The sequence below is a fragment of the Argentina silus genome (genome assembly GCF_951799395.1).
Source record: "Argentina silus genome assembly, chromosome: 2".
NCBI lineage: Eukaryota > Metazoa > Chordata > Actinopteri > Argentiniformes > Argentinidae > Argentina > Argentina silus.
In genome coordinates, this window is record NC_139656.1 from 12,396,752 (window position 1) to 12,622,134 (window position 225,383).

The following is a 225,383-nucleotide window of genomic DNA, read 5'->3' on the forward strand; positions in this document are numbered from 1 at the left end:
AATGTAAAATGAGAAACATGTGAGATTGTATTCTCACTTGTTTCCTTGAGTGACATGTTTATTTATTTACTCACTTGACTAGATAAACAACATTTCCCCTCCCTTGTAGAGCAGGTGCTTGCAGCTCCACCATACTTGAGGGAGCATACTAAATAAAGATGCTGCGCCGTGTTTGTGTACTGACGGGTAACCAGTAAATAATGCCATCCGCCGTCACTCTGTGCCTTGAAACCAAAGAAGTAGCTGTGCAAGCATATTTCAGCTGTGTGGCTCAGATCCCGTTGGCTCCTCACAGCTTGGCCAACATGGCAGACAATTCCCTTATCTCCAAAATATACTATAGCACCAGCTATCAAAGAAATTCAAAAACTGGGCTTTCCCTTCATGTCCTATTGCATTATTAGGACTGTTGCAGACTTGTATTTACCTGTCAGACCGGGCTTAGGCATTTAAATTGGCGGCAGCATGCAGGGGAAGATAATGTGAAAGTTCAGAGACTGCAGACCGAATTATTCCGGAGGATTAGCCTTCCAACTGTCATCTTTGCTGCAGCACTGAACCTCTGTATTCAGAAGCCTGCTGACTCTATGGACAAATATCAACTGTTGACTTAGAGAGCATTATATCATGTTTACTCCAAAAGCGGGTCATCGCGTGCCCATTTCACATTAGGGCATGTCTGTCAAGTCTATGCGCCACATGCACGCCAAGTGCACATAGAATATTGAAATTAGTTGCTAATAGACTTAATAGATGCTAAACAGCCATACTGTCGATAAACAGTATGGTATTTATTTTCACTTAAAGGATACAAAGCTTTTTAAAAGATGACAGTGTCAAATTGGTGTTTCTACCGCGGCTCATTCATGACAGAAAATCCTCAACCAGGAAATTGCTTTAGCAAAGTTATGCATTACAGCCGACTATTTGATTGCCATATATCTGTGTGAGTGAGTGATCGATATGATGTATTATACATGTACAGGTTATAGCTCCATTATAAGGCCAACACGGGAGGTTTAAAAAATGCAGACATAGTGGCGAGGATCCTGTAGCATCTCTTTAAGATGATTTTACAAAGACATTAAGAGCCATTGATGGCTCTTTGTATTTATTTGATTTTAACTGCCTTCACCATTTTATAGAGCAGGTAAGAACAATATTGCCCATTCCCTATTGTTAAACCATCGAGATGGGTTGATGCAGTAAACCAAATGTTGGAGTTAACTTTATCACATCTGGGGAAATAGCACTCATACAAATAGAAGACAGCAGCTATGTCCCTTTGGGTATACAGTATTTGTACAATAAAGTCATAAACAAATAGCACTATCAGCTTGACCCTTAGTTCTGAATGTTAAACACAGTGTGAATACAGTGCAAGCACTTGTGCGTGTTCACGTGTGTGTGACTTTTACAATTTAACTAACTTTGCTGCTTTGAAAGCCACATCCCCTTGTTGTTCTTTACATGTTAGCGTTGCTAGAATTTCTAAATCACACGCTCTTTATAAACCATTAATAAACTCACTTAAGAAATTATTATTCCAACATTTTAAAACATAATTAAATGCCTAGTAAATTATCTATATTCATAAACATTCACAAATTATTTGTTCAACACGTCAAAACCCAATTCAACCTTTACAAACGTTTATAAAGGTTTATAAGCCATTAAAAAGCATACAGTGGAGCATTGAAATGACCAAATAAACCCACATAAAGGAAATTACATCAGATGTTTTATTCTTTGAACAATTTCAATAACATTTGACACTGAAACCCCCATTTCATTAGCTACCATACCATCAAAACCCATCATCAAACGCATGACGCCAACCTTTAATAACGAAACGCTAGCTTGCTAAACCTTCGATAACAAAATTCCAGCACTAGACAGTTAGCTAGCAACATAAGCTTGATAAGAGTTTCAATGGAAGGCGAACTAACTAGCTGGACTAACAGTCCTAGTTAAACCATAAGTTTGTGTGAAGATTCCTTTGCAGCTGTACTAGCAACTAGTTAACTAGTCAACTCTACTGTTATCACTTTCGCGCAGGGATAGGGTACTTCCTGTTTGGCGAATCATCAAGATAATAGCGATTCCTCCCCCAAAAATATATAAAGAAGTATTTTGAGCAATTCCTTGAAATACAATTTCGAATAAAACTTTCAAACATAGATATATTGTATGGTTAGACTGCCAGCTGCTGCTACATTCTGCTATCTTTACAGAGCTCAGAAGGTAAACAGAGTTGTGGGTAGATGGTATAAAGCTATGAGCGCAAGTGGCTTACAGTGCCCTCCATAAGTACTGGAAAGAGGATGCATGTTGTCTTCTCTATACTCCAACAGTTTGGATCTGACATCAAACAATTACTATGGGGTCAGAGTAGAGATTCTCAACTTTTATTCAATGAGGTGTTATTCCAGATTGGGTTTACCATTTAGAACATACTCCCCCTATTTCAGGGTTCCAAAAGTATTGGGAAAAAATCATATAATGTCCAAATAAAGTGCCTAGTTTTTAACATTTGGTCATCAACCCTTTGCATGGAATAACTGCCTGAAGTCTGTGACCCATTGACCCCACCAGATGCTGGGTATATTCTCTGGTGAAGCTCTGCCAGGGCAGTACTGCAGCCATCTTCAGTTGTTGTTTGTTTTTAGGTCTTTTGACTAAAATGTTTTCATCAGGAAATTAAATGCATGTTCAATTGGATTTAAATCTGAAGATTGACTTGGCCAGTCAAGAACTTTCCACTTTGTGGTCCTGAAAAACTCCCTAGTTGCTATGGTAGTATGTTTGGGGTTGTTGTCTTATTGTATGGTGAAGCGCCATCCAATTAATTTGGAGGCATTTGCTTACACTCTAGCAGACAAGCAGGCAGTAACATCATCAAGCAGGCAGTAACATCATCAGTTAACACATGTTAGCCAGTTCTTGTGGCAGCTATAAATGTCCAAACCATAACACTCCCTCCACCATGTTTCACAGATGAGGTGGTAATGCTGTAAATCTTGGGAAGATCTTTTTTTCTCCAAACTTTCCTCTTGCATCTGGTACATGATAATATCAATCTTATCTGTCCACAAGACAGTTTTCCAGACCTCTGCAGGCTTTTTAGGTACTTTTTTAGCAAACTAACCTGACTGTCCCTTTTAAGGATAATTAGTGGTTATCTTGCATTAAACTTGCAGCCTCTGTAGTCCGGCTGGTTGACGTATTCTGTGGATGGTAGTCACGCCTACCTCCTGGAGAGTGTTCCTGATCTGTGGGACAGTTGTTGTGGGTTTTTTCTTAATTATGGTGAGCAGCTCATTCGGTCATCCACTGTAGAATTCTTCCTTGGCCAACAAGCCCATTTGCGATTGCTGAGCTCACCACTGCTTTATTTATTTTTTAATGATGTTCCAAACTGTTGATTTTGGTCAGTCTAAGATTTTGGCTATGTTTCTGATTGATTCAGCCTCATAATGGCTTCCTTTCATTGATGTCTCTTTGTCCAATAGCAGACTCCAAAGGCAAATGCAAAGCCTAGAATCAATACTAGACATTGACAGAACACAAATGATGTGACAGAACACACCTGTCAAGCCAATTTTCAATTACTTGAATAGGTGCCTGAAATAGGGAGACTATGTATAAAGGGATTGTAATTTCTAAATAGTGAAACCAATCTGAAAGAATAAAACATTGAATTAAAGCTGAGGATCTCTACTTTAACCTCATAGTAATTGTTTGATTTCAAATCCAAACTGTTAGAGCTAAAAGAAAACAAAATGCTTCCTCTTTCCAATACTTATGAAGGGTTAGGGTTACAATAACAGGTGGTTTGGAATTCCCATTGTTAGAGCCACGTCCATGGCCACGTTCATGAAACACATCCATTCCTAAAAAGTGCCATTGATTACGTTGTTACCTAGCAACGCACACTACTTCTACTACTACACGAGTAGCTAGCTATCAAACCAGCTTCGTAATACTGGTAACCATTGTATAAAAGCAATAATAATATAAAAACTCAGCTTTGCCTCGTGGCCACGACCACAGCCACTTCCATTGGTCTAGCAACATTTTCTTTATTGAAAAAAACATGTAAAAAGCTACAGTATTCTGAAGAGTGTTTGTATGTATATATTTTGCAAGTGAAAGTGATGAGGTAGCCATATCAGAAGGGCCGAAATGCTTCTTGGCCAATAACAATGCTTGATTTGATTGACCCATTGTATACATTAAAACACAGCCACTAGCTGTTGTTGCTTCCAAGGAAGATTCACACAAACTTTTTTTAAAAGATGTTGTTTAACTGTGGCGTCATTGACATCAAGCACGCAATTTTGTGATTGAGGATTGCAGCTAGTTCGCCTTGCATTGAAAGCCTAATGTTGCTAGCTATCTAGGCTCCTAGCCATCTAACTGTAGAGTCTTATTGTAGTTTCATGTCTTTGATTATGATTTTTTAATTGTATGGTAGCTAATCAAATATTCTGATTTCACTGAAATTGTTCAAGCATAAAGTTCACTGGCATTTTTCAAAGAATAAAAATCAATTGTTATTTCTTCTGTAGTTTTGTGGGTTGATGATAAAAACAATTTCCAGCAAAGGTCTACAAATGGCTTATAAACCTTTATTAATGTTTATAAATTCTGAATAGTTGCAACTTTAGATTAGGTCCTGCAAAATGTTTTATAAATGATTCATTAATGTATTTACAAATTATTTGTAACACATGAGGAACATTTGGGTAAATGTTGAAGTTATATTTGTAAATGTTTATTAGGAAATCAATAATTAAACGAACTAAGTTCATCTTAACATCCATAAAGATGTGTTAATGTTGAAGAAATTATTTATAAGAAGTTAGAAAATGTTTAACAAATCTTCAGAATATCAGTTGTAAATACTTATTAATATAGTTACTAATAATGTACTAAGCATTTAGTCACATTTATAACTGTTAGAATAATAATTTGTAAATAGGGAGTTCATTATTTATGAATGGTTTATAAAGGGTTTATAAATTAAAGTTTATATAAAGTGTTACCACTGGAAGCATTTTATAATTATTTTATTGCCTTCACCAAAACATGTGATATGGCGTGATATGGCCCCTCTTCTCCTGTGTGTGTGTGTGTGTGTGTGTGTGTAAGGCGCATAGCCCATTGAAAGGAGGAGGGCACAATATTGTGTGAAATAAAATCAACAAATGACAACTGTATAGACTTGATTGTGTGTACTGTATTTACAATTCTATTCCATTACTAGGTTTAGCCATATACAGTGTTCATTTGCAACTCCATTCACAATGTTCATTGTTGATGGCCAATCAAAACTATATCAAAACACTTGTATTATCGACATAAGCACATGATTGAATTGGGAACAATTGTGTAATTATGTGAATTATGGGCATTCACATTAAGGGCATTCACGTGAATTAATTAAGATAAGAGCATGTGAATATGTGAGTGACTGCTCCCCCAGCCGCAGCTCATATTTGACCGTGTATCTTGCAGTTTCAAGTGTACTTTTTAACTTTTTATTTCAATAGAACATATATGCTTTCGGCTATTACGTGTACCTCATTAACCTACAAATAACATTAATAAAATTGGGGTGGTTTTTTACAGTACACTATGTACAGTAAAAAAAAATATATCCGTGAATATGTTATATTCAATATGAAAGCCCTTCAAAATACACAATGTGGTATTCTTATGATTCTTTGACTAAACACAATCAGTTCATTATATTTTCATGGTAATTGACTTCGGTTAGTGCTGAGGGCACACACGCTTCTAGTGTTAAGCCTACTGCTGGGCTACTCCATAATGGATAACTTTTTTGCTTATATGGTCTCTCAGTCTTTAGTAGCCTGTTTGCTAGATTGTTCATGTCAAATACCTAATGTGGAGTTAGTCAAGAGAAAACTACAGTCAAACTCTACTCTAAGTGAATTCAATTGCCTTGGAAATAATGTTTAAATGAATAGTATGCAGAGGTAATAGTCTCAATGAACAAGTAGAGTCTATCCAAAATTAACATTTACATCAAACAAAATATTTGATATTGTGCTGAAAGTTTGTCTTACGAGCGGGTTTCTCTCTGCTGGAACTGACATTCTCAGTTGAGTGTCACCAAATTGCTCCTTTCCTTCTCAAACTTCTTCAAATTACTTGGATGGAAGAATATTCGCTTGAGATCTCATGGAACATGACAGGCTGTTTATAATCCCCAGAGGGATCAAAAAGGTATGGTTCCGGAATGATTTCACGTAATGAAAGCGAGCAGGTGACATGAAGGCACCTACATGCTCTCACCTACACCAGATTATTATTCAGATTTTCTGACACCCCTCGATTCAGATGTCAATCACCTCCTGCTGGGCAATTATAGGGCGGGAGGCAGATCCAGCTGCAGCTAATCTGATGGGAAGGGATGAGGAGTCAAAAAGAGAGAGGGAGACAGAGAAATAGAGGGAAGAGAGGGAGGTAAAGAGACATGATAGCGAGAGACTGAGAAGAAAGAAAGAAAGAGAGAGAGAGAGAGAATAAGGAGACAGAGAGATTGGCAGAGACAGCAGAAGCTATATGGCGTGCAGGGACAATGCACAGCCATCATCTTCATTCCTGCAGGATGCAGCATTGACAGAGCTCAGTACTGGGAGATAATGGAAACCCTATATACTGAATTTTAATAATTAGCAAAGTATTTCACATTGAAGTGGCTCTCTTGTAGCCATCTCAGAATATTTGTACAGATAAATATTTATATATTTACTCTTTATTTTCTTTTTCTAAGAGTGCTATCTTTTCTAGTTTCCTTGCGCATCTTTCATGCACTTCAGGTTCCGCGCTATCCAAGATTTGGTATTTTCATTTTGAAAAGGTGCATGTGTATCTCACCAAATAGGTGTTCATGATTTCACACCCTCTGCCTCAAAATTCTACCCTTATGGTGGCCAAGAGAAATCATATATTCAATTCAAGATAGGAATCCTCAGGCAAATGTATGTCCTATGGCTATAAAGACTTGAAGGCAGGCTTCTGGATAGTCATATATATAAACTGGAATCTAATCATTATTATTATGCTTTAAAAAACAAACTAAATAGCCTGTTCTTTGCCATTTGGAGTGGAATTGAATTGTGGAGAATAATGAGCCAAGTTTGGCATGTGAAACTTCTAATGTGGGGATTAATTGTGCTTGAGGGGGAACATGTTTGTGTCCTCTATATTGTTTCAGTAAACCATAGGATTGCATCAATGTCAATGAAATGATCTAAACCACAGACACAGAAAGATGTACACTCATCGGCCACTTTATTAGGTACACCTTGCTAGTACTGGGTTGGACCCCCTTTTGCCTTCAGAACTGCTTTAATTCTTTGTGGCATAGATTCAACAAGGTGCTGGAAACATTCCTCAGAGATTTTGGTCCATATTGACATGATAGCATCACGCAGTTGCTGCAGATTCGTCAGTTGCACATCCATGATGCGAATCTCCCGTTCCACCACATCCCAAAGGTGCTCTATTGGATTGAGATCTGGTGACTGTGGAGGCCATTGGAGTACAGTGAACTCATTGTCATGTTCAAGAAACCAGTTTGAGATGATTTGAGCTTTGTGAAATGGTGCGTTATCCTGCTGGCAGTAGCCATCAGAAGATGGGTACACTGTGGTCATAAAGAGATGGACATGGTCAGCAACAATACTTAGGTAGGCTGTGGCGTTTAAACAATGCTCAATTGGTACTAAGGGGCCCAAAGTGTGCCAAAAAAATATCCCCCACACCATTACACCACCACCACCAGCCTGAACCGTTGAGGCAGGATGGATCCATGCTTTCATGTTGTTTACGCCAAATTCTGACCCTACCATCTGAATGTCGCAGCAGAAATCGAGACTCATCAGACCAGGCAACGCTTTTCCAATCTTCTATTGTCCAATTTTGGTGAGCCCGTGCGAATTGTAGCCTCAGTTTCCTGTTCTTAGCTGACAGGAGTGGCACCCGGTGTGGTCTTCTGCTGCTGTAGCCCATCTGCTTCAAGGTTCGACATGTTGTGCGTTCAGAGATGGTCTCCTGCATACCTTGGTTGTAACAAGTGGTTATTTGAGTTACTGTTGCCTTTCTATCATCTCGAACCAGTCTGGCCATTCTCCTCTGATCTCTGGCATCAACAAGGCATTTTCTCCCAACTGCCGCTCACTGGATATTTTCAGTTTTTCGGACCATTCTCTGTAAACCCTAGAGACGGTTGTGCGTGAAAATCCCAGTAGATCAGCAGTTTCTGAAATACTCAGACCAGCCCGTCTGGCACCAACAACCATGCCACGTTCAAAGTCACTTAAATCACCTTTCTTCCCCATTCTGATGCTCAGTTTGAACTTCAGCAGGTCGTCTTGACCATGTCTACATGCCTAAATGCATTGAATTGCTGCCATGTGATTGGCTGATTAGATATTTGCGTTAACGAGCAGTTGAACAGGTGTACCTAATAAAGTGGCCAGTGAGCGTAATAATGCAATGCTTTGTGAAATCAGTGGTGGAAACATTGCCAATAAGTCTTCAACTGTGTGTCAGAATTGTCATGGAGCACTCAAGTGTTTGCAAAGATTGTAACATTTGTTATCCCGAAAGACCACAATTATGACTGCAACACAGCAGATCCAATTTCCACAATATATCACACACTCCCTCTCCTGTTTTATTGCGAAGAGGAGGGCTTGTAAGTAAGAATTTAATTGTACCGTCATAAACTCTCCTGTTTCACAGTGCATACAGTAATATGACAATACAACGTTGAACAGTATGTTTTCTGTTATTCTTGGACTGGATTCCCTCCATCAGCGAGTCCATTTTGTCTAATTCAGCAATGATGACAATACATTTGAAATTATATACATTAAGGCTATGTAATAGCAACTGGCCCTATCAAGGTAGGTTGAATGACGAGACCACTAAAAAGTGAAACATCCACCACAGATAAAGGTTGCAGTGCTATTTGCTATTTCAATGCTGCTACATGTTTTTCAGTTTCACTTCAACAAGTGACCATGACATGAGCAATGTTACCTGATTAGCCTCTGTTGAATCAACCGTTATCCATAAAATACTGATAACAAAATATGCAATTTCGAATCCTGCCTCTAGCGTGCAGGGGGATTTTGCATGGCTATTTTGTGTGTCAAATATTAGATGAAAATGCGCGTATCTATGATATTCATGAGACACACCCCCTCAAATGTGAGTTTCTCCGCCCCAAACGCGCAGTTAGCACAATGGCGCATACCGGGCTGACATTAGAATACGCGCTGGAGCTCTTTAACATTTGGTGCTTAAAGGACAGATCCGTGCGCATAAGGTGGTGCTCAAGGAGATGAGAATAGACCCCTATGTAAATACCTTCACCATTATTGCAGTATAATGTCTGTCTTCGAGTTTCAGTGTCTGTTGGTTGCTTTTCTATTATTTTAATTGATATAGTTCTTAAGATTTATTTTTAATTCCACTCAGCTGCTCTCAGCTCATCCCACCCCTCTCTCTATATATAACCCTTTCTTGTATTCCTTCTGCCATATATTTTTCAATTGTGCTGTGATGTCTCACGTACTTCCTGAAACTTAAATTCATAGAGCTTGCACAGATTTTAAGCTAAAAATAAATATTTTTGCTAAGAGTATAATTATATTGATTATTGATTGTCAGATACTAAGTCACCCAATAGTGCTTTTTGTAGGGTTATTTGTAGATGGATATTGTGTTTTGCCAGCCATTCATACCATGAAGTTTTTCATGATGTGATATGATGTTTTATTATATGTGATTAGATATCCATGATGCAACTTGTCTGTGCTGTAATGAAAGCTGACCAATACAAATACAGGGTCTGGAACTACTATTAGATGGAAAGATATTACAAAAAACAAAACAAACATAAACAACTTCCATTGCGACCACAAAACTGAAGCTTTAATAACGCTCTATGTATACAGAGAAGTCATGTTCATGTATTTCATAATGAATGAGTCATTCTACTGTGAATACCAGTTTGTCCAAGCATTTTTCATTAAATACAAATATGAAAGGCTCATACTACAAATATATCGAAATCCTATTTTAGGCATTTTCTAAAGCTGAGTTAATGCCTCCTGTGTGATTAGAAAATTGCCAGAAATGTTGGAACTTTTCACTGGGAGAGTGTTAAAAAGCCACAGTGATTATCCAGAGAGAGAGAGAGTTTGTGCCTGGTGCCCTGTACTGATAGAGTATGGGAGGGTGTTATCTTGGTGAGTAATGTGCCTGCTTTAGCTGTGAATAAAGATCAGGGGCTCGAACACTGAGTGGGCAGGCCTGACCTACATGTCCTCCAGCCACTGCAGAGGAGAAGAGCCACTCCCAGTTAGCCCCCGAACAGAGTAGAAGTCCAAACCCACCTCCACTTGTAGCAGACAAGGGTAATCGACTGGCAGAGAAAACTGCCTGCCAGGTGAGTGCAGCGTGGGTAGCTGTACTTAAATAACTAATGACCCAGAGTGGGTCATAAATTAGCTATCTGCTAAATGATGTGCTTTCTAAACACAGGGCAGGTGTAAGGTTGCTCACAGTCGGCCACTTGTAAATCATTGTGAGACATGACAATTCAAGCCCTTACTCCAAGGCCGCTTGCAGGGTTTTATTTAAATGTGGGAACTTTGTGCTGCACTCACACTCTTGTAGTCGTGACACTCTGTGCCCTTCTTTTATTGTTGTGAAATTAAGTCTTGTTAAACAGTGAGGGGGAAGCTGTTCTTCTGTGAAAGAAAGAAAGAGAGAGAGACAGACATACAGACAGACAGACAGACAGACAAACAGACAGACAGAGAGGCATCCAAAAGCAGTGGGAGAGAAGGCAATGTTTGTGACATAATCGTTGGAGGAGCGTGACTTATCTTGTGCACACGTTCATGTTCCCGATCAGCCAGCTAGTGGGGATATGCCAGAAAACCTGAAAGAGGCTTACAGGCACTACTGAGCTGGGGATGTGTCATTTCAGCAGACGGGAGGTTTTTTCTCCTCTGCGCCTCCTCCTAAAGAGAACAAACCAAGAGAATTGGAGAAAGGGTGGCACAGGCTTCTGTGCAAAATGGCAAGAGGGCTGCTGATTCACTACTCAAACTAACAAACCTTAACAGGAGCCAAGGGGTATGCCAAGAAAAACATACACATCACATTATACTGTATGTACTGTATATTAGGCTTACTTTCTTCACAATGCTTCACACATTGGATCTGAATACTTACCGAGGATATTATAACATTACATGCCATTACAAATCAACACCTTGCCCCTACCCTTATGCACTCGTGGGAAATTGAGAATTGGCCAGGTGTAGGCAATATGGTGAAAATTCTACCAAGCCTATAAGAATGAAAGATAATAATAATAATAAAAAACGTTATTTATATAGCACCTTTTTAAAACAGTGTTACAAAGTGCTTTACAAATGTGCAGATAAAACAGATGCAAATAAAAACAAAAATATAAGTAAAACACAACACATTAAAAAGAATAATGGCAGCATCAATTAAAGGCTAATCAAAACATTTGTTTTAAGAAGAGATTTAAAAGAAAATACCCAGCCTAATATCCTCAGGCAGGTTGTTTCAGAGTCTAGGGACCCTAATAGCAAAGGCACGGTCACCTTTTGTCTTCAGTCTAGACTCCGGAAAGGGCCTTGCCTGAGGATTTTAGGCTGTGCTGAGACTCATAGTGGATTAAAATGTCAGAAATATAGTCTGGTGTCAGACCCAGCTGAGCCTTAAAAGTGATCAGTAAAATCTATTCTAAAACTAACAGGTAACCAGTATAGGGAGGCTAACACTGGGGTGATGTGGTCTCTTTTCCTAGTTGTAGGGGGAAAAAAAAGCTGAGCTGCTGCATTTTGGACTATCTGTAACTGTGAGAGGGACTTTATACTGAGGGAAGAATAGAGGGAGTTGCAATAGTCTAAACAAGATTAGATGAATGCATGGATGACCTTTCCTAGATCGGCAAATTACAAGAAAGGCTGTATTTTGGAAATGTTTCTCAACTGATAAAAACATGACTGTACAACTGTTTTAATTTGTTTCTCGAAATTGAGCTCGGCATCAAAAATCACACCTAGGTTTCGAGCTGAAGATTTCACGTTGGCAGACAGACAGCCAAGACTGTCTTGCTACTGTGGAGCTAGGAGGGCCAAAGTTCAGGGACATCCAACATCTAATATCTTTCAAGCAATCATTAAGAGAAGCTAAACTGGACAAATGAGGTTTAATGGGAAGATATAACTGGGTGTCATCCGCATAACAGTGAAAGGAAATATTGTGTTTACGGATGACCTGGCCTATTGGAAGCATGTATAATTAGAATGAAATTGGTCCTAAAATGGAGCCTTGTGACACACCAAAGTTCACTTGGGCTGAGGAAGAGACACACTTTCCTAGACCAACAGAGAACTGTCTGCCTGAGAGGTATGAGGAGAACCATTTTAAGGCAGTATCTGTAATCACTACACAATATCTAAGGAGGTGGTATGATCGATTGTATCAAAGGCTGCACGAAGATCAAGGAGAATTAAAATTGAACACTGACCTGAATCAGCTGCTAAAAGTAGGTCGTTTGTGACTTTAAGTAGAGCGGTTTCAGTGCTATGATGGAGGTGAAAACCAGATTGGAACTTTTCAAATAAATGATTTCTATTTAGATAGCTAGTCAGTTGATTATAGACAACCTTCTCTAAAACCTTGGTTAAAAAGGGGAGTTTAGGGGTCTATAATTGTTTAAAACTGATGGGTCCACATCTGGCTTTTTAAGAAGCAGTTGGACAAGAGCATGCTTAAAATAAGGACGTACTAAGGCAGTGGCCAGGGAACCATTAACAGTCTGGGGCAGACTGTTTCCATTTAGTAGTCTAGTAGGTACAATATCTAGGGGACAAGAAGAGGATTTCATGTGTGATACAATCTTGATAAGGGTTTCATCTGATACCGGAACAAATTAATCCAGGTTTGCCTCCAATTGGTAAGTAACAGTCAGGTCATGTATGGGAGGGGTGATCTGGTCTCTGATATTTTAAATGTTCTTAATAAAGAATTGCAAGAAGTTTTCACATTCTTCGGGAGAATGGTTGGTAACCTTGTTTGATGGGGATATTTACAATTCTGTCAATAGTACTAAACAGTATTCTTGAATTATGAGAATTCTCTCAGATCAGATTACAAAAATAATTGTCTCTCACTTTCTTTCCAGAAGCATTCCTTCATCAGATCCTTCAAACAAATGTTGAAAACACTGACTCAACATTTGGGAGGGTGTTTTCAACATTCGGGAGGGTGTTATCTACAGGCCTTCCATTTTCTGTCAGCCTTTCTCCACTCCCTTTTAAGGGTGCTTTCATTTAGCCAGGGAGTGGCTCTGTCCAACCATTTTTTCTTGGTCTTAAAGGGAGCCACAGCATCTAGGGTTACCTGACACATGCTATTACATCTACTATCTAACAGATCTGATGGGAGGGAACAGGAGCTGTTGAAGTGGCAACACTGTTCAAGAGGCCTCTGAAAATGTACTGGCTATAGCAGGAAGCAAGAGCAAACAGGAATATCCTGAGTAGAGGGCGCCATGGGCAAAATTACATTAAACAGAATAGCTTCATGGTCAGACACATGAATATCTTTTGTGTCTACATCATTAACAGTAAGACGAGAGGAAATCACTAGGTCAAGGGTGTGACCTTTCAGATGTGTGGGATCTCTTACAGACTGAACAAGATCAAATGAATAAATGAGGCCAGTGCATTTGAAAGACAACACACATGGACATTAAACTCCTTTAATAAACAAACTCTGTCATACTTGGGCATGATGAGGGACAAAAGCTCAGAAAACTCTACAATGAACTCCCTATTCGCTTTTGGAGGTCTGTATACTAAGACACAAAGCAACTGGACACAACTATTGTTTATGAAGCAGAGCAATCCAAACGAGGTGAAGTTACCAAAATAAATAGGGGAGCATTTTTGTGGATGACTGCTACTCCACCACCATGGCCAGTGTTGTGTTGGTGAAAGTGAGAGAAATTCAGGGGAGTGGCTTTGATAATGTCATCCTGGCTCAACCATGTCTCTGTAACCATAAAAAAGTGTAGATCGTGAGAAGTAATGAAATCGTGGCAGATAAGTGACTTCTTTGACAGGGACCTTACATTCAGAAGACCAAAATTGACAGCTTTAGTTTAAGTAGTGATAGGCTGTAAAGGCATATAACGTAAAACAACTAAATTATTCATATTGGCTGCAGCAGGTCTGGACAGCATTGACCAATCAGTATTGCCCAATCCTAAATCAATAGAGATTGGGCAATACTGTATGTAGCCTTGAGGTAGTACCTCAAGATACTTTGTTAATAATTCTTTCTTTACTTGTATACTAGTTGTTGAACCATAATTTGGTGTTCCCAGGTGCAAATATTGATGATTATTTAAGTATAGTAATGCTATTTTGAATAGTGTAGTTATCAATTGCATGACACGATTGCTACTGTACACCAATGGTGTATACAGATGTACAATACTGTGTTGATGCATGTATTGGTACACACTGTGATACCACACAGACTGGAAAAAAAACATATGCCTGATATTCACACCACTTAGTATGGAAGCCATTTTACTAATTTAAAATTGAGCACCACATTCCAAGAGCATTTCAGCAGTTGTATTATACAGTTGAATCATCTGTCTCATTTATTGTGAAGGCAAGTCGGTCTCAGCAGGGAATGGCACATCCTCACAGATGGCTCGCCACATCCTCACACCTATGCCTCAAAACTGCAGCGGTAAAATAAAGACAAGTCAGTTGATACCGACATAGAGAACAGTCTCAATCGGGTTCTGTCAGAAATAATTAGATGTAGGTGCAGAGAGAGAACGTTGAGTAATTAAATCCTTAGATAGTAGTTCACTCCACTATATAAAGGTTATTCTTCTCATCACTTTTCTCTTCTTTTCTCCGCCATCATGTCTATTCCCAGTTATAAAATGCATTCAGAAAATCGTACAAAGGGATTTATTTAATAAAAGAAGTCTCTGTGATTTACATGTCATAATGATATCAAATCATAACACATCATGTGCATGATTAAATGAGTAGATACAGTATATGCTAATCTCCACTTTGCTGGCAAGATGCATGCATTTTTTACTCTGTTATAAGTAGCCATCACTCACCCAATTATGAAATAGAGCTGCAAAAAAGTCTCCAGAAAGAAACATCAACAATGTTCTTAAAAGGCAAAGCCCATAGTCTATTGAAGGGCTGTATATAGCACCTTATGAATGATGGATTATCAGAGAGGTTTTCAATAAAAACAAAAATAAAAAGCTATTTATGCTGAATTCAGTTTGAACTGTCATACACACTGAATGATGACCATTAGAAAGTAATTATGGTTGTATAAAGGTCTACCTGCAAAAACAGTGATTCCTTCCTGTGTGGTATAATTTTTACCTACCCGCTATTTCTTCCTACTGCACATGAGCCATGTAGGCCTATCACTGAATGTAGTTAGCTTTTAATACACTTTATAGGTATGTCAGGAAGCTAAACTCAGTTTTGAGTGTCATGTAATTGCTATCTTAGCTAACATTAGCTAATGGCACAACTCTGATGAGCCCTACTTGTTATGAATCTAGGACAATACTAAAGAAAAACACTGCAGTTGTGCAAATTATTATAGTACCGTATTTGTACATGTCCATTTTAGCATGGGAATATTATCTATAGTTCCCGAGCTGTTTCCCTGATAGCATGTTGAGATCATAACTCATGACATTTCTCAGAGTTGCATTACCGAAACAGGTTTTACAGTTTACTAAAGAAAGGAAAAAGTCATGTGATCATGAATTCAGATAAACATCAGTGACCACAGTGTAAAGATTATTACACGAAGTAAGCTCCCACCAGATGGCAGATATGACACCATAAAGGTATGTCATTCTGTAATGGTGAGTTTCCGTGACCTGGATTTGATCCAACTCACTGGGTACTGTATACAAGATTACTACCAATTGGTTTCACTCCCTTCACAGTTATACCCTGGTTGCTGATCAAACCCTCATTGGCAGCATTTCCCCCTTAAAGGCAGTTTCTCAGCACTAGCAAGTGGCTGATTTATTCATACTGTAGCTTGGATTTCTGTCCTCAGACCACAGTTGTCACGCCCTCCACTTCCACTTAGTCTGTGCCAGTTCCTCCCTCTCTCCTGTCTGTTTTTGTCTGTCTGTTTGTGTTGTGTGTGGGCGTGGCCAGGCTCCGGTTCCCTGTCACTCATCACTTCCACCTGCTCGTTCTGCTCACCTGTTGGTCATCTGCTCATCACCTCGCTGTATTTAAACCCCGGCTTCCCATCCACTCTTCGCCAGATTGTTTGTTGTTTCCAAGTTAGTCTCGTTCTTGGCTGTTTAGTCTCAAATTGATTCTTAAGTCCTAGTGTAGTCTGATCATTATCTCTTTATGCTCCAGGACCTCGACCCGATTATCCACCTGCCCGCACTACCTGTCTGCCCTGCTTGCCTAGTCTACCTGCCCAACCTGCCCTACATGCCCCGCCTGCCCTGTCTGTCTGCCCTACCCCATTTGCCATTCCACCTTGCTTTTCCCGTTCCCTGCTATTCCCCCATTAAATACCTTATTATTTTATATTTGTGTCCTGACTCTGTGTTCCGCGCTTGGGTTCATTCGCTCTGACTTTAACAGTACGATCTGGCCATGATGACGAACCCAGCGGATACAGAGTCACTCCAGCAAGCCCTTACCTACCAAGGCGCCCTCCTGGGACAGCATTCCCAAGCCCTCAAGACCATCACAAATACAGGAGAATTTCTCCGCCAGACCTGTGCCAGCCAGGATGTCCGTCTGGGGCAACAGGAAAGGGCACTCACTGACATTTCACATAGCTTGAAAGAGTTGTTCGCCACCCTCAGTAATCTCTGTAACCCTTCCACCTTCCAGACACCCCCTATAGCCCCAAGTTCAGCTCCTAGTGCTACCCCCCTTGTTCATTAACCTTTTGTCCCTGCACCTGAACATTCCGATGGCGATTTTGGTTCCTGTTGGGCTTTTTTAGTTCAGTGTTCGAGCAACAATCAATTACCTATTCCTCCGACCAGTCACGCATAGCTTATCTGCTCGGATCTCTTAAAGGAGCGGCACTCGACTGGGCCTCCGCTATTTGGGAGAGACAATCGGCAATCTGCTCTTCTTACGCCGATTTCACCCAGGCAATGCGAAAGGTTTTTGACCACCCTGTCCAAGGCAAGGACGTAGCCCAGTGACTCTTCTCCCTCCGCTAAGACTTTCGCACCGTGGCCTCCCAAGCCATTGAGTCCCGGAGTCTCGCTGCTGAGAGCGGATGGATTGATGAGGCTCTCCAGGGCGTGTTCTGGAACTCCTTGAGCGACGCCATAAAGGACTAGCTGATGTCTTGCAGTGAGCCTCCAGATCTCAACCAACTCATCTCCCTTGCCATTCGTTTAGACAACAGTCTCTGCGAGCGCTGCAGGGAGAGGTCCACCAGGGCACAGTCGTCCATCCCGTTCCCATTGGTGACCCCCCCCCCACTCTGCCTCCAAGAGGTTCGGAGTTCCACTGAGTTTCCCCCAACCACTCCGACCCCGAGCCCATGCAGTTGGGTAGAGCCTGGATATCCCCGGAGGAGAGGGCTCGTCGTCTCAGGGAAGGAGCCTGCCTGTACTGCGGCCAGGGTGGGCACCTGATTGCCACCTGCCCCACCTGTCCTGGTCACTCAGGAAAAGGATTGGCTCGCCAGTAATAGGAGAGATACTGGCGAGCCAATCTGTTTGTTCCTCTCTCTCCCGTCCCCAACTCAATGTCAACTTTGTGTGGACTCTCTAGCTGCAGGTGTCATCCGTCCTTTCTCCTCCCTGGTGGGCGTGTGGTTTTTCTTTGTGGGTAAGAAGGATGGTCACTTAGGTCATGCATTGATTTCCGTTAGCTTAATAACATCAGTCAAGAACAATTACCCTCTGCCTCTGATCAGCTCTGCTTTCGCCCCCCTCCACGGGCCGTCCGTATTCTCTAAACTGGATCTACGCAACGCCTACCACCTAGTCCACATCCGGAAGGCCGATGAGTGGAAAATGGCATTTAACACCCCCTTTGGACATTGAGTATTTAGTGATGCGTTTTGGATTAACTATTGCCCCCACGGTTTTCCAGGCCCTGGTTAATGATGTGCTGTGTGAACCAATTTGTTTTTGTTTACCTGGATGACATTCCGATTTTTTCTCGATCCCTCTCGGAACATGTACTGCACATTTGCCAAGTCCTGCAATGCCTGCTGGAGAATAAGCTTTTTGTTCAGGCAGAAACAGTCTCCACGGTTTCATTTCTGGGATACATTATCGCCCCGTGCATATGGATCCAGCCAAGGTGTCCGCTGTGGCAGAGTGGCCTACCCCGACCAGCCTCAAGCAATTACAGCGGTTTCTTTGATTTGCTAACTTCTACTGCAGGTTCATTCAGAACTACAGCCGCATTGCAGTCCCGCTCACTGCTCTCACCTCCACTTCTACCCCCTTCCTATGGACGCCTGAGTTTGAGGCCGCTCTAAATGAGTTCAAGCATCGGTTCGTCTCCGCTCCTATCCTCGTTCAACCCGACCCAGTGCTACAGTTTGTAGTGGAGGTGGATGCCTCAGACACAGGAGTAGAGGCTGTCCTTTCTTAGCGGTCCCCTTCCGACAGCGAGCTCCTGAGCCCCTGTGCGTTCTTCTCTCGCAAGCTCTCTTCCCCAGAAAGGAATTATGACGTCAGCAACCTGGAGCTGCTTGCCATCAAAAAGGCTCTGGATGAATGGCGGCATTGGCTGGAGGGAGCTGATCAGCCTTTCGTGGTGTGGACCCATCACCAAAATTTCACTTACCTTCAAACTGCCAAGAGGTTAAATGCCTGCCAAGCCAGATGGACTTACCGCCCGGGCTCCCGCAATGTGAAACCTGACGCTCTGTCTTGGTTGTATTCCATGGAGGAGATGACATCGGAGCTGGATCCCACATTACCACCTACCAGCTTTGTCGCCACAGGTCACAGGTCAAACAAGCTCAGAACCATTAATCCAACCCAGGTAATGGACCTCCCAGGTACGCCCCAAGGCAGAAGGTATGGCTTTCGGGAAGAGATCTCCCCCTTAGAGTCAAATCCAGGAAACTAGCTCCCCGTTTCGTTGGTCCCTATGTTATTGAGTCCATTGTCAACCCCTGTGCTGTCCGTTTAAAGCTCCCTCCCTCCCTCCCTTCATGTTCACCCCACTTTTCATGTCTCTCAGATAAAGCCTTTCTCCTCCAGCCCTCTGTCCCCCCCCGCCCCCCACCAGGATGATTGACGACCACCCTGCCTACACGGTCCGGCGGCTGCTGGACGTGCACCATCGGGGCTGTGGGTTTCAATATCTGGTGGATTGGGAGGGTTACTGTCTCAAGGTCTTATCTGAGACTTTCATCGTTCCAACCCGAAACAACCCCAGATGTACGCCAGGTGGCGCCCGTAGAGGGGGGGGTACTGTCATGCCCTCCACTTCCACCTAGTCTGTGCCAGTCTCCTGCCTGTCTTCGTCTCTCTGTTTATGTTGTGTGTGGGCGTGGCCAGGCTCCAGTTCCCTGTCACTCATCATCTCCACCTGTGCGTTCTGTTCACCTGTTGGTCATCTACCCATCACGTCGCTGTACACCCGGCTTCCCATCCACTCTTCGCCAGATCGTTGTTTGTTGTTTCCAAGTTAGTCATGTTCTAGGCCGCTTAGTCTCATATTGATTCTTAAGTCCTAGTGTTTTTGTACTCAGTCTGATCATTATCGCTTTATACTCCAGGACCTCGACCCGGTTATCCACCTGCCTGCCTGTCAGCCTGCCTGCCCGCACTACCCGCCTGCCCTGCCTGCCTATTCTACCTGCCCTGCCTGCCCTACATGCCCCGCCCTGCCTATCTGCCTGCCCTACCTGTCTGCCTGCCATTCCACCCTGCTTTTCCCGTTCCCTGCTATTCCCTCATTAAATACCGTATTATTTTATATTTGTGTCCTGACTCTGTGTTCTGCGCCTGGGTTTATTAGCTCTGACCTTAACAACAGTAGGCTTCCTAGCAGGGAAAGGCTACTCCCCATTGGTTTTATTAGTGACAGAGCTTAGATTCAGACATTGCCTCTCTCATGGCTCTCTTTCTTCTTTTTAGGAATAGCAAGAGTTTTTCCAGCACAAACCCCACCTTAAAAGCACACAGGTAAAGAGCCTCAAGACCCTATTAATCAATTGGATTTCTGAGTCTTATTTGCATAATGCTGTTGATTATGGCTGTTTTGGTTTGTGGCAAAATTGTGTCCACTCCAAAACAGATAAGTCTTGGCAGAACTGCGATACACAGCATTATACATACTGCGGGTGATAACTGTACAGATGATACATCTAGAAACTACAGTGCTCCCTCATCTTCCAAAGGGGAAATAACACGGCTACCATGTTCTACTTGCTAAATCTTACAGTAAGACAGGTGGATCTTGTGTAAGTCCACAAGTATGATTTATTAAATACTGTATTGTGTTCGTTATTTCAGTCCATCTCTAATGGTTGACATTAGTGCCAGCAGGGTTGGGAGTGATTACTGTCCTCTGTGAAAAGAGAGAAAAATTACAGCAAAAGCTCTGAAGATGGGTAATCAATACTGTGTTTGTGCCCAGTGAGGAAACAGCATCACTCACTCCTGAGCACAACAGTGCTTTTATCAATATACCTTTCATAGAATTTCTGAGGGAAGATAATGAACATTTCTTTATTTAGAACATCACAACAACATGTTGTGCTGCAGTCGAAAATATATTGCATCCTAAAAATCTGTCTTATAACATTACTGTCCTTAGAAAACATTGTTCAATGTCATTAAATGACATGTTAATTGCACTTTACAATAAACTGGTGTCTAAAATAGATCATCAATCCACCACTTTGTAATGTCATGCAAATAGAAAACGGGTGTAAGTTGTGCTTCCTCATCCAAAAGTATCACAAATTGTTATGGGTGTTTAATAAACACCTCATTCCAAACAAGGGCCAATATTCACTTGAATACCACACCAATTCAGTCCAGAATTGATTTGAGTTTTTGGCATCCATTTGAGAATACTGAGGGGTTTTCTTTAGTGTGCTGTATTAAACGAGAATTGCACAACATTCTACAGGGAAGCATTATGATCTCAGTTTACGTGCAGTGGCTAATCAGTCACAGAGCCCTTGCTCCTAGCCTCCTAAAATTCTGTATAGCTTTAAATGGCATGAAGGCCCTCTGTGTTCTAAGCCATGACTAATTTAACACCAAAGCCTACAAACACTCTGAAGTAATCCCTCCAATCTCCCTATGCAGTCCACAACCTTTGATGAAAGTCAATGAAGATCAAGGGGATCTGTCAAGTGCTTTCCAATTTCCCAAACCTAATATAACAGAGAGCCATCCTTCAAAGGAACCACTCACTAGTCTCGCAGTTCCTCTTCAACAGGTCCACATGCACACTAGTCAATTCTGCCATATGGTTGAAGTGTCATTACTGCCCCATTAGATTTGTACCGTGGTTGGAATTCCTATTTGGGGGTGGCAACATAGCCCACTTCAGGTTTGGCTGCACTTCACAAAAAGCCCCTTGACTTCAAGCCTATAATATGCCATCATAAAAATTACTATATAATGGAATTGTCTATCATGACAGTTTATGACAACCGACATTACATCTGACAAATGGCCTAACTCTTTGGAGGCTTGAGAGAGTAAACTGTTTAATTAAGGGTCTAAGCAGTGAAACTCTGAACCAATTAACTTGGAATGAAGGTGTGTCCTATAATTTACAATATAATATAAATACATTTATAATTTATTTGCTTAGAAATCAGACATGGTGGGGTGCATCACTACCAAACCTGGCAAATGGTGTAAATAAACACTCTCAGGACCTATGACATACAGTACAGTCATATTTAGATCTGTCACATGTTGGCACTATAACAACTGCATATTTCTATCTCTTGATCTATTTGACTTAGAGTCGTGAAATTGAGCACTGATGGTCAGGGGTATGAGTTCAACTAACCTCAACAATATGGACCATGTTGTTTTAGTTAATCTGTTAAAGCATTTTACATGGAAAGACCCTTGGAGGGACCCATAGTTGGAGGGAAATATTCTGCGGCAACATTGAAAACACAACAGAATTCACCATGAGCATTTCTCAGACAAAATTACAAAAAAAGCTAACAAAACTCTAGATCGGTCATTAGAAACACATCATGTCCATTTTTTTCAAGTATTCTGTTTGTGCCCTGTGAAATATGTGGTGCAATATTGTGCCATTGTGTCAGTCATTGCAGCCATAGCTCCATCTATGAGTTTGAGTGGTTACATTTCTCCAGCCCCATCCCTCAGCTATTTACCAAAAAAAGTGTCAGGGTGACCACTTGTTTGAAATCCAGATTGCCCATTTAAACCTTCACCAATAATCTTAATATCACATCACCTTTTACCAAATCTGCTGTACCAAATCTGCTGTAATCTGAAAAAAGAGATGAATAGAGACAGGGTTGTTTATAACACTACCCAGCCCTAACCTGTACCTACAGTAGGTCAGTGTTTAAAAGGTTAATGGTTGAGCGACAGTATCATGGTGGTACCACAGTCAACTGGCCTTTTCCACACATTTTATTTGAGGTATTGTACCTCAACACGACAACTACCATGGGGCATCACTAAGCAATTCTAATGGATGGGCTTGTTGTGAAACAGTAGCTCATGTCTACGTCTCATATCACTTGCCCAATTTGTGATCTGATATTAATTGTATATTTTAATTTAATTTGTTTTATTATTTAGTTTTATTCTGAATTCACAATAATGGCAGCCTGGATGAATTATGTGAGGAGTAGCCTATGAATTGTTGTTTCAATTTGGTCTGGTCAGAGAAATTCGAAATGATGTACTTGGATAAACCTTCATTTCGAACAAATCATGTCTTCACGATCACTTGATGAAATTATGTCAGACATGGAATATATTTGGCATTCCCCTAATCCCCATAAGTGTTTCCCCTACCATTGAATCGCCAGGGCGGGCAGAAAATCCAGCATTGTATATGAATTAACTTATTGATATAATGTTTCTCAGTTGATTGATTTCAACAGTAGGCTATATGAACACAGCATACTCACAGTGCAAATAGCACAGTTCATGTCATTAATTTTCCACTCTGGCAACACAAGTTGAATGACACGTTCAATGTATTTCACATGACTGAAATGAGAGCTTTCATGAATCAATCAAAAAAGGTTGACATGTCATACATACAAGAATAAATCTGAGAAGGGCGTCAAGCGATAATGAGAGCGAGCAGGTGGGGCTAGAGTGAAGGACAGCGAGGGAGAGTAGGCTATAGCAGATCAGCTCATGAAGCACAGCGAGATGAAGAGACGAAATTCTTTCAATATCAAGTTATTTTAATGGGGACCAACAAAATATGTTTGTTGTAGTCATCATGCTCCTGTATCTTTGGTGGTAATGTGTAGTAACTTTGGCTCCCTTCAAGGCTCTAGATTGCAGTGAACCCCCTTAAAGAACCTTATGAGAGGCATAGGTAGGCATTGACCTACTCCTACTAGTAGTCTAACAATAACAAAATGTAGCCTATTTGGGAGGGGCACACAAGAAAATGCACCCCTGGTTTGGACACATGCTCTGCTGTATCTCTCTCTCTCCCTTGTTCTCTCACACTCATTGTAATAAAACAAAGATTTACCGTCCCCCATCAACATACATCAGCCATAACTTTGACTGAAGTTTGTAAATAGAGAGGTTGTAATGTTCTCTGTTGTAATGACACAGGTCTGTTTGGTATAGTTGCCATAGAGAACAACTATCACCAGTAGGCTAAATCTGGAATTTTGGAATTCTATCCAGTCTCAATACCACTTGAAGACCCCTCCAGAGGGGTGAAAATGGTTGTGTGTCATGTGGTATACCTGGCAATCTGGCAATTTACCTGAAAGTTACCTTTTCAGGCAAATCAACACTCTAATGCAGCAGCGGCATTGAGGTAAACAACCGTCTCGATGGCAGTATGAACCTTTAAAACACTGGCCTACTGTATTCACTCTCACATGAAATGCTTCCCCCCTCTCTATCTCTCTCATGCACACATGCATGCACATGTGCACACCCGACACACACAATCACTGTTAATTGATCTGTGACATTACCTGTGCTTGAGTAAAATTACAATTTTATATGAGCACTTCCTCTATGGTCAAATCTGAGCAGAAAGAGTAAAACATTGCAAACCTCAAACAATGACTCTAGCATGCTAAACCTATGTTAACCTATGTTTTGGTAACAAGATGGTATGAAATCACTGTTTCTATAACAATTTCTCCCATCAACCAACAAATGAGATGGAGACTGGTAAAACAATCACTGTTGCACTCTGGTGTCTAATTCAATGTCAAGACAGTGTTTGTTTGTTCTTCTTCTAAAATTCTTAATCATAGGTTTCAATGCAGGCACTAAACTGTGTTCATAGCCTTGAGCAGTGTAGATGTAGGATAACAGTTCATGCTAATGTACCGACAGTGCCTATAGAAAGTCATCATACCCTGTGAAATCTTTACCTTTTGTCACATTACACCCTGGAAATTAAAATGAATCAAATCTAACTTGTTTGAGCTGTATGTACACATTATAACCCTCATCATCAAAGTGAAAATAACAAAAATTAAAAATTCTGGACAATTACTAAAAATTAATTAGTGAAATATCTGGTTTGGTTAAGTGATCAGCCCCTTAGAGTATACCATTATAAACTTGCTCAGGTGCAACCAATCAATCAATTTCCAGATCAAACACCAGGCTAATTGCCAGAAAGAAGCCTTTTCTGAAAAAGTGCCACAGTCAGTCTCGTTTGTGCTATGCAAAAACACACCTGGAAGATTCTGTTGCCATGTGGAAAAAGGTTTTATGGTCAGACGAGACTAAGATTGAACTTTTTGGACTGAACTCCAAGCGCTATGTTTGGCGAAAACCAAACACAGCACATCACCCAAAACACACCATACCTACTGTGAAGCATGGTGATGGCAACATTATGTTGTGGGGATGTTTCTCTTCAGCGGGGACTGGGCAATTGGTCAGGATTGAAGGGAAAATGGATGCTGCCAAGTACACCCTAATTCTTGAGGACAACCTGCGTCCCTCTGCTAGACAGCTGAAGATGGGCAGGTCATTCACCTTCCAACACGACAACGATCCTAAACATACCGCCAAAAGAACAATGCAGTGGCTTAAGGATAGAAAGGTGATTGTCCTTGAGTGGCCAAGTCAGAGCCCTGACATAAATCCGATAAAGAATCTGTGGATGGACTTGAAGAGAGCAGTCCATCGCCGCTCATCACAGAATTTGACTGAATTCGAACAATTCTGCAAAGAAGAATGGGCAAATATTCTCCAATCTAGGTGTGCAAAGCTCGTAGAGACATTTCCAAACAGATTGATGGCTGTAATTGCAGCAAAAGGTGGCTCTACAAAGTATTAAATCAGGGGACTGATGACTTTTCCAACCCTGTTATTCTTGTTTTTCATTTTTTATAAATGTTCTCCTTTTTTTTCATTAGTTTGATGTTGTATGGCTAAATTTGTACATTTTTAATGGGTTTTGATATTAGGCTGTACGACAAATATAGTAACTATTTCAAAGGGGTATGATGACTTTCTATAGGCACTGTATATCCATCAAATTTCACAAGTGCAGTGCGTGCACATGATCATGGGCACAAAAAAAAGAAAACAGTGGTCAAACATAGAATAGTGTATAGTATAGTGAACTGTATAGTATTCACATTTTTCTCAATATTGCATCTCTCTTCCCTCTCGTGTGTTGTATAGGTAAGGGAGCAGAGTTGTTATAAAATATCAAGAGTGGACTGGAGAGGGGAGACTGCACCTCCCACTACAATCACAAACAACTTCAGAGATGCCTTTCAATAGATTTGTACCAGACACTCTGACGACATCTAGAAATTCATTCTCGAGCAGTATATAAAAAAATATCCAATCATGAACTATTTTTGACAAACATTCACTAACACAAAGAATAACTTGAAGACTGCATACATATAGAGCACATAACAGTATCAAACTCTACATATACAGTATATCCTTAAGGCCAATAATCTGTATAATGTTGAGATCATACCTTGTTGGTACGCTTGCCGCATACATTTAACATACAAGATGAATAAACAGACTGCAACAGACCCCTGTGTAAAAAATCATAAACATGGTGTTTAAAATCAAGCTCTTCCTCCCACTTCTCGACACAGATATATTGCCCAACCTGGGGCCTAGGAACCCTGCAGGCTGGGATGTTGTCAGTGTGTCCTGGGAATCACACTATGTAAACAAAGTAATTGACAGGAAGAAACGTTAGGGCGCCCCTTGCCGTTAGTGCTGATAAGAAACTTAAGGTCACTTGTCAGCTCTCATCACAGTGTGGATGTAGATTAAAATGTATATTTTCAGATAATAATCTGTGAAACCAGTCGAACCTGCAGTAGTGCACAAAAATAGCATTAACATTAGAAATCATATGTATAGTGCATGTTGTATTTCTGCATTTACAATGTAATATACTGTACATCTACTGTATGAACTGCCTTAAATTGCACTTATTTAACCAACCATTCATTTTTGCCATTGCAGGAGCCCTTCTAACATATAGGATCATACATTATTTGAGGCTATTTGGGAATGATAATTCCTTATACAGATGGCCATATCTGTTCACTCTATTTTGGTTCTTGGCCCAGGGGGTTATTTTAGTGGGTCATTTTAAGTGGGATTTGAGAACACCAGAGGAAACCAGATGCTATATATGTAAGTGCATAAGTATGTGCATTTCCCCTCAGCTTGTTGGTTCCTGAGGAAACAGCAGTTTGTTGGAATAAGGAGTTAAACTCAAGCCCTTGATTTCTTGTACGATGTTGATTGAATCAGACAGAATCTCTGGCAACCGGTTTAGCCCTGCCTGTATCTCCAAGGTCATTGCACTTGAGACATCCATGGATTTAGTTGGAAGACTTGTCTATGCAGCATTGTTTGTTTTTGCTAATGTAGCGAAAAGCTATGGCCATAGCCTTTGCAACAGATTTTCTGTTTCCGTGCTTTACAACTTGAAAAATGGGGTGATACAATAGTTGCGGTTTCTAATTTCCTGCTCTAATACCAATATCAATATGGTTATGATGAATATGAACATATGTCTCATGTTAACGGCTTCGGAACTAATGTACTTTGCACAATGGGACTGGAGAATGAGGTTTTAGAGATCCTCACAAATGACTGGATTTGCCTAAATTTGGTTAAACCCACATTGATGTACCTATATATGAAATTACAAACACATTCTTGTCGACAAAACAAAGCAGAACAGTTTTAGATTCTGGAAGGACACAAGGGGCTTGCTAATTCAGGAGGAAGCAACAATACATAATGCTTCGATAGAAATGCATTGTGTGGAACACATGATTCTCTGGCATGAAGATTAAAGAGTCATATCAGTCATATACATCATATTTCTATGCAAAATGATAAATGTTGCATCTCACTAGTAGGTGTGTGTGTGTGTGTGTCAGGGGCATGAGGTCCGAGTAGGCAAGGAAGGCAGTGCCGCCTAAATGTTTTTTGAAAAAGAAAAAAAAAATCTGAATGAATGCAATGCTTCAGAAGCATGGAGAAAAGGTTTAAATATTTTTTCTGGCACAACTTTCCATACAGCATTACATCTGGGACATTTTTATTGTTTTTTACCATACCCCTGGTCCAGGCAATAATTCACAGAGTAGTCTGGTGTACACTGGGTGGTGTCTTGATAACATAAGGTTCAGTTCGCCAGAGCTTAAGCGGAGGCCTGTGAAGTTTTATAAACATTAGAGCAGCCACACATTTCTGAATCCTCGATTGTGTAGGTGAAATTATTAAATTAATATGGCTGAAGCCTCGCTCACACTATACAGAGCTACAGGGCAGTATGATGCAGTTCATCAAGGGTCTCAGCTCACATGGAATGTGTTTCCCACCACTTTCAATTAAGTCCATTAACAGGTTTATTGCAGGAGAGGTTTTGAGAAGTTCGAGAAGGGAGAAAAACATCTTCTGGGGAAGATCTTCTACAGATAGACACTCTCCAGACAAATCACAAGTTTGGGTAGGTGGGGTTCAAAATTAAATGGAAGAATCAGAGGAGGAGGCTCAGAGGAATAACAATAGCTGGATTTCCTGCATGTGCCCATCCTTCCTCCTGTTCCGTCTATAGGACACAGAAGCCAATTGTTGAGCAGGCAGTTAGCCAGGAGCATACATAAGCCCTGGAAGGAGCCCTGCGTTAGTAATGGCACAGTGAAGCATTTGTTTTTCTTTTGGCTCTATACACCAAAAGTTTGGATTTGAAATCAAACAATTACTATGAGGTTAAAGTCAAGATTATCAGCTTTTACTTGATGGTATTTGTGTACATGGTTTCACCATTTAAAAATGACAACTCTTTTTAGAAAGAGTACCCTATTTCAGGATACCAAAAGTAATGGGACAATTGGCTTGACAGGGGTTTCTGGTTAATCAGGTGTATTCCGTCAAATCATTTGTGCAGGCATAAGAGAGCTGTCAATGTCTAGTAATGATTCTTGGCTTTGCGTTTGCCTTTGGAGTCTACTATTGGTGTCTGTCAACATAAGGACCAAAGAGGTGTAAATAAAAATGAAGGATTCCATTATTAGGCAGAAAAATCAGGAAGAATCCATCAGAAACATAGCCACAACCTTAGACTTAGCAAAAATAACAGTTTGGAACATCATTAAAAGCAAAGAAAGCACTGATGAGCTCAACAATCACAAATGGTCTGGTAGGTACAGTGGATGACTGAAGAATGCTCACCATAATTAAGGAGAACAGGGAGGTAGGCATGAATGTGTCAGAGACCATCCGCAGAATATGTCACAAGCCGAACTACAGAGGCTTCACTGCCAGTTGCAAACCACTAGTTATCCTAAAAAAGGATGGTCAGGTTACAGTTTGCTAATAAGTACCTAAAAAGTCTGCAGAGGTCTAAAAAAGGTATTTTGGACAGATCAGACGAATATTATCATGTACCAATGATTGCAAGTGATTTTTTTTTTCAGTTTTTCAGGGCCAAAAAGTGGAAAGTTCTTGACTGGCCAAGTCAATTTTCTGATTTAAATCCAATTCAACATGCATGACATTTTCTGATTATAAGATTTTAGACAGAAAGACCTAAAAAAAACTAAACAGCTGAAGATGACTGCAGTATAAGCTTGGCAGATCATCACCAGAGAAGATACCCAGTGTCTGGTGGGGTCAATGCGTCGCAGACTTCAGGCAGTTATTGCATTCAAAGGACTGTTAACCAAATACTAAACATGAGTGCTTGATTTGGACATTATATGAATCTGTCCCATTACTTTTTGTGCCCTGAAATAGGGGGACTATGAATAAAGTGTTATCATTTCTGAATGGTGAAACCAACATGTACAAAAATACCCTTAAATAAAAGCTGACCAGGCGTGTTCTGTCAAATCATTTATTCAAATCATACTTGAACCTCATAGTAATTGTTTGATTTCAATTCCAAACATTTGGAGTGTAGAAGCAAAATAAGAAAAAAATGCTTCACTATCCCATTACTTACACAGGGAACTGTATGTTATTTGTGAGAGGCAACACGTCTGACTTGGGGGGATATGTCTGGGATGACAGAGATGCATCATTAATTGTATTTGGACTGTAGATTATGGTCTGTCATTTAAAAACGATCAATGGGAATTTTTCACAGAAATATTTATACAAGCTCTGTTAATTACCCATAAATTAAGTTCTGTCTGCACTACACCCCTGGAGTTATTTCTATTCCAAAAAGACACAACCCCTTACGATGTCTATTTTAGGACATCCTCAGTTCTCAGCTGTCACATCAAAAGGATGTAGTTCTGAGATCAAACTGCTATACTCCCTCATTTGTGAGACCAAACCGCCACATTCCCCTAAACGAAAATGCTATACTCCCTCAGGTGAGAGACCAATCTAACATACTCCCTTGAACAAAAAGGCTTTACTCCTAGGATGTACTCCCTAGTCTTTTCTTCAATATAAAATAAGGCATACATTGCTAGAAAAAAGTTTGCTACTTGCAATGACGAGTCTGCCTTTCTGGGGGCACAGCGATCTGTTGGCTTCGTGTAGCCCTGCAGCCTTACATTGTGTAATCAACATTTCATTGTCAGTGTTATGTAGCTAGATATATATGGCATCGTCACTAGCACTAGTTTTAGTAGTATATTGAGCAGTAACACAGGTGAACTGATAAACTTATTGTAAATTAGTTTGGTATGATAACCTTAGAGTTTGACACCATGGTTAACCGTAGAACCGGTGTACTCTGACATCCCTACACAGAGTATAGTCTTTTCGTCTATGGCCTAATGGAGTATAGACTTTTTGTTTAAGGCCTTGGGGAGTAAAGCCTTTGGCCTTACGGAGAATAGCCTTTTTGTCTATAGCCTTATGGAGTATAGCTTTTCATTTAAAGCCTAGGAAGTATAGCCTTTTTCTTTATGGCCTTAGGGAGTTCTAGTGGAGTGGACTCAATGATTTTCGCCTCTTTGAATCATACGTCCGTGTAGAAACACAACAGTTAATGTCCGACACTTTCAGTCCATTTCGGGGGGTTATATTATTATTAGGGAGGATGTTGTTGATTGGACCTTCAAACTGAATTTTGTGGTGGCCAGAGGTGGCAGATTTCTGACAAACTTACCTGCGATATCCCCTGCTCCTTCAGGGGATATGGCAGTTTGTTCTCACACCTGAGGGAGTATAGCAGTTTGATCTGAGAACTAGATCTAAGAGAACTAACCCTAACCCTAACCCTTTTGATCTAACAACTGCCTCTGTCGCCTGAGGACTGAAGATGTCCTAAAATGGACACCGTAGGAATGTGCATCGCGGGACTGTCACATGCCTCGGAGACAGTGCAGGCATACACACAACTGAACTTAGCTGGTCTGGATGTGCTGGACAATTATGACACATTCATTTTCGAGGAGGACGAAGATAAAGAAGATCCCGAAGGTATTGACAAAGACATTTGAGGAAATATGCTTGTCAGTGAAAAATGGACAGACATGATGAACGAGACTATAGTCATATGTCTCCACATTGAAACTTCTAGCCAAGAAGATGTGATTTCAGTGCTCTCACTAATTAGAGACTGAATTGCGTGTGGCATCCAGAATAATGGATTTAACAATGGAATTAGCTGTTTGTATCTGCATGTTACATGAGCAATCTGAAAGGGGCAACAGAGAACTGAGGAAGGACGCAGAGGTGTGCAGTGCAGTATCCACCATGTTCTAACTGTGGTGGACAACACTCTTCTGACCGGAACAGGTGCCCCACCTTCAACAAACGCTGCAATGCGTGGAAAATGTAACCACTTCTCAAAGTGCTGTAGGCCATAAAACAAACCAACACAGGCTCCAGCTCCTAATGCACGCAGGGGTAAGTACACCAGAGTAAATGAGCTAGAAACACAGGAGGCACGTGCGCTAACAGACCTGCTTTGCTGTGAGAGCGTAGATATAACCTCAGAGTATACTAGTTAGCTACTCAAAGTTTACACAGGAGCCAAATGCAATTTACTGTCTAGTGCCCAACTGCAACATGTTGATCCAAGTGCCCCTATTTACTACTCACACAGAGTCAATCTTGTAGATTATTGAGGTCAAGTGATTAAGACTGTAGGCACTGTGGCTCTGAACTACAAGTCCAAATTGTATACCGTGATGTCAAGTCACTGCTAGGCCTCTCTGACTATTAAACTTGGCCTAATGCATCTCGGACCTGAAGTGCATGCTATCCAGCAAGAGGCTCCAGAGCAGACTGAATACAGAGACCTATTTGACTGCAGCACTATAGGCAAGCTGCCAGTTGTTTATCACATGCGGCTGGACAACTCTGTGCAACCCACAATATGTGCTCCCAGACCAGTGCCACTTGCCATGAAGGACAAAGTGTTTGATGAGCTTGACAGAATGACAAAACTGTGAGTCATCAGGCCTGTCAAGGAGGCCAGTGAATGGGTCTCAGCCATGGTGGCTGCACATAAGAAGGATGGGAGCGTTTGTGTATTGATCCAATCCACCTCAACAAAGCACTCCTCAGGCCCCATCATCCCATGAGAACGGGTGAACAGGTGATCTCAGACATGCCTGAAGGAAAGGTATTTAGTATACTAGATCTTCATGACCCCTGCAGGCACATGCCCTGTTGGATCTCCACAGGCAGTTAGGTGTCTCAAAGATGCATGGAGCAGCTCTCCGCAAGAAAGCCCTGTGAGATAATCATGGACGACATCCTTATCTGGGGTCCAAGAGCATGATGAGCGCCTTTGCCAGGTCATGGACAAAATACATGCTATATGAACCTCAAGCTAAACCCAAACATGTGCCGCTTTAGGGTCTCCAAGGTCTCATATGTAGGCCACCTACTCACAGACAAGGGTGTCAAGCCTGACCCTGGTAAGACTGAGGCTGTCCGCCTAATGCTACCACCGGAGAACAAGCATGGGCTTCAGCGGTTCCTGGGGATGACAAACTACCTAGCTAAATTCATCCCATGCTACAGTGAGGTCACTGCACTGCTACATCAGCTTCTACACCAGGATGTGGAGTAGAGTTGGCTCAAGCACCACAAAGCTGTACTCTCTAAGCTCCAGGAGCTTGTGACCAGCTCACCAGTACAACAGTACTTCAAAGTGCACCAGGCAGTTGTACTGTCTGCTGACATCTCATAATATGGATTCAGTGCAGTCTGTCTACAGGACAACAGACCAGTTGCATTTGCCTCCAGGGCCCTCACTGACACAGAATCACTCTACACCCCAGTTGAAAAGAAGCTCCTGGCCCTTGTCTTCGCCTGTCAACTACACCTACGGCCGGCCAGTCACCGTGGAGACAGACCACCAACCACTCATCACCATACTTAGGTAGCCGCTCCACACAGCGCCAGTGTGCCTCCAGAAGATGATGCTCAAACTGCAGTGCTACAACCTAGATGTCATCTACAAAAGAAGTAAAGAGCTCTACGTTGCAGATGTCCTGTCACGTGCACACCTGTCCTCCACTGATCATGCAGAGGCCATTGAAGGATATGACGTGATGACTGTGGAAGTTCTCTCATCCCAGAGAATTGTTGAACTCTGATGTGAGACACTTGCAGACCCTACAATTCATTATGTACTGCGACATCGAGAGGGAGGTGTCTACATGTGCACCCTGCAACGCCCTCAACTACACAAGGTTCCAGATCTGCCATGGTCTCTCATCGCAGCGGACATCTTTGAGTGGCGAGGGCAGTAGCATCTTGTGCTAGTGGATTCATACTTTGGCTGGTTCAAGATTGACCACCTCTCCAACATAACCAGTGCCACAGTCATCACAAAGCTAAAATGCCAATTTGCCGTCAGTTACACAGCAACTTATGACTGATAATGCAAGGCATTATTATTCACCAGCAAGGAATTCCAAGACATTGCACGCACCAGGGACTTTAAACATGTCACCAGTACTCCCCACTACCTGCAGTCATATGGACTGGCGGAGCAGCAGTGTACTCAGCCAAGCACCTCCTGAAGAAATGTGCACATGATGGTAAGACATCTATGCAGCCCTCCTCAACCTCTGTAACACACAGAGAGATGGACTGCCATCACCCGCGCAGCGTCCGCTGGCCAGGCGCACAAACACACTGATTCCTTTGATCAAATCCATCTACAAGCCAAAGGTGGAGACATGGCTCTGACGAAGTCAAGAGAGACAGGAAAACCACACTGTGACAAGTCAGCAAAGACACTGACACCCCTACACAGAGGGCAATTAGAGAATGCAAACTGTTTGTGGCTATGACAATTTTTCTCTGCCATCTTAGATCTGGGTAAAACAGGGATTCCCCCCTTGAGTGAATGTACTGAAGGGAATGTACTGAAACAAACCATATTGTTCTTGAAATGTAGTTTATAACCAAGAAACATAGTAGGTAGTTACTATTGAAATAGTAGCAGAGCTGGAAAATGCTATATTACCTTTCCATTTTGTTCTATCTGTGTATCCCATATTAACCTGACAAGTAAAACCATGTTTACCATGGTTAGACCTTCAGTCAGTGGTAATACAGTCATACCTATCAGTATGCATGCATCCACTGAATCATTAACACAGCATAAGCCACCTAATGGGTCTGATACATAGGCCTACTGTACATGAAGGGTTTATGGATGATGCAGTTGATGTACATTTTCCCTTAATAACACATTGAGACGTTGACATTAATAAGCTGTCCAGTAGGTTATGTTTCTCTGTAATGTAATTGTTTGTGGGTGGAGAACTAATGGAAAAACCTTCTTATCACACTTGCTGTTGGATAATATTTCCAATGATATTCACAACAATATTTCATTCACGACAATAACAAGATTTTAGCTACAAATATTAATTCATTAATATTCAATGCAGGTCCTTTGTAATGAGGTGGAGTGGTGTGGACCCAAGTGCAGTCAAGGTGGAGTCAAGGCTTGCAATAATCCAAAACGTAGGTACTTTACTAGGAAAACTCAGGTAATACAGATACATACGATGGTGAAGGCTCAGGACTGTACATTGGGTGACAATTGAGCCAGGCTTATATGCTGGTCAGATAACTAGACACAGGTGTAGCCAATAAGGTGAACAAGGAAAACAGTGAGGAGTCTCTGGCGGCTATTAGTGGCCAGTGGAGGAAGCAGCAGGAGAGAGGAGGATTCCTCACATCCTTGGTGACCATCAAACAAAAGTTAAACAGTACTTTAATTATCTGTTTTGTATCACAGTTGTTCAGTGAGTTGACTCTTCTTCTATTGAAACCCAACAATTGCACATAGGAAGCAACCTCAGAGTGAAGGTCAGAGTACATTTACATTAACAGACTATCAGACCCATTGAGTAGCTTAATACTGTGTTACATTCAGTGAATACATGTACACCAATGCTACTGCCAATATACTATCACTGACTGAGTTACCATGGTCTCAGTTAAGAGGTTAAGATGGGGTACAAGGCTAGAACAAAATGGGAGGTAATATATAGCAGGTAATATCGTCCTTTCCAGCTCTGATACCACCTTATGTCATAGTAACTACCTTTTCTGTTCAAGCATTAGGTAATTACTGGTAAGTACCATGACTGGTAAGTACCATGTTATGACCTACTTCTGTGCTATAATGGAAAGTGCTACCAACATTTATTTTGGAATGGAAAGGACCCCAGATGTACTAGACATGCAGCGATGCGTAATTATGAAGGGGCAATGCCCAAATTCATATTGAAAGTTGTGTGTGTGTGTGTCTCAGAATTGGGCATCTCTGGCTCTGCACTCTCCTGGTTTGCATCATACCTGGTCGATCACTCTTACCAGGTGACATGGAGAGGATCGCTGTCCTCTCCACAACCCCTCACCACTGGGGTCCCCCTGGGCTCTGTCCTAGGGCCCTTACTGTTCTCCCTCTATACCAAATCTCTTGGCTCTGTAATTTCCTCACATGGTTTCTCCTACCACAGCTACACAGATGACACTCAACTCTTTCTCTCTTTCCCCCCCTCTGACTCACAGATGGTAACACGTGTCTCTGCGTGTCTTGCAGACATTTCTGCTTGGATGTCAGCCCACCACCTCAAGCTCAACCTTAACAAGACTGAGCTGCTCTTCCTCCCAGGGAAAGCCTGCCCTCTCCAAGACCTCCTCCCATACAGCCAAGAACATTGGGGTGATCCTTGACAACCATTTATCCTGTGTGGCGAACATCACTGCGACTGCATACTCCTGTAGATTCTTCCTCTATAACATCAGAAGGATACGTCCATTCCTCACCAGAGAAGCAGCACAACTTTTGGTCCCAACACAACTGACCTCTTGCCTTGACTACTGCAACGCACTCTTGGCCGGTCTCCCCGTCTCCACCATCAGGCCTCTGCAGCTCATCCAGAACGCTGATGCCCGTCTGGTGTTCAATCTTCCCAAATTCTCCCATGTCACTCCCCTCCTCCGCACCCTTCACTGGCTCCCGGTAGCAGCTCGCATCAGATTCAAGACCCTGCTGCTCGCCTACCGGACGGCAAAGGGAACAGCCCCTCCCTACTTGCAAGCAATGATCAGCCCCCAAACCCTTGCACGATCACTCCGCTCTTCCACCTCGGCTGGATGCAGCAGCCGCACTACTCGGTCACGGCTTTTCACTGTTCTGGCGCCCCGCTGGTGGAACAAGCTTCCCACTGCTGTCATGACTGCAGAGTCACTACCAATCTTCCGCCGTAGATTGAAGACCCATCTCTTCAGGCTACATCTTAACAGTCCCTCCTCAAGGCCTCTTCACCCCCACTAACCCCCTGTACAACTCTCCTGTTAATACAAATAAATAAATATATGTGTCCCCTTCTTCTAGCATTGTGACTGCCTATGGCCCCTGGTCCGAGCATTGATTACTTTATCTTTACGATGACTGATGGATAGATAATTCACTTACTTAAACAAATGTATTTGTTGTAAGTCGCTTTGGATAAAGGCGTCTGCTAAATGCCGTAAATGTAATGTAAATGTGTGTGTGTGTTGCCATTCTGTGAAATACTACATGAATATTGCAAAGGCAGGTTTGATTGACTCTGAGCCTTAGTCTAAACACAGGCAAGTTGTCCGTCTGTGTCTAGTCGTTGATAAGAGGGAGTGGATCACTCCTCTCTAATAACACAAGCATCGCATCCCATTTTCGCTGAGCCTTGCAAACTGTCAGTAGATAGCAGCATTTCAAATGACAGCTGCTTATCCGAGCAAGCTTCAGACCATTTTGTGAGGGTGAAATCAGTGATACTACAACCTCAAGTACACTGTTGATAGTTCAACATCCTTCACTCAGAACAAATTCTCCCTGGAGGAGTAGTTGCCTACCATTGTGCTCAAGGCTATGTTTCACCATGTCCTAGGGTAAATGTCTTTACAGTAAATTACAGATGGGTAAAAAATATACTTGGTATTTCAAGATGAGAAGCAACTTCAGAAGTTCTATATTAATAACTATTGTGACAAGTTAACATGTCTAATGTGAAACTTTCTCGAGGGACCATTCAAATATAAACCATATCTTGGCACGTAAGATTAGCTATCCTCAGACACCTTTGGAATTTAAATAATAATTACTGCGGGGTACAGTGTATCCAATTAATGTCAACTAGGGCTAATTTGACAAGTCATCATGACAGGTTTTTTCAGTAATTATTCATCTGAAGCATGAAGAATTAATTACAGGTGATTCATAGTTTGTAATTTAAATTGAACATCTTTTTTTCTTCTTATGAAGAATATTTTGCCACCAGCACTCAATTAAGGCTATACTTACAGTGAACCGTGTTGTGCATTTCAAAACAATCTCATGTCTTGTACTTTCAAAAAAGATCTAATCACTGTACTTGAGTATGATATTATAAAGTAACATCTTGATGTTGAACTAAGCCAATTGGGATTTTTTTCATTTTCGTAATTGTTTATAGATTCAAAGAATAGGATATTGTGGCCTAGTTATGTCAAAGATGAGAATGAATAATTACAGCTATGTATAAGGCTTTGCAATGAAAATACTGTAGAGAATCTTCTTCAGAGAGAATTCTACAATTTCTGAGCATGACAGCAAGAAGCTTCTCCACAGTTCCCTTGTGTGCTATAAAGTCTAATAAACCAGTCAGGTCTCTGTTATAAAACTTCAAGTTATTGATTTACTGGAAGAGGTCAAAAAAATGTGAGCCATGAAAAAATGTACAATACAACCACTAGTTGTTCACAAATGTTGCTGCTTATCCTAAAATGGCTACCATCAAAATGGCCACCACAACCTCTCGGTGCAATTTGGGAAGGCTCTTCTGGTCAGGAAACATTTTGTGACAGTGAGGGATTAGGGCTCTGCAAGTCCTTCCCTGTGTGATATTAGTCATCATCTCCAGTTCAATCGTTTCAGGGTTAGGGCTCGTATTAATCTTGGGATGACTTGAGAGAGTCCGGGTGAGTGACGGAGGATTCAGGTATTTATGAACAACGGAAAACCAATGTCCCGGCGTCAGGTCACTGGCGACCTTCATTATTTACGGCCACCAGCTCAAATTGATGTCTACCGGCAAATCGTTGGGTTTGGGATCTGCGGCTATTTGCAGAGTGATCAAGGACTCCCTACCAGCCCCACTGGCAAGTATGTGAAGGACCATAGAGTGAGGATAATTATTACATGAATGAACATCAAAATATTTCCTAATGAAAAAAGATAAATGGTTTTATTCATATAGTGCAGGACCTTTTTACCAGGGACATGCAGATAGCAGCAGTATGAGGCTGAGGCCTAACATCTGAATGGGAATGAACCCATTCACATACTGTATCTGCCACAAACCTTCCATTAATGTGTTTAGGAACCTCAATACTCATACAGACCTTTTGTACTTACAATGATGAGGACATTATATATTTCTAGCATACTATTGCAAAGCCACTGTTTCTGGAATTTGAGAAAGATGCTGTTTATACTGAATATCAACCAAATAATAGACAACCATCGTCTCTTGGAATATTGTCCAGTATCTTGCTAAAAATATGTTGTCCTGTATCTGGCAATTGATCAAATTGTAAGATATTCCTCATGATAAATGTTGTTCTGGTCAGCAAGGATTCTCATTTCCTCAGCCTATATTTGTTTCAAATATTCAAGCCTGCGGGCGGTGGACAAAGAACAAATCTCATTCCCACATTGCACTAACCAGTTTCCAGGTTGCCTAAACCTCCGGGGCACTTACATAAAGAAAGGTAATTTTAGAAAAGGAACAAAAATATTACTTTTCTGCCTACACACATGGCAGGGGCAAAGGAAAAACTCAAGTAATACGCCTGAGTGCAGGAGTAAAAGCATAGGATAGTGTTTACATACCAATGAGATGTCTTTCATTCCAAATAAATCTGATAGGTTTTCGCCTGAATTTGGGCTATTGTGGGGCACTTGTTAAATAAGATGTTTAACACTAGAAGCCCCGAGCCCTCATTACTAATCAAAGTACCCAGAATAAGGTCAGGAGGCGTTCATTTTGTTGACGTTAGTGACAAATACCAAACGATCAATAGTATGGCTGTTTAGTATCTATTAGATCTATTTGTAACCAGTTTCAATGTGCACCTGTCGTGCGTGTGGTGCATTGCATGAAACTGACACTGGGGCTGATGCGTTCTTACACTCTATCTAGAGCGTGTACCAAGTACGGATACGCTCTAGATAGAGCACAAGTACGCATTTTGCAACACAACCAGGGACACGTTTTTTTGGCTCTTGTGCATTTTGGATTAGTGGCCGAAATTATACAAATATCACTTTAATGGGTTACTTCAATATTTTTCAACTTTTAGTCAAATCGTTCCTTACATTGAAAGTAGTCTATGGCCCGGGACAAACTAATCCATGGTTCGGTGTTGTTTAAGGCCAGGCATAACACTCTAATAGGCTTTTTGTTTTCCATTACTCATATCAGAATGAAACTTGACTGAAAGTATAACAAAATACAAGATATTGATATTGTATATTTTTTAAGGTATGCAAATGATGCAACCCCTCAAAAAATATGTAAATATGTGATGAGTTGCATATCATGAGAATACATTTTTCAACACATTGATTCAAGTATTATTGTGATTATTGTATTATTATTGTATTTTTGTGATAACACACCCAATCGTCAGACTTACTCAAAACACTTCATCAAAATATTGTTATTTAATGTATTTATTTAAAAAAAAAACTTTTCACAGGTGAATATTTTGCATAGATTTACAGATAAAATGCCACTTGAAATCAAAACGACACATGATATCAAAAAAAGCCTCTGGACAAGTCTGGCCAAAAGCCCTAAGAACCAGTGTGTGGAATAATGTAAATGTACATAAAATAAGATGAGTCACATATTGGCAGGAGTGATTTGGGCACAAAAACAAAGTTCAAATCACCTCAATTCCAAGTCAGAGAGTTCTTTTGAGGTGATTGGGTGTGGTTGGGGAACAAAAAAAGCCAACAAAGTTCACACTATAATTTGACAAAAAAAATTCAATTGTGCTCAAGTTGAGGTATATTGACAAGGATATTATTTCCAAACGTTTCAGATATTTTCCGATGTTATCCTTATGTAGAGGAACATTTCTCAGTTCATGGGAAGGTTACTCTCCAATATATACATCTTTCTCGATCACTACACAGGAAATAGAACATGGTATTGGTGATGATACATGTGCATCTAGTGCAGCCTTGGGTCAAGAGGTTTTGTGGAGGATAGTTCTGGATTGTTCCTCCAGAACACAGGAATTACTAACTGTTGATTTGTAAGACAACACACCTTCTACAAAATTGAGAAACAAGGATGTCTTGTTCTATTAGCATGAGAGAGCTAAAACTGTCTTACAGCATTTTTATTAGGTCACCTTTTATGTCAATATTGTAATGATTTCACACCTACACAGAATGGACTGTCTTTGTCTGGGAGAGCAGAACTGACGTTAGAAGGGATGATCATCCATCAACTGCTATTTGGAGAGCTCTCAGTCTTTTAAGACACCTGATTGAGTTTGAAGTGTTGAGTGGCCATTATTTGCAATTGGTTTAAAACACAACTGCTCCATTCATATTACTGATCTTGAATATATGATTTATATCATTGCATTGTCAAGCAATCAAATCACATGATATTGTTCAATGCCACAGTTTGAACTAATCTAACACAGATCAAACCTTGCTGTAAAGGAAACAGAGCACAAGCATTATATCACCATACCACCTCTGGGACAATGCCACTAAAACAATAACAGCTTTTGGTGAGAGGCTGTAATATCAATGCTACAACTGGATTTTTTCTTCATCATTTTATCCTGGATTGTGCAACAGTTTATATCTTTTTCCTCCAGTACTCTCTCTCAGATACCCTCATCTTTTTCATTATTTTCCACTGCTTCAGGCATTTCTGTTGAAAGGGACCCAGAGAACAAACAAATGGTTTATATTTACTTCCTCTTTTTCTCTTGATAAGGATAATAAATCCTTCCCTTAAGCTTTTTGACTTATCCTTATTTGAGATATTGAGAAAATTGAAAGTGCACCCTTCGCTCTGTCATACTGTTTTGAACAAGCATACTAACACCAAAATCAGACACCTTTGACATGTTGGAGAAAAACATAGTTTAATGTTGCTTTCAGAGCTATTGAAATATACATATGAAAAGATAATCTGTTGGAAATGTGTATCCGCATTAAAACACTGTTGACATGAAGTGAAAGGGGAAGTCTGTAGCAGCAGATACTTCATAGAGATCTAGACCGAGGTGCATATTTCATGATAAATTTATGTTAATTGCTTATATTGAGTATCTGAACTAACTGACGTTCAATTTATAAACCATAAAACCTAATGCTGCATTAATATTAACATGAAAAGAGCTTTGCTTTGAATAGTTCCACAACATCACAACTTTTGTGATCATTAATTTCTATCCCAGGAATAGACTAAAACATCTAGTCAATTTGACGCAAAACCAATTCAACAGAGCAACCTCCTTCAACAAAAGTGACACAGAATGCCCCTAGTGAGCAATACCCATCGGCACACAATCAGTACATGTTCACACTAAGCTACTTAGAACCTACGGTATAAGTGTTTGAGTGAAGTCAATTCAAATCGATTCCATCCCTTGGTATCATTAGAATTTACACTCACCGAACACTTCATTAGGAACACTATACTAATACTGGGTATGGCCTCAATTTGCTCTCACAACAGCCGCAATTCTTCGTGGCATTGATTCCACAAGATGTTGGAAACATTCCTTTGAGATTCTGGTCCATGATGACATGATTGCATCACGCAATTCCTGCAGATTTTTCAGGTGCACTTTCAAGCTGTGAATCTCCCGTTCTAGAACATCCCAAAGGTGTTCTATTCAGTCCCGGTAAATGGGAAGGCCACTGAAGAACACTGAACTCATTGTCATGAAACCAGTTTGAGATGACTTTTGCTTTGTGACATGTTGCATTATCATGCTGGAAGTAGCCATTAGGAGATGGGTAAATTGTGGCCATGAAGGGATGCACATGGTTAGCAACAATACTCAAATAGACTGTGGCATTCAAGTGATGATTGATTGGTATTAACGGGCCCAAAGTGTGTCAAGAAAACATTCCCCACACCATTACACCACCACCACCATGAGAAGGTGTTCCTAATAAAGTGTTAAGTGAGTGTACTAGTCCTATCTATCGCCAATCCCCAACAATTCTTCAGCATTAATATTGTCTGGAAGAGCTGCCACAAGGGAGCAGGAAGATTGTTATGCATCAAACCAAAGGCCTATTTGAAGATGGGTTACTAATGGTAAACTAACACCACTTAAGTCATGGAGGCAAATATAACCACCACATAATGCATTGTTAACAAGCATGATGGAAGGCTAAGGCCAGGATTTTTTCTTGACGAAGTTACCTGTCAAATTGTTATAGTCTGTAACAAGTGCCTATACCTTTTCCCGCAGGTTTCATGGTCAGATAAAAACTCTTGGCTATTTCATTGGAAAATTGGTTAGTTAGCAGCAAGTGGTAGGTTATAATGGCATGCATTATATGGTAGCTTGGTGTTTATTGAAGTAGATTATGTTGCCTCTATCAGAGGGTACACAGTATACTCTCAGGCCACTTGGACTATTCCAGAGATAAGAAAAATGAGAGAGGTTTAAACCCATTTTTCTTTTCAATGCCAACATTTTCCTTTCCGTTGCCAGTTGTAATTGTGCCCCCCAGACTTTCCTAACGGTGCTTCGCAATTGGTTGGGCAAAGAAAATAACATTGGCAGAATCACAATGCCCCAGTGGAACATTTACTTGCGTTGAAGTGAAATATGCTAGAAAGAAATATCCAATCATCTTTATTGAGTTCATTTAATAGAATATAGAAATGTTAGCAGCAATATGACTGCACTATTATCTTACAGCAAATAATTTAATCCACTTACATGTTATAATAAAAATAAAGGCAATAAAGATCTAATTTCAGCTATTATCTGATCACCAGCCACTCTTCCAGAGGAATAATCTGCCTAATTTCCCCCTAGTCAATCTATGTGCTTATGTGTTATATGTTCTCATGCACTCAATTATACTGTATAGAACTTTGATGTCTGTAATAAAAGGTGCTTTGAAGGTAAAGTGTAGGATTACTAGTATGTATTATTCTGCACATTGAATTTCATTGTGATCCTTCTCTCTTCTCACCTCATGGCCTTTGGTTGTGACAATTGTTTGTCACTGCCTCAGCGATGGAGTGAGAGATGGTGTGTGTGTGTGTGTGTGTGTGCGTGCATGCGTGTGAGAGAGAGAGAGACACACGGATGAATCATGTCAGCATGGCTGTTGCCTGTGGAAAGGCCAGAGTAGTGTGTGTGATAAGCATGGCTGAACCTATCTCCCATTATCTACCCATTTCATTGGGAAAAGGTCAATTACTGAACTAAAGAGAAATAGTTTGTCAACATGGTGATTATTTATTTATGGGGCATGGAAGCTTACAGTAGATATTGTGCATGAAGAGTACATTTACAATTATTGTCCGGTTGCTTAGCAAAAAAAAACCTACACAAATTAAAATGGTCTGGACACATTTTGGTCCATCATCTTTCTTTATGTCAGAAATGCCAACTTCAGAGAGAGCAGCTCATGTTGACAGTACTGCTAGTCAATTAGAATTGAACAGGAAAATACATTTCAAACCATGGTAATGAAGAAACAGTCACTAGCTTGATTTATTTCTTCTATTGAGATGAAGTCCATAAATCTCTCACAAGGGCACGGAAGGCAAAACTTTCCCAATAAAGGAGGCACACAAGCTACTGTAGGTGTGCAATATACTTTGATAAACACTTGTATTCCTGAGCTTAGTCTGGCCACAGCAAGTGTACTACACATTACATCTTGTAGTTATATGCATTCATCTTTAATATTTCTACAGTGCCTTTAGGTTTAGCATGGTGCATTGCATATACAGTCATGAGAAAAAATTAGGACACCCTATGAAAACCTTTGTCTTCTTCAACATATTCAAACATATGGACATTTGATATTCATTTGAACAATATTGAAAAATTGAGGTAATATAACTAAACAAATACAACTGAAACAAATTATTTAAAAAATGATTGGTAAAATGTAATTAATAGAAATGCAATCTTCTTGTGAGGAAAAAGTTAGGACACCCCCACATTTAGTTCCACTTAAAATGCCTAAAATTATAATAAAGAGCACCACATCAGGTGCAAATGATTAGAACAGCGTTACAGAGGATTTTGGAGGAGCCTGTCCTATTTAAACCTCAGATATTTAGTTTGGTTTGCTCTTGATTGTTGAAGTGAGTTGCATCACCATGGCGAGATCAAAAGAGCTCTCTGAGGCCTTCAGAAGAAAAATTGTAGATGCATATGAGTCTGGGAAGGGATATAAAAAGATCTCCAAACTATTCGAAATTGGCCATTCCACTGTCCGGAAAATAATTTACAAGTGGAGAACATTTAAAACCACCACCAACATGGCCAGGTCAGGCCGCCCAAGCAAGTTCAGCCTAAGAGCTGACCGAAAGATGCTTAAAGAAGTCTCCAACAATCCCAGAATGTCATCACGAGACCTACAGGTATCTCTTGCCACAATTGATGTCAAAGTACATGCATCCACCATAAGAAAGAGACTGAACAAGTTTGCATTACATGGGAGGTGTGCAAGGAGGAAACCCCTGCTGTCAAAAAAAAACATCAGGGCAAGACTAAAGTTTGCCAGAGAACACCTAGAGAAAGACCAGAACTTCTGGAACAATGTGCTTTGGACAGATGAATCCAAAGTTGAACTATTTGGGCACAGTAAGAGTAGACATGTTTGGCGCAAAACCAAGACAGCATTTGAGAACAAGAACCTCATACCAACTGTGAAGCATGGGGGTGGAAATGTCATGGTTTGGGGCTGCTTTTCTGCAGCAGGGCCTGGTCAGCTCACCATCATAGAATCCACTATGAATTTTGTATTGTATCAGAGGGTGCTTGAGGAAAATGTGAGACCATCTGTTCGAAAGTTGAAGCTGAAGCAGATGTGGACCATGCAACATGACAATGACCCAAAACATTCCAGTAAATCTACCAAGGAATGGCTCAAGAAAAATAAATTGAGAGTTCTGGAATGGTCAAGTCAAAGCCCGGATCTTAATCTTATTGGAATGCTGTGGATTGATTTGAAACTGGCTGTGCATGCAAGACACCCCTCGAACATCACACAGCTGAAAGAATTCTGCAAGGAGGAGTGGGAAAAACCTTCTCCCAATTGATGTCAGAGACCTGTAGACAGTTATAAGAAACGTCTAATTGAGGTTATTTCAGCCAAGGGGGGGCAATACTAGCTATTAGGGCATAGGAATTGGCATTATTGTTAATTTTTCGTTAAATAAATGATTACAAAGTTACATTTTCATAGTTTTTTGTTCAATTACATCCCCTTTATCTATAGACATTGTTAGAAAGAAGATAACATATTGATATGTCCATATTTTTAAGAGAATAACTTAATATTTTGGGGGGTGTCCTAACTTTTTCTCATGACTGTAGTTACCAAGTGAGTAGGTTTCTGCTGAATCTGAGAAACAATAAGAACTACTAAGCAACTAAAGGCAGTGGATGCCCCAATACCAGCAAGGGAAATGCTTGAGGTCAAGACTTTTAGAAACTATTAACAGCACTTCTTCATGGGTATCGTTTGTGCAAGTCCAATATGGGCCCATTATATTGGCCTAGAATGATCATTCATTATTGAAGATTCCTTGTGATTGGCTCTTCCCGTAACTATAATATAATATATTTTGAAAATTGAACGACTAGCTGCTTGACCTGGTTTAAAATATTCTGCTGCTTGCGTACTGTACATTTTCCCTATGCACCAAATTTGATGATTGGTTCATACATTTTTATCCCATGGTATTAGTTCCATTTGAGTAACATTGTGATGGAAATTCCAAACTATGATGAATTCACCTTGAAGTGAGTGGAATCCATCTTGGCATGACAGTGAGTTTAGATTGCACACTATTGACAGTATATGCTATTCAAAATTGCATTTGACCTTTGGATTAGAGAATGATTTATTTACATACAAATTAATCAATAACAAGCATAGCAGCTGAATTCATATTATCAAATCTTTTCCTACCAGTCACCCTCTTCAGACAATCAAGACAACTTGACTGTCTGTGAGGGTAGATAGTTAGAATTCTTGGCTAATGAAAGTCAATGTTTGTTTTAAGGGCCTTCATTATCTTAAGGTAATTTGTGATTTGTGTTTGTCTAAGGGCTACCAACACTGGTTCTAGACTAGACTGATGAAATGTGAATGAGTGTGTCATCCTTATGAACATAACCAAATACTGAGAGACAATCGAGCAGTTCATTAGTCTCATTGCTTCATTTCAGTCCACTCCATAAATGTATAAGGGTCTTTTTTTCCCCCAGATAATTGTTAGAATGCAATTCTAGAGACATCATTATCCAAACCATTTAGAGCACTAATCCCACCACAGATAGCACACCATTGAAAGAAAGTGTCAGCTAGACAAATTGCCAACATACAGACTTTTCATTGACATCAAGGTGGTATGTCAGGAAAACACTATTATTTTCTGCACCTTTTAGGGTGACTGAAAACTATTCTGTCCGTAAACTTCGTAGGAATAAAGAAGTATGTTCGTCCATCACAGCGCTCACCAGGTCGCTTCCCTAGTGCGCTGCTAGTTGATATTATTCAAAGTTTCCCTGCTGTCCAAATAAATGTGGACTGCATGGCTGAAAAGATTAGCTACAGCCTTTAAATACATTTTCATGTCCAGGAGAAGTTCCTTTTTATTCACTAAATATGACTCTATTTAACCCTCAAAAGCTGCTTTGACAAGACAGTATGGTTTATTTCTGCAGATATTTAGAGAGTAAAAGAAAAATGTGTGTCAACTTCTCTTGCATTTTTTGTTGAAATTGGAGATTCATCGATATTTGAAGTTTAACTCAAGGTCAAGGCCCTTATTGATTCAGCTCAGTATCAATGATACTCTAGTTAGCATGCATTCCTCCACATAAACTCATTTTGAAGTCAGATGAGCAGCCCCTGATGCAGAGTATCAGCATATCTGTTTAATATATCCCTCCTGGGACCTGACTAAATACTAGCGCTATTGACAATTCCAACGTCAATTTTGATGTCTGTACATTAAATTCACCAGATTCTTAAATAATGAATGTATTGATGTTAGGCATACATTCAAGGATTTAGTCGCAAATTGTGACACTTTTGAGCAGCGAGAGACAATGAAAGATTAGTCCAGAAAAGAGGTGGCCAATACTACTCCTGGAGAGCTACAGAGTGTGCAGGCTTTTGTTCCAGCCAACACCTGATTTAGATAATCGAGATCCTGAAGAGCAGCAATAGGCTGGAATAAAAGCCTGCATACCCAGTAGCTATATGGGACAGGAGTTGGCCATACCTGATCTGGAATATCAATTTCATTACTCTCAACTTCAGCATCTGATCGGTGGATGTTGATCCTTTCAAGGTGTACTGTGCTGAATTATAATAGTGTACTGCTAGAGGCCATGTCCAATGTCCATTGTCAACTGCAAGTTGTCTGAATGTCAGTGTACACACAAATACAGTGTTCATGTAAAAGTACTTGTGGAAAGAAGGTATTTCATATCTGCGGCAACCTGTCTATGTCTCCTCTTTTCCATCCTTTTTCAAGAAAGAAGTATAAGAGGGATGGAAGTAAATGTATGAAATATTGTTTTGTTTAATTGAACACAATAATCAATACTCTAACCCATTTCAAAATGTATAGTCCAGTAGATCAAATTAGGTCAAATATTGTAAAAGTGAACATGAAAATTAGCACACTTGCATATTTTTTTCACACTGAACAAACCATGATATAGTGACAATTTAAGTTAATGACATACGTTAAATGCATATAGTTTCCAAATTGTTATCAAAAAAGCTGCATCCATGCAAATTATGTAAGGTTGGCTTCAACAAAACCTGATATAGTGCCATTTTAGTCAGGCCTCATTAGAGTGAGTAGCGTCACCTACACATCCAATCCCATAGACTTTTAATAGCCATTAACTTACAATGGAAGATTTAAGTGCTACTGCTCTTAAACCATATAAACTAGAAACACCAAATTCCTTAAAATTCCCTATCCCAAAAAAAAATTAAAAAAATAAGTAACACCAAATTGCCAGGATAGGCAATTTAGTTCGCTTTTTTTCTGTAATGTGTACATTTTACGCTATAATCACTTGAAGTTATATGATTGATTATGAGTTTCAATAGGCCATTGGTTTTCTATGCTGAACTTTAAAATGCTACTGTTTTTTGGTCTTTTAAAGCTAGACACTCCAAACCAACTTTAAAATGTTGAAGCTGACCTTACTTAATTTACATGGATTCAGATTCCATTCATCATTTTTATGCTATATGCCTATTGGCGTTAACCTCTAGGTAGCGCTACAGGCTCCAAAAAGCCAGGCTAAATTGGTACTACAGTATATCAAGTTTTGTTCAGCGCGAAAGATTTTGCCAATTTTCATGCTCACTTTCAAAAGCGAACAATTATGGCATTTTTTAGGCGCTTATCTACTGGACTAATACCATGTGTTTTTATTCATGCAAATGTCACTTTTTGGGAACAATGCATTACAAGTGTAAGCTCCCCACCTTGCTTGATGTACACTATGGAAATGATCCATGCATGGGGTCTCCCAAACAATGCCATTCTAATTCATCATTTCACAAAGCATGACACCTTTGCTCGTAAAACAGCGTTGGTTAACAATGGAAGGTCATCTGCCACATCTGACCCTCTGCCACAAAACAACTGGCTAGATTACGTATATTACATGGTTTCTTATGGATTACAGTCGTATTGTGTGTGAAAGACTAATTAAGGAACTGATCCCAGAATATATCTGTACAGTAACCTATATTCACTTGTTATTAATCCCCTGGTAATTTAAACTGTTGAATCAGCCATAATGAAAAATGCAAAGCTCTAGCATGTATATACTATATTGTAACTTAATTAAGAGGCAGATTTTCAGTCTGACAAACGGGTATGGTGTTGATCCTACAACTATCCTACAACAACATGTTGTCACCTTAATCAGCCGAGGTGTTTGGGAACAAGTGTTTCACCAAGAAATACCCCTCCCCCCTTCTAATTAAGACCACATATCTTAGATTTGCTGAGGTCAGCGAGAGGTTTTAATTAAAAAGCCATTGAGTTAAGATGTGCACGTAGTGGGGAGGCTCAGGTTGCATCCCAGGCAGATATAGTTTTTAATTAACTTTTATCTTAGCCCAATTTTTCTTTCACAGGTCATCATCATAATTCCCCACTAACGACCTTAGAATAAATTAAATGACACCTCAGTAAATCCAATGGGCTGTGTGAGTATCAAAACAAACAGTGACCCATATCCTACTCTCCATCCACCTAATCAATCCTCATGCATACATATGCATATTTCAGGAGATACAATTAGGATGGCCATGCTCAGATGTTGGTTGAACATGGTGTTTGGAAATCCTTGGATACATATGCAGCAGGGCTGAATTAAATAATACACAATACTTACAGTATTCATCCTATGAAATGATGTACAATGCATGCCTAGTTACCTACAGCCGAGACCTTAAGGACAGTTTAAGTGCTTACCCTGTGGAAAGGAGTTTGGGCAGAGCTATTCAATAATCAGATAGGAATGTCAATACTGAAATACCCTGTAATTTCACCCCATTAGCAATATGGCTTATTGACCTACACTTTGCATACACTACACTTTTCTCTCATGAGGCAAAGGAAAATCTATTTTGATACAATCTTATGATTCCAGAGATGTAATATTTATTTTTCTGTTTAAAGTATAAGTAAATACGTATTAGGTCTGTACACCATCTATGCACATTATTCACACAGAGCACAAATTATCATAGCAGACTAACTGTAAATTACAGTAGTTATGTAAATGATGTGTTGTAGTATTAATATACGTGCCTATAATATATAACTAGTATTTCATTCTAAGCATGACTGACAACGCTATGTAAGAATTGGCCAATTACAATAGGCTGATTTTTTTTTCATTCATCTTTATTAGATAGTTGTTATTAATAGTCATTATTGCCAGAACGCAGGCTTTGAAATAATCTAAAATATTCTGCCAACATTATCTATGCAGAAGCCTGCTTGATTCATATCGTGTTTTCAAAAATTGCGATAGTGGGGATGATGCGCGGAAGGTTCAGTGTTATAACCTGCGCGCAAGAGAGCACTGCATACTGCACGCGACACGCTGTAGCCCTCAATAAGTGATTTCACTTGATTCCGCGCAGCAGTGTGTATGGTGGATTAGTTTAAACTGACAAATAAGGATACAAAACTGATTTCAGTACACTCTCGTAGTTGTTTCTAGAGTCACTGCAGTCTAGTGCTGTATCGGGGAAACTACCCAAAGGGAGACTTGCTGATGCATCTGCGCGGACATCCATCTCTCGACGATTACAAATAACATATACGGAGCAGAGGGGACGAACTGCATCATCTCTCTGAAAACACACAAGGCTTTTTTTCTTCGAAGCCACTGGAAGAGCTGTTGGAAATTTCCTATCCAAAAGCGTTGATACTGGAGGCTTAGACAGACTTTTGATATTTATAGAACCAGCATTTTCATCGTTGATTAGAGGCAAACGAATAGAGGTCGACCACCACAGTCGAATTTTAGGTGGTCATCAGTGTTACGATTCGCTCGAGGAATATTTGACATTCAAGTTTTCGTGGAAGTTGCGTAGTAACGGAAAATGGGCATTTGTGTTTTTTTTGTGGTGCCTTGGAAATGCCTTGTTGTCGTCGGTCTAAGACTGTTGTTCCTTGTACCTGCAGGAGTGCCAGCGAGAAGCGGGGATTCTTTTTCAAAGGACAACATCACCGTCAGACAAGGGGACAGTGCCGTCTTAAAGTAAGTCACCATATATTACCATTTCTCACAGCTCTCATTGCGCTTAATGGTGAATCATGTTTTGTGCGCGCGAAATGGAAAACACTCTATTCGTCCCAAGACACATTGTCAAAATGTTTTGGAATAAATTACGTACTTGTACTTTACAAGTGTATAGCTTAACGAGTTATATTTGTGAACTCTTAAACATGTGAACTCTAGGATAGGCTACCCTTCACTTAGGCCTAACTGCGACATGTTCATTATCTTAAGGAGATCATTGGAAAACGCATGTTTGCCTGTTGATTCGTTGTCCCTCAATGTCATTGATTCGGTAAATGGCTGTTAAAGGATGCTATGGGCTGAAATACTAGGCGGTATGAGTGTGGGTGGGGCGAGAGTTGTCTATCGTTGGTTAGTTTGCGATTCTAAATGCAATTTTTAATTATAGTTCTATTGCAGCTTTAAATATGCAAAACACGTATTCTGATTATTCCATAGTCAGTACCTAGGTGACAGCCAACATATCTCCACCATCCCTCTCGCACACACACACACACACACACACACACACACACACACACACACACACACACACACACACACACACACACACACACACACACACACACACACACACACTGACTACAGTGTGATCAAATTCCATCTGAATCTCCTAATTCATGTAAGACTGAAGTGAGTTCGGCAGAGCTGACAAAGTGTGTATTCATGCCTCAGGGAACTGAAGAAAAGTGGGTCCTATGTCACATCCCAGCCGGGTTGCGCCAAGAGCCTGGCACCATACAAAGCGGAGCCATTCTTGGGAAAGAGAGAGTTGCCTGTGGTGGCCCCTCCTGACACTTACTGGTCAGAACCAGCCTTGCGAGATTGTCATTTTACCCATAAAACAAAGCTCTATGTATGCAGTCACTGCTGTAGACAGCACAATGGCATTTTGACATCTTTATTATGAATGCACGAATGCTACAATATACCATATATGCTTCACCAAGTCATAAACAATTGAAAGCAACAGTCATGTCATCACATCATTATTCCACAATGTTACTTTCTGATTTAATTGCATTCTACTGCAAAGTGCAGTTTCTGCTTCTCTGGTTGCTTGTTTGAATTATTTTATGGTATTTTACCCATCTAACACCCTCTGTAAATAGTATTAAATGCATCCTATGTTATTGGATTGTAGCTTCATTTTCAGTTAGACCCAATGATTTGCAGTTAGCTGACAAAATGCTAATCATGCTAATTATTCGTCATATCAATGTAGCCTTTAAACAATAGTGCGTTGTCTTTAGGGCTGTCCCCGACTAAAATAAATCTTGGTCGACTGACAGGTGTCAGTTTTATTTTTGTGATGAATCGATTACTTACACTTGCATTTTACCACTCTGCAGCATGTTTGCTTACAGTAACTGCACCAACTGTAAACTCACCGACTAAAGCTAACTGGTTGGCTTACATTACAGTTTAGCTAATAGCAAGCTAACACTCATTAGCTGAACTGTGAACACAGCCAGCTAGCAATGAAAGCTATGTTTGCTAAATATCAGACAAAAAATGGCTACTGGTATCTTCATTTGAGCCACGACTCGCGAGTGGCCGCGGTGCAGCGAGTGGAATGCGGTTGCCGATACCTAAAAAATAGAGTAAACTTTGGGAGTGGGTTTCTCCAACTGTAAATTACTATTTTTCGCTCATTTATTGAGACACAAATATGGCATGTTTAGGAAACTGAGATTTTCATGTTTTCAACAGCCATTAGAACTCAAAATAGGCCTATGTTTAGAGGGGTTTCAGCGAATGAAAATGATGAAGCATGTCACAAATGCTGCCGCTCTAAGCTCTTCGTTTATGTCTCGCTTATGTCTTCGTTTATCTGTTTCTGAATATGGACAGCCGATTTCTCATGTTTGGCGATGGCTTTTGCTAAATTGTTGATGTCGCAGTAGGCAGTATTAGTATAGTGTTCCTAATGACGTGCTTGGTGAGTGTGTGTGTAAATAATAAATATATTGTAACGACCCTGAGTGAGTTAACTCTCTTGGTGTTGTGGCTAGCGCGGCCGGTTTGTAAGCGGAAGGTTGCGAGTTCGATACCCGCTTAAGGCAAGCTACTCTACCCCGCCGTTCGTTACAATATATATATATATAAACACAATATAACCATATATAATTTCTGTACCAGCATTATGTCTTAGAATGATGGGCTGTGCCATCCCCGGTCTCCAGAATGGAGAAGTCTGCTCGACTTAAACAATTTCAGTAGACTGAGAGCAAAACGACCAAATAGTTTACTACACGGAGTCAGCCCTAGTGGTCTCCGATGTTTCCATGCATATTAAACAATTTTCAGTTTGTTCTCCTACTGTAATATATGCCATTTAGCTGATGCTTTTATCCAAAGCGACTTACATTGCAGTGAGTGCATTCATTTCAGTATATATGGTCTCAGCAGGAATCAAACCCACAACCTAAGCGTTGTTAGCACCAACTGAGCCACAGAGTACCATACTGTAGGCCTACATTTGGGCTGTAGAGGAACTGGAACACATTTTCAGGTACTGTAAAACATCATGGGGAAGATGGTGGTTACATAATTAGTATTTGTCATAGTTAGTTACTCTCATTCTTTTAGTATGCTATGACTTGCTACAAACAAATTGTCAAGTGTATGTCGTTGAACTTAAATGCAGCGAAGTGTGGAAGCAAACAGCAAGTGTGGTTCTTTACAATGAATGTCAAGTTCCTGCTAGTTTTAGATAATGCAGCAATAAGGTTTTGTGTGTAGCTTCTTCGAAGCCAAGTAGGGTTGGGCCTTGTCGATTTCTTTGATAGGGAGACTAGATTCTGCTGAAGTTGGACTACTAGTAATGGCAACTCATCCCTCTAGTCTACAGAGACTCAAATGCACCACTACAGTATCTGTGATCATGAGAGATCACTTATTGCAAGAGTAGCGAAAGTTAACACCGGTTTCATGGCTAAATTCCCTCCCAGGCCAGCACACTGTCATGGTCACCCACTGTAATCACCCCCATCCTGCTAATTGGCATGATACACTCCTCAACTCTCCACTGTGATAGCCAATCTGTAATGAGAGTTCTGGCATAAACTGGCTGCTGTGGTGGAAGCCATAGTGGTGCTGCAACCATTGCTGTATCTGTAAACTGTAGAAACATGCATTAAGTAAATGTGGGGTTGTGGTCATTTACCTACCATGTGGCTTTTTGGGATTGACTGCTGTATGTACAGTGCCCAACATAAATATTGGAAAGAGGAAGTATTTTGTCTTCTTTTAGCTCTATACTCCCAACAGTTTGAACCCACAATTACTATGGGGTCAAAGTAGAGATTCTCACCTTTCATTCAATGTTGTTTTTTCAGATTGGGTTCACCATTTAGAAAGTACAACAGTTTTTAAACAAACTCCCCCAATATTTCAGGGCTCCAAAAGTATTGGAAAAAGTCATATAATGTCCAAATAAAGTACTCATGTTTAGTATTTGGTCAACAACCCTTTTCATGCAATAACTGCCTGAAGTCTGCGACCCATTAACCCCACCAGACGTTGGATATATAGTCTTTTTGCCTAAAATCTCAAATTAAATGCATGTTCAATTGGATTTAACTCTGAAGATTGAGTTGGCCAGTCAAGACCATACTACTTGTTGGCCCTGGAAAAACTCCCTAGTTGCTATGGCAGTATGTTTTGTGTCATTGTCTTACTGTATGATGAAGCGCCATCCAATGAATTTGGAGGCATTTGCTTGCAACCGAGCAGACAAGATGTTTCTGTACGCTTCAGAATACATTCTGTTGCTGCCATCAGCAGTTACATCATCAATTAAGACATAGATAGATACCCAGTTCTTGTGGCAGCTATACATGCCCAACACATTGCACCCCCTCCACCATGTTTCACAGATGAGGTGGTATGCTGTAAATTTTGGGCAGATTCTTTTTTCTCCAAACTTTCCTCCTGCAATCACTCTGGAACATCATAAGATTCGTTTTATCTGTCCACAAGACCGATTTCCAGGCTTTTTAGGTACTTTTTAGCAAACTAACCTGACCATCCTTTTTGAGGATAGTGGTTTGCACCTTGTGGTTTGCACCTTGCAGTGAAGCCTCTGTAGTTCAGCTGGTGACGTATTTTGTGGATGGTAGTCTCTGACACATTCATGCCTATCTCCTAGAGAGTGTTCCTGATCTGTGGGACAGTTGTCTTGGATGATTTCTTAATTATGGTGAGCATTCTTCGGTCATCCACTGTCTTCCATGGCCTACCAGCCCGAGCTCACAAGTGCTTTCTTTCGTTTTTGAATGATGTTACAAACTGTTGATTTAGGCAAGCCTAAGGTTTTAGCTTTTTTGGGGGGGGGGGTTTCTGATTTTTCAGCCTAATAATAGCTTCCTTGACTTTCATTGACACCTCTTTGGTCATCACCTTGACAGACACCAATAGCAGACTCAAAAGACTGATTAACCAAAAACACCTGTCAAGCCAATTTTCCAATACTTTTAGTGCCCTAAAATGGGGGACTATGTATAAAAGGTGATGCAATTTCTAAATTTTGAAACCAATCTGAAAAAAGAAAACACTGAATTAAAGCTGAGAATTTCTACTTTAACCTCATAGTAATTGTTTACTTACAATACTTATGGAGGGCACTGTATATCACATTTATTGTACTCAAACTGAGTGGTGGGGTACATACATGTGAAAATGAAATACATTACATTAACTGAGCAATTTAAGTGTGCAACTTCAAATCTTGAAAGCATTACTGCCCAAAACTGGATTACTTGTCGTCATTGATGATGTAACTGCTGACGGCAGCAGCAGAATGTATTCTAAAGTGTGCAGAAACATCTTGTCTGCTCAGTTGCAAGCAAATGACAATGGTGGATGGTGTTTCATCATACAGTAAGACAATGACGCAAAACATACTGCCATAGCAACTTGGGAGTTTTTCATGGTCAACAAGTAGTATGGTCTTGACTGGCCACGTCAATCTTTAGATTTAAATCTAATTGAACATGCATTCAATTTCCTGATGATAAGATTTTATGCAAAAAGACCTCAAAACAAACAACAACTGAAGATGGCTGCAGTACAGGCCTGGCAAAGCATCACCAGAGAATATACCCAGCGTCTGGTGATGTCAATGGGTCATAGACTTCAGGCAGTTATTGCATGCAAGATTGTTGACTAAATACTTAACAGGAGTGCTTAATTTGGACATTTTATGACTCTGTCCCATTACTTATGGTGCCCTGAAATAGGGGGACTATGTAAAAAAAAAGTGTTTCTGAAGTCATTTCTGAATCGTGAAACCAATGTGTACACAAATACCATCAAATAAAAGCTGAGAATCTCTCTCTCTCTCTATATATATATATATACACACACACTCACTGAGCACTTTATTAGGATCACCTGTACACATTCTCATGGTGGAGGTGGTGTAATGGTGTGGGGAATGTTTTCTTAGGACACTTTGGGCCCTTTGAGATACTGATATATATATATATATATATAAAATGCCTTAAATGTATTGTTTAACTTACATTTATTTACAATTTGAAAAATATGAAGTATTTTTGAGTATTTGAAGAAAGGTCAAGAGCAGATAAGTACCTGGCTAATGGTACTATAGCTGTTCCGAGACACAAGGGATCTGCTTTGAGCAACCTTGTCCCAATGCTTGGCTTATTTTTATTTTGTAATGATGAAATGGTAATGGCGTCTCACTGAATGCACTCATTATGTTTTGTTATGCCTCTGTGTTATGATCTCGGAGCACAGAAATATAATGGCCCTTTTGATAATCACAAACCAATGAGAATTGGCAGCTGGAGTCATTTACAAATGCAGGTACATCCTCTTCAATTTGGTCACTCCATCCATTGGTTCCAACATACTGAGCAGATGGTTGCTCGGCTCTGTTTGCCATTTTTAGCTTGGCTGGATATGAGTTATCATTTTTATGAGCTCAAATTACTCTGAGTAATAACATAAATTAAGTGTTGAACATGCAGAGGCCCCACACACCCCCTGGTGCTTAAATGAGGGTGTCATTAGCTCGAGCTGCTGTGCACCAAGGACCCTTTAATAATGGTTGCAGAGCACCACAATCAAATGTTTTTTGAAAGGACAGCATACACATCATGGTAAACAAAATGGTGAAAACACATGAGGAACATTGGATGGAGAGGGTGACTCTCCATCCACTTATAGGCCTTGATAGAGGAGATAAGATGCAGCTTGAGTTACATAAATGTTTTGTTTATTAATTGAAGCAAAATAATGTAAGTATAATTTGGCTCAATTTCATGTGTCTATACTGAAGATTTTAACTGTGAATTCACTATTCTTTCCTCTGGCGTCTCATGTGTCTTGTTGAGTTGAGTCCTGCCTAATCAAGCTCTTGTCTATACTCACCAAATGGTCCTGCAGCAATATCCAGACGGATCTATCTCAATTATCTTAAGCACAGTGAAACAAAGTAGGCCAAAGCATCCCACTAGAAAATCTGCAGACAGTATAGCAGGGTTGCAGAATGTGTAGTACCACATTCATTGCAGAACAAGTTCTTCTTGGTATTTATCTGCTATGGTATAGGGATTGCAATATGTTTCATTTTATTAATTCATGGGGTGATATTTTGTTGTATTTGTTTATGTGTTTTTGCATAGACAAAAAAAGCACTGACATGTTGCTTGCCATAGCAACTAACAACTGGAGGGCTTGTTCCGCTTACAGGGAGGCTTGTTAATTTTTAAGGGAGATACTGTACCTGCGGTTATTAGATATTATCCATGAAATACAATTTTATGTAGTTCACATGTCCCCGGAAGACTGTCAGTATTATCTGAACACATATCAGTCTTATGTTAGCATTGCCCAGACATCCATCTTACACAAGTTATATTTCAGCTTGTTCATGTTGTCGTAAATCACTGAGATAGAGTCATTAATTTTTAATATCTAGCAACCTATGCACTGCAATGCAATCCTACCGGATCCTCCTCTTTCCCAACAGCCACATCCCAGCCACATCTATTATAGCCTGCCCTCGCCTCCCCTTCCTCCTGCATGTTTAGCTGCACCTTTCTGACATCATTAATACTCAACAGTGGCAACACCCCCTCCATGCTACTCTCCACCAGTTTATTTTATCTCTACCACCTGTAGTCTCCATCATCGTTCCCTCTATGTATTTCCATAGCTTTTTTATTACCTATTATTTGACTGGCTTTTATTGAGACATACAGTGGCTTCGGAAAGTATTCAGACCCCTTAATTTTTTCCACATTTTGTTGTGTTATAGACTCAGTTTAAAATTGATTATTTATAAATGTTTTGCCATCAATCCACAAACAATACCCTATGATGACAAAGGGTTAGAATTTATTAAAATTGAAATACAGAAATACTTCAATTACATAAGTATTTAGACTCTTTACCTATTTGCTCTTAAAATTAGCTCAAATGCTAAAATGCCGTCAACAAGTCACTCAATGAGTTGAATTGAGTCCATCTTAATGCAAGGATAATAGTTCATGTGATTTTGGAATAAATATATTTGTTTTTATAGGGTCTCTGATTTGCATAGGAGTAAATTAAACACTGTGTGGATCAGGTTGTCATTACAAACTGAGCCAATGGAGAGGAACAAAACATCTCAGGAAAGTTACCCAGAAGCCTGGGGAGACTTACAAATCTTGAAATCAAAGTTGAATGGCGGAGAGGAAAAAGCAGTCGATCGGACAACATCATCATCATCATCACTCTACAAAATTGGTCTATAACCAAGTGGTCAAAAATAATCCCTTAATGGAAAATAATCTATCTCACATCCATAATTGTATTTGCAACAATGAATTCAAGTGACACAGCAAAAAAGTGGCTGGAAGTGTGTTTATTTGGTTTTACTACAAAGCATTAAGTTTAGTGCAAATCCAGCACATGCAATGCAGTTTCCGCACCCCTCGTGTGAAGAATAATGGTAGCTGCATCATGTTATGGGTATGTTTGTCACTGGCAGGAACTGGGGAGTTTGTCAGGATCAAGAGCAAATTATGGAAATTTGCTGAGTTGGTAGTGACATCCTAATCCACACAGTGTGTAATTGAGTCCTCTGCAAACCAGAGACTATAAAAACAAAATATATTCATTCGTAAATCACATGAATTATTATCCTTGCACTCAGATGGACTCAATTCAACTTGTTGAGTGATTTGTTGAAGACATTTTTGCATTTAAGAGTCATAGCAACGGGTCTGAATACCTATGTACATGAGGTATTTCTGTATTTACATTTTAATACATTTGCAAACATTTCTAAAAATGTGTTTTCACTGTCATTATGAGGAATTGTGTGTGGATTGTGTGAATTTAATCAATTTTAAATTGAGTCTATATCACAACAAACTGGAAAAAGTGAAAGGGTCTGAAAATACAAAAGAATCCTAAAAATACACAACTGCACTATTCATTCAGTACATGATAAATACAGACACCCAGAGTCCAAATAATCTAATGTATGAAGAGCTCCTTTTTTGCATGATCCTGGCCTGATATCATTAAAGGTACCTGCCACAATACAAAAGTACATTTGTACAAATACAATGTTTCCCAGCCTCTACCCACCAGGACTCTAGAGAGCATTTTTAGGATATCACAACTATTTCTGTCTTTTTTTAAACCTCTCGTTTGGGTCTGGATGGTATATGTATAGTTTGTACAAATATAATCTATGCATTGAATCACTGGTTTAACTCATTCAGCCATGGAATCCCTAGTTTATAAGCGCCAACATTTGAAGCAGAAGTACTGTTAAGTTTCACTTTAATTTTGTATAGAGTGCCAATGGCATTGGGCTGCGTGGAATCTTCACGCATACGTACCACACTGCAGGCACCCGACAGGCACCTGTTTCTGCTCATTAGTGCTACGTTTAGAATTGTAGGCAGAAATTATACAAATCATCCCGTAGCATCACCTTAATACATTAGCAATGCTTGGGAAAAATATAGCATTTTACTTATACTGGAAACCCAGTTACTAGAAAGAGGTTAGCTTGAGTGTGAAAACTAACTTCTTTAGGTAATCAATGTCAACATTGGGTTAAAAGTGCACAAGCCTACAATAGATCTATGATGACTATTGTAACTTATACCATTTGTTTTGTGGCAGTATTTGTAACTCTTTAGCACATTACCCCACCATATTATCTGATCTGACTCTAAATCTGGCATGACCCAAAAGCTTTGGATATTTCAGACATAGTTATTCTTCTTCATAGTTGTTCTGTTGCAGTGGCCAGCAACCTGTAAATAAATAAAAGCTGATAAAAAATGTGTGTGTTGGTGCATGCACTGAACCTTTCAAAGTGTACAGTAGATGTTAGTGACCACTGAGGCCAGCAATTCCCATCAGCGGGGACAAGAGATGAGACAGCAAGGTTATTTTTTTCACCCTGACTATGTATGAGATCATGCTTTTTTTAATTTAATTTAATTTTTTTTACTTTGTAGTATACCCTCAGCTAGCTCTGGTCCAGGGCCTAGTATTGCATGCTATGCTGAGCCAATTCAAACGCCAATACAAAACGTCATTGGCCTCTTGTCTATCGGTTAATACTTTAGTGACTATCTTCAATATCCGTTTATTACTCACCAAAACACTAATGTCGATAGATTTCTGACAACCTATTCTTTGTCTGAGTAAGGGTCTAATTTCTCCAAAATACGAAATAAAAGTGAATCCGAGCACTTTGTTTACCGTCTCCAGTTTTTGCGAGTAGAGAATATGGTACAAGTCACATGGTCAGTGCACTGGACTGCTCTGCATTGACCATGTGACTCCTCCCAACTAAAAAACTGGGGACAATCAACAAAGAGCTCAGATTCTCTTTTATTTTATTTATTATTTTATTTAGGGGCGATTGAATCGTTCACTTTCCCAAGACATTATTACAGACCCATTTCATCTTGTCTCCATAATGATTGCAATGGTAACAGTTAGTCCATGTAATTAGGAATAATTAAAATCAGGAAGTAGAGACAATGTGATCATTATTTATGATTGCAATTAGCTGACTCCTAAGTAATCCATCTATTGATTTTCTCTATACTGTATGTGTATTGGATGTGTTCAGTGAAGAAATACATTTCAGAAGACAGATCTATTAGATTTAATCATTTCCAGCTACGTCTCATACACACATTCTGTAAATGTCAATTCTGTCAATGGTAAGGTGTAGTCAAATAAGTCTACATTATTTGTTTAACTCACGTCCTCATTTACTCTAACCCTGCCGGATAAGATCATTGTCTTGTGCGTCACACACATCAAGAGAGAATGTCATTAAATGCAGATGTTCTGAGAAAATGTACTCAACAAGCAAATGAAGCTCCTTCATTTTACATTAGCCTACCCATTTATTGTGATATTGATATGATGCAAAAAGGAACCATTACATATTCATAGTTACATGAAATACTCTGTCAGTCATATTGTAAGATACATCTCCTCATAGGAATTGTGAAAGATTCATTTCTTCACAACCATCACTTGCAGTGCTGCTGTCATTTCAAAACAATGCAAAAATCTAATTAGTGCTAATATTTTCTCTCAAAAGTACACCCCAAATAAATCACATAAGAGATGTATCCAGACTGTCTAGCTTCTTTTGGGGGCAGATATACTTCCCAGGAATCAGCAATCAGTATTGGGGTCATATGTTCTCCTCAGAAAGTATTACTTCTCTTTCTTTGTACACATTGTATCCTAAATTAGGCAATCACTGCACATAATACTGATTGACTTTCAACAATTACTTATGATATAAAAACGGAGGTCTGTCCATGGACCTATGTGACTGGCGCATTCTTTGAAACTCTCAGAGGCCACCCTGTCCCTGTGCGTAAAAACCTGTGACCTCACCGGTTGGTCTCTCCTGGACTGCCTCTCTACAGAGTGTACATTTTTGTTTTAAACTGTGTTTTATGCTATAAATGTGCAACTTTGTGTGCTGCTACTTTGGCCAGGTCTCTCTTGTAAAATTGTTTATAATCTCAAAGAGACTAACCTGGTAGAATCAAGGTTAAATAACTACTGTATATATAATACAGTCCCGGGGAAACGTGCCTCGCACTTTGGTAATGAGGTATTAGGCTATGGTTTACAAATTATTTGCTATATAATGTTACAATGCAGTGGTGCCAAGCAGCTCACTAATACGGTGGATAACAATAAGACAATGTCCAGGGAAAATATCCCAACAAGTCAAAGTAGGTTAAGCCTACAGTGGCTATCCTACTGCTACCATCATTTCTGTTCTTCTTTTTCTCTTTCAACTACAGTAATAAACAGCAGCTGTTTTTGGAATATTTTACTTGATACTGAGGCGTTTCGGATGAATTACTTCCCAGCGATCTAACAAGTAAGGGTGTTTATTTGAGCTATTACACCAACCCCAATTTCCCACAAGTATGATGAAGCCTAATGAAAATGTGAGCTATGGCCAGAAAATAACTTTTCTTGTGTATGCTACACTGCAGAGAGACATGAGAGGCAGTAGGCTGCTACAGCTAAGAAAATCCAGTGGGAAAGTAGATTTCTCATTTAAGGACATATTTCCAAACAATAATTCAAGACTCATTCTGAAGTTATGAATTATTTTAATGCCCTTAACATCTGACAATCTAAACCATAGCAACTGTGCCTTCTTGGAGACAAAATGATGTGTTGCGTAGATTTGCACATTTGCCGCAAAATTCGGCCATATTGCAGGGGCAGTATGTTGAGGGGATAATAAACACATTTTTTAGGGGGGCACAGGGGCATGCCCCCCCTTGGAGCTGGCCCTGCCTTGGAATAGTTTTATTCCTCACTATGTTAGCACTTGGCCTTTACATGTAAAACTAGAAGGAACATGTGCTTAAACAAATAAGAAATTGTTCTAAAACCAAGAAAGGATCTTTTGGCAAAAAAAGGAAACCAAGGGAATTTGGTGCTGCATACTTCTCCACCATGGGCTGTCAAATTTAAACTCCACAAAGTGAGAGTTTATCAGATTCCTGCATGTTGGCATTAAAGTGACATTTTAAATATGTTATGCTTTGCTCTTCGTTGCACTCGAAATCTCCCTCATTTCCTAAATTAGATGTCTCCGACCATCTGTCAACACAAAGTATTGGCCTCCTGTGACCACACATCATCCCTAATTGTCCAGCCTCCTCTCGTGTTCTGGATCCCTGCCTTGGGTCCCTTTAACTTTATTAATACACCCCAGCTTAATATGGGGGAAAATAGCAGAGAATTTAGTTTTCTGTTGGTTCAGTACCTTGGTCAATGCCGTCTCAGGGATGGTGAAACGTAGCTTTACTTTCAGATTCAGTGATCAATATGGTGCATTATATATATATATATATATATATATATATATATATATATATATATATATATGTGTAGACGTGCTTAGATGAAAGAGAGGCAACTCCTTACAAAATACAGTCATTGCAATTATGGGCGGCAAGTAGCCTAGAGATTAGAGAGACCGGTAGGTTGCTGGTTTGATCCTCACCCCAGGAGGGAGCTGGATGTGAGCTGGAGACACATTTAAGGTGCCTTCCACTGCCGTTGTGCCCTTGAGCAACGCACTTAACCCCTAACTGCTCCTTGCCGAAGATGGCTGACCCTCTGCCCAGAGCTCTGTTCTCCCTGGGGGTGTGCACATGTGTTGTCTCTCAGGGGGTGTGTGCAAAAATTACCACATTCCAACAATTGATTCCAATTGATTGCATGGCTAATGAAACAAGATTTGTTTGTTTGTTAGACATTTAGAATAACAATACTCAATTCCAAAGCAGTGGTGCTCATCAGAAGTTTGGTGTATTTTGTTAAATGACAAATTGTGTCAGTGATCAAAGTAGTTTACGGTGTCATATTGCGCTGAATGTAGGATCTGCCCAGACAGCACACATGGATCGGATTGACGTCGGGACTACATCTAAACTACGAGCAATGTCTGATGCACTTGCGTTACTTGATCTTTAGGCTCTTTTTCTCATTGGGACTCCGTCGGTAATACATCAGGAAAAGTGCGTCTTGACCCTAACCCTCTGCCGACCATCTGTTATACGTATGCTGTAATACAAATAACGGCATACTAGTTGCCTGCGCGCCTCCTTTCCACTCTACATATTTAGGAGAACATACATGGCTGCAGTTGGATGGCCCCTGTAGCCTATATTGATGATTTGTGTAAATCGCATTTGTATTAATTTGCATTTTGAGAGCCTCAGGTATTCAATAGTCATTGGAAGTCCAAAAGCTGTTTGTATTGGCGGCACTATGGAATGAGCGAAAGGGGAATACTGTACATGTCCGCTATCATAAAATGTCCATTCCAGCCGGCTATACGGAAAAAAGACACGCCTCTGCAGTGGAAGACATTGAAGAGATACGTGGCATTTTTACCAACACGGCCTCTCAATATTGTCCTATTCGTCACCAAAAATACCCGACTCTGCCTCTCTCGCCAGGAGTTGAACTGATGGGGGAGGGTAATATTTTTCTTGATTGTTTCCGATTAACGAACAGGGGCGTGACAATTTATCTAGCCCTCCCCCTTCAAACAATCCCTCAAGCTATACAAAATAAATGCATCAATATTATTATTACGTTGTGAGAACGAGAGAAGGCTGCTCTTGCTGAAAATGTGTAGGCTGTAGGCTGCACTGTAGGCTACTTTTATACCCAGTCTCAATCCCACTGAAACCCAACATACTGTATTTACTGCTGTCACGCATGAACATTCCTAACATCATTCTGTTACATGCTTATTCATGTTAGACTGCCCTAAAACATTTCCCTGTTTATTTGCACTATGAGAGAATGTGTGATCTGCAATTCATGAGCTGCTATAATAAACGTATATATTTTTAAAATCTTGATTCACTGTGCAGGGATTAAATCCCTACCTGCTGTAGGTAAATGGACCTAACTACAAATATTTGATTTAACATTAAATCCAATGCCCCCAGAATATCAATAACTCATAGTTACACAATACAGACCCCAGACTTTTTAAAATGTTTCAACCAGGCGCCTGAATAATATTTTACGCATTGATCATAATTGCAAACCAGTAGCCTACTGGTGTTGATTTTTCTATCCCCTAGCTTATAGTTAGAATATGGACTTCATGCAATTCTACATAGCTTTCAGTAAGTAGCTGACTTGTTACTGAGCCACAATACTGGAAAAAAATATTCAAGGTAGACTCTGGGATATGACGTTATGCCCGTGAAAACAGCAACTTTCATCGAGCGAACGAGACCGTCCTCACGTTTCACTGTTTTTGAAAGTCTCTGACAGTTTCTCCCTGCTCGTTTTAATTCATGTTTTTTACAATGTCACAAAGTGGGAAAGTGAGAGCAGTGAGAGCAGGCTAGTTGGATGTGCATGCTACTGTACATGCTACTAAATTGTGGATTTGTCAGTGCTTTAGGTTTAAATATGGTTCTAACCTTAAGATGTAGGCTTATTAAATGAATAGAGAATATGGGAGTTGGGCTAAATGTCCCCTCTTCTACTCTCGCTCCACACCAGGAGGGAGGGCATAGAGGGTTCCAGCCCATGTTGTCATAGAGAACAACTATCAACCGGTAAATCAAGACATTTTGTTAAAATAGGCCGATTGCGAACCATTCCCGTTCTTTGTTTTCAAGGTGCAATCTATCTTGCATTGGGCTACTGCCTGCGGTGACTAGTCATTGTACAAATGAAATAGATGGAATTTGTAAATGTTTGAAGAATTTACTGAAGTCACTGTCCTTTAAGTAAAAACATTTGAGTGTTTATGCTTCTTGATGCTGGAGCAGGAGGGCAGGGTCAGTCATTTCTACCGACAAAATGCACTCTCTTTTCAAAGTCTATTTCAAATGGGTGAAGCAATATACAAGCAGGTTGGGGGAAGGTGTCATCCTTTCTCTGAGAGAATTTACCATCAACTATAGGCTACTGATAATCTATTCTGAGATGAGAAGATGAATTCAATTTAAAAGTGCATTTCACACAGGGTCACAACACATTTTACATTAAGATAAAAAACACACGATAAAGCAATGGTTAAAAATGTGACAAACGATACAAATAAAAGTATCAGTATATACAAGGGTTTACAAAACAGAGAAAGGATTCAGAGGAGAGTAACATTATTTCATTTTGGAGTTGGGAGGGCAGTGTAAGAGCAGATTGTGAGATGCGCAGTATTGTTGATATAGGCCTATACCCCTAAACCCCCCACCACTGACAGGTTTTATCATACTTGATCACAATGGAACACTTAATAATTTTAAGTAAGGCTCTACAATCACAATTGTTCATTGTCCTTCATTGCCCATGTCTCCCTCTTAATTCACACCCTTGCCATTGTTAACACTAGAAGCCCCGGGCCCTCATTACTAACCAAAGTACCTAGAGTGAGGTCTAGAGATTTAGTGAAACAGTGTAATCACTGAATTAGATAAATACCATTCAAAATATAATGCACTGGTTGTGTTTAGCCAGGACATAAGGATCATTAAAATATCTATATAGAATATATTTTGCATTTTAAAGAGCTTACATATTGAACATATTGACTGACATAATTGGTGTTGTACATAGCCTACTGTAAAAAAAAACCCACTACAATTACATACATTTCATTGATTTTATCTGTACATCAAAGAAGGTACAAGTAAGTAAGTAAGTGTTTTTTGTTTGTGAAGTATTTCAACCCGTGGTCAAATGTGAACAGAAGCCAATGCCAAACTTGTTGGATTGTTAGCCATGTATTGCATGAAGCCAATATTTTGTTGGAAACAATTGCTCATCAACAGATGTTGTCTCCTGGCTTATAACAAGCAATCGACTTCCACACAAAACTTTTCAAATGTCTGAAATTGCAATGTGTGTGGGTCTTGTGTCCTTATCATCAAAACAGAGGAAACGCATAATTTTACGGAAGCGGTTCTGTGACATGGTGTCTGGTAAGACAGGCATATGCTCATCATCAGTTCTCTAAAAACTCTTTCTGTCTATGTTGTTGATAACCATGATGGTTGAAATGGGTAAGACTGTTATAACTTTAAGGTTAGTGTCAATGGACAATACAGAGCGCAGTAACAGTTTTTTCTTTATATAGAAAGCATAAATGCGCCAATGACACTCACGCACACACATGCACATACACACACAGGGGAGCAAATTGTTTGGCTCTCATCCATTGTCCTATTATAACACCATTGACTGTACACTTTCGGTATTGCCCCATTATCAACAGTTTATCACTGCGCCTTTATGCACATACACAAAGTACACACACATATGACAAGAAACATTTAAACATAAATAGGCCTGCACTATATTGCTTCTATAGCAGTACAATAAATGATATCAAAAGGATTCTTATTGAAAACAAGGTCTAAATAGGTTTCACTATGATAGTTTAGGTAGAGCGAATGCATGATGACGACAACAAACGGTATGAGATTAAAAAATGATATTTGAAATACATGAGTTGGTCCCCGTTAAAGAGATGCTCCGGGATAATTTCAGCCTATAGTTCTAAAAGTAGAGCTTATGAGCGAAAATGGGTTTCCGTTGCGTGCCCTGCAGTCTGTGCGTGTGCATGGATCCCAAGTCACGGGAATGGCTAAAAGTCAAACTTAAGTATTGCTGCTTCAAAATACTTGTGCTGATAAACCTGGCTGAATAAGGTAAGAAAGTGATTCAGTTAATAGATTCTTTAAGATCTTCCTGTAATTCATGAGCTGATCTGCTATCTAATCAACTTGATTTTGCCAAATATAGAAGATATCTTTTCAAACATCCTTCACAGCTCTTGTCTCCACCTTATGGTGGCTTTCGGCACACAACTTGTGTCTGCCGCAGCAGCAGCATTGAGGTAGCCCACCACTGCGAAGACAGTATGAACCTTTTAAACACACAATTCCTAAAATCCTCATCTTGTTGTATTGGGCGATCAGCATTAGCCTTGTTATGGTTACCACTGAAAATGCAAAATCGCTTTGGCTAATTTATCAACCATTTGACCACTGATTTTAATGCCATTTCGTATGTCTGCTTACCATGCCAAAGTCATCACATCCTCTGAATGTTGAAACTATAGTTCAGCCTTTTTCATTTACCAGGTACCTTAAAAGAATTGCATACAAATTAAGTTTTTCTCCTGTCAGACCTACAGCAATTTCTACACAATCGATTAAGATACGGCTTTCAGGTCCCATCAGGTAATGTCCCAGAGCATTTCATCGAGACCGAGTTTAGCTTTAGCCTAGTCTAGACGACAATACGGACGATATGTATGTGAAAGCTAGGCAGATCATGCTAAAAGGGTGCTTTTGCTGGGATAACGATGTATGCCCTAACATTAATTTATTCATAAACAAGAAATCTAGCTTGCTATCCATGGTAGTGTGTAACTGATCATTTGCCGTATCGGCCAAGCTCCTGGAGAAAAGCCCCTCCCTGTAGCATACAAAACAGGACAGGAGGTGTGGTGTTTAATGGTTATGGGCTCACCACTGTTATGTCCAAAGTTTGATACTCCTCTGTGACAATTGTTCAAATAATCCATAAAATGGCAATGGCATAATATGTCCTCCAATGCCAGTGATGTAGCTAGGTCCAACCAGTTAACTGTAAGCTTGCCCGCAAAAGTTTGCACTGCTAATGTTATCGGAAAGATCATTTTTACGTCATTACTGTACTGATAATTTGCAACGTTCATTCACTACGTTTTCAGGTTAGGGTTAGGGTCTGCTTTACAGTGGTTTTCTCTTGGTGCCATCACCAAGAGAAAACATATTTGGGTGCCATTAGGCTACTATTGTACTAACTCTATTGATATACTGCATTAGGCTACACTCCTAGCTCTACACTTTGCACCGTGTTATGACGTTTTTAATGATGAATCTGCGTCACCTCGAAACTCCTAAACAATCTATGGCAAGACGCATCTTTCACCATAGTTTCATCAAAATTGGCCCAGTGGTGTCTGAGAAAAAGCATGACATACGAACGGACAGAGACCGAATCATTGTCCCCTCCCTGATTTCATTGGTAGGGGACCACTATGGGACACAATTATTTCAGTATTTATTTCGACCCTTAGTAACGATCTAGTCTCACGTAGCCATACCTCCAAATCACGTTGTTCTCTCACCTCCTTTGGAGGTCTGGAGAATTTTTGATTTTAGACCCATTTGAAATGTGATGTACAATTTGAGGAAACATTTTATAACAGCAATAAGACACTTGAGCCCGTGGTATATCATGAATATACCACAGCTAAGGCCTAATTAGACCAATGACCATAGTATAGTCTGGCTGTAGGGATGCTTAGCCTGATATATTTGTTTATTTAAATTTCAACCCAATTTAAGATTATTTTAATATCATAATTTGATTTCCTCCTCACTGCATATTTGGCAGGTTTTTAGCCTGACTGATATTTTAGCCTGGCTAATATTGGTATCATCATTAGTATATATTAAAAAAGCATCACTAGTATACTGTGCCCTCACCACCTTACCCTCAGTGGAGAGAGACACAGTTCACTAATTATTGGTTGGCTAATTGACAACAAAAAGCTAGTTGCACAAGTTGTTGGCTTTGCTTTAGGATAGGATATCACAAACAATTCCCCTAATGAGCTTAACCCTAATCAACTCAACTGATTAATAAGATCTGTTGGAGCACTGCTGGTGTGCACATAATTGCAGGAGTTTGTGCCATAATGGAGTAACAAATGTTTATTTTTACACAGTTGAATAGCCCATATGTGAAACCAAACGGTTTACAGACTTAATTGACAATTCAATAAAAAAGTCACACTCAGTAGTAAAGATAAGTTTTTGACTACAGAGCATCTTAATTGTCATATTACAATGCTCTGTTGAAGTGTTTGACAGCCAATGACACCCAATAACGTGGAACACCTGACTGTTGGAAACAGATTAAGGTGCCACTATCTGCAAAGCAAAGGTATCCATATTTCAACATACAAAACCCTAGTCTAATCTCCAATGGACACTCAGTCTATGATAAATGTCACATGCTGTATGATAAATGTCACATGCCAGTAATGCCATTGTTTTTGGCATTACTGGCATAGGTGCTTCAAAATGTATGTTTTTCCTTTACCAGTTATTTCAACCAAATTTCCTGGCTGAACCAAGAAAGGGGGGAGGTCATTATCTGGGACCTTCCTGGATTTCAAAACACATTAGATCAATAAGTGACTGCAGCCAACGGGTACAATTAATTGATTTGCCTTATAATTATTATATTAATACTCATTCGGAAATGTGTGTGTCACTCCACTCTGAATTATCCCTCAACTTTTTGAATTACCAAAAAATCTAGAGCTGATAGACTGAAGACATATCGAATCATTATACTGGTAAAGGTACACTATAACCAAATTATGTATTTGTTTTCCTATTTCGAAAGCACTCAATGGACCAATAGAGATTATGATCCATGCATCGTCATGACCACTATTCCCTAACATTAATGATGACTCAACAGCATTGCATGCTTTTATTGGTTCTTGGAGTTCCCAATCCATGTATAATTATTCATGTAGGATATTATACATGTACTAATGATACCTATTGTATTTGAAACAATGATCGATTAATGTCTTACTGTCTCTATCCTCAATCTTCATAGAGGTAGTCCTGTCAACACATTTGTCGTTGATGTTTTTGAACAACTACAGTACCTCAATGTTAAAGCTTGTTATATAAAATAGCTGTTAACCTACATTGTGTTGCATTCATTGATTATGCTTCGTCATGCTATGAGTTCAAGCCGCAGTTAATGCTACAGAATGAGTCAGGCTACATTTCTATGATGTGACGAGAAATGCATTAAGAGGTGGAAATGTTCCTAGTACTTTCTTCAATTTCAAGACAGACACTAGGTCAAAAACACTATTGGTTCAGCTTAGACATCTTTGATCCCCGTATTGATAAAATGATTCACAGAAACAGTCTTTGCCTACCATGAACCGCAACACTGCGTCTGTGCTGTGCCTCAGTGCAACCTGTGAGCATAAACCGTGAACAGACGTATAAGATACATAAGCATACATACAGTACTGTATACATGAGTTCATGAACAACAGCAGGTTTAATCAGCAGCATGAGCATGCTGTATCCAGTATGCAACATTTGTACACCTGGAGATAGGCTGTTGTGATTTATATATGTTCCCTGAAAAAAAGCCATTTCAAGATTGTCAAGCCAAATGAGGTGTAGCAGGGAACATGGAGTGGTTGTGTGTAAAATATCAGATGAGAATGCCTATGATATTGTCTATGATATTCATGAGCCACACCCCTCAAATGTGAGGATAAAGGTGGTGGTCAGGTAGTTAGGATATTATAACCTGCAGTGGAATTAGGGGGAAACATGTTGGAATGGAGTTTCAATCCTTTATAACCTAGGGCAAATTTGAAAAAAAGTATAACATTTCAGTACTTTTTGACATTCTCATGATTCTCATATTTTCAACTAAATGGAAAATTCAAGGATCAATTCTGGTTGGGGCAAATGTATGAAATGTCTTTTAGAAAAGCTGTATAGCACAAGCTTCTTGTGCTTAAAGAGCCTTGTCAAAATGCAGGACCTCTCACTGTGCCATTGTAAGTGTTAGAGAATGGGGAGTCCTTGTGGTCTTTGAGAGGATGTGATTAATTGGTGAATAAAAATTGTTTGTTGGACATCTTCTATTGATGCTTGTGCCTGTATAGCTATTACACACACAACAGATAACATTTATCAAGGCTTTTGTCTCGTTTGTGTGTGTGTGTGTGTGTGTGTGGTTTTGAAACTAAAGTAATTAGCAATTTCCATCTGTCATATCACCCTTTTACAGTTGAGAAAACATCACTTGTGTACATCATCTCTGAAGAAATTAACACATTAAATGAAGAGGACATCTTGGACGTAAGAAAAGATAAAGAAACCTGAGTGAACTTTGTTTTTAATCTGGCTTTTCATCATTAAAATAGGCCTATCCGCCCTGCAATTAATGGTACTAGACACTACAAAATATTGGACAGAATTAAGTATTGAACTTCAATATCATTGTTATACATTTGCCTTCACTTTGTTCCTGTGAGATTAAACTGAGCGCATATGTCTTTTCAATAGTATATATTGACTGGGAGGGGCGCATAATTATGACACATTGTGCATCTTATCTGAAACAGTCTTATATTGCACTCTTTAATGCAACTGCAGTTGTATACTGTATGTATACTGGGCCAACTAAATTACAGAGAGCACACTATACCGTGACAACCTAACAACACAGCCCACAGTGAGTAATTTTAGCAATATGTGTGTATGTAGCATAACATATGAATATTGCCTATTGATGTTATGTTTTGCCCTCTCCTCCTCTGGCTTTAAAATCTGATGTCCCTCACATGGCATTGGAAATAATGAGAGCCATAAAAGGCAGGTTGTTTACAGCGACCCCTCCAACTTACATATTAAATTTATGGCTCTCAAGCGGAGGCGAGATGTGACCTTCTGCTGAGGTCAAAGGTATCATGTCCATCACGGTTTAATTAGCAAAAGGTGTCTCTTTGCAAGAGATAACGATACAACCAAGACAATAAGCTTGAACTGTACAGTCAAATCCATCTGCTTAATTTCCATATCTTGAAGTTGAAAAAAACCAAACATGAATGGTGTATAATTAGTATGGAAAGCCAGTGTCACACAGTATAGACAAGGGCAATGTAGTTAAGTGAGTACTGTAGGTATCCTGAAGAAGGCCCTCGTTCTCTAATGTACCACTAGATAAATCATAGCATCTTCATCATCCTCTGTCTATGGGAGGGACAGCATACACACAGTAGTAGAGGGATTTGCTTGGGGTATAATTTCCAAATATTATTTATCGTCTTTAAGATGGTGAAGTCACAATGTTTTTTCTGTAAACTTCTCTTACATTCATTATAGCCATTATTTCTTGAATATAACTATTAATGATCTTATTTCAATTGTCTTACCCCATCAGAACGCAAATTATACAACGGTTAGACCTCTGATTTGGTCTGACACTTCTGATTTGCACAATCTGATTGGTTAAAAGGTGCATTCCAGCTGTGCTAAAATAATGATATACAACGGCAAAACCTCTTTACTGTTCTGTGTGTGCACAATGTGACAGGAATAATTTCTCCCAGGTTTATCTCTGGGAAGAAAATAAAGACTGATTTTACTTTTCTTGTTACATCATGATTTGTGATTTGCGAACTACACCAGCGCAGCAAACCCACATTTCATACTTACAATGTTTCCAATTTTGAGTTGCGGATGCATCTGCAATTCTCTTGTAACACTGAACTGTGTGGCATCAGTCACATTTGGTGAGGCCCTATTGCTAGCAAGCTGACTTAACTTTTCATCTGGATTGCTGTTAGCAAGCTGTATAATCCTAAAAACAAGTGAAGCAGCGATCCTGACACATATCCAGCATTAGTACTGGTGCTAACATTACAAAAGACGTCTAGCTAGCAAGCCAGTTCTGTGGTTAGCTTTCAACATTGTCATGCCAGTCATATTTAGCCACACATTCCCAAATGAAAAAAACCATAGCTTATTGTCATAATGCTTGCTGTCGGTGTAAAACTATTGTATAAAAGCAATTACACACTTGAGGGTGTATATCGGGGTTTAAGCACAGTTGAGCTGGTCGTCAATCCCTCTGCTGCACCTTGTGCCTTTGACCATATCACAGCTGTGCTAAAACCAGGATATAGCACACTTGTGTGTTATTGCTTAAATATTAGCTTGCTTTACTCCTTTGTTTGTAAACAATGTAATTGTAAAAAAACACTGTATACCTTCAAAACATGGTTAAACTGTAATTTAGATCTCATGGAAGGTCAGTCCTTGTATCCATAGCTCCGTCTATGAATTTGAGAGTGGTTGCATTTCTCCAGCCCAATTCCTCAGCTGTTTACCAAATAAAGTGGCGGGTGATCATTCCAGATTGCCCCTTTAAACAGTTGGTTATTATCAAGGGGTTCGTTTTGCAAAACAAGTCACAAAATCTCTCTTAATCTACTATGGTAATTTATTGCAATTCCACCTGTAATTTTAGACCTATTATGCACTCTTGGTCAATGTCTGTGCTATCTATGAACAACTGCTCTTTGGAGAGAGTTTGAAAACTATTGCACATGGCAAACACTGCTCACAAAATACCTAATACAGTGCATTCGGAAAGTATTCAGACCCCTTCACTTTTTCCACATTTTGTTATGTTAAAGCCTTATTCTAAAATGGATTCAATTAGTTTTTTTCCGTCCTCATCAATCTACACACAATACCCCATAATGACAAAGCGAAAACCTTTTTTTAGAAATGTTTGCTAATTTATTAAAAAATAAAAAACTGATATCACATTTACATAAGTATTCAGACCCTTTGCTATGACACTCGAAATTTAGCTCAGGTGCAGCTTCCGTTGATCATCCTTGAGATGTTTCTCTGACTTAATTGGACTCCACCTGTGGTAAATTCAATTGATTGGACCTCAGAGACAGGATTGTGTCGAGGCACAGATCTGGGGATGGGTAAAAAAAAAAAAATCTGCAGTATTTAAGGTCCCCAAGAACACAGTAGCCTGCATCATTCTTAAATGGAAGAAGTTTGGAACCACCAAAATTCTTCCTAGAGCTGGCCGCCCGGCCAAACTGAGCAATAGGGGGGAGAAGGGCCTTCCTCAGGGAGGTGACCAAGAACCCAATGGTCACTCTGACAGAGCTCCAGAGTTCCTCTGTGGAGATGGGAGAACCTTCCAGAAGGACAACCATCTCTGCAGCACTCCACCAATCAGGCCTTTATGGTAGAGTAGCCAGACGGAAGCCACTCATCAGTAAAAAGCACATGACAGCCCACTTGGAGTTTGCCAAAAGGCAGCTGAAGTACTCTCAGACCATGAGAAACAAGATTCTCTGGTCTGATGAAACCACAATTGAACTCTTTGGCTTGAATGCCAAGCGTCACGTCTGGAGGAAACCAGGCACCGCTCATCACCTGGCCAATACCATCCCTACGGTGAAGCATGGTGATGGCAGCATCATGCTCTGGGGATGTCTTTCAGTGGTAGGGACTAGGAGACTAGTCAGGATCGAGGGAAAGATGAACGGAGCAAAGTACAGAGAGATCCTTGATGAAAACTCCAGAGCACTTAGGACCTTAGATTGGGGCGAAGGTTCACCTTCCAACAGGACAACGACCCTAAGCACACAGCCAAGACAACGCAGGAGTGGCTTCGGGACAAGTCTCTGAATGTCCTTGAGTGGCCCAGCCAGAGCTCGGACTTGAACCCGATCGAACATCTCTGGAGAGACCTGAAAATAGCTGTGCACTAACGCTCCCCATCCAACCTGACAGGGCTTGAGAGGATCTGCAGAGAAGAATAGGAGAAACTCCCTAAATACAGGTGTGCCAATCTTGTAGCGTCATACCCAAGAAGACTTGAGGCTGTAATCGTTGCCAAAGGTGCTTCAACAAAGTACAGAGTAAAGGGTCTGAATATTTATGTAAATGTGATTTTTCAGTTTTTTATTTTTTAATAAATTAGCAAACATTTCTAAAAATCAGTTTTGGCTTTGTCATTATGGGGTATTTTGTATTGATTGATGAGGGGGAAAAATGACTTGAATCCATTTTAGAATAAAGCTTTAACATAACAAAATGTGGAAAAAGTGAAGGGGTCTGAATACTTTCCGAATGCACTTTGTGTCAAGTCAGAGGTCATTGTTACTCTCTAATGTCTACTGTGTTACACTTTTGCTTCTTCCTTGTATACTATATACTTACAAACTACAGTCAACTGACCCACATTGCATAATGTGCCGATAGAGAGCTAGTTTTGTGGACAGAGGAAGAACAAAAATGAGAAACTTCTTATCGGAGCAACTCAAGGTCCTTTTTTCAAGCAGCCAGGATGATGTACTTTTAAGTGGCCACCCCCTGCCCTGTGTGTCAGTGTGAAGGATTGCCAGAGCCTCCCCTGAGTGTGATCTCTCTACATCAACAGCATAGCGACAGAGCTCTTGGCTTTCCTCCTGATGATGTTCCTATATACAGAAATTCAAACCAAAAAACATTGAGAAGAACATAAAAAAAGAAAAGAAAAATTGTGTCTGAAATATTTCATACTTTTTCTACATTGCAGTCTTAAGGACCTCAGCTTACCGTGGAAGCTATGAATAAAATATGGCGTCTCATTTTGGGAGGAACCACAATAAATAATATGGTAATTTGCTGACATGTGAAATGCTTTGGGAAGGTGCCCTTGATAGATTAATACCTGAAGAGCCACTGATAGTGGTTTAATTAATCGTTGGATGAGCTGTGTTTGTGCCCCGTTGGATATAAAGCTTGCATTGGAGGAGAATCTATGGTTGTGGGGGTGCAGAGGTCAATGATGTTGTTCTCTGTAGAGTGCATTCCACCCATTTGTCTGCCTAAGGGGTAGCACATTTGTCCTGCAAATAATAGACCACTTCCAGACCGTGTCAGGCCATCTGATAAAATTAGCTCTGGAGCAAGGACAAGTGATGCCACCTTCATAAACCTGAATAGCTTACTGTCTTACTGGTGCACTTTTAACTTTTCTGAATTCTCCCAACCCCTCCCTAAATCCATACCCTCAGTGTATCTCAGAAGAGTACGTCTGCACAGTGTTGCAACAAAATAACTCTTGAATCGAAAAACTTAATCTCAGTTTGTATTATATTACAATAGCATCATATCGTGACCCATGTATGGTGATACATATCGTATTGTGAAGTCTTTATCAATGGCCAGCCCTACAGTGGCTTTGGAAAGTATTCAGATCCCTTCATTTTTTTCCACATTTTGGTGTGTTATAGATTCAATTAAAAATGTATTACATTAATTTGTTTGCCATCAATCCACTCACAATACCCCATAATGACAAAGCGAAAACACATTTTTTTTTAAAATGTCTGCAAATGTATTAAAATTTAAATACCAAATAATAAGTATTCATACCCTTTGCAATGACACTTAAAATTAGCTCAAATGCAAACATGTTGTCAACAAGTCACTCAATAAGTTGAATTGAGTCCATCTTAATGCAATGATAATAGTTAATGTGATTTTGGAATGAATATCTTTGTTTTTATAGGGTCTCAGATTTGCACAGGAATCAATTGCACACTGTGTGGATCAGATTGTCATTACAAACTGAGCAAATGGAGAGGAACAAAACTGCTCAGGAATGCTACCCTGAGGCCTGGGGAGACTTACAAAAATCTACTGTACTGTCGATGGGACAACTTCATCTCAGTCACTCTACAAAATTGGTCTATAACGAAGTGGCCAAAAATAATCCCTTAATGGAAAATAATCTCTTACATCCATAATTGTGTTCATCAATGAATTCAAGTGATACAGCAAAAAAAGTGTCTGGTAATGTGTTTAGGGGTTTTACTACAAAGCATTAAGTTTAGTGCAAATCCAGCACATGCATTGCAGTTTCCGCACCATCCATCGTGTGAAGAATAGTGGTAGCTGCATCATATTATGGGTATGTTTGTCACCAGCAGGGACTGGAGAGTTTGTCAGGATCAAGAGAAAATTATGACATTTGTTGAGTTGGTAGTGACATCCTAATCCACACAGTGTGTAACTGATCCCTATGCACATCAGAGAGTATAAAAAACAAAAGATCTTCATTCTTCAATGGAAATCACATTAACTATTATCCTTGCACTGAAATGGACTCAATTCAACTTGTTGACATTTTTGCATTTGAGTGTCATAGCAAAGGGTCTGGATACTTGTAAATGTAAATGAGGCATTTCTGTATTTCAATTTTAATGCATTTGCAAGCAATTCTAAAAATGTGATTTCACTTTGTCATTATCGGGTACTGTGTGGATTAACGGCAAAACATTTTTTTTTAATCCATTTTAAATTGAGTCTATAACACAATAAAATGTGGAAAAAGTGAAGGGATCTGAATACTTTCCGATGCCACTGTATTTGCAAGGTCAAGTTGATTATGTCTCATCTGAAAGGACTGCAAGAAGTACGAAAATATAAGATACTGTTCTACATCAAGTATAACAAAGATAAAATGTGTACTTTCCTTGATAGCTGAAAATCTATTCATGCCACATAGAACTCTTCTTATGCTGCTTCAAGCTCAAACATTTACCACAAGTTTATACTTGAGAAAGAAATCAGAAATCTTTGCTTTATTTACATGGCATATTGATGTTCAAGACCAACCATGCTCTCTGGAGGTCCAAAAGTACAGAGACATTTACAGATTGCAGCTTGAACATTTGAAAAGGGGGCCTTTTTCTTACATTGTGGTATAGCACTTGGGAAATGAATGTGAGTGTTCATTTGGAGTCATAACTGAAGGAGCCTTACTTATCTTGATTCCCACACTCTCTTTGACAGACTGAGAGACATAGGGGGCAAGTGCAGAATTACATAGATTATCCCCACAATTGACTTCAAACTGTACTTGTCTGAAGTCAGAAAGGTCACTATTTTTCCAAGCAGAGAGGCCTCCAAGGTTTCCTAGACTGATGCATATCGAAATCCTTGAAGATACCATCAGTGATGGGGCGAAGATAACCCGCCAATCATGAGTGGGCTTGGTTTCTCTTTCGTCAGCAGTCAAGACTCTTCAGGCTCTGTGACTTTCTCAGCTTGAAAGCGGCACAGAAAATTAAATATTGATGCATAACCGTTACATGAAAACCATGCTAAGGATCAGATCGACTTCAATTCCAAAACAATAAGTGCAGCACACTTGTTATCTGATTCAAGCAGGATTTACAGAAAGCAAGCGTGATGCACTGTGAATATGTAATCTACAGTAAATCAACCGTATCTTCATCTGCATGACCTGATGCATATTACTGGGGTGGTCTGGTTTGTTAATTTACTGACTCACACTGGGCCACATAACTAGAGTTAGCTAAACCAGACATAAACAATGGGCGCCCATCCAGTTAAGGTTATGTAATGTCTTAAATAAATACATGGTTATGAAAATTATGAAAACTGACAGTGTTGTGGCTAATAGTTGACACCTTTTTTCCATTTCAACCAAAATTGAATAGAATCAGAGTAACACTGGCAAGACAGAATACTTTTTTGTGAATGTCATCAAGTTTAATGAAACTGGTTTGTCAATGTCTTTAGTATTATCTGCTGAATTGATCCTGTCTAATTATGCTTGGATAAACTAACCTTGCGTACAGTCATATAACATGGCCTCTATGGCAATATTGTGCTATATTTAGGGTGATATTCAATATTTTATATATATATTCAGTATCTTATAAATGGGAGGAAGGCATTAATCTATTCACTCTCTGAAGATGTGAACAGACAGACACTGAGGCCTGCATAACAACGAACAACATACAGTGTCAAGGCCTCAATCATTCTCCAGGAAGAAACTGGATCTGTACAAATGTCAGATCTATTGAAGCTTTTGGCAACATGAAAAGAATACCTGTCCTTTGTTTATTGGATAATGCAAAAAAAATTGCCTTCAGTATTTCCATATTACTAGAATACTCTTGCAGTGTGGTGTTTATTTATTTCCTTGTTGTGATTTTGTTTCACACTTTTATTTAGAAATGGGAGATGGAGAGCCAGATGGGGCCAATGTACTGGATCCAAGTCCACATCTGGCTTACTGTTTCTTTCTCCCCCCGCTATGATGAGTTAACTGTATGAATGCATCTACAATTCTGGCAAGTCCATTTTCAGACCGCTTATTGGTTTGTTCAAACCCATTTCCACACAGTGGGATGGATGTGCTTGGTACCAGATGCTTCAATTCTGGACCAAAAAATAGAAAACATTGGACCATACCTCCATCAGCTTTGACTTGTCTGTCTTGTAGATATCGATTTAAAGGCGCACTATGAATGGGCTCTGAAGTCACCTCTGGAGCTTTATAGAAACATGATAAACATCATCAATCTTTTTGTACAGCTTTCAAAAGGTGGCAGATGTTCCATACTCTTTAATCAATTTGGATTCAATGGTCCAAAATACCACATTTAATCATATTCATAGCATTTAGGACCACTGTGGAGACCTGAAAATGTTTATTGTGTGGATACCTACACAGTGTGAACATCTCAGGTTATTGATAGTGCAAATGCAAAATACTATATAATTACTATCAAAGTAGCCTATTAGTCAATCAAAATGTTTTGAGAATTGTTCTGCAATTAGCAGTAGATATACTTTGAGTTCTAGGGCTGCATCACTAACCCTGTTAATTCCATCCTCAGATTACACCCTACAGTATATACTGCATATAGATAAATACATTAGTTAAGTGTGTTGATAATCAGCTCATGCATCAGACTATTGGAATAAATCTGGGTTTCTACTAACATAGTAACATGCTGGTGTAAGTAAATAATCCATGATGTGATGAAATATTGAAGTAGAGCTTCTTTCACCAAGTAATGTATGGATATAGGTTGTGATGATATTCAAGTGTAACATATTTGTTTGTTTGGTTTGTTGTACATTTACATGTTAACTTACAAAACAAGAGCCAATTCCATTCCTATTTTTCCATTTTGAAAGACAATTATCAAATAACCATTAATAATTAATAGCGTCTCATGTTTGGATCAGAAATAGCACAAACAATAGCAAATAAACAAAAATCTATTTGGGCAGATGTTATTTTGTCATTTTGTTTAGAGTCTGTCAAATCTTCTCCTGAATAAATAGATTAATTTAGCAACTTGGAGGACAATGGTACTCATCAAAAAACATGTCTTGTTAGGTTAAATCTGTCTTTGTCTAATATCTGTAATCCACGTTAAAGGAAGTGTGACCATTATTATCATTAATATCACTGTAATTCGTAGTTGCAGTTGTAGTCATAGCAGTCACAAAGTCTGTTGTTAAGACTTCTCTTTCCGCTTCGATACCTGCAGGTGATGAAAGTATTGCATATGTTAAAATGAAAAATGTACACAATTGATCAGTCAGTAATCCACTTCAATAAGATATCACACAACCCAATCATTTTCAAAGCCTCCAACAGTAAATCATTGATAGATTTTTATTTGGTTGTATTTGTGTACATATTGGTTTCAGCATTCAGAAATTACAGCACCTATTTTAGGGTACCCAAAAGTAATGGGACAGATTCATCAAGTGTCCAAATTAAGCACTCATGTTTCGTATTTGGTTGACAATCCTTTGCATGCAATAACTGCCTGAAGTCTGCGACCGATTGACCCCACCAGACGCTGGGTATCTTCTCTGGTGATGCTCTGCCAGGCCTGTACTGCAGCCATCTTCAGTTGTTTGTTTTGAGGTCTTTTTGCCTAAAATCTTATCAGTAAATGAAATGCATGTTCAATTGGATTTAAATCTGAAGATTGACTTGGCCAGTCAAGGCCTTTACACTTTTTGGCCCTGAAAAACTCCCTAGTGGCTATGGCAGTATGTTTTGTGTCATAGTCTTACTGTATGATGAAATGTCATCCAATGAAATTGGAGGCATTTGCTTGCACCTGAGCAGACAAGATGTTTCTGTGCACTTCAGAATGCATTCTGCTGCTGCCGTCAACAGTTACAGTCATCAATTAAGACAAGTTAGACAGTTTTAGTGGCAGCTATACATGCCCAAACCTAACACCCCCTGCACCATGTTTCACAGAGGTCGTATGCTGTAAATCTCGGGCATATCCCTTTTTCTCCAAACTTTCCTCTTGCAATCACTCTGACACATGATAATGTTTGTCTTATCTGTTTCCAGACCTCTACAGACTTTTTATGTACTTTTTAGTAAACTGTAACCTGACCATCATTTTTGAGGATAACTAGTAGTTTGCACCTTCCAGTGAAGCATCTGTAGTTTGGCTGGTGATGTATTCTGCGGATGGTAGTCTCTGACACATTCACACCTACCTCCTGGAGAGTGTTCCTGATCTGTGGGACAGTTGTTTTGGGTTTTTTCTTAATTATGGTGAGCTTTCTTCAGTCATCCACTGTGGAAGTCTTCCTTGGCGTACCAGCCCGTTTGCGATTGCTGAGCTCAGCAGTTCTTTCTTTCTTTTTAATGATGTTCCAAACTGTTGTTTTTGGTATGTCTATGGGTGTGGCTGTGTTTCTGATTTAATATTTTCGATTTTCAGCCTAATAATGGCTTCCTTCATTTTCATTTACACCTCTTTGGTCCTAATGTTGTCAGACACCAATAGCAGACTCCAAAAGCAAACGCAAAGCCTAGAATCAATACTAGACATTGACAGCTCTCTTATGCCCACACAAATGATTTGACAGAACACACCTGTCTAACCAGAAACCCCTGTCAAGCCAATTTTCCCATTACCTTTGGTACCCTGAAATAGGGGGACTATTTCTAAATGGTGAAACCGATATGTACACAAATACCATCAAATACAATTTGAGTCTCCACTTTAACCTAATAATAATTGTTTGATTTTAAATCACTTCACTGTCCCATTACTTACGCAAAGCACTGTATATGGTTTTTGTTAGGATAGGGTATTCCTCCTGCATTTACAAAACATAATTCTATGGAATTGTAGTGTTCTCTTTCAGTCAACTTGGTTCGACCCCTCACTGTGGGACACATACTCTTGTGCAGTTTTTGCGGAAGGCCCCTATTCAATCAAGCCTAGTACAGCTGATGCTTGCCCCGCCTATCACCCATTTTATCCATTGCACTTTACTCGCTGACTGTCTGAAGAGCACTGTTTTCTTGTAGCTAGCTACAACTTAACTGAACTGTTCTGCTGAAAATCCTATGATTCTCCAGGGGCATTGGGTTGTCTCTACAGGAATCATGCGGTTCATCTCAACATTCTAAAGAAGATTTTTGAAGAATTTGGTTTGCCAAGTTTGACAGTTTTCACCTTGTTAACTCTGAGCTAGCAGGCTAACACGAAAAGGTCTATAGCTAGCTTGTGTGCTCTACCGACTGCTATACCTTGCTACAGCGACGATAATTCCTCAAGTTATAGGCTTATAACTTGCTAGGTCCCTTGTGAAGGCTCCAGCTAGCACTTGGACGGTCGGCTAGCTTGAGTTTTCGGACTACTTGAGCCCTTGGCTAGCTTTGACAAAGCACATTTTTCTCACCTTGTGTGATACATTTTAGTGCCCTGTTCTCATTAAGGTTGGCTAGTTCGCATTCGTAGTTATAGAACTACTTGAGCACTTACTAGTTCAACATAATTCCTTGCTAGTTACCGTGTGTAACGAACCTAGTTCCAGTGTGAGCTTCGGCCAACCACAGGGATGGTGGGCTAGCAAGCACGTTCGTCGTTATTACGACTTGAGCACACGGCTAATCTCACTGTTGCTAGCACCTACATAGCTAGCATGCCCCTTGCCTGAGAGCAATTGGTAGCTTTGCTATCTTCCACCATTTTAACTGAAGCTTCATTGCTGTGTTATTTTGGTGTCTGTACACGTGCTTTCTCTCTAGGGAGATTTTACTCTTTTGGTTGTTGCCCCCGCTACAGCTGTAGTGTGTGAGTGGCAACTTCCTTTATAACCACTGTGTCTCTGTTTTCTCCCACAGAAAACATGGCTCCAGTTTCGACCAGATCCAAGAGATGTCAGAAGGTGGGCTCTGCCCGAATGGATGTGGTCCTGCCTTGTGGAAGCAAGACTCTCACAAAGTCTGCCCACCATTCCTTGAGTTAATCCATGCACGGACAGGACCGCCACTCTTGACGCCAAGCTATGCGCTCTGCTGGATACTGAGGTCCTGCCTTGTGGAAGCAAGACTCTCACAAAGTCTGCCCACCATTCCTTGAGTTAATCCATGCACGGACAGGACCGCCACTCTTGACGCCAAGCTATGCGCTCTGCTGGATACTGAGGTACTCGGAAAGAGGCTCAGGTACATGGAGGGCGTTATTGCATTCCTCGAAGAGGACGAGGCACCGCAGCCCTCCTCTGAAGACGGCACCCTCGACTCATCGCTGGCTAGGGCTCATGAGGACTTGAATGAAGAGTGACAGCAGAAGGGCTAGCAAGTTATCTGGCTTCACCTCCAACATTGTGTTCTGGAGATGGAGATGATGGCACTGATCTGGACTCACTCCCTTCTGCCCAACCTGCTACAGCAACTTGGGAGTTGAAGGGGGTTTCCTTCCTGGAAGCAGTCCACAGAGCTTCCTCTGGACTTCAGATTGAGCTCCCCGGGGCTCTGTCAAGAGGACGAGGCTAGATGGAATAACCCTGAGGGGCGACCTCCCATCCGCATGCCAGCGATCCTCTCCGAATGCCTCGATGCAGTCAAGACATCTTGGAACAGCTCTTAACAGCCAGTTTGGGTTCCACACCTATGACCGCATTTACCGCTCTTAGGTGCAGGCAGCTTGTGAGGTGAACATGTTCCTGTCAGTCTACCTGGTGGAGTTGTCCAAGAATATAGAGGCAGGTGACACAGACACAGAAAAGTTACCAGAACATGTATTTCTTATTTGATTCATTATCAGTCTTGCTTCTTACAGCTTTGCATTTATTTGAAGGCAGTCCATGGATTTCAGTTAGGCTGAAAAATGACCGGAGCTTGGAGCTTAATTTTCAAGGATTTGACAGTATTATTTGAAAATAGTCAATTGGCCGAAATTTTTTTGAAAGGTTTGTAAGTTTATTTAGTTTTAATGTATGTCCACAAGGTTGAGACACACTACACATCACATAAAAATCAAACACATTAACAAAACACATAACATAAATAAAAGCATATGGATAGGCTACACAATAGCCTACCCATATGCTAAGGGTAACCGTATGCAGCTCGAAAAAGGTGGGTCTTGAGGTTAGTCTTAAAAGTGGTATGTAGGTCATGTTTAAAATATGCATGTTGTCATCGCAATGATGAGCTACCTCAGTGCTGCTGCGTTTTGAAAATGTGTGAAGTGCTGAAAATCCCAAAACGATGACAATTTTTGATGAAAATTGTCATCCTATGCTAATTAGGGGTGGCAACATGCGACTGGAAATTAAAGAACACATCACATTTGCCCAAACAGAGTATTAGATAGAAGATCAGATCATGAATTACAGGGAGATGAAGAGTGGATGTTTTTTACATATCAAGTTATCTTAACGAGGACCATCTTGTGTTTTTAAAATATCCTTATCTCCTCTCATACTTTTTTGTTGTCATCACGTATTCTCTCATGCGCTGCAACAAACAACAGTGCGGAGAGGCGGGGGAAATGTTACAAGATTAATTACAATCATTCTCATATTTGTGCCTATTCAAATGTATTTGAAAGGCTACATGTTATTGTGTGATTTACAGAAATGAACATTGGTTGATACTGTCTTCTGGATGCTTTGCAACATTTTCTTCTGAACTATACTAGGCTTGTATTGGTGAATGAAATAGCATAGGCTACAATTTGTCACATCTTTCACCGTTGCTTTGTCATGCATGTTTTTATCATGGATGTGACATTTTAAATGTTGTTTAAATATAACTTTAATCTCGTCATCTTCTCTTTTCAATATCTGAGTAGATCATCAGTAGCCTAGAGAAGATGATACATTAGCTCAGAAATATGATCATTTTGACTTCTGATTAGTGCACATCTGTTGCTTAAATGTGTAGAGTGGAATCCAACAACCTTCTTCTTGATATGAAAATAATATTATTTAGCAATATGTGTATTATAAAAACCTGTAACGTTAAATTAGGCTACATTTGTTTTAATTGAACTCGACTGATGTGCTACAAAAAAGCAAGACGATATTACACACATGCATTGAAAGTAACAGCATACAGGTGTGAAAATTAGGCTTAATGACAGTATAATGACTTATTAGAATAATGACAATAATATGTTCATTTTTAAGCCAAAATCACCACACAAAAAACTAACAGCTCTTCAGATTTGCGACTCGATTCCCAACGCTCATCAAAAGGAGCCGGTTCAAGATGTAAATAAATGGGTACCTATGACAACTCCCCATTCCTTGACTTTGCCCAAATAATGGATTGATGCACATTCTGTATTGTTCTGTAATTGGCTACCATGCAGTTACAGTAGCCTACCTAAATGAATCAAATCTGTGTCTGGGTGGATGTTATGTCTCAGGCTGCCAAAATAGTAACTGAATGTTCACATTTGAATTTCAAGTTTGTTGCATTGCATTTGTTCTAGAAAACCAGCCCAAGCATGACCAGCCCAAGCACCATGAAGGTCAGTGTGTGCACAAGGTCAGTTTTAGCTTGACTCAATTCACTGCGATGCTCTGTAGAGGCATGAATGAAGCGTGCATGATTGTGCATCATCACTAGCAATATATTTGGCTCTATCTGGGCGACCTTCACATGTTAGCCTGCTAATGCAGAGAGTAGCAGTTGTGCACAAGGGGAAGAATCTGCAGGATTCAAGTAGACAAACTAACGCCCCAGGAGAATCTACTGATTCTCAGTAGAACAGTTTAGTTAAGTTGTAGCTGACTATGAGAACACACTACAGTACACTTTGAAGCCTCCCGAGCCTCCCGCTGACAACTTCATCGATCAGGACCTCGCCAAGGAACTACAGATCCCCTGCATGAACTGCCCCATCCCTGTCCAATACTAGCCCTCAACGGACATCCCATCGGTTCTGGCCAAGTAGAATCCCAGACCAGACACATCCACTTATAGCTCGGGGAGAACCACTCTGAGACTATTCATTTTCCACTGATCATCTCCCCCGACAACCCCCTTATCCTACGGTACCGTTTGTTAGCGCAACACAACCCATATTTCTCCTGGTCCACGGGCCACTTACTGGACTAGGGAGAGACCTGCCGGAATTACTGTCTCTGACCCCTGCCAAGATCCTCTCCGCCCCCGAATACCACAACCTCCACGAAGCCTTTAGTAAAAGGCCACCACCCTTCCTTCTCATCGCCCATATGACTGCACAGTAGACCTTCTGCCTGGTTCCAGACCTCCCCTGGGCTGCCTGTATTCTCTCTCAGGCCTGGATGCAGTGGCCATGGAGGACTACATCCGGGACTCTCTGAAGGCAGGCTTCATTCGCCCCTCAACCTCCCCTGCTGGCGTGGGCTTCTTGCCATTCGGGTTGTTGAACTTGTGTACATCAACAACATCTTGATCTTTTCCAAGACCCTCCCGGAGTCAACTATTCATAAAACTGGAGAAGTGTGAGTTCCTCGTGTCCCGAGTCTCCTTCCTGGGCCACATCATCTCCACTGCAGGCATCCAAGTGGACCAGGTCAAGGTCACGGCAGTCTCCAACTGGCCCCAGCCCTCCTCTCTCAAGCAGGTCCAGCGTTTCCCGGGGTTCGCCACTTCTAAAGGTGCTTTATACACAACTTTGGCCCGGTGGTGACGCCTCTTACAGCTCTTACCCGGCGTGCACTAAGGCCAAGAGGGCATTGGAGGAACTCAAGGGCTTCATGTCCGGGTCCATTCTTATCCAGCTCGTCCATTCATGGTGGTGGTGGATGATTCTGATGCGGGGTTGGGGGCGATCCAGCAGACCGGGAGTGACAAAAAACTCCACCCATGCACTTTTCTCTCCAAGTTCTCACCGGCAGAGTGCAATTATGTCCCTTGAGAGGAAAATTACCCCTCTTTGTGTCATGGGACCTTGGTTTAACCTCATCCTCATGATACCTTTTGCAGAAATACTTCAAGAAAGTCCCAATATCTGGCTCGAGGTGTTAGCAGAAGGAAAAATGAGAGGCAGATCAACACAAATGTAATTAATAATCAGATTTTATGAGATGGACTGTCTTTCAGGTCTCAATAAGGTCCAACCCTGCTTTGCCTCTATCAGTAGCCTGCAGGGAGGTCAAACTTAAAAAAAAGAAATCTGGTATTATACATCATGCTTGTAAAATGTTCAGACTATATTACTTCACTTACCCATTACATATAAACATTATGTGCCACAGTTTTAAATAATATGAACTTCATGGCGGTTGGTTCAGAGTAGTGATTGATGCTCAATTGTAGAATTTGAACCTTTATTGTATGCTTTCGTTTATGAGCACACCTTGCGGTGATGTTCAAATTAACTTATTGTCACTCAAATTAGTGACACTAATTTATGAGGATATCTCTAGGGTTAGGCCTCTCAGAACCATTTGCAATTTGAAAACTGGCATGCATAAAGTGGGTCATAAGGACATTGTCATGAATGGAAGGACATATTTCATTTTGACAGAAATTGTTGAGCAGATGACTTAAACTATAAGATAAATAATGACAGATGAGTGTGTTGAATTATGTGGGTTGCCATGCTTCCAGTTGTGCTGTGCTCTTTAAAGGAGCAGGGCATAGGTTTGTCGTTAATCTACCACTCCACTAGAACACCCTTGGCAGGAACAACATGTTTATATGCAAACCGATTGTCGGGTAGGACATTCCATTTTAGAGAGTGCTTTTTCCGGACCAAAACAGTGTTTGTAAATATTTATTTCAAGGGATCTCATTCCCTTATCAGAAACATAGTCATACAACCACGTTTTTTAGAAAGCTTGAATGTTACATACTGGACCTTTAAGTATCCATTATATCAAATAATGTGGAGACACTCAAATCATTATATTTCAATTTTTTTGTCAAGAACCTATTGAAAGGTGGTTGAATTGGTTCTGCTAATATAATTATTTTGTGAATGATATGAGGCTCAGGCTGAAATGGTTCCTGATCGAGAGCACAATTTAGCCCACTTGACCCACACTGAGTAAATTAAAGCTGAAGAAATGGGGCTCTCATCTAGCAACTTTCAGAGAGATTTTATAAAGGATCTCAAGGTCTCTTAAAATGGAAGGCATGTAAGAAATGTTCTAGATGATTATTTTAAAACAGATATGTGTATGTAGTACTGTACATGTTGAGGATATTGACACTTTACTTGATCAGCATCTGGACCCCTCTGTCAGTAGCCTAAAACAGAAATTGTCAATGTCTGTCACTGTCAATAGTGAGCACTTCACATTTGTGTTAGTCTAAGTTACAAGGTGGAACTCCGATAACTCAGTGGCAGTCACATTTGCCAAAGCACCCCTCAGTTAACAAACACAAAAGTCACTGTGGTCAGAAACCGACAGAGGAGGGCTGCCGTCACACTGTCTCATTTATTTTGAGAGAAAAACACAATGTGTGCATTTGTCCTCTACTGTACATTGCAGTTGTTTTGCTTGTGTGCATGTCCGCAGAAGTTGATAACTACAACATACAAGTATTGCACTAAATATGGTCAGGTTAGAGTTGGAAATTCTTCATGTTGCCAAGGAGTGGACAGCCAAATTGGCTACAAAGGTTTGGCAACTGTACAACATTAAAAGCAGATTAACTTTGCTAGCAACTTAAAAAGCATAAAAGTGAATAGATCAAGGAGGACATAAAAGAGGATATTGATGGGAAGTTCTCAGTCCTTGGCACCTCACACCATCGTTAGTCTGAAAAGTCCTTCCTTCAGCTTGAAAAAATGAGCTCTTACTTTGTAAATAAAAGATCTGGTGGGCTGTGTTAAAGTTCGACTTATCGATTGGCAGAGCCTGCTTCACAGAGAGGGAGGGCTGTCTCACCACCTCCCCGCTACACAAACCCCCATCAATTCTGTGTCCATTCTAATCAATTATTTACAAATAGGTGCTAATCAGTAGCTCATCAAAAGACCTCCTTGATATGAATACTTTAATATTTTAGTAGTTAATGGCTTTTGCTCCCCAAAAATATATAATTTGCCGCTACAGTAAGTGCAAGTCCATGCAGTCCCAATTAGGTTCAAGATTTATCAGATAAGTGGTACAGTCTAGACAAAACAAAATCCCCATCAGCCAATGCAAATATATTTCGCCCCAGGCAGCAATACCTTATTCAGAGTCTGTGAAGACATCACTTATGATCAATACTTATTTTAGGAGATCCAGAGAGGGTTTTATGTCCTCCAAAGAAGGGTTATGAAACATGCGTAGCGAACCAGCTGGAGTTCCAGTCAGCATACAAGTGATGTCATTACCCTTACTTTATCTATCAGATTGAAGTGACATTTGTTTCGTTATGCACTATTAGAACAGCTCTATACTCACATCTGATTAATCAAACAAAACCTAACAACAGAGAACAGAATTGACATACTGAAAACTCTGAAGGCAGATCACTGTGAGGAGCAATGCTGTATCCTACAGGTCTGCTCATTCAGTCACTGGTCTGAACTCATTGCAGTTCTGCATGCAGTACTGTATGTGTGCTTGTGTATATGCGTATTGACTGCCCAGACAATCAATTATTTTTTTTATATTTCCCTGCCGTTCTACACAGATATTGTGAGCTGGTCTAATGAACCATGATGGGAACAGTTCAGAGCAGAAATTGATTTAACTTCACCCTCATTGCCAAGGGGTTCCTTGTCCTTCGGATCTCCCATATTTTCATATTTTTGATTTAAACCACCAAAATATTGAAGACTTGGGAAGCGCCATTTTGACAAAATGTTGATTTGTATTTGCCCCTAGACATTCTTCCACTAAAAGCGTTCTTAGCTACCAAAATTGTTTTAGCTGAGTAACACCATTCTGAACGGCTCGCTGTGTTAGCTCACATTACTAGTATGGCTGCCTACTACATCACCTCTGATGAATTTGGCTTACAGCCATACATGTTGGAACCAAGGCGAACCACTACGCCAGCAGCATACACCAGAACATCCTCAAAGACAAAACAATGCTGATGTATAGGTCTAGTTCGCAAACTTAGGCTGGGAACACATTATGCATGCTGGTGCTGCCAGTGCACTTGGCTAAAGAGCATCGTCAATGTGTATTTTATTGCTGCAATACATGCTACTTGTGTATAAATGGTGATTTACAAATGCAATTTAGAATCCCAAAATATCTAGGATGACCTACTTTATTTAGCTATTACAATGCTGTCCTTACTCTGTGCTCGCTCCTGTTGAGCTAGGCAGGCTGCTTGGTCTGACTTCTCTTGATGTTTTGACCCGGTGTTACGAGTTTCAAGGTGACGCCGATTCATCTTGTGATGTTGCGGCTAAAGTGATTGAATGCTTGCAATTGGCGGAATTTATCACAGGTGGTGTGTTTGCATGTCACATTATGGTGAGATCACATTATTATATTCTGAATCTCTGCTGCTGCCACTCTATAAACTGAAATTGAGTTATATTAAAAACTATGCATTAAGTTATCATTCAACATACATCATGACTAACCATTGAATGGGAATACGAGTTATACATCCATTAAACATACTGGTTTGATTCAACTTAACACTATTCAGTTGTAAAGTATGCAGTAATTCATTTCACAGTCTGTATCATCATTTTAACAAACAAATTGTTTGTTGATTTCAACTGACTTAACAGTGCCTGCACTGTGATCAGTTTATCAATTTATTAACAATCCACAGAATATCGAGAGACCACACCCAAACAAGATAGATCAGCAGGATTGTGGACAGGGAAGTTTGTGTGCAGCAGTGTCCTATCATAGGAAGGAGTTAAGAGAAGCACAGTTACCATGCATGAAAAGTGGCTGTGAACCTGAGTCATTGTTTGTTTGCTTGGCTGATTAGGCCTACTCTGTTGCTTACAAGTGTTTGGGTGTAATAATTAAGCACAGCTCCTTCTTTGCATGCACACATACACACTGGTATCAAAAAGAACATAAGGGGTATTTCTCTATGTTGATAAATGACCTTAATGCATGTATATTATATGACAAATACAAATGCATTTCAGAATAGTTTGAGCTTGATGAGTTAAAGTGGGAGTTTGTTATGACTGGGAAACACAATTTCCCAACTAGAAATACATTTCATAGAGCACATATTCCACTTCATAATGGATTAGGTGCAATGTGTAATTCAAACAACAATAAAGTGGGCTCCCTGACACATTTTTTATAAAGAGCTGAGGGATGGGGCTGGAGAAATGTAACCACTTTCAAAGTCATAAACAGAGCTATGGATGCATGGATTGACCATCCATCAGATCAAAATTATAGTTTCAACCATGTTTTGAAACTATACAGTGATGGTTTACAAACAATGGAGTAAAACAAGCTTATATTTTGGGTTCTGATGGGGTAACACAGTTGAGCTAAGCTTACGAGGTATATATTAAGTTATATTCTTCAAGAATCAATGGCTATATATCTTAATTTAAAACTCCAAAAATGTATGTACCAATTACACATTGCCCCTTTAAACTGAGGACTGTGTCGTCTAATGAGATAAGAAATGAATTAACATTATATAATAGACCATACCAACAAGATCTCACATTTAATTCCCATGAATTCATACAAAAAGCAGAACACCAAATTCGTAGGTTTAGCACCCCGACTTGAAATCTCAATGTCGCAGGTTGGAATCGTGACAGGGACACTTTTTTTTGGGTAGCACCCCAACTTGCAATGTCAACGTTCAAATTGTGGCTGGCACAGTCTTTTCTTTTCTTTTTTTCTAATTCTTGTTGGTTTACTTTTTTTGTGCTAATTCTTGTTGCTTAGCACCCTGATTTGCAATCTCAACATCGCTGGTTTGAGTCGTGGCAGGGAAACGTATTTGTTTTGCAACTTCTTTTAACCACTCAAAGTTAATGCCTAATACTGCCTAACTGCCACGCAAGTCATATTCGTAGCTTTTCATACAAATTGAATGCTCTGCTTTTTTTATACAAATTAAGTGTTCCTCTTGACCATACAGTGAACTCTTAGGCCACAATTAGTGACACAAATCCTGTAACATCTCTTTAACACACTGCCTGGCCCTGGCGAAGGTCTTAAAGGGGCAGCAGCAGATTTTATGAGACACACAGAAGTTATTTCATCATGAGGCTTCAATTGGATATCCTTTAGCAATCTATTTAAGGTCAGACATGTTGGCATGTTTAGATCAGCATTTTTATAAAAGCCACAATCTGTAATTTAGCAGTAATTGCAAATAATGTCTCTGTCTCACCTTTTCATATCCAAAACACTAATTACTTTTTTCTAAATGTGTGCTTCCTCTCCTTGTCTCCATTCCCTCATCTGCACTGATGTGAAATTGACAGGTTAGTAAATCCCTGGTAGGCATTCACCACATTGATTTGACCTATCCTGTGTTTTCTGATCTGTTCACATGAAGGCAAGGACAAAAGGAGAGGAGGTATTGGCATGTATGCACCCCAGGAAAACATTGGGAGCCTAGTAAAGGGCTATGACCAGGGAGCTTTTCCTGGTCATGTAGGAAAGAAAAACTCAGGGTCCTACAGTAAGCATAAGAGAATACTGAACAGACTGCTTATATGATTCCAGCTACTGCTATTGAAAATCTTAGGTTTCCACCTGTTGTTGATGCATAAAGATATCTATTATGTTGTTGTCCACCTGAATTCCATTACAACTCCACCAATACAAGTGTGCATAATTAGTCCTGGGGAATATTTTATCACTTAACAAATCCACTTGAACAAATTCAATTCTAACGTGTACTGGGGCTGACACCAAATGAGTTCTGTCATTTAATCTGCAGGGGAAGAACCTCCAGTGAAATCAGAGAAAATTATGTGTACACATAGACACACACACAAAGGCACGCACACGTATACCTCTCACTCGGTGGAGCTCTCAAGCTCTCAATCAATCTTGGTATGCAAATGTTGTGCAAATCCATTGGGGGCCCATTTCTGTACCGTTGATGCTGACAGCTTAAATAGAAACAGAAAACATGATGGTCAACGCTTGGGGATGTACAGGTTCACTGAAGGGATGGAAACAACCCCTGTCAATCTTATCCTTTACTGCACCACAGAAACACAGCCTGGTATTAACTTGTACTCCAAGGTTGAGTGGATCTTTGATTGACCACAGGAGAGGTTCTCAGGGGGTGGGCAGAGGTGAGTGGCAGCCTTGAAATAAGGGTATGCATAGAGGAGAATGATGGCCTTTTAACTCAGCTTCAATGGCTGCTGGTTTTATTTTCTCTCTTCTAGAGAATGTCTTTATTTTCTTCCTTTTTAAAAAAAACTTTTCAGCAGTTCATAAATCTGTCTGGAAACACTGTTTTGGATGGTTGATATCTCTGTTCACCTGATCTTCAGCTATAGGAACACCAGCTCAACACCATAGTGTCAATTTTTCTGTTATTATTCTTATGCTCATCCAGTTGTGACAGGTCCTTGCTTTACATGTGAGGAGGTAGCTAAACATTGTAGCATAGTCTCAACGTAAAGAAACTCACAGGTGCAAGTGAGATCCACAAATAGGACTTCATTCTATATTAATACAAAACAATAAAATTCAGGTTTTCAGAAAACAAATAAGTAGTTAATTATCAGGAAATAGCCAACTGTAACTTTGTGCTTTGTTGTCTGTTTAGGTAGCTGTTACAGCTATTTTAGTGCCATCAACCCGCTACCAAATAGTTTGCAGTGGTAAATTAATGTATCATTAATTCCAAAGATTTTTTTTATTTTGCAAGTCAATGCCAGTCAAATTGCACAGTGTAAAGTAAAGCTGGTTGATTTTGCTTGTTTGTTTTCAACCAAGGAAACACTAGATACACACCAGACTCCAATGTCTCTGCAAAAGCAATACACTGATAAAGTGATTGCATCATAATCAAAGAATACCATGAAAACAAAGCTGTCTGGGGACAAACATAGCAAGTTTGTATTGGAAGCTCCATAAGAGACTAGTAAATAAAGCTATTTATATATTTTTTTAGTATTTTTAGTTGATATTCAAGACGTGTACTGCTACATGTAACGTGGCTAACCTGATCAGTCACTAATATAGCTGAAAACAATTTAAAAAAATAAATCTTCTAACCTGCACAGTTTATCGCACTGTCTCTGTTTCTGGGATGATGGGGAAAGTGAAATATTGAACACTAATCAAATATCTGCATTATCATGTTAGTGTAACAGTGCTATGTGCTTGTTTTTGGTGTCTCCAGTTTACCAGAGCATTGGCATCAGAGTGATACACCGGTAGATTAATATCAGATTGCCTGTTTTTACCACAGAGCTCAACACAGTGATAAATAACACGGCTCTATAGGTGTATTGAAGGCTTCAGGTGCTCTATTTTCTCTAACATTGTTATTGCACAATCATAAGCTATTATTGGGGCACCTGGCATTTGACTGCAGGAGGAATCCAGACTGTGAGTGTAGAAATCATCTTCAATTTCGAGCCTCCCAGGTTGCCCATGGGGCAGAGGAAATAGCTGTTGTTCTGTTCCTGAGAATGGCACGGCCTGTAATTAAAGGAAAATGAGTTCCACTTTTTGACTCAGGCCACCTCAATTTCTCCAACTGTACTGCAGATGCAGTCAGATATCTGTCACAAGTGTGTGTGTGTGTGCAGTTGAGGAAGGGGGTTGATTGTGTGTGTGTGTTCAAAAGTTGATTATGTTTTTCTATACGAATGACAATCAAAGTCATTTTGCTTTTGAAGGAATTCTGGTGGAAAGTTATTTTTGACAGAGCAGAGAAGTAGCCAGTTGTATTATTACAGCCATGAGAGAGTTTCTCTGATGTCAGAGACCATCCCAAGCCAAGCACACTGAAAAGTGGCATAAACACATATACACCTTTTCAGACCATGTATTTAGTACAGCATGAATTTAGTACACATCATTGAAGATTTTGGCATGGAGTGTTGAAACAACACCAATGCCCTTTGCTATGTCAAAAAAGAATAATGAACATGGATCAAGCTTTCTATGTTCAATTCACAAGGCCTATCCAACCTGTTATGAGGAGCTATAATGCATAAATTGTACCATGGAGAATGAATATGCAAACCAATTAAATAGTTTATATACTACATACAAGTACACTGCCTCATTATCCTAATGTCTGGGCATACAGATCTGACAGACGTGGGCAGGTTCAGATGGTATTTGGATAAGCGTAATGAATATTGTGACAGCACCAGGAGTATTCCATGTGAAATTGGCTTCTATGTTTGTAGAACAACAGTGCAATATTCTATATTTATAAAACGGGTTCGGAGAAATACAGTGCCCTGCGTAAGTAATGGGACAGTGAAGCATTTGTTCTTCTTTTCACCATTTAGAAGTGACAATACTTTTTAAACATTGTCTCCCTATTTTAGGACAGAAGCTTGTGGATGGCTACCAAAAGCGTCTAATTGAGGTGAAAATGGCCAAGGGATATTTAACCAAATATTAGCATTGAAATGATTGGAAACTCAAGACTGCCATGACATACATGTTCTTTACAAGTGTATGTAAACTTCTGACCACAACTGTATATATACAGTGATAAAAGTACCATAAAAATTATAGACCGCTCATTTCTTTGTAATCGGACAAACTAACAAAATCAGCAGGGGATCAAATAATTATTTCCCCCACTGTATATATATATTTATTGATTGCTTGGTAACCAGATATCAATCAGGAATCGATGCAGAAAGTGAACGCTCCTGCTGTCGATGTCCTCTGTGGTGCCACAATTCACAACTTAATTAATAAAGTTGAAATTAAAACCTTTCATACAAAGGTATTTTGTCGAGAACTGTGACCTTCCTCTTCAAGGCAACATTTCATTGTTGCACTCTCATATTGTGATAGCAGCCCCTCTGTTTTCACTCAGGTATCAGCAACAATTCTCTATAGAATGTCAAAAGGGCTTGAAGTTACATTTTTGACACTATTTCAATGGAATTTCTCCCACAGTCATGGCTAAAGTGACTTTACTAAGTGGGTTGCACATAAGATACATCTAAGTCTGATGAAGACAAAAAAGCATTTTTGTTGTTTGTTATAGTTGTATTGCAAGTCAGATTATTCAAAAAGTACATAGTTTACACTGTTGTATTGAAATAACTAATTATCTGTAGTGATAGTAGAAATGGTACAGTGGTATAGTAGTAGTAGTAATAATATGATTAATACTTAATCATTTCACAAGGTACCAATGACAAAAAAAATGCTATTGTCTTGCTCTATTTGTCTTGTCACATTTAATTAAAATTAATACAAATGTAATTATATTGGTGTTCATTTAGTTCCATATTAACATAGATGAGAGAGAAATTCATTTGAAAAAGTATCTCATCACTACAAGCCTTCAAAAGACAGCCTGCTATCTTTGAAAATACCTGCATATAGCATGTTCATTCAAGCCCCCACAAAACCTGCAAGTGGTAGGTAAAATGTTACCTGCAGCTCGGCAGGTATTCAAATTATACCTGACAGCAGCATGTTCCTCCTTGAAGCTGCATACAGTCAGGTTTCAATTAAACCTGCAAACAATAGGTTGTTTTACAACATGTTTCCAAGCAAGTTTACAAATAACATCTATTAGCAGCAGGTTTATTCATGATAAGAATGCTAAAACAGGTTTTTCTAATACCTGCAGGTTTGAATTTCTGCAGACCAAAGAATACGTTCTATGTGCACGTATTATCTGGCTATACCAGTGTTGACCACCTGTGGTACTGTAAAATACATCAAAAACTAACACGTTGTGTGAGAGTTACGTGAATTGCAAGATACTCACTGAGCACTTTATTAGGAACATTATACTAATACTGGGTAGGGCCTCCCGTTGCTCTCAAAACAGCCTACATTTTTAGTGGCATTGTTTCCACAAGATGTTGGAAACATTCCTTTGAGATTCTGGTCCATGATTGCATCACGCAATTCCTGCAGATTTTTCAGGTGCACTTTCAAGCTGTGAATCTCCCGTTCTACCACATCCCAAAGGTGCTCTATTGGATTCAGATCCGGTCACTGGGAAGGCCACTGAAGAACACTGAACTCATTGTCATGTTCATGAAACCAGTTTGAGATGACTTTTGCTTTGTGACATGGTGCATTATCATGCTGGAAGTAGTCATTAGAAGATGGGTAAATTGTGGCCATGAAGGGATGCACATGGTCAGCAACAATACTCTAATAGGCTATGGCATTCAAGCGATGATTGACTGGTATTAACGGGCCCAAGGTGTGCCAAGAAAACATTCCCCCATGAGAAGGTGTACAGGTTTTCCTAATAAAGTGTTCTGTGAGTGTATGTTCCAGAGTGTTATGTGAATTAGGATTTACGTAGCGGTTAGGCAGTATCAGGCATTAAGTTTGAGTGGTTAAGGTTAGGGTAAGTTGTCTGGGGAAGGCATTAGCAAATATTAGCATAAGCAACAAGAATTAGCACCCCCAAAAAAGTGTCTCAAGCACGATTCGAACCAGCAACGTTCAGGTTACAAGTGAGGCAGTTCATACACACAGACAGAACAAGCTTATGGAGGCTTTAATGTCTTATTCCATGTGATATGTCTAAATCTGTGACGGACAAAAATTTGATCTGGGAGACCCCTTGGAGTATGTCCACTGATCATGGTGGCAAGTAGGCCGCATTTGAAGGATACCCCTCATTTGTCCTTTGAGTCACATCTTCAGAATGAGGCCAGAAACAGGATTAAACTATGAACATGCTCAGCAGACTCTCCAGTTCAACCCGCTAAAACGAACACTTCACAGTAAAAAGAGGGCCAAAGGTCGTCCCATAGAGAACAACTGCCTTATCCTGTAGAGAACCGTTGCCTGCAGTGCTGAGAGAACCAATGCCCGTCTGTGGGCTGAGATTGAGCCAGCAAACTGTCCTTTCACACAATCTATTGTGAATTTATAGGGATGCCCTGTGTTGAATCTCAGCTTTCAATGTCCAAAGGAAATAGCTTAGTAATAGCTTACTTAACATGGTCCTGTAGTCTGTCCCTGCAGTTACATGCTGATAGCTATTTACACCCTGTGCATAATGTAAATACTTGCAGCATCGTTAAAGGATGTCCCTGGGAGGCCCTGATTTGATTGTGTTAATTTTGGCACCCTTTTTTAGATGTAGCCTAGTCTTAGGCATTTTGACTAAAATAGCCTGAAATTTGTCATATTTTAGTCATTTGAGTAATGATTTTATTCTAGTTATTGTCAAAATGACGAAAACTATGGACCTTAAAGTCATTTCATTTTAGTCACATTACATTTGTCTTGCCTCATTAATTCATAGTAAACATAAATCACTGACTTCCATGGGTGCAAACAGATACACTGTAGCTTGTCCTATGAACATATTTTTCTGCTTAACATCCTATCGCATCATTCTCTTCCCAACAGCCAAATTAACAGAATAACACATTACTGCATCAGATTAAAAGTCACACCCCTGGACAGTGCACACAAAGGGCAGTAGGACTAATCAATGCAACAACAAGCTCTGCATTTGAGAGGATCAGCTTCACCAAGGCACTACACAGATTTGCTGAAACTGATCTGTGCTTTCTTTACTGCAGGTGATTTGTAGATCAGTGATACTGCACAGCGCCTTGCTCAAACCACCCCTTTCAAGCGGGAGGACTCACTGACTGTCTTGAGTCATATTTTTCACCATCAGTTTGTGGGTCCAAAAGCTTTGCACTTTGCTTTTCCTTTTCCTGCCGAGAGCAAGCTTGCATCAATTATGGTTTTGGCCAGATTGGAGAAAGTTTGCCTGCTATTTATGTCTGTCAACATGAGGACCAAAGAGGTGTCAATGAAAGTCAAGGAAGCCATTATTAGGCAGAAAAATCTGAAACATAGGCAAAACCTTCAGGTTGCTAAATTCAACAGTCTGGAACATCATTAAAAAGAACAAAAAGCACTGGTGAACTCAGCAATCACAAATGGGCTGGTAGGCCAAGGAAGACTTCTACAGTGGAAGACCGAAGAATACTCACCATAATTAAGAAAAAAAAAAAAAACAACTGTCCCAAAGATCATTAACACTCTCCAGGAGGTAGACGTGAAAGTGTCAGAGACTACCATCCACAGGCTGAACTACAGAGGCTTCACTGCAAGGTGCAAACCACTAGTTGTCCCCCACCGATTTAAATTAATTGAAACTACAGTGAAAATGCATCTTGTCATAGAGATTGTTTATGAGATTCACATCATAATAGGGTTCAAAGTGGAGAGCTAGGAATGTAGCAAGGGGCCATGTCCACAGTAAGCTTTTTTTTTGTTAAAGCAGCGCTGGGCTTTTGTTGTTGCTTGACTACCTGATACAGTGCTTTAACTGGCAAGGTAGCTAACGATTAGAGATTATGCTAACACAAACTCTGTAGGCATTTGTATGCTAGTAATAGATTAGCAAATGTGACATTGATGGGTGCAGCTTTTATTAAAAGATCAACCTTTTTAAATTCTGCTCAGCTCCACGCTTTGGTTTCACAGCGCTGAAAAAGCGACCTGTTCCATTGGGAAAAACAACCGACATTTAAAATTAAAGCTTTTTTGGACATGGTCCCTTAAATGCAGTAGGCATATAGCATAACACATTTGAGAATAATATTTTAAGAAATCAACGCAAAGCTGTAAGAAGCAAGACTGATGGAAATATTGGCTGTGCAAATATTTTATCTCTTAGCCTAAAAATTGGTGAAATGTGTGTTTAAAGTAAAGGTGTCTTATATCAATAACCAAGATAGCCCTCCCTGTGTGAAACGTAGACACAGCACTGTAAAACAGAAACAACCAGTGTCATAGTAAAATGTTTATGAATAAACGTCTTGCTTCATTCACAGGTTTCTCCATCACTCTCCTTTTATAGAGTGGTGGTACAACATAATTACTGTACACTTGTTATCCTCAAAAACCATGCTCAGGTTAAAAAAAAGGATCTTTCCAAGATTTACAGCATACCACCTCATCTGTGAAACATGGTGGATGGGATGTTATGGTTTGGGCATGTATAGCTGCTACTTGAACTGGCTGACTTGTCTTAATTGATGATGTAATTGATGATGTAACATTCTGCAGAATGTATTCTGAAGTGGACAGAAACGTCTTGTCTGCTTAAGTACAATCAAATGCCTCCATTATACAATAAGACAATGACCCAAAACATACTGCCATAGCAACTAGGGAGTTTTTCTTCGTTGCCACCATGATCAGTGACATACAGGTAAAGGATACCTTTAGATTTACCTGCAGGTAAATTGAACCTGGTTCAAAGCAGGTTTAATTTGCCTGCACCTCTGAAGGTGCTCTTTTTAAACCTGCAGAGATGCAGGTAAAGTAAACCTGCTTTAAAACTGTGTTTTTAAACCTGACATGCAGGTCGACCAAACCTTCAGAGGTAAATTAAACCTGCTTTAAAGCAGGTTTTTGAAACCTGCAGAATACAGGTTTATTGGGGTCTGCCTATATGTCCTATTTGCAGGTTACATTTATGAGGTTGCGTTGCACAAGAAGGACCACTGATGTTAGAGGACATGTTCTGCAATGTTTGTTAGCTTGTCTTGTCATTCAAGAATCTGTGTGTGTTGAATAGTGAAGTAAATGGCCTATGCTGTGAGTGTCTTCATGGTTTTGAGTCACAAAGATTGATTTGATTTTAAAGCGGGGGTCCTATTGTGTTCTCTCATCAGGACAGAGCCTGTCCTGTTACTGCAATGTCTGCTCTCTCAGCTTGAACATTGACAGCCATAGTTTGGTTGTTTTGCTGCATTCTTACCTATTTGCTTCACACATCCACTGGTGTGTGCGTGTGTTCATGCATTCGTGCGTGCCTGCATGTGTCTTTTAGGGAGGGGGAGCACGGCATTTGACATTTCTTGTCACTCTCCATTTCACCTTACATAAACTCATCCTTCACCACAAATGGTAGGTCGTTATAAAGAATATGACTACTTTTCAGATAGCAGATGGCCTATCACCTTTGCTAGCTCACATACTGTATCCCCAAATGTAATCACATTGCATTTGATGTACCGTTTACAGGCTGTGAAGGCCATGTGCTCTCTTTATTTAGAGCAGGAATACTGGTTTCAAAAACAAACTAAGCCAAGTAAGATGCTATTACTGGATTAGTAAATACTCACCCCAATCAAGCATTGCTTTCTTTATGATTCCTGGTGAGACAGTGGCACATCTAGTGCTAAACTGAGATGGCATTGGTCTTCCCAGTCAGTATTTGTTATAAGAACTGGCTTCTCATGGAAGTTGAAGATGAAAAAACGAAATGATCAGTTAATCAGCGATCACTGACAAGCCTCATCCAGCTTAGTGGAGGCTGCAAGAGATGTCTCTGTGTCTCTCACCCTTTGCAGACAGTCAACACATCCTTCACATGAGTCGCCACACTATTTGTCTAGTGCTAATTGGGCCTATAGTATATGGATCTCAATGAAATAGCCAAACCTTTTTCATAATCACCTGTTCAGGAGCTATTTTGCTGTGAATATCTGGTGTGATATAGTTATGTTTGTAATTCAGACTTGAATTCAATTATGAACAGATAAAATGGTAATAACATTAATTTGTTATTTGTTAACCTTCTTTGAGAGAACTTGAATTCAGCTCAACTGGCTATTGAGTAGCAATCCTTGGTAACTATACAGTATATGTAAATGATACATGTAATTCTGATAAACAGTATTTCGGTTAAGTTTGAGTTTTTCTGACCACCTATGACACGTTTATCAGAGCTTGGGATCAGATCAGTTTTTGCAGCCATTGTGGAAATGAAACCCCTCAGACTGAGAAGCTTTAGCAGTCTGTGCCCCAAAGCTAAGATTTGCTGCTAGTTATCAGACCTCCTATCCCTATTAATTGTGACTGATGAAAGATAAAGAAGAGTGATTGTATCATATGGATGATGGACAGCTGTATCAGAACTCCATCAGGTTATCTCTGTGTGGCCACATTCACCGCGGGGAATGTCAGCTAGTTTCCATTCACAGCAGACCCAGGTAGTAATACTGCCTCTGTCATGCCTGTTAGTGAAATATCTGCTGCAGTCGATTGGAAGCAGAAAACTCTCTGGGCTCAGATGTGAGACTGAGAACGTGTGTGAAATAATGTAAATTCCCGAAACCGAGAACAACAAAGGTGTGAGGCCCCAACAAGAGGAGAGACCTGTCTAGCCCATGGAAAACAGTAAATTACATTTATAAGCATAACTTATGAAAAAAGAAAGGTGATACCGGTCAAGACATTTGTTTACTCAATGCACTGTTCTGTATTTGGAAAAAAATGCATATTATATATTTAGTCATTTTATGATTTGATGTATTTAGAATATAAACTGTCTTTCTAGTCAGTTTTTCAGTTATTTTTCTGACATGTTAATTGGTCAAATATTTGATGAATCTTGCACATTGATGCATGGTAAGACTAGGTTCATTCTCTGATCCTTTGATTAGATTGACACAATGTTAGTTCATACTGCAAGGATGTCCTCCGGAAGTTGTAATAATGTCATAGGTCCTTGGAAGGAGTTGAGAAGCAACAGCATCCTTGGTTTTGTTTTGAACTCAATGAAGCTAGAGGAGGACGGAAAATAGCTCTTTGTCCGGCTACACCATGGTGCTACCCTATAGGGTGCTGTTGAGACTTCTGTAGACCTTAATTGCAAAACAGTGTTTTAATCAGGTATTAGGGTTAGGGTTGGTGACATGAATATATTTAGTATAGTTTAGTATAGTATAGTTATGGTACTATCTATCTATTTTTTCTGAAATTCACTGAGTAGGATGGTCCTCTCCTTCCTCTTCTGAGGAACCTCCACTGATGTAAAGATGAAACTCCCCAATACACAGAATTAAATACTGAACATGTTGTATGGCTCATGAATTCAAAGCATCTATTCACTCCTTAATCTAGATTTGTGTGTCAAGTGTAGTGTGTTTTTATGAATGGAATGGAATTATTCTGGAACATTGGCATGCATATTATGTTGAAATTCACAATGAGAAACAATAATCATCACTCCAATTTATCTAATGTTGTTTAGGCTATGTATTTAGGCTCATAATACAAGAGCAGCATTGCAGTGACAATCTCACTACCACCTCAGAGAATGTAACCACAAAATCAATTGAATGGCTGATTGTGTCATTGCCCAGGGGAGAACTACGGAGTATACACCTATTTCACTGCACCACAAATCCAGGAGATACTACATCCATTTTAATCTGCATTGGAATTCCCCAAACATATTTTTTTTCCCCAGCCAGGACAAGGAATTCTGTTTTCCACCTCAATGCTCCCATGCCTGGATAGACTTATAGTAAATACCAACAACAAATGAAGTGAAACTTGCACAGGACATGATTCTGGATGCCACTGGATTACTAACTGCATCTCCATATGTACTTTGAGTGTATAAATAAGGTTATCTTTCATTTGACTCGGTTTGACATCTCACTATGAGATATGCACCCCTGCGTACCCCATTAGCTGAAACCCTATTCAATCACGTGTGGTACAGGCACTTTGCATGGTCCCAGCCAAGCCTATAAAGGCAACTGCAATGCGTGCCCAATTCATTCTTTTCACTCTTCACTCGCTTATTTGCAAGCCTGCATGCAGTGTTCCAGTATAACCTAGTTACCTATCTTAACTGTTAAACCGGGGGGGGGGGACATCCCGTGAGGTCACACAGGCACACTGTTTGTTCCAGGTGTACTGTAGCTCACAAGTCTCCAAGCCCTGTGAGCCCCTTGGCACACATCAAAGGTGCACATTGGTGAGAGGAGCTCCTGCAAAACAGAAATTGTCGCCGAACTCAGGCAGATCAGGCCTGAAGGGCAGGGTGCCTGTGCGCGCTATCCCTCCAAGGGGGCTGCCACTGCAGGAACCCCCTGGATGGGGACCCTGACGCTCTATATGGAGTAGTCGTGTGTGTGTGGAGTCTCCCCTGTGAACCAAGTGGCCAGCGACGACCTGGGTATGGAGGGGTCCCTTTAAATCCAGATGAATAATAAGAAGCAGCTATAATATGTTTGTTATTTTCATGTAACATCATATGGTTGGTATACTGTAAGCTTAACATGTTGTTTTGTTTTTAAGATGAACCTTCACCATCTAATGAGCGCATCAGTGATGAATCAAACCATCCCTCCTGTGCTCCATTGCCGACTGTCTAAAAACCAAAAGCAAATCTTACTGCATCAAAGATTGCTATAAAACATAACACCCTAGATGACAAAATCTTAATTGCAAATGCAACACTGTGCTATGAGATTATCTCTGTTCTCCCTGCTCTGGCAGAAAGTATGCCATTTGGTCAAGAATTGACACAGCAATACTCAGCATTGGCAGTTTGTATGGGAGTAAAGCTGTCAAATTGCTCCTGGACCTGATTTGGTTTGTCAATATAATGCAGTACAAGCACTAACTGACACTGAGTGGACATGTTTGTAGTTTTGTAAGCCTGAATGGCTAGAAAGTCTGTGTTCTTAACTTTCTCTATTACAGTGCCTAGAGAAAGTCATCATACCCCTTTGAAATAGTTACTATATTTGTCGTACAGCCTGAAAAAATGAAAAACAAGAATAACAGGGTTGGAAAAGTCATCAGTCCCCTGATTTAATACTTTGTAGAGCCACCTTTTGCTGCAATTACAGCCATCAATCTGTTTCGATATGTCTCTACTAGCTTTGCACACCTAGATTGGAGAATATTTGCCCATTCTTCCTTGCAGAATTGTTCGAGTTCAGTCAAATTCTGTGGTGAGCGGCGATGGACTGCTCTCTTCAAGTCTATCCACAGATTTTCTATTGGATTTAAGTCGGAGCTCTGACTTGGCCACTCAAGGACATTCACCTTTCTATCCTTAAGCCACTGCGTTGTTCTTTTGGCGGTATGTTTAGGATCGTTGTCGTGTTGGAAGGTGAATGACCTGCCCATCTTCAGCTGTCTAGCAGAGGGACGCATGCTGTCCTCAAGAATTCGGGTGTACTTGGCAGCATCCATTTTCCCTTCAATCCTGACCAATTGCCCAGTCCCCGCTGAAGAGAAACATAAACCACAACACAATGTTGCCACCACCATGCTTCACAGTAGGTATGGTGTGTTTTGGGTGGTGTGCTGTGTTTGGTTTTTGCCAAACATAGCGCTTGGAGTTCAGTCCAAAAAGTTCAATCTTAGTCTCGTCTGACCATAAAACCCTTTTCCACATGGCAACAGAATCTTCCAGGTGTGGTTTTGCATAGCAACGAGACTGACTGTGGCACTTTTTCAGAAAAGGCTTATTTCTTGCTACCCTGCCATACAGGCCAGCTTTGTGTAAAGCTTGTGAGATTGTTGTCACATGCACAGACAGACCAGTCCCAGCCATAAAGACTTGTAAGTCCTTCAAAGTTGCCTTTGGCCTCTTGGTAGATTCTCTGATCAGTGTCCTCCCGGCTCGGTCATCCAGTTTGGACGGACGGCCTGATCTAGGCAAGGTGTTAGTGGTGCCGTACCCCTTCCACTTCTTAATGATGCTCTGAACGGTACTCAGAGGGATAGCTAAACCCTTCAAAATCTTTTTGTAGCCTTCACCTAACTTGTGCCTTCCTACAACTTTATCCCGGAGGTCTTTTGAAAGTACTTTTCCAACCATGGTGAATTCTTTGCAGAACCATGCACTTCAGTAGTGGAATCCTCAAGAAACAGCTGGTTTTATTCTGAAGTAATCAAAACCACTACAATTGATGTCAGGTGGGGGGCAATTAGCCTGGTGTTTGATCTGGAAGTTGATTGGTTGCACCTGAGCAAGTTTATAATGGTATACTCTAAGGGGCTGATCACTTAACCAAACCAGGTATTTCACTAATTAATTTTTAATAATTGTCCAGAATTCTTTTCATTTTTATTTTCACTTTGATGATGAGGGTTATAATGTGTACATACAGCTCAAAAAAGTTAGATTTGATTTATTTTAATTTCCATGGTGTAATGTGACAAAAGGTAAAGATTTCACAGGGTATGATGACTTTCTATAGGCACTGTATATACTCCCGCTTGACTCCTAACATGCAGTCCAGCAGTTTGTTCTGAATAACACTGGATATGCCCTTAAACACAGTTGCTGTATCAAAATGCTACTTCAACACACTGTCAAGGATGGCAGCAAAATTCACAAGTCACAAGGGTTGGCAGAGCTGTCACTTTCATCATGACCACGCAGCACAAGCTCAAAAGCGCTACACAATTATCTTGGATAGTATGTTCCTGTCCACCTCTTCATTATGCTTTGCAATGGCGATCCGGTAGCTGTGGTTGAGCTGCGCAGCTATGTTGGTTTGGTCCAGCATCGCTAACTTGACAGCATTATTCATGTGAGCCTTGCTCTCCTCATGTTTCTTAAGTTTTTTAGAAAAGTGGTTCACATCACTCACCCCTGTTTCTTGTCTGAGGTGGAGGTTGCGAAAAAATGAAAACAGAAAACTGACTGTCGCTGAGCACATCCACACAGCCAGGGAAAAGTCTGGATGTATGCTTTCTCACAACCTCCCAAGTAGAATATTGATATTCTGTTGATCCACACCCAACTGCTTCACAATCAGCTTGTCTGATAAAGTCCTCCTCTGCAGATGACCTTAGCAGACGGAAAACAGACCACATGCAGTATTTTTTAATCAACCATGTCCATTATCTTAATTCTGGTTTGTGTGGAAATCAACCTTGTAGTTCGTATTCACACAACAACACAATTCAGAAACAAATTATTTATTAGAAACAATATTTGTCATCTGCAACTGCAGGGAGGGAGGCTCTCCTCGTGGATGAAACGCCCTTGCATAAGTCAGTCTATAACGATGATGTGTAAATGGCACTGACATTTTATTCAAACCAGCCTATTATATGCATATACTTTTTAACAGTTTATTCTCCGTCTCTTGACTGATTGGAAAAGGCAAAGCTATCCCAATGGACATGCCTTCATCATCTACATATCAAACAACTATGTTGAGGTATTGAGGTAGACACTATGCACCCCCCTTTACAATACTTTGTCATTACAACAACTGTACCCATGAATACCTTTGTGTATATAGATTAAGTCACCAGCTGTTTTTGACTTCATTCCACATGTGCATACATTTTAGATGTTTTGAATGTTAGCTATTTGTAAAGGCATACAGTACAGTGTCAGCTGCACTTTTGTGAGGTCTATAGCAACATGCTATAAGAATGCTGTAGTCTATGGTGTTGCAAATCACCACAATGTTTTGTAAGGAGATGGAGGTTATTATGGGCTGTTGACAGACATATATTGGCAGGCTTTCCCCATTCCTTGTTATTGATGGGCTGGCTGCAAAAGAAGAGGGGTGTATCGCCTGCATTCTCCTGCAGGTCAATCATCCACTTGACTAGTTAGCCATCATGGTGGGCTGGAACCTTCGAGGAATCTTTTGTGGCTTGACACAAATAGAATGCTATTGAACTGACAGCTATGACAAAAATGGCAGCAGAGAGAAATGCTCTGGCACTCAAAATAAATGTTAGTTCAGATTGTGCCAAATCTGAATTTCGTATTGGCCTGATGCATGCAGTATGGAGCTTGTTACTGAAATCAATCCCGGCTTATTTGAGAGGGAAAGAAACTGTTTGGGTAGGAGGGAAGTAAGTGGTGGAAAAGCAAAGTTTACAACAGCTTAATCATGTGCAATACAAATTGTAGGGGCTGTGTTCCAGATAGAAACGTTAATGAAACAGCACTCGTGATTCAATCTGTGGTCAGTTTCCCGAAAGCTTCGTAGCATACTGTAAGTAGTACAAACAATGACGTGATGGATGTCATCATCTACATTATGTACGAATGTACTGTATGTGAAAATCTACTTCTCACCTAGCCAGTTTTGGCTCTTACATGGATAGAACCATTCAATATTTCATTAATTGTCACTTTTATGGCTTTTAGTCAGCTTCTGACAGACTTTAATCTCAAGATATCTTGGTTCGCCTGAATTGAGTGACCCATTCCAATTCTGTAAATATATTATTGAATTGCAACCCTTTCAACTTGGCTGATTGATTTGGTATGGCAGTGAACTGAACAATAGACACATTTCTGAGATTCACAATGGAATAGATGCGACAACTCTTTGATGCATATTTACTCCCGGACAAACCCTAGATTATATTGCTCATTTGTCAGCATTATTTGTTCCTTATGATGATATTTAAATGAGTGCATGATTGCAATTTGTACAAAGCAATGGACAATGATGTGGAAGTCTTGACATAACTGACAATCTATTTAAATGTCACTATTCGCAGTTATGAGGAATATTGAACTTTACAGAAGTGTTTTTACTGTAGTTAGTGTCTCTATTTGTAATCTGAGTTTGTTGCCATTTCATGGTCTAGTAAATAGTTTTTTGGTTATTTTGCTATGCAAATGTACACCAATCACATTTCCTTATCAAGTCCAAGGACAAACCAGACTGTCATGGCTATCTACTAGTTTCTATTATTAGTATTCATTCCTCGATCCATAATAAGAAGGAGCAGTGTCTTAAAGGTGTAAAATTTAAGATTTTAGCTTTCAACTTCGATGTGGCAAATTTACATTCTGCACCTTCCTCTATGGTACATTTACGTTTCTAGTCTCTTTATATGGTTTATGTTATACAGTGCCTTCGGAAAGTATTCAGACCCCTTCACTTTTTCCACATTTTGTTGTGTTATAGAATCAATTACACACTGCGTAGATTAGGATGTCACTACCAACTCAGCAAATTTCATAATTTTCTCTTGATCCTGACAAACTCCCCAGTCCCTGCCGGTGACAAACATACCCATTACAGCTACCACTATTCTTCACACGAGAGATGGTGCAGAAACTGCATTGCATGTGCTGGATTTGCACCAAAGTTAATGCTTTGTAGTAAAACCAAATAAACACATTTCCACTTTCTTTGCTGTATCACTTGAATTCATTGTTGCAAACACAATTATGCATATGATATAAATTATTTTCCATTAAAGGATTCTTTTTAGCCACTTGGTTATAGACCAATTTTGTAGAGTGACTCAGATGATGTCCCATCGACTGTGCTTTTTCCTCTCCACCTTTCAAAGTCACATTCCTGAGCAGTTTTATTCCTCTCCATTTGCTCAGTTTGTAATGACAACCTGATCCACATAGTGTGTAATTGATTCCTATGCAAATCACAGACCCTATAAAAACAAAGATATTCCTTCCAAAATTACATGAACTATTATCCTTGCATTAAGATGGACTCAATTCAACTTATTGAGTGATTTGTTGATGACATTTTTACATTTTAGCAAATTTTATAGGGTCATAGCTGTCATAGCAATGGGTCTGAATACTTATGTACATGAGGTGTTTCTGTATTTCAATTTTAATGAATTTACTGAAATTTCTAAAAACCCGTTTTCACTTTGTCATTCTGGGGTATTGTGTGTGGATTGATGCCAAATTCTTTTAATTTAGTCCATTTTGAATTGAGTCTATAACACAACAATATGTGGAAAAAGTGGAGGGGTCTGAATACTTTCCGAAGGCACTGTATATTGTTTTTAAATTGAAATTGATGTGATGTATTTTAAACAAACATAAGGAATTGTTTTGGAATAATCCCAGATCAGAAGTCTGACCTTACATTCTATTTAGTGAACACATATATTGTTGATAATGGTTGAGTAGGTTGGTAGAAAAGGAGTCCAGGACCTGTGAAAACCCTACTCAAAGATTACCTCTGATGTAACATGTATGGAAATGAAGCCTTCTGGACCATCTGTGCACATATTTGCAGTTAAAACCACTTCCTTCTTGACACATTAATTATTCATTGTTATGTTTCCCATCCTATGTCTCAATATAGTTTGGAATTTAATGTTGAAAACGTTGTTTTTCTTATTTTTTTACTTGGTGGGGAAAAATAGGTCCAAGAGAATACAATACAGCTATGAAAAAGAATCTGACAAGATGCAACCTAATAAATATGCATTAGAAGCCAAAGCAAGCCATCTGGCCCCCATCACCTGCTGAGGAAAAATATTGTTAACTTCAGCTACTGTATGTGCTTCCCAGGGTGTTGGGTTAATGCTAATTCCAGTAACTGTAAATCAGCTTTCTAGAATACAATTTTGACCATATCATTCTGTCATTAAGGTATGATTATAGATATTTAGTTAATTACCTGTCTAATGTGTGCAAAGCTGCCAAATGCAGATACAAACAGTAGTATAACTATGCATTTTGAACATTGTAGTTTGATTAATTAACAGTGAAAGCAAGATTTATGATTATTTTAATGTCATTTGTGTTACATTTAAGAAGCTAGTACTACTGACACCAGGAATCCTTTGATAGCCAGCTCACACACACATTTTTCCTGTCAGCTCTGTTTGGAAACTTCCGGTTGGAAACTCCCCCTCTCTAATTGAGGTTTTTTCCACCCTGCTCCCAGTGCTTAATTGCTTAAATCCAGTTTTGTTCCTCCCCTGCATAACACGTGCAGATTGTCTACCAACAGTTTAATTCCTAAAGGTAACATACAAGACGCACTATGACAACATTCAAATCTGTAAAATGAGCAGCTTTTTCATACACGCGACAGACCATGCGAAATAGCAGAGACAAAGCAGGAGACCAAAGTGGAGATTAGGTTCAAGACAAAATAGCAGAGAATTGACCATTTTAATTGAGACAAGAATCAGAATTTTAGATTATAGGAAAATATCCAGGGAAGGAGAACATCATTTTTCTTCCACTGCCATCCTGTACTGAATGGTCAACAGACTATGGCCTTTTTGGTGTGATAAGGACAGGTAGAACTATTGCATTGTGCATAGGCCTATCAAATATGTGACTGAATATTCACAATGGCACCTCAAAGATTTGTATATTCCCCGTATTTTTGGTCGCATCCTAATGTTTTGAAATGAGCTATGCATTGAGTCATGAATTAATTCTCATAAAACATGAATTAATTCTCATAAAACATGAATTCATTCTCATTATTAAGTAACAAAAAACACTGTTCAATACCGTCAAAAGTGTGGAAAATACTGTGATATGATATTGAGACCACATCGCCCAGCCCTAGGTTGACCTGAGGGGCTCAAAGGTCCCAGAATGTATGAAGAAATGTAAAAAAAACTTGGCCAAACATCAATCACCCGCAGGTTCACAGTGGCGTCATTTCAGATAAACCTTTAGGGTATTGCAGAATCCTTGGTGCAAAAATGTATAATCCTAATTTGGAGCAGCAGATCGCTTGATACCAAGCCTCAACATTGGGAAGAAAAATGCTATCCTGTGTCAATTTAGTGCCATGTATCAAGGGTGCACATTTCACTTGGAGAGAGCACGTGTAAGACAGACTTTTTGAATAACACAGCAAGAGAGTAAATTGGCACTGTTTCACATTGTTGTGACGACAACATCTTCAGTAAACTGGCTTTTTTAAACTACAATAGAACAGATTGGTTCCTGATGGCATTACTCTGCCTGAAGTATACACTCACCGGCCACTTTATTAGGTACACCTGTTCAACTGCTCGGTAATGCAAATATCTAATCAGCCAATCACATGGCAGCAACTCAATGCATTTAGGCATGTAGACATTGTCAAGACGACCTGCTGAAGTTCAAACCGAGCATCAGAATGGGGAAGAAAGGTGATTGAAGTGACTTTGAACGTGGCATGGTTGTTGGTGCCAGATGGGCTGGTCTGAGTATTTCAGAAACTGCTGATCTACTGGGATTTTCACGCACAACCATCTCTAGGGTTTACAGAGAATGGTCCGAAAAAGAGAAAATATCCAGTGAGCGACAGTTCTCTGGGCGAAAATGCCTTGTTGATGCCAGAGGTCAGAGGAGAATGGCCAGACTGGTTCGAGATGATAGAAAGGCAACAGTAACTCAAATAACCACTCGTTACAACCAAGGTATGCAGAAGACCATCTCTGAATGCACAACACGTCGAACCTTGAAGCAGATGGGCTACAAAAGAGGGTCCAACCCAGTACTAGCAAGGTGTACCTAATAAAGTGGCCGGTGAGTGTACAGTCTAGAGGTGACCTACACTGAGGTTTGGGGCCCAATTTCACTGTAGCAGGTAGCCTATTGTTTGTTATTGCCTCAGGGTCTTGTCTGTGCTTTTCTTCTGATTGGTGTCAATGAAGACACAACATATTTGCATTCTATAAACAGTATCTAATCCTTGCCTCATAAACCTTCTCACCAGTGGAGCATCTAGTAGGACTAGACTTGGCCAGGACTTGAGAAATGGCACTGTCATTATGCTGAGTGTCATGTTCACTCTCTACATAACTGAGAAGGGCACTCCATCATTTCTTTATGGGAAAAAATTGTTTCACTGATAAATCCCCCAACTTTCTGTCAAACTTTGTATTTGATTATTACAGAGTATATTGTTTATTCAGTATATTGATGAAACAATTGTACAGAAAGATACAATCTGTAAATTCGTTGTCCCCTGTGACCAATCGACAAAAAGCATAATCAATGTGCAAAAAATAAAGGGGGAAAAACATGCACAAAAAATGTTGTGCATTAAACTTAATTTCATTTAACCCTTGAAGCCCCGGGCCCTCATTACTAACCACAGTACTGAGACTGATGTCTGGAGACCTCCATTTGTTGACATTAGTATAACAGTGTAATCATTGAATTAGATCAATACCATGCAAAGAATTATGAACTGGTTGTGTTTAATCAGGACTTAAGAATCATTTGAATATCACTTTATTTTATTGTATAGACCTTACATATTGAATATAATATATTGACAGACTTCATTGGTGTTACTGTACAGCCTACTCTAAAAAGAAAAAAAAACCTGCAGCCAAATGTAAAGTGCCAAAATAACAAGTAAAACAGAATATAGTCAACAGACAAATCTGTCGGCTCTGTGCTCCACCATGCAAACCACATTCAAAACAAATATTGATTTTGTCTCCAGGCTTATAACAAGCAATGGAGTTATTTTGGAGTCATTTTGGAACACCCAAAAGTGTTCCAAATGTCTGTGGTCAGGGTGAATTTGTCCGTCTACTTGCGCGTGGATATCGGCATCAATCAGACACACATACTCCACCTGTAGGCTACTGTAGCCTACATACACACACAGGTGGATAAAATAGGATGGTGCTAATAGACTGAGAGCAAAAATATGACTTGAGTAAAACAAATGGAATAAGCCTACATTTCGAAATACCGGTGTGATGGAGGATACGTGTCTGTTCTTCGCAGGCTGGGTGTGCGCTGCCAGAGCTTCTATTCACATGTAATCACTTTGCAAATCATCTGTCTGTCTATGTTGCTGATATTGCTATTACAGTTGAAATTGATAACCATTCATAACTGTAGGGACAATTTATAAATCCGCCAAACACACGCACACACATGAAAGTTTGTTTGTCTCATCCATTATCCACATCATAATGCATTGACTGCCCACTTTCTGTATTGTTATCAACATCATTGGTCTTTACACAGATACACATACTGTAGCCTACATACACACAAGGGAGGAGATATCATATGATGCTCATTGAAAATCAGGTCTAAATAGACAGCTGTGGTCAAGGTCAGGTTCGATTTAACATGAGGATAAAAGCTACACCTTTTGGGAGCAGGTGTTAATCACGTCTCAGTTCATGACATGGAGATGTTGGCTATCAAAAAAGGTTTGGTAATCATGAAAAATAATTAGTGATTTTAGATAATATTTGTGATTTTTAAATTGTCATGATGTTAAAAACAGACAAAAAATTGTCAGGGAAGGAGAAGGACATGGGTTTTACAAAGAAAGAGTTATTTTTCTTTTTATTATAGTGGCACATCGCACCCGTGGATGTCGTTGGTTGTGACTAGTCTTAAGCCAATAACAGGGAAGTGCACTCACTAAGAACCTGCTGTGTCAATACTTTCTTCCACAAATGAAACTGCAATTGGCACCTTTAACTTGTCATTCATACTGTTAATTGGTTATAAACTAATCTTGAAAAATGTTTCAAAGTCTGTGAGAAGAAAAAGCAAACCACTTGCTTGTTTGTGCAACCCTACTTTGTTTTCAAACGGAGTCCACAAAACAGTTTACTCCTTCACCTTGAGAAGACAGTTGCCCTGCAATGGTAATGCATGGTTGGAGTACACTTAAAGTAAAGTGGCTGTTTAATATTGCAACAGTGCGCCATTGACTTGTGTTTTCAAGAAGACTTGTAATGGAAAACAAAACCCATCTTTGTTTCCCTACACTCGGGTCATGCTGTAAAATGTTATTGTTTTCTAATATTCAAAGGTCTCGATAGAAAATGAATTCCACCTCATGACACATACAATTTAGGGGCTTCTACAAACATCTGTTGGACAGGCATCTTCAGCCTTAAATGACTTATCAACCCCAGAAAAAAAGACTTATATTTGTTATTATTTATCAGACTTGCTTTTATATGTACTATTTCTTTTTATTAATTTGCAATCCACTGCCACCCAGGATGGCCACTCTCGGTCCTTCCAAGGCAAAAGGTACAGAGATTAGGCAATGATTTATGTGACATTATACATAAGGATGAACCAGAACTGATTTAGTTTTAGTTTTAAGTTGAATGGAATTAGCTCTAAATTCTTAGTTTTTTCTTAAATTCTTAAAACCAAGGAGTTAAACTGTGCTGGTTTTACTTTTCCTTCATCCCATTGAAAATCCAACTTTGCGGAAGGAAACCTTTTCAGATTCTGTTGAAATACACTTTAATGCATGTGACCATCAATTCCCCACCTGTCTGTCACTTTTACGAAAAATCCATACATATCAGTTTAGAGGCACTTAAGCAGTGCTGGTGGAATTTACAGCCTATAGGGCAGCATAGCTAAGTTTTTGTTATAAGGCTCATAGAGCTGCGCTTGTAATTTGTTTTACTTGTCTTTGATCTTGTTGTGGAGGAAATTATTGCTTTCATTAAGTTTTGGTTGTGAGCTCCTACCTATTTGCGTGTGATATGTATTACTTGATAGATGTGCAGTGGAACACAGCAGACTGTATGCTCACTAGACTGTTGGGCAATCACTTATGTTTGTCAAGGTTGTCGGGAAAGCACGGTAAATGTGTAACTTTGTGTTACAGTGGCAAATCCTGCATAAATGTGTTTCACAGAACTTGCACATAGATAATATATTATGTAGAACAACAGACATGTCATTCTAAAAAAAATGTTTAATATGATAACGGCAGCCTTATTCTAGGCATTTCTATCTGCTGACAGGTAGCATTGCTTTATGTTCACATTCACTACAATGTAGCCAAATCTCCTCTCCGAGAGTAAATGTTTCTTTCCATGGCGGTACATATGGTAGATAGCTAAGTAACTGTAGCTATCTTTCACCTCAATTTTCATTACAAACCCTTACCTCTTAGCTGGTTTAGGCAGCTAGCTACCTGGTAGTTGACCAGGTTAGGTTTGCATACAAAATCCAACTCTATCAAATTATATGTTGAGCACCAGTGGGTGGGAACGCTTGAGTTGTTTAAGATATCAGGTGGGGTTGGCTACGATATCACATGGGAGTGAAATACTGTATAGCCCTTTCTCAATAATCAGAACTCTGTCTCCGTCCTCAATTCCTCCATGACACAGAAACTGATGAGTGGTGCCCATATTTAAGAGCGTATTAATTGTCCAACTTGTGGATTCCTCCCTGTCCTAGCCTCCTCGAGGAGGTCCCTGTCAAAGGATACAAGCTTGTATCCTCATGCAGAGGACTTTGCAGGCATTCTGCTTACAGTATGTATCAAACCCATGCCCCCTTTACTACAAAGGTTGGAAGGTTGAAGCGCAGGCTTTGACAGAATCACGGATCCACTGTTTCTTTGATCACAAAATCAACTTATCAAGATCAACAAATTGCATAGCGAAACACATTGCACAAATTATTTTCATAATAACAATAATAAACATGTGTGAGGCAAAATCTACTTTCTTACAGACAAAAGTGACGTGTCAGTAGCGGACAAGAAATTACATTAATATAAGTTGCACTACTGTAAAAGATCATGTAATCATGTTTCCTTTTGCTTAAGTGATGAACCACTCATGGGATACAAATATCTACCATCTACAGTTAATGATAATTTTTCGTTATAGAATCCTTATAAAATATCAGGCTTTCATTTCAGCTGGTCTATTGTAAAATCTTTCATATAGTCATTCACTAAGAGGGACACATTAGTAGATGATGGTTATTATAGATATTAGTACGTTCATATTTCAGTGTGGTTGTCTATACACCATTTATTTGGTCATTTCAGTCAACACCTCCCATGCAGAAAAGAATCGCATGAGGAACATCTAATTTCTTACAAGCTTGTTTCCTCTCACCCTCATGTCCTTGTTCACTTTCCTCAATTCCTCTCTCTCTTCCTGTGACGTTTTCCGTAGGACACGAGTGGAGGACAGAGCAGAGAAGGCAAGGAATGGTGTTACTAACAATTTAGAAAAGTCCTATGTCTGCTGAAGGATCCATTACTGATTCCTCAGCCAAAGTTCACTTTGGCAGGTATTTGAAGTAAGTGGACTTCACCGGTCTCCCACACTATTGGGACACCTGTCAAAATGGCGACACAAAAAACAATATGAACAGTTACAGTTACAGTAAAACATACACCTTTCACTTTTGATACATATAGAAAGACAGAGAGAGAAGTGAGTGAGTCAGTTGTATTTGATAATTGCGATAACCTCACTGTTGATACACAGTTTATAAAAACATGGCAAGCCTTGACTGTGCATGTACACTGACTGGCAAGGAAGTGGTCCATGGCACCATACTTTCACATAACGCTCCTGGTTTTCTAATAATACATACTGTGTTGACAAAGGTTACAACCACAACTGTTTCTCACCAGCACTAACATCAAGCCCAAAACAGGGAGTTGATAACACACTCTATAATTCAGTTCAAACAAATTGCCAAAATCAAGTATTGATTTTTTAAACCAGCTCCTGTCAGTGGCTCCTCCTCATTACATATTATAACAGACATGGGTGCTAATTAGCCACTCGGACATTGGCTAATAATTTCAAACAGAATCAAAGGTTCCTGTTAACAAACTAGTCTTTAATTGAACCCAATTATGCTTTGTCTAGCCATGTTATTAGATTTCCCTCCCCTATTCCTTTGGGTTCTGAGGCTGGAATTCAATCTTACCACATTGCATTTTGCAATTTCCAATAAGGAAACAATACCTTCCCCTACTGTGATTGGGATTAAAGCAAAATATTTGTAAAGTGGAAATTACTGTCAATATGCAATGAAAAATGTTTACGAGATATGTCTTTAAATGCACTGGGATTTTATATGAAGTAGCACAGGTGTGTCCAACTTCAGTCCTGGAGAGCAACCGGAAATGCAGGCTTTTATTCCCATCACTAATATACCTGCTTCAATTAATCATGGACTGGTGACCATGAGTTGTAGATTGTTTGAAAAAGGTTAGTGCTGGGCTTAAAACATTTCAATGCTGCACTACCACGACCTGTTGTAATCCAACCGTGTTTTGAATTAATGACCACATCCCAGCCATTTAAAATATTTTGGTTGTTTTGCACATTGCCTGTGTGGGATACAAAGAGGAAAACTGGGGCCTTAGGCTTCTCCCTCATATAGACAGGGCGAATCCCACCCATGTTTGTCTCACCAGATAGCAGGAGATAATTTATATGTCTCTCCTATCCGAGTGTCCCAACAAAGTTGCAACCATACATTGCACCAAAAAGTAATGACGGTCATCAATCCAGCTGCAACTAGAGGCCCGACTTTCATTTATCTCTAGCTGAGACCTGGGTACCGGTCTACCGACAATGATCTGCAATCACCAAAAGTCCTCTGCTTGCGACTTGGTGACCTAACCATATCTTAGAGCTGTAGTTGTTCTGAGATAAATAAGATGGGAAATGTTTTTTTTTTAAAAAGGTATACTCAGCAGTAGCAATATGACATCATACACAACAAGGCGACAGCCTGCTGGAACACATCAACAACAACAGAATTCAATTCTGCCAAGGTTTCTGTTATTGTCTCTTTCCATTGTGGGCATGACTCATGGGAGGGAGGGCACAATATTGGGATAGCCAATGAGGGCAGTCTTAGGAGATTTTAATGATGTGAGTGTTGATGTTTGGAAGCAATAAGTTGCCCTACTGTATATGATATTGTCACACTTGAGTCTCCCTGTAATGGAGCCTGTTCCTAATAGCACCATATCCATCTGCCAGTATCCATGTCCCTGGAGATACATATCATAAAGATGATACTGGTACTATTATTTTTGTGATACTGGCATTTTAATATTTTGTAATGTTAAGGTCTATTTCTAGATATCATGTTCAACTATTAGATCTTATGTTTCTACATCAGATTTCAAGCATTCATGTTATAATGTAATGCAATCTCTATCAAAATAATACATTATACAACTATTTGCTAGTCATTTCCCATCTTTATCAGTTAGATATGTTTGCTTGTACATAGACATGTTGTTCTGCTGTTCTGTCCGCATCCGGTTGATTTTCTAATTGTGTTCTTATCTTTTCAAGACATTCAAGAATTTAGATTTCCCAGTAGCACTATTAACCACTGAAGCATGTTGGAGTCAATCAGTTTGGAAAGTTTAAACTGCATGGAGGTTCTAGAAACCTGATATAAAACTGACATGAGGGAAATGAAAATTCGAGGACACAGAAATCAGTCTAAATATTTAGCAAAATCAGTTCATAGTGTCTATTATAAACCAAATGAACACAAATTGATGCTACTGTCAGTGCTAGTTGGCATTTAAATCTGGATGGAATAATGTTGAGTGAGGGATGTATTGAATTACAGTTGCAATTCCAGAGTAAACACATTTAGTATGATATGACTTCATCAAGTACTAAAATCATATTACATTGAAGGGGACATGAATGGACAGTGTGACAAGTCTATTATACAACAGCATTGGGATGTCCTTAGCATAAAATGCAGGACTCTTGGAGTTCGATTCCAGTAATTGAAACTAATTGGATGTTTGCCAGTAAAAGCAAAGCTTTTCAAAGTGGCAGTTGTTTCTATTCCAGAGGCTGACAACTCGAGACCATTATGTTCTGAAAGCAAATGGTGTTAAATTTAGTTTTGTTGGAACAATGTGTTGCTACACTAGCATTCAGATTAAACCAATTAATCAACTAATGCTTTAGTTGACAACTAATTTTGGAAAACATTGTAATCAGATTTCTATACTGTACAGTGAATCAGACCAAGGACAATAATACCTATTTCAGATAGAAAATACAGCTTCAATTCCTCTTCGATAATGGCATTGATCTTTCCAAGCGCACCCTTTTAGACTGAAAAAGTGCCACTTCTTAAGTGTCTGTACCCTTTCACATAAATATAATCTTGTGCTACTTTGTAGAACGTTTGGTTGTTTCCCTGTCAACAGTAGTAGCCTAAACCTAGTTGATGATTTTGCTTGAGTAGGATACCTAAACAGCTGGTTTGTTTTTACCGAAGTTGGCTTAACTTTCTGATTTCCGATAAACATGGCAACCCTCAGGACATGCAATTGATGTAATTTTCTTGTATGTACAGTGCCTATAGAAAGTCATCATACCCTGTGAAATCTTTACCTTTTGTCACATTACACCATGGAAATTAAAATAAATCAAATCTAACTTTTTTGAGCTGTATGTACACATTATAACCCTCATCATCAAAGTGAAAATAAACATTTTAAAAATTCTGGACAATTATTAAAAATTAATTAGTAAAATACCTGGTTTGGTTAAGTGATCAGCCCCTTAGAGTATACCATTATAAACTTGCTCAGGTGCAACCAATCAACTTCCAGATCAAACACCAGGCTAATTGCCCCCCACCTGACATCAATTGTAGTGGTTTTGATTACTTCAGAATAAAACCAGCTGTTTCTTGAGGATTCCACTACTAGAAGTGCATGGTTCTGCAAAGAATTCACCATGGTTGGAAAAGTACTTTCAAAAGGCCTCTGGGATAAAGTTGTAGGAAGGCACAAGTTAGGTGAAGGCTACAAAAAGATTTCGAAGGCTTTAGCTATCCCTCTGAGTACCGTTCAGAGCATCATTAAGAAGTGGAAGGCGTATGGCACCACCAACACCTTGCCTAGATCAGGCCGTCCGTCCAAACTGGACTGAACTCCAAGCGCTATGTTTGGCGAAAACCAAACACAGCACACCACCCAAAACACACCATACCTACTGTGAAGCATGGTGGTGGCAACATTATGGGGATGTTTCTCTTCAGCGGGGACTGGGAAATTGGTCAGGATTGAAGGGAAAATGGATGCTGCCAAGTACACCCAAATTTTTGAGGACAACCTGCGTCCCTTTGCTAGACAGCTGAAGATGGGCAGGTCATTCACCTTCCAACATGACAACGATCCTAAACATACCGCCAAAAGAACAACGCAGTGGCTTAATGATAGAAAGGTGAATGTCCTTGAGTGGCCAAGTCAGAGCCCTGACTTAAATCCGATAGAAAATCTGTGGATGGACTTGAAGAGAGCAGTCCATCGCCGCTCACCACGGAATTTGACTGAACTCGAACAATTCTGCAAGGAAGAATAGGCAAATATTCTCCAATCTAGGTGTGCAAAGCTAGTAGAGACATATCCAAACAGATTGATGGCTGTAATTGCAGCAAAAGGTGGCTCTACAAAGTATTAAATCAGGGGACTAATGACTTTTCCAACCCTCTTATTCTTGTTTTTAATTTTTTATAAATTTTCAGAACTGTCGCCTTTTTTTTCATTAGTTTGATGTTGTATGGCTAAATTTGTACATAAAGCTGGAAAAAGTATTTTTTTTTAATGGGTTTTGATTTCAGGCTGTATGACAAATATAGTAACTATTTCAAAGGGGTATGATGACTTTCTATAGGCACTGTATATGTCTTTGACACTGGAAATTCAGTCCTCTTTGTGTTTGCACGACAGGCAGCCTTCAGTTCACAGGAGACAAGTTTTCTTAAGTAAGAAAAGAAGAAGGATGCACAGATTTATCAAGAATCAGAAGAAGAAACTGCAACATATCAGTGATCGCAGTAGCTAATGGTCTCTCATCAGAGCGCACAATTTCGGCCAAAGATCGTTCTCATGGTGATGTCTTTTGGAGACGGATAGCAAGTTTATGCATGACATGAAGCACTTTTGAGTATGTAGCATCCCAAATATGACCTTACATTGAGAAGAATCCAACAAATTGGAGAAACCCCATCTGCTATAGCAAGGGCACGGCTGTGGTGTTGTGGTGGCTTGCAACCTCTTGCGAATACCGGACTGGGACCACTCTCTTTGCCATCGGTATCTCAACTTTAAATGGTCTTGTCCATGACCTCTGCATGGCAATAAATCTGGTCTTATATAAGAAATATATCAAGTTGCTAATGGGACCAATGCTAGACATAACAGTGGCAGGATTTTGTAGGAGAGGTTTCCCTATGTGTGCCAGTGCCATCGATGGCACACACATTCTATTACACACACATTTGACTACTAAAATAGAAAAGGCTGGCACTCAATTGTTCTCCAGGTAGTGGTTGTCCACAAATATTGGTAGGTTTAGGGCAGATTATAGTAAGTATATTAGCAAAGTAGCAATTGATCAAAACATTTTAATCAAAGTTGACCTCTATGCTATATGGCACGGCACCGGCAGCAATGAAGTTCAAGCTTTCCTTGTCAATGTCACAGAATTGAGCTTTTTCATTGTTGCACCTCTAATTGTAATCGATACAATGTGTTAGTTTCACAGATACCTAAGTTGGATGGCCTGGAAAACCCCACGATGCACGAGTGAAGTTGTGTGAACCTAACCTATAGGAGTGCCATCTGGTGGTACTTATCCAAATACTCCCACTCAAATAGACATTCAACTATTCCTTTTACTAAATCAACACCAAATTGTGTAGTTATTGTCCACATGTTGTGGAACAGATTCAGTATTTATTTGCTTAATCACCAGCAATAATCCTGTGATACACTGTTTGGTGCTCACAACTTGATCATAATCTTGTAGGCATTACCTTCACTTTGATACCAATATAAGTATAAGACCCACATAATTGTGAACCACCTGTGTGAAATTCTCAAGAAAGGCCCAGGACCATATTAAGGGCCTACGTCTAGCCTACACATACCCTAATTTAATCTAAAGGCAATATATACAGTTGCATAAGAGTGTTAATAGGTCAGAGAATGGTGATATGTTTTTTGTTCTTCTTTTACTTCTAGAAGTCATAGATTGTTGATGGGATAGAGGTCCCCATCGTAATTATCAGTCATCCAGCATACTCTGTGAAAAGGTGGCTTATGAAAGGATTTCCATCCACCACACAGTCAGAGAGGGCTTTCAGTCACTGCCTTAGCTCAACAAGAATGGTAGTGGAAAATGGCTTTGGACGTCTCCAATCGAGGTGGTGACGCATTATGAAGCAAATAGATGTGGATGTTGCTCTGGTCTCTGAAATCATTCTGACATGCTGTGTTCTGCATAACATTTGTAAGGTCCATGGAGATGGGTGTCTCCCTTATTGGGATGAGGAGCGAGTGAGGATTAAGGAACAGGAGGGACTTGAGCAGCCACAGGCACATGACAATGCTACATCCTCTGCAACAGATATAAGGGAATCCTTAATGATATTATTGTCCCTGTGAGATTACCCATCATGTTGTACAGGGGAACTGCTGTAACTACTGCAACTCACTTCTGGCCAGGCTCCCTGCTTCCAACATCAGCTTATCCAGAAAGCTGCAGCCCGTCTGGTGTTCAATCTCCCCAAATTCTCCCATCTCACCCCCCTCCTCTGCACCCTTCACTGGCTCCCAGTAGCAGCTCGCATCAGATTCAAGACCCTGGAGCTTGCCTACAGAGCGGCAAAGGAAACAACCTCTCCCTATCTGCAAATGATGGTCAGTCCCCAAACCGCTCCCTGATCACTCTGTTCTTCCACCTCTGGCACCGCCACCTCTAAGAGGACATAGTGGTCACTCTGCTCAGTCATGGCTCTTCTCTGTCTTAGCACCCCAGTGGAATGAGCTTCCCATCACTGTCAGGATGGCAGTCACTCCCTATCTTCCTCCGTAGACTAAAGACCCATTTCTTTAGGGTACACCTGGGCTCCTCCTCCTCAGACCTCTCCACCCCCTAACACCCTACATTACCAGAACTTGGAATCCCCCATAAAAAAGTTGTCTTTCTTTCTCTTACACTGTGACTGCCGATGGCACTTATCAAAGGTTTTACTTACTGACTGATGTATAGTTGATTCACTTACTTAGACAAATGTACTTATTGCAAGTCGTTTTGGATGAAAGCGTCTGCTAAATGACTTAAATGTAGGGTCCTGGGGCTGATACCCACTGAATGCAGGTGGCTGGGGTGGGATCAGTGATGGCTGATATTTGGTTAAATATTTGGCTCATCATACTGCCCATCTTTCGCACCAATGATAAAGCATGTTTCCCATCATGTTGCCCATCTGATTCAGCATAGCACGTTTCAGCTCCCTGTTCTCCCTGGCCCTGATAATCTCCCACTCTCTCTGCTCCCTGTCCCTCCTCTCTTCTTCATGAAATATGCCTCTGAAACCTCTAGTTGGGAAGATACTATGGCCGAGGCCTTTCACATGGCAATCTGGACCCTCTTCTTCTTGCGGAGCCCATCTGACAAACACTTTGTCAGCTTACATGTTTCATTTTATAGCCATAGCCTAAAAAGGATTGCAGGAAATGCAAAAAAGTATCTTGCACCCATAGCATTAATTTCAAAATGATGTCATATTAGAGCCATTATAAGACCCAACAGCTTACTATCAAGAGCTAACTTAGAGGGAACTTACTGGAGGAGGATGTTGCTGGAACTATTTGTTCCTCAATGGTAGACTCCAGTGTAGGTCCATTAGACCTATAGATGGTGCGCTGTCCTCTGGCTCCAACCCATCACCATCCATACCATCATTATCAGGCTCAAGTTCAGCGTGCAGGCTAGCACCTCACAAACTCACTGGTGCTGTACTTCTCCGGCCACTGGTGTTGTTGTGGTCTTTTATTTTGTGGTACAGGATTTTTAAGATTTCAGCTTTGATTTCAATGTTTGAATCAATGTTACTGTAACTGTCTTTAGTGTGATTATAGTTGCAGGCTGCGCGAGATACAACTGGATTGGCAGCTGTCCCAGTCTCTTAGCAACAGTCTCCCAAATTGCCGCTTCAGCTGCAGCTTGCCTTTCAGACAGAGAACTTTGAACTTGTCACCAAATAGCTATGCTGAATCATTACTTGATGCATTGGCAGTCTGTGACAGCGTGCAACCTGCCCTTCTGGCTGAATTTGCTTTTCCATAATGTTTGGAACATTTCTGGGCATCTAGCACTAGCTGTGGGTGCATAACCTGCAACTTGCGTGTGTGGCTCATTGGCTACCTACTATACTGCCTAAGAGATGCAAGTACTTCACATTGCTGGAAGCCAACCTAAGCAACAGAAGCCTTTGTGTACAAATACGTTTGTAATGTATTCTAATGATTTTTCCGAGTAAACGTCCTGTTCGACATTACAGCTTTGTCTGAGTTTTGTTTGGGGAATGAGGGGATTTGCTTGAAACATTGTGTTCTCTTTCAGGTGACTGGATTCGACATCTCACTATTGGATATGCACCCTGGCGTACCCTATTCGCTGAAACCCTATGCAATCATGCCAACAGTGCTTTGCATGGCTGACCCCACCCCAGCTCAGTTTATAAAAGCTCATCCACAGCGCACCCATTTCATTCTTTTCACACTTCACTCGCTTATTCACAAGCCGCCTGCAGTGTCCCAATAGAACCTAGCTACCTAACTTAACTGTTCCACTGAAAAGTTAACAGCTTTCCCCGGGGCCCGGGCGTTTCCCCCGGCAGCTTTCCCTGGGTTGCTTTTATTACCGAGTAAAGTTCTCTCTAGATCGGTTCGCGAACAAGAGATTGAATTAGTCACTATCCTAGCTACTTTCTATCGTGCCATTTGGGTGGCATGCAAGTTTTGTTGATAGCTGGTGGGTGGAGGGTTGATAGCTGGTAGCTTTTGTTATGTACACCACCATCGAAGTGCTCCTCTCTTTTACTACACTTAGTGAAAACCCACACGAGGTAATTCCTATAAACCAATACCTGACTATTTTCTCTCATAGTTCCTTTCAGGTTTAACTTGAGACTATGTGTCAGATAGTACATGTTACACGTGTTGTTACTGGCTCGTTTGCGAGTATTCTGAGCACAGCCATAGGGTATTTCCCTTACCTGATTCGACTGACAGCGATATACCAGTTAGTTTCTCTTTATTCTCCTTCCTCTTGTCTGTTCAGTGCTCCACTCACCCAGCCCTCTCCTTCCATCCAGCATGCCATGTTGGTCCTGGTGAAATTACCTTGTCCGTCGTTTTGTGAAGGGAACGTGCCGTCTGTCTGATCTCCAGGCCACCTGACTCGTTTTGGGACATTCGGCTCCCCTGACCTAGACACTGTTCCCCGGTTTGGGGACATACTGTCACACAGGCACACTGTTTGTTCCATGTGTAGCTCAAAAGCCCCCCAAGTCCTGTTCGTCCCTTAGTGGGCGGGCGAACACCAAAGGCGCACAGGCCATTGGTGAGAGGAACTTCTGCAAAACAATAAATCAAAACTCTCACAGGCAGGTCAGCCAGACCATCGGGGCAGGGTGCCTGTGCATGCAACCAGTGGACCAGGGGTACTGACTACAGTTCACGGGGCCTCCACCACGTTTCGTGTCCACTGCGCACGGGGACAGGGCCCAAGTCCTCAGCGACTAAATGAATGTCCCTGTTGGACAAGGGAGCTGTGTTAATTACTACTTGCAAGCAATGGTTAGCCCCCAAACCCCTGCAAGATCACTCTGCTCGTCCACCTCGTCTGCCCGCCTGGCACCGCCGCCTCTACGTGGATGCAGTGGCCGCGCTACTCGGTCATGGCTTTTCACTGTCCTGGCGCCCCCTGGTGGAATGAGCTTCCCACTACTGTTAGGACTGCAGAGTCACTTCCGATCTTCCGCTGTAGATGGAAAACCCATCTCTTCAGGCTACATCTTAACAGTCCCTCCTAAAGACCCCTTCACCCTCACTATGATTCACTTACTTAAACAAATGTATTGTTGTAAGTCGCTTTGGATAAAGGCGTCTCCTAAATGCCATAAATGTAAATGTAAATGTAAACTTATCTAACAAAAAATATCTAACAGTCAGTCTGTATATATCAGTCAGTCTGTCTCTGGCCCCACAGACATTCACAAAGTGTGCCGAAGCAGCTGTAGCCTTCTTTTGGGAAAAGGGCTTGAGGGTCCACACTTACATCAACAATTGTTTGATATGTGCGGTCACTTCGGATCAGGGCGCACAACACTCCTGGTGTCACACCTGCTCATCTAGGGTTTCTGGATAAATCGTGCCAAAAGCTTGCTCACAGCAACCCAAGAGACAAACCTTGTTGGTGACTCTGGACTTGAGCTGCCCCCTACGGTATGTAACCCCGGTTCTCTGAAGGATATGAGGGACACTGCGTAGTTCAGCTCCCACACCCAGACCTGCGGGGTGAGTGTCTGTATTACGTGTTGACAAATAAGTGTAAAATGCAAGGTGAAAAAGGTGTAAAATGTAACATCCCACGTTATATTAAATCGGTAGATTAATCAGCTAATAGGAACAAATTATTAAAATTCATTGTTTTAAATCGACTGACAGCCCTAATTCTGGTTCATTCATGTTACATTTGGTAAATTATTATGGAAGTGGCACATAATTCTTAAAATTGGACCTATAAGGCCCGTGCAGCTTCCCTAATGAGTTCAAACAGTAATGCATTCAGGAAAAATCAACATAGTAGCTACAGTATGTGAATATGCTATGGAATGACAAACATGACTTCGGCTCACTCAGTTTGAATTTGAACATGGCAGCCCTTGATGATTTGATTAACATTACAATACTGTATAAATACAGTACTGTATGTTGTGTACTACATACAATACCATCCAGACAATTAGAATTGTATCTACTGTAAATAAGACATCTGTCTCTGTGATGCTGATAATAAGGAATATTTAGCAGAATACTAATGTATCCATTGAGTATCCCTCCACTGCCAACACCAACACTTTATTGGATTAATATGCACCATGGCAATGTAATGGTGACATTTAATGTCCAATGGAAGAGCTGAGCCCACACAATAATTGCCAATAATGAGAAGGTGACTGTGGAGGATACAAGCCTTGTCTCTGCAAACACACTCGAAGCCCAGACATAATTTCTGACATTTTATCAAGTCATTATCCTGCAGGTATTTATTGCATTTCAATGTCCCTCAGAAATTGATGATTTTGTGGATGTTTAGTGTGTTTTTCTGGTTATGCTGGGGCCCTGTGAGCCCCACGGTATCAGTCTCCAACCTGATTTCTGAATGAGGAGTTGAGACCACACCACTTATCATCCAGGGACACATGGAGGTACAGTATGCTCGATTGCACCACATATTTTTGATGGAGGTCTCTGGATACAAAATTGATAGGCCCAGTAAAACCTGCTGGATGTCCACTCCAGTTAAAAGGATTTATGGGGGTAAGAGCTCCTCGTCATTAGGGAGGGATGGAGAGGCAGCACTGTGCGGCTTAATGCTGTCCTCTCTGCAGAATATGAATGAAAGACAATCCCAAAATGACAATTATTTTAGAAACAGAGCGTTTGAGCTGAAAAGCCTTTTTCAGAGAAAAAAGGGTGAAAGGGTGACTTTTGTTTGTAAATGCATAGTTATTCCCAAGCTATATGTCAGAGCATTCACAACATCATTGAGCGTGGCTTAATATTTTGGTTGATAATGGTTACAATCCCTTCACTGCACTTCTGCTCATCCTAAATGGTAATGGTGGTGAATGAGCTGTTACTATGAACAGTTTCTTAAGAAAACATTCTTCGCACTTGCAGCATTTTTGTCATCCAATTTGCTCTTCGACAAATCCAACACTAGAGAAATATTGTTTAGATCACAATCCTGTTTAGAATGTTTAACCTTGGGATGTTTCTGACCTTTGCTGGACTTTTTTGTGAAGGAATAATACTTTGTTAATGTTTCCCTTTTACCATACTCCAATCTTAAACAAAAATAACAGGAAACTAAAATTACTTACTGCACATCAAAAGTGACATTCCCATGTGCTGTTCCACAGAGGAAAAAATCAACCTATATTATTATAATGCCTGTATTTCATGCTTGTATTGTCATGATAATTAACGTTAAAGGCCCTCTTAAGGTGTCTTCTTTTGCTATAGGGAGCTTCTGTTGCCACTGTTGTCCAAGGATTGCACTTTTGAGGGTTTAAATCAGGTATAGTTAAGCATTCTGTGATCAATTACTTCATAAAGTGTGGTAAATATCAGATTGATTGCTTTATTATTGGGGATACTTATCGGCAATGATCACTAATGATGAATAGTCAGATGTCAGTCTCCCTGTGTGTCACAGTGAAAGATTTGTATAGCTGTCCCTGGTAACATTGGTTAAATCATATTCTGACATTACAGAGATAACACTATCTGTCATGGTTTGAATATGGGATTCATGCACTGATAACAGAGGGTGATGGACCTGGGGGGGAGCAAAAGCCATAGCGTATTATATCAGAAACAAATGTGTCGTAAACATTAGCTTGACACTTTGCTGAACTATACTGAAATGATAAGATTCACAACAATTGCATTACTTTGTGCAACATTCATTTCAATGTTAAAATGTGTTAGCTTATACAGTATGTAATGCAATGGAGATTATTAACAGTAAAGTGGGTGTTCTGTTTCAAACAACATTTAAAAATACTCTCTACGCCCCCATGTTTTACCATGGTTGACAACATACACCTGTAACATCCATTTAAGGACTAAAACAATTGAGTGTGGGTGAACACTGTCAAACTGACAGTTTGTGCTCCTAGCAATTTGCACTGACACCCACCCTTGTGTTCTGATGTAAGAGCCTTGACACAAGGTCTGACAGTCATCATAGATTCCCTACCCTTAATTGTGATAATACAGTAACACAAAACATGACTGTGTACACTTTCAACACTGCTGACCTTGCTCCTGAATAAATGAATACTCAATGAATAATTCATTGTAATTATTTGTTGTATTATTTCCTGCCTTGTTTTTGAGGAGAGTGAAACATATGCCATGACCATGTGTGACCTTCTCAGAAACCATGATGAATATTTAATATGGCACAATTTTCATGAAATAAGGTACAGAGGTCCAAGATATGTACATATGACCATCAGAATTCAACTGATTGTTTAGGGTATATTGGTCTACATTGTACTTTAGATGTTTTGTTATTTAGATGTGGTCGACTGTGATCAACCTATGTGTGTTGGTTACTAGACGAATGACCTTAGTGGTTAAAAAGTGTTCAAACTACAAGCAGAGAGGATGTTGTGGTTACTTAAGAGTCTAAATTTGAAATAATGTTCCACTCAATATAAAGGCTGCTCCTAATATTGTATTTAGTTTTTGCAGTATAGTATATGTATTTCATGCAATTACAATTTTCATCATTATCATTGCCTGGTTGCCATAATCATTGCCTGGGTTACATTGATTTCATGTCATGATCCTCCTCCTTTCAGATAAAGAAATGCATAACAAATATTTCAGAACAACTTTTACAATGATGTACGTTTGCAATGTTATAGGGTCAATGCACTAAAACACTTGACCTCAACCCCAACGAATATGGAGAGGGCTGTATTTGTTTGAAGAGCACATTATATGGGGATATTAGCCATTAATTCTCAATAAACAACAATGTTGTTTTGTACATTTCAAATACTTCTCACGTCACGTTTGACCCCAAGATTTGCACTGCAAGTTTTATTTCGAAGCACAGTTCTCCAATATCCAAAATATTCTTCTGTGCACGCCTGTTTGATAAGACTACAGCTACACAGTGCTCTGTCTCTCGCTCTCCTCAGTGGCCCTGATTAGTATGCAGAGGCAGTAGAAATGGTATTATGAGCATTATGATATTCCTTCACTGAAGTCTATTGGATTGAAGGTTAGGCATGGAGGTTAGGATCCAATAATCTGTACTGAATATAAATCACATGTTGTTTGTTACCACTTCTCTCTCAGGGACTCAGAGAGAACTGTATAGGCTTCTCTCTTTAGAAATTGTTAAACAGATTTTCCAGAGGGCCCTGCTACCGGAGAATACTAAGGATATGCAAATTGGACTTGTCTTAGATTCTAATTGTAAATGGAAATGTTCACAGGTACCGACATTTAATGTCATTCACTGTACCATGGTGATTGTTACAGGAACCATTCACAAAATGTTCTGTGTATGTTTTGTTTCCATATAAATATTGTTATCACAAATATCTGTGTAGAGTGTGTATACACTTAACATAATTTATCAAATCTGGAGGTAGAAACTCTTCTAGAAAGTAATAAGGATTTGATCATTCATTGGTGTGAATGGTATGTGTCCATTAATTCATACTCTTCAAATGAAAAAGAGTTGAAACCTTATACGACCATATGATTTGGAGTAATGAATCAAAATTTTGGTGGAATTTAAATATTCATCCTATCCTCTCCTTGTTTTCTCAGATGTACTGTGGACAGCAAGGTATCGCGAGTGGCCTGGCTTAATCGCACCACCATTCTATTTGCGGGCAGCGAGAAGTGGTCCCTGGACCCCCGCGTGGTCCTCATGGACAACACAGCAGTGACTGAGTACAGCATAAAGATCCAGAATGTGGACCTACACGACGAGGGTCCCTATGTGTGCTCCATCCTCACAAACAAGAAGCCCAAATCCTCAAAAGTGCACCTCATTGTTCAAGGTATGCTATTTCTCTCAGTTCAGTTTTTACAGTTTTCAGTCTGTAATGTGAGTTTTGTAAATGTATGCTCATGGCACAACTGCCTTGTTTAGTACTCAGACTTCAGTGTTTGTTACACAGAAAGTCCAAGGAACCAAACGACGGAATAATAATGAGGAAAAGGGGAATGGGGACAAGTGGAGAATCCAAAGAGAGTAGTCGAGGATCGGTCCAGGGTCGGCAGGAGAGCAGGTAGTCAGACAGGCAGGTGGTCGGGCAGGCAGGGAGGTCCAGTAATATGTAAGGGGCTAGGTCCGTGGAAGGGTAGACGGGGTACAGGAGAACAGATTGGGTTACGCGGAGGAAGACAAGGCACAAGGAATCTGCAGTATACACAGGAGGGCTGAAGCATCTGTAGGTCACGATTCACAAAGGTTACCGTAAGATCACAGTACGTTCTGGTACTGGAGTGTTGACCGGGCAGGGTTCTTATAGGGTGCTGATTGGGGATCGGGTCCAGGTGTGCTGTCGACTGGGGGCTGGACGCTCCAGCGATGATCGCCGGGGCCTCAAGGTGGTGCCAGAGGGATGATTAGGAGGGGGAACCGTAACAGTGTTGAGTATAACAATGCTATATTTAAGTCTCAGACTGTGATCATTTTGATGTTAATCTAGATTAAATTTCAGATCGTTGATAGATATTGATTGGGGACACAGTGAGCCTTGGCCACATTTCAGTGCGAGGGTTTGCTAAATCAGCTGTCAATACCTGGACCTTTGTTATAATTCACAGTGAAATAAAGTGAGATTAATTAATTGTGTCAGTTTTTCCCATGTTGAATCCTGCATTTGAAAAGGGAGACTAACGTTTCAACAAACAACAGCATGTATTAGCAAAAAAACTATTGATAACTGCTTGACTAGACTGTGTTTGCCAACATGGTCCTCCAATAGTAAAATTCGCTGGGGCCAGAAAGGTTATTCATTTTCCTTCCCGTTATTCATTTTCCATTTTAAAATGGCAAAAAAAACAACAGTTTATTATCTGTTATTCATTAACCTTTTGTACTTAGCCCTGACACTAATTACAGAATAAATAAATACAATAATTGCCTATTATTTATTTTGAAAAGATTAGATGTGCACTAATTAGTAACGGCTTTAGGATTTTTTTTATTTATTTATTTTTAAATCAGGAGAGTTCTGTCCATGAGCACAGAACAAATGAGTGTACTGAAATTGTTACTTGGAACTATAATTAATAGATCATTGATTGGGATTTACTGTATACTACAGTATGGTTATTCGTAGTATGTATTATTTTTGCTTGGAAGCAGATGCCTTTGACAAGCATTGGCTATAATTAAATCCCATTGTATTGTGGCACAGATATTCAAGGTGGAGTCGTGGGATAGAAGAAAAAAAATTACTTTACACACAAGGAATCACATTTCCAATTCTTTGTTTTATCTGATAGCATACTTTCTCCCTTCTCTATCTGTCCTTTTCATGACCCTCTGAAATACTGATCAAACTCCTTTAAGTTGGTGTACAACATGGTTGAACTTGCAGGTACTATGTTATTGTTAGATCTAAAGAGACTCCTCCTGGGGTGCACCACTCCAAGATTCACGGTGTGTGAGAATGTGTGTGTGTGTGTGTGTGTGAGTGTGAGTGTGTGAGAGAGAGAGAGAGAGACTCACGGGTGTAAGGGCTTCAGTTCACAGCAACCACATCCTAGCTCTCCCCACAGTCCTCCACTGCACCTCATGCTTAAATATTTCTTGCTGTGTTTAGCCATGAAATTCTTCCATAACAAATGATTTAGCATTTCTCCTACATGTTCAAATGGCACAGCATTGTTCTTTGCCATCTTAGTTATTTAATCAACACAGGGAAGAGGTAAGAGTCGGATTGTGATAGTCTTTTTTTCAGAATCACCTGTATTATGCTAAGGTATAGTACAACACTTGTTTTCTGATAAATAGATGTGAACCCATCTTTTTAGTCTAAGATTATGTTTTTCTTGTATATCAAATTTCTTCTGAAACACCGTAATTTTTCACTGTGTGTCTATTTTGGCTGTGAATGACGTAAACTGGAAAATCATATCTATGCAAGAACCTGTATGCATATCAACATATCAATCCATGATATCGACCAGTGGTAATTCAACAGGGGACAAACAGTCAAGGAGAATTTGCAGGACCACCAGACAGAAACCTGAAACTTGCACTTGGCCTCCAACTATTAGCTATTCATTTTCAGAGAAGCAAACATTACTGTATCTCTCAATCTTTTCTATTTGAGACTAAGTTTCACAGAAAAGCCAAACTTAATTTGATCCAATCCATTGCTGGAATCTTTCACATTCACTTTGGTTTTGTCGAACAGATGTCTTAGATTAAATCTTTATCCATGCTTCTCAAACTGGAGCCTCCACAGTACTGTTGCATAGTCATCCTTGTCTGACATAACTCAACATCAAATTGTGATGCACAATGTACAGTGCCTTATGAAAGGATTCAGACCCCTTCACGTTTTCCACATTTTGTTGTGTCATAGACTCAATTTAAAATGGATTAAATTAAAAGAATTTGCCATCAATCCACACACAATACCCCAGAATGACAAAGCGAAAAAGTTTTTTGAAATTTCTGTAATTTAAAAAAGAATTGAAATACAGAAATATCTCATGTACAGAAGTATTCAGACCCTTTGCTATGAATTTAGCTAAAATGCAAAAATGTCATCAACAAATCACTCAATAAGTTGAATTGAGTCCATCTTAATGCAAGGATAATAGTTCATGTAATTTTGGATGTAATATCTTTTGATTCCTATGCAAATCAGAGACCCTATAAATACACTGTGTAGATTAGGATGTTACTATCAACTCAGCAAATTTCATAATTTTCTCTTGATCCTGACAAACTCCCCAGTACCTGCCAATGACAAACATACCAATAACTTGATGCAGCTACCACTATTCTTCACATGAGAGATGGTGTGGAATCTGCATTTCATGTGATGGATTTGCACCAAACTTAATGCTTTGTAATAAAACCAAATTTCCAGCCACTTTCTTTGCTGTATCACTTGAATTCATTGTTGCAAACACAACTATCCATATGAGATAGATTATTTTCCATTAAGGGATTCTTTTTGGCCACTTGGTTATAGACTAATTTCGTAGAGTGACTGAGATGATGTTGTCCCATCGACTGTACTTTTCCCTCTCCACCATTCAACTTTGTAGATTTTTGTAAGATTCCCCAGGCCTCAGGGTCGCATTCCTGAGCGGTTTTGTTCCTCTCCATTTGCTCAGTTTGTAATGACAACCTGATCCACACAGTGTGTAATTGATTCATATGTAAATCAGAGACCCTATAAAAACAAAGATATTAATTCCAAAATTACATGAACCCAATTCAACTTACTGATGACTTGTTGATGACATTTTTGCATTTTAGCTAATTTTAACAGTGTCATAGCAAAGGGTCTGAATACTTATGTACATGAGGTATTTCTGTATTTCAATTTTAATAAATGTACTGAAATTTCTAAAAACCTGTTTTTGCTCTGTCATTCTGGGGTATTGTGCGTGGATTGATGGCAAATTATTTTAATTTAATCCATTTTAAATTGAGTCTATAACACAACAAAATGTGGAAAAGGTGAAGGGGTCTGAATACTTTCCGAAGGCACTGTATATACAGAAAAATACCACACGCATACATTGGAGACTCTGGTCCTGATTGTGTTTCTTGTCAGCATTATGAAATTGTCAAGAATCTATGGAATGCAGAATGGTGAGAGATGACAAAAGTGCCCACTTCACATAATCAAGAAATGCCACACTGTAGAGCTATGCATGCAACTAAACTAAGTGTGCCTTTCATCATAAGTGGAGAAAATCCTCTGTCCATTTTCACAACTATTTCATTGAATACAAATGACAATTCAAAATAATTTCCATCTTTATTTTCACGTTATTGTCATTGGAAATAAAAATAATATTTCAGATTTCTTTTCTCATGCAATTTCAATTCACTTGATGGTGCAATCTGTAATTCAAACAACAACAAAGTGGGCTCCTGGTTCATTTTTTCATTTGATGGTTAACCTACTTGTCTGTTGCTTATTCATTCACTTTCCATTATGGATAATAAAGTTGCTTGTGTGCCTGCGGTTGTTAGATGCAATGGTCAGATGCCGGGGAGCAACGAGCAAGTACAAAGGGGGTTGCAAGTTGCTGCTCTTATTTCCTATGACCGACACGCTCTTCTGGACATAAGATTTATTTTTACTCACCATAACTTTGACCTACCGCACACAGATCCCGTCCCTGCATCACTCTCTGACCTACAGAGCTTTTGTTTACTTGGCGGGCGCCAGTGAAAGAAACGCTGCAGGGGACGGAGGGTTGGTGTCATGGACAGAGTGAGACGCTGCAAGAACTATCCACTTCTCCCAACTATTCTCCTTGCCAATGTCCAGTTGCTGGACAACAAGCTGGATGAACTCAAGGGGAGGATTACTTTCCAACGAGACATTAGGGACTGCAACACACTCATCTTCAGTCGTGGCTATCTCCATCGATACCAGGCGCAGCCCATTAAACTAGCTGGCTATTTGTCACACCAACATGATCAGAATCAGAATCAGAATTCTTTTATTTGGCCAAGTATATTTGCACATACAGGAAATTGACATGGTGAGGTTGGTGCGTGGACATAAAAAACAAATAGCAAATATTGACCAAATTTACAAAAAAGAGCAGCAGAAAAATACATCTTGTAGGCACAAGAGGCTGTGAAATGGTTGTGGGGCATGTACACTATAAATTAGAATAATTTTAAATAATTATAAATTACACTGTCAGTGTGTTGTTTGAGAAATGATTACAACATGGATTCTACTATCGAGATAGTATGAACTTCATCAAAGACCGTATGCTTTGCATATTCCTCTCTGACTTCATTCAAGTTTAGCCGAGTGACCTCAATTGTGATTTCTGATTGGTTGATAATTCAGATGTGCGGGATCAGACAGCCTCAGACATAGCATTTGCCGCTGCCTGCTAAGAAAATGAACTTACAAATTGAATATTTAACACTTGAATATCTAACAGACTAGCTGTTCCTCCGCTAAATTTGGGCGGGTTTTTTGATTGCAAGTGAATTAAATGTTGCATGCAACTAATGGTCATCCCTAGCTGTTCAAACAATTGATTAACCTACTGTATAGTTACGTTTAAATCAATACAAGCAAATAATAAAGCCATTTTTTTCTTTTTATATGTAATGTACCTTAAATGTACAATAAATAGCTGTACATTTTGGTTTCCTCTAGTCAGGGGAAAAAGCATTATAAATGATGCAAACAATGCTAGCTGATAGCTTCTATCCACCAATATTGGAAGCTTTTCTATCAAAAATAATTGTACAACAGTTCCTTTTATCCTTACACGTTGCCAATTGTGGCATACAGTAACTATTTTGCCACCCTATAATTATAAATGGTCTTTGTTTATCTATGGCACTCAGAAGTCCATTATCTCTCACTCAAAGGGTTCGACTCGCTTAGCTCACTAGGCATATGTGGCTCAGCAGAGTGCACTCTAGCTTGAGCTGGGGGTGGCATACATTTGAAATTAGCCTGAGGTTGTAAAGTAATGGATACAGAAGTCAGTCAGTGGAACCCACCTTTATGGCAGGAAGTCTATGGGGACCAGTACTGCTCTAGTGGTCCTCCTGGCCCTTGCAGGCCTTACCCTCTATACTGCCACTGAAATAGAGATCTGTGTTAAACTGCACAGAGGGAAAGGCCTCCAGAGGCAAACATCAATCAGCTAAGTGACCTTGTCCATTGATACCCACCAGGAATAGGGTACCTGCTTCCATGGTAACAGTACAGAGAGGCTGAGCCAACTGCATTCAAGGCATAGGCATAGAGTACTAGAAGGAATATGTTATCTAGTAAAGCTTTGTGCTGCATACCTTACTCTACTTTCAGTAGAGTATTTTCGTTTGGTGGAAGTGTAAAATGGGCCCCTTAGCATGGATTTGTAGTGGTAGGTAGTCAGTCCACTACACCAGTGAATTTGAGTGTATTCTGTTTCCCGGTTTGAGTTTGTAGACCACATGCACATTCTGAGAGGAAAACTGCATCAAGTACTTTGTAGTGCTAGTATATTGACGAAATTGGCCAACTTTAATGCAACAGGACAATAATAAATGCCTACACTAATTACAGATTTTGATTTGTGGCCTATTGCCACCCTGTAGTGAGGCAACTGAAAACATCATTTCAGAAACAAAAAAAGTTGGAGAAAGAGCAGAGCTCTGTGACCCAACCTGTTGTTTTCACTGGGAGAGTAATTGCTTTTTTACTCACTGTCACAGTCAGTGCAGGGTTCAATAGAACAATCATTGGAAGGCCAGACAAATAACAAGTGACAGGGCACAGTAATGTGCAAAATTGGACGTGTGAGGAATCTACTTTTGCTAACCTCAATTATCCCTTAAAATATTGATATGATTGTAATCGTACATTAAAGGGGGTTGTTAAAATGAATTACAATTTTGCTGTTTGAGGATGATTGTAAAAGTGCATGGTTTTTAGATCAATAATTTGACTTCAGTCACACCATTGACACAACTACAAGCCCTTACTGAGCATGAGAATCGTTGAAAGTTTATAAAACACATGACTACTATTATTCTGATGAATGATTAAACTCATGGTAACACCTAATCGGAAATATGATACTTAGTTGTGGTGTGATTCCACAAAAAAACTGCCCTGGTGTGTTTGGCTATCAATAACCCTGTTTGGTACCATGGGATAAACGGCTAACACACCAATGAAGACAATGAGTCAGAAGTGAGAGGAGGGGGCAGGGTTCAGGAGAGGTGCTAGAGTTGAGGTTGACGGGCCATCTGTTCAATAAGGCCCAATGGGGAGAGCATGCCCATGAGAATTGTTCAAAACAAGTCACACATCTTTTGGAGCATACCAAAATAATGCAATTACAATACTCAAAATGACCGGTAGCGATTAGCGACACTATTTAGCATAATTGTTTGAGTAGGTGGACTCAAATCAGCATTTATTTATTAACAGGAAAGAAATGTAAACTGTAAAAATAGAATTTGTAGCCAATATTTGAAACATAAACTGCAGTGTTTTTTGCTAGCATTTTTTGGCTGTAATGAAACATTAGGGTACCTGAACCACTACTATAGCCAACATTATACACTCACGGGCCACTTCAACTGCTCGTTAACGCAAATATCTAATCAGCCAATCACATGGCAGCAACTCAATGCATTTAGGCATGTAGACATGGTCAAGACGACCTGCTGAAGTTCAAACCGAGCATCAGAATGGGGAAGAAAGGTGATTGAAGTGACTTTGAACGTGGCATGGTTGTTGGTGCCAGATGGGCTGGTCTGAGTATTTCAGAAACTGCTGATCTACTGGGATTTTCATGCACAACCATCTCTAGGGTTTACAGAGAATGGTCCGAAAAAGAGAAAATATCCAGTGAGTGGCAGTTCTCTGGGCGAAAATGCCTTGTTGATGCCAGAGGTCAGAGGACAATGGCCAGACTGGTTCGAGATGATAGAAAGGCAACAGTAACTCAAATAACCACCCGTTACAACCAAGGTATGCAGAAGACCATCTCTGAATGCACAACACGTCGAACCTTGCCGCAGAAGACCACACCGGGTGCCACTCCTGTCAGCTATGCTTTTCGGGCTCACTAATGCCCCGGCCGTCTTCCAGACCTTAGTGAATGACGTGCTGCGTGACATGCTGAACATCTTTGTGGTGGTCTACCTGGACGACATCCTGGTGTTCTCCAGGACGGAGGAGGAGCACCAGCAGCACGTTTGTATGGTCCTCCAACGACTCTTGGAGAACAGACTCTTCGTGAAGGCCGAGAAGTGCCAGTTCCACGCCGCCTCCGTGGACTACTTGGGCCACATCGTGGATAAGGTTCCCCTACGGGCGGATGAAAAGAAGATACGGGCGGTGGTGGAGTGGCCCCAACCCCTGAACCGCCAACAGCTGAGACGCTTTCTGGGTTTCGCGGGATTCTACAGGCGGTTCGTCCGGGGTTTCAGCCAGGTGGCCGCCCCACTGACCGCCCTCACCTCCACGCTCCGCCCATTCTCCTGGACCTCGAAGGCGGAGGCCGGCTTCTCGACCCTTAAGAGTCTGTTCACGGCGGCTCCGGTGCTCATCCACCCTGACCCTACCCTTCAGTTTTTTGTGGAGGTGGATGCGTCTGACACCGGCCTCAGGGCCGTCCTGTCCCAGATGTCCGTGGAGGACCAGAAACTCCCCCCCAGGCTTCTCTCCCGCCAGGCACGCTGGGCCCTCTTTTTCACACGCTTCGAGTTCACCATCACCTACAAGCCAGGCTCCACTAACACCAAGGCCGACGCACTCTCCCGCCTGGCCCCGGAGGAGGTGGCTCCGTCAACCCCCGGCACCATCCTTCCCCCGTCCCGAGTGGTTGGCGTCACCTGGGCCATCGACTCCGTGGTTCGGGCTGCCCAGCGAACTTACCCCACCCCAGGAGGCAGACCCCTTGGACGTGTCTTCGTTCCACCGTCAGCCCGATCCCGAGTCCTGGAGTGGGGGCATGGTAGTAAGTTTGCGTGTCACCCAGGGGTAAGCTGGACGCTGGCATTTATCCGGAGGCGGTTCTGGTGGCCCACCATGGAGATGGACACCCGGGAGTACGTGGCCGCATGCACCATCTGTGCCCGGAGTAAGGCGTCTCATCAACCCCCGGCCGGACTACTACAACCCCTTTCTATCCCCAGTCGCCCTTGGTCTCACATAGCCCTGGACTTCGTAACCGGTCTTCCTGTCTCCCAGGGTAACACCGTGGTCCTCACCATCGTTGACCGGTTTTCGAAGTCCACCCACTTCATCGCCCTTCCCAAACTCCCCTCCTCTGCAGAGACCGCCGACCTCCTGGTGCTCCACGTTGTCCGTCTCCATGGCATTCCCCAGGACATTGTCTGACCGTGGTCCCCAATTCACTTCCCGAGTGTGGCAGGCCTTCTGCAAGGGCATTGGGGCCACGGTCAGCCTCTCCTCCGGGTACCACCCCCAGACCAATGGCCAGGCGGAGCGAGCCAACCAGTGCCTGGAGACGGCTCTCCGTTGTGTCTCCTCCCGTCATCCTTCCACCTAGAGCCGACATCTACCCTCGGTGGAGTACACACACAATACGATGACCAGCAACGCCACCGCGATGTCCCCCTTTGAGTGTTCCCTGGGTTATCAACCCCCCATGTTCCCCAGCCAGGAGGTAGAGGTTGCAGTCCCGTCCACCAGGGCCCACCTCCGTTGGTGTCGGCGGGTCCAACCGCAGACGCAGACCCACTCCCACCTACCGTCCAGGCCAATGAGTTTGGCTATGGGCCAAGGACCTCAACCTCCCCTCCACCTCCCGGAAGCTCGCTCCACTCTACGTGGGTCCCTTCACGGTCAACCGGATCATCAACCCCACAGCAGTATGTCTCACCCTCCCAACCTCCATGTCCATTCACCCTGTGTTCCATGTGTCCCAGCTCAAGCCTGCAGTCTCCAGCCCCCTGTCTCCCCTTGTCGAAGCCCCCCCTCCACCCAGAGTGTTGGACGACGGCGAGCCCATGTGGACCGTGAGGGAGGTCCTGGTGGTCCGCCGTAGGAGTCGTGGGTTCTAGTACCTCGTCGACTGGGAGGGCTACGGACCCGAGGACCGGAGCTGGGTTCCGGCCTCCTACTTTGCCGACCCCACCCTGCTGTCCGACTTCTACCAGTCCCACCCAGACGCTCCAGGATGGTTGCCTGGTGTCTCCCGTAGGGAGGGAGTTACTGCTACAGTTCCCCCTCCTAACCAACCCTCTGGCACCACCTCGAGGCTGCGGCGGTCATCACTGGAGCGTCTTCCCAGTCGACAGCGCACCTGGACCCGATCCCCAATCAACGCACCTGCAACCCATCCCCAATCAACACCCTATTAAAGCCCTGCCCAATCTTCACTCCAGTGCCAGATCGTACTGTGACTTACGGTAAACCTTCCACGAGACCCACAGCCGCTTCTAGCCCTCCAGAGTTCCTAGCTGTTCCTTGTGTTTTGTCTTTTCCCTTGTGATTCACCTCGTTCTCCTGTGATCCCCTAGAACCCTTGTCTACCTTCCCCCTCGTCTACCTTCCACGGACCTATCCCATTCCTGTCTGACTACCCGCCTGCCTGCCCGACCCCTGCTCGTCTGACTACCCGCCTGCCTGCCCGACTCCTGCTCGTCTGACTACCCGCCTGCCTGCCGAACCCTGGACCGACCCTGGACTACTCTCATTTGGATTATCTTTCTCTCCCCTACCCTTTTCCCTTTTATTATTAAATACGCCTTCGGGCTCTTCGATCTACCCTCTCTGTGTGCCGTCACTTGGTTCCTCAGACCTTCTGTGTAACAGTAACAATAAACTTGAAACTTGAAACTCATGACTGAATGAAAGATCAGTTTCTTGAGAGGATCATGCTTTGTCATAAGCAGCAACATTACAGTCACCTATCATGTGATAAGAGATGACGCGATGCACTGTAAAGCAGGCATAATTTGTTGCAGGTCTTGGCTAACAGAGAGAACACATTGTAACAGTGTTGTAGAAGACAAGACTCGGTCATGGCTTTTCACTGTCCTGGCGCCCCGCTGGTGGACCGCTGTCATGACTGCAGAGTCACTACCTATCTTCCGCCGTAGATTGAAGACCCATCTCTTCAGGCTACATCTTAACTGTCCCTCCTAAAGACCTATTCTTCCCCACTACCCTCCTGTGCAAGTTACTCTCCTGTAGAAAAAGAAAATCTTCCTTTCTTCTAGCATTGTGACTGCCAATAGCTCCTGGTCCTAGCATAAATTATTTTTTCTTATGATGACTGATGGATAGATGATTCACTTTTTTTTCAGAATCAGAATTATTTTATTTGGCCAAGTATATTTGGACATACAGGAAATTGACTTGGTGAGGTTGGTGCATGGACATAAAAAACAAATAGCAAATATTGACAAGAAATTTACAAAATAGCAAAGTATTAACAAAATAGCAATAGCAAAAACAAATTTACAAAATAGAGCAGCAGAACAATACATCTTGTAGGCTGTGTGAGACTAAATGGCAATGAGGCTAGAGGCTGTGAAATGGTTGTGGGGCATGTACACTATAAATTAGAATAATTTTAAATAATTATAAATTACACTGTCAGTGCATTGTTTGTGTGACAGGGTGGGGGGGAGGTCAGTGAGAGGCAGGGGGCTTGGTTGTGAGCCCCACTGCCATGGGGAAGAATCTGTTCAGGTGGCGTGAGGTTTTAGTCTTCATTGACCGGAACCTTTTGCCGGATGGAAGTCTCTGGAAGAGGTTGTGACCAGGATGGGAAGGATCAGCGATGATCTTTCCTGCTCTCTTACTGGTCCTGGAGTGGAACAGGTCCAGGAGAGATGGCAGGTTGCAGCCGATGACCTTCTCGGCTGACCGAATGATCCGCTGCAATCTTCCTTTGTCCTTGGCAGTGGAGGCAGCGAACCAGACGGTGATTGATGAGCTGAGGATGGACTCAATGATGGCCGTGTAGAACTCAACCATCACTTTCTGCGGCATGTTGAATTTCTTCAGCTGCTGCAGGAAGAACATCCTCTGCTGGGCCTTCTTGATGGTGGAGGTGATGTTCTCCACCCACCTGAGGTCCTTTGAAATTATTGTCCCCAGGAATCTGAATGACTCCACAATGTTAACTGGGGAGTCACACATGATGAGGGGGGCGGTTGGCGCTGGACTTCTCCTGAAGTCTACCATCTCTACAGTTTTTAGGGCGTTCAGCTCCAAGTAGATCTGGCTGCACCAGGAAGCCAGGCTGTCAACTTCCTTTCTGTAGGCGGCCTCATCACCGTTGGAGATTAATCCAGTGAGGGATGTGTCATCCGCGAACTTCACGAGTTTGGCAGAAGGGTGGCTAGAGGTGCAGCTGTTGGTGTAGAGGGAGAAGAGGAGAGGAGAGAGCACACAGCCTTGTGGGGCTCCGGTGCTGATGGTCCGAGACAAGCTTGCCCAGCTGTACCTCCTGCTTCCTGTCTGTCAGAAAGTCAGTGATCCACCTGCAAGTGGGCTCAGGAACATTTAGCTGGGATAGCTTGTCCTGGAAGAGAGCTGGGGCGATAGTGTTAAATGCAGAGCTGAAGTCCACAAACAGGATCCTGGCGTAGGTGCTGGGGAATCTAGGTGCTGTAGGATGAAGTGAAGTCCCATGTTGACTGCGTCGTCTACAGACCTGTTGGCTCTATAGGCAAACTGCAGTGGGTCAAGGAGGGGATTGCTGATGGCCTTGAGGTGGGTGAGCATGAGGCGCTCAATGGTCTTCATTACCACAGAGGTCAGGACGACAGGTCTGTAGTCATTAAGGCCTGTGATCCTCTGCTTTTTGGGAACTGGGATGATGGTGGATGTTTTAAAGCAGGCAGGTACCATGCATTCAACCAGTGAAGTGTTAAAGAGGTCCCTAAACACTGGAGACAGCTGGTCTGCACAGTGCTTCAGTGTAGAGGGGGAGATAGCATCTGGTCCAGCTGCCTTGCAGGGATTCTGTTTCTTTAACAGTTTGTTAAAGAAAAATGTCCCAGTCTGTGGTGTCAAGGCAGTCACACAGCTCCTCCACTGCTTCTCTGCTGCTCCAATTCTTAGATGTCCGCACAGCAGGTTTAGAAAGTTTAAGTTTCTGCCTGTATGCCAGGATCAGATGAATAAGAGCCTGGTCAGATAGTCCCAGAGCCGCACTGTGAACTGCGTGATAAGCTCTGCTGATGGTGCTGTAACAGTGATCCAAAATCTTCTCCTCCCTGGTCGGGCATTTGATTAACTGTTTATATTTAGGGAGTTCGTGAGTTAAGTTGCCCTTGTTAAAGTCCCCAAGGACAATAACTGGGGAATACGTGTTCACTCTGCTTCTCTCCACTCCTAATATTTGTTCTGCGAGTTGACGTTGAGCCACTTTCACGTCAGCTTGCGGGGGGATGTAAACTCCAGCCAATATAAAATAAGTGAATTCACGTGGAGAGTAATACGGTCTGCAGGTGATGAAAAATGATTCCAGGTCAGGAGAACAAGTCCACCTCGGCTGCCCACCTGGCACTGTTAGGACTGCAGAGTCACTTCCGATCTTCCGCCGTAGATTGAAAACCCATCTTAACAGTCCCTCCTAAAGACCGCTTCACCCTCACTACCCCCCCTATACTAACCCTAACCCCAACCCTAGAGACCTCTTCATCCCCGCTACATCCCCTGTACAAGTTCTCTCCTGCTAATAAAAAAATAAATAATAAAAAAATAGCCTAATGGCATTACAACTGCCTATGGCCCCTGGTGTGAGCATTGATTACTTTGTCTTATGATAGCACCTTTGACCAGAATGTCCAGTAAATCCACAGATGAGGCGAGAAAGTTGGGACATAAATCAGATGGAGTTGAGTCCCTGATGTTAAGCATCTCGTCCCTTGTGAAAATAAACTTAGTGGAATCACAATTTACGGAATTAAAGACTAAAAACAAACAAAGAAGTGCGCACCATCACACCGTGGCAGCCGTATGAGGCGCCATATTAGTCAAATGTATTTGTTGTAAGTCGCTTTGGATAAATGTGTCTGATAAATGCCGTAAATGTAAAGACATAACTAACCAATTTGATCTCTGCTTGTTCAATAACATTGGTTTGTCATTCGAGTTGGATCATTAGCTCAAATGCAATTTACACACATGCAATTTGTTGGCTGTAGACATCAATAGATGCCAAGTGGTAAATTCAATCAAACCCACATTGCCATATTTACACGGTAGCATGTAAAAAACAAACAATGCTTTTTTATTCTGATAGGCAAACGAAATTGGGAAATGTTTCCACCTACAAGTACAACTGATACTTACCTACAGATTAGATTAGTTAAAAATGTTTCTCCAGTTTTGTCTGAATACAGCTTTCTGGTGAAGTACGATTTTAATACTATTTGATAGAGGTTACATTTAGCTACCATTGCCCTTGTGATTCATTTCGTCGTCCCAGCACTGCTGACTCATGTAGGGCCCAGACTATGGCGAGTCTCTGCACGGCCCATGCTTCTCATACTAGACCTAGTCGGGAGCCCTTTGATTCTGGTGGCCACTCTGGCGTGGCCATTCTGGGGCAGCTATTCTGTGGCAGTTTTGGAACATATGCTAACTCCTGAGCAAAATGCGATGTGTCAGAGGGCAGGAGTAATTCAATTCAATTATAATCCACTCTAAACAGACAACTGGATTATCATCTATGGTTTCCTCAAGTGTAATGATGTGACTCTGTGTTTTTAGATTAGGGTCCGAGGCCCTCTCTATCATAAGGAGAGAAAAGAAAAAGGGATTGGGCCTCTCAATTCAATGCACATTGGTGTAAGAAGCTTAAGGACTCATTATTGGGTGGAGAGGGAAATTCTTCTCCTTCTCTCAAATGTAAGTGATGAGGCATTTGAAATATGCAGGGACATTAGCAGGATAGAAATTGGAGAGCAGCTCCTATAAGCTTTGCTTGTGTTAGACATTAAGAACTCTCTCTCTTAACCACAGGCACTGGGGAGTCAATTTCTCACCTACTGAGCTCTACAGCTATTTGGCCTGCTTCACACTGCCTTGGTTTCCGATTTACATAATGATATGAGAGCATGTATGCACCAGAAGCAGCACATGCACAGTTGTTTTACTGCCTTCCTTGGCTTTTATCTGAAGTCATAACTGTAGTCTTATCCTTTTAACGCCTAATGTTGCATATTTGCAACAATGTCTTCAACACTACGGCCTCCACAGGCCGTCATGTGACATATTATAATAAAATAATTCAGCTATTGTGAAACCAATGGCCCCCTCCTTCCTTGACCTTTCCTAAATGTCTGTTTTTGTTGCAATTTCAAAATCACGTGAAAAAAAACTGGAAGCATTTTCATGCCTACCATACCTTTTAACTCATAGCCACTTTCAAGTCACATGATCAGCACCTGTTGTTTTCAACCAAGCGCAAATGGTCCGACTATGGTCTGACCATTTACACTTCACCCTCCATTTACCCTCATAATAGTAAATCGAAACCGACCTTACGGTTATGAATGGCTTACCTATTTCAACCATAATGGCTATCAGCAACATTTGCAGAAAGACAATAGCAGTTATTTGCATGATAAATGCGCGATTACATGTGAATAGAAGGAAGCTTCCAAAAAAGATACACGTATCCTTCATCACACCTGTATGTGGAAATACAGACTTATTGTACTCAAACATAGTTTCTCATAGTTTCTCTTAGTCTATTTAGGCCTTGTTTTCAATGAGCATGTATGTGTGTCTGTACGTAAAGGCCAGTGATATACTGTTGATAGGGTTAGGGTTAGTTACTGCACTCAGTATTGTCCATCGAAACCTAGTTATAATACGGCTTTCCTGGGGAAAGATGCATCTTGTCCAGCGGGGGCGTGAGTGTCTGAGAATATGGTGATGAAAATCATGGAGCCTTTCCTGGGCAAAGACAGACATTTACAACTTCAAATCTCCACATTAATTTCCCTGGCAAACAAGTTGATTGAAAAATGGAACCTTGAAAAAAACCAAGACGAGCTTTCTGCCCTCGCAGCACGAAGAGAGCAGGTGATGAAGAGTGAATTGGCCCTCACTCTTTATGTGTGTGTGTGTGTATGCGTGTGTGTGTGGCGCTTTTATGAAAAATTGTTGCGATCACTATTGTTTATTGAAACCTTTACAGTACAGCTTTCCAATATTTATCTCGCATTCCCTGGCAAACAAATGCATTGCAAAGATGTAAACATGAAAAAAGCAGACAGGAGCGTTCCGCCCTCGCAGCACGGGGAGAGCGACACACGGAGAGCGGGTGATGAAGAGTGCAGCGACCCTCACTCTATAATGCGCTCCACATTTCACAGCGGGTTTAAATACCTTTTCACTGTTTTTTTTTAAATACAGAAAACAATGACCGACTTGTACACTTACACCAATTATATCTCAATATGTTATATTCAACATGTATCTCTTTAAAATACAACAAATACAATGTGGTATTCTAATGATTATTTAGTTCTGACAAAACACAACCAGTGAATTAGTTTGGCATGGTATTGGTCTAATTCAATGATTACACTGAAAACACTAACGTCAAACAATGGACGTCCCTTGACGTCAATCTGGAGTCGTTGGGAAGTTATTAGGGGTCGGAGGTTCTAGTGTTAATTACCTAGTGAAATGTCTGTATACTGTCTTGAACAAGAGATCCTACTAAACACGTTTAGCACCAGGTAGACGATTGTTGTAATTAGACCAGCGTAAGTTTTCTCTAAAAAAATGAAAATCACAAGTCTGTAAATACAGAAATTCTGCTCCTCTGAAATAGTCTTTAGTTTCTGAAATTCAATGGATGTAAAATGCTCATAAGATGCCCAGAGATGGCAATGAGTACATTTTCTAAGAAAAATATTTTTGGCAAAGGTAGTCACATGTATACGTATACGCACCATCAGGTGTTAAGGAATGTAATCACATTTTCATGCTTTGCATAGGCTTTCATGTAAAATAATATTTTTGTGGCTCAAATGCTCAATGAAAACGTACATTAAAAGTCTGGATCTCTCTCTCAGAGTCTATAACATACTGTATATGAGAGTGTTAACTGTCTGTATATTTGTTAAAAAAAAACTATAACTATTGATATGAGTGTTGAAATGTTTATTTTTTAACAGAAATGTGTTATTTGAAGTGCAAATCTGCAAGCAAAACTGGGTCCGGTTATCTAAACGTTATGCATACTGTACATATGTTTAAGACATACTGTATCAGTAGCTTAATGATAACAAATACAGCAGATGATTTTCACATGACATATAACAGAAGTGACAGTGTCTTTACTGAAGTAAAGTACTGTACATGTATTTACATATATTTCCATGTGGATCCATAGAGATATCAAATCCAGATCTCAGCCAGAAATAATGCCCAATCTATCTTCATGAATCATTCATTAAAACATTGGTCAGTCTTTATTTTACACCCAGTATTAAGCAGCTTTATTAATTAGAAAGTTCTGAGCAATAGCGTTATTACCTGATATTTGCATATTAATTACACTCAGTTTGTTTTAGGTCCACTGACTCAATGGTACTATGTACCATTATTACCAAGTAGTTACCAATGGTGCAGAATGCATTAGGTTAAGTACCAAAAAGTACCCCTTGTTATCACAAAGTAATAGTTTCTTAGTAAATACTGGATAAATACCAGCTGAAGGACTGTAAAATCAAAGGGTTACCAACTGATTTTAAGTACAAATAATTTCAAATACAAATTCTTGCAGATCTACCAGTGCTGTTTGCAATTACCTACTGCAATAGGGATGGCTTTTCCCTCAACGTCTAATAACATGCGCAAGCAGCCCAAATGACCCACTTTAGCAGAGGTGATGAAGCAGCAGGCCATTCCACTGCCATAAATGCAGCCCCATTAATAACGTTATTAAAGTGGAAGGGAAGTGGCAATCGGCATACAAATACACTGTTATGTTCACTCAGAATGTTTTGCACAAACAGCTTAGGCTCTATGATCCCCAGAGGTAACAGCCAAGCAATTATAATAAAGGCCACAAAATAAACCTATCGCCTATGTAAGGATTTAATATTGTATGAATGTTGGGGCCTGGTATGTTTCGGCCCTGGGGGGTTTCTGGTGGCATCTCTTGGGGCCAGTAGGTAACAAAGTGGCATTCACAAGCGTGTTTCTCAGAATACGTTTTTCAGTCAAGGGGATGCTGTCAATCATGACTGGCTCTGTGCTCTTATGTTTCCATGGCAATTTTGCTAAAAGCATAATCCTAATTAAATGATCTTCTGCACTTTCTGAAACTTAATGTGAATTTACAATTCAAAAAGCAGCTGTGTACATTGTCACAGCAGGGTATGAAGTTACATTTTTCTTCACCAACATGAGATGTTTTTCAATTGAAATATAATGCCCTGAATAAGTAATGGAAAAGGAAAGCATTTTTTCTTCTTTTGGCTCTACACTCCAGAAGTTTGAATCTGAAATCAAACAATTACTATGAGGTTAAAGTAGAGATTCTCAGCTTGTATTTGATGGTATTTGTGTACATATTGGTTTCACCATTCAGAAATTACAACACTTTTTATGCGTAGTCCCCCTATTTTAGGGTACCCAAAAGTAATGGGAATATTGGCTTGACAGGTGTTCGTGCCAAAATCAACAGTTTGGAACATCATAAAAAACAGGCTGGTAGGCTAAGGAAAACTTCCACAGTGGATGACCAAAGACTGCTCACCATAATTAAGAAAACCCCCAAAACAACTGTCCCACAGATCAGGAACACTCAGGAGGTAGGCGTGAATGTGTCAGAGACTACTATCCAAAGAATACATCACCAGCCAAACTACAGATGCTTCACTGCAAACCACTAGTTATCCTCAAAAAGGATGGTCAAGTTATAGTTTGCTAAAAAGTACCTAAAAGCCTGCAGAGGTGATTGCAAGAGGAAAGTTTGGAGAAAAAAGGTTTACACCATACCATCTCATCTGTGAAACATGGTGCAGCTATGGGGTGTTAGGTTTGGGTATGTATAGCTGCCACTAGAACTTGCCAATGTATTCTGAAGTGTACAGAAACATCTTGTCTGCTCGAGTGCAAGCAAATGCCTCCAAATTCATTGGATGGCGCTACATCATACAGTAAAACAATGACCCAAAACATACTGCCATAACAACTAGGGAGTTTTTCAGGGCCAAAAAGTGGAAAGGTCTTCAAATTTAAATCCAATTGTACATGCATTTAAATTCCTGATGATAAGATTTTAGGCAAAAAGACCTCAAAACAAACAACAACTGAAGATGGCTGCAGTACAGGCCTGGCAGAGCATCACCAGAGAAGATACCCGACATCTGGTGGGGTCAATGGCTCGCAGACTTCAGGCAGTTATTGTATGCAAAGGATTGTCCACCAAATACTAAACATGAGTGCTTAATTTGGACAAAATCGGTCCCATTACTTTTGGGTATCCTGAAATTGGTGGACTATACATAAAAACGTGGTGTAATTTCTGAAATTGTGTGTACACAAATATCAAATACCATCAAATAAAAAAGTCTGAAAAGTGAGTTTATTGCCATAGTTATTGCTGTTTCCATTTGAAGTGTGTCATAGTTTGTCAAGTATGGCTACAGTACATCTGTGTGCATTGGAAATTACCTTTTATACCTTTTAACCCTGGCAAGAGGTAGTAGCATGGTAGCAACAGATCAGTCAACTTGCATTATGCTCATGAGCGTGCATGTCATGCATTACATGAATAGATAATGCATACACCATATACAGTAAAATAAGTTGTGTACCGTATATTTAATACCAGTCATACCCTCCCATTACCATTTTAATTCAATGTGATATCAGTATTTGGACTCCTAACACAGGAATGCTATGAGTTCTAGTCCCAAGTGAAAAGCTGGCTTTGAACTGAAGAACTTGGCAGTTTAAAAGCAGGTGCCCCTCCTTTTTCCCTCCTAACAACCAGCAGGATATAGGGCTAGATGCTTGGAGATGTTATTCCTCTATGACTTGGCTGCTCCTCTGAATTGGCAATGACTACATACAGAGTACCCTATGCTGGTGAGATCCAAGATTGTGCTCTGATGTTTTTGGGACTACATGTAGAATTGAAAAGCTACAGACAGTGATCTTTTTGATGTATTAGTTGTATTTTCATTAGTCATGACAAAAATGAGCAATGCCTTTGATGTGGGTGGATGTCAATGGATCAGAATGACCAGAAATACAAATTCAAGATATGTTCTTTTCAATAAATATTCCCTTCATGCCTGATACAAATTAAATATGAACACTTTACAATAAGATGCCTTAACTATTGGTTATGTAATCCATTAACAAACAGTTAACTCATTAGTTGAAATAGTTTGATAGCCGATTGGTGATTGCCAAATAGTTAGCTTGCACTTAGGCACACAGTTATTAACATTTTATATATGCACTGATAAATGCTTCTAAAATGAAACCTGATTTGTCATTATGCAACCTTATTTTCAATGGTTTCACAATTCGAAAGCAGTTATTTTCTTACTTGGCACCAAGAATAATTCAACGCATCTCATCATAATGTGAAGATTTCTCAGAGTGCATCTCTACCGGATGCTAACTCCCAAGGCTCATAGAACTATTGCTACTGAAAGCGTGCATTTTCAGACCTATAGTCAACGGTCACCATGTTTCCTGCTATATGCTTAAAACCCTGATGTCTAGGACTCTGGTTAACACATCCATTATCTAATCATGTCCACCATCTATGTTTCCAGATTTTATTTATTGATATACTTACTACTCTATGTTCATCAGTGTGTGGTTTGTGATTAATATAAAGTTTAAAAATGTTAACCATGTCCTAATGAGTTATCAACATTTATAAATTATGAAATTACACCTTAATGTAAGGTTGAGAACCTCTGATCATGTATTAATGAGTTACAAACATGACTGATGACATATTGAAAACCTGTGTGTCTGTGCGGTTGCATCAGCATTGTACACATAGATGTGTGCACAAGCAGAAAAAAACATAAATTCAATGCCAAAAGGGAATTGTTACTGAATTTACCCAAGGGAGCAAAATATCTTTTAGAAAATAGTTTCATGATACAGAAATAGAGGATATATATTTCAGAAACCAAATCTAGCTAGCAACAATAACAACAATAAACGATTTGATTAGGACACGGAGAGAAAAGTATCGGCTCTCTGTCTTGGTCCTAATGCATCACATCCACATGTAAAATAAATAACTGCTTTTGAGCTCTGGAACCTGATTTGCATGATGACACACAGGATCCATTTTAAAAGCATTTAAAGCACATTTATAAAGCGTTAAGAACTGCATGCCTAAAAATATATAAACAGACTATTTTGACAAGCACCCAGTACCGGTTATCTAACTATTTAAACTAATGATTCATAACAGTTTGCCAATGGTTTATGAAAGATTTATAAACAAACAAATAGTCAATAGTTTATGAACAAATGATACATAATTTATAAACTGTTTATAAAGGGGTGAAGAATTGGAATAAAAACACTGAAAAATAGAGAAAGGACTGGATTGGTTAAGAATAAAAACACACATTTGTTCCCCAGTAAAACTTCAGACGGTTATGGATATGATACAGCAGACTCTACACAAGTGGTCACATGGCCAACCAACACAAGTCAACATCACGTTATATCTGACTCCAAAAGATATTTTATGGTTAATAAAGATTGTTAATGGTGTGCTCATCCCTGTGTGACAGACACTTGATTATATCGGATCCTAGGTTCCATTAAGAATATCCAAAATGCTACCACTATGCTCTCAAGTTACAATGAACGATGCATGTGAACATTAGACATTAATGTGATAACCTGGTCACAATTATGTTGTGTTGTTTTAACAGAACCTTTATCTAGCGCACAACATCCCATTAATGCACATAGGAAGAATGAGAATAGAGTCACCTATAAAAAGTTTCAAAGTAACCTATAAAATAAACAAACTGTAGTAAACAAATGGAAGTTTAACGATATGTTTAATGCTATGTGTGTCATGGACAAGACAGGAGACCGGTGCGCAGAGGCTTAACCCGAGAAACTCCATGAAAATCTTGCTGTCTTTGTCCTTAAATACCATCCCAACAAATAGAACATACGTAGGTGTGAGAGCCAGTTGGCCTATACTTTATACATTACAATAGCAAAGGAATTGACAGGAGGCAAGGCACAATTTCTTCAGAATGTCCACCAGGCAAGCTCATTCAACTGTAAATAGGTATTCCTGGCTGAGAGAGGGGGGCATTGATCACCATTCACACTGGAAGATCAGACGATCACTGTCGTTGTCTCAGCCACATTTAAATCACATGGCTGGAGCCAACAAATCTGTGTACAGGAGCACCTTAATGTAATGTTACCAATATTAAATAAATCAAAATAGAGGGATTTCTAATCCATTGCAGGTTGTGATGGTTGACTACAAGGCTGCACAGGTTCTTTGTTGCACACACGCGTACCCACCCACCCATGCACGCACAATGCACGAACGCACGCACAGTGCACGCACGCACGCACACACACACACACTTTATACTTCGCTAAACTTTGGGAGAAAATAATGTGACCATGTATTTCATATCCCTCTATTCCGTCATGATTGTATTTTACCTACACTTATCCCATCTCGTATAGTGAGAAGTATTATCAATTATTTTCCAAGAATAATGCACTTCAGTGAGGATAGCTTGACAGATGATATCTTGGTGGATCTAATCAGAAATTACTATGCAGATTTCCACATGATATAACACTGACGTGTAAAATCTTGGATGACTCCTTTGTCTCTGCATATCTACTCTCAGATACATTTTACTTCTAAAATGTTTAGAAGTAGTGACATCAGGTCAGAAGTTCTTACCACCTGACTTTAAAAAGACAAAACATGCAGGCCCTAGTTACAAGCTACAACTAGGGCCCAGCATTCATTTGAGCCTGTAGTTATTCTTACTGTTTACCTACAGTTTTGTTGTATCCCTCACACATCTCATGACTATTGTTTTATGTTAACAAATTAATTCAGGACCAAGCTCCATCATTGAATAAACACCCAAAAGAAAGCCATGTCCTACATCCGCAGCCCCTTGATTCTATTTTACAATTAATTAACGCTTGTCATCCCATACTATGTTGACATGAAAAGAGCGACATGTCCCAGGGTCTCGAATCCCAAATAGCATCCGTACCCAGCAAAAGAGCATGTTTTAATCCCTTGGCAACTACCATTATCAAGCTAGAGGACTGTCACCTCTTTTACATACAGACTGTAGTTAATTCATCTCTGCTGGAGTCTGGACGACCAAGATGTGCGGGCGCTGCCCCCTGCTATTCTTGTCGGTGCTCCCTGCTATTCAGAGCTAGTTAGTCAGGTCAGTTGTACTGGCTGCAGACTTACTAAGGTAAACTCGACTGGCAAAGGTCAGAACAGTGGAGCAAATCCAGCGCAGTTTACTGGGTCCCTTTACAATGGACATCTAAATCCATGGCTGTTATGTTATAGAAGCCTTGAAAGCCACTGACTGCAACTGGTGACAGACCAAGATATTGCAGAGGATATGATCAAGGTGTAATGATGTTGTTGATGTGAGCTGGATATTTCTATTAAGGGCTGTTGGAACTGATAGCTTGCTGACATTACTGACATTGTTTCTTGTGTTCACAGCTGGTTGAGTAGAATAAAATATATTCTGTTTGTGTTGTTCGTCACCCCTATAATAAGTGGTCTGATTGCACTCAGAAACAAAGGAACGTACATTGTCACAAATGTAAAGACAAACTATAAAATCATGTAATGTACTTTCATTGCCTTAGTTGTACTGTTAAGGTACTGGTTACAGTACATGCAGGAAGTGGAAGCATTGAGGAAAGTTATTCAATGGCATTTTAAAAGTAGGTGCCCCAAATTAACCAAAAATTGACATTAGAAATACATACTAATTAGAGCTGTATATTCAAAGGTCAATGGGATGCAGAAAAGACAAATCACTCACCCCCTAGCCACTGGCCATCTAACTGTCTAGCTGCCCCATCTCGTCTAATAATCATTATTACTTCAACTGGAAAACAGCTGTGCTACTGTGTAGTTATTGGTGCATTTACAATGCCCTGCATAAGTAATGGGACAGTGAAGGATGTTTTCTTCTTTTGGCTCTATTCAACAAACGTTTGGATTTTAAATCAAACAATTACTATGAGGTTAACATATAGATTCTCAGCTTTTTATACATGGTCTCCCTTTAGATCAATACCATGCAAAAATAATGCACTGGTTGTGTTTAATCAAGATTTAAGAATAATTAGAATACCACATTTTGTATTTTAAAGAGCTATATATTGAATATAACATTGACAGACATAATTGGTGTAACTGTACATACTGTACAAAAAACACCCCAATTCCATCAATTTAATTGATTTTATTATCAAATAAGGTACAAGTAAGTCATTGTTTTTTTGTATAAACAGTGAAAAAGTATTAACCTGCGGTCGCTTCACTTTTCATAACCTCTCCGCGTGTCACTCTCCCCTTGCTGCAAAGGCTGAAAGCTCCCATCTTCTTTTTTCATGGTTATGCGAGATGCATCTTGGAAAGCCGTCCTATAAAGGTTTCGATAGACAATAGTGAGAGCATATCTGCTTTTCATAAACGAAACAAACACACACACACACACAAAGATTGAGAGTCGCTTCACTCTTCATTACCTGTTATTCCCGTGCTGCAAGGGCGGAAAGCTCCCGTCTCATTTTTTTTTTCATGGCTTTTTTAAAACTAGAACCTCTGGGCCTTCATTACAGAGTCACATCTGGGGACATCCATTGTTTAACATTAGTGTTTTCAGTGTAATCATTGAATTAGATAAATACCATGCAAAAATAATGCACTGGTTGTATGTAGTCAGGACTTAAGAATCATGAGAATACCACATTTTGTATTTTCCCCAGGTATGGAAGCCGTATTATAACTAGGTTTTAATGGACAATACTGAGCTCTAATGTTTTTTTCAGACACACATAGCCTACACGCACAGCCACATTATCCACATCATTACTCATTGACTGCCCACTTTCGGTATTGCCCATGTTATCAACAGTTTATCACTGGCCTTTACGCACAGACACACATACAGTAGATCAGTGTTCAAAAGGTTCATGGTTGAGCAACGGTATCGCGGAGGTACTGTGACAGTCAACTGGCCTTTTCCACACATTTTCACAGGTATTTCACCTCAGCAATACAACCACCATGGGGCATCGTTGAGCAATTCTAACGGATGTGCTTGTTGTGAAACAATCGCTCATATCTGAGTCTTCACTTGTCCAATTTGTGAGCTGATATTAATTGTATATTTTCATTTAATTAGTATTATTGTAAAAATAATAATAATTTTAAAAAATCATTCTGAATTAGCAATTATGGCAGTCTGGATGAATAAAGAGGAGCCTATGAATTGTTTCAATTTGGAAAAGGACAAATTATTGTCTGGTCAAAGAAATTCTAAATTATGTCCTTGGATAAACCTTAATTTAGAACAAATCATGTCTTAATGAACATTTGATAAACATTATGTCAGACATGGAATATACTGTATGTGGCATTGCATATTTTAATTTATAGAAATAGAATCTGTCTCAGTTGATTCTGCACATTTCAGCAGTAGGCTATATGGACACAGCAAGCATCATGAATTTTTTGCTCGGCACCGCAAGTTGATGTTGAAAATAAGTACAAAAAGAGTACACATGCCAGGTGGGGATAGAGTGAGGGACAGCAAGGGAGAGTATGCTATAGCAGATCAGCTCATGAATGGCGAGATGAAGAGAGGAAATTGTATAAATAGGCTATCAAGGTATTTTAATGGGGACCAATTCATATTTAAAAAAACATAGCTTTTGCTGTAGTCATCACACATTATTATTATTTATTTATTTAAATATGTTTTTACGGCATTTCTGCTAGAGAGTAGAGATTGACACTAAGGATGAGAGAGAGAGGAGGGATGACATGGAAGACGTATCGAGGGTCGGAATCAAACCAGGAACCTTGCGATTATGTGGTATGCACATTAGTGTGCTACGCCACTAAGTGCCCCGATCACGCATTATTTTTACCGAAGCTCTTATGGGCAGCAACAGCGCTGCTTGAGAAACGGTGGAATGTATATTGAAATGCATAGCACGAAATGTGCTTTGATATTGTGTAATAGGAATTATCATCAAGATAGTAGTCAGGGTTTCTAATTTCAGATGGATTTTATAGGACAATTGCCTAGGCTCTATGACAGAAGAAGAGAATTTCCCCCGCCAGTCCCAAACCAAATGAAATCAAAGTTTATTTGTCATATACACAGAATATAGCCGTAGATGGTGCAATGAAATGCTTTGGGTCAAGCTAGGTCCTCAACAGTGCAACAACGAAGTAATAATAAAAGCAATAACATAAGATAACACTAGTAGTATGCAGAGTAGAAAAACAACAACAATAATGGAGTGGGAAGATGTAATAGTATGTAATAGTATGCATGTGCGTGTATGTGTGTGTGAGAGAGAGTGCAAATGTGCAATGTCATTGGAGAATTGGGGGGCGTGAGGTGGTGTCAGTTGAGCAGTCTTATGGCCTGCGGGTAGAAGCTGTCCCAGAACCTGTTGGTCCGGGTCTGGATACTCCGGAGCCATTTCCAGATGGTAGCTGAGAGAACAGGGCGTGGCTGGGGTGGCTGCAGTCCCTGATGATCTTCCCGGTCTTCCTCTTGCTTCTCCGGCAGCTCACGGCCAGCTGCTATACCAGGCGGTGATACAGCCGGACAGGATACTCTCTATGGTGCACCTACAGAAGTTCATGAGGATCTAGCGGGCCATGCCGAATTTCCTCAGCCGCCTGAGGAAAAACAGGCGCTGATCACTGTGTGGGTGTGGTGTGACCATGTTAAGTCCTCAGTGATGTGGACACCAAGGAACTTGACTCTCTCCACTGCAGCCCCCCCCCCTGCTTCTTCCTGAAGTCCATGATCAGCTCCTTAGTTTTTCTGATGTTGAGGGAGAGGTTATTATCCTGGCACCAGTCCGCCAGGACTCTTATCTCTTCCATATAGGCTTTCTCATCATTGTTACTGATCAGACCAACAGCAAACCTGATGATGGAGTTGGAGCTGTGCGTGGCCACACAGTCATGGGTGAAAAGGGAGTACAGCAGGGGACTGAGCACGCAGTCCTGGAGAGCCCCCCGTGTTGAGAGTCAGAGTGGAGGAGGTGATACTGCCTACCCTCACCACCTGGGGTTTGCCCATCAGGAAGTCCAGGATCCAGGAAGGTGTTAAGACCCAGGATCTTGGTGATGAGCTCGGAGGGGACTATGGTGTTGGATGCTGAACTGTAGTCAATGAACAGCATTCTCACATAGGTATCTCTCTTGTCCAGGTGGGATAGGGCAATGTGCAAGGTGAAAGCAATGGCGTCATCTGTAGATCTGTTATTTGCGGTATGCAAATTGAAGTGGGTCCAGTGTGACAGGTAGTGTGGAGTTGATGTGGGTCTTAACCAGCCTCTCATGGCACTTTGTGTGTGGTGGAATTCCAAGTTAAAATACTTTGAAATAAAAATACCAATAACCAGAGCTAATGGTTTATCCAGAGACTTTTATTCACAAGTAATAAAAGCAACCACATTGTTCTTTCAGTCAACCGCTTTATAGTTTCAAATCGGTTATCTCCCTCCTATGCAAATCATTCATACTTCCCAGCTGCATCCACCAATAACATTCAATTCCTACATCTCGTCACAGCCTGGTTTCCCCTCCTATTCCTAAAGACAGTTCTCGCGTTACTTCATATTGGTGATGAGCTCATTGGGTTTATTACTGTGATTCTGGTGCCTGGCACGGTTGACCTTATCTTCACCTTCCAATGCAGTCTTTATTAGGGTTTTAATACATCTTCACTCCCTCTCTTCCTTATCCTGTTTTTCTCACGGAATAAGTGTATCTTGTTTCCATATTCTGCTCTCAGCTTTTCTGTTTACCATATCCTGCTTTCCCATGCTCTGGCCATCTGTTTTCTCCAACCTTTGCTCCCTCCTAGTAACCTTTAAAACATCTCCACTACTCTCCCCTCACAAATCAACCACTGGCCATCCTGGTCTTAATTCTCTCTCTATCTTTCCTTTGTGGAATTAGGAATCGTTATTTTCTATAGAAATTTACCATACGTGATGACAGACATGATTGCAACATGGCGATAGTCATTAAGGCAGTTTACCTTGGTCTTTTTCTCTCTACTCTGAATATGGTGTGACAGAGACATACTGTAGGTATAGGCCTATGTAGTGCATTATGCATACAGTGTGACTGAAGATTCACAATAACAGGTCAAAGGCTAACAACTTTGCACATAGGCCTACTCTAGGAGTGTCCCCTGTATCTTTGGTCTAGTAACTTTGGCTCCCTTCAAGGCTTCATAAGGTTATAAGGTCCCTGATCATCCCTGATATAGGCTAACAATAATGAAATGTAGCCTATTTGGGAGGAGCGCACTGGCACACAAGAAAATGCACTCTCTCTCCCCCTCACTTTCTCTCACACTCATTGTAATGAAAACAATCACCCTCCCCATCAACATACCTCAACCGTAATTTTGACTGTAGTCTGTGAATAGGGGCGTGACAAAAAGTGTGTTTCACTTGGATCTCTGTTGAATTGCAGGACTGTTTGCTACAATTGCCATAGAAAACAATCACCAGTAGGCTAAATCCAGATTTTCCTTTAAAACATGGAACAAATAAAATAATGTAATTTATTCTTGTTTTGTGCACACACATTTTTATCATAATGCCATTGCCAACCTCTCCCGCCCCACTTCACCCCACCCAAATAGGGGGTGAAAACCTGAAGCGTGTCGTTAAGAGACTTCGCAACCTAGCCATTGTCAACAAATGGGTGGGGGAAGGTGAGGGGGAAATACACGTCCAGAAAAGAAAGTCTGTTTTGCACACTATAATAGGACTGGAAACTACTATTTTACACCACTTTATCACAATACAGCTACTATGACAATGTAGAGTTATCTACAAAGATACATTAGATATACATAAATGCATATAATTGCTACAATATAATAATTAATTATAATTGCTGCTATATTTATTATATACATTTGTATTATATACATTTATTATATGACTCTAGGTAATGCTTTCTCATTTAAGGTCTCATCCGTTTTAGGGTGGGGCAGAAGCGTTCATGCTGGAAGGACAGGCAGTGATGCACAGAGGTGCGTGGGTAACAGAAGGATAACACAAGGCCAGACAGACCCTGCAATGAGGGGCTTACCTGGAGGGAGAGAGAGAGAGAGAGGCTTAAAAGAGAGAGGAGAGAAGAGATATATTAATATGCTGATAGGTCTAGTCTGAATCTAACAGTGTTTTAACTGTGCTATGCAGTAGAGGCAGGTCCTACCACAGTAAGTTGCAGATTAAAAGTTGCTTTCTCATACCGGCCCCAATGAAGTTCGTTCCAGCGAGCAAGCCATCGGAACTGTGAAAAAAACATTGCGCCAAAAAGGCAGAATAGCAAGGCAGGAATGTTTGTTTTATATGGTCTCAGCCTGGAAGTGTTTCACTATTTAGGAGGACATAGGGAGATAAAGGCACGGATATCTGGTATCTGGTATGTATTTACATGTCTATTCCTTGTCATTATTGCTTCACATCTGTGCTTCTATTTGTGCCCTGCTCAAGTGAACTTGCGGGATGAGATAGAACATGTTTGGACTACTCTTTATAAAAAAAAGAATCAATTACTACAATCAATAACAAATAACGTACTTACAATGACCACAAAATGAATGATTAGGATGGCTGTGTAAATAACCAGATCAACATATCCCTTTGGCTTTATGCAGTGTGTAGAGAGCTGTGCATAAAGGATAGCCACATATCGTTCTCCTCTTTCCCCTGTTCTACGTGGAGAGCGGCATTACGACACCTACAATAGCCGCAAAATGGATAAGGATATTTGAAATAAGGCAAACCATCACCAACCATTCTCTCTCTCATTTTTATTTAAGTGATTATTTGGAGGGAACACCAATAATGTCAGATCCTTCACAGCTCGTCACCACCTTGTGGTGGCTTTCGGCAGCACTTCACACGTCTTCACAATTCGCGTCTGCTGCAGCAGCAGCATTGAGAGACCACCGTTGCGAACCTTATAAACACTGACCGACTGTACACGCTCATTACCCGGCTTTCTACAGCATGGCTTACGCCGTGTGTGCCACTGTGCTAAGACCAATTACTTTTCAACAGTCACCCCCGGGTTTCAACATTTACATTTTTTGTCATTTTTGACATTTAGCAGACGCTTTTATCCAAAGCAACTTATAACAAGTACATTTTTCTAAAGTAAGTGAATCATCTATACATCAGTCATCATAAGAAAAAAAATCTATCCTCGGACCAGGGGCCATTGGCAGTCACAATGCTTTTTTACAATAGAGGAACTGTACAGGAGGGTAGTGGGTGATGAAGAGCTCTTTAGGAGGGACAGTCAAGATGTAGCCTGAAGAGATGGGTCTTCAGTCTACGGCGGAAGATAGGTAGTGACTCTGCAGTCCTGACAACAGTGGGAAGCTTGTTCCACCACCGGGGTGCCAGTACAGTGAAAAGCCATGACAAAATTGCGTGACCACTGCATCCTCGTAGAGGCGGCGGTGCCAGCCGGCCAGCTGAGGTGGAAGAACAGAGTGATTGGGCAGGGGTTTGGGGGCTGACCATTGCTTGCAAGTAGGGAAGAGCTGTTCCCTTTGCCGCCCGGTAGGCAAGCACCAGAGTGTCAACAGGGCTTACTCCAAGCCTATTCGGTGCTTAAAACACTGGCTTTTAGCTTCTGGCTTTGAGCACAAGCTGGCCAATAGTAAGTCTTGGCACGCACTGACACTGCTGTTGAAAAGCGGCTGGTGAAGGTCTAAATAGACTGACAGAAAAACTGTTGTGGCTTGAGTACAATAAGCCTGCGTTTCGACATACGGGTGTGTGATGAAGGGTACGTGTCTCTTCTTCGGAGGCTGGTTGCGTGCTGGCTTCTATTGACATGTAATCGCGTATTTATTATGCAAATAACTGTCTTTCTGTAAATGTTGCTGATAGCCATCATGGTTGAAATAGGTAAGCCATTCATAACTGTAAGGTCAGTTTCGATTTAATGGAGCAAGCTTAGTTCAGGCAGGACACTCAGGACAAGTCTGGGCTGTCTGTCAGGTGACAGATCAGCTGTTTATACCAACACAATCACATTTTACTTTGATATGGCCTATTTAAGTGGTCAGTCTACATACCTCTTTGTAGCCTACAATATTGTTTCTGATACTGTTGGTCGTTACTGTGCTATGAGAGTGTTGCTATTGTTTTTGTTCCCACTACCACCTGCTTTGGTTTTGCTCAGTCTGTCTCTCAGGGGTTTGACAGATGCATGGACTCCCTGTCTTGTAATATACAGGTATGTGATGTACTCGTTTATAACTCCCAGGCAGGGGGCTCTCAAAAGAGTGGAGCCATACAAATACGCCAAGGCTAAATGTATAACCATTTTATATTCAATAAATGGTAAAACTAAGATGTGTGTTCCTGACTGAACAATTGTGAGGGTAAATCTAGGGTGAAGCTCAAATGGGTGGTCCACTTGCACTTGGGGGAAAACAACAAGTGCTAATTGCGCCTCAAGACGTGATTTGGAGGTGTTAGCTAACAATAAAAAGTATGGTAGTCATAAAAATACTTCCAGATTATTTTCTGTGTGATTTTGAAATTGTAACAGCACTAACATGTAAAAAAAAAAAAGACATTTAGGAAAACTCAGGGAACGGACATGGGTTTCACAACAGCAGAGTTGACATCCTTCTTCTCCACCGGCGTCTAGCACTTACCAACATTTTGTTTTTCTCGTACATCCCTGGTTGTAACTTACTCTTATGCTTGAAATCATGAGTTAAGGTTAGGTGCTGTCTTGATTAGGCCAAAGTATCCCAATAAAACATCTGCTGATTAGCCATTGCTCATTTGAGTGCCAAGTTACTAAAGGGCAATTTTACAAACAGTAGTGTTTTAATTATGTCAGCATTGCATTTTCTTAGGGAAGTGGAACTTTCTAATCAAATTACTTACACACCCACTCAAATTACTTGCTTATCTATCATAACAATGTACATCATTGAAATTCATGTTTTTGTCACCTCTCTCTTTAGTGCCTGCGAGAATCACAAATATATCTACGGACATCACAGTGAACGAGGGCAACAATGTTACCCTCATGTGTCTGGCGATTGGTCGACCGGAGGCAAACATCATATGGAAACATCGCTCAGCAAAAGGTAAGATGGCACCACTTTCGTGTCGATCTTCACTCTGCAAACCTATTAGTTAAAATTAGGAAATATGAACAATAAATTAGCCTAGTTTCAATCTAGCCAGAATATGAGTCTCGATATGTCAAATGTTTATATGATCCCTTATGTCTAACACAATGTATAGCCTGCAATGTTTAATATGGCATCCACAGTATCAAACCAGCAACCTCTGTGCACTGGTAGAGCCAACCTTTACTATTGGTCTGGGCATTGGCCAGAGTTGGTTTGGTACTGCGTAGCCGTGTGTGTGTGTGTGTGTGCGTGCGTGCATTGTGTATCAGCCCCCCTAGGTTTCTTCTCAACATGTTCCAGCATGAGTCATTTGCAGCTTCTTCATACGATCACACGTTTTGTCTTGAACACGCAAAATTAATGCATACAGTCCAGATGTTCCTCCCTCATTATCGACATGTAGTCAGAAGAGCCAACTTCTCACAGTTTAGAGGGTTTTGAATACCTTAGTATTCAACAACACGCTCATTCCTGGATTGAGCCTTATTTACATTGAATATCATAATGTTTCGGTTCTATTTTTATCTGAAGTGTACCATTACAACCACATAACTGCAAACGGTGTCATTCACAATGCTCAGTATTTAGCCAAATTAAAACCAAACTCAATTCTAATGTAGTGCCTACATTATAGAAATGCTGTTGATCTACTCTATTCAATCGACAATAACAGTGATGGGAAGTCTATCTTAATTTAGCTGATATTAGACGGACATGCAGTCGCAACAAAAGTGCAAATGAAATGAAATAATGAAATCGTTCCACTGAAAACCAATATGAAACCCTGTGTAGAGAGCAGGTCTGTGTGTGTGTGTGTGTGTGTGTGTGTGTGTGTGTGTGTGTGTGTGTGTGTGTGTGTATGTCTGTCTGTCTGTCTGCCTGCCTGCCTGTCTGTCTGTTAATGTCAGCCGACAGGGAAGATGGCGGGTTATCTTACTTGACATTTATGTGGGAGCACTAATGAATAGAGAGAAGATGTGAGGGATGTTTGGCAGACATTGCAAAGACATTCTCACATTGTTGAAATAACTTAAATGTTTTGTGGAGTGACTGTCTCCCCACAGTTTGTTTTTATGTTTGTCACTTCAGATTATGGGCAAGAATCACACTAGAATATACTCTGTTGGAATGAGCTCTATTTTAGACAACACGTTTAAAAATAAATCAATGATGCACATGAGTTCCTGAGGAAACTAGCATAACTATTTAAAAAAACTGAGCAACAGTACAATGGCATTTGATGATTATTATTACTTGACTGAATTTATCATTTGAGATTTTCACACTCAGGTGTCGGGAACATGATTAAATGTACTGTAGCACTTACTGATGCAGAAAGAGATGTCACCTCTCAGTGTGAGGATGCCAACTGACAGGAGAGAACCATATCTACCATCTATTAAAGCTGCACTCTATAAACTCTGTTTCTGCCTACAGAGATGCCCTGATATGTATATTTTTAAACAAATGGGAAGGTACTGTGTTAGCAAATGCTGCTGCCACTGAGTTATTTTGAATTCCATACATGAGATTTAAAGAGTGCACACAATATTTCAATACTAGTGTGATATTTTACATTTCAGGTGTGTGGAGAGTGGAAACTATAAGCCCTTAGCCCAGTGGTCGTTCACTTAATATATGTTCCCAATCAATTCAGGTTTCAGCTTGATTTAGTGCACTACAAGTCTGTGTCCCCACTTCAATTCACCAGGGAGACTGTGAATTATTCAATGCTGTCCACTGCATCCTTGGCTGCTGGCCTCAAAAAGGATTATAAGATGTATGCATGAGAAAAACAGTGCATTCAAAGGACAACACACTGGGCCAAATAGATCAATTTATCCCATTAAAGGTCCATTATATTGAGGAGGTGCTTACTCCTTCAACTGTCAGAGACAATAGGAACATTTTAATATCGCTCATTTATAAGCTACTAAATGTACTAAATACTTAGCGGTTTAAATATTTGTGAATGTTGCATGAGCTGGGCCTACAGGGAAGGTTGACAATATGATGAAGTGCTTCATATTATTGTATCCTCCCTAGTCTCTTGATATCAATTGTGTCCTTTTGTACACATCACAGATGTTGAAAATGTTTTACTTTTATATGAGGAAAAATAACATTGTTAGCACACACATTGTGACAGTGTGTGTCAATCAAACCAGTTTCCACTCAACGAAAAGTTATTGTCAATCAACTTTTTTGAGTGTTCTAATTTGTTACTGGAGAAATTGCTAGTTCAGAAATTCCTGTTTTGGCTTTGAAGGTCCTTGCCCTCTAATTTGGCTGTGTCAGAGAATAATGACATGGACGGATGCTGTAGACTGGTGGCAGTTCTCCTGATGAGTGGCAATCAGACTGTTGTACAGGGGGAAATGTATTGCATTACATTTGCTGTAAGTTGTCTGTCAATGAAAACAATACTCTGTTAGCGTTCACTGACAGTGGAGTGATGGTGAAATAGGGCCTGAGGGGGGATGGTGAATAAGTATAAAAGTTCTCCTAGTTGAATCCATTTGATCATATGGTGTTCAAAGAAAACATGCAGGGCCACTTGCGAGCATGTTGGCGGCTAAATTGACGTAACAAGTTTCGGTAACAGACCGATTTCAAACCACTGCCTTGGTTACAACTTATCACACTTGCAAAGAAGCTGCACATTGAATAATAAATACGAAGTCAAGGAATTAAAAATCAATAGTGACCAAAAATAGCAACTCTAAGCTAGATGCCCAATATTGGCAAGGATGTGGAAATATTGAATAGAAAGACATTGCAACTGAGTTCCAGAACACATTTCCTGGGTTAATAAACTGTCTACTGTGCCACCTCATCATGAACATTATCACCTGCACCTGTGTGTAATTGTCACTGATGCTTTATGTACCCTCACTTCCTTTCACTCCCCGCTTAGTCTTCACCGTGTGTTCATCGTTTGTTGGTCGCTTCGAGAACGTGAGCTAATTGAATATACAAGTGTTTTTGGAGACTGTATTCTCTCCCTTTGTTTTCGAGCTTAAGTCTGTGTTTGTATCCTGTTTTGTCTGCACTTCAATAAGTAAAGATCTGTTTGTTTGGTACCGTTACCTTACCTACTCGTCTGCGTCCTTTTATCTGCACCGCACCTGGGTCCGCTTACTATACCAAAAAGTTACATGAAATAACTTTGCCGCTGTGAAAGCCACATCCCCTTCTATCCCTGACTTTTCCTCAATAATAGTTTTGTATGTTAGCGTTGTTAGAATTTAAAAATCACACCTTGACATTTGTTTTAATAATTATTTCATAGCCATTTCCACTGCTAAAGCAGGATATAGCGTGATATGGCTCACTGCTCCTGTGTATGTGCATAAAGGTGCATAGCCCATTGAAAGGAGGAGGGCACAATATTGTGTGCATTAAATCAACAAATGACTTGTGTGTATGGACTTGATTGTATACACTGTATTTACAATTCTAAGTGTCATTGGTAGGAGGTTAGGACCCGGTAGGCAGATGCCAATCAGGGCAGATTTTTTTATAGTCGGGTACGAGCCTCAGGCCTTGTTGCATGCCCAGCGTGTCCGGGAACACCACATGAAATGTCGTAATGATTGCAGTTGTCAGCAAAATGCTTACTTCTAATATTTCAGAGCTCGTTTAGTGCTAGAATAACATGGAAACTTTATTTGTTATAGCAGACATCCTGAGTTGCAGCACGATAGTAGGCAGATTATTAGTTCAGTGTGTACATGTGACAGCTTTCATCAATGAGTTTGCAATTGACCAATTAGAGAACAATTGTGTAATTATGGGAATAATGAGAATCAAATTTGTGGAAAATACATCAGGATCAGGAAAGCAGAACCATACCCTCCACATGTAGAACACATTAACAATGTGCCAGGAATTTTTTTGTGATAAACTGTTGATAACGGGCAATTGAATTGATTGTATTGTAAACAATTGTGTAATTTTGGGGATAATGGGCGAAAGACAACATTTTTCAATGTGCAATTACATATGAATGAAAAACTAGTTGGAAGAGCTGTAGGATAAGAGTGTGTGAATATGCAAGCCTCCCCCAGCCGCAGCTCGAGCCCAGACCCACTGAAAGGCGCATATTTGACCGCGCCTTCCACATGTACCTTTTTACTTTTCATTTTTACAAAACACATATGCTTTCAGCTCTTATTTGTACCTTATTCAATCAACATATAACATGGATGAAACTGATGACATTGTGGCGTGTTTTTTACAATATGTACAGTAAAATAAATTATATCTGTGAATGTTATATTCAATATATAACATTTACATTACATTTGACATTTTAGACATTTAGCAGATGCCTTTATCCAAAGCGACTTACAAGTACATTTGTCTAAGTAAGTGAATCATCTATATATCAATAAGAATACATCATAAGAAAAACAAATCTATTCTAGGACCAGGGGCCATTGGCAGTCACAATGCTAGAAGAAGGAATTATTTATTTATTTACAGTAGAGAAACTGTAAAGGGGGTAGTGGGGATGAAGTGGTCTTTAGGGGGACAGTCAAGATGTAGCCTGAAGAGATGGGTCTTCAGTCTACGGTGGAAGATAGGTAGTGACTTTGCAGTCCTGACAGCAGTGGGAAGCTCGTTCCACCAGTGAGGCACCAGGACAGTGAAAAGCTGTGACCGAATAGCACGACTGCTGCATCCATGTAGAGACGGTGGTGCCAGGCAGCCAGCCGAGGTGCAAGAGCTGAGTGATCGGGCAGGGGTTTGGGGGCTGACCATTGCTTGCAAGTAGGGTGGGGGCCTTCAAAATACAAAATGTGGCATTTTAATGATTTGTTTTGCATGTTATTTATGTAAATTGAATGAGTACACTGTTACACTAGCGTAAAAAAAGAAGAAATTATGATAAAATACGTTCCCTGGCAGCATTGGTTAGTGCAGAGAGCCTGGCACTCTGCACTAATGCTGTAGGGGTTGCAAGTATATGGTCTGGAAAGGCTAGAGAAAAAAACTAATTTTCACTGTTATCATTATATTTGGCAAACCATATTTGGACCACTATTTCCTCATTACAAATTAACCAATCATTCCTTTCAAAGGGCATGGTCTCAAGGCAAAGTTTCTGCGGGCCTATTCAAGAGCATCATAAAAAAACAGTAGTGCAAAACCTGATCGGCCTGAACTTCAGGTGGAAAAAACAAAGGAAGGTCACACAGTTGGCAAGCAAGTTGCCTTTGCCTCCATGCAGATTCCCCTGGCTGCCTTCCTTATGATCATTTTCCGGTTTGTTGTAAAACAATATCAGTCCTCTCTCTAGAAAGGGTCATGCGGTTGCGGTTGCCTGTAAGAAAAATACAAAACTGGCTACAGCCATGTTAACAAGCCCTTTTTTTAAGGGGGGGGCGTTACTGTAACCCATAACGACCATTCAATTAGGAAAAGACTAACCGATTCAAAGCCTTCATGAAAACAATATTTTTTCCAAGAAGCCAGCTGTTCTAATTTGTTTGCCAGTCCCCTCAATCGAAGCATATGGTGCAAGATTTGATTTGTCCCTTTCCTTTGACATTGAACCATTTGGCACTTTACAAAATGGCACTCTGCAATTCATGGGCAATTTGTGAGTGCCCACAGGATACATAAGAGAGACATATTCATTTCTGATTAATTGAAAGTGCAGCACTGCATAAAATCATATTCAGAAATTCCTGCTGTTGTGGCATTTGATACATTGATTGTTAGAGTGTATTGTACAGGACAAACAATGTGATTAGATTAACTAACAGCCTAAAACATATCTTTATAGGTTACATTCCTGGTTTGTTGTTACAATAAGTCTTTTATCATCAAAATGATTCAATCTTAATAGTCTTTTATGTTTGTCATCAGGGGTTTAACCATAACCACTTGCCAAAACAAAAATACTTTGTTTTTCTAACAAATTAGGGTAGCTCAAATTAGTGTATGGATTTCTAATGGTCTGTGACAGTGTTGTAGTTGGGAAGTGTTAATAGGATTAAGATGGATCAATTATACTGTTTATGTGCTAAAAACAGAGAATGATGCCCCAGTTTGAAATTATTCTATAATGATTTTGAACTATGCTGGAAGGAGATGAGGGGGCCCGTTCATTTTCCAAATGAAATTTGCATATTGCTTGAAGTAAACTTTAATGCCATTATGCAGTGTGTAAAATTGGATGTTTGAAACTGAAGCCTGGTGCTCCACTTCACTTCCCAATATGTGCATCTGCCTCTGTAGTATTATTCCTGTGTTCAGTTTGTGAAAAAAGGACAGTAGAGTGTCAGTCATGACAGTTGTAACACCAGCTCTGCTCCTCTTTTCTAATAGCTAGTCCTAAAGTGCTATAAAGGTTTTTAATGGTTTGAAGCTTGGCTTCATCTTCTAGTGTCATGTTGTAAGCAACCACTGAAACATTTTGACACCTTTGTAAAATTTCTCACAAAACTGTTGTAATTACCCAAAAATGAAAGTATGCTGACGTCCATTGAGGTTGTAGAAAAGCTGTCTTATTGACGTTGTTGTTTCAATGGTCACATTACAGTTTTTCTTGATTGCTAAGACACTTTTAATGAAACTGGGGTCCACTTGATTTCCGTCATAACCGAATGAGCACAACAGTATTCTTTTTTTGTAAAACAGTAAGTGGTTTGTTATTGCTTCCACACACAATGCAAATGTTTTGCAAAACAGTATACACAACTCTCCTCAAAAGACGCAAAACTCAGTTGAATAAATCACGTAAAACTAAATTAAAACATTTGATCACAGCTGATACAAACTACTCCCTTGAATTTGGACCTCTTTTGCACATATGCAAAATGTGTTGGCACAATTGTTCGATCAGCAATCAGTCGTTATTCATGCATAAAGGAGGTCACCTCTGCTTGCTATTTACAAGAATGGATCCAGTAAGAGGTTGAGGTAGAGGGTCCCATAGAGGAAGAGGGGTTCAGATGCCTGGTGGTGGAGTAGCTCAAATGGGAATACAAAGAGCTAATGTTTCAGATGAAATTCGTGCCACAATTATTGACCATGTTGTCAATCATGGCCTTTCCATGAGAGAGGCTGTTGAGTATTCATGCTCTTGAGTGACATTCTTTCTGCATTGGTCATCTTTGGTAAAATAATTGTAGGAACAAAGAATACAGCCCATGCTATGATAAGATGTTTACTTGCCTTTTATGGTACATACTATAATTATAGTACAAATGGCACAGAGGGTTAACCATGTTAGGGTATATTGATAGTTGTAGTTAGTATTTATTGGGCCATCATATAACGATTGATTGAAATAACTTTTCATTAGCTAACAAGTTGTATGTTTTGATGCAGGTAGTTGATTTTGTGTCATGTATTTAATGTTTTGAGAATATTTGTGCATTTAGCTAATTAGCCTCTGTTATAAAGACTCAAGTATTTCATCATTAAAGTATTCAATCAGAATTCATCCTATTATTTCTATATAGATGAGCAACACCTCTCAAAACATCCTAGAGCGTAGGGGGGCAGAAGGGTAGGGGGGCAGAATAGGGGGGCAGAATAGCTCCCCCTTCAATTGAATATACCTCCACTACTCTTCTATCTGTGCTCCACTACCATAAACATTTGCATCAACACACAATGCCTACGCAATACCCAGTCAATCCAAACTCAGTCATGTTTTTATTGAAGCAATAACATGATTTAAAAAAAATATTTTGACCAAGGTCCTTCTGGAATCAATGGGTCTGCAAACTATGAAAACCTGCGGATCAAACAAGCAGCAAGTTTTAGCAGGACAAAATATGTCATTGCAATTGAGGAATCATGTTCTAAAGGCAAACAAATATGATTTATCTGATGCATCATGCAAATCCTTGATTGGGATTTCACCTAATATATGCACACTTGTGCAATCAAATAACATTTTGTTCGATTTAGGGTTATGAGGCATAACATATCTGCTTATCTAGCAAGGTGGTTTAACGTAGCCTTGTTTTTCCAACACCAGACGGCATACATTGTGGACTATCATTACGCGACTCTAGCTAGCTTTAGTTTTGGCTGCCCGGTGAGCTAGCGTGCTAAATGGTAGGGTAGTAATAAGACCGTTTTGACTAACATGAGGACATGTTAGTCAGTCCAGCACTCTATCAGATCAAACAATTCCCTTTACTTGCATAGAAAGCAGTTAAACAATCTTTCGTTGTGCTTCAAATTTTAAAGATGCTAGTCTCGTATTCAATTCTCATAACAACAACACACTTCAGCAAAGTTTAACTACCTGCAGGAAGTTATAATGCGCCAAACATGGTGATAAGGATGCGTCATAAAGACCATCCCCACTACCCCGCTGTACAAGCTTCCCTCCTGTAAATAAATAAATAAAAAGTAATTCTTCCTTCTTCTAGCATTGTGACTGCCAATAGCCCCTGGTCCTAGCATAGATTACTTTTTCTTATGATGACTGATGGATAGATGATTCAGTTACAACAAATACATTTGTCTAAGTAAGTCGCTATGGATAAAGGCTGTTACACAGGAACGTCTGAGGAACCAAATGACGGCACAGAGAGGGTAGGGTTTAGCCCGAAGGCGCATTTAATAGTAAATAATAGGGAGATGGGTAGGGGAGAGAGAGATAATCCAAGGGGTCGTCAGGGTCTGGTCCGAGGTCGATAGCAGGAGGTCCAGTGTTCGGGGGAAGGGAAAGAGCCGTGGGATAATCCATAGGGGTAGTCGGGGTTTGGTCCAGAAGTCGTTAGCGACTGGGAGGTCCAGTAGCAGAGAGGGGTAGGGGCTAGGTCCATGGAATGGTTGACGATGGGGTCCGAGGAAGACGAGGGTTCTGGAGGGGCACAGGAGAACAAGGTGAGTCACAAGTGAAAAGACAAGACAAGGAACAGCTAGGAAAACTCAGGAGGGCTAGAAGCGTCTGTGGGTCTTGTAGAAAGGTTTACCATAAATCACAGTACAATCTGGCACTGGAGCAAAGACTGGACAGGGTTCTTATAGGTGGGTGATTGGGAATGGGTCGCAGGTGTGCTGATTGGGGAAAGGGAACAGGTGCGCTGTCGACTGGGAGTTTCATCCTAAAACTAAGTAGGAAAAATTGACAAATTACCCTGTAAATAGTGAAAGGTTCGGTGACACATTTTACAAAAAGATAAACAGTGTTGACGCAATTCTTGATGTCATGCAGGTATTGGCTGCTTCAAATAATTTGAATTGCAGGTTAGTTGTTGAGGTTTACAGAATATAGCCTCCCATTATGAAGTATAGCCAAAATAATTTTCAGATAACTTCACTGATGCCTATTTTGTCATCAGATCAACGTTTGTGGTAGCGCATCTCGTCTCGCTCATGGTGCAACACCCTGAAAACTGTGTTAACGGAGCTATGACGGTACGCTCTCGTGTTGGTGTAGTTTCGACGATATACCTCCTGAATGGGTGGTGCAATAGAAGTACCCGGTAAGAATGTGCTGCAAACCACTAGCATATAGCCTACTTTTGTTTTGATTATACAGTATCCATAAAACAACGAATAACATTGAAAATGGACAGTGAATAAATCACATTTCAACTGATTACTCTTGGTGCATAGTAAACTGGCCCCATCACCTCTTTTACAGGATGGGAACATTGCCATGTTCATGCAGTGGGCTCCGTTCATTGAGGTGAGAAGACCAGAGTGACTTCAGACAGGTTTCAGCACATGCTATTTATTTTGTTGTGACAGTAAATGAATCAACCTCAAATTAATATTTTCATACATGTGGTTCGGTGCTTTTGGAGTGATCCTAAATGAAGATATAAAATAAGCAGCGACAGGGATCAGGCATGCCGCTGGCTTGACGCTATATCTTTGTTGTTACATTGTGTATAATAAGTAAAATTATTGGAAAACACTATTTATAAGTGATTAGGACGTTTATCAATTAATTATGAAACGAGCCATCTACAGTAGCTGTAATTCATTTCAAGCATCTTCCTCAAGCATGCCGTGCAGACATCAGGCTCACTAGCCTACCTGAAATGTTTATATTTGTGTTGTACTACCTACTTCTCTCCACAAATCACATATAACATTGAGGTAGGATTGCTATCAACAGACACATGACAAACCAAATTAGATGTACGATTTCATATTTGATGCAAATTACCTGTTCCTTAATTTACACAACAAATCAGTCTGAATAATAGTTATATGCCGTTAGGGTTAGGGGGTGAAACCCCCAGAAGTGGCACCTCTGTCAACAGTGCTCGGTGCTTTGTTGTAGGATGTATTACATAAAAAAAATCGGACTTTTTGCAAATAATGTTAATGATTTTATAGGAGAAATAGCCCAATGAACGACTCAGAAACTGAAGGGTCATATCTTCCTGGGGAAATGTATTTTATACCGTAAGAAAGTGATATTGCATCACTAAAGCGTGTTTTCCCTCACTCTGAGTATCAGTGATTTGAAATAATCTTGAAGATATTGATGGATTGTACAGAGTGACTTTGCCAGTATGATATAGTTAAATGAAGAATATTATTGTTTCCCTTCACATTTTTAAGAGGCAGTCTTAGTTAGTCTTAATATATATTTAGATGAGGTGCAGACAGAAGAATGATTGACTAGAAGAGTTATGACACTGGGGAAGTATGACTTTCTTTATCTAAACTGATACTGAAAATACAAGCTTGTGATGTTGTTGTCCATGTTCTGAGGCATGATATGCAGCCGTGTAACATGGCCTCCTGAGAAATTTACTGTACAAAGCTTAAAGGGGTGTATGCTCATGTCATAGGCCTTTATATGAATAGGCCACATTCACTTGAAAAGCATTCAGTAATCTGTGACAGTGTAGGAGTAGTTAGGGGGAGGGGGGAGCATTGGAAGATTGTAGAGTTGAGTCACAGCCTCACTCTTGCGCCCTACTGCCCACACAAAGGTTGTGAGAAAAATGGGAGTGTGACACAACCGAGAGCGAGGACACACAGGGGGGTCAAGAGGAAAGATTAGTGCACATGAGTCTCCGGTGTTCCTCTGAGCTGTGTTGAACCCTTTTTTGAGGCACGTCACATAAGAGACAGGTGCAAAGCATTTTGAATGGATGGCTCCTGCTCTTGGCCCCATCATAAATCAACAAACGCAGCCAATTCCTTCATGAACTTTTATCATAAATAATGAAGGAGAGGAGAGAAGAAGGGTAGGCCGCAGCTTGTTTTTTTGTGGGGTTTTTAGGGTGGAAGTGTGGCCCCCTCAGCATGCTCTTAATAACATGTCATTTGGTGTTATTCCTCCGATTGAGGCTCCAACTAATCTTTAAACTTGGCTAATTCATTGTAGTGTGTCCCACTTTCGATGGTGCTCAGAGCAGCACCGAGACTCCTTTGACTTTTAAGACACTCAAATACAAGTTCCTTGAAGATGGTAATGCATGCACTTTAGACCTGAAGGACCTGCTTTCTTGTTGAATGCATAATATGTTATACATAGGACAGCTAGAGTTAGATTTGTATTTTCTCAATTACACTTATCAATGTAAATTATATTGCATTCATCACAGTGGGATAGTGGCAAAGTTTGAGAAAAGAAACAATGTTTTCCAAGAGAAGTATGCAGTAATTTCTCTCACTCCTCAAGTCCAATGCATTATGTGTAGTAAACACTGTAGGAATCAGCTGCCTGTAGTGGTTAGGTACCTTGGGATAGAAACATTCCTGTACATAGGATGTACTTACTGTATACAAAGTATCGTTCTTCACTTTTAATGGACAACTCTTCTGAGATGGATGTGATCCTTAAGAGACGCAAAGCTGCATGTTTGTAAAGCAGCACTCAATGTTTTGAGGTTGGGCATGTGGAAGGCTCCAATTCATCCTACCTCTCCCAAGGTCCCTCGAGTGAGCCTGGAAACACAGGCTGTGTCTCTACCATGGGGTGTGTGAATCCATTACAGCTCTCCTTTATCTAGTTTCATGTCGATATTTTAATCCACCACTGGGCATCTTCCCAGCACAGTCAACATGAAATGTTCCAAATGCTGGACTACCTCCCTCACACCTAGCCATTGTCTTGTGGGTGTCTTTCAGAGCGCTTGCTGGGAAATATTCAGTGACTGAAGTAGCAAGGAAATTACATTTATTATGAAACCTAAACCTGATGCAATAACGCCCAAGGTGTGATTTAGAATAAAGCCATGTTAGTCTCCGTACACAGAGGATCCAATTCTGCTTAGGATTCAACAGTTACCCTCACTTTTCTCCCCTGCCATCTCTCTCCAAAAGCATTTTTTAGTTAGAGCTTTGTCTTTAAAGAGAGGCATGAAGAAATGGTGGATTTCCTCCACAGCATATGTCTATGTTGTTTGGCTTTATTCAACATTGCTGCTATTGTTATCATTTGTATTAAGTTTACAGCATTGTTTGTGGTGTTTAATCCTATGAGGCTCTCACACATTGTTCTCTATTACATCAAACAAGCTGAGCCTAAACATGATCAATTTACAGTAACATATATTTATAAACAGATGCAGAAAAGAGAAAGGAAAAGCATTTAGGAAATAGAATGAATCATGAGTTCTTACTCATGTAATGGTCAATGTTTTACCTTGATGTCACCATGTTTTTTGTTTTGAAAAGCCATCAGGTTGGCGTATGGCTATCGCCATGTTAACAGTCTGGAACACGTTTCTCAGCTGTATGGTTGTCAAAAATTAATGCATGTTTTGGAATACGGTTTTACCCAATAAGATCATATATTTGTCTGAACCCGTTTTTATTTAATTCTAAATAATAGATATAGTGCTACAGTTTTTTGGATTTAAGAAATTAAATGATTACTTCTGGTCTTTCAAATGATGATTCAGAAACTCCATCCTACTGTAAATCACCAAGTGAGCAGTAATAGTTAATAAAAACTTCAACTTATAATGTATTGATAAAGAAGACTCGAGAAGCTGTTACATTTGAAAATGGAAAATGTTTCTCTGAAGATATATCTATATATGAATGGCATGATATCCTTTATTAAGTGATATAAAGCTAAAGTCTGGTACAGATGCCTTCTCCTCAGACACAGAAGGCAAGGTGGAACTGTAACCAGACCTAGTAGGAAACTTATCAACTGTGCCCAGATGTAGAAGCAGCTGTGTGTTAACTGCACTTATTAATAATGCATCTCTCCTTAGAGGATCTTCAGGCTTTCTGCAAGATTCACTCTCTCTGTCCATAGTTGGTATTCACTATAACTTTAGTTTTTAGATAAACATGTAACCATAATGGTAAAAACCTCCAATAGACCAGCTTCTACAATACATTGTAACTTTTCTTGACAGTGTAAGGCTCCTTACTATAGCCTACATGTATTGTAACCCACAAGTGTAGACATGCATTACACATTAGTGGCAATTCCTTGAATACTCTAGAGTAAAAATCTTGTATTGTACCTTTTGCAATTTTTCTACATCTTTCTGTTTGCTCATACAGCTGATTGGTCATTGTTTTCAAGAAAGGTCATGGAATTGAAATTAATGAGGAGGCGGGGGAAGGGGGGCATGTTAAGAGAGGGGGTTACTCATGTGGGCTTCAAGTGGAACAAACAGTGTGATCAATGTGGCCAGAGTAAACCCAATCATCAAAGGTCTGAGGAGCTCAGAAGAAATTAGTCTGCCGTCTGAGGCCCCGGCTGTGGGGGGTTGGGGTAAGACAGTGTTGGGGGCTGTAGTCATCATGGCCCATGGGCCGCTGCTTTATCTCACCGTTTATAACACTCACTCAAGTCACTCTCTCTTTCTGTCTGTCTCTCTCTCTCTCTCTCTCATGCACACACACCACACACACACAGCTGCAGATATGGATATGGTGATACTGATTTCATGTTTCATAATGTTTCATGCAACAATACAATATATTATATTTAACTATTAAAATGTGACAAGACATCTTCCTGCCAACAGTAATGTTTATCAGTTACCAGTGAGGCCTTCCCATTTTGGTGTCTAATAAATGCCTGTCTGCAAACACAGATGACCATTGCGGCCAATGCACAGAGAATTCTAAAGCCAGTTTATATTGGAAGTGTCAGGGAAGTCAAATACTGGGTGGCAGTGAAATGACTTTGAGATATTACATTTTGGCAGTTATAGCAACCAAAATGGAGGACTTCCCATGGAAATTGTATTAATTTTGCCTATAGAGTATGTCTTCAAGGTAGCAGAGACTATTCACCATTGGTTATTGCAAGAGTACTGTATATTGAAATTTGACATTTATGGTTATATTAGAAGTTCCCTGTGGTCACTCATACTGTACATATGGTAATCTCAGTGCTCATTAAGTGGCATTATGTCAGACAGATATTGATTCCCCGGAAGATCATTACAATTATATTAGTGATGATGTTTGTGAATGTAAATCCATTCTGTAACTTGTGTAGTTGAAGATGGAGACCAATAGAGTGGAGGTGGTTCTTCATCTCTGTACATACAGTACCTTAGGCAATCTGAAAGTTATATGATGATATTGCTTTTTACAATGTGTGTAGGAGTGCAACTGCAAAAACTCAATTCATCATCATCTCAACAGCATGTGTATTTTAGGCATAACATGCCTATGAAACCAAATGGATTGCCGAGTCAGATGTGAATTTAGTTTTTGCTACAATGTGATTGTTACAGTACAAGTTTATTTGCTTTGCAAGGTTGCAAGACAATTATATTATGTTTCTGGGATACTGTAGAATAAGAAGAATTTTGGCCATGCCATCAATTCTCATCAAATGTGGTATGTACACCCCCCCCCCCTCCTGGAGTGGAGATCAAACCAGCGACCTGCCGATTGCTGGCCGGCCCCTGTAACCTCTAGGCTACCTGCCGCCCCCACATTCCACTACTTTAGTTTCTCCTTGTGTCATGTATCAAACCTTAAAACAACCTACCTAACTGCAAAGTGACACAAATGGTTTCCACGTAATTATGCCGTTATCACGCTGTAATTAGGGCATTGTGAAATAAAGTGTAACCATTTTCAATATAACATGTGTTACGCTCTGCTGAGAAAGCAAGATTTTTATCACCATATACCAAATTCAACTGTCCCCATTCTGTCAATGTCTAGAAAGCCCAAGCCAAGAAAGTGGAAGTACTTTCTTGGCTGAGAATGTATTTTCTTCCCTTTTTTTCTTGGAGAGGATGTGGGTCAAAAGCAAATGTGAGCCCAAGCAGATGTAGTCTTTTAAGTAGAGGCATCCAGATTTGTTTGTCACACACTCTCCTCTCCCTCTCCTCATGCCTGTGAGTGTTGTTTGTTCAGCATTGATGCCTGTATATTGAAAGATGGGAACACTTTACTTGATGCACTTTCCAATTAAATGTTATTTCATTGTCTTGTAAACCTAGTCATAACACCTCATAGATGCATTATGAAACTTTATAAGCGAGCAATAGACCGCAATAGACTTGACCGTAGTACATTACAGCCTCTTGCTACTTATTGCTTAATCATGTAGAATTGGAATGTTTTAAGGCTGCATCTATAAGGCAATATGATCTATAATTCTTCATAACACTTAAAAAAGTGGGTCATGTAAAGTGTTACCAGGAACCTTAAGGGAGAAAATTAGGAACATTCTCAGTAGGACAGATTTTTCCTTTCTTTATTGTTCTTATTGCCCAATATATAAACATTTAACCTAGGGGTTAGTGTGAACCACATAAATGGCTTACTCTAAGCTCTTTAACTTTGAAATGTATACCCTTCAGGAAACACTGTTAAATACTGGCTTAAAGATGGATTGGGGTATTTTTGTTTTCAGTGAAGATGTTTTGCATAAGAGCACTGAGGTACTTTCTATCCTTTCTGCCTCAATGCCTAGATTGTGATACTTGCCTCTGGCAAGTTATGTTTGTTATGGAAATCCATATTAGCATAGGTTGTGGGTTTAAAAGTAGACTCTGCGATAAGACGTCATAACAAAATGAGTGACACAAACGCTCTGCCATCTTATGTCAGAGGGCAGTGAAACAAGCGGAGGCTCTCGTTTGCTCTTGCTCACAACAAAGCAACTTTCATGAAAGATATTGTATTCACGGGTGTGACGTCATATCCCATAGCCTACCTTTAAGTTGGTAAAACAAAATATTTACTCAACTCAGGGTTTGTTTTTCACGCTCACAGTTCATAAGACATTGGAATCAAAAGTACAGCTCTGCAGTCTGCTCTGGTATGTAAACGATCCATAACATGAAATGCAATGAGGCCTAATGATGCATCAAAACATATGCATCCGAAATAATATTCATACATGATTTAAACAAATATATTCCTTTGACAACATATAGAGCCATATACAGTAGCTTGTGTTGTAAAACTTTGAATCAACAGGTATCATCTCTTTTGTCCTTTACGATTACACCTCCTGCATCTCTCACTTTGAGGTTAAGTAAATAAGACCAAGTTCATGCACTACTAAATGGCTATTCAGTCACTATTTCAATACATGCACATATTCAAAGTAAAAAAACAGAGATACATCTTATACAAATGATTTTTCAGTGTTCATCTACAGTGAACACTGACTTTGTCTCCTTTCAGATCTAATCTCTCAGGGGTGGATACACTAACCCTATCAATGTAGACGGGTGACCCCAGGGAGTATGGGGAAGTCTGCATGTCATGACTGTGTGTCGGGAGATGTGAGCTAGAGATCAATGCAGAGCTGTCAGTGAAAGATGATTAATCCTCCAGCACACGCCTAAGAGTGTGTATTGCAATCGCAATTTTTTTTATATATACAGTCATGAGAAAAAGTTAGGACACCCCCCAAAATATTAAGTTATTCTCTTAAAAATATGGACATATCAATATGTTATCTTCTTTCTAACAATGTCTATAGATAAAGGGGATGTAATTGAACAAAAAACTATGAAAATGTAACTTTGTAATCATTTATTTAACGAAAAATTAACAATAATGCCAATTCCTACTGAGGAAAAAGTTAGGACACCCTATGCCCTAATAGCTAGTATTGCCCCCCTTGGCTGAAATAACCTCAATTAGACGTTTCTTATAACTGTCTACAGGTCTCTGACATCAATTGGGAGAAAGTTTTTCCCACTCCTCCTTGCAGAATTCTTTCAGCTGTGTGATGTTCGAGGGGTGTCTTGCATGCACAGCCAGTTTCAAATCAATCCACAGCATCTCAATAAGATTAAGATCCGGGCTTTGACTTGACCATTCCAGAACTCTCAATTTATTTTTCTTGAGTCATTCCTTGGTAGATTTACTGGAATGTTTTGGGTCATTGTCATGTTGCATGGTCCACATCTGCTTCAGCTTCAACTTTCGAACAGATGGTCTCACATTTTCCTCAAGCACCCTCTGATACAATACAAAATTCATAGTGGATTCTATGATGGTGAGCTGACCAGGCCCTGCTGCAGAAAAGCAGCCCCAAACCATGACATTTCCACCCCCATGCTTCACAGTTGGTATGAGGTTCTTGTTCTCAAATGCTGTCTTGGTTTTGCGCCAAACATGTCTACTCTTACTGTGCCCAAATAGTTCAACTTTGGATTCATCTGTCCAAAGCACATTGTTCCAGAAGTTCTGGTCTTTCTCTAGGTGTTCTCTGGCAAACTTTAGTCTTGCCCTGATGTTTTTTTTTGACAGCAGGGGTTTCCTCCTTGCACACCTCCCATGTAATGCAAACTTGTTCAGTCTCTTTCTTATGGTGAATGCATGTACTTTGACATCAATTGTGGCAAGAGATACCTGTAGGTCTCGTGATGACATTCTGGGATTGTTGGAGACTTCTTTAAGCATCTTTCGGTCAGCTCTTAGGCTGAACTTGCTTGGGCGGCCTGACCTGGCCATGTTGGTGGTGGTTTTAAATGTTCTCCACTTGTAAATTATTTTCCGGACAGTGGAATGGCCAATTTCGAATAGTTTGGAGATCTTTTTATATCCCTTCCCAGACTCATATGCATCTACAATTTTTCTTCTGAAGGCCTCAGAGAGCTCTTTTGATCTCGCCATGGTGATGCAACTCACTTCAACAATCAAGAGCAAACCAAACTAAATATCTGAGGTTTAAATAGGACAGGCTCCTCCAAAATCCTCTGTAACGCTGTTCTAATCATTTGCACCTGATGTGGTGCTCTTTATTATAATTTTAGGCATTTTAAGTGGAACTAAATGTAGGGGTGTCCTAACTTTTTCCTCACAAGAAGATTGCATTTCTATTAATTACATTTTACCAATAATTTTTTAAATAATTTGTTTCAGTTGTATTTGTTTAGTTATATTACCTCAATTTTTCAATATTGTTCAAATGAATATCAAATGTCCATATGTTTGAATATGTTGAAGAAGACAAAGGTTTTCATAGGGTGTCCTAATTTTTTCTCATGACTGTATTGTCCAGTAATTCTGTTTGCAGCATCAGATTAACAATGATTTTATATATACAGTTGTGGTCAGAAGTTTACATACACTTGTAAAGAACATGTATGTCATGGCAGTCTTGAGTTTCCAATCATTTCTACAACTCTTATTTTTCTGTGATGGATTGATTGGAGCACATACTTCTTTGTCACAAAAAACATTCATGAAGTTTAGTTCTTTTATAAATTTGTTATGGGTCTTCTGAAAATGTGACAAAATCTCCTGGGTCAAAAATATACATACAGCACCTTGAATTATCAATTTTGGTGATGTAGAAAGTTGTGTCAATCAAATTTGCTTTGTGGCATGGCCTCTTAACTTCTTATGAGTGATTATGATTGACTACAGCTGGTGACTTATTTCAGCCCATTTAAATAGGGCTAGTTTGATACACTCATTACACTCAGCCATAAACGCTACAATGGGAAAGTCTAAGGAGCTCAGCACGGATCTGAAAAAGCGCATCATTGACTTGAACAAGTCAGGAAAGTCATTTGGAGCCATTTCAAAGCAGCTACAGGTCCCAAGATCAATTGTGCAAACAATTGTTTGTAAGTATAAAATGCATGGCACAGTTGTGTCACTGCCACAATCAGGAAGAAAACGCAAGCTATCACCTGTTGCTGAGAGAAAATTGGTCAGGATGGTCAAGAGTCAACCAAGAACCACCAAAAAGCAGGTCTGCCATGAATTAGAAGCTGCTGGAACACAGGTGTCAGTGTCCACAGTCAAGCATGTTTTACATCGCCATGGGCTGAGAGGCTGCCGTGCAAGAAGGAAGCCGTTGCTCCAGAAGTTTGCTGCTGATCACATGGACAAAGAAAAGGCCTTCTGGAGGAAAGTTCTGTGGTCAGATGAAACAAAAATTTAGCTATTTGGCCACAATGACCAGAAGTATGTTTGGAGGAGAGAAGGCTGAGGCCTTTCACCCCAAGAACACCATACCTACCGTCAAGCATGGTGGTGGTAGTATTATGCTCTGGGCCTGTTTTGCTGCCAGTGGAACTGGTGCTTTACAGAAAGTAAATGGAATAATGAAGAAGGAGGATTACCTCCATATTCTTCAGGAAAACCTTCTGGCTGATAATTTTAGGTTGGGTCTTGGACGTAGTTGGGTGTTCCAACAGGACAATGACCCCAAACACACATCAAATGTGGTAAAGGAATGGCTAAATCAGGCTAGAATTAAGGTCTTAGAATGGCCTTCACAAAGTCCTGACTTAAACCCCATCGAGAACATGTGGAGTGTGCTGAAGAAACAAGTCTGTGTCAGAAAGCCAACGAATTTAGTTGAACTGCACCGATTCTGTCAAGAGGAGTGGTCAAAGATTCAACCAGAAGCTTGTGGATGGCTACCAAAAGCGTCTAATTGAGGTGAAAATGGCCAAGGGACATTTAACCTAAATATTAGCATTGCTGTATGTATATTTTTGACCCAGCAGATTTTGTCACATTTTCAGAAGACCCATAATAAATTCATAAAAGAACCAAACTTCATGAATGTTTTTTGTGACAAAGAAGTATGTGCTCCAATCAATCCATCACAGAAAAATAAGAGTTGTAGAAATGATTGGAAACTCAAGACTGCCATGACATACATGTTCTTTACAAGTGTATGTAAATTTCTGACCACAACTGTGTATGTATATATATATATATATACACACACACACACACATGTAAGTACAGAACAGTAGAAGATGTTGGGCAAAGTTTTTGTTCAAATACTAATCTGCCAAGGTTTGATAGGTGAAAGTAATGTGATGGATACATTGTCTTCACTTATCCACTTACATTGCCCTGTGTAAGTAATGGGACAGTGAAGCATTTTCCTTTCTCATCTTCTTTTGACTCTATACTAAAGATTGGATTTGAAACAAACAATAACTGGGAAAAGGTTAAAGTAGAGATTCTCAGCTTCTATTTAATAGTATTTGTGTACATATTGGTTTCATCAGTTAGAGATGAAAATTGTTTTATACTGTACATAGTCCACCTATTTCAGGGCACCGAAAGTAATGAGACAATTGGCTTGACAGGGGTTTAGTCAGATGTGTTCCATCACATCATGTGTGCAGGCATAATAGACACAACAAGAGGTGTCAAAGAACAAAAAAAAACTCAGAAACATAAAAATCATAGGCTTGCCAAAATCAACAGTTTGGAACATCATTAAAAAAGGCTTGCGGACAGATAAGATTAATATGATGATGTACCAGAGTGATTGCAAGAGGAAAGGTTGGAGAAAAAAGCATTTGCCCAAGATTTAAAGCATACCACCTCATCTGTGAATCATGGTGGAGGGGGTGTTATGGTTTGAGCTGCCACTAGAACTGGCAAACTATGTAACTGTTGATGGCATCAGCAGAATGTATTCTGAAGTGTATAGAAACATCTTGTCTGCTCAAGTACAAGCAAATGCCTCCAAATTCATTGTATGGCGCTTCATCATACAGTAAGACAATGACCTAAAACATACTGCCATAGCAACTGGGTAGTTTTCCACGGCCAGAAAGTGTAAAGTTCTTGATTGGCCAAGTCAATCTTCAGATTTAAATCCAATTGAACAAGCAGTTCATTTCCTGATGATAAGGTTTTAGGCAAAAAAAAATCAAAACAAGCAAAACTAAAGTTGGCTAGAGTACAGGCCTGGCAGAGCATCACCAGAGAAGATACCCAGCGTCTGCTGGGGTCAATGGGTTGCAGACTTCAGACAGTTATTGCATGCAAAGGATTGTCGACCACATACTAAACATAAGTGTTTCATTTAGACATCATATGAATCTGTCCCATTACTTTTGGGGCCCTGAAATAGAGGGACTATTTAATATAATTTCTGAATGGTGAAACTAACATGTACAAAAATACCTTGAAATAAAAGCTGACAATCTCTACTTTAATCTCATAGTAATTGTTTGATGGTCAAATACAAACCTTTGTGGCCAAAAGAAGAAAAAAATGCTTCACTGTCCTATTACTTACGCAGGGCACTGTATATATAGGTGACTGATTACCTCGCTTTCGAGATGAGCAAAACCTTTCTCTCCAGACACCTATGCCACAATATTTGTAGAATCAAAATTAACTATTTACATTTGTCATTTAATTTTCGAATGATCTGTCACTTTTTATACACGTGGGTGACAATAAATATTAATAGCATGTAAGGACTTAGCCCATGACACAACACAATTCTGTTACCCAAAGATATCCACTGGCTGCGTGACATGAGAAATGTGTGCTTGCAGCAACTTTCCCCAATTACAGATATTGACATGAAATAATCGTATTATAATCATATCCGATCATATCCACATGTTGGCAATTTATGTCGGCCCTCGCATTTTCGCTAAGACAGTTTTTTACGGCTTTAAAATATAGCCCTAAATCAGTAAGCTGTCGGTCAGGTGACAGGACAGCTGGTTCACACATATGCAAAAACATCCATCACATGTTCCAGGGACAGAGGCTAAAAAGCAGCCAAGTTTACGCTCCTCCATAGCATTCAACAGTTTTGACATATCGCACTGGCTATGAGTATGTTTTGTGTGGTCATCCCACCCATCACCCCCAGCCTCCACCCGCTTAGTCGATCTGCATGTAGCCTACCTAGGGGGGATTTGATAAGCCATGGCCTATCTGTATACTTATACTGCCATATTGTATACTTATATACACTTTATTAGGGACACCTTGCTAGTACTGGGTTGGACCTCCTTTTATAGCCCATCTGCTTCAAGGCTCGATGTGTTGTGCGTTCAGAAATGGTCTTCTGCATACCTTGGTTGTAACAAGTGGTTATTTGAGTTACTTTGAGTTACTGTTGCCTTTCTATCATCTCGAACCAGTCTGGCCATTCTCCTCTGACCTCTGGCATCAACAAGGCATTTTCACCCAGAGAACTGCCGCTCACTGGATATTTTCTCTTTTTCGGACCATTCTCTGTAAACCCTAGAGATGGTTGTGCGTGAAAATCCCAGTAGATCAGCAGTTTCTGAAATACTCAGACCAGCCGGTCTGGCACCAACACCATGCCACGTTCAAAGTCACTTAAATCACCTTTCTTCCCCATTCTGATGCTCGGTTTGAACTTCAGCAGGTCGTCTTGACCATGTCTACATGCCTAAATGCATTGAGTTGCTGCCATGTGATTGGCTGATTAGATATTTGCGTTACCGAGCAGTTGAACAGGTGTACCAAATAAAGTGGCCGGTGAGTGTATGTTGGACATTTTACTCCAGGCAGGGAGCTATACAGAGTGGAGCCATCCACATCCAAGTGTGTTTATTGAAGTCCCAAGCTGTCATTTCTACCAAAGTACCCAGAGTGAGGTCCAGAGACGTCCATTTGTTGATGTTAGTGTAACAGTATAATCACTGAATTAGATCAATACCATGCAAAACATAATGCACTGGTTGTGTTTAGTCAGGACTTAAGAATCATTAGAATACCATATTTTGTATTTTAAAGAGCTACATGTTGACGGACCAACCTGCGGTCAAATCTGGAGTGCATTACAGATTGATTTTCGTTTCACTCTTTATCACCCGCATAAACAATCAACTTGTTTGCCAGGGAAATACTGAGTGCAGTAACTGTTTTTTTCATAAACCTGACAGACACACACGCACACACACGAGAGAGCAACTTGTTTGACTTATGCATTAGCCACATCATTATGCATTGACTGTCCATATCACTGGCCTTTACTCTTATTTACTGAAAAGTCAGAGAAAGAGGGGGACATGGGTTTCACAATGGCAGAGCTATTGGACATCTAGTTGGTAAGGCTAGTGTTATTCATTTAAAAGTACAAATGACAGCAAACCGCTAGCAGGTTGTACTTACACCTCACCTGATGATTTTGACCTAATGAAATTTACAAATTCCTCTAGACATTCTTACAACGTTTCCTATCACCGTCGATTATGCAACATGGAAACTTTAATCACACTCCCCACCACTTTGAGCCACAATATTTTTTTTTTTTTTATAAAAAGATGTGTCAGACGGTGGTGTTCTTCAGTCACCATGGCATTTCCATTTGCTGACTGCTAAGTGAGGGCTTCCTTTATGGTCAGCCTTCTCTCTGACAGATGTCCTTGTCCCCCTCTCCAGGGATGACATGGCTTCCGAGGGCCATCTGAAGACAGGTGTAAAGGGAACATGCTGAGGGGCTGTCAGACTTTTTGTTGAAAAAGGCAGGATACAGTCACTTAGGTGGGATGTCACAGTCTTTCATGCCATGAGGGGAATCACTGCAAATTTTTGTTGCGCTTCGATGTCAACACTGAACTAAATGGGGAAATTGTGATTAAAGCATCGGATGAGGGTCGCTGACGCTCTGAGAAGAATATTGCTCTCTATTTTTTCAATTTGATGTATTCTGTTTTCAATCCCATATTTTATTAATGCAGTGCAGTTATGTATAAGGTGAACACCCAGTTCAAATAAACACATCATTGACATGTTAGCTAACGGGATTAGGAGTCTATCGTCAGTAATGTATTCTGACATTGATAACTCTAAGTTTGTGTGGGGCTTAATATCTCTCTGGAGGATGTCACTTACTGTTACACAATCAACATTGCAAAATAGTAATACTCCTTGGAAACTAAGAAATAACCATTCAACGGCGGTAGAAAACATTGGCGTATAAGGTGTGAATTTACACAAGCTTCGTAAAGGATACCAGCTATTTATGTTTTCCCTCGACCCGACCCCACTATTGGTTACTCAATAGTAATAGCCTATATTTTTTACTTGCTTGTCACTCACAGAAATCCCTCATGCATTGCTACATTGAAAGTTGCTCTTCCTGTATGTTCCAGGAAACACATTAATGAACAGTTTAATGCACTGTGGCTCTTTGGTCCCCAGTGCATTGGGCTAATGGCTTGTGGCCTCTCTAGAGCACTCCCCTAACTTCTCCACATTACCTCTCCCATGCCACATCATTACTGAGCCATGCTGTGTTTCATGCACAATCAGTCTTTTCTCCATGTTATTAAACCAGTCGCATACCTGATGAAGCCTGAACAGGACACGTATTCCCAGTTTGTATCACTTCCCTCATGTTTTTCCTTACCAACTCAGATGTGTGACTTTTGTCTCAGCGCAGACTTCGTCACAGTTGGTGAGGGTGTCACGCATGAATGCCTCGCTGATGGATCTTTATTAATTATCATCAGGTACAATTAACATGCTGATGCAACACAACCTCAGGAATTGCACCTTGTGTTGTCTCATTGCATATCTTGCCAGTTTGGTGTGCTCGCCTCTGTAGTTGATAAGAGTGGGCCTGTTTTTTACAAGATGAAATGCTATTGCCACATGTGATACCGCCCTTTTATAGAATGTGACAGGTAATGAAAGCGATGCCAAATTTTTGTTTAAGATTGGTCAGCTCAAAAGCCACCTAGATGTTTAAATTATTTCACAGTACACTCCTTTTAGTGTATTTTCAATGAGTTTCTGCTTTAAATTTCATTGGTTGGGTTAATGGCCAATGTTTTGGTTCACCCTTTCTTTGATACTTTGTCATGGATTTTGTGTATTTTCTTTTTATTTGATGTAGTTAATCAGGTACTTCAGAAATCTACTGTCGGCTAAATATTCAAAGGGCTAGGTGATTATACAAACATGGATAACATTATGTCAATGTTTTCTTTACTGCACAATGTCCACAGCTGAAGTATTATTATATGTACAGCTTGCGATTTTCACAAGGTATTAAAGTTTTATAAATATTCCCTATTCTATCTTTGATAACATCTGTAGCAAGCTTCAGCCAGAACAAGTATTGTACCTGATGCATTACAGCACTTACAGTAGTACTTAGCTCAGGAGCACAATTCTTGACTCGACAAAGCATCCTTGTCTGGCTGCAAATGTCCGTAAATCTTATCAACGTCTCTTAGTGCTGGTACAAAACATTATTCCAAACGTGTCTGACCACACTTGGAGGAGAAGGAAAGCCAGGGAATGGACTGGTACAGGGCGGTAGTCTGTTGGGTCTCTCCCGAGCTCAACCTCCTCTCTCCACTTGTTTACGCCTCAGAGACTAAACCCTCAACAACACCCTAAGACATCTAGTGAACGCTAATCACTCTCCAGCCATGTCAGGGGTCAGGAATAATATGAGAGTAAATGATTGGCAGTTAGTAATCAAAACACAGCTGTAATTAGACCCTGTCCTAATGAAGATGTATTTGTATGTGTGAAGTGATTTATTTCTAGTCTCTTCCTTGAGAGATCAGGAAGCAGACCCAAAGGGTGTTTGAGAAAGGCGTGAGATCATATGTCTGGCTGAACTGTGTCACCATGGTGACCTGCTACTAATCCGAGAGCTGATTGGGGGATTTGGAGTGTCCCAGTGAAAGATGATAGCAGCGCTTTTATTGGCATTTTCCACAGTTGTTCAATATGCAATCAAAATGAACAACAGTTTCTCTATATGCGGCGAATGTCCCTTGATATCAGGATGTAATTTACCAAATTGCCACTTGATTGGTGATTTCCTTCTTCTGAAAGGCAAAAATCATGAGATTTTCCTGTGAATTTCTCTGTCGTATTTACTGTTCAAATGATACATTTTGATTCTGCTGTTAGTCTTTCAAATTGACTTAGAAGATATACTTTTGATATTATGAAGTACTGGGCTACATAATGTATTGGTATTTCTAGTAATACTGTGGCTTTATTGCCTCATATATAATTCATATATAATTCAATATAAAATGCAGGGGGCAGCTCAATTAGTTAATGGTTACCCAACCATGGTCTGTGGTACAGACTGGTTTCTACTTTAGTTCAGTCTATTTCACATGATTCTGTTTGTCTTGTCTACATCACAGCAAACAAAGTACAGTATGTAACCAAACAATATCATAGTTGGCTACAAATTAAGTACTTTAATATAGGTGTCATATAATTGCTGTAAACTTGGAATAGTTGATTTTACTGTCGCCAAAATGTTGCATATTTTAGAGAACTGTTATCAATTCCATTTTACACCACAAAAATAATAAAAATGGATGTGTTCATTTATGCAGGGACATAGGAAGTATATTTCCTGAGGGGGGTGAAGGGGGGCTGTGCCTCCCCTTGTACACAGAGGAAATGTTGCATATCACAAGTTAAACAAACAATTCTGGTGACTTTTGATAGGAGAATAACGTAATGGTTAGTGCGAGTGAAAAGCATGACATGATCGGGTCTCCGGTAAATGACACAAGGCCTACAGCTGATTTACCCGAGTGCACCCGTCCAGATCCGATAAACAGCTCTCAAGAACGTTGCATATATTTGTCAGTCTATAAATCCCAACTCATTCAAACCTGCACTACAATCTAACATGAGCCTACAGTATGCCAACGCGCACCAGTACACAAAGTGATCGCATATAGGCTTTAGGAGTAGCCTAACCAGTGTGATATCTAGACTACCAGAGTGCACGTTGCTATTGGTATATTAAGGAGTGAGTTAAGACAGAGAGTTGTAAATATTGATGCTCTCTATGACAACTGCATTGTAACATGGCAACAGATGCAGGCTAACATTAGACAGATCACAGAAACATGATGAACATCTCTGCTGCGTTAAGTGGGTCGGTGATGGGCAGTAAATTACAATATAGTGGGGGAAGGTGAGCGAATTGTCAGCAAATGTGGGCTGATGTCACAGTCATCTTCAAATTCCAATATGCAATTTCACGGACACACTGACACATATAATCCATGTCAGACATCATTTTATGAAGTGTCCATGAAGACATGATTTGTTCTACATAAAGGTTTATCCAAGGACATCATCACCCCCCTCATCCCCCTCACAACATTTCAGAAAAAAGTTTCTCATTGCTTTCACACAAAATCCAAATGTTAAGCACTTTTTTGCTAAATAATTAACACAACTCTCTACATAACAACACTCTGACACAAAAATCAATGAAGTAAGTGTTGACAAACAAAACGTAATTATTTCCTTACAGCATATAGCTATTTCTCACATTATAGTGACTCTCCACTCCATACATTGTAACTCTCATAGCTCAACAGTTCAACTAACAAATCAGTCTATAATCACAAATGAAATAGTTCATCAGTTAACTCAACATGTGACCTGGCAGCCACACTGAAATCAACATTGTCCAACCTGCAATGCATATTGATGGTTATTGTTACTATTTAGTCTGTCATTATGAAATTAATGGTGGATTGAACTTTTCATTAGATGACAAAAGATACTGTTTTGATGCACTGATTTGCTTTTGTGACATGCATTCTAAGTTGTGAGAGTTGAGTGCATTCTGCAAAAGAAATGTGGTGTTTTGGCAAACATGTTAACTGTTTAGGGGAACGTATTAACTGTTTCAAGAAATGTGCTCAAGCAATCAATAAAAACGTTAATGAATATGCAATGGGCAAAGTTGATTCATGGTTCACAATGTTTTTCATATGTGCCCATTCCAGAAGCCAGGACACCCTTGGTTGATCTTCACAATTACACAACGCAATGCTCGAAATACAGTGAGCTATGGTTACAATAATATATATATATATATATATAAAATGAATGAAGTATGGTATAAATCATTTGAAACATGCCTGTACTGTGTGTATGTGTGTGTGTGTGTGTGTGTGTAATGTAGTCTTCCTACTCTGTTATGCGAAGGAAGGGAAGTCCCTGGTGTGCTCCCATTATTTTCAATATAACCATACCCATTATCAAGTGTCAGCAGTGTCTTAATTGGTTTACTGAGACCAAAGTCATAATCAACCTTTGAAAACCTATTACAGGCCATTCCATCCAGCAGTGATTGTATATCGCAATTAGATTTGTTGACAAACATTAATAATGGTCAGTGGTTTATTATGAAATCATTAGTCCTCGGAAATCTCATTATAAGTGGAATGTCATCCTGTAATGTGTTTATATTAATTTACTGCAAACCATGAGCCTGGTAAGGTGGAAGCCATAGACTCCACCTCAGCCAGCTCAGGCAGAATGAAATAGGGAAAACAAGACAAAGTATTGGTTTCAATCATAGGCAAGACTTAACATCGTATTGTGATAATATTCAATGAGTCATTTCATTTGAAGGACCCTACGTACAATGTTTGTAATATTTTTTTACTTGTTACTGTTTGTGAGTAATATGTATCAACATTTGAATTTCAATAACATTTGTTTGACTTCCTATGAAGTCTAACTGCATGGTAGAAACTCCTCGATCATCCATCTTATAATAGTGTGCTGGTTAAACTGCATCATTCCCTATCAGAGGGCAATACTGTTGATACAGAAATGGTATATCAAAACAACATATCTTCCAACAGCCTATCTCAAAATGATTCATATCAATGACTGCAAATATGTCTAATGCAGAACTGAAATAGAAACACTGGATTGATGGTATTAAGACATCCTCCATCCTGAACAAACTTTGGGTTATGGTATGTTACCCCAGTTCTTTGAAAGATGAGGGAGACATCTCACTATGGGATATGCACCCTGTAGTAAGGTCCTAGACACAGAGGCGGACCCGGTGGTGGGGATAAGGGAAGATAGCCCGTTTATTTAGAATTTTGCTTCTTTTTCCGGTCCTCAGCGACTTTTCAGACTTTAGCTTTTCAGCCTTCTCGTCTATCTCCTCGTCGCTGTCGTCCAGCCCTCTTACTGAAATCAGAGGCACACACATCTTAAACCATTCGTTAACGAGGCTTCATTCGCAACAGGTGTGCGACAAAGCCTTGCTTCCGCACCTTGGCCATGGTCCTGTAGCACCCTCTACAGGCCGAACGCTGCATGTACCCCACACACCCCTGCGTAACCTATTAGCTGAAACCCTATTCAATCATGCGTGGAACAGGCTGGGAGTGTTTTGCATGGCTGCCCCCGCCCCAACCCAGCCTATAAAGGCTACTGGAATGTTCACCAATTTCATTCTGCAAACCACCTCGTCACAAGCCTGTAAAAGAGGGAAAATCGGGTGAGATGTCTCCCTCATCTCCTTCAGAGAACTGGGGTTACATACCGTAAACCAAAGTTCTCTTTCAGTCAACTTGTCAACTGTCATTATCTCTAAGATTGGGATAGCAAGTCCCTGCGCAATGGGAGGCACCAAGGTTGTGTGTAAAGAGGCTATGCTATCTCTACCGTTGAAGTCTCCCTGGCCAATGTGGGGCAATCAGGAGAAAAGATAGAGTGGCCAAGCAGGACTACCACTATCAGGAAGCCATGCGCCCAAGTAGCCTCAGACAAATTCAGTGTGAGACTGTCGTGGCTGGACAAAACACCTTGAAGCATAGACGAAAGACCTCTCGTCTGTCCATGGTGGGGGCAGCTCGAGTCCAGAGTCACCAACAATGTTTGCCTCTTGGGTCGATGTGAGCAAGATTTTGGCACAATTTATCCAGAAGCCTAAGATGAGCAGGTGCAACACCAGGAGCGCTGTGTGCTCTGCCTGATCCGATGTGAATGCACATATCAACCAATCCGCCACTGTAGGACCCAGGGGGAGACTGTTCATGCGCACCACTACTCCATATGGAGCATCATGGTCCCCACACATTCCCCAAGGGGAACAGGGGGTACTTGCAGCGGCAGCCCCCTTGGTTGGGTCATACACAAAGACGTCCTGCCCGACAGAGGGGTCAGGGGGTCTGCCTGGCCCGAAGGTCTGGCTGGCCTGCCCGTGAGAGTTTGGCAACACCATCCAGCCTGTTTTTTATTTTTTGGGGGGGGGGGGTTTGTGGCCGGTAGCAGGAAGCTCGACAACGAGTTTCACTGCGGTCCGTCTGATCAATTCAGCAATGGACTCCTCGTAACCCTCACTAGTTTGTGTGCTGTAAACACAGTTTGAGTGGAGGGGAGGGGCTTTCACTTTCCCGTATTATCCGCTGAGAGGTAAGGAGGGGGAAGAACTGTGATGATCACAGGTTAAACGCTCAACACACCCCAATGCAGGCTCTCGTCACAGATTCTCAACCTAACAATTGAAAGCAATCTCACAATAAAGGATATAGAAGCTGTCCTCATGTGTAAAACACTGAGTCTCTGTTGCCCTAATATCAAGTGAAAGTGAGTTGAGTCACTGTAATCATGGGGACAGGTGGCAATTGGGGGAGACTGTTGGTAGTTAACATTTAGGATGCATACTAAATGACCACTTGAGCTTGAAAGGGCATATGGCTGAACTTATACAGGCATTAAACCGCTGTTTGGAACATAAGGACAATGTCTTCCTCAACTTTAAGGTTGAGAAAACAAATATCCTTGCATAATACACTGCTCTCTGAGTTGTAATTGAAGAATTTGATTGAGCTTTTTCTTGATGGGTGGTCATCTGGGAGCTGCTTTGACTGAGGCAGTAGTGATGTTTTTGCTCTTTTTTAAATCAATTGTATTATTTTTATTTTGGACCTCAAATATGTAGAAACAAAAGCATCATGTTATTTGGCAAAACAGTATAATTCCATAAAATATGTATATACAGTGGGGGAAATAATTATTTGATCCCCTGCTGATTTTGTTAGTTTGCCTGATTACAAAGAAATGAGCGGTCTATAATTTTTATGGTACTTTTATTTTAACAAATAGAGACAGAATATCAACAAAAACGTCCAGAAAAAACACATATAAAGTTATAAATTGATTTGCATTTGATCGAAGGAAATAAGTATTTGATCCCCTACAAACCAGCAAGAATTCTGGCTCATACAGACCGGTTATATGTCCATGAGGCACACAGATTACTCCTGTCACTTTAAGAAAGTACTCCTAATCTCTGCTTGTTATGGTTATAAAAGACACCTGTCAATATAATCAATCTCTTCCATTCCAACCTCTCCACCACCATGGGCAAGACCAAAGAACATTCAAAGGACATCAGGGTAAGAGTTGTAGACCTGCACAAGGCTGGAATGGGCTACAAGACCATCAGCAAGAAGCTTGGTGAGAAGGAGACAACTGTTGGTGCAATTATTAGAAAATGGAAGAAATACAAAATAACCATCAATCGCCCTCGGCCTGGAGCTCCATGCAAGATCTCGCCTCGTGGGGTAAGGATGATCATGAGAAGGGTGAGGGATCAGCCCAGAACTACACGGGAGGAGCTTGGTAATGATCTCAAGGCAGCTGGGACCACAGTCACCAAGAAAACCATTGGTAACACACTACACCGTAACAGATTGAAATCCTGCAGTGCCCGCAAGGTCCCCCTGCTCAAGAAGGCACATGTACAGGCCCATCTGAAGTTTGCCAATGAACACTTAAATGATTCAGAGAAGGCTTGGGAGAAGGTGATGTGGTCAGATGAGACCAAAATTGAACTCTTTGGCATAAATTCGACTCTTCGTGTTTGGAGGGAGAGAAATGCTGAATGCTACAATCCCAAGAACACCATCCCCACCGTCAAACACGGAGGTGGAAACATTATGCTTTGGGGTTGTTTCTCTGCTAAGGGTACAGGACAACTTCACTGCATTGAGGGGCCATGTACCATAAGATCTTGGACGAGAACCTCCTTCCCTCAGCCAGAGCACTGAGGATGGGTCGTGGATGGGTCTTCCAGCATGACAATGACCCAAAACATACAGCCAAGGCAACAAAGGTGTGGCTCAAGAAGAAGCACACTAAGGTCATGGAGTGGCCTAGCTAGTCTCCAGACCTTAATCCTATAGAAAATTTGTGGAGGGAGCTGAATCTTCGAGTTGCCAAGCAAAAGCCTTGAAACCTTCAGGATTTGGAGAGGATCTGTAAAGAGGAGTGGACCAAAATCCCTCCTGAGATGTGTGCAAACCTGGTGACCAATTACAAGAAACGTCTGACTTCTGTGCTTGCCAACAAGGGTTTCTCCACCAAGTACTAAGTCATGTTTTGCTTGGGGATCAAATACTTATTTCCTTTGATCAAATGCAAATTAATTTATAACTTCATATAATGTGTTTTTTCTGGACTTCTTTGTTGATATTCTGTGTCTATTTGTTAAAATAAAAGTACCATAAAAATTATAGACCGCTCATTTCTTTGTAATCGGGCAAACTAACAAAATCAGCAGGGGATCAAATAATTATTTCCCCCACTGTATGTGGAAATAACATTCACAGAGAAAGTCACACGAGTTATACCTAATGGTGAAATCTATTAACGTTTTCAAATATCATAGTAAGGTGTGTTTCAAAAGAAATGGTTTATATTCTATAATATCTCTCTTAAACCATCAATTCAGACAGTTTAAATTGATATACAATTTCACTGACCCCTAGTGGAAAATTATGGAGTCAATTTCATGCCACAATAATTGACCTCGAAAGAATCAAATCTTAAACGAAAAAAAGTATTTGTAAGCAAAACTGAAGTATTGTGTATTGAGATCAAAAACAAATAAATTGTAAGCAAAATGTTCTGAATTGTAAACAAAAAAATAGAATGAACGTGTAAAAAATAGAATTGAAAGCATTCAGGTGAACAATCGGCACATTTCCATGGTCAAATATGTTGTTTGCGCACTTGGTTTCTCGCCTTGCACTTGCAAGTGTTTTTATTATGTTCTCAGTTCTTTCGAGTTTTGGCACTTACTCCAGCCCACAACCTTTTCAGAGTCCCTTGTCAGCAGCAGAACCCACAGTAGCAGATATAGCAAAGAGACCAGGGCTTGGGCAAGGTAATGAGATCATGTGTATAGATCAGAGTTATTGCTGCATGTGACATTGGGATGGTTTTTTCAATTTTAGGTTCCTCTCCATTTCAGACGCACAAAACCACACATATGCCCGTGGGATATAACTAGGTAGATCCTGCGGGCCTTCTACAGGGGCACTACTGAGAGCATCCTGACGGGATGCATCACTGCCTGGCACGGCAACTGCACCGCCCTCAACCGCAAGGCGCTGCGGACAGCTGAGCACATCAGTGGATGTGAGTTTCTCTCCATCCAGGACATATACAACAAACGATATGTCAGCAAAGCCCAGAGGATCATCAGGGACCCCAGCCACCCCAACCACAGCCTGTTTGAACTGATGTCGTCCAAAAGATGGAGCCTCAGGGCCAAGACTCAGAGACTCACCAACAGCTACTTCCCCCAGGCCATCAGGCTCATGAACAAGCCTACTCCAGACTCATGACTTTACCCCCAGCACACCCACAGAATGGACTTTACTAGCACACAGTCACTTAAAACAACCACCTCTTACACCAACGGCACAGTGCAATAATAATGACATTCCACTGACCCAACTTTACTTTTTACTATTTATTTATACTGCAATTGTGTCATGTCTATTGTCTTATGTGTCTCCAACATGTCTCACTTGTCTTGTACTTATGTCACTTATGTAATTATGTCTTGTACTTATGTCACTTATTGTCTTGACCCTTTTCATTGCCTACTGCTTATTTGTATTATTTGTATTTTTGTATGCTGCATTGTCATGGAACCAAGCCTAAGAATTTTACTCCCTGCACTTGTGTATGAGACAATAACAATAAACTTGAACTTGAAACTTGGTATATAACTTGAGAAATAACTGCATCCAGCACACAGGTCAGCCAAAGACTTCAGTGACTTAATGATGTCTGTTACAAGAACAGGGTTTCAGATTGTTCCAGCATTGCTGGTGTCTGGGGTGATTGTCCCCCATGATGAAATCAGGGAGGGGACTGAATGTCTCCATCCATTCGTATGTCACACACGATATCTCAGACACCACTGGGATAATGCCTGAATCTTTGGTAAATGATGCAGCTTGCCATAGAGATCTGGCATTTACTAAATTACACTGATTGGCCCAAGGGCGGTGCTATAGTAAACAACTGAACTTCCAAAATGACATTGATTGTCCCAGGGGGATGCTATAGTAACTGAAATTCCAAACATTGAACAAGCATATCTCCTGTCCCGATTCAGCTATAGTCAAGAAATTTGGTACACATTTGCGGCCCTCATGAGCAGCAAGGAACCCATTAGATTTTCTGCTAAATAGACTTTTTGTCCGCCACCAAATTTTGAACAAGCATATTTCCTGCCCTGTTTGAGTTAGTCATGTTATTTTGGACATACAGTGCCTTGCGTAACTAATGGGACAGTGAAGCATTTTTTTGTATTTTGGCTCTATACTAAAAACGCTTTGATTTGAAATCAATTCTATTACTATGAGGTTAAACTAGAGATTAACAGAGCATTTATTTGATGGTCTTTGTGTACATATTGTTTTCACCATTTGTGATGTGTTCTATAATTTCCAGTGGCATGTCACTGCCCCAATTAGCATATATTGACTATTTTCGCCTAAAAACTTTTCATGGGCTGCTGTTTTGGGATTTCAAAAGATTTCACTTGAACAACATGTTTTCTATTTATTTCACTTCATTTTAAAGGCTAAAGGCTATGTTTATATACTTTTCATGCCTTAAATGATAAGGTGGATTGAGCTTTCATTTTGAGATGAGTTGCTAGCTCCTTACAACTGCACCAACTGTAAACTCACTGGCTAGCTAACTGGCTGTCTTGCATTACAGTTTAGCTAAAGTCAAGATGACAAACTGATTAACTGAACTGTGAAAACAGCCAGCTAGCTATGTGATTTGTTTAATGTCAGACAAGTCATCATTTGAGCTGCAGTGCGAGTGGAATTCATTAGCCGTTACCTAAAAAATAAGTAAACTTTGGGAGTGGATTTCTCCAGATCAGTGTTCAGTAATACTCTGATGTTGTAACTGGCATGGGTAGAAAGCTGAGATTCTCACCCTTTTAGCAATCATCAGAACTCGAAATATGTTTAGGGGCACTGAAAATTATGTGTGACTGAAAATTATGGAGCAAGGCACATTCACAAGTGACGACATTTTATACATAGTCCCCCTAGGCTTTGCATTTGCCTTTGGAGTCTGCTATTGGGCTGTCAACATGAGGACCAAAGAGATGTCAATAAAAGTTGAGAGGTTAAGGAAGCCATTATAAAGCAAAAAAACTAACTATCAGAAACATAGCCAAAAGCTTAGGCTTGCCAAACCGAACACATTAAAAAGAAGAAGAAAAAAAAGCACTGGTGAGCTCATCAATCACAAACGGGCTGGTTTGGAATTCTTCTACAGTGGATGACCAAAGAATGGCCACCATAATTAATAAAAAACCCAAAACAACTGTCCCACCATCCGCAAAATACGTCACCAGTCAAACTACAGAGGCTTCACTGCAAAGTGCAAACGCATAGTTATCCTCAAAATCAGCGGTCCCCAACCTTTTTTGCACCACGGACCAGTTTCATGGAAGACCATTTTTCCACGGGGGGGGGGGGGGGGGGGGGCGAGGGTGAGAGAATCACGCGCATAACAAAACACAATAAAGTTATTGATTTAATTATTACATTTATAATGTAAATGTGACTCATAAGTAGCAGACCCATAGAAAGCAATGGCAGGGTGCATGAATCTCACAAATTAGGATCTATTTTATAGCGGATGCTTTCTAATCTTCAGATTGGTTCCATGTTCGACAAGACAGGTCAGTCAGGCTCTGAGTGTTGCGTTGAAATTACACCAGCTGTCTTAAGACAATGGATATAACAATGCTAGTATACAGTGCCTATAGAAAGTCATCATACCCCTTTGAAATAGTTACTATATTTGTTGTACAGCCTGAAATCAAAACCCATGAAAAAAAACTTTTTCCAGCTTTATGTACAAATTTAGCCATACAACATCAAACTAATGAAAAAAAAGGCAACAGTTCTGAACATTTATAAAAAATGAAAAACAAGAATAACAGGGTTGGAAAAGTCATCAGTCCCCTGATTTAATACTTTGTAGAGCCACCTTTTGCTGCAATTACAGCCATCAATCTGTTTGGATATGTCTCTACTAGCTTTGCACACCTAGGTTGGAGAATATTTGCCCATTCTTCCTTGCAGAATTGTTCGAGTTCAGTCAAATTCCGTGGTGAGCTGCGATGGACTGCTCTTTTCAAGTCCATCCACAGATTTTCTATCGGATTTAAGTCAGGGCTCTGACTTGGCCACTCAAGGACATTCACCTTTCTATCCTTAAGCCACTGCGTTGTTCTTTTGGCAGTATGTTTAGGATCGTTGTCGTTTTGGAAGGTGAATGACCTGCCCATCTTCAGCTGTCTAGCAGAGGGACGCAGGTTGTCCTCAAGAATTTGGGTGTACTTGGCAGCATCCATTTTCCCTTCAATCCTGACCAATTGCCCCGCTGAAGAGAAACATCCCCACAACATAATGTTGCCACCACCATGCTTCACAGTGAGTATGGTGTGTTTCGGGTGGTGTGCTGTTTTTTGGTTTTCGCCAAACATAGCGCTTGGAGTTCAATTCCAAAAAGTTAAATCTTAGTCTCGTCTGACCATAAAACCTTTTTCCACATGGCAACAGAATCTTCCAGGTGTGTTTTTGCATAGCACAAACGAGACTGACTGTGGCACTTTTTCAGAAAAGGCTTCTTTCTTGCTACCCTGCCATACAGGCCAGCTTTGTGTAAAGCTTGTGAGATTGTTGTCACATGCACAGACAGACCAGTCCCAGCCATAAAGACTTGTAAGTCCTTCAAAGTTGCCTTTGGCCTCTTGGTAGCTTCTCTGATCAATGTCCTCCCGGCTCGGTCATCCAGTTTGGACGGACGGCCTGATCTAGGCAAGGTGTTGGTGGTGCCATACGCCTTCCACTTCTTAATGATGCTCTGAACGCTACTCAGAGGGATAGCTAAAGCCTTTGAAATCTTTTTGTAGCCTAACACCTAACTTGTGCCTTCCTACAACTTTATCCCGGAGGTCTTTTGAAAGTATTTTTCCAACCATGGTGAATTCTTTGCAGAACCATGCACTTCAGTAGTGGAATCCTCAAGAAACAGCTGGTTTTATTCTGAAGTAATCAAAACCACTACAATTGATGTCAGGTGGGGGGCAATTAGCCTGGTGTTCGATCTGGAAGTTGATTGGTTGCACCTGAGCAAGTTTATAATGGTATACTCTAAGGGGCTGATCACTTGACCAAACCAGGTATTTCACTAATTAATTTTTAATAACTGTCCAGAATTTTTTACATTTTTATTTTCACTTTGATGATGAGGGTTATAATGTGTACATACAGCTCAAAAAAGTTAGATTTGATTTATTTTAATTTCCAGGGTGTAATGTGACCAAAAGTTAAAGATTTCACAGGGTATGATGACTTTCTATAGGCACTGTATGTCTGATCCCCTTACCATACAAACAACTACCTTCCTTCTCATCACAAATAGTAACCGTGTAACAACTCAAACATGAAAAACAACAAACACAAAAAAAACAATTCAACTCCGCAATCTGTTCTCCGGGGCCCTCTTACCTCCCCCTCCCCTCTGACAAAGTACACCTGTACTTCTTACCGAAACTCCCCTCCATGTAGAGTAACAAATGTCCTTAACATCTGTTCTAGTTTCCCTTCCCCCTGTATTTCACTTATCTGAGCAATTGTGTCATTGATATAATGGCATGTTTTACAATCAGGATTACATTTTACATTTGAATTGGATTACGGTTGATGTGTCCTCATTTAGGATTCAAAATTATAACCTCTTGTAAGGCATTGTGTTGCCTTACTGTGTGCGCTACCAGGTCAGTGCAAATTTCAAATGACCCTCATGACTGCATTTTGGCAAGACCACACAAATTGGCCTGAGCACTGTTATCTAGTGTTTAAATTAATCTACACTCTAACCATTGACCTCCATTGATTTAACACAATGTGAGACGTTAAGAGGCAATACAGGAACAAGGTAGAATTACAATATAAGGGCACTGACGTGTGAGGTATGTGGCGTAGGCTGCAGACAATCACAGATTATAAGGGGTGACCTGGCAGTATGTGCACTGATGCTCCTGATGAGCTTAACACCTTTTACGCTCGGTTCGAGGGAAGCAACAATCCCACTACCCATGGGGACATTGTGCTATGGATCACTGTGGGGTAGTAAGGCTTTTAAACGTGTCAACATCCGCAAAGCAGCCGGCTCAGACGGCATCCCAGGCTGCGTCCTCAGAGCATGCGCTGACCAGCTGGCAGATGTCTTCACAGACATATTCAACCTCTCCCTGTCCCGGCCTGTAATCTCCACCTGTTTTAAGGTGACCACAATCGTTCCAGTGCCCAAAAAGACCAAAGTAACCTGCCTTAATGAATGTCATACCGCCCCAAGAGATCCACTGATGACGCCATTACTTTCACCCTGCACACTACCCTATCCCACATGGACGAGAGATATCTATGTGAGAATTCTGTTCATTGACTACAGTTCAGTATTCAACACAAAGCTCAGGGACCTGGGTCTTAACACCTCCATGTGTAAATTATATAAAATTTGTTGTGTTGTTATATTGAGCACCTCTCCCACACTTGCCGTTGCCTTGTATTGATAACCAATTTGAATGGTAAGGTTTTTGGAAAGAATGGGACCAGTGTGTCCCTGATCGTCCGTGCACGTCTGTATGAGAACAGAGGGGGATTTTCCACTAGAGGCTGGAGCATCGGCTATGTTTGTAGAATAGGCTAATGCTAAAGGATTGCACTTTTTATTTGATTCGAACAATGATTTAAATTTGTTACAAAGCACAACCGTGATATGCTGTCCTTTTGCGGCTTCTCAGTTAAGAGTGAGGGTCTGGGTATGTCTTGAGCCCGGAGGTAAGCACGCTGAATGGCTGGGCTTGAATATCCCCTGGTGGTGAATCTCATGTCCTTCACCTGAGTGTCAAACTCTTGGAGTGTGGAGTAGTTGTGTCTAAGGCGCAAAAACTGCCAGTCGGCATATTGGTTTTGGGATGTTGCGGATGATTACTGTTAGAGTGGAGGACAGTGTGCCTCTCAGGTGCAATAGATAGTGGTTTAGATCTGAGATCTAGGAATTTGACAATGTTTGAGTCACTTTTAGTAGTGAATTTGAGAAATGTTGTTCAAAATCATCAATATCCAGAATATCCCGGATGAACCACAAAATAAAATTATGTCATCAATGTAATGCTTCCAAAACTTAACATGAGGAAAAAAAGGGTTATCGTTGTTGTGAACATGAATTGCATCCCGGTCTCCAACTACAATCTTTGCGTAATTTTAACAACTGCTGTACCCTTAGCTGTAACTTGGGTCTGTAGGTAGAATTTGTCATCATACCAGAAATAGTTTTTGTCAGCGCAAAGTTTAACTGCTCCAACAAGAAGTCATTGGGGGGATTCACTGAGTTGTCACATGACTCTTGAAATTGGCAATTTAGGCCTTCAGCATGGGGATGCATGTGTACAGACTAGCCACATCTAGAGTAACATGTAGTACATAAGAATCAACTTGACATTCACTTAAGCAGTGTTGAGAACTTAAAAAACATATCCTTCAGAAAACCCGCTGCATTTTCAAGGCTTGCTGCAATTAATGTGTTATGAGCCTGTGTATCTTTATCAAATGAATGATGTACTATATGAGTGGGGATGTAGCTTTTGGGGAGCCATTTTAGAAATCTTGGAGCTACATGGAGGTAATGTAAATTACATTTATTGATTCTCAAGTATTTAACCATTTATGTGTGTAGGTAGTACTGTAAGTTCTGTATGCAGATATTTTAAAAGCAGACTGTGTTTTTGTGTGTTCTTTTTCAGGCCATAGATTTGTCAAAGAGGGGGAGCATGTGGAAATGCCAGGGATTACCAAAGAACAGTCGGGGTCGTATGAATGCATCTCTTCCAATGACATCTCAGCCCCTGACGTGAGGACTGTGCAAGTCACCGTCAACTGTAAGCATCAACAACATCAGTAAAACAGCACATTATATTCCTGTGTTCAAACAGAGATAAATGGTTCCAATATCTGTTGATACAAATAGTTTCAAAGTTATTAGCTGCATTCCTCAATCTCATCAAATTAAACTGCCACTTATGTATGTGGTGGGAAGCGCCCCTTAGAAAGACACCTCCTGTCTCTCCTTGTCTTTCATTTTTGGGGTGATTACCACAGAATTCAAAAGTTACATTTGCCTATCCCCAAGTGTTTTTGAGGAAGCAGTTAAAAACCATCTGGGTCAATCGTCAACATGGAAGATATATCTAAAAACGACTGTCAAAATTGCGAACCATCCCTTTAACAAACATGGATGTTAGGGTCTCTCAGGGAGCAGAAAAAGAGACTGAGGTTTACTGCGTTAACATAATTGTAATCAATGTTAGGAATGGATACATGTCAAACTCATACAATCTGTTTTATGTGATACCTCCCACAGATGCTCCCTTCATTTCCAAGGCAAGGAGTACAGATACCCCAGTGGGACAAAAAGGAGTGCTCCAATGTGAGGCGACTGCAGTCCCTGTGGCAGATTTTGAGTGGTACAAAGAGGACCGCAGGTAAGCCCCTTAACGTAGTACTCCCAGAGTTGAGGATTTTTGCTCCAGCTAACCTTATTTAAGTACTTAACACTAGAAGCCTTGTGCCCTCATTACTAACCAAAGTACTGAGAATGATGTCCATTTGTTGACATTAGTGTAATAGTGTAAACATTGAATTAGATCAATACCATGGAAAAAATTATGAACTGGTTGTGTTTAGTCAAGACTTAAGAATTGTTAGAATATCACTTTTTGTATTTGAAAGAGCTTACATATTGAAACAAATATATTAATGGACATAATTGCTGTTACTGAACATTCTGTAATAAAAAAACAACAACCTGCGGCCAAGAAGCGTCATTGCTTGATAAGTAAAACAGAACAAAAATCTGAAGCAATAATGAGATATAATTATACATATTGCAAGAAGGTCTATACTGCTTTTTTGCACTTCTGGTTAGACGCTAACTGCATTTCGTTGTCTCTGTACTTGTACTCTGCACAATGACAATAAAATTGAATCTAATTGAATCTAATCTATACAACAGTAATTTGATCAAGTTAAAAAAGTAGAAATGGACAAAAAATCGTTTCTTCATTCAGTGGCTATGCGCCTTTACACATGTCAGTAAATACCACAGACAAATCCTCTTATGCAAACCACATTCAAAACAAATATTGATCTTATCTCCTGGTTCATAACAAGCAATCTAGTTAGTCACAAAACTGTTCCAAATGTCTGTAATCAGGGCGAATTTGTCCATCTCCCTGCACATGGATATCATGCCCTTATCATCAATCAGACACATATAGGCTACTGTAGCCGACATACACCCTCAGGTGGAGAAAAACATAAGTTATAATAGACTTAGAGCAAAACTATGGCTTGAGTAAAACAAATGTAATAAGCCTATGTTTTGAATTACTGGTTTATGAAGGGTACATGTCTGTTATTCGCAGACAGTATGTCATCGCTTTGATCATGCAAATAACTGTTATTGTCTCTCTGTCTATGTTGCTGATATTGCCATTACAGTTGAAATGGGTAAGTCATTCATAACTGTAAGGTACATTTCATAAACCCGCAAAACACACACACAGGAGAGTAAATTGTCGAAGACTCCTAACCCACAGACTGATAAAAAAGACAATGGGGGTGCAGAAACTATCCCTGGAGATGAACCGCAGAACAGAGTGATAAACGGTTTGAGAACTGAGGCCGCGTGCATTTCAATTGTGTCACCATAATGGAGGAGGACAGCGTGGACAATCCTCCTATTATCAAAGGTAAAACAGAAATTGTCTGTACAGAAAACCAAGTTTATCATTATCCAAATGCCCAGGTACTTATCATATAGAAATTTGGGCTCCTTTCTAGGCTTGTGCCGGTGTCATAATTCTCAAACCGGTATACCTTCCTGCCAAAATACCGGTTACACCGGTAATACCTTCGTAACAAAAAAATAAACATACAGACTCTTGCCACTAGGTGAAGCCCATCACACATTAAATCCATTGCACGTGTCTACTCTAGACGAACACGGTGAGAACACTTGAATACAGACACCAAAGGCATATATTTTTTAGGGTTAAAAAAGGCTAACTAACCCACAACAAACACACTGTTGGTCACTCAGAAGTATAAACAAAATACATTAAAAAGGCAAACAGCAGGTTGACAACTTGTCTACAAAATAGACAGAAATGTACAACAAATAAGCAGGTCAAAATTAAAGCAGATTCACTTGGGTCAGAAAAAACGAAACCTGAATCTAAAATAAACTAATTAAATAATAGCCCTGAGTAACATAACATTACACAAATGTCTCAAATAAAATAGGTAGCATATGAGCCTACAAAAATGTCTTCAGTAAACAAAGCAAAATGAAGTAAATAACATTACAAAGATGTCTTTAGTAAAACAAAGATTAAAATAAATAACAAATAGGCCTCAGTAGCATTGCAAAAATGTATAGGCTTAATAGAAATAAAATTGCACAGAATGGCTGTTTTTTAAGCCTGCCAGGCTATGGCCTATTTCAAATAAAGTGCACCCTGGAATATTCAGAGGTTATTTGTTAAAAAGACTAGCATGTCTACCTTTGCTGGCTTGAGAAGGCTTCATAGGGGCGTCACAACGTTCCCCACAGTGCAAAAAACTATTTCGGATGGAGTGCTTGTAGCGTATATGCATAAATATTTTCTGCCAACCTTTGCCAGCAGAGGAAGGCATGCCTCGTTGCTTCGTCGCCAACCCAACAGATCCTCCTCACCATCTATCACTGAATAGTGAATATACAGCCATCTCGGCAGCTACCCTCTCCTCAACAATTGGCACTAGCATCAGTCGATGCTCTCCTCTTCCCAAGGAGACTTCCCAAAGTTTTCTTCTTGGGGGGTGGGGGCTGGACTTCTCTACTAGCTCTGAGTTGTGATCCCCACGATAGCACAGATCAATAAATGTGGACAAGCGCATCAATTGCTTGGTTGATTCATTGTCATACTTCGATTCCAATCGTGACAGTATTCCTTCTTTCAAACTTGATGTCAGCCTTGTGCCCTCATCTGATTCAGCCGAAATGTCATTTTTTATCAGGTGAATCATGGGGAGATGTGAGGACATTGTGACATAATTTTCTCCAGAATGTCAGTGAACTCACTGACTGGCTTTAGGGCTTTATTGATAGCTTCTAAAATATTAACATCTTGCCATGTCAGAGAGGGTTGAGCATGACAGTCATCGGTCAGGTCACATCAGATTGCTGCTCCAGAATCCTATTGATAATTTTCTGTTTAGTGCCCCAGTGAGTTGCGCAATTCTGTAATGCAAAATCAATTGACTTGTTGGATAATAGGCATAATAATAATAATAGTAATAATAGGATAATAATAATAGTAGCCTAATAACATAATAATAACAGTAAGGGATTATAGCCTACCATAATTAGTGTATGCTCCGGGAGACCAAGCTCCGACTGTGTCTTCTTAAGGTCCCTTTTTCTCTGCCAGCTGAACTGAATTCAATGAATTGGTGACGGCAAGGTTTAAATTGTGGCCAAAACAATTCAGTCATTGCCAAACTAGTTTCCGAATGGCAGCTACGATGTTGTCCGCATTATCTGTTATAAAACTGTCATTCAGGGCCTCCTGAAGTGCATTTGCCAAGTTGTCGGCAGTGTGATTTTCCAGGAAAAAAGCTTATCTGAAGGCACCTGGACATGAGCTTCCAATCTGGGGTGATGACATGGGTCGTTAAGGACACGTAAGGCATCATGTTGATACTGAACCACATGTCTGTTGTTAAAGAATAGTGCTGTGAGTCCAAGACTAAGACTTGGATGTCTTTTCTGATTTTATTGTACAGGTCAGGGAAAGCTTTTTGGGATAAATATTTTCTCCCAGGCACATCATATTGACGGTCTAGTGTTTGTAGTATGTCTTTGAAAGATTTCTTCTCAAATGAAAAAAAATCATGTCGAGAAATGGCTCTTAAGGTCTCTACATGCTTCTCCGTCACTTGTGCGACTAGTATGCAGTTTGCGCCATGCAACTGTCGCAAGCACTCTGTAAATCATACTTCTGCTTAGCCTATGCGCAGCCTGTGCATAGTGGTGTCAATCTTCAATGATGCTAGCAAGCTACCGATAGCTACTAGCTTGATGAACTATGAACGTTGCCTTTTGAACTACTTCAGCTCTGCCTCAGTTCACTAATCAACCAATCAATGGTGTGCAACATCTCTGGTCACGCATCGAGAAAGGTGCACGACCCCCTGTGAAACCTCCTCTGCAACAGTTGCATGACCTTCGCGAACCTACGCAGACACCTGGTTGCATTGTTGTCGATGAAGCATGAATCGGCCTTTAGGTACGTGTATAGGTTCAAGGTATTCCCACCTCTTGCCACATTCCCCACATACCCACCTCTCAAATTGCCTCGTCAACATTGCTTGGTTCCCCTTTGTCGACTTTGGAATCCAAAATGTTTCCATACTGGGGCAGTTGCATTTTTCTTTGACACCAAATCCTCAGAAAAATATACATTTAGTTTTGTCCTCATTCAGCACCAGCTTAAGATCAATAAGCAATTTTTCAATAGAATCAAAACCTTGCTCAAGGTCAAGAATAGCTTGCTGAACTGAGGGGGCACAGGAGTAGACAGTATAATCAGCATAAAGATGCAATTTACAATTGTTCAAGGACAAAACAACATAATTTATGGAAAAAGAGCAGTGGACCTAGAATTTAACCTTGCGGAACACCTTTATTATCATTGAGAAAACTAGACTGAACTCCATCTACTAGTCCTATCATGCAGGTACAGGCTGACTGACTGAATGACAGATAACCTCTGTAATAGGAGGGTATGATCAACAGCCTTCAGAGGTCAATACAGAAGGCTGCACAATGCTGTTTCTTATACAGAGAGATCACAATGTAATTGGAATTGAAATCAAGCATTTACTATGATTACTTAAAGTAGAGATTTTCAGCGTTTATTCGTGTACATATTGGTTTCACCATTTAGAAATGACAAAACGTTGTATACATAGTCCCTCTACTTAATAACCCTATCTAAGGGCACCAAAGGTAATGGGACAATTGGCTTGACAGGGGTTTCTGGTTAGTTAGGTGTGTTCCATCATATACTTTGTGCTGGCATAAGAGAGCTGCCAATGTCGAGTATTGATTCTAGGCTTTGCGTTTGCCTTTGGAGTCTGCTATCTGTCAACATGACGACCAAAGATTTTATTTATACAGGGGAAACACACTGAGACCAAGACCTCTTTTGCAGGTGCACCCTTTCCACAATAACAAAACAACACGTACGAAATACAACACAGTTCAATACAGAAATCAATCCATCATATAAAACCACAATATTAGGAGACACAATCACTTCTTTCACCAAGGAGGTCCTCAATTAACACCCTAAATTGCCCATGCGGCACCAGAACATCCAACTGAATTTTTTTCTGTAGATTGTTCCAGCAGTAAGGTGCACCATAACTAAAAGCGGATTTACCCAATTTGGTAATCCCGGGGAACCTCAAGAGTTAACCAATTCTGGGAACGGGTTAGGTAATTTATGTCCTTGAATTTTAATAATGAGGTTAGGTAAGCCGGGAGTTTACACAGTAGGGCTTTATACACAACAAGGGAGTAATTAAGAGATCTACAGGATTTTAACAAGGTCCAACCAACCTTTTGCTAAAGTATACAATGATGAGTATTAAAACTATCACCTGTGATAAAGCGAATGGTGCTATGATAGGTGGTATCCAAAGGTTTAAGAGTAGTGTCTGCTGCATTTTGGTAGATGATATCACCATAATCAAGTACAGGTAAGAAAGTCTGCTTTCTGCTGTTCAGGGAAAGGCACGATCTATTCCTATAAAAGTCTTTGTCAAACCAAATGCCCAGGTATTTATAAGCGGGGATACACTCAATGGGGGCACCACCAAAAGTACATATGCATGAATCAGATAAATTTTTCTGTGATTTAGTAAATAACATATATTTTGTTTCCAGCATTAAGCACCAACCTCAGCCCAACAAATGCCTCTCTGCAGGACAGTGAATGCAGACTGTAGCTCAGAAAGAGCCTGGTCAATCGTGGGGACAATAGCATATACAACAGTCCCATTGGCATAGACAGTGCCTTCGGAAAGTATTCAGACCCCTTCACTTTTTACACATCTTGTTGTGTTATAGACTCAATTTAAAATGGATTAAATTAAAATAATTTGCCATCACTCCACACACAATACCCCAGAATGACAAAGTGAAAACACGTTGTTTGAAATTTCAGTAAATTTATTAAAATGTTGCTGTATCACTTGAATTCATTGTTGCAAACACAATTATGGGTATGAGAGAGATTATTTTCCATTAAGGGATTTGTTTTGGCCACTTGGTTATAGACCAATTTTGCTCAGTGACTGAGATGATGTTGTCCCATCGACTGTGCTTTTTCCTCTCCACCATTCAACTTTCTAGATTTTTGTAAGTCTCCCCAGGCCTCAGGGTCGCATTCCTGAGCAGTTTTGTTCCTCTCCATTTGCTCAGTTTGTAATGACAACCTGATCCACACAGTGTGTAATTGATTCCTATGCAAATCAGAGACCCTATGAAAACAAAGACATTAATTCCAAAAGTACATGAACTATTATCCTTGCATTAAGATGGACTCAATTCAATATTCAACTGATTTGTTGGTGAAGTTTTTGCCTTTTAGCTAATTTTAAGAGTGTCATAGCAAAGGATCTGAATACTTGCATGAGGTATTTCTGTTTTTCAATTTAATTTCTAAAACCTGTTTTTGCTTTGTCATTCTGGGGTATTGTGTTTGGATTGATGGCAAATTCTTTTAATTTTATCCATTTTAAATTGAGTCTATAATACAAAAAATCTAGAAAAAGTGAAGGGGTCTGAATACTTTCCGAAGGCATTGTAGATGCAGGTTACAATTATTTCCAGATAATCCAATATTGTTGATGTAAATAGTAAAAAGAACCTGACCAATAATTGCTCCTTGTGGAACACCCTTCGTTATGTCCAGAAAACCTGATTTAACACCATCAGTTAAGACTGTGTCCAAGTTCTGTCCATTAAATAATTGTCAAACCATCTACATGAAGCCTGATCCAGGCCTACTTCAGACAACCTCTGCATGAGTAGGTAATGGTTGATTAAAAATATGTGTCAATGACTCTGCAATCAGCAGGGACGAAAGCTGCAATAGGCCTGCATCAAGCAGATCAGCCCCAATGGATTTTACATACATTTTAAGCTGGGCATCTATTACATCACAAGTAGAAAATGTTTGAAATTAAAACAAAGATTCGCGAGTAGTTGACTGATCTCCCATCTAGCCAACTGGGGGCTGGGAGATGGGAGCACAGTCGACCGTCTGACCAGGGTCAGCCAAACCATTTCTCTCAAATAAAAAGCCTGCCGAGATAAAATGCTGGTTAAAGGCATTACTTACCTCAGTTTTCTCTGTAATGAGGCCAGAGTCTGACAAAACTTCTTTAGGTAGGGATGAAGAGGAATTTCCACGCATTAATTGTTTTGAAAATGTTGTAGGATCACCAGCAGAATCTGAGATTGCACTTAGGAAGTAGCTTGATTTAGCTTTCTTAATTGATGAGATAAAATCTATTTCTCAGTTGCCTGTACTGAAACAGGTTTTTTTGGCAGTGTATGAGGGAAATGGAATGGGGTTACCTTAACAGGGCTAGGACTGGCATCCCCTCACCACTTTAACACCTTCTCCATATTGTCAGATAGGATCTCTGCTCCTCTTCTGTTTGGGTGTACTCCGTCATGTTTAAAAAATGCTGTTCTCTCCCAAAACAGGTCAAGATGTGTCAATGACAGTAAATTAAGCCATTAATAGGTTGAAAAATCTGAGAACTGATTTAGATCAGAAATATACCAAAAGCCTTAGGCCAAAATCAACAGTTCGGAACATCATTAACAACAACAAAAAAAGCACTGGTGAGCTCAGCAATCGCAAACGGGCTGGTAGGCCAAGGAAGACTTCTACAGTGGATGACCGAAATAAAGCTCACCATAATTAAGAAAATCCCCAAAACAACTGTCCCACAGATCAGGAACACTCTCCAGGAGGTAAGCGTGAATGTGTCTAGAATCCACAGAATACGTCACCAGCTGAACTACAGAGGCTTCACTGCAAGGTGCAAACCCCTAGTTATCCTAAAAAAGGATGGTCAGGTTACAGTTTGCTAAAAAGTACCTAAAAGGTCTGCAGAGGTCTAGAAAAAGGTCTTCTGAAGAGCTAAGATTAATATCATGTACCAGAGTGATTGCAAGAGATTTACATCATACCATCTCATCTGTTTTATGGTTTGGGTATGCATAGCTGCCACTAGAACTAGCTACCTTGTCTTAGTTGATGATTAAGACAAGTAGCAGAATGTATTCTGAAGTGTACAGAAACTCTTGTCTGCTCAAGTACAAGCAAATGACTCCAAATTCATTGGATGGCGCTTCTTCATACAGAGACAAAGACAATGACCCAAACCATTCTGCCATAGCAACTAGGGAGTTTTTTAGGGTCAAAAAGTCTAACGTTATTCACATGCCAAGTCAATCTTCAGATTTAAATCCAATTGAACATGCATTTCATTTGCTGATGATCAGATTTTAGGCAAAAATACATAAAAACTGAAGATGGCTACAGTACAGGCCTGGCATAATTTTGACATTATATTAATCTGTCTCTGTACTTTTAGTGCCCTGAAATAGGGGGACTATGTATCAAAAGCTTGGTCATTTCTAAATGGTGAAACCAATCTGTACAAAACTACCATATAATAAAAGCCGAGAATCTACACTTCAACCTCGTATAAATCTTTTGATTTCAAATCCAAACTTTTTATATATGTATAGGGCCAAAAGGACAAAACATGCTTCACTGTCCCATTACTAATGCAGGGCACTGTATACTTGAGAATTATTTTTGAGTAAAGTACTATTTTTGAGTAAAGGTTTTCAGCCTTTAGGTTACTCATTAGGAGATAATGTATTTGAATGTTTTAAAAAGTGAGTTTTCTATGTTTTTTTTCTCTTCAAGGGCAACATTTTATTTTGTCTCATTATGAACACACTATTCAAAAACCATCAAAGCCTCCAAAGGCTGTGTTACTTTTCCAACATAACTAGTTTGTGGCAGTGAAATTAGTGGGGGATTTTTATAATGGATAACCATGTCATAAATAATAGCAAAATATCATTGCAGCCACAGAGAAATGAGAAATTGTTACACAAAAGCAAGGTTATTGCACAGTAGTCATGCAGAGCAACTAAATGCAAACCAATGAACTGTGTTCAGTGCTAAGACTTGAACATTGCAGTATTACCATTTCAGAGCTTAAGCTAGTATGGTTAGCATTATCCTAGCAGTTTGTCGATTAATGCAAGCAGAAAGATAACCCTCTGCTGGTGAACAGAAAACCCCCACACTGTAACTTGGATGTGTACCACATTCATACATTATCCACCTACAACTCTAATTTGATATGTCTATTGTCTTTAACATCATGGCTGAAATCGTGTATACACCTGCATTTCTTTGTTTCCAGGCTCCTCAATGGACTGAATGGGGTTAAGATAGAGAACCAAGGTAAACAATCCATGCTTATCTTTTTCAATGTATCTGAAGAGGACTATGGGAACTACACGTGTGTGGCCATGAATACCATGGGAATAACCAATGCAAGCATAATCCTCTACGGTAAGACTCTTTGTTATTACAACACAAGATGTATGACATATTATTGGGTACACTGAATATCTAATGACAGATATGAGACAGTAGCTGGTGGAGGTAGAAATCAGAGGGAACGCTCACTGTAATACATTATTTGATACCATTCCTCATTCAATTCCATGCATTACAATGAGCCCGCCCCCCGATTTCTACCTCCACTAGCCTGAGATAAATAGATGTCTGCAATCATACATGTACTGTATAATATGTGTATATGGCATTGCACAAACATTGTATTGGTTGGTTAATTAACCAAATCTGTGAAGGATTAATCAAACAAACTTGACATTATATAATGTGATATCAACTCCACAATTATTTTAAGGTCATTGTCGTCAATCGGACAAAACACACTGAATACATGAACAACAGCTGAGCCTTGGATACAATAGCTCAGAATTTGATGAATTTGACTCCCAAAACTCTTAGATAGCTTTACAGTTCTTCCAAACACCATTATCAACTTTCTTCTGACAGAATGTTCTGCAATTTACTGGATAACAACAAACTATGAGAATACAATACCACATCTTAAGCAGCAATCTTAGAGTTATATATACAACTCTCTTCTTAATGTTATATAGCTGAATAATGAATATTTTCTGCAGCATCAGTTGTGCTCTTCAGTTCACATGTCAATGGGTTTAGGGATTGTTGTTTGTTTTGTACTGCTTGCTTCTTATTGATCATCAAAAAGGAGAGAGATTCCCTGTCATCTCCGATATACTGTAAGTGATGGGTTTGCATGGAAAAAGCTATTTAGGATCCTGGGTTATGTTTCCCAGGGCTTTGTTAACATCGCTGGTATCTGATGAAGCAAATGCTCAATGTTCAAAAGGAACCTGTCCTATTCAATGTGCAGGACAAATCGGTTGAGGACCTCTTTAGGTGCTTTTACTCTGACGTTAACGGTAAACTCTTTTACCCAACAGGCCCGGGGGCCATGCACAATGTGAACAGGGCGTCTCAATCGGGCGGCTCCCTTTGCCTTCTGCTGATTATTATCACATTGTACCTGCTCAAGTTTTGATGCAACAACGGCCATCCTCAGCTTCTCTCAGCGTTGAACAACAGACTTAGTCCCATAAGAAGAAAGGAAAACCAATAACGCTGTTGGTTTGGTCTTTTTTTTCTTTTTAGCTTTGCATCAGCGGTCTGTCCTCTTTTGGACAATGAGGAGATGGGACTTTGAATAGTTTGGGGAGGGAGAGGGTTGGATCGTAAGCTGATATGAGGTGATGGTAGTACAGTACCCCGAGTTTGTGTCTCTCCAACCTTTTTTATGTAAAAAGGGCAAACAAATTTAATGTAATTGTTGATAGTTGACTGGTTTTTGCCCAATATTGAGGTGTACATTTGGATTACTGGTGTGTCCTGTCCTGTTCGATCTCTGTAAAATAACATCAGCTTTTTTTTTGTAAATGACAAAAAAGAAAACATGTATTGTTGAATTTTACTGTATTTTTACAGTTGTATGCAACAGAATAATAACAGACCATTCAATATAAACAATGTCAACTTAAATGTAATAGTGTACTATAATTCCTGAGGCAGAAGCATATGACATCAAATATTCAAAGATTTTTTGTTACAAATGAAGTTCATGTACTACACAGCAACAACAAACACTGCTTAAGCGTAAAGAGCACTGACACACATAGTTTGTTTGTTTTGGTTGTCACAAAGAACTGCATAGCCATACACAAACAAAGGCAGTGCATTTAATGTTGTCTGAATTTGGCATATACAACAATATATTTACTGCACAAGCAATTTGTTCTCTCCCTGACAAGTGATGTCCCAATATGACCCATTTTGCTCCTGATGGTACCCATGAATAACAAACAAGTGATTTTAAGTAAAAACAAGTGAATTGGTTTGAAAGAGATGGAAATGCTTATAGCACTCCCCACTGTGTTACAGTATAATGATGTGAAGATACATTTGTCAGTTAAAAACTGTTGAACTGATGTTGTGATCAGTCTTTTCAAATGGTAATAATGTGAGGGGAAGCCTAAGAGACTGTTTTACCTGTAAACAATGCCAGGAGTTATTCTAGCCCTCTGCATTGATAAGAGATTGACGGAAAATTCTATTGATGCAAGTGGGTTTGAGTCTTTTCTCTGTTTTCAGCCCCTATTCAAATAAACGCTGATCATGATTGAAGTGTATTTCTACATATCTACCTAAGAGATACACTTTTTGAGATGCAAACAATTATAATTTAGAGAATGCTTCAATAGATAAAATAGATGTATACATAGATTACCTAATTACTACTACAAAATGCCAAGATAGTATTCTGCGGTGAGCCCATTGGAAATCACAAACACTTTTTTTTCTTAATTGTATTTCCTTTCGTTTAGAATGTGTTTCTCATAATTTCCAATCACCATGTCACAACATATAGGTTAGCAGTGTAATGTTTTAATAAAGTGAATTCACAGAGTGCAGTGATGTTACATGTGGGTAGACAATATGACAGCTGGAGAGAAGGCATTACTTTGCTCATAAATTACAGCATAGAAGTCACATAATCTTTGTATTTAAGTATTATGAAGATGAAAGAACTGTATTAACTGTATAATTAGGACTAGATGCATATCAAATACATGCTCAGAGGTTCTTGGATTACTTCTCCAGTCAAAAAAACGGCCAAATTCATTACCTATTGACATCATTGAGAAAGCTAACTCTGCTGTGTACTCTGTTGAGTATTAGTTACCATTTGGACTGAAACATAACGACATATGTGGCAATCCAGATTGGAAAATGATACAAGTTATTGTAAAGGTAAATGCTCAGCCAAATAACCAGAAATGCAACAGCGTACATAGTCTATCATGAGAAAATATATAGATTAACACTAAACTTCGCAACAACTGAAGTTAGGATTTGTTCCCAAGAAGTGCAGGATTGAATGCCTTGAAGGAGAAGAAGCTTGAGGCTACGCTAAAATGACTAAAGTCTTGACCCCGGTGTTCTAGCAATCAGCAGGTGAATAAAAAGGTGACAATTTGACAGCCTTCCTGAATCACTCTCAAAAGCTGGAAGTTGTTCTTCCTTTTTCTTTCACAATGAATAGGAAACATTCAATGTCACAGCTGTCAGAACTGATCAAACTTTGTGTAGTTTGCCAAAATGCCATCAACACCTGTTGAATCTTGGGCTCATCCCAAAAAATGCCTGGTTATCAGGCAGCAGCAGCACAGATGAGTGTATAGACACAGTATGCACACATACATGCCTGTCTCACACACACACACAGCCCAGTTTGTGCTAAAATTATGCCCACTGTCTTGAGACTTTATATTCATGAACATGGGCAGTGATATGGCAAAGACACATTGAACTGTGTATCAACTGATGTAAGTCATCCAATCCTTGTTTCTACACCGGAGGAGAAACCCAAAGGAAAGTTTTTGTACACCAGTGTAGTCACATCATCATAAGCATGTGGATCTACCAAGGACATTCCATCATGTGTTTACAGTAAATTATAGTCAAAACTGTTATCTTGTAGTAGGGACAAATATCATCAAAATACTGATTTCTCCCCCAGGAAACAAATGTCATATCTTCTAAATCTTTCCATACCAGTCAAAATGCATTACATGCAATATGCAAACAATAAAGCTTAATGAGAGCTGTTTTTCCTTCAATTTGTGTCATATCAATTCTGTACATAAAGCACTAGTTGCATAACTTTAAGGAAGTGACTACATAACGTATGTAAGCATATTAAAATTACCATAGGCTAAAAGTACAGTCATCGCCAGATCCCGCGATATATAGTCGTCGACCGACCACCTTCAGATATGATAACAATTTAAGCCTCACCTGGGTGCAGTCGGGGACAAGTTTGACAACCTAAAAAACGGGCGATTGAAAGGTTTGAGCAGGCAAACTTCACACAGCTGTACCACCGGGACTCACAAACTGGATTCTATAGGCACACAGTAGGCTGCTATGTTCGGTTTTGTATCATCCACTGTGGAAATAAAAGTGTTAAATTGCAACATCGTTTATGACTGTGTTTTGTGTAGCCTAGTGTGTATTACTTGTTGGGAAATACAGCCTCAACCCTGGGCACTAACTAGGCTAGTCCTATTCTCTGATGTGCTGTAGCCTGCTCTCTATTGTCATGCGATAGTCTAGAAAATGCCGGAGAACAGTTTCTTAAGGAAGAACGTCTTTGGATGTCCAGCTACTGTGACTTTTGGAGACAAACGGCAGAAGTTACAATTGCTACCAAGTGAGTAGGGACGTTCACTAACTTGTGTTTTCGACACAAGATAAACCAAGTTTGCCATTGCCAGAGAAATAAGAAGTGCATTTGACATGTGTTAATTAGCTACAGCTGCAGGTCTTGCTAGCGATTGAAACTGCCCTCTGTCTCCCAAAGATGACGAGGATCATGTTTTGTTAACTAAATTGTAAGCTGTAGCAGTAGTTGCTAGTCAAGGTTAGTCTGCTATCATCTTCGTTTCAATGAACAGCAGAGATAGGAGGAGTCAGAGGGTTAACTCTGCATTGATTTCCTCCGCCGTTTGTGGAAAAATAAGGACTGGGTGCTTTTTTCAAGACTGGATAACAGTATTGTGAACATTTGTGTTTTACTCATGTTTGCACATTGTTCTTATTGGTTTTAGCTTAACTTGTATGGAAAACATTTTGTGTCACAATTCCAAAATAACATGACCACAACAAATCTCGAATGTTGAACCCATCTAATATAAATGGTCATTTCGAACCTTGAAACACCACATCCCATCTATGATCTAGTTGAATGTTGAAAGAAAGTGGCAGCTTCAAATTACCATAGGCTCAAAGTAGGGTCATTACCAAATCCCGAGATACTTCATACGTAGTCGTCGATTGACCACCTCAGGGTGTCACAGTATGATATTTTGACAGGATGATAACCTTCATGCTCAAGTGCCCGGTAACCATGGTTTTATTTATTTTGTATTACGGTTTTACACTACTTACTACTAAAAAAACGTACTGTAACACCTAAAATCATTTCTCAAATGATTTAATACAAGTGCCTGAAAGAACATGATTTTAATTGCAAAAGTGCATTCATGAACAGTGCTTGTTCTGAAAAATATAAAAGCATACAAAATAATTAATGAAATATGCAATTTCAATGCACATATTTCTCTTTTAGCTGAGTTGATTGGTTAAGTTGATGAGCGGGTCTCTAGAAGCTGGAGTACTTTTTGTTTTTTAAACACTTGTAACAGCCATTTCCTACAATCTAGAGCCTTGAATCCTAAAAGGTAGCCATATACATCACCAAAGATACAGTGGATCCCCTAGGCCTACAGTATAGCCTATAATATAACTAACGGTTCCTCTTTCAGCTGTCATTGTGAATCATCAGACAGTCACAAATAGGCCTGTCTGTCTGTCAAACCATAGTCATGAAGTCTGTAAAGTTAAACTATTCAAAGTAGAGGATGGTGTGGGAGAAAAATCTTTATCTCCTGTCCTAGAGCCTACTCGGCAGCCTACAGTGCATTCGGGAAGTATTCAGACCCCTTAACTTTTTCCATATTTTGTTATGTTACAGCCTTATTCTAAAATGGATTCAATTAATTTTTTTCCTCATCAATCTACACACATAATGACAAAGTGAAAACAGGTTTTTAGAAATGTTTGCTAATTTATTAAAAATAAAAAACAGAAATATGACATTTATATAAGTATTCAGACCCTTTGCTATGACACTCGAAATTGAGCTCAGGTGTATCCTGTTTCCATTGATCATCCTTGAGATGTTTCAACAACTTGATTGGAGTCCACCTGTGGTAAATTGGACATGATTTGGGACGGCACACACCTGTCTATATAAGGTCCCATAGTTGACAGTGCATGTCAGAGCAAAAACCAGGCCATGAGGTCAAAGGAATTGTCCGTAGACCACTGATACAGGATTGTGTCGAGGCACAGATCTGGGGAAGGTTGCAAAAACATTTCTGCAGTATTGAAGGTCCCCAAGAACACAGTAGCCTCATCATTCTTAAATGGAAGAAGTTTGGAACCACCAAGACTCTTCCTAGAGCTGACCGCCCGGTCAAACTGAGCAATGGGGGAGAAGGGCCATCGTCAGGGAGGTGACCAAGAACCCGATGGTCACTGACAGAGCTCCAGAGTTCCTCTGTGGAGATGGGAGAACCTTCCAGAAGGACAACCATCTCTGCAGCACTCCACCAATCAGGCCATTATGGTAGAGTGGCCAGACAGTAAAAAGCACAACAGCCTGCTTGGAGTTTGGCAAAAGGCACCTAAAGGACTCTCAGACCATGAAAAACAAGATTCTCTGGTCTGATGAAACCAAGATTGAATTCTTTGGCCTGAATGCCAAGCGTCATGTCTGGAGGAAACCAGGCACTGCTCATCACCTGGCCAATACCATCCCTACGGTGAAGCATGGTGGTGGCAGCATCATGCTGTTGGGATATTTTTCTGCAGCAGGGCCTGGGAGACTAGTCAGGATCGAGGGAAAGATGAACGGAGCAAAGTACAGAGAGATCCTTGATGAAAACCTGCTCCAGATGCAGGAGTGGTTCGGGTCAAGTCTCTGAATGTCCTTGAGTGGCCCAACGAGAGCCCGGACTTGAACCCGATCGAACATCTCTAGAGAGACCTGAAAATAGCTGTGCACCGACACTCCCCATCCAACCTGAGAGCTTGAGAGGATCTGCAGAGAAGAATCTCCCCAAATATAATGAATACTTTCCTAATGCACTGTATATGCTATTTTCCTATCCTTTACCAATCCCGCTGCACCCTAAAACCCTGACTTGATAAGAATTTCTCACTTTATTCTGTTATAGGTTGCATTACGTGTCTCACCTATGATCAAAATACCGCAAAAATACCAAAATCAACATTTCCCCCACTTCTCTGCACTATTGTGTATAAAAGCTGCCAATTTTACAGATGAGAGCTTCATTTAGATGGCAGAGAGAATGTGTGATGACTACAACAAACGGTGTGAGTAGATACATATAACAAAAGTTGGTCCAAGTTATATCTTGATATTTAAACAATTCCCTCTCCTCACCTCTCCATTCTTTATGAGCTTATCTGCTACTCTTCCTCTTACCTCTAATGCAAATCCTTTGTGTTCCACAAGCTGCAGTTTGCTTTAGGGCAAACATATGTTGGGACATTATTACCAGACAGTAATTTTATTTTAACAGTTAGCAATTCAACTTATGTAGTGTATCGTTATAACTTTAGTACAGTATTTCATCAAATCATATACAGTACACCATGCTGCAGCCATAGCCTACTCAAAAAAGAACCAAGGATACTGAATTATGTAAATAAAGTGCACATTTGTGACAGCATTGCAGAAGAACAAAAATGGTTGCATAATAACATGTATACTGCTGGAGGAAAGCGACTTTTCACGTGTAGCGCTTATAATGCAGTGATATAATGCAGCGATATTCTAAGAGCGCAGTACCAGTATTTGACCGACACGTGACATATCGCAATAGGCGGACATCTGGTACGGTGAAATGCCAGAAGTGCGCTGCTGAACAGTCACTTGCTATCGTGGTTTGTTTTGGTGCGGTCTTTCTGTGCTGTCTGATTGATTATATCAGGACAGCTACCACAGTTCGCGGTACGTTATCACGTGCTACAGAGTACATTAGTATGCAGTGTTAAGCGGAGAGAAAAAAATATTTCTCTCCGCTTAATAGGCTACTGTTCGCTTTTACAGCACGTTATATTGTTTACATTTAAATCAGGATACAATGTGTAACTCTTGCATCGAAATGTATGAAAAGCCCCCTCTGACAGATCTACTGTTGCGTCCCACTCCTGGCGCGGCTCAGCACCCCCCTGCAAGCTAAAAACTCCCCCGTTGAGAAAAAGTGAGCTAGAGCTACAGCCAACATCTGCCAGCCGCAGTACCCTGACTGCAGGTGGATTTTCGAATTCCATTGCTGCTAACGAGCCAACTCACGTCTCCGCGGGAGAGGCGGCTTGTTATCACCAATGGAATTCTAGAATCCCCCTATCGATTCGCCGGACGAGATGTCAGTGGCTCAATCAAGTGTCCGACACCAGAAACAGAGGGACATTTTGGTGTTTCAACGTTTGGAGATCGCACAGACATGACAAAAATAGTGCGATGGTCAGCGTCGATAACGTTGATCAATGCCTCCGAGACAATAACGGGTGGGTAAACGCTCTGATCCCATTCTGAGAGGTGGGTAAACGGTGTTTACATGCGTTTAGCCTCCACTACACCACTGGTGCTTTTAGCCTATAGTAATTCCTGTTTACTGTTCATAAAGACGCTGTCAAAAGGCTTTACAATATCTATAAATAGTCAAGGAACCAATATAAATGTATTTTTAGATATCTGACCAATCTAGTGTAAAATCATGTTTGGCAAGTTATAGATTTTAGCAAATGGTTTGTCAATATCTAGGCTATATATTACATTCTACAGTATATGTTTCTTAACAATTTCCTTTTATAAATGGCACACTGATGTAAACTGTAACCATGTATTTTGTGTGACAACATGTCTAGCTATGGTCATGCACAAACAATTTTAAACACAAAGGTACATCTCAACCAATATGCAATGTGAGAGAGTCCTTTGTGCATTTTAAAGGGATAGTTCTCTAAGTTCTAGTGTCTCACCATGTGGAAAGTACAGTTTTTTTGTGTGTTTATTTCATAATGTGAAAGCATTTAGTATGCAGTAATAAAAAGGGGGTACAGTATGATATGATCTATATCCTGCTTGCAGTGTGCCTTCGTTTGTTTTCTCGGTAATTATTTATGTACTTAAGTTGGTACCACACTGTAGTCTAGGCTAAGTATATCACATTCAACAGTATCTACCATTTACATCTGTACATTTAAATAATTTAGCAGACGCTTTTATCCAAAGCGACTTACAGTGAGTACATTTGTCTAAGTACTAAGTGAATCAATTAAATCAGTCATCATAAGTAAAACCTTCAATAAGAACAAGTGCCATGGGCAGTCACAGTGCCACAGAAAGGAAGAAAACAAGTTTGTTTTTCTTTCTTCTTCAAAAGTTCAGGTGATGTACAACAGGGTATAAGGGAATGGAGAAGTCTGAGGAGGAGGAGCCCAGGTGTAGTAGACAGATGTAGTAGTCATGCATATTGTGAATGTTTTAATTCCAAAATCATAATGTTATAAAATTCATCATACAGTATCTTAATAGTTAATGTGGAAACGCTTCTGGAATTGTTTTACTTATATTGTAGAACAAAAAACGGATGTCAACTGCACCCAGGGGCATCTTGTTGGTTCACTTAAGGGTTACACACACTTGTGACTCCACAATATATTATATTACAGTCACGTACACCATTTGAACACCATTCTCAAATAAGAAAACAACCAACAAACATAATTAATGTGCAGTTTTAACAAAGACAAAATTCTAATTTAGAGCAAAATCTTATATAGAGGTATACTTTAGACATAATTACATCATTCAATCCAGCAATGATGTCAATGAGAGATTTGCAGTCATGTTTGCAATATGCCTATATGCCTAATATCCCATTTAATGCATCAATATTGGAATAAGAATTTATGAATGGCTTATTAGCATTCAAATTTGCAGTGGCTGTTGTCTCAGTTGACGACTACAGCCTGGTTTGGATACAAGAGCCGAGAGGAGACGTGGTGAAACTGCCCAGTTTAAGAATGTTGTGATATAACGCAGTTCTGATCACAACTGTATACAGTAAAATGATGTACCTGAAATGATCTTGCTAGCTCGTCAAATTTCCCTCACAGAAATAGCAACAAATGTTTGCTAGCATTACCTAAGTGATCCAACTAGTTAGAAAGCTAGTTATAACAATCTAACTGTTAACTGAATTGTTATGAAAGATAGCTAAAAGACTGAAAGCTGAAAGACAAGACAGTTAAAATTGGAGATGCTGATATGAGACATTCTAAAACTAGGTAGTTCAAATTAATAAAACTGTATTAAAAAAAAGTTTAAAAACTATTGCATCTCATCTCGGCTGTTGTATCTGAACCAGGCTTAAGGGAGATAATAATATGCTGAACATTAGTTTTTCAGCGTAACTTGTCAACAGTGCTATCTGTAAATGAAATGGTAATGTGTAATGTTTTTTTTTCTTCTATTTTTCAGTTTTTGGTTTCATTTGTATTGAGTACTGACAAAAACTGTATTGTTAATGACTTTGGGCAAGAAATATAATTAACTTAAAAATATTTAAATGTTTTGTGCATGTTAAGGTGTAGTTGTAATTTTTCTATTTGAGAATGAGTAAGAGATGGTTGTATCTGTATCTGTAATAAAGTTTATTGATATTTTCCTCTAAATATGTGTTGCATCACCCTTTTACACTATCCGTGTGATACATAGAGTAACGCTGAAATCACAAAATAAGCATGCAAATTGAAGATCCTTTTACCTCGAACTATTTAAAATGCTTCTTCTCTTTCACTATCGGACCCAATCAATCATCATATTTCTGAAGACCCAGAAGGTTTCAAGCATGGCTGTCACAATGGAAAGTATGTTATAATTTGGAACCTTGTATGTGTTATCTTCTTTGCTTCCTTTGTTAACACTCAAATTAGTCTCTTTAATTAGGAACGTTTTGAAAACAACAGTGTCGCAGCACAGCCTTCATCCACCACAAACCTGATGACAGCTGTCATAAGGTAGAACATCTCACCGTGCAAACTGCCCACAAAAGGACAGACCCGCCGTGTATTGACAGCAAACAAGCAGCAGCCTAATTAAATGTACAGATGTCTCATGCAATTAATTTGGCAAGAAAGCAGACCTACGCAATTGATTGGGGTCTGTTCAATGACAAAAAAACACATGTTCCTTACACTTGCAACTACATCAAAGCAAAGGTCATTCTGAAATATACAATTCAAT

At 40.1% G+C, this 225,383-nt stretch overlaps 1 protein-coding gene across 1 annotated transcript; it reads left to right on the forward strand.

Annotated features, from left to right (window-relative positions):
* Positions 1-51,200: 51,200 nt before the first annotated feature.
* On the forward strand, positions 51,201-216,579 carry opcml (opioid binding protein/cell adhesion molecule-like; the record flags this gene model as incomplete). The annotated part of the gene is made up of 7 exons (XM_083665110.1): positions 51,201-51,358; positions 131,985-132,220; positions 164,170-164,295; positions 204,419-204,553; positions 205,036-205,156; positions 214,248-214,399; positions 215,368-216,579. The coding sequence occupies 7 exons, from the start codon at positions 51,201-51,203 to the stop codon at positions 215,463-215,465; spliced, it is 1,026 nt and encodes a 341-aa protein (XP_083521236.1). The 3' UTR covers positions 215,466-216,579.
* Between the last annotated feature and the right edge of the window lie 8,804 nt (positions 216,580-225,383).